The sequence below is a fragment of the Bombus pascuorum genome, chromosome 17 (assembly GCF_905332965.1).
Source record: "Bombus pascuorum chromosome 17, iyBomPasc1.1, whole genome shotgun sequence".
Classification (NCBI taxonomy): Eukaryota; Metazoa; Arthropoda; class Insecta; order Hymenoptera; family Apidae; genus Bombus; species Bombus pascuorum.
In genome coordinates, this window is record NC_083504.1 from 2,671,054 (window position 1) to 2,919,157 (window position 248,104).

General features: G+C 44.0%; 1 protein-coding gene and 1 long non-coding RNA gene across 5 annotated transcripts; both read right to left on the reverse strand.

Moving 5' to 3' along the window:
- Positions 1-2,190: 2,190 nt before the first annotated feature.
- Positions 2,191-137,219, reverse strand: LOC132915498 (homeotic protein ultrabithorax-like). Of its 2 annotated transcripts, XM_060975363.1 has the most exons (4): positions 134,767-137,219; positions 77,160-77,201; positions 23,878-24,286; positions 2,191-4,589 (listed from the first exon to the last, which is right to left on the reverse strand). In XM_060975363.1, the coding sequence occupies exons 1-3, from the start codon at positions 135,440-135,442 to the stop codon at positions 23,970-23,972; spliced, it is 1,035 nt and encodes a 344-aa protein (XP_060831346.1). In that variant the 5' UTR covers positions 135,443-137,219; the 3' UTR covers positions 2,191-4,589; positions 23,878-23,969. The 2 variants fall into 2 exon arrangements, with proteins under 2 accessions (XP_060831346.1, XP_060831347.1); XM_060975364.1 differs by lacking the exon at positions 77,160-77,201 and having other exon boundaries at positions 134,767-137,218.
- Positions 137,220-158,661: 21,442 nt separating this feature from the next.
- LOC132915528 (uncharacterized) lies at positions 158,662-232,299 on the reverse strand. 3 transcript variants are annotated; one of them, XR_009659878.1, is made up of 6 exons: positions 231,298-232,299; positions 231,130-231,223; positions 230,958-231,059; positions 230,707-230,872; positions 230,505-230,593; positions 158,662-158,796 (listed from the first exon to the last, which is right to left on the reverse strand). It is a non-coding gene; the product is annotated as an uncharacterized LOC132915528 (long non-coding RNA). The 3 variants fall into 3 exon arrangements; XR_009659876.1 differs by lacking the exon at positions 158,662-158,796 and having other exon boundaries at positions 230,298-230,593; positions 231,298-232,272; XR_009659877.1 differs by lacking the exons at positions 158,662-158,796; positions 231,130-231,223 and having other exon boundaries at positions 230,298-230,593; positions 231,298-231,884.
- Positions 232,300-248,104: the final 15,805 nt, after the last annotated feature.

Consider the following 248,104-nt stretch of genomic DNA (forward strand, 5'->3'; position numbering starts at 1 on the left):
CCAAAAGGGGAGAAGTTATACGTTTAAGCGGCTACATCTATATAAAGGGATGGGGGCTTACTGGGATTCAATTACCGCAACGTTTGCGAAGCACGCTATTCCCACACCATGGAAGGCGCTACCCTTCGAGCTACGCGCAGCCTCGCCGCCACCTTTCCATTTCTTCAAGAACGAACAGGTGCTCTCGCGTCTGCTGTAAATTGCGCCCCTGTAATCCGAAGTAAAGCGGTCGTTTTATCCGCGCCAAGCCGAGATGGATGCGCGCTACGTCTTTCGGTAATAGGTCGCGCTTACGCAGACGAGGCTTTCCATCTTTGATGGAAATCTCGAGGGTCCTTAAACCTCGCCCGGCCACCGTATCCATCGTTCGAACTGCCTTGTCTTTTCGATGTCTTATTTACTCGAAATCGTCCTTCAACAAGATATAGCTAACCTACGAATTTCTTTAGAACAGAGAAACTACTCGAGTCCAAGTGGAAAATTATTCTCGAAATTTCCTAAGTCCTTAGAAAAATGGAAAACATATTTTTAACCGATACTTTTCTATAATTTAAAGAACTGCCGAGGGAATTATTCGACTAATAAGCGAAATTAAAAGATCTGTAGCATGAGCTATTTTATCGTAACCCAAACAAGATCCAGGATTTTCATAAAGAATTGTATCATACGATTCACAAAGTTTGCAAATTTCAGTATAATTAATAACAGATTAGCAACAAGGTATAAGCTATACAAGACCAGCAAAATTAAACTTCGAAACGCAAGGACACTATTTTCATTCCTTCGTATTCTCATCGAAATATCTATTCCATCTTGACCTATGGTTGCCGCGCGTTGCCATAGAAGAACTGGCCCTGAATTATTACAAAGAGACGGAAGGAAAGACGGGTGGAATGCCTGCTATATTCTCATCAGCCCCTAAGTTCTACTGGTAAATCCCATAGTAGAATGCGGAAGAAGCAAGAGGCCGGAAAACGATTGGCGTTATCGGATGACGAGGAACACGGGGATGCCTGGACGCGATTAAGAGAGGAGGGCGCGATGCGTGAGGTCACTGGCAAAGTAGAGGCGAACGGATCGACGCTGGCCGGCGTTTCGTTCGGGTTCGAACGTAGGTACATAATTCATCGAGCGTGCACCATTGTCGGCAGCTTCATTAATACAAATGGCGTCTGGTGAATTCCACCCCGACCACACCCCGCGCCGTGCACGATAGTAACAAGGGCGTGTGGGTGTATAAGGCTAGCGAGAGCAGGCAGTAGCAGCCGGCGGCGGTGGCTCTCGCTACCGCGGCATCATCCCCCGAACACACGCTCTCTTGCTCCGTGGCCGTCGCCACCCCCGAGAGCCAGGACGACGTCGGGACGCGCGGACATATTTTTCCAGCGCTTGTCGACTTTCATGAGGGCGTCTTTCCGCAATAACATATTAATATCCCGGAGCATCGCGAGACTTATGGGCTGCCGTAGAAAGCTCGACCCTGGATCAACGCAACGCCCGTTAAGGCGGTTCCACGAAGAAGCCGGGGACACCGGGAGGACGTCTCGAAACGCGGCTTAAGCGTCGTAAAGCAACCGTTGCACGTTCAGCCCGGGCGGACACTGGCGGGTTATCGGCCAGGAATTGACAACGATTCCAACAGCGAAATATCTTCCTCGTTTTACCAACTACCCTTAAGTCGTGTCCCGAATTTATCGCCGGGATCGTGGTCGATCTTCCTCTTTCTTTCTGCCTGCTCTCTTTTATCGCGTTATGTAACCGCGGAAGCGTCGTTACGTAATCGAAAAAGATGAGACCACGTATAGACGATCATCCCCCGTTCACAGAGTTTTCGTGTTTAGAGTTTTAACGTTATATTTGCAATGATAATGAAAACGTAAATAGTAAATCGCAGAGCTGGCGATCCTTTGCTCCTGCTTCGGAGAAAATGCTTTCGATCGATGATCAAGGACAAAAGTGGCGCGTATACATATACGTATATTTTGTACATTCAGTGGGGAAAAATAAAAAAAAAAGCCACCGGAAATAAAGCTGTTAGTTTTCTGTGGACGACAATGGAACGGCGCATACGGTCATGGGGGCGGGAAATATTACGGGAAACACGGATCGCCGGAAGGAGGAATGCAGGAGATTCACAGATGGATTGGTACACGGCCAGGGCCGCAGGCAAAAAAGCGAAAAGACGCATGATCAAGTTTACATCGCATTTATTTTGTTCCTTTTTTTTCCTTAGTAATCGTATAATCAAGGTAATATTACAATAGCGTTCAGAACAGCAACCGCCCCTACGAAAATCTCTCCGTTTCTTCGTTTACAACACGTTTCACGCATAGGCAGCAGGTGCGGCCCTGGTCGCTCTCGCGGGTTACATACAATCAGGATCCAAATTGGTAAAACAATCGATATCCCTAATATGTTACAAAAGAGGATGCTGCGTGTTTTGCCTTGTGCGTTCTCCGTTTCCTTTCTTTCTTCTCGCCACCATCGGAAAAAGAAATTACGTTTACAGAAAAAATGACGACGATGATGATTGCGGCTACCACACTACGCATGGATAACGCCTACCCCTATAAGATATAGGCCTACTCGCCTAAAGAAAAAGAAAGTCCGTTATTTTAAAACGTTACAGCACAGCAGAGCGACGAATGCATTCTTTCTATATTCGTATATATAATATATATAATTTTTTTTTGTTTTATTATTCGTTCAAACGCTCCTCCTTTCGCGTTTCCATCTTTTTTTTTTTTGCCCTTTTTAATCATTATTTTTTTTCCATTCTTCCCGTTTTCACCGAGATCCACAAAATAAATAATTATTAACATTACATTCCTCTTAGAAATACTGCGTTTACCTATTACTCTTGCGTGTCTCTTAGCGGCTATTCGTATACATTCATTAACTAGAATAGTTGTTTTACTTGCTTAGGATAGCGCCACGCACACTTCGTGTCTGGGTAGGCGTCTATAGGTACTAGGTAGGTACGTACAATGTAATAATCTTGCTCGTTAGAGTCTATCGGAGTTTCGTTCGATTCTGTTGCTTGAACCGAGAGTCAGGAATCGAAGCGATTCGCGTATATGTGAGAAAAGAGAGAGAGAGAGGGAGAGGGAGAGGGAGGGAGAAATTATAAACGAATACAACGAAAGAAAAAGGAATAGTACGAATATGAAGGAATCTGTTTGTATCTTTAACTTCATTCTTGTTCCTTCTTTTCTCTTTTCTCTCTTAAATTGATAATCCACGTATAGAGGAAGAAAGCTATATTCGACTCGTGAGACGAACGCGCGTGCCTCGGACGTATCATCGTAGGTGTCCAGCACGCGCGCATATCGCATAAACGTTTCTATATATAATATTTAACAAAATTATCGAACATCAACATATATATTTTGTACCGATCGAAAGAAACACGTTTTTATCGCGCGCCGTGCCCGACGGGATCGTCAGCACCAGGACCACGGTTACCTGTCATCCGCCGTTTCTCATCGAAACGGGCGAACAACGACGAGACACACGGCGACGGTAGAAACGTGTTCTCGTGTCGTTTCGCAGACAATAAAAAAAAAAAATTAACAAAAACATAACATCAACAGCAGTCGTAGCACAAGACGCTGCGGAAGGGATCGCGTATCGTCGAGCGTGCGCGATCAAAAAGCGAAACAAACGGAGGAACGCTAAGTAAACGAAAAACGGGGGGGTGGGGAGAGGAGGAAAGAAGCATTCGCGAAATATATAGCCTTTTCTTTCTCGTTCTTTTCTGTACAATCGACGTTCGCGAGAATTCTCTTCTTGTCATTGGGAAACGCGTCGATAGAATCGACAAATTCACCGACACAACCCCCCCGATCCTTCGAAGAACCTTGTCGATCGCCACGTGGATGACACTCGGGGATACTTTGTCCACCTTCCTAAGCGTTAACTTACTAATTACCTCGTAGGCTTTCCGTTACGTATTTAGATTTCAGAGTATTACGCGCACCCCAGCGCGCCTCCCTTATCGTAATTATATAATAAACCGAGACAATGAGACGACGAGAGACGTCCGATAGACCTTGGACAGACGCACACGCAACGTTTGCCCATCGTTCTCTTTCTTCCTCTTCGTCTCTTTCGACGCGTTCACGCGCGGTTGTATCGTCGTCTCTCGGTCGACCTTTCACGCTCGAAAACGAGAGACGGACGGAGATCGGTTGTTTTAACGAACGGAACTACTCCGTATAACTCACCCCCTCTATCTACACACTACTGCGCCAAAGCAGGGACTACAGATAGAGAGGCCAGAAAAGGGGACAGGGCAAACGGGGGGACTACGACAATACTAGGCTTGTACGGACGTCACTGTGCACTTGGATACTGATTGGTCTGCGGGATTATTGGTCAAAGTGAGCTACAGGAGGTTCCATAGAGGGTTGGTTGTTGTGGTGGTGGTGGTGATGGTGGTGCTGGCGCGCGGGGGAGCGGGAGGCGGGTTCGTCACTCACCGGGTGCAGCATCCGATTCGCCGCAACCGATAAATTGACGATCGACAGATACGCACATCGACCATCTATTTGGCATTACAGAGACAGTGGATGCAGCCTGCCACTCACCTGAAACAGAAATCAGAACGTGCCGTGTTAGGTGACGACCAGTGTTTCGCCCACGCGTTTCTTCCGACCCACGCTTGGTCAGGACTAGCTTTTTTTCTTTGCAAAGCAAGCCATAAAGCGGGCAGAAAATTAATAGATAAATTGCTCTGCTAAATGTGTGGTATAAAATGCAATTATATTATTATATGGTCCCACGAAGATAATCGCACGTTCTCGTAGAATCCCTAAACGTTCAAACGGCTCGACGATCTTTCTAACGTCCCCGCGTTCTACGAACCCGAGCATCGTCTTCTACGAAGTCTCCGCGTGATATTTTATACATCGACTGCGTCGATTTTCTCGGAAGAAAAATAAAGATTTAGAAAAAAATTGCCATTATTCCGTGGGAGGTGGCGAGCCGTGGAAGGGTGTCGCAGACTGTTCGAGGTTCCACCGCGTGGTCTATAGGTTCGTAGGTTGAACGTGTCGAGGACACGACGGGTAGGGTCGTCCGGCGCTGGTTCAGCTTCTTTTGTAATGGGATGAATGCACGTGGTGCCTTGTCCGGCCACACGCACGTTGAGCCCGGTCTTTCGTGGTGTCTGTATCTCGGGGATATCGATAGCTCGCGCTAAGAGCGAAAGGGGTTGGGTCGAGGGTCTTAGGGAGGAAGAGGGCACAGCGGAGGCAGTGCGCGTTGCCAATCCGTCGCTGCCGTTCTCTGCCTTTTCTTCCGCGTCCCGTCGCCGCCCCTTTATCTTCCTTTTTATAACCAGCTGCTACTTTCCACTCGCTGATTCTTCCTTACCACCCTTTGACGCTCTCTCGATTCGACGTCGTTCACGTCGGTCCTGACGATTCCTCCAACTACCTACCCTCTTTTCTTTCCTGCGACTACGACTTTCCATCTACGACTCTTTCTTTTTCTCATTGAATCCGATCGTTCCGGCTGAAAGATTATAAACTTAACGAAAGAACTTCTTTATTTTTGTCTTCTTCCTTCTTGGTCGTGGCCACGGAATAGTAAGGAGAATTCTCGCAGTTACGACATTGAAGAAGGAAGAAGATTGTAACCGTAAGGACTTCGATAAAGTTGTTTGCCCTGGCTGCATCGGCCGTCGTGACAAAGGCGGATGAAGAAAACGGAAAGGTGGAGAGGATGTTCTCGAGCACTTGGCAAGGTCGGCACATTTTACAGCCGCAAACTCGCGCCAACTGTTCAATCTATCCGCTTATACGACCTGTTTCTTTCGCTTGCCCAACGAATATCCTCGGTCTGAATTCACCGACGCTGGCTCCAGTTATTCCTTTCAATCCTATCGACCGATTCTCCTCCCGTTTTAATGGTTCTCTTCGTATTTTTACATTTCACATGCTGTATAATTTCTTCGATACAGAGACAGCTTGCTTCCATGTGTGTATTATACGATTCTCGCTTAAATTCTACTAAATCGAGGAATCGCGCGGAATCGCAATCTTGTTGAAGAAATATGCTCCTCGACCCTCTTACGAGACGATAAGTCTATTCCTGTCGATTTTCTAACTTCCAGATAGCTTGTGTATTTGTTCTTGCAAAGTTGAGAAGAAGATTCGTTAAATTGAAAGACGCACAGATTTAAAAGGTAGACGTAGGAACTTTAGAACCATAAGCATACCAATGCTAATACCATAATTCGACGACACGAATTTTTTTAATATTTTGAAAGTGGAGAAATTATATAAAATTGACTCAAATCAAGTTGTTCTTTAAAAATATGAAAGTCGTGGCTTATAATGAGTTTCTCCTGCGATTTTCGTTTGATGGGGAATGAAATGGACGGGAAGGAAGAAACGGGAGTAAAATGACGCGAGAAGAAGCTGGCTAGGAACAGCCTAGCGAGAACAGGCTTGTTTGTTCGTGGCTGTATTTCATTTTTGCCGTAAGTTTGCCTTTCGGCCTAGAGTCGCTGCGTAACGAGTTTAAACGTACGTATATACACGGAGGCGTTGCTCCTTCGCGCATTTATCAGGATTTCCGAAGGAAGCCGGAGTTTTTAAGCCGCAATAAATTCCCGTTCCCGCGTGCCTTTACGTCGCGCGAGTCTAACGTTGCTTAAAGCTCGCAAAAACCGAAAGCACGAATCTCGAACGCGACGAGGGCGATACGAGCTTCGCTTTGCGCCCGAAAAGAGAATTTCAGGTTGTTCGAAGGGAATTTGCCTTGGAGGAGCTTCGGAATTTCGGTAAGGGCTGCAAATCCTCGATTAATTCGTAGAATCGGAAGAAGGGTAGAGAAATGTGTTTCCGTGAATGTATACGAATAATTATAATTAAAATGCTATGATGAGAATAACATAGATATGTCGGAGATGAAAGGACACCGGGGCCTTGGCCTTCCTTTCGGAATGTTTGGGAAGGCCCCGATACTTTAGTCCAGACTTTTTATTACAGCCGTACTTAAACAATGAAACTGGGAAATAGCTGTTTATGAGTCAAGACAATTACGATTGTCCGAGATTTATGACAGTGGGCTTGGGCTCGAAGTGACATAACTGGTCGCTGAACGTAGCCACGGTCACAGGAGGGACGTGTACCTAACAGAGGTACAAAGTAATTAAATAACTCTCCTTAGAAACAGGGATTGACCCGAGAAATACAGAGAGGAATATATAAGAGCAGTTGCACTTGGACTGACTGTCAATCCGATAAGTTCGACTAGTCCAGTGAACACGTACATCGAGTTCCCAATCGCAATCGTCATCCCGTTGACCGTGGATTCGTTATGGAACCTAAACTGATCGTGCTCCCTATTATTCCATTGTATTGTAACATTAAGGTAACACCATTGTAACACTTATAAAGATATAAATATAAGTATAAGTTTATGCTAATCCAGATCCTTACTCTCTTATTATGATAATAATTAAAGCGTAGTAATAATAGCTTAGCAATAATAGTATTAGTACAGTGATAATTAAAGGTAATTACTTCAATATACTTTTCTATTACAAATTCATACACTCGTTCTTCGATCAATCAACGTCAACAGTATTTGCTAGGAAAAAGGAGACTGAAACCACTCATTTTCTATGGATCGGTAGTTCTAGTGGTAAAGTGCTACAATTTTCTCGATAGGAATATTAATTGCAGATAGATCAACAATTATCTGACGGTAATTATTCTTTGATTTATCTTTCCTTGGTTTCTACAATTATAATCGTAGATTAGCTGTCATTCTTCTATCAACTTCTTTACAATTCATCCACTCGTTCTTCGATCAACATTATTTTCTAAGAAAAAGGAGACTGAAACCACTCATTTTTAGTTGCAGATAGATGAACAATTGTCTGACGGTAATTATTCTTTAATGTATCCTTCCTTGGTTTCTACAATTATAACTGTAAATTATTTGTCATTCTTCTATCATCTTTACAATTCATCAACTCGTTCTTCGATCAACACTATTTGCTAAGAAAATGGAGAATGAAACTACTCAGTTTTAGTTGCAGATAGATGAACAATTATCTGACGGTAACTATTCCTTGATAGTATCTTTCCTTGGTTTCTACAATTATAATCGTAGATTATTTGTCATTCTTCTATCAACTTCTTTACAATTCATCCACTCGTTCTTCAACCAATCAACCTCAACACTATTTGCTAAGAAAAAAGAGACTGAATCTACTCATTTTTAATTGCAGATAGATGAACAATTGTCTGACGGTAATTATTCTTTAATGTATCCTTCCTTGGTTTCTACAATTATAACCGTAAATTAGTTGTCTTTCAATTCATCCACTCGTTCTTCAACCAATCAACCTTAACACTATTTGCTAAGAAAAAGGAGACAAACTACTCAGTTTTAGTTTGCAGATAGATGAACAATTATCTGACGGTAATTATTCTTTAATGTATCCTTCCTTGGTTTCTACAATTATAACCGTAGATTATTTGTCATTCTTCTATCAACTTCTTTACAATTCATCCACTCGTTCTTCAACCAATCAACCTCAACACTATTTGCTAAGAAAAAGGGACTGAAACTATTCATTTAGTGTATCGGTAGTTCTAATGGTAAAGTACTACAATTTTCTCGATAGGAATATTAATTGCAGATAGATCAACAATTATCTGACGGTAATTATTCTTTAATGTATCCTTCCTTGGTTTCTACAATTATAACCGTAGATTAGTTGTCTTTCTTCTATCAACTTCTTTATTCCTCGATTCTCCTTATCATAACTAGTTCAGCTATTGTAAATTCAACTTAGCATAATCAAATTAGTTACGCCTAATACCAAAGTTTACATTAGAAACTTGCCCGTCTTGTATAAAAAAAATTCCCGATACGTGGAGCAATCGAGTCCTATATTTTACGGTCGTAAATCGAATCTCACGGCGTCGGTTCCCAACGAGCGTTTAAGAAATTCAAGCGCGCGAATCGAGAAAAAATAACCGACGGTAATATCCATGTGCAAGAGCAGTGTTGCCCGCTAGAACAAGAAACGTACGGAAGGGTGCAAAGGAGAGACAGAGAGAGAATGGAAGAGGACGAGAAAAGGGATGGGGTTGAGCACGGAGCGGTTATTATCTATCGCTCTCGTTACCACAGGTTGCTCGTAAACCGGCCGCATCAAGAGGATGGGGCGTTTGGGTTGGAGAGCAGAAGCATAGGTAGGTAGATACCGGTACTCATATCGTTGTCGTCGTCCCGTACCCTCGTGCCGCCACAGCTAAGCCCCGTTTTCCTTCCCTTTCTCTTTCACACGTTCTTGCTATTTTATTCGGTTACCCATGCAGGGTATCGCATACAGTGCGAATGGACGGTTGCGTCGAGGGGACACTTGAAAAATCTCCACTTACGAGTGCCTTTCCTTCCTTCCAACGATCCACCATCCATGCCGATTGCTTTTTACCCCTCTTTCCTCTTGTCTCTCCTGCATCGAGCAAGGCAGTTCTTTGTTCCAAGCAGATACTATCTAGCCCTCTTCTCGCTCAAGCATCGCTCGATCAAATGACTCCATCGTGCAAGCGATCGCATCTGCGATTTTCCCTACCGAGACGCGATGAAGACAATTTTTCCTACCTTCTACGATTCTCAGTTTAATTAGAAGGTCGCAGCTTTTACGAATTTGGGACTAACGAGTGGTTTACTCGTCGTATCGCGACTCTTTGTTCTCTTCAACCCCCGGAGGCAGTTTTAGAGAATATTTCATTTCATTGACGAATTTATGTAATGGTAAAGAGCAATAGTTTCCGCCTGTATAAGAATACAGGATAAGATGAATAACGTAAATGTAATTATCGATGATTCAACGTCATTTAACGGTTAAGACGAGAATTCAGGGTTATCTAAGGATAACAAGTACCATTCTTCCAATTCATACTAACAAAAAAAAGAAAAGGTACACCCACACGGTGCCAGTCTTCGACGCGACGCACGATCACAAAAGGTGGAGGAAACCCGTCCCCGGACGATACAGAAACGCATCGGCGTCGCCCCATAATTTCAATGCGTTCGCAGTCTATAAACGCGTAGGAAACACAATGATGATCGATATTTCAAGTCGGAGCGACGAGCGAGAGGAAACGAGACGGCGCGACGCTGTGTGCAGTCGCAAGAAGCGTACGTGTGTGTGAAAGAGAGAGAGAGAGTGATAGGAGGGAAGGGCGAAGGGCGCGAGACGGCGCGGAGGAAGTTCGCAGAAGCATCGGATTGAGATCGAGTCGCAAGTTTTTTATCAGAGCGACGTTGCACGAGCGCGAATTGCGCGTAACCCCCGCGGGGCAACAGCACGCCCGTCGCGACAGGGGGCAGCACCAACACCGTACCGGACCCGATACTGCGTGGTGTGTAGTTGCTGCGAGCAGCCGCTGCACCAGGAACTCATAAATCTCCAGGGATATAGATGGCTCTAGTGTCGCGTGAGGTTGCAAGCTACCCCATGCAGGGTGCCGTGGAACGCCCTCCCGCCCCTACTCTATCCCCCATACCCAACCCATTTCTCTCTCTCTTTGCTTCTCTCTGCCCCTCTTCGTCCATCTTTGCCGCACCGGTCTTTGTCGTTTTCTCTCACGCGACGACCTTTTCGTCCGTCGAAGCCAGGTCAAGTTCCATCGGTCTTCCTCCGTTGCCGAATACGTCGAATTACCGAAATCCCACCTTCGAAACCAAAGGTGGTCCCCTCTAAGCGAACCTCTCCCTCTCTCTCTACTGCCGTGATATTTCACACCGGGTCGTACAGTTTCACCCAGGTACACGAGATCCTCGCGGACCATCGCTTATCGAGCGACTATCAATTTAGATACACGCAAAATTGTCGAACGGTCGAAGAGCAGAAAAATCCTGGCACGCGGGATTTTCTTCGAACGAGCTGACCGTCGTAAACCCACACAGGGAAGATGGAGGAAGATCAGACGTAAGTGGAAACATTGTCCCGTGTGCTCGCATAATTGACTCGTCGGTTGTATGAAGGAGAGAAGATATACGAGGAAAAGTATCGTGGGTATTCGATGACGAGGGAACATCAGCCGGAAATAAGAGGGGATTCTCGCGCAGACGGCGATGCCCGGTGTGCCCCCGCAGTGTTTACACCGGCAACATTTTCAAGCGTACCCGGGCGAAATATTACCGTATCGCCTCGTGCCGGAGAGTGATATCGCCGGGTAATATATCGCTTCGCGTGTTTTATAGCGACGCGTACTCTCCCTTATAGTGGGTGTACCTAACTGAGCGGATATCTTGGCCGGGTGCGATGCGACCCAGGGATATATCGGACACCATGGAACAGGCACGGGATCCTCCTTAAACGGAATGCTCCGATGCTCGGATATAGCACGCACGAGAAAATGATAGTCCAGAGAAATAATGAAGAGATCACTGAATCGCATTTACTAAGAATAACCTAAATACCTGAATGGTCTGATTGGTTATTTCTTACAGACCCGATATAATTGTAGCGACATATGAGTCATAGGACGAGACGAAGCGAGAGTCTCGTGTTGGTGTGCCTCGGACACCGGACACCGCCTCGACACACGAAAATAACGTTAGACTGTCTCTAGGCAAAAACAATGTCGCCTGGAGGGCAACCGTCGTTCCAAGACAAATTTGAATCCTCCGACTTCCCCCCGTAAATAAACAGACGCTATCGCGAGCGGGCAATTATCATCGAATTATTACCGAGTCATTATTTGCGAATTAACGGAGTTGTCCGCGACGGTACTTATAGAGCTTTATAATAATACCTATTTTAAATACACTTGACGGTTGCATGAAAGATATAACTTAGAAAAAACGAAGCTGGCACCCCCCTGGGGGTAGCTACCCACATTTATTTTTATTTTATTTTATTTTTTCACCAATAAGATATACTTTACCAAATGTCCATAAGGAAAAATGGTAAAAAACCAAAATAAAATAAAATAAAAAAAAACTTGACGGTTGCATGAAAGATACAACTTAGAAAAAACGAAGCTGGAACCCCCCTGGGGGTAGCCACCCACATTTATTTTTATTTTATTTTTTCACCAATAAGATATAACACTTTACCAGATGTCCATAAGGAAAAATTGTAAAAAACCAAAATAAAATAAAATAAAAAAGAACTTGACGGTTGCATGAAAGATATAACTTAGAAAAAACGAAGCTGGAACCCCCCTGGGGGTAGCCACCCGCATTTATTTTTATTTTATTTTTTCACCAATAAGATATACTTTACCAAATGTCCATAAGGACAAATTGTAAAAAACCAAAATAAAATAAAAAGAAACTTGACGGTTGCAATAGGAATCTTTCGGTGTTATAATTAATCATAAAAATCATAGAAATAAGTACGTGCATCGACTGGAAATTGCGCATGCGTTCTGGCGTACGAATAAGAACACGTAGCAGCGCGTGACATCTCTTTGTTTCTAGATCTGTATAGGAAGTAAGTAACATTAGAAGCTAGCTTCTGAAAATGGAGACGAAAAGTGGAGTATATGGAGGAAAAGTTACACGATCGTTGAGATATCGAAGGAAGATTGGAGATCGTAGATGCAGGTGTAAATCGAGCAAATTGAACGTGGTCAAATTTTTGAGATACTAGCGGAACCATCTCTCGTCTCGTAGGCTGCAGGATGTGCGAGGAGAAATGCGGGAATACGTATAAGCCAAGAGCGCGAAAGAGCGCCCTGCCGAGCCAGAACTGCATGTTGGTACGACTCCAGTGTAGGAGTAAAACGAGTACATAGGAGTCTGAGAAGCGGCAGAAAGAAGAAAGAGGAGGAAGAGGAGGAGGAGGAGGAGGAGGAGGAAAAGGAAGAAGAGCGAGTAATAGAGGAGAGGTAGAGGAAGGGAGAAGGAGCGAAAGAGACGAGGAGGTACGCGGGTGCAGGGGCCAGAAAGCCAGAAAGCAAGCAAGCCAGCGAGCCAGCCAGTCAGACCAGCCAGCCAGCCAAGCCAGAGAAAGGAGAGAGGACGACGCCGATGATGAATCACCCACCAGGAGTGAGCAGGAGTAAAGGAGAGAGGAGGGCAATAAGAGGACGAGCTACGCAAAAAAGGCTGCACGTTGGAACGCGCTAGAGCGAGTCGCTAACTGACTTATCTACACATCGCGGTATCAAGCCATCCTCGACGCCCCAGTGTAATGAGCCGTGCGCCGATATTTCGGTTGTTGGAGATAAATAAAGAAGCGAAGATTATCACAGGTAATTTTAATCGCTGCCAGAACGAGGAGAATCGGGCATGGAATAGAAAAGAAAAGGAATTGGGTAAAAGTGAGGGAACGGTGCGAAGGGAGAAATCGCGAAAGAGAAGCGGTATACGGTTTGTAATTGGTATCGGGGAAAACTGAATCCTTCCCGTGGGCACGTGAACGAAGAAAATCCGAGGGGTGGAATTCCCGTCGCCGAGGAAATTGGGTTGGTCGTCGCGAAGCAGCTAGAGGGTAGAACGAGGAAGAGAAAGAAGTTCCAGTATCATCAAAGACCGCGTAGATCGCTGCGACTGTGGATGTGTACACACCGATGCGCTTTATATAGAAGTTGCGTTCGCTCGGTCACGGGTAATGGTTTTACGAGCGTCAAGGGTGATATAAAGAAAATGAAAAACACACCAGAGCTACTGCCAACATGCGCGGGATATAACTACGCTTCGTCGTCCCTTCCTTTTCGTCTCCGCTGCTTCTTCTTAAGTTTATATAGAGCCGAGTGGAGAGAAAAAGAGAGAGTGGAGAGTCAACTCAAAATTCTAACCATCCTTTCCCACCTCCTTATGATTTAACTCCCCGCGGAGTGCGTCGCAATTAGTTCTCATATTTCGCTACCGCTCATACCGTTGCCTGAACTTTTAAAGCGCCTTCGCGCGCTCGCACGCTCCAGCGTGGATATGATTTATTCGATCAAGAAGCGTAAACTTCCCTCCAAACTTTTATTCCATTGTCCGTTTTTAGTTGAAAACGAATAATTTACCGCGGCCGCGGTCTGATGCGAGAATAATCTCCCGAGGGATCGAGCGAGACCACCGAGAGAGTCCCTCCGACTTGTTCCATCCCTTGCCATAATTTGCAAAGATGCGCAACTTTTTCAGGCATTACAATAACGAAGGAGGCACCGGCTAAAAGTGGCGTCAATTTTTTCTCGCTTCGTATCGTCGGATAGGGATTACGCTTACGTAATACGGTTGTTATCTCTTCCACCCCTTTCGCCTGTACAACTCGCGTTTTATGAAGTCTCGTCGCATTTCTCTTGGCGTACTTCTATTTCGTACAAGGGAATATTTATACAGTTACAACATCGCTATGCTATTTAAATATTTAAATATCATTTTATTTTAGATATTTAAATATCGAGAAGTCGGAGAAGCTTCGTTTGTAATTTAATAGAAAAAGTAGGAAAGTTTAGGAATTAAAAAAAAAAAAAAAAAAATATGGAGAGTATGTAAAGTTCCTGCGAGGACGAAAGAAATGCATTCCCGGTTTTTTCCCAACTTCCAGCGCGATCCAGAAGTGTATCTTGCTGAAGGGTAAGCGTCCCGTCGAGTGTATGGCAATTAGGCAGCCCTGCCGCGGCATCCTCGTAAACTTGCTCGCCTTTATGCACGGCCCACGAACGCGAAGAAGTTTTGGAGAACTTCAACGGGACAGGAGAAAGGTTACTACAATACTACGATGTGTGTAAGTGGGTTGCGAACGAGGGAGAAGTTGACGCGACCGAGGGTTCCGGTCGCGTACAATGAACGCATTACACGAGGAATCTTTGTAACTCGAGGACAGAGTGGAGAAAGAAACGCGTTAACGCCACCTATAACTCATACTTCGAACATCTGCACGACCAATAAAATGTTTCCAACTTGTTCGTTACTTCTTTCTATCGATCCCGATTTCTTGTTAGAAAATTCTTTGAAATTTATATACGAAGGCAAACGTGACGAGAAGGTGCAAAGCGAAAGACGATCGATAGGTAAAATCGCGAAAGTAGGAAATCGACGGAAGTCGGTCACACCACGGATAAAGACATTAATCTCGTTGCGCGATAAAGTAATGCGAACAATGATAAATTCCACGCGGGGATATTTATTACGTGCGCGCGGGCGCTCGTGGTCAAGGAACATTTAGCTCGTACCACTTTATTTCAACGCGATCTCGCTCCCGGGTGGTCTGTATAAATAAGCAGCCGTCCGAAACTGGAAACGTTCGAGCGGAGAGTGTGGAGAGAGAGCGCCGGACGATATCCCTATTTCGAATCGTTGGAACGATTTTCACGCGTTTCTTTTTAATTAAGCTACCGGCCGCGTTGGCGTTGCGTTATCGGTCGCAATTATTCGCTGCTGGACATGGCACGGCATATGAACACCGGGCACTTCCCCACTGCCCGCGATTGATGGACAACGCGGACGCGCGCGCACGGTCATTCTTGCCGCGTTAAACGAACCGTGTAATCGCGCACACGAGACACGTAGAGAAATGCAGCGCGCCGCGAGCACCGAGACTGTCCGTGTGCTTTTTCAGCCACGACGAAGAAGGCGTAAAACTACTCGTGAAGCGTTTGTCGCGGCTCTTTTGCCGCGCGACAACTCGTGAAACGGTTAACACGCGTCCACCTCGTTCTTCTCCACCTGTTTTTCTATATAACGATACAATCGATTTCTGAACATCGACATCTCGAAGTTTCCACTGTTCGAGTATTTTAATAAACAAGCAGCACCTAATGAAGTTTAGGAACTGCAAGTATCGCTACGTGGGCAAATTTTCCAGCCTTACGAAGAGAAACAACATTTTATTTCGAAATTTTTGAACAAGCATAGCACGAGAAAAAGAAGACGAAGAGATCGAATTCATGCTATCGATGGTGCCTAGAAAAATGAAGTAGTTATGTAAGATAATTTGGCAACGTCGCAGCAGCCATCACGCTGTAGTCCGAAAAGAGTAGGAAGGGAGGGGAGAGAGAGAGAGAGAGAAAGAGAGAGAGAGAGAGACGAAGGGCGACGATGTGGCGTGTATCGTATGTGTTAGAAATATCCAGGCAGACGGAGCGAAGCGTATGCCATCCTCTCTCTGTGGCTAGCCAAGAGCCGAAAAGAAAACGATGAAAAAAACGGCTATGGAAGCCTTAGGTTTTGTGTTGCAAGAGGTTCTAGTCGGAGGCTGTGTGCCGTTGCCTCCTCTATCCCGTTCTATGACCCACAGCACCCTAACCTCAAAACCGAAATGGAAGAGGATGAGGAGGAGCAGCAGGGAGGGTGAGACACGAGGGAATCGAGGAGGAAGGGAGAGGAAGTAAAGAAAAGATCGAGATGGCGTTACGATTCTCCGTTTCTCTTTCTTTTTCGTCCAACGTCTCCGCTGCTCTTTCCACCGCGTTCGCTTCGGAGCCCGGGGATTCTGGGAGTTTTTAGAGTGCGGCCCCTCATTGTTGTGTAAATGCGGGCCAATGGCGCCGGCAGACGGGGCGCGCGCAACTTACTTTTAAATGCTAATACCGTTGTACAAAACCGGGTTTTACGAAATTCGCGGCTTCCTTCGGGCTGCGGATCAGCGGCTACATTTATTAAGCTATCAAGCCGCGCGAAAAAGCCTTTGTTTATGCCTGTTCGCGCGCGCTCTGCAGCGCTGCACGGTGCTCAACCGCCGCACCGTACGAAAATTTCACGTAAATTAAAGCGCCATCCCTGAGCCGGACTCTTTGTGCTCGAATTCTGAACGTTATTAAGAAAAATATTTTCACGTCCGCAATTATTTCGGCCCGTTCGAAAATGCAAAGATGAATTCACGCGACAACCAAGTAAACGTTGTCGTCCGTTGGAGCATCGTCGAGGAAATATCTACGATTCAAATTAAAATACGATCTTGACTTTCGAATTCCGTACTCATAAATCTAAAACCGTGACTAAAAAAAAAAAAAAAATATACAAAAGTATAAAAAGGAAAGAAGGAAACATAGGTGTTTTTTTGATGTCCAATTATACGTTCGTCGAGTGACAAATAAATTTCCTCGACACCTTGAATTTACACCGAAATCATCAAGATACTGCGATACCACGCCGCCGGTCGTCATGGCAGAATTTACGACGGAAAGTAAGCGCACGCGAAATGAAAGCAAAGATAATAAGCAAGAGATGAGTAGAACGGGAGTGCGAGAGAGTAAGAAAAAATGAAGAAAGAAGGCATTGGAGAGCCGAGGCAATCGTTTCAAGCCCAAGGCTATGATGATTCGTCGTAAAGAGATAAGAGGAGGAAGAAAGACCTCGATAAATGAAGTATGACATTAAGACGTAGAACGAACTGCAAGGACGCGATCTGCCGGACGATCCGGCAACTCATAAGTCTCCCCACTCCAGGCAACCACCCTTTGGCCGAGAACCCCCCACCCCCAACGTGCTGTTGGTCAGCGTACAAGCGGATGTCCCGGACGCACGGGCGTAGACTTTACGAGAGTTCAAGTGGTATCAGCTAATAATGACGGTCGTAAACGTCGCGATAGAATCAACAACGAAGAGTTATTGCCAGCCAGTTACGTGGCAACGAAAGGCGTAAAATGGTAATGAAGTGTAATCAAAACAAATCATAAAACAGCGGATAGAACAGTCCGCACCCGACTCTCTCGTAAGACACGGCCAAGAGCACGTTCCTGCTCTGAATTCGTACGCACCTGCTGCACACGAACTTATCTCCGGTGGCCTTGCGAATATATCCTCTCCCCATAATGTACAGATTAATCGTCGATCAAGAAGGATGATATCGACTTGCAAATGGATGAACCTGATGCACAATCACGTTTTACGAGAATTCCGAGAGATAATTTTTTTTTTTAATATCGGAAGAAACGCATGGGATATTCGATTAGAGGATTAATTTTTAAAAATGGTGGAAGGAAAGGGCAATGAAATTTATAGTAAAGTCTTGAATAAGATAGGGGAAGATAAATTGCGGCGGTGAAAAAGTGGTAAAAGTTGAAAAGGAGACGAAGAGACAGTGGTTTCACGGACAGTGGTCACGCTGAAATTTTTCTAGGACGTCTGCTCGAGAGGTAGGTCAGGGTCTGATTGCAGGAAGGAAGCAGTTAGGCCCGGTTAAAGTCGTTAAGCCAAGTTTACGAGGTGTTACCGGGAGCGTAACCTGTAAATCTCAAAGGCAGCGGAGAGAGCGCGTGCCAGTGGCCGCCCTTGGAAAGGCCGCGGAAGGGGTAATGGATATAACCGGGGTGTAAGAACCGAGGTAAGACTGCTCGAGCGCTATAAACGCTTTTATGGATCGTAAAATGTCTTCCTTTACAGCCAATAAAGATCCCCGACCTACCGTTTGACGAGCAGGCAGTTGAATATATGCGCGCGAAAGAACGAAAGAGCCGAACGAGAAATAGAAAGGCGGCGAGAGGAAGAGGGAGGAAAGATCGTGCATCAATCTGTCGGAATCACGCTTTACTGCGCAATAAAATCACACGCTGTCGGTACTTTATTCCGTCTTCATGAGGCCGCTAGTCGCGCGGCTTTATTGGATTATTGACGAATAGCCACGAGAATGCGTTCGTCGGGAAAATGCAAGCGGTCCAGTCGAGTCAGCGCAACAGCGTATACACGTACGATGTACACGGATTCACAGGCACGACCCCGATCGTATACATACAGTTGCCTTGGGCACGGAGCACGGATCCCGACGTTGAGAACCAGAACCATCAACGTAAGTTACTGTACGACCGCGTCGATAAAAACAACCATAAAATGCATTACCGGCCATCATTGGACTACCGTGGAATAGCGTTAAGCTGGGTAAGTAGGAGCGAGTTCTAAATTAAACGGTGTACCGATTGAGCCGTCGGTAAAGCAGAATTGCTGCTTTATCAGCCCAGAATGTGTCGACCCGTGCTGCCATCTACGACGGAAACGAGCAATTAACAAAAAATAGTGCCGCGCAGTACTACAGAATTTTCCACCTCGAAGATTTTCTAGCATCCCTCGCCGCCAACGAATCGCCAGGCTTTTCCACGATAGTGTTCGCGAGAAAAATTCCAGGGAATAAATCCTTCCTGGCAATACGTAGATTTACATCGGCGAACATGGAGACGAACGATAAAGAGTGACGAGCCAATACGACGAAATATACATCGCCGTTAGTCTCCGCCTTAACCACGCCCTCGGAAGCAGGAGTGAGGCGGCCATAATTAAGCTCGATGTCGTTAAAGCCACTAGATGGCATCGCAATGCCATAGACCAAATAACAGTTCGTGCAAAGCCGCTTATACTACTTACTATACCCGCGGTTCCTAGCATCGTTAAACATACCTTATCGAGTTCCTATGACACGACCGTGTACAATTCATATTTCAGACAAATATCGACGAAGCAAAGATCACCGTTTCATCGTGCACCGTCAAAACCGATACAAACTTAACGACTCTCCGCGTACCAACGATAGTATTATCCGCATAAAAAGAACGGCAAAAGTTGCGATCTGAGAAATCGACGTTTCTACCGCGGCGATATACAATCTGTCTATAGATCTGTGGCTCCGGGAACACGATTTCGGGATCGACATACCTTTAAATATTTCTAGCTTTCAGACTCGGGCCCCAGTGGCGCGATTTATCGCCTATACAGGGCAAACTTTCCTATAAAAGTAGATCGCCGGAATTCCTCTAAATTGCCTTTTCTTGTTCACTGTCAAAATTTATCTTCGCGTATATCTGTGCCATGGCACCGGGTCGGCCCGCGAACAAGCGATCGACACAGGCAATTCTCCATGCCTCGTTCTTTATTTAGGCGACGAAAAAGGCTGACGTGTGCACGTACGCCACCAGAGGTCCGTCAAATTCTTGCACCGTGACTACTCGTACGATAACACGCCGCGAGAGTGCACTTTCTTAATTGGACGTAGTCTCTGTTGCTCCGCGTGCTCGCGAAGCGGACAAGAACTGACGGTGAGTCGTCGCCGACAATGAAATGTAAATTTCACGGAAATTCGACGACGAGCTCGGAAAAAGAAACGGCCCTAAAATATGTATATCTCGTTATATTATCGAAGCGTGGCACGATCGCGAATTTAATGCAGCCCCTGTGCTATCAATGCGGGATTTAATGAGCCCGCGAAACAATGCAACAGAAACGCGCATGTACGGGCGAGCGCGCGCGCGCGCGCAACCAACTTTACTCTAATAAATAACGTCGTAAATATGTAATTAATATGGTAATATAATTCAAATGGTAATTTATCGTGCCGCTAATCGATTTCGCGTCTCGATACGATGACGTTGCCTCCACCACCGCCGCCACTGCGCTACTGTTCCAGCGTAACGCGATTATAGTTGCTGGCAGTATTCCATGCACCCAACCTAACGATCTACTTTGCGTCGTAAAAACGCGGCCGGCACGTGGTTACGCTGATAAAGGAGCACAGCAACGATAAAGAAGAAGTCGGATAATAATCGCTGGGATAAAAGAAACGTCGCTTCTGCTTCTAATCGATCAATGAATTCCTTGCAGTTTTGTTTTATATATATATATATATATAGATAGATAGATAGATACGTATACTTTGGTCGCGCGGAGGTAGATGTTTGTTTATTAATTTTAGACTTAGGCTATTTCAAAATTTAAAACAACATGTACGTTTAATTGTCAACTTTATTTTGTTATAATTACAAGATCCATTTACATCCTGTCGCACAAGATGTCGCGTAACTTACGATAATTTATAATATGCTTGAATTGTCAGAAATATTCTAAAATTCTCTCCAAAATACTCAAAATCTGATCGTAAAGAAAAAGGATTTAGAGAGAGAAAAAAAAAAGACAGGGGTTGTTTTCGAAATGTCGCTGCATTAAATCTTTCGAGTCTGCATTCCACGGAGACTTTGATGCGGGATACGACTAGCAATGCATGCATCATGCATGCACTATGCTTGTGGCTATTTGCAAGGCTAAAATACTATTTTAAGGCTGGCTAACAACACGGCGAACCGATTTCAGGCAGTTGAGAAGCGAAATTCAAGTTTCAGGAAAACGCGCACCTCAACGACAACCGAACCAACCAGCCAGTCCATCGATTAAACATCGCACACACTGGATCGGTATCGTCAAATCTGCACGCTCGACCACAGCCTACAATTACGACGCGGTTCGTGGAGTTAATTGGCGAATTCCTCTGCCGGCAGGCAGGATGTCGACAAAAGCAACTTTATAAAGTTTTCCGTTTATCTGGAAAACCAGAAGCGGGGGATATGATTTGCAACCGGCTGCGAATTATCGCGCGAATTTCTCTTATTTCGCACCGTTTCATAATGAGATTCTGAATAAGCTTCGTAGGAAATTGTTAGAACTGTTATTGTCCGAGCGAATATCGCTGTTCGAATGAAAATATTCAGAGAATATTTGGGAAATTTTTTAATTTTAATAAAAAATAATTTTCTACGTTGTTCGAATTAAAACATTCGGAGAATATTTCGCGTTTTATACTTTCACCGAGTTGCAACAAGTTGTACAAGTTTTATCAACGTCTAATTTGACAAATATAATTTTTTTAAAAAAGAAGAGGCTGAACGTCAGAGGAAGATACGTAAGAACGAGCAATGTGTAATGCTGCAAACCACCCCCTTGTACCTCCTCCGAGGCAAAAGAAATCTGTACGAGAAAGCAGTCGAGCGAAGCAACGATGGAGTTGCGAGCAAAGACGAGAACAATTAATTTCGTAGTAACAACACAGAGGAAGCTGAGTGTGGCAATTCCATCTTCCCTACAAGTTCTACCTTCGTCTGCTTTGACAAACATAATTTTCTACATTGTTCGAATTAAAACATTCGGAGAATATTTCGCAAGTTTTATACTTTTCACCGAGTTGCAACAAGTTGTACAAGTTTCATCAGCGATTGCTGTGACAAATATAATTTTTTTAAAAAAGAAGTAAAAGGCTGAACGTCAGAGGAAGATACGTAAGAACGAGCGATGTGTAATGCTGCAAACCACCCCCTTGTACCTCCTCCGAGGCAAAAGAAATCTGTACGAGAAAGCAGTCGAGCGAAGCAACGATGGAGTTGCGAGCGAAGACGAGAACAATTAATTTGGTAGTAACAACACAGAGGAAGCTGAGTGTGGCAAACACGAGAGCAAAAGGGAGGAGAGGGAAGGAACGTAATAACGAGTGAAAACGAAGGCGGCATGTCGGCTGGTGGACACAAAGCGTCCACCACGGCCAACATTTCCCGGGAATCCTTTTTTTCCAGCCAAACATGGAAAGAGTCATAAAAGCCGGGTAGAGAAGCCGGCGAAGCAGCGCAGGCTTTCGTGAAAGCAGAGAAAAAGCGGGGACCTTTTTTTTACAACCGATATTGGCTTCAGCCAAGCAATTCGAAGGGTCGTTCGTTTTCTGGGAACGAATGGCCGCCCCCTGGACTAAAGTACAAATTATACCAGAGGATGCTGCGAGGCAGATAGCGTTTCAACGACAGAAGTTGCCATCTCTTTTGGCGGATCGGTTTCCTGTTTTTTCCTTTACCTGGCCAAAAACTTTCTACTTTCTCTTTTTTTTTTTTTTCTTTTTTAGTCACCCTCTCGCAACCATACGATTTCACTTTTTCTTTTCCTATTCTCTTTTTACAGCCTTGCACGGCTAAAGAGAAAAATTGGCGTAACTTTGGAATATATCGGCCACTGAATTTTCCTTAACATGGACGATAATCTGAAGAACGGTGGAACGAAGAAACTGCAGGGAATCGAGAAAATTGCAGCCGTTTCATTATCGTCGAGCCACGCAGTTATCCGCGGAATATAGAAGAATATGAAAATCACGATGGGGCAACATTTCACGCGAGCCAGTTGCTGCGGCAACAACAACAACCCCTTGAGATGCAGGAGCCCGTGAGACGGCAGAGTTAAATGCACGCAAACAGAATAACTTAGGAAATTATGAAGGCACGCTCGCAGGTGGTTTATCCTCATTAAGTGTACCGGATAAACTTAATTTTAAAGGCACGGGAGCTGGCTAAAAGCCCCCATCCCACCCCCTCCAACACCATTTGTAACGCTCTCCAGCCGACATTTTCTTCGGGATCCCGTAACTTTCGCCGATGATATATCAAGCTTAATGCGCGCTAGAGGTCTCGCGAAACCGTTGTTCAACGCCGTCGGCAAATCCATTACCATCGAGTCGACTCACCCCTCGCGAATTCGCCCAACGCAAGGGTTAAGCTACTGTTACTTGAAAGATTTATCAGAAGCTGGCGGGTTCTACAAGAAACGTAAGCTTTCTATGATTGCAGGTAATTTGTTTTTCAAAGGATGAAACTTCCTTTTCAAAGGGGACCATTGCAGACATCTTTTTCAATAAGAAATCTCAACTGCTAGGAAGTTGATTCTTCGCCAAGATTGCACAGCGATGCTCACGCGAAAAGATCTTAAAATCGAGATTCTGTTTGACGATCTGTGTAATTGTATATTTTCCGCGACATTTCACGGAGAAAGCACGTCGAGTATTCGTCCACGTTTGTTCTACCGGTGACTTTCTCATCCGAAAGCCGCGCCAATTCGTTCGACTCGGTCCTAATCGCGTCACGATCTATCGGAACGGCCAACCTAAAACAGTCTGCGAAAGCATAAAACATCTGCAACCGATTGCCGCGCACAGGAGGTGTTTTCGATCAAGTCAGAAATTGGCCGTTTAAGAGGAGAATGGAGAAAGGGGGAGACGGATAGAAGCGCGAATGCGAAGAAGCGAGAAGCGAGAAGGGTGAAAAAAGACGAGAGAAGAGGAAAAAAGAAGTAAGAGAAGGATGAAAAAGAAAATAAAGGTAGAAGGGCAAAGAAGGCAAAAGAAAAGAGAAAAATAAAAAAAGGATCGGTATCGAAGAAGTCACTCACCTTTAATATAGCTGTGTACATTGCGGTGCTAGCAGAGGGTGGTGTGGATTGGTGGTGGGGTGGTCAGGGGGGCTCCGGTGCAGGGCGTACCCCTAGTTGGCCCCCTCCGGTCCCCCACCGGCCGCTTGCTGCTGATGCGCAGCCGCGGCCGCTGCTGCCGCTGCCTTCTGCGCCTGCGCCTGCTTCTCCTGTTCGTTTAGCTCCTTGATCGCCTGTATCTCCTTCTTCAGCTTCATCCGCCGATTCTGGAACCAGATCTTGATCTGCCGTTCCGTCAGGCAGAGCGAGTGTGCCATCTCGATCCGCCTCCGCCTGGTGAGGTAGTGGTTCGTGTGGAATTCCTTCTCCAGCTCGAGCGTCTGGTAGCGCGTGTAGGTCTGTCGGCCGCGCCTGCGCATTCCGTTCGCTCCTGCAACCAACAAAACCATAGCCGAACGTTCAAACGAGCTCTCTAGAGGCAAAGATCGCGTGTCTTTCCGTCGACTTCATTTCGGCGATCCCGATGGGAACCCGGCTCTTCCATCGAAATAATACCTTCACGCACGTCAGCAACGTTCGCCTACTTCTCCTCTCGCTTTTTTCAAGCGAACTACGAACGTTGTTGGCATCGTGAGAGATAGTAGAACGTTGTTTACGAGCAGCTGAACGATTGGAAGCGAACGCTGCTGGTATAGTTTGCAACACCGATCATGCGTATCCTTGTAAACGATAGTCCTAACTGAAAGGAACTATTCTCACCTCGTCTAAGCACGTTCGACGATAAACCAGCTGTAAACCTATCGTTGAACCAAGCGAGTCTTCTACGTACGAAGTTTTTCGCCTCGTTACAATTTCAAACGAACCAGATCTTTTAATCCAAGAGTCCGTGTGGCTACAAATATCGGCACTCGAGACGCGGAAGACGTTGAACGAGTCGGAAGATGGTCGGAAAATCCCGGCAGCGTTCTCGATAACGCCGAGACACCGGGATAACTTGTAAGCGGCAGTTGGAAAAAGAACGAGTAGGAGAAAAAAGGGGGCGCGTAAACGGTTTCAGATAGAGCGTTGCAAAGTCACGGCAAGCCACCGAGGGAAAGTAGGAGAGCGTACGACAGCGGGATAGGTACACTGTCGAACAGCCGCTTGGGTACAGTACCTAGCGGAATAAACCCGTCTGTGGGGGCTGAAGCTCACCTTATCGGCCGTTACTGCCTCGTAAAAACCCTCCCGTTTCGCCTGTGCCAGCAGCGAGGTCCAAAGCAACCCCCGGCGCTCAGCCGTAAGCAGCCGGTCTCTGCCTTTTGCTCGCATACGCTTTATATCGAAGTACATAAAGGACTGGCCATGTAATACGATTTCCTGCGTTCGACGACTCCCTTTTACCATCCCTGGAGCTGTTCCGAGTCTGTCTGGACTCGTTCGGCCGGAACAATTAATTTCGGTTAAACGCTACTCGCCATTTCCCCGCGTATCGCTCGGTTATTACGCGATAAACCGAGAAATTAATTTCACTCGAAGGGTTTAATTGTTATGAATAATTAATCCGGCTGCACGCGTCCCACGGCTAGTCCCCGGAAGATAGGTGACGTGGCGATATCGAGTCCCGCGGTGAAATTAATAACGCCGCCAATTGGTCGAGTCGCGAGGATACGCGAAGAAATTTCATCCGGTAATTCGTCCAGTCTCTGAACGTAATTTTTCGTCGATTAAACCGAACAGGGGCGGGAGGGAGGCTTATGGATGGCTTCCGGCGGATGAAACAAATTTCAAATTTCGCGACGAACTTTGAATCAGATTCGCGCGCAAAACGGCTCGTCCTTCGATAGATATCGACCAGTCACCCCTTGTATACACACTTTTGCGAACAAACGAACAATTGGAAACCAAGCGAGTAATAAACGCGTCATATTTACAATCGTATCTGTGCCGATCTATTATCTACGAGCCATGCGCGCGCGACGGCCACGTCGAACAGCCGCCACCACGCACTGGAACATTTCCAGTTGGCCATTATACAATATCGCGCGCAGACGAGCAACAACACGCCGCGGCAGAGTTCATATCGGCATCATGTATATTATCGCAACGTAATCAAGTGTTTCGGCGTGCACCCCTAGCCGCCTCTGTTCACGCGCTTCTCTCCCTCCACGAGCTCTCACAGCGGCGCAACATCCCCATGATTTTCATTTCAGCTTGTCAAGCAGGGCTCGCGGAGGGCCACAGAGTTATGGCGAACCGTTTATAAGGGTTATTTGTCACGCGGACCCCGCGCCTCTTCCAGCGTGCTGCCAGTGTGTCTCCTTTCCACCCCCGAAGAACGTCCCCACCTACGACGTGCCGGTGTTATATCGTTCCCTTGGCCCGCGCTGTTCCTCGACCGAAGCAGGAGGGGTTCTCAGTCGATAGACTCGTTGGAACTTATAAATAAAACCAGGGCCTCAGCCAATTAAGCCAGCCTCGTACGTCTCCGCAAAGTAGAAAATGTGACAAGCTCCACCACCGCCTTCTCTTTTACGACGCGTTTCTCCTTCTCAGCCTCGCGTCTCCCTCCCTCGCTAAGGCTTTTTTAATTTTCTATCGATCGCTCTTCTTCCTATGAGACACTTCCTCCCCTCTGTATCTTCTTTCCAGTCGATTCTATCGCGAACGCAATTGAACTTTCTTCGTCGAAACGTCCGGCGATTCGTTGCCTTCTGGAGGACGAGCGGGCAGATGGTACAAAGGAATAGAGATATATAGGAAATCCTGGAACGTTGTTTTTTGGTGGCCGTGATCGAGTCTTGTACGACTCGTCTCTTCCCTCGAACTCGGTCAGCCATCGTACACTTTCTCGCCCCAACTTACGCACGCCCCGTGGGATGTCGTGGGCGAAACGAAATTGGGGAGAAAAAATTCCAAGGCTGCCACGCTCTCGGAAAAGTAAGAAGAGGCGTGCGTGGCTGTTTAACCAAGGGGATGGATAAATTTTATGCTGAGACCGTGAAACGTGTTTCATCCGGGGAACGAGAAGGAAAGTCTCGCTGGATGCCGTCCGGGGTCAGAGGGGTAGCCTGTATTTGGAGAGGAGGAACGATCCCGGGAAGAGTAGCACGCTTAGACCGAGTGAAAATATTTCCATCGTAACTCACGCTTTTCTAGAAGAAAAAAACGTTTCCATGTATATCGTTGGAAATTCCTTTCCCCCGGCGAAAGACTTTAACCGAAGGCCTTCTACAACGTTCAAGAAAAATGGAAGCCTCGAGCGGTTGTTCCACGTGGAAAACGATTGATTCCTCCGATCACCCTAAGTAAAAACGATAGAGAGAAAATTCGAAGGAGCGTGGAGAATTTCGTGAAACTAATCCCGAGCTATCCTCACGGCTCGTTTAGAGCCGCCAGTAATGGGGTTAGGGATTCCCTCGATTGGAAGCAAGTTTCGACATGGCCAAGCATAAACAGGCAGACGGAAAGGGAGAGACTTTGGATGTTGCCAACTCTAATAAGAACAACCAATACGTTGATTGCTAGCCCGAAATACGCCGGTATAACTCTCGACCCATGGCAAAACACGAGCTGCCAAGCGCCACCCTTCGTTTCCCTCTCGTGAAGATCGCGTACGCCAAAAGCGGATCATACGCGGGGTCGATCAAATCAAAGTAAGTGAATTGGCTGGCAGCATGAAGGATTTCCGCGAAATTCCCCATGCTCGGGAGAAATTTCTCCCATAGGCTCGCCACCCTTTCCTACATTCGTAGCCCCCAACATCTCCCTTCTACCCATCCACCTTCTTCTTACCGATGAATCCGATGAACTAACATCGATCGAGGCTGTCGCTGCTTTTTGTTGCCTACGTTCGACTACCACAACGACGGAGGTGAATTTAAACGGCGTGAACAATTTGGTCGTGCGTAAATCACCAGCGACGAACGGTGATGCAATAGCAATTACGCTCGGTTTGCTTCGTCCCTCTATATCACCCAGCGACTTTTGTCTGTGACCTGCAAGGTCGGTCTAGACTGCTAAGTCTAGCTCGTTTCACAAGTTCGTGTAACTTGGAAACATCAGGCGCGGCGTTCCACTATCCAGGAATTCTTGTCGGCCAAATGGAGGGCAAGTTAGCCGCATAAATCGTGAACGTAATTAGAGGACCTTTCGCTGTCCGGTTGTTGGGAACACGAGACACGGGAAGGTCAGTTAGCTTCGTTCGGAGAAACGGGCACGTTGTGTTGGCTTTGCTCGCGTTGGTGTCGTAAGTTGTCGCGCTTCCGGTGTGCCCGCGTCCCTCCCGAAACGCGAACGTTCACGGCCGCAACGAACTCTGTTTGCGAGGCACGAGAGTCCCGCAGACACTCGGTATGAGAAACGCGTAGCTACGCAGCAAGATCGTAGCTCAACGTGGGGTACACCCTCCTCCAGAGGCTTGCCAAGGTAGGTAATCCTCTCGGGGGCGTGAGTTACTGCCTAGCGTCCCTCGCGCTGTACTCTCTTCTGTCCCACCTTCTTCTTCTTCGCCCCATCGGCCTTCCATGCGTCCCTTTTCCTCCCGCTCGCCTCCTTTCGTCCTAGCCTGTACCGTCTTTCTCGTCACGCCGACCTTTCCTCTCCGCCCGTTTCTCGTCTCGCCCATTACTATTCTTGCAGCTCTCTTTCGCCCTCGGCTAGGGGCTGCTGAGAAAATGCCGGCAGAAAGCTGGAGGACCGCCACGACGAGGAAAGAAGGGAGGAAGAGCCACGCTGGTGGCACGCAGAGCGTACGGTGCTCGCTGTGCCACAGCTGGAGAGCATTAGTCAACTGTAATTAATAAGTTATGTAGAAGACAGGCTAACGAACAGCACCGCGACGCGGAGGTGTTGTTGTCTCTCTTTCCAGCCGGCAGAAAGAGCGCCGGAGATCGCTTTTCACTACGGCGCGACGACGGAAGCCTCTGGCATCGTAAATACGCGCGTGGTAAACCCTTGTAACGTGAATAAACTGGGGGTGCCCGCTCGGAAATAAGCGACACCCGGAACGCGTACGACTCTCTACGTGCTCGTACCACGCTTTTTCCTACCGATCATCGACGCTCTCCTCCAAGATTTATTTCTCTCTCGCCTTGGATAGGTATTCTCTTTATTCCGCAGGCCATTACGTAGGGAGAAAATAAGATAAAATAGATTCGGCTTGACAAGCGGAATATATTTCTTCCTTCCTTGTATCTTCTACCTGCTTACGTAATAAACCTTGCTCATAATCTTGAAATTAAAAAGATCCTTCTGCGCGCGATAATGAGAAACCCAGGAGCCATCGAAGGGTGAAAGAACTCGTCTAGTTTACGGGCAGTCCGCAGTCTTTCTGTTGCCAGGTTTAACGAGACTCGGAAGCGAGCAGTCGTCAGCGAAGATCGGGGCATCTGTCGGATATCGAGAACAGGGCATGCAACGACGTTCGTCCCGAGCAAGAGGCTCCCACGGCTGAAAGGGGGATCGTTATTCCGCGTGGTTCTCGGCGTACGTTCTAGCCTATCGAGGTAAACTCGTCGTTACCGCGGCGCAATCGCGATCGGTGGAAACGGTGCAGCAGGATACGGAAAAGGAGGAGGAGGCGGAGGGTGGGAGGCAAGGTGGCCGGGAGAAGTTACGCGACGCGGACAAGAATGTCGCCGGCAGCCAGCAGGATATACCATAAGAAGAACGAATGGAGCATTCGAGAATAAGATATCGGCTTTACGTGCAGCCACTTTTGAATAAGCGCGGTGCCGCGCCGCGGGCAAGGTGGCGACTTTGCTCCCACGCGCGAAACGCCGCCATCCAACTGGCGGGATAAAGGAGTCCATGCCAGTCCGGTGATTCTCCTCTAGTACTTCATACGATATTTACTTGTCCCCGTGATTACCTGGCATGTTTCGTCGTTGGCGTGTAACTCGGTGCCTCGTATCTGTCCCGACATCGATGTAATAATTCGTTGAAAAACGATGGGCGTGAACGCGTACATCGCGTTCGAGATCGTTCAGACCAGAGCAACCAGAACGGTTTCACGTGAACCACGCAGGTCGTTGCAACGAGCTGGAAATTACGTTGCCCCGGTAATCGTCCGTCCTTTGTAATTTTGTAACGATACACTTGCCCTCCACGATGTTCGGTCTCCGTTCGAGAATGCGGTTCGTCTTTTTTCTGCTTCGAACGTGGAACGTACAGCGAGGTATAACGCTGCAAGAACGATTAGCCGGGCCGCAATTAGTAGTCCGACTGGATACGCCGGCTGGTACGTTGACGAAATCGCGCGAAGGTCGCCCATAACTCACGTCCTCGTTCATCAATCAGTAGTCAAGACTAACTATTCCGTGCTATGGTATTGGCGAGGAGAGGGGCTCATTTAAATGTACAGCATTATTTGCTGCGTCGCGTTGAATGATATCTGGCAGAGGTCGAGGCACGCGAGAAGGAAACGACCGGCTGCGCCTCCAACTTCGCGTTTCAACAAGCTGGTGATGCAAGACCATCGAAGACAACGTTCAACGGTTTGCTACTTTTATCAAATCCAATAACGCCACCTTTGCCTCGCAAGTTTCACCGAAACCTTTCAACGAGGCATCCTGGGAAGGAGCTGAATAGACCGGAGGCAAGTCGTTAGACGCGTTATCCTACACGTTAAAACTATTCGCTAGCCTTTGATGTTAATATGAAACCGTTGGATCGAATTCGAAGAGATCGCGTGGAAATTTAATCGAACGGGCGCTCGTAGCGGACGTGTCCGTCTCTCGCGGGTAGCCTATCCGGTGCGGGAAGACAGCGTCTACCGGGTAGTGGCGGAGGCTACAGAGACAAGGTGACTCTTCTACAAGCCAGCTGCTACTCGCGGTAACTGTAATAATTATGCAAAGACCGAATGCAACGGTGCATCGCGAGCAAGCGAGCAGGCGGACCAGCGACCGAAGGAGCCAAAGGGAAGAAGGAGGACGTTCCAAGGAACGGAGCGTAAAAGGAAGAACGCGAGTGAAGATGGTGGAGGAGATGGCATGCAAAAGAGGCTTCGTAGGTAAGCGAACTGAGCCGGTTGTAAGGCGACACCTCGTGGCTCCATATATCTTTCTCTTTCTTTCTCCCCTGATCTCTCTTGCCCGAGCAGTCGATGCCACCACGGTCTCCTTCTTCCTTCTTGTTGTTCTCTTCCGTCCAACATTTCCACCTCTCCCCTCTCTCTGACTCACTTTCGGCCTCCATCGGTCTCTTCTTCGCGATAAACCGATAACGTTCTTTCTGCGGCTTTCCCTTCCACTGGTTTCTAAGAAGCCTGCAATTTCCATTTTCCGCGTCATCTCGCCTGATCTTTCGAAACACGCTCGCGAAGCATCGCAGAAACAAGCATTGCAGGGGCAACACGAGCGCCAGCTTGGAATTTTAGGCACACAGCATCCTATAGAACCATCTCCCGCTGTTGTATTTTTCGACGATTTATACCCATAAAGTCTATCCGCGGTTCTCTTGGTTCTTACCAAACGAATTTCCAATTACTTACACTCCGAGAACGTACATCGTCTGGAAAGCAATTCTGTGATCGTTGCCACTGAAGAAGCTGCAAAAAACACCCTTTCAAAGGGGTTCCATCCGACGAAAGATCTCCCTCCGCGTTTGTCGTCGTTCGTCCAATTGATACGAGAAACTAGGCTGTCGTACATACAGCTCGTAATCTGTAGGGTCGATGCAAATGGGCCGGGGTATAAGTGGCCGTGGAAAAAGAAGAAAGAAGCTCGGCGAAGACGAAGTGAAAGACGAAAAAAGACGGTGGACTCGGGTCGGCGAGGAAGATGGTGGTAGAGTTTGATACAGGTGGGTAACCCCGCGACACCCTCTAACGAAACGGATCGTCTGTCTTACTTACATCGGCTCGCATCTATAAACTCACGCGGTTGGTACACGCATACGAAGGACAGCACGCGTGTATATCCCTCGTTGGACGTGCAAGGGGGACGCGGTTACCAGCGGGCAACCGACCCACCAACCACCCATATATCTGCGTCCTAAAAGGAATTCCAGAATATATTTTACATATGCTTTATTGCCGCCTTATTTCCAACTCTATGGGCACAGACCTCGAGCACAGACGGACGAACACACAGAGAAAGAGAAAGAGCGTAAGAGAGACGGAGAGGCAGCGGTGCACGCGCACACTTTCTGCCTCACAAAGAACGATTCGACTTGCCACACCGCAACCGTTTTTCTGCATCGTTTTCGTGCATCTTTGGAATCTCCCTCGTTAGTCGATTCGTTCGAACATAGAAAACGTTTGACGCGAGAATTTCTGGTTTCAAGAATCGCCCGTTCGATCGTCGGGATAAAAATGACGAACGAGAAGATGTAAAGGGGATAATTCGAAGGAAGCTGCTTCGAACGACGTCTTTTTGTTTCCTTGTTATCCTAATTCCTCCTTGTCCGAATTTTAATACAATGCGACGTAACAAAAAATTGCCACGTGAATTGCGACGAAACGTCTGATTCGATGTATAGTATCGTTATGGACGTTCTTATGAATTATGCGAATGCCGAAGCAGCGAGGAAGAAAAACTGTCCGGAAACAACGGAGCGTCCGAGGGTAGAGAAAATCGGCTGGAAAAGAAGCGCGTTGCACGAGATAATTTTTAGAAGGGTTGGAACCGTATCGATGGATCATCGGACAGGCCACGAGGAGCATACCGGCTAGTTGCACGGTAGCGCGTCGTAGACTTATAATAGGGTCGGATAAATGTATAATGCATGCCCCTGCACGACTGCATTCCGCAGTAATGACTTAACTTGTACCAGTTAACAAGTACCGGACTAGATGATTCGATAATTTGCAAGTGGTCGACGTGGATGGCCGTTCGTTTCGTCAAGCCCGTGGCTTGCAACGGTGAATCGTCGAATGTAAATCGCCTATTTCTGCCCCCGTCGATTACATCGTTGCACGACATCGTCGCATCTCAACGTCGTCTTTTTTACGTTCACGACGATCTCCGGTTAACCAGGGTCGCTTGGTTAACCGGAGGAGTAGTGAACTTCACCGATCCTCGATGCACGTCTTCAAACTTTAGCTGGCCGCCATCCAGACGCTGTGGATTTCCCATTATCTCTAAGATTCGTTGAACCGCTTATGGCTAATAACAATAGGGCCGAGAAGGTCTCGATCGGCCGGTTACTAGCCCTAACTTGGCTCGTACGAATCTGGTTCTCTAGGTCCGGTGAGAAGAGAAAGGTGAGCAGAGGGACAGAATTGGATTATTCGATAATTTGCAAGGAAACGCGGATTACGAAACTGGCTGTACGCGGAATGAACGGAGGGAGGCTACGGGGGAGGGTGGCGCAGAGAGCGCTGGGACCCTGAGCGTGCTTCTTCGGCTACTCCAAGTTCGACGGGCCCCGACGGGGGGCCCCCCACCAGCAAGTGTAGCACGGAAAGACGGTGGGGAGAGCCGGTTTCGACGACCAAGACGCCATCACGCTTAACGGCAAGAAACTATGATTACCGAAGCCGTCGAATGCCCGGTGCCGGCTCTGCCAACGAGGAGTTGCGCACGGTGTTTCCCCTCGAAAAATCAGTCTCCGCGACTTGCAGCCGTTCAATTACCGTACGGTCCACCCCGTTAACTGGCCGAGGCAGAAATTTTGGGACCCGCAAATTCTACCTGATGCTACGTATTGCGGGTAATAGTGGGAATAAGGGGTGGAGCGAAATGATGGCGCGGCGTGCAGCTCACCGAGTCGGACGCTCGATGCATAAAAAATGCATGCAAAATCAGCCGAGCGGCGAGAGGATGATGGCCGGAGTCGAAAAACCTGCGGGCCGCTTGAATAAATTAAACAGTAACTTTTGATTCGTTTCACTTGGAACGACCGGGCAATTGCACGTTGCGAGAGGACGCCAGGGACGATGGACCGGCGGTGGTAGCGCGCTTTTAACGCGTCACGTTGGCCCATCTTGACGAGCGTGCACCGACGTCGATCGATAAAAGATCACGCGAACCCTTTTTCTTCCAGCTTCTTGTATATCTCACGGAGAGCTCTGTAACTGCCATTAATAACCGAGAATGGGCGAGGAGGTGGTGACGGAAAAAAGGAAGTAGAACTCCATTATTCATTGGACTCGGTCTCGTGCTAGTAGTTGTGGATTCTCGCGAGTAGTCAGACTAGGCTAAGGGGCGTGATCATTCCGTCGCATGAAAATAATAATGAACTCGCATAAATCATGGAAAGTTGGAGGCAACTAGTTCTATCGTCCTCACTCTTTCTACGGAGCACACCATTCACGATATCCGGGCACCGCGTGCCGCCACCATGTGCTAGCCGGCTGCCAAAACTGCTCCTGGAGCGGCAACTTTTCTGGCGTGCTGGAAAATGCAGGGGAATCCGCCGCGACCGATTAGTCTCCGGTTCGTCGGTGCCGCGTTTCCGCTCCCGCAGCCTCGTTTTTCCCGATTTCCACTAGCGCACCAAGCACCCACGGCGGCGCCAAACCACGGCGGTGGCTTCGAGACAGCCGTACGTACGATTGCTCTTTTTTCGGCAGATAGAACACGTTCGGCCGAGGCTTTCGGGGATCTGGTCGCGTCCGAACGGGTTCAGCGTGGCAGCCACGATCGTAGAATGGAAGTAGGTAACCTTTGGGATTTTCGACGTGATATATCGCGGCAAGGCGATCTACGATCTACCGCTGGACCGATATAGACGCGCTGGTTGGTGCGCAATGTTCTATGCAAATGGGGAATCAGGAAGCAAAAGGAAGCCTTATGAAAATGAAACTTTTAACCTAGCCAGGTGTAACCGGTGAAAATAGTCGAAATACCACCACCCGTTCTTTATATCTCTTGATCCGTGCGGTAGAGCTTTCCACCGAATCCAACGTCTTCTTCCCTTTGTCCTCTTTATCCGAACGAATTAAGTTCCCCCGACTGGAAAAAGGAAAGAGTCCAGCTTTCAAGCAAATTCCGCCCAAAGAATATCGCGACAGCGTAAAACACGTTGGCGCGATTCCTCGACACAGGAGATGGACACGCGGAGAGGAATCGGTGAGTGGGGTGGTTACGTAGTTACAGGTTGGCCAGACTCGCGGTTAAGATGAACGAGGCGGTGCGCAACGAGATCTTATCCGGACGCAGCAGCGGCCACTGAATCATCCGCTTTGAATAGGGCTTCGCTACACTCCCTATATTATACCTATAGGTACTAACCTTCTACCTATGGCCGCGTTTACGATGTAGCGTCTCCGAAGCGAGAGAAACGAAGGGAGATGGAGCGACAGCAGGGAAAGCCAAGGGAGGCGACAGAGAGATCGAGCCATAGCCTGTATAAATGCGTTATACGGCAGAAACCTTGGTGCGCACTAAATTACCGCGCACGACACTGTGACACCGCGTTGCCGCGGCTTGTAGCCCCAGCCACCTTGCAACTCACAAGTCGCCCTCTACCTGCCCGTGACTTACAAGTCGGCGATAACGTTCCCTACCACAGTCTTAATCAGCATAAATCATAGCGACAATGCGCCACTGACCGCCTTCGAATCCGCTACCATCTCCACGAAAATGGCACTTCGATCCTCCGTGTCCTCATCGTGTCTCGATTCGCCAGAGATCGTTCAGCATTTCGCGATCAGATACATGGAACGGGGAATAATTCCAAGCCAGAAATTGCTGGCAATATCGATGAACGAGCGAAAGTGGACGTTTCGTCGATGGCAGCTTTCAGCGAAACAGCAAACGATCGAACATTGTTTTTATTTGTATACCGCCTTTGGCAACTCGGATCTTTGAAACTCCGTTCTACGTTTACTCGCCAACTATTTCAGTTTCTAACTCAAACACTGCTCCGCGCAAGTTACCCCTACCATGGATATCAACGGCGACGCGAGGCGTCGTAAATTAGACGCGTTACGCGGAACACCGGAGACGCTTAACTTTGTAAGATCTCGGCGCAACAGGGCAAATGGAAGAGCGGTTCGGTAGCGGAATTCAGGCCGGTGCTAGAAACCTTCTGAGAAGTAAATCCAAAATCAGTAGACGCACTTTCAAGTTGCATAAAATACTTGGTGTACCGCGGCATGTGATCTTAAGTGTCATGTAATCATAAAACGGCCACAGACGCTCGTGCTCAAGAGAAATGCGACAGGATTAGCACGCGCAGGCCAAACTTATGGTCGCGTCGTACATCTGCAGCAGCGAGATTGCTGGCGCGCCAGCTGCTTCGCTTTTTCCACCGATTTGAAAGCTGACTGGTGCGTTCGAGGATACGCGCCGCGAGGTCGCATCGTCTATCTTAACAGCAGCGCCGGTACGGTCATTACGCGTGAAATCCAAACGGTGCAAATAGCCCTGCCCCCTACTCTCGTTATTCGGTTCACGTGGACGCCAATGTGGAATCCTGTTTTCTAACAAAATTCAAAATTGTAGCCTTACGTTGACCAGCGTCCTTCCGCCTTGCCGTCTCCAGGCGCATCTCTACAACTTGCGATCAATGCAATCTTCAAAGAAGAGCCGATTACTTGGCGAAGAACAATCTTCTTGGACGGTCATCGAACGAAGTACAGCCATCGAACAGGGTAATTTTCCTTCCTTCTGATCGATCTTTCGAAGGAGAAAAATTCGAGACCTCAGCGAGGTTACGCGATACCATGTGGAGGAAGAGGAAGACAGAGGAATCGTTGCACGTAGTCGCGTTGATTATTAAAATGCCGCGTTAGAATCGACGAAAGGATTTAATTCGACGAAGGCGCGTTTCACGAATTACAGGATACGCTCGTATCGTTAATGCCGCGCCATTACTCATAACAACGTCTTGCGCCGGAGATTAGATCAAAAGCCGCGTGAGCACCAAGCAAAGGCAGCGTCTAGAAAATCATTAATATTGATCAGGCAGATGATTGATAACTTCATTAACACGTTACACGCGCCGATTCAATTAACTCCTCGTAACCGTTCGCTCGGTGAATGTGCGCGCGCCAAGTAATTTACGATTCAAGAGAGCTCCTCGCGTTTTTTTCACGCTCCAGTCAATTAGCGATAACCTTTCCCGTGGACGCGGCCGATTTCTAACGGACAAACTTCTCTCTCTCTGCCCCTTTTCCATGTCCGTCAACCGTGTACGAGACGGTGATTTACGCCGGCGCTAATTAATCGCGCGAGCATTCTCCCGCGAATTATTATTTTTCCGCATGGACGTTCGCAGCAAGCGGGACCGCGGCTCGAAACATCGGGGGATCGTTTGCATTTTTACCCAGGAAACATCGTAAATCCGATGCCTCGACTTAACAACGTCGCAACGGCGAGAGCCGACTACACTATCGCGGAATATTTTTCTTCTGCTTCTTTTCCCCTCTTGCCTGTCCCACTCGCGCGCCCTATCATGCCTCGTCTCCTTTCTTTTTCTCCCTGTGTTCCTCGCTTCTCGTCGCTCTCACCCTTTCTCTCTCTCGTCACGAAAAAATTCTAGCATCTATTCTCCGCTCACGTAGAACGTGACGAGAGGAGAGGAGAGGAGGCCCCTGCGAACCACCGCGCCTCGTCGAGTCCACCGCCGCCGCCCGGAGGCTTGCAGCGTTTCGCCGCTTCGGCCCGAGACAAGAAGAGATCCGTACCCGTAATTGTAAACATTGGATTAATGCAAATGCGCGCTTAAAAGCTTAATTGCTTTGATAAAGTATGGCGGTGCATTAAATTCAAATGCATGTAAATTAATTCAAATTTATGAGAAATAGGTGGACGCGGAGCACTTACAGGAAAAGAGGGAAAATAAAAATTAGTCCCCGCGGGGCCGGCCCCCGCGACCAGACTCTTTTTTCATTCTATCCCTCACCTCCTACCCTCTCCCACCTCCATCCCTCACGCCCTCCCGCTCTGCTCTCTCTCTCTTTCTCTCTTCTACCGTGCCACTCCTCCCCCAGGAGCCCCACCATTCCCTCTTTTTCACGAACGCGCCATGTTGCCAGCCAGATTGGCCTTTATGTGCAGGTTTCGCCAATAAATTCCGCCTTCGGTTCTCTTCCGATACACGTCGAATTTTAACGCAGCGGATCGTTGCCACGCTGATTAACGATGTCAGAATCAACCGCGTGCCAGCGCTTCGGGAAAACGCGGCCTTTCAACCACCGCGCAGCCTCGTGGTCGTTGGCAACGGCACATGGTCGCAAGAAAACGATCACGGGCTACAGTAAGAAAAGAAAAAAGGCAGAAAGACGCGAGAGAGGCAACGACCGGTTCGCGCCTAAATTCGAACCAAGTCAGCCGTATCGGAGAGTCCATCGAACGCGCCAGCCTTCGGCGTCTTAGCTGCCATTATGAATTTTAAAAGAAAGACGAATGCGTAACAATTTACCATTTTTTAACATGGAAAGCTCGATTCCAACGCGTGGATATTCGCGGCGGAACGAACGTCGTCCTTCTGCAAGTACGCGACTCGATGCTGGCTGTATTTGAAACGCGTAAACGCAGCCAGCGTCCCTAAACAAGCTTCTGCTTATTGCAACGTGATAGAAGCTGGCCGCACGAGCTTCGTTATTCGTCGTCGACAGCGAAGTTACGCGCACGCACCACGTAACCACTGGACGAGCGGAAAAACGAGGACGAGAAGTGCATTTTAACGCGATCAAACTTATCGACCGGTGCGGTGCGCAGCGAGCGGGGAGAATGGAATATCGTGCTGGTGGAAGAGAAAGCCCCGGAAAAGCCAGTGACAATAGGAAAATCTTTGGCGCGCAGCGCCACTTCAGCCCGCTGATAGATGCGCCCGTTCCATAACGGCGATAATGGTTGCTGGCCCATCAATTTCGCCCGGGCTTGATTAGATAGGCGCGTTTTATTACGGCAAAAACTCAACTCTCGCCCCGTCGAAAACCAACCGCCGCGACACCCTCTCGTGGCCCATACATCCACACGCGCACACACAAACACGATACTCCCAGCGAGCAACGTCGGTGACGCCACAGCGACTTTATCGTAAATAAAATGGAATCGCGAAATACGAGAGCGAGGTGATATTTGCCGGTGCACGAGCAAAAGCAAATACTCTCCCTCACCGCGGGGGTCGTATAATCCAACCGGAAGTATTGTTCTGTCCATGAAGCCGGCCCGATCGACGGTCAAGTGTCGGACCGTTGCGTTCGAGCAGAGCGAAAACTCGTCGAGTCTGTGGTCCTAGGAAGGCGACCTCGGATGAAAGACACCGCAAATCAATTGTCGATAAAGCCAGAATAAACAGATATACATCGGCGGATATCGGAGATGGGCATGAATGGCGTCGAATGGAAATCTATATTTTTCGGCGGTGCCGCCTGGCTGACAACTATTCCTGCAAATATAATACGCGGTAAATAAATTGCAGCGCGTCCGCGAGAAAATGGAACGGGAATGAAGTGTACGGATGACACGGTGGAAAAACACGCGACGACATTTGCATTTTTCGTCGTACGAGTTGGGGTCGCGCGATTGACAGAACGTCGTTACACGGCTCACTACGTTTTTCTTCATGGGCATTCGTCGTGGTACGTCATAGTCGGCGCCATAAATTACTTCCTTTTTTTTTTTTTTGCTTTTTAGTGGATATTTCGCCTATTTACGATTCTACGAACATTTTTCGAAATAATTTATAGAAAATTGCAGGAAATTAGTGGAAACCAAATTTTCATATCGGTTGAATTTTTATATACCTTTTCGACGGAGGAATTAAATATGCATTCTAAAATCCCTTTAACAACGTCCTATCGACTCACGAATATCGTAAATATTTTTCCATATTTACATTTACCGGCATGTAAGAAAATATAAAATTTCCACTAAGCAACGAAATACTAGACACGAAGGTAGCTGTAAGGTTTATCGTCGCATCGACGGATCGTCGATCGTAGCATAAACGAGATACGTCCGCGTTCCATCCAGCTGACGCCGATTATCGATGCGCGCTTGGTTAATAACCGTGTTCGATTTTATTAACGTACAACTAAGATCGGCTTAATTTGCGCTGCCGTTGCAGCGTCAATAACATCGCCGGTATCTTAATGCATTAAGATTACGCGTGAAAGGCGGTGCTGCACCGTAGCATGCAGGATAAGCCGCGAGAGTAAACGCTGAGATGCACGTGCCAATCGCCATCGCGCTGGCGCGTAATTTGTAAAACCGAACAAATTACGCCGGTACGGTTTTATCTGCTGAGAGATGAATCGATTCGGAAGCCGACACGCGAACGTTGAAGATTTACCTTGGTTGGAAGCGCCACAAGGAGATCCCCATGATAAAACTACCCCTTTCCTTATTCATTCTTATTTATATTATACCTCACTTATCCTTGTAATTATTATATCACCGTATTTTTCCAACGATTCGACCAAGTAACTTTTGCAACGGCGATACATCGACGTGATTCCGTACGAACGAGTTAGGAGAAGTTTACGTTCGTTAAAGTTCGCCATCGCTGAAGTTTGCCGGCGTACGATCGTAAAGCAAGAAAAATGTGGGAAGGAAAAAAGGAAGAAGCGAGAGCGACCGAGTAACTTTCGCGGACGTTCGATCTAAAAAGTAGTTGCGCGTTTACGACTTATCTACAATTTTGCTTCGCGGCGGCAACAGTTTCGACGATAATCGGAGGGAGAGCGATATAGTAGGATCGCTCAAGGACGATCGGTACATTTATAGATTGATAATAGTAACATGCACGTGCTACTAGCGCATAAAGGTCGACGCGCAGGTAGTCATTAGGCCGCCCCACGCCCAATACATTAAGTCGTTATGAAGATATCTTTAGCCTTTTCTCACCGACAGTAGGGTCTCTAAACACGTTCGGGCTCACTGGAATAATAGCCGGTATAGCTACGTTATCTTCGGAGCAAACAAGGTGTTTTTGTTTTCTTCCTTTCTTTTTCTTCCGTTCTCCTTTTTCTTTTTTTTTTTTTTTGGTTCCCTCTTCTCTCTCCTCTTCGCCCTTCTCGCTCGGTTCTCGTCATGGCAGATCGTTATTATCGTTTAAACTTCATTACGTTCGATTGGATGCGGGCGAGGGGGTATATCACTTTCACGATGTTGTTGCAAAGTATACACCTTCGGCGAGGAAAAATTTGCGCGGAAGGGGGCAGGTCTCCGGGTAAACGGTTTCTATTCATAGAGCGTTGCCTTTTGCTCGTCTCTGTATCAACGTGTAGCACGCATAATCATGTAGGGGTGTTTTTCAAAAAATCTCGGTAAACAGGATAATAATTTCGCGTACACGAACGCTAAGCGCCAGAGACGAAGAAAAACTTGTTTAACGTTGATTCTCAACATTATTCTCCATTTTCCGAAGCCAGATCCACTCCTGCTGCTTGCTGCCGCCTCTTCCTCGGCCCTCTTTGCCTGCACCCTCCGTGGCGTCTCGGACGACCAGTTTTATATCAGCAACACTGTCGCAAAATCCCGGTAAGAACAGCCCCTTCTCATAGCAATTACTCCCATCCCATCGAGAAGAGTGCGACCCACACCATTCCGCCACCCCGTGTTCTTCTCTCTCCCTTCGCCGCTCCTCCTCCTACCCCTTTGCTTCGCACACCGGCTCTCCTCGAATACCCAAGTACTTACGCGTACTGCCTAACTAAAAGTCCTTCTCGCAAATTGCCAGTTATTACCGACGTTACGTTTATCGATGCAGCGGTTGCGTTTACGTCGGACCCGCCATTTCTTCCCCCTTCACCCTCCTGCACCGCTTCTCCTCCTTTCCACACGCTCTCCTTCTCACTTGCCCGTCCCTCGCAGATTACCCCTGGCAGAACCGCTCTCCTTCTCTCCACCTTCCAGCTTTCGACATACCTTTCTGCCTGTTTTTACCAGAACCAGGCCCCCACCCCCAACCCCGAGGCTCGTCTTTGATTCGCCTGGCGCGAGTCCCCTCGGCCTGGCTCTCGCGAATCCATCAACGAACACGGGTAGCTATTAATTCCAGCGGATTCGGAATCCAGGCTCGTTTCCTTCAAATTACGAGATCGCGACTTCCTCCGGACTTGTCCGCGCCCGCCTGATTGGATGCGTTTAACGCACACCAAATTAGGATTCGGAAGTCCCCGTGAGCAGAAGAACGTGATTACAGGGGGACCTTCGATAGGGTATAATTATCCATACGAAGTCGAAGTATGTTGCAGCAACTTCCAAGCAGTTGGAATTTATCGTAATAATAATAACGATAAAGGAAGAAACGTTTAAAATAAATATCCTTCGTGCAACTTCTCCGGACGAGAATGTACCACTCGGAAGGAAAAAATAAATTCAATAACAGCAGGCTATTGAATTTTTCTCGTCGAGACGAATTTCTCCTGGAAATCGTGTCCGTTTGGAAGCTGAGGAAACGGTGGGAACAAAACGCTGCGAGTTGGAGGAACGGTCGCGCACGGGCTTTATCCTCAGCCGAGTATCGTTCGTGTGTGTCGCGAGAGGATGAAAACGGCATCCATAGCCGACGACTGCACGTTCCCGGTGTCTTATTTTCTTTTCCATTGCCGATGCAAAAAATATGATGGAAGCTCGTCGATGCTGCTATGGGTATGTCTGGACTATGCCGAGGAGACGATCGAGAGAATAGACGTTTAGCTGGCGCGCGGTGCAACACGACGAAACGAAGAGGACGAGGGCGGCGGACGAGGCTGCGACGCAGAGGGCGAATCGAGCAACTGGTGAGGAAGATAAAGAGGAAGAGGGATTAGTGAGCCACGGGCACGGAGGATGAGAACGCGAACGCGAACGTGAACGTGAACTTGAGGGTAGGGGAAGAGCAAGAAAGAGGGATGGAAGATTCTTGGAGGTAGAGGCAGAGGAACCAAAGGGAAAAGGTAGAGAAGGACAGAGGTGGCCAGAGGGAAGACAAAGGTAGAGAAGGAGGGGAAAGAGCGAGTAGAAGGGCCAGGGGAAGTGAAAGAGTGAAGCGTGTACGAAGAAGAAATGGGTGGAAGGCCAAGCGAGGGGATCAAGAGGGGGGATATCAAGAGCGGACCTCCCAAGTTGCGGTGAGATGGCGGATCATCATCGTCGCATCATCCGTGAGCCGAATATCTTCTCAGGGCTTCGTTATTAAGCATACGATATACTGCGTATGCGGCTCGTATTCGCGTCAAAAAATTACCGATCGGAGTATCGAAAATTCCTACTTGCGCACCGATCGACTTTTAGATGCAATTTGCCGGCAGACCGTTCCTTTTGCACGTTTTTCACCGGAGTGCCGAGACGGCAGATTGCTCGATTCCGAGACGAGAATCGCGTCGTTCGTATAATTAGTTGGTAAAAGGAAGCGGTTCAATGTGCCGTTCCTCGTCCAACATTACTCTTTATCCTTCCGACGACCGGTTGAAACGTTCCATTTTTCTTCCCTATCTTTTCTTCTTTTGCTTTGCTTCTATTCATAGCAGGCGAAGATCAACGAGCTTTTTCCAGTTGCTCTTAATCTCCTTGGACGAACGATCGGTAGGCTGCTTTTTCCACGGAGAAAGATCGTTAGCAGAAAGACGTACGGCCTAACGATCATCGATGATCCCTCATCCGCGAAACGATTCCATCGGGGATGTAAAAGCTGTCGGGCAGGAAAATACGTAGGAAAAACTAGGCAAGGGAAATAATGGATAAAATCGTTCAGAACGTTCCGTTTAATAAAGCAATTCTCTAATTCCCAGGCAAAGCTTCAAGAATCGCGCGACGGATGATATTGGACCAACAGATATTAATTTCGGGGATGTACGAGACATTTAAAGACCGTGGGGATCCTGATCCCCAGGCGTGTAAGGGGAAGATAAGGCACCGTGTACCCGGCCTGTAATCAATGGCTGGCAAACGAAGTTATAACATAGATGACAAACAAACGTAGCTGGAGTTTGGGTCGGTCGCTGTTCCCTTCGAAAGGTACTTCGTGCTTGCCAAGTATTTGTTTAAAAAAAAATTATTTCCATGTGATATTAAATCAGAATCTGTTGTAATTAGCTCTTTCGTTGGTATTGTGAAAGAATGCATGATCTTTTTAACTGTTTTATAATTTCTTTCGTTTTTATCCCTTCAACGATAGTAACACGATGCAATAATACTTTCACGGTCTCAAACTAGTGGAAAAGATCAACGATATGATCGACATTGACACATATGTATATGAGATTGATGTTTGAGAAACTGCATTGATATCGAACTAAAAGAATTCGAAATTGGAAAGTTAGCTTCTCAGGGTATCTGCTTTCTAAGGTATAACTTAAATTAAATTATTTGCATCAACGTCGAATATGTTTCTGTCACTTTAGAAGTACGTTCTTAATCCGATCTAAAATTTAAAGATTAAAGAATGCAAAGATAGAGGATTTGACAAATAAGAGAATATAGTTCTACGTAGAAAGTTCGATCGTTGCAAATATTAATTACATGGCTGCATATTAGTTTTTAAAAATCAATTCAATCGAGATTTGATAATAATGAATAAGATCATTGTAGCTCGAGTTATCCGTAATTTTGTAATTAAAATGCTTTCAAAAGTATAGGCCGATAATTGTTTAAATAATAACAATTCAGTTTCTTGCTGGCGAAAATCAGAAGTTTTATGGACATGGAATTATTTTTTTTATTTAGTTGATTATTTACAATCAATTCTCATAGAATTTTAAGTAAATTACTTTGACGTGGTACTGTAACTTACTGGCAAAAGTCAGAAGTTTTATGGACATGGAATTATTTTTCTTTTATTTAGTAGATTATTTACAATCAATTCTCATAGAATTTTAAGTAAATTACTTTGACGTGGTACTGTAACTTACTGGCAAAAGTCAGAAGTTTTATGGATATGGAATTATTTTTCTTTTATTTAGTAGATTATTTACAATCAATTCTCATAGAATTTTAAGTAAATTACTTTGACGTGGTACTGTAACTTGGATTATAAAAGTTTAGAGTATGTCTGATTCCTAACATACGCAAACTCATCACAGTAAGAGACAGAACCCTTTTGAAATCCTTATGGCACCGCCTGAAAGAAGGCAAAAGGTGATCGACAAAAACGGACAATACCTAATCCTAACGGACAATACCTAAATAAACAAAGTGATATTTTTAAGCAACAATTATGAATTTCCCTTCTCAGTCAACTCGCTCAGTCTCCAACACAATATAAAGAGTTCTATCAAGCATATCGTGCAAATATTGTAATAAAGGTTGTAATAAATACCTAATCCTAACGGACAATACCTAAATAAACGAAGTGATATTTTTAAGCAACAATTATGAATTTCCCTTCTTAGTCAACTCGCTCAGTCTCCAACACAATGTAAAGAGTTCTATCAAGCATATCGTGCAAATATTGTAATAAAGGTTGTAATAAATACCTAATCCTAACGGACAATACCTAAATAAACAAAGTGATATTTTTAAGCAACAATTATGAATTTCCCTTCTTAGTCAACTCGCTCAGTCTCCAACACAATATAAAGAGTTCTATCAAGCATATAGTGCAAATATTGTAATAAAGTTTCGCTTTAAGACAACCAATAAAAAAAAAAGGAACAATGAAAAATGAAAGTGACACGAGCCTCCGCTTTTTCGAATAGAGAAACAATGAAAAATCTAGTTACATCTCCCATCGATCCCTAAGCATCGTCTCGCACGGAGATCTCTCGCTTGCCTAAACTCGACATAGATTCATTGGCTCGTGCTGCACGAAAGGGCCATCGCGCATCATCGATAGGTCCGATCGGCGGCAGAAACAAAAGGTAGCAGGAAAAACAGGGAGAAGAAAGATGTATGTGATATCTCGTAGGCTGCATATGGCGAGCGAACGCATGTAGGGCGCGATGGTAGCTGTGCGACGATACTTTATACGCTTTTGGAGTAAATTGGCAAATTGTAAGCCAGTGGGGAAGTAATCAGGGGAATTGTTACGGATGTGGGAGGTTGTTACAGAGCCGCTGTACAAGAGTAACCTGATATTCGACCATTCGTTTCTCCGGCCGCGGCATTCGCCCTTTTTGTAACGGTAACATGGAGCTTCTAGGGGTGGAACCATTATGGACGTCCTGCCAGAGGTCCCCATGGAACCTGTTTTTCCAATGGAGTCGCCATCGACATCTGCCCTTCGTTTAGAAGAGGAAATCTCGCTTTCTCCGCAATGGACGTGCACATTTGGAAGACATAATCTCGTCGTTTTCCCGGCCTGGTTCTTCCCGTACAATCAACTTTATTTGATTTTTGATTTATCAGATCGAGATGAAATAAACAGGCAACAATACGCGTGGCGCTGCTAACAAAAGTAGCTTGAATTGTTCAGCTAAATTTAGAACACGCTTTGAAATTTTTACGACCAGACAACTTTATGCAACTTTTATCAAGCGATTTATTTCGAAAATTCGTTGCTGGAATTTCTTCCAGCTTTTTGCTCCAGCCAATTCACGACCGCGCGGAATTTTCATTGCAAAAACACAACGCGCGAAGGAACGTTGGATTAAAATATGGAGATGGTCGGAGTGGCAGACGTTAAACTTTACGGACGTTTATTTTTCCGCGGAAAGTTTCAGCGAAACGGAAACACAAACGTAAGAATCCGATTCGTTATGTACGTCGTTCCGGTGTGTATAAAACCGGTACTATACCAATACATCGTTCGTGCACCTTATGAATAAGCAATAGGCAGTTTCATTGTGGTCTCATCTTTTATTCTTAAATGTTATTCCTGTCGTGACCGACCATTCTATTCCCAAGTGTTATCCCAAAGTCGAATCGCGTTTGCCCTTCCGGCACATCGAGATACACTTGCCAGTCAATATTAATGTCTTTATTAGCGATCGTGCGTCTCTCTTTCAACGTCGTTGCATCTCGAGAACGTGGGAGGGTAAGGCCATGTCGTTGAATCGACCGTACGAGGCTAACGTAAACAGCGGAAAAGGGAAATCGAATGAAAAAAACTTGTCGGAATTGTTGGAATATTCGGCTTGGAAAGCGTACTTTTATACTTCCAGCAACTTCACCCTTTTCGACTATCCTTCGCTGGCCTGTGTGTACGTACCACGTAACTTCTACGAGGTAATATCTCTCTTTATCTCGAATAGTTCCGTAAGTTTTCAGACGCGCATAAAACCGAGCGTTTTCTATAAAAAGGAATCCACCGTGAAATACAGCAGCGTGAAGGGGTGATTCGTACCCTTTAGAAGCGGGATCAGCTTCTTCGAACGAGGGCTGTGAATGGAGTCTTTGTGCACTGAACTAGAAGGGAACGATTTAGCTTATACCCATAACACGGGCTACTGTTTCTCTGCGAGGATTTCTTTCTTCTTTTTCGATAAAGAGATATTAGAACAGAAGGTAGGAAGATGTGGTACTAGAAACGTAAATAATTCGGAAACAATCTTTAGGAAAGTAAATATAGTTTGCTGGGTGGTTGGAACATAGAAATCGCCTCGAGCATCTTCGAAACCTGCAAACGTTGAAATTCCAAGACAAAGATTTACTGTTTGTAAAATATTCTTGCCTCTTTTTACTAACGATACAAAAATGTGAATTAACGCAGAGGCAGAGAAATACAAAGTTACACGACGCTCCACTAGACAGTGGAAACTCAGCAACCTCTTGGAGCTGTACTTCCGTCAAAACTGCGCAACTTGAAGGCACGAGGCTCGCAGGAGAACGATACGGAGACGCGTATAAATACGCGAACGTTTCACGTATGATCATATTGCGGCCATTAACATGGCGAAAAGTTGCTCCCGGTGCCTGGAAAGCAAGGGAGCAGCAACCACGAAGCCTTTAAGCCGCGGTACGGCAAGTTTCCCCACTGATCCTCAGTGCGAGGTGAGTTTAAGCCCCGGGATTCCGGAGTTACTGCCATCATGGCACACCATGCACCACCGCCCATAGATATAAGTATAGCCTCTAGCGTAACACCGTCGACTGTACTCGAACCCGGTGTGCCTCCGTCCTCTATTTCGACCAGCTTTCCCTCTTTCTCTATCTCTCTTTCACTGTTGAAACCCACCCCCGTTTCCAACCCCCTCCATGTTAGTCGGCTTCATCCCTCCTCTCGCACGATCCCTGTGTGCAGTCTCTTTCTCTGTCTACCTCACTCCCCACGCCTTCGTTTCATTGTGCTCTCTCTCTTCTTTGCCGTTGAGTCGTGCAACCGCGATCTAGTGCATCCCTATCGCAACAACGATCGTTCTCCGGGATACGGTAGCTGATATTTATGGCGGTGCCGGCGCGATGTTGAAGTAGTTAAATTGCTGATAATAAATGCGAATCCGCGGTAACTGCTGGCGGAATGACATCCAATCTAAAAGCACGACGTGCGATCCTACACGGATGCTCGGTGTTTGAGCTTTCAATTCCACAGGCCGCGAAAATACAACCTCTGGCGGACGCAATCTTTCGCCACTGCGTTAAACTTCCTCTGACGAACGAGCCGCGAAACCGGCACGCTGCTCTGATTAAAGTCTGCAAACGCAACTTTCATGGATCGCCTCTCTTTGTGTGCAAACTTGCGCAACTTTCTCTGACGATCCGATCGCACCCTCTAAAGCTACGGGGCTATAAAGCGTATTTCCATGAACTTCTGACGAACGATTCACGCAATTATACGATGTTTGAAAATGTATCGGGAAAGTGTCTCTCTTTCGCAGGCGCGCTTTTACAGACGAGAAAGCAAGTCCGTGACATGTCGCGGTGTTCGTCTCCATAGAACAACATGGATCGTACGTAATTCGACAAAGAAAAGTCTATTATTTTCTCGTGAAACGGAAGAAACCTTTCGAACAACCTAATAAAAAGAAAGAAACAACGATATTTAGCGATCATAAAGATTCGAATTTGCAGAGATGTTCGCGACCTTTGGTACGAAAGACGACTCATGAAAATTCACCGTAACCATAGTCCGAGGATACATCTCGCTGGAGCCTTCTGTGGTCGGTTGAATTTATAGAAAATTTGACGAGTCGAGATGGAAGAGAATAGAGGAAAAATCGCAGGCGACTTGGCTGCAACTCGATAAGCGGTAGTCATCGAAAGCTACCAGTTACTTGATACCGACGGTCATTACGATATTATTACGCGATTCTTCGCGACGAAGAGAGCCAAAAGGTCACCGTCGAAGGGGGCTGCCATTATCGCGGTCAAACGGGGTCACTCCAATTACACGAAGCAACGTTAGGGTTTCACAGCGGGGCCCGATCGCGTTGCCGGACTTGGCGAGGTTTTCGACCTCCGACCGCTTCGATCGATAGAATGCACATCGTATTAGCACGGAAACAGCTCGGAAGACCTTTGAGAAGGCCATGCAGGACGACGCATACACTGGGTTATCGTTTCCTTTTTTCCCAACTTTTTCTTTCATAAAGATTACGTTTATCATGGAACGTTGGAATAAACGATGAAGTAACGCTACAAATAATCATTAACAGTGACTCATAATCAGAAAACTGTGTACTGGATTTTACGTTATCGCGACAAATATTTCCTCGTGACGTTTATTTACGCTTTCCTTGTTTTCCATCGAGCAAGGGTTGCATAAATTGATTCGTCTACAGGCAAACGGGCGGATGTGGCGATTAAACGCGTGATCGTCTGCGGATATTCATACGATCCCGTAACATAAAATGATAATCGAAGATACATGTACCACGATCACCGACTGAAATTTATCAGCGATGCTACACGGGACGGCGATCGATTAAGGAATCGAGGCGTTCGTTGCTCGGTATGGAGAGGCCAGAACGCATGCGCACCTATTAACGTTACCCTGAAACGGCGTCTACAAAATTTGCCCGGGCAAATGGCAAATAATCTGATTACATTTGCATAAAACCGTGCAGCAAATACAGTGTTGATACGTGAGCCTGGCTGGAATGCGAACGAAGAGAGAACGAGACAGAGGAAGAGAAGGACCGAGAGCCGGCGCAGGAAAAAAGATAATTCAAACGCGAGGGGGTAGTTGGAGGGTGTCGAGCGACGAGCAGAGTACGATACGGCACAGGATTTGAAGAAACAAAAAGTCAATGAAAAGAGAGAAGGCAGGATGGCGTCGCGACGCGTCCACTTCTTCCTCGTTCTATCGTTCTTCTTACGTTGAACATAGCAGAAGAGAGTGGAAGAGACAGAGAGAGGCTGGGGTCGGTGCAACGAATTTTCAGCGGCGTCGACGGTGGCGGCAGCATCTTAAGCTTCATGCAAGGCAAATCAACCCTCCGGAAAGCGAAGTGCTATTCCCGGATTGTGCTAGCAGACCCTTTTACTTATATTTAAATTTGAAGATGGAAAGGTCGCGCGAGAGAACGAAGCCGGGTATACATGGGAAAACGTCGGGACAAATGAACGAACACGATTCGCAGATACAGAGCATAGGAGAGCAGACTAGGACAGAGCAAGATAGCGAAAGAGAGAACGAGGAATAACGTTCGGAGGAGGCGCTAGCTCGCCAACCAGTACGAAAAGCTCGACTGCTGCAAATAACCAAAATGGCTGGCTAATCCAAATGGAATCAGGATACACTTAAACGAATTGCACAGGCTGAATAAATCATTGGAAACTGCGGGATTGATTTGCATATCCGGCGAGGCATTATGCCACCGTCAGCCCTGTTCCTGCGGTAACAGAGGGCGAACCGAATCGGAGGAGGGCGATCTAAAGTCAGACAAGAGCATTCTCGAGATTGGCTATATTTCAGGAAGCGCAACCGAAATACCGGGGCGCGTTTGACTGAACGGTCGCGCCCGTTCGATGAAACCTACTAGAAACCGATATATAATGCCTCTCTGGAATGGCTTGCTGGCCGAGGAAACATTCGAGTTGATCGCGGCGGACGTGTGCTTGAGCTCGTGCGAGCAAGACCAGGCTACGATAGAAATTTATGTGGTTGATCGCGACGCTATTGGCCTAATTATGTTAATCGCCGTCGAATTTCCGGCAGGTGAATTTATTCCGTCGAGTATGCTCCCGTGTGCACGCGAGAAACATTACCCGAAGCGGTAATTAGAGCGAAATCAAATTGCGTCGGGGAAAGGTTAAGAGAGAGATGGGAATCCTCTTGGGCGATGGCGTGATATGTGGACCAATAAACTGACGTCGAGTCTAATGGTCCGAGCGTCCGGAAGATCGATGCCGCTATTGGATTACCGACGTCCGCGAGTACGTGCCTGACGTTCCCCAAAGTAACGGCATCTTCAAATTATGAAACGTTCATTTTCGCATCGGCAGAACGTTGCGGGCTCTCGAATTTTAAACCAATTTATACCCTAACGATAAATACAAGCGTAACGAAAACTTAATTATTACGTTTCGACAAATGTACCTACGCTTCCCTTGCGTTCAACGTACCGTATACCGAGCCTACTTGAAGGGATGATGATGGAAAGAACCGGAGGACGAAACGAAGGACATCGAGAAACGGAAACGTACTTGCATTCGCGCCCTATCTCCCATAAATAAGATTCCTTTGTACCACGTTTTTTGTCCCTTCGTTTCACGAATTCCTGTGTGCCGGCGCGCGGCGTATCGAAAATACGGGAGAAAGTTGCGAAACAATGCAAGGAACGTCGTACTGTAAGGAGAAAGAACGAGGCGAGGATGAAGGAAAAAAGCTATGCGGAACAAAGGAGAAAGCTAGTCATAGAGTTCGCCGGCCGAGAAAATGTGGTGTCAAGAGCCCTGCTGAACACCGACGACTAAGTCAGGTATTTACCGTACTCTCTGGAATGCCTTTGAACGAATGAAGCTGTTATCGAACGTCCCACTGCACCCAGCCGACGACTAACATGCTGTCTACCGGTCTAGAATCTAATTAATCCTGCGTTGCTAGCGTGGAATCAAAATGAGGCACATTATTCGTTTGGAATGGCGTGTCTGATTGATCGAGGCAATCGTCAAGCTCGAGCTTCGTGTATCATTATACGTCATTGAACGAGACAGAAAAACGTTTCATCGTTCATTGATATCTTTCTTACGGTCGTTCTGCGATCTACAATTTCCAACGCTAAAGTACTACGTTAAACATTGCGATCGCTGAGTCGAGGATTAATAGTTTCTACGATTGATATCGTAATAACACGTATCTCGATACACCTTTTAACGACAAGGTATTTATCATTTTCTGGTTTCGTATTCCTCCGAAAGAACGATAAACGAATAAACGAGAATAGGACAGATAAATTGGCAAAGGTGAAGAAGAAGTCGAACATTGGGTATGGTCAAGGTAGGGACACGTTATACGGATCATAGAGCGAGTAGAAAGCAGCCCTCTGCCTCGGCATTTCATTATATCGCGAGAGTCGCGTCCTACCACTATTATTCACGCGACTCCGGTTGCGTGGGCTCACGACCCGCAAGAGCTACCACTGTCAGCCCTGCTGAATTATAAGGGCATTACGACGCGTAACTGTTTGCGGCCGTTAATCGCGAACCTTCTGGAAAAGCTGGAGACATCCGACGACCGACACGTGACTCATAAACGTGGCAACGACTTATCGAAAGTTGCAGAACACGCGAGTCACCAGACAAGCTGCGATCGTTTCTCGAACGAGAGGGAACGCGTTTCAAGGAAAGCGGTGAAAATTTTTCTCGTCTAGACGAAATGTTTTTGCACCGGCACGTCGACTATAAGCATCAAGGATATGCGATTATAATAATGGCGGGAGCACGCGGGTATATAGTCGGGCTGGAAATAAAAGCAAAAGAATTTGCAGCCGTGGTAAGTAAAGCTGCTGTAGACTGCGATGCCTATCGGTGCACGGGAAACAATCATTGATAATGCGCAGTCAACATTCACGGGCAATTATTTACCCGTTCAACGCGTATTTTGTAATCTACGTAAAGCGGAGTAATTACACGTCTTCCTGTAATTACATGCAAATTATAATAATGTATCGTTGTTGCGATGAAAGTTTCTTTTTTCTGTTCCCCTTCTTTTCCAAGAGCTGCGAGCGGCGACGAAGCAGTTTCGAGAGCAACAACTCGCCGATCAACGCGCCACTTAACATATCGCGCCACGTCCAGCATTATACGCTATATAGACTGTCGACCGCTCCGAGCCTACGATTTCTACAGACCGCTTATTTATAGAATTACGGGCCCAGCAGCCAGCGACCGGTCGACCAACCGAGCGATCGCAATCCCACAAACGCAACGGTTGTTCCTTATCACGCGAACAACGAGCTCAGTCCTCGTGCTCGCCCTCCGTATTTGTACTAGATGGACGCGCGTCATGTAAGTACGATACTTACGTAAGTATGCGAGTACTCGCGTAAGTACATACGTCTCGAAGTTAGGCAGAGGATTCGGGATACGTTCGAAGAACCGAGGGAAATAAATAATTGTGACGAGAGAAGAACAGAGGGAAAGGGCAGGATACAACGACAGGAGCACGGAGAGAGCAGAAGCCGTTCCGCCGATCCAGCCGAGGATACCTCCGAAGCGCAGTCGGATGGACGTTCTTTCTGAACGAAACCCAATTAAGAAATGTTTTGTCCGGCTAGCGGTTAGACAGTGGGTAGTTGAAGCGAAAGGAGGAAGGAAGAGGACGAAGATGGGGAGGATCGGAGGAGATGGCAAAGGATCGAAGAGAAGAATCGAATAAGAGCACGAAAAGCGTAGGCGAGGAAGGCCAGGGGAATGATGGAATATCGCAGCATGAGTCCAAGGGGGATCGAATCGTCGATCGAGGATCGGAGGTAGGATATACTGGAAGAGAAAGAATAAGCCAAAGGGTCCACGCACGGGTCTTTCGCATAGGCGGTAGAACGGCAGCTGTTTGAGTCGAGCAAATTAGTAGCCGGCACGTGATTGGTCTGTTACCGCCCCGTCTATATTGCAATAACCACCGGAGCCACGCCGCAATACTTCCGAGCGTGAAGTGAGAGCCCCGGTCAAACGCTTCTCTTCTTCGTGGTACCGCTTGTGCGTGCGCGCGTCCACCTTCTTTCGTCTTTTCTTTCTTCTCTTTAGCCCCGGCTCTTTTCTCTATCCCTTTCGGTCTTCGTCCCTTGCCCTCACACCCGGTCTACCTAACCCAACCCCTTCGATCTTCGTGTTCCCTGAACTCCTCTTTCGAAACCCTTCCGCGCCAGCTCGCAATTTACTCGCGATATCTTTATGCCGGAATTTACGAGCAGATAATCATCGGAGGGATGTTCCGGCATTTTTCGGCCAAATTATTATTATTTATATTGCGATACCCCGCGGACAGAGATCCAACGTCTTCGGCCGGCATTAATTAACTCGGGATCCGCGGTGATGCGCCCCAAGAAAATGTCTTTATTACGTGCCCATCTTCGCACGAATCGTTCCATCGCCCTCGTCCGTATTCCACTGTCGTTTCACGCTCCTGCACGTTTCTCAGCTTCTTTCCCTATAGGCGTTTCGGTAAAACCCAACGTATCGCGTGAACCTCTGTATTCGGATACGAATGATCGGACACGCACACAAATTTGACAATAATTAAGAAGGAGAAGTAATAGGTATTTCGACTGTTAAGTTGGAAAGAAAGGACAAATTACATGCGAAAGGACTAGCGGACATTAGGCGGACGCAATTAAATCACAGCGATGGTTTACACTCGCCCACTGTCGTCTGCCGCCTCTCTTCATTTCGCTCCGACAACGCGACTCCCTTCTCTCTTTCGTTCGCATCGCACACGGCTCTTTCTCTCCTTCGAACAGCTTTCGTGTACGTGTACCTGCCTCCCTCGCCTTCCTGCCCGTTATCCCTTCGCCTTCGTGGTGCGCGCGATGCTTCCCGGAATCGAGGGAAAATAAAAGTCAGAGGAGAATACAGCCGAAGGAAGAAGGAACGACCGAGAGGGAACAGCTAGCCGTGGACAGAGAAGCAAGAGAGGGTTGTAAAGGGGATGGGAATGGAGGAGAGGGGCGTCACGGAACTCATGCAACGTGAGTGGGCCTAAGGCACGACCGCTGTTGCTGGTGCTGTTGCTGCTGCCGGTGTGCTGTTGATACTGATGCTGCCGCTGGTGCAGCGAGAGAGGAGTTCTCGAGAGCGATATCTACCTATCTTGATGCGATACAAGCAGCCACCTTCTATGCGATATAATCCCATTGCCGATGGGATCCGACGTGTTGCGCTGCTCGACGAAACCGTGCTAAGATAGAGGGGGTCGTAAATCCTCACTAGCTACCGTCCTGCTGACTCCAACGAGCTAAGTTCCCTTGCGCCTTATAAAGCCTACCCCTCTGACTAAGCGATCCGAACGCTACCGCGAGACGTTTCTTCCTCGTCCTGCTACATGACTGACGACAATATTCGAACCTTTGTTTCGTCCACTTATTCGCCAGTCGCTAAAATCGTAATCGTTGTTTCAACGGCAAAGTTGACCTGTCGTTTACCATAGGACTATTCTAACGCGATCGAACATCACTATATAGATTTGGAAAAGCGTAGACGGTGTTGCTACTTACTCATACCGTGACAACGTTCGCTTCTTCGTTCTTTGCTAGGATCTAGCGGAGCGCTTACCTGCAACAAAATAAAAAGGTATCGGATTAGAGTGACAAGTAGTATTCGGATGGATTATTTCGCAATAAATGCTAACGATATTGCCGATCGACATTTCTCGCGATTTCGTTGCACCTCTATGGTGTATTTATACACGTATATGTACGTATTGCCGAGAGTGGAGCTTCGTAATCAGCCGTAACAGCAGGAGGCTAACGATTAGTGAAACGCTGTGCACAGTTGGACGCCGACTTGTCCAAGTGATTACGCGGCATCGTCGTACGCGTTCTCTGTGTCTTCATTCTCGTCGTGCCGTTTCAAAGATCGTTAAAGTTAATGCGACGTATACCGAAGTAGGGCAGATTGCTCGGGCCGATCGCACGTACGTTCATTACGCGTTCCACGTCGCATAGCTTTATCGCGGCATGCCGTAGGCGGCTCGGCTCACTCGTCGTCATCGTTAACGAAGAAAATGCCAGCCGAAAGTTGAAACGAAGCAATCCGATTAAATCAACCGGACCTCGAAGCTGCTCGCCTCTTCCTCTCGCCGCCGCGACCGACAGGCCCCAGCGGTTTTCGAAGCGAAACCGCGATCGCCATTTGCGGCACGCGGCCTCTTCGTCAAGCTCTACCCCCTTGGCATTTCGAGGGAATTTCGGCGAACTAAGTTGTTGAATATCGGTGGAAAAGAAAATCGCCGCGGGACCAAGAAAAACGTCGTACGTGAGCTTCTCGAAGGGGGAGGAACGACACATAGAAGCTGCTAGGAAGACTGATAGTCCTCTGCGTTTCATTACCACCTCGGAAAACCGGTAACCCAACCGTTTTCTATTCGCCTCACGATCATCGACGAGTATGATCGTCGGAATTGAACTTCTTGTTCGGGAGAAAAACGCAACTGGAGCACGCGAAACGAACGCTTCTTGCGTAATTATGAGCGAGGACGGTAGGGCAAGGCAGGACAACGAGCCAGAGTTTCTTTCGGTAGAGGCGTATAGCCATGTTTAACGAGGAATACGGAGAAAGACGAGCTGTCGAAACGGGCCGGCGTAATTTCAAAAGAGGCCGTTCCGGTTTGATCGACGTTCCGCCCGCGGATTGGAAGATTTCGGGGTAGCGTGCGTGGGGTGGCGGTTGCTGATGGTGGTGGACGCACGCAAAACTGCGATGCATGCCGTGGTAGCGGCGCAGCAGCAGTCAGGAAGAAGAAAAGAAAGAGAAAGAAAGAAAAAAGAAGAGAGAGGAGAATGGGGAGAAGGTGGACGGAGAGCCTTTAGGAAACACGGCATTCAGGAACCCGGGTGGAAAAAGTGGTAGGTTGGGCCTGACGAGTCGCCATCTCTGCCGGCGTCACATCACGTAGCGGGCCCCGAATGGCGGGCTCGAGATATAACGAACCGTCGGCTTGCCGGCGAGAAAAAGTTGGACGATGGCCAGTTACGTACCGCGTCACCACTATCCACAACGCTATACCTGCTTCTCGGTGGAAGAAGGACGAGGAGGAAAGCTCGAGGGAAGCAGCAGAGGAACGAGGGACACGTAGTGAGCAAAGACCGAGAGAAAGAGAGAGGACGAGGACGAGAGAGAAGAGGGAAAGAGTAAAGAACAGAAAGGAACGGTCCAGATCCTCGTTCTTTCAACCAGCCACTTTCGTTCCTGGCCGCATTCAGCGAACGGGAGGCCCCAGGCTGGGGCTAATGGGACGCAATTAAACGATTGGTATCAAAGAGCACCGCCGGTCGCGCTCGCGGGAATGTCGCGAACTAGATGGCAATGCCGGGGCTGTGCAACAGCGGCAGAAGCACACGGAGGCCCACGGTTGATTCGCTGCCGTGGAGAGGACGAGTCTAGAAAAATCTCGGCCGCGTCCAATTCCATCTCATTAGTGGAGGGAAACGGCAGCTGATGCTTGTCTCTCTTGCGGTCTTAGCGCAAGAAGAAGAAGCGTTCGGAAGCCATGTATGGAACCGGTCTCCCTCTGTCTCCCTATCTATACACCCGTATGTACTCGAACGGTGAATATACCGGGTGTCGACCACGTACCTCGTATTTCTTCTCACGATACGGACAGCCGGCCACAGACGATCTAGCATTCTTCTCCGTACGATAACCACACGCTCCGGCACACCGGAGGACACAGCCGGCCAGCGAAATAAGGACCGAGAGAAGTTGGCCTAACTGCGAACTTCTGCATACAGATTCGAGGATAACACGACCCTTCTGCTCTCAGGCTGATGCAACCATGAGCGGCAATCGACTCTACCGTGCCTAGTCCGACACTATACACGTTCTCCGGTCTGATCGACGATCCAGCGTCGCGGGACGATTCCATTCCGTTCGTTCGTTTAACAAGTTGGAGTACGTTTCCCGTTTATGGGGCGAAATAAACGACGGCGAGCCTCGGTGCAACTCTAAAAACTTGAACCGCCTAAAACGTTAAAGGTTTTCGAAGGAACGACATGTGGACTTTTAAGTGCACCCCAGATATATCGTAACGTCCTTGAAATCGTAGCAAACGGATGACGGATCGCGCGAAGTATGTTAGAGAAAATTAGCAGCGTTTGGACAGGACACCCTGTACATGTGGACCGCGCTTATATTCCGTATGTGCATATATTCTACACGTATATACCGCGCACAGGCCATACCTGCATGTAGTATGCACATGCATGCGCCGCAAAACAAAGCGAGCTCGTTAGGAGGTGCATTGCAACGACTGCACTCTTTGCTCTCCGGTACATCCTGCTGGCGGTCTGAGTCCGCCGACTTCGGCCTCCGGCCGACTCGCTTCTCTTTGCCCGTTTCTCGCCATTACGAACAAACTCATACTCGAACACGCTTTGGCTTTGTTCGTGGTTCGGTACCAGTCGCCAAGGAAAGGGTAATTGCCTCCAGTCTCTCCCGGCAATGTTCGAGAGATCCCTTTGGCAAACCGTGGAATTGCGTATCGTACCGTGAGATCGATCGTGTAAACTGCGCGCCAGTCGGCGAACGAGTCCCTGATTTATGGCCGTATCGAGCAGCCCAGTCCACCTAGGATTTCAGAGATAAGACGGCTACTACTTTCGCGATTGCCAACGCGTCGCTTGGAAAAGACCGTCGATTGGAAAATGCTACGAGAGCTAAGATTCGATAACGAAGGAAATACGTTTCTGGAGAAGTTTAGCATTTTACTGATCGCTTCCGGAGACGCGATACTCGTGCATAACCGATGGAACGCGTCGTACAGGATAACGGGCAGGAGAGACCGGTAGCCTTAAGGTCGAGATAAAAGCCGAACGGTGAAATATCATCTTATTAATGCCAACCGCTTCATTAACGTCAAGCGTTAACACGTGCACAGTCGGTCAGAAGGCAATCCGTATCCGAAGCGAAATTATTACGCGGTGCGCTCTGTTGGCTACGGTACAGGGTGGAACGTGGCCGAACGCTTTGCTTGTCGATAAAGAGCGGATCCTTCATAAGCGCGGCAAACCGCATAACTCTAGCGCGCGGCAGACAAGCAGAATAAGAGGAAATATGGGAGGTGATCGGCCTCTCTTCGAGGTGGAGTCATGCGAGCACGGCCGTGTAGCCCTGACTGCAAAGACGAAGACGGAGAAAAAAAGATCAGGCGGGTGAAAGAGAGAAGGCGGTTGGTCCGAAGAGAAAGAGGCTGCACTAGCGAGAGAAAGAACGGACGAGAGAGTGTAAGAGAGCGAAAAAGAGCGGGAGAGAGGCTCTGAGCGAGCGCCAACTGGGCCGACATAGCTCTCGACTCTCCAGGACGAGTTTATGCGATTTTTACACTCGATCTGATTTTTTGGCGGCGCGCCTCGCTCTCGCGAGACAGATATATGTCCCACAACCATACAAGAGCCGCGCGTATAAAGACATCGAAGCGAAAGCCAACGAGAATTCCTCATCCCATCCTCTCGGCTCACCCTGCTGTTCCCTCTTCGGCCTCGGCTCCTCTCCTTCGCGAGCCACGGTACCCCATCATCCTCTTTGCCACCATACTTGGTATACCCCTCTTCCTTCTCCACCGTCTCCCTTCTCCTAACTACCACCACCTTCCCTTCCTTCTTCTCTTCCCTTCTCTCACCCCCTTCCCTTCGCAAAGCCCAGCAACGGGAACAAGAATACGAAGAGTCGAAGGGCCTCGCCCATAACCGGTTCAGTCTCTCTCGTCATCGCGCTCTCCTCTACTCCGCCTCGACAAACCGGCAACCGACTAACTTACCTACCTGATCCACATAGATATGCCCACGATCGGATACCCAATAAACTGCTGCTTAATCGCGCCACCGTGTTCTGTGACATACATTTTCGCCAGCTATTTCGCGAAACGCCGATCACTACCTATTCGCCACGGTTCCAACCTCCGACTAGTCTGTTCTTAACGCGACCTCACCGTCACTTCTGGCCGAGTCAATTGTCACGTACGCTAGCGTTAATTCGACCACGTTAAATTACATCGCGTTTCAGTAGTGGTTAATGCTAGCTTTAGTACAACCCTTCTAGTCGTTTGGTCGATACACTGTAATAACGAACGCAATGCTCGCTGTTACCTCGGTCTACCTTTGAGAAACTAGAAAGGGAGAGAAAACGAGCGATCGTTAGCGAATAGCGAGCCAGTAATTTCCGCGTATCCCGAGCAGCGGCGAGAAAAAAGTTGCGCTTCACTGGCGACATCGCTCATCGGCCGAAAGAATGGTCCAATTTGCGGGACTCGTTTTGCGTCGCCCTGGCCGCCTCTGCGCGCCATGTGCGCGCTTCCAACGACCATCACGACGAGAATAGGACGAAAAAAAGGGGCCTGCTTTCGATTAGAAGGTTCGCTGGGACCGTTTTCTTGATGGCAGACACGCGAGCACGCGAGCAACCGATGTACATTCGTGGACGAGAATAAGGGGGTTGTCGATTCGCCGATCGTAACAGAGGGGGAAGGAAAAAAAATTTCTTAACGCGGGGAAGAGCGGAGAGGCTGCACGGACGGTGTAGCGTGGCACGGCTATCCGATCGAGCAGTACTCACGCATACGGGCCTCACTGTGGCTCGTGTACATAAGCAACGACAGGTAAGAGTGCAAAAGCGAGAGCAAAGAGTTAAAAGAAGAAACGCTCGTGGAACAGCGTCCACTCATCACGCGGCGTGTAGCCGGCCTTTACATAAGCGACCATGCCGCCTGGCGGCGAGAGCGAACGAACGCTTTTACAACTCAATGCAGAGCCCTCCTGAAGGCCCCTTCAAGCTATCTTTCTCTCCATTCCTCTCCCCCGTTTTCTCCGCCGCTTCTCTCCCTTTAACCACTCGCCCTTCTTCCGACCTCGCGTCTTTCTCTCCCTTGCGAGAGCACCAGTCGTAGCGGTATATGTACGCGCGCGTACCACTATCTCCTCTCCTCTCTTTCCTTCCTTCGCCAAACGGACGCACCGGTCGCGCATTTATATTCCCGCGAAAAAGAGCAGCTTATTCGCGTCTCGTGACATTCGACGCGTATTCCAGCGAAGAAGTACCCAGGGATTCGAAATAGCCGGCCGTCTTTCGACGTCCTCGAAACGGTGTCGAGGCCGACGCGTATCTCTCAACGATCGCATTTCTCCTCCGCTGGCTCGTCCAAATTTCGTCACGTTTGCAATGAAAAATCCGAAAGGTAGGCAATCGCTGGAAAACCTGACTCATACGCGAACGTCGATAATTTGTCTATTCTCGTTCTCGAGTTTCTTCTGAGAAAGCAACCGAACGAAACAATGTAATCGACAATGGTTAACTTTCCACGCAACGAGTTCTCGTCGTGGTAACCGCGTCGCGTGAAGAATTGCATACACGAGATATATCTAGACGGTGGCGCGCTTCGGCCGGAAACCGGGTTTTAATTAATACGAATTAATAATTAATAGCGAGACCGAGCTCACGGTCACCGAGTATCGTCTTCGCGCAAAAAACGATCGAAAAGCAGGGTAGAATGGGAGGGCCGAAGAGAAACGGCACGGCAGAAAGAGTTAATTATCGCGTCCGTATGATTTCACCGCGGACACGATAATTAACTCAATCCCCTTCTTTGTCTCTCCCTTTACCCTGCGGTTTTTTATTCGGTGCGACAGCAGGTATACAAGCCATGAGATATTCAATATCGCGAACGGTTAATGAAGGCTCTCTTCCGCCGATCATCGCGCCGTCCAGAACTCGAGAAAGACACGCTGCCTCGGTCTTTAAACGAAGCATAGAGTGATGATACGTTGCGTCAAAGCAGATGGTGTCTTTTATACGGATCGTTATCGCGCGTGTTACTAAACCATTGTTCTCCTTGCTCGTCTTTGCCTATCGCCTCGCTTCGGTGCCTCTGATCATCGACTCCTCCCGCGCATACAGAACAGAACCCATATTATCTTTCACTTAAATTTTGTCTCGTTCAACGAGCAAGACATGCTCCTTTTACCCAGATAATTGTTTTTCTGCAATCACGGGATCTTCATCACGCGTCGATTCGACCAGAAGGGCGCGCTTCCCATAGTAAACGGCCAGGTGCGCATCATCTCGCCTAGTTTGCCCTAAACGACGCGCGTATGATTTATACCCCCCATGGTCCGATAAATGCGATTCGTTTGGTCGTTCGACGACTCAGAAACGCTCATTTTGCGAAAGATCTGAGACGTTGGGAAAGAAATCGATGATTTCTACGAGCGATGTTATCCTGTTATCTCGGGCGCTCTCTAAATTGATTTCCAGGCCTTGTGAACGCCACCCCAATGGAAAAGCCGAACGCCCTAGCTCTTATCTGGCAACGTCCCTCGCATTTCTCTTACCCATTACGCGTCTTCGTTTCATTGGACGATACGCCAGTTACCTCGAGAATTTTTTAACGAAATGTATCGAGGATAAAAGGAAAGCAAAGAGAGAAACTACAAATCTTGGTGTTGGAGTTAAACCTAATTAACAATACGCAGGGAACGCGTAACATTTTTGTAGCTTCAGCGAGCGCATCAATCTTTGAATTACGCGTGAATTAATGCGCGCCGACGCGGTCGTGCTCTCGTCGAAGCTGTGGAAATGCGACACATCGGGCAAACACACGGTCGGCCGGATTTCCGCCGTTCACCGAGTTCCCGAACTCATCGCCAAGCGTACAATTTCGGACGCGCGGAATTGTAACGACAATCCTCAAATTGGTAACACACCGGCAGCTTGTTAAGTATTCAGCTATGCGCACACTGGTTTACACGAGCGCCCATTTTCGAATTCGACCGATGTGAATAAGACAGTGACCAGGAAAAATCTTTTAGCATGATCGGTTGTTAGAAATGACATGGTTCTAAGTAACACAAAATCGAGCATTTAGAACAAGCATCGCGAAAAATTATTGAAATATAATCGATGTTAATTATGACGATAACGACGTGGAAATTTGATTTGACGTTTGCTTAAAATTTTCCAAGGTTGCTGAGACGATGGAGAATAAAATTAAGATATTGTACAAGATATAATTCCTCTTGATGAATGATAGAAAAGACGTTGGAAAATACAAAGTGATTCGTCGACTAAACGTACTACCTAGTTATAAAGTACTAGAATCACTCAAACAAGCGTATGATTCGTACCAATAAATAAAAGTCATAAAAAATCCAGCAAAAGTTATAAAATATTGCCAGAGTTACTCAAGCTAACAGGTTTTAAACAAGCATCACGAACAAAGTATTAAAATATAATCGATGTTAATTATGACGGTAACGACGTGGAAATTTGATTTGACGTTTGCTTAAAATTTTCCAAGGTTGCCAAGACGATGGAGAATAAAATTAAGATATTGTACAAGATATAATTCCTCTTGATGAATGATAGAAAAGACGTTAGAAAATACAAAGAGATTCATCGACTACACGTACTACCTAGTTATAAAATACTAGAATCACTCAAACAAGCGTATGATTCGTACCAATAAATAAATGTCATAAAAAATCCAGCAAACAACGTTCTGCCTAGTTATAAAATATTACCAGAGTTACTCAAGCTAACAGGTTTTATTTCATTAGTTATTTTATAGCACAGCGATTATAGCGCCAACTATCTATCGTCCCTAGTACTTTATTTATACACGACGTGGCTAATTAAGCGCGTAAAACTAGCAAAAAATGTTGCGTTAATCGCATCCCAGCAATCTGACGAAGTCGGTCAAGCGTAAAAGCATATGCGCGATTACTGTGTACGCACGATTACTACAGCTTTTACGTGGCAGTTAATTATTTATCAGTAGAACACGTCATCATGTCGATAAGTTCGAACGTTATCGCGCAGAATTTGCCATATCTTGCACTTTCCATTCATTTTTTTTCGTCCATCCCAGCGATGCACGCCTTCGCGTCGGTAGCCACGACACGGTCGTTAATTTATAATCGAGCTCGTTACCCTCGAGTGAAAACGTTTCCTCGTTAATTATCGCCTTTAATTTTTACTCGACACCGGCGCGCGAATATAACCAGCGCTAGTTTCAACGGTGACGAATAGCTCTATTCCAGTGAAAAATAAAAATCTCGAAAACGAAACAGAGATGAATTAAAGATTATCTCACGATGAAGTTCTAATAATACATTGCTATGTCTGATTATAACGCGTTAGAGATCTCGAGAATTGTATCGAATTTATAGATAGTCGAGGTATCCGACGGCAACAAATCAATGGCGTCTTTATGACGTCGCGAATCCAATTCGAAGTTAAACTAACGTTTTATGTGTCTCTTTTTATAATTTAAAAATAATAAAGTCAATGTTATAAAAATCTGTCTAAGCTAGCTTTCGTACAATTTTATAAGAAAGTGATTCGACTTGAATTTTATTCGTGTGCATTAAAATAATTAGGGGATCAATTAGTACCATCGTAACCGAAAATTGTTATGTCTTCTGTAAATACCTGCAATTACCTCAATGAACATTACGATACTGGATTTTTACACCCTTCATGTCCTGCGCGCATATTACTTTTAAAATGCCCGATATCCTTGGACATGAAATGTTGAAATTGCTTTTGCCGAAAGATGGTTTCGTAACGGTTGATTATTATCCAATACACGCTTGCTTAATGGCCTCCGAGGGAAATTATACGATGCGCGGTAAAAATGTCATCGACGAATAATGCGAAAGGACAAACAGATCGATTATGATTACCTTTTTGCCGTAAGTGCATCGTTTCGAATCACGCAAGTCGTCTAATGATTATGAGGAGGAAAAGAAACGGAGAGAAAAGGGAAAAGAGAAAAAGGAATGCGTTGGAATCTTACTTGGCGCGACACCGGTTTCCGTCGAGATAATTTATCGCAAGAACATTTTTCGAGCGATTCCTTTGCCGCGATCATTAACCGTACTGTCGTAATTATCGTGCGCGTTTACCATCGCCAGTCTGAAGCAACACAAAATTGACTTTTACATCTTGATTTATTCACATTTTTTCTTTTTCAATTGAAAACGATGACCCGATAATCTAATGGCGATGACACGCTGTTAACTACTCGTTTCGAACATAACCGTTGGAACTTTTATCGAAGTCGATGTATTACTTTGAAATATCGATATACCCGCATTTAGACGCGACATCTACGCTTGTAAGATACGAGGTTATGTATTCGTGACAGGTACGCGTTTGACAAAAATTATCTGCGTACGTAAACCACTCGCCGAATTATTAAATGAAACGTCGCTTTATTCGCATGGTGAAAATGAAGAAAACAGAACGATAGCCATGCAATTAAAATGCTAACCTAGGCGCACATGTAGTTTACAAAGGAAAATAATTAGAATAAGCAATTGCATACACGATGCAAATTGAGGCGGCACGTTTCGAAACTATTTCGTTTTTATTGATCCTATAAAATCGAAAATAAGAAATATATTTTTTAAGTTACATGGATCTCTTAATTTTGTAAATGTTATTTTCAACAATATCGAATAATGCATACTAACTCAATCAACGATTACTGCTAGACAACGCGCAACTAGTACGATCAAAACAGCAGTACCAATCTCAATTTATTCAATCAAGATTCAATTGCAAAACGATTTGGAAAATTTGAATAACATTAGCGATTCGTAAAATTGACATTGAAGTTAATGGAACTGCATAAACAGTGCAATAACGCGCACGCAACAGAGGCATTACACTAAACCGTCCACAATCGGTAAATACCAAAATGATATGCGGTTCACCGCAAATGATCAAGCCGCAAAATTATCAGGTTCACGCGAGAAACGCAGTAAAGAAGAGCAGTAATTTGACCAAAACAAAAAACTAAATTCAGAACACAGAATGCACTTGCACATACACGCACGTGCACGTATAGGTGAGCATCACAGGCACACGTGTGAACAATCGTAAGATGGCTCCATCATATCCACTTGGCGTCGAAATGGAAAGCCAACGGGATTTTTGGCGACTTACGTACCAGTGTCGGTGTCCAATCCGCGGTGACATCGCGAGCTGGACAACAATCGTGCAACGATACCGTGAAAAACAATGGAAAAACGGTTGAACCGAAATCGCGGCAGAGAAAAGATAACCGCGACGACACGGTGGCCATGTTGATCTTTCGCCCCACCCGATTCGTCGTGAGCGCTTAGAGCACGCACGATCGTTGCGCCACGGCGCGGCACGTTATCCACTGTTATAGGCCCGCGCGTTCCCTCATCGACCGGTTTTCATAGCCGTGTGCCAAGCTTGACTCCATCCCAGCATGCTCCCCGTTGGGTTCTCCCGAGTCGCCATATTGCCATGAGACGAGTTCGAGCCAGATCTGCGCAGGTCGGATGCCGCGGAGGCAACCTTTGCCTCGGATACACCCACGTCGCGTATTTATCTATTAGATTTACATTGGCGATATATCCTTCAATGACCGATTCGACGCCTAACGTGGCCTTAAGTGCGCGATTAACAATATATCGAGTGCCACATGAACATTTAGCTTGGGAATGTTTCACTCTCGGAAGGTAAGCACGTGGATGCGCGAGTTCGCGTCTCTATGTAGGCACGGTTATAGTTGAACATGACAGAGCGCGCGTGTGTGCGTGAGCGAGAGAATATGACAGGCTGTGTACGGCGGCCATAATGGCATCGATACTAATAAAAGTAAATATTCTACTTTCGTTTTAAAACGAATTGCCGAAGCAATTAACAAAAGATCACCTTGCAGTTTTGGAATCATACGATTTCGGTGCATAATGCGGCTCGAAGAGTCGCCGTTTTACAAGATGCTTTGTTATCATGGTAGTACGCGTGCGTGGATTCGCTGGCTCACGCACACAGGCACGCATAAACATTTGGCATTGCAGTCGTGTTTGTGTCTGCGCGGTAAACCGTAAACGTTTATGAACTATTTCTAAAAAGTCTGATAAATGTACCGTCCGTCAGTAGAGGAAAATGTAGTACGTATAATGAAAATGTAAAGTCCGAAAATCGAAACGAAAACGACCGGACTGCCCCGACTATATATGGAGCTCCTAAATACGCGTTGAAATAATTATGAACATTACCGGGGAAATTTCGATTATTAAAGCACACCCCAAATTCTCAATAAAATACAATTATCCGAATTATTAATGAGATTTGTATAAAATATCCGACGGGGCGAAATTTAAGGATTGGAACGATTCCAACGAACGTTTCACGACCGAATTCCTCATTAACATCCAACGGGATGCGCTTTCTCAATTCTGCTGGCTGTCTTGTGTCAACAAAAGTGTTGCACACACATCGCGCACACACGGGTCTGGAATCGTAAATAAATCGTCCGGAAACGATACCACCACACGGCATCTACTCGAGTAGAAAAAACAAGTGGGTCCAAGCAGCGCCACATGTTGAAAATAAGTCATCATCTAGAAGCGAGTTTTTTTCTCCCAAGCGGAGAACCCGAAATACACCCGACCCCCCTCCTTTATGTTATCGCGACTTTTAAAAAAGGAGGAAATAAATCGTTTCAAGTTGGATAATAACTCGTATCAAAAGTTGGTGAAACGAAACTTTTGCAATTACCCCTGGCGCTTTTATAAAAATGGGCAAAAATTACTTCGAGAAGACCGATATAACTCCCAATGTATTTCCAACCATGATAAGAACCGTACATATTTTTTCCACCGATTCACAGAAGCCTACCTTTACCCTTTCTCGCACGGTCAGAAGTTTTTCGTTCGAAAAGGACTCTCAACCCCGTTCCAATTACCACTGTGCAAGCCATACGTCTTACACATATACTCAAGTATACGAAGCTACGCGAAGCGCTCTATTTTCACCGGGATTACCAAAACGTCCGAAGAACTTGTCTGTATCCCCCAAGTATACCTGCTCATCCACTCGCGATACCGAGATGCTGTCTCGTCTTCAGAATCTGGTAGCAGTAGCCCAGACAGTGGCTGTATACCGCGAATGAAAGCCAGCGGATAGTTTCGCGGTGCGGCTAATTTACGCGAAGTCGAGCAATAAACATCGCGTCTCTCGCTAGAGAATACCAGGCGAACGCGCACACGGATGAACGAACGAACGAAGCTGAGACCGAGGAGAACAGAGCGAGAGGGAAAAGCGACAAAGTGCGTTCGTGTGTACGAACGAGAAGCATACGCACGTAGGGCGCAACAGTAGCCGTAGCGCCGGTTAATTAGGGTTTAAGTTTATGAGGTGCAGGCGCGCACGCCCTACCCCCGCCTCCCCCATTCCACCTCTCGCCACCCCCACCGACTCAACCCCTCCATCGCTTCCCATGGTCTTTGTCGCTCCCCGTTAAAGCGGTCTGGTTGTTTCTCTGTCTGCTACACCCCCACAAGCCCCCATCCCCATGCGCGCGATTCACCAAACCACCACCAACACCGGTAACATCGTCCTTTGCATTCTACGCGCATACATATGCTTACACGGGAGGGATTAATATGTGCGTGTGCACACGAGGATATCAAACTTCACACGCGAGAGCAATAACAAATGTTGGACGTTCACAGCTTCACAGGTTTATCGCCGTTACCGCCGATTTACGCGTGGCTGTGATAAAAACAAAAAAAAAAGAAAGAGAGGGAGAGAGGAGAACAGATCGAAATAACGGCAGCCGGCTACCGAAAGGATGGTGATTACCGTCGCCTAAATGAAAAACCCGATACATTACGGGCTTTTCAACGGGAACGACCGACACCTATGCTGTATCACGTATGCTCCCGAAGATTCTTTTTCCCCGCGGAATTTTTTCAAGATTTCCTTTTTCATACCGGACACTTTGTAATTCCGATTAGTTCCGGCTAAGAATGTTTTCGATACTGTATTAATCATTCGAACGATAGTAATTGCTAATTAGCAAATAGAACTAACGAACCGCTAACAAGAATCCGTTTCAAATTTCGTCGACGTTAGAAAATGTAAAGTTGTCGATAATGAAATATTTGGTGAAAGTGATGTCGAAGCGTTTCTCGAGAAGAGTTAACGGTACGATTAAAGGCACGATACCGTTGAATACGCTCGGTCGTATGTAGCAATATATTTTGGTTTCCAGACAGTAACCTCTGTTCCTCCCAGCTGCTGTCATTGCTCTTCTTCCTTCCTTCTTTTGCTTTCTTTTCCTCTTTCGTGGCAACGTAGATCTGTCTACCGACAGATCCATTAACGTCGTTGATAGGCGTATAAGATTTATACGCTACAAATACTTAATGGCGCGTTATAACCTGACGGCGAAATTTTAAAATCTACGTGTTTTTCATTTTTCTTTATGCGACTTGAAATAGTACCATCTTTCAATCTGTTCGTTTGCCCGTTATTCAATGCTCGTAATTATAATCCTCTTCGTTAGTTTGCACAATATTTTGCAGACTCGAATGTCTCTCCGCTGCAATAACGGCGATGCACACCGGAAAGGACGTGCAAAATCCTTTGTGCAAGAACCAGCCGTAGTCGTTATCGGATAAAGTTATACGCTGGTCACTTAATGACTACACAATCTAATCTCGAAGTGAAATCCGCCAGCGGTGTCGATGTGCGTTGGCAAAATAAGCGATCGGTAATCCCGTTATTAATGAGCTTTACTCCGTTCACAATGGATATTAATTCCACACGGTACGCTCGTATAAATTGCATCGAATTAAGATACTTCGTCATACACACTCTCTCTCTTAATTATAATATCCTCGATGAAAATTCATAAATGTACGTTCGTTGAAATCGCCTGACTTTTTTCGGATCTCTTGCGGCCGGCTATCATCCACTCGAAATTATCATAATACGTTTCCAGACTGGAACTCCCGACGCCATATATCGCTGGCTCGTGATTCTATCGTCCGTTTGCTACCGTCACAGCTCGGATCAGCCGCAGTACGAAAAGCTACTACAGTGCTAAGCATTTTTTCAATATTTTAACGACGCCCGATATTATCGCGCATATCTGTGCCTGCTCGAGATATCAGAATCACGACCACGTCCATTACTCGTCCTTAATTACGTCCACCGGTACTTCTACTCGCAGAAGATCTCGGCGTTCCGACTCTGGTCCGGAACGAAATGATTTAGGAAGCGGCGCAGATATAGCTGTCGCGTTGACCACGTTTAAGCAAATAAACATACTGATATATCCTTCTATTAACCTCGTAGTTGAAACGTTCGCGTTACATGTTATTCGTCATTGTAATTGCATATCGTTGACTTGCATAGTCATGAATAATCGAACGACAGAGTACAGCGAGCTCCGAGCCGGTGAGTACGGACAGCTGTGTAGACGCTGGTAAGAATTGAGTCCTCGAGTAGATCGCGTGTCGAGTCACGGTTATTCTATTATTTATCCAGAGCGGTGTGCTTGGTGGCCAGAAGGTGTCGTCAACAGCTCATAAAATCAGATCGGGTTTGGATGCGGGTGTTATCAATCTCGTTCAGTCTGGAAGGGGGATTCGGTGTGTTCGCGTGCTACGAACGAACGATATCAACCGGAAATCTCCTGTCGCAGGTTGGTCTCGCGCGAAACCTTGCATCGCGTGTTGCCATGCTACTGCAGTCGGACAGAAACCAAGCACAGATAAGGCCACCTCTTGGAAGAAGGGCTGAAACGGGTCGGAAGGAAGGAGAAAAAGGAGGAGGTAGGGCGATTTGAAACACGAGAGAAAAAGAGAGGTAAAGAAAAGGAGAGAATCGCTGCCGCCGCGTGATACGGCCAGCTTTCGAATGCGCCGAGTGCAAACGAGTCCACCACTCGACGAAACTCACGCGGCCGTTCCCTCTTTCGTGATCTCTCGCGATATTCTTCAGGCCGACCGCTTCCACGTTGCACACGTTTATGCAGATATCCATGCACACATATCCGGGCGGCATACCGCGCACCACGGAGAGACGCGCGCAAAAACTCGCGTGGGAATGCAAAAATGCGATTCACCGGTGCGGCGAACCACGGCCGGTCTCCTCGCCACAGTTCTTCTTACATCAGATAAAGGCCAGCCGCTGAAAAAAAACGCGGATTCGTTAACGAGTTCAAGTGCCCATTCTGGAGTACGTCAAACTAATTGCACACGCGGATGTATTTCCACCGTCTCCCTTAGAAATCTTCCTTTATCGGCGTGTCGTGGTGCTCGCCAGTCTTCCAACGAGATTTTAAATTGCCATCCTCCTTCTAGAATTCATCCGAGCAGATACTCCACATCCCCTTTATTAGCAGTGACATCTAATTTCATTGTTCCGTCTTTCAAAAGCGATAAACACCGAGCCGAACAATCGATCAACCGATGTCTGTCGAAAGTACATAGAAAATTTGAAACTGGCAGAGTCATACTAAAAAGTAAAGATTCTCGTATAAATAATAGAAGCTATTTCTCGAGTGGGAAAAAAGAGAAAAGAATAGGATGTTCGTTTTCATCGTTGCAACGATCTTTACTCGATACTTGAACAAATATACGATCGCGCACACCGCGTGACTTCACTTATTATTACGTATCTGGGAGGCTGGGCGGGACGAGGGGTGAAAGCGAGCGGTATATATGTAACGGGGGAGGGAGGGTGGTACATAATATATATCTAACTGCGCCGCGCCGCGTAATTAAATCATGCCGACGGTTTTGCAATTAAACTCGATTATTTGCTCGTCGCTAGCCGCCCTGCGCGCACCGGCCTCGATTTAACTCTTTCAAGCGACGCGCGCCCACCCTTCGGCACCCTTCATCCCATTCGTCCGATGCAATATCCTTCTACTTGATACTGCGGGGCCAGCCACCATCTCCGAGCTCATTTCAAAACGCATTCCTCTCGGCCGTTTAATTGCCGCTGAATTTCAATTAATCTTTCGCCCAAGGTTTTCCCAGCGATCTATCCTTCCTTGTCTTTTAACTACCCTCGACGATACTCGGCCAGGTTAAGAAAGCGTTCTCGACTTTTATACAGGGTTTTCATTTTATGACCATATTCAGAAATTTTTACAACGTAAAGTGGACCGTTTTTTATTGCCGGCTTTTATGCGACCGGTATATCGGCCGGCAAAATAAAAACTGCTGAAAATTAAGTCTAAGGTTGACTGAGAATTTGCATTGTAGACGAAGGTTAAGGTGCAGCAGGTAGTTCCGCTACTTTCCTCGTTTATACGACGCGGTTGTTACGGGTAATAAAACGGCATCACCGTGACCATGCTTAAATATCTGTGTACATGAAGAAATTTAGGCACCGTTTTCATACTTTTCCGCGTGTTCGTAGTGGCAAACGAAGAGCCCTGTATCATTTTAATTTCTATTACGATGAAAAAGGACACGATGATACGTAATATGGAAAGAAGCGATATTAATAGTAAACGAGTCGTACGACACGAACAACAGTTTCCGATTTTATCTCCTTATGAAACGAGTCTTCTATTTTTAACGTTCGAAATTTAGAAAATACTGTTCGACGGTAAAAAGATGTTATCCGAGCATAACTCGAGAAACGTACGGATCACCGTACTTATCCCAAACTTTCACCAAACGAAAAGCGTCGTCCTCTTTTTTACTACCCCCCCAAAAAATAACAAGGCGCCGTGGGGCTCTAACAAGGGAAACGGGCTAACTTTCACCGAGAAGAGTCAGAATCTTCAGTTTCCACAAAGCGTCCTAACACTATCGTGGCAAAGGTGCACGAAAAAAGTGAAATTTCAAGGGGCAATAAAAAAGTAAAAGTCGTTTTTTTGTTAGGGGACACGCAACGACATAAAACATCCTTCGACAAAAAAGGGAAGGCTAGCCCTTAGGTCCTTATTAAGAATTTCTGTTCTTTGCGTGACGAATCTTTCGGAAAACTTTCTCTATTCGTAGGACGTGAAAAAAAGAACAGGTTTGTCGCTTAAAACATTCGTTGCTACTATGCCCATCCGGAAACTTTTATTAAAGATATTTTTAATTTAAATGAAAACTGTTTCAATTTCATTGCTTTTGATACTGTTTGCCTTTCTATAGAATTTTGTCGAAACATATAAACCGAAAAATAACAATTTTCCACAACAAAAAGCTAAAATATAATAACAACTGCGGCAGTATAACTATAGTTTAAAATAATTAGGACGATGCAATAACACATATATTGCTTATGGAAAACCAAAGCGTTAATTAAACCGAATTCCTTCGATTATCGTAATCATCGATAAACACGATCGATGGAAAGTCGTCCATGTTGCAGGGAACTTTGATAACATCTCGTATCCCCAGATCATTAAAGATCTGTATTTTCTCCGGAGTAGCGCTCTCCCTCGATTTTCCCGGGTTTTGTTCGGGCAGCACGTTTGTGTCTCGCTCTGTACCGTGTAATAGGGAGAGCGAAACGGAGGATGCGACAATATCCGGCGCGCCGGCGTCCGACAACTGATAACGCCAAGGGATGTTTATGTATGTGTTCATAATATGTTTCGAGTTATGCTCAACCCCTTCGAAGCATCGAGGCTATCCGTGCTACCGTTCGAAATTACAGACACGCGAAATTGCTCGAAAACGAACAATACGTCCGATAAATTTCGAAACTCGAAATTTTCATCTCGTTAACGGTTCGTAACCGAACGAAGGCGATAGATACTAGGAGCAAAAAGAAGTGGCAACTGGAAACTAGAGGATGGATGAGAGACGACGCGAGGAACGCTATAATTCCAGGCAAATTTTATCGATGCCGAATGAATAAAGCTATAAAAAGGGAAGTACTTTCGCCGGCGACTCAATGGTTTTCGTATCTATATGTAAATAAAGTGGAGAGAAAGAGAGCAAAGAAAGAGGCAAGCAAAGATAGAGAGAACAGGCGAGGGAGGAGCCGAGAGGGGAAAAGAAGAGGCGGCCATTTCTCTCCATGGAGCTGGTGTAATTTACGCGAGGACTGAAGATAGCGAAGGAACTTAATTCACGTCCCGCCGACGAAAAAATAGGATAGAACCACTACCACGAGACGGAACCACCTCGTTCGCTGCTCTTAATTCTCGTTACAACGGAAACGCTGCCCTTATCCGTGGCCAATTACCTAAGCTTATTAACTATTCCGGATAAACGAACTCTCTACTCTGTCTCATTCTCGCGGAATCTACGATCCGCATAGAATGCCTCCTCCTTCGACCAAACCTTATATATATTGCGCAGATACATACGCGTCGTTTCTAATATCGCGTGGTTGTCGCGAAATGACGAGATACCGAAACATCGCGACGTTCGGTATAAAACGAAACGACCGTGCAGACATTTTTAGTTGTCAGGTGAGCCCGTGACATTCCGCTGGCAATTATACCTCGATAGGAAAGAATACGGTCGACACGGTGTCTGAGTCGGGTCCGCGCGAGTCGACTCGCGTCTCGTGGCTGGCTATACCTCCGTCGAGTGAAATAATAGTTCAGCCTGGATGCCACACCCAGTATTGTGTTCACTCATACTCGTGCCTCTCCGTCGCCTTATGCGCTTGCTTTGGCATTTTACGTAGGTATACATATCGATGATATACATGTTCCAGCTCGGACGTACTCGACACACGGACGCACGCGCGGTACAAGTGTACAAAAGGGGACGCGTATATAAGCGTACAAAGACGACGGAACACGTAGGCACGGGGAGACCCATGGCTGGGTCTCCAAGATAGCGAGATACGAATGTGGAGAGAAAGAGACTACGGCCAGAGGCATGGAGGGACAGAAATAGATGGAAAGAGAGAACGGGAGGTAAGCAAGGAGCAGGAGAAACAAGGATAGAGGGGATAGCGGGGGTTGGTTTGGAAGAAAGGTGGGGTCGTGGATGAACGAAAGGGGGTTGTATGGGATGATGGCGGTGGCTTTCTGTTCGTTCACGTTCGCTTCCACGTCCCTGCAGACGTGCCAGCCGCTGATCTACGATTCCCTCGCGCATAGCACACCGCATAACTCTCGTCTTATACCTCTCGTTGAGATCTGGACGACGATATTGCTTATCCGCGTGTTCGAACCGCGACCCGCTTCAAATCCCCGCTAAACAAAGAAGAAACACGTCGCGGAGGATAGCGAGAGAAAGATTGCCTCGCGTCTTCAGGGTGGCGTTTCGAGGGGTGAACTTGGTAAATCCGCTCGTTCATTCCACGCCGGATGAAATATTCTAACGTGAATTTCAAATGCCGGTCAATTTATAGTTAATAAACATGAGAACGAGAGAGGAGATAGTTGGCTGAATGAATTTCACTCGAGAGGGTGCATAAAGTGTCGCGAACCCTTATCCAACGATAGGCGCGGCTGCTTCACGATCTTATGGAAAAACGTCGATAATCCGATGCAAAGGAGAGAGAAAGCGTGGGATATAGAGTTTTACAAAGGCAGCAATTTCCAGACGATCGCGATCATTAATAGGATGGTGACTCGTCTCGGTGAACTGGCTATAAAGAGCGGGAGAAAAACTCGAAAGGTATAAATTCTATTATGACCCTCCGGCGCAGTCTGAAGCATGGTATTACTAAACAACGTTGTCTCTGGACGGAAGCCTTTTAAAAGAATGGAATAAGGGAGACGAAGAAGGTGAGAGGTATTTTGTGGAAGAGATAGTGGAGAGCGAAGCGAGAGGAGAAGGTGGCGGCGGAGGAGAAAGAGGAGGAAAAGGAAAGCGTCCGCCCCTTTCCTTGTGCTCGGTTCAGGGTTCCAAGCTCGTGCAAGCGGTTAACGCAGCCATTTCACGCCTCGAGAAGCATCCAGTTTCCTCATCCAAATTCTAACCAAATTCACGGATATCTCTCCTCCGACAAGCTACGAGGATTTCTATTTAGCAGAAGTTGGAACATGGCGCAGACAATTGAGAGAAATCGAGGAAGCGCTTCTTCCCGACCATTGCAAATTAATCCTTCCAACTATACGGATCGCGTTATATGAAAACGCTTTACAGTAGGAAATGACAGTTCGTTTTACAAATCACAAAGCGCTTTTCATCGCCTAAGGAAGAAACGAAAAGCTACGAAATAAATGGATGTACACTGATAAACCAGTCGAAGGGAGGAATGGATAACTCGATAATCGAGATGCTGCATCACGCAGCCCATCGCCTCGAATAACCCTCCGTCAATGTGATCTTCCTACCAACCCTTTAGCCATTTAATCCTTCGTCAATCGGTGCAGTCCGATCGGACTAGGGTTATCCCTTAAAACTGCAATTCTTTATGGAATTAAATGGTAATTAACGAGGACGACTTGGTTTTTTCGTTCTTCCAACGGAGGGTGAGAATGAGAGGGGACGGGATCGTTTCGTCACAAAGCGGAAAATCGCGCGGAACGAAATCCCGTGTTGGGGACACGCAATCAAGGGAATATGCCCATTGAATCCGCGCGTACGTTGTCTGATACCGATACAACATCTATTCCACGGAGAATTTCCATATAGGATTCGGCTTATGGCGGCTGCTGGATGCGCGAAACCGTCGGATGTACATGCTATCGAATTTTTACGGGCAGCCTCCGTTCTATCAGTTTACCTCGTAAAGCCTCGCGACCCTTTCTGCGTTTTTCCTGGCAGAATGGCTTAAAGTGAGTATCGATCAGAAAGTCTGAGGGAATTACGGTCCATGAGCGATTCTCCATTGCCTATACCAAGTGGTTATATCTGCCATACGTCGTGTGCCATAGGAAAGGGGCGGCAACCGCAGCAGCACGACTGTCCTTCCTCTCACCCTCCGTCGCCATACCCGTACTCGGCTACCCCAATTTCACCCCCGAGAGCCAATATTTATTGATCACCCTCGAAGGCATCGTTCTGTATTCTCTCTGCCTCGCTCTCCTTCTCTTACTCTCGCGCGGCTAGTCTTCCCTATTCTTCCCCTCACCCCGATTTCCTTCGAACGCGACCTCTGCACGTTCTCTCGTGGCGAACCTTTTCTTCCTTTTTTCTTTCTCCCTCGTTCTTCCCTCGTTTTCAAGAAAAAGAGAAACACGCGATCGGTCTCGGTTCCCGTCGCGCTGTCAAGACGCTCGCAGCTGTTCTTCGCGATGCTTCTTCTCCCGGCCGCCTCGCAGGGGGAAAGAGTTCGTCAACGGGGGAAAGGGAAACGGAGTTGGAAAGCAGCAGCGGGACTCTCGACGCGATGAAAATTCACCCCACGACTCTTTATTCTTGGAAGCCTGCCTGCCGTGCCGTTCAAGAATGCCACAGCTCTACACCGAATTCGTGAAATTCGAGGGGGTAGCTCTCTCCTCTCCTGTGGTAGCAGCATCTGTGCGAGCACGCCTCGCCCCGAATAAATCTAATCTCTTGACACACGATCCGAATTCGGCACGAAACTTTCGAACGCCCGTTTAAAACGCTGCCGGGACGAACGCGACGTCGATGAACCAGAAGCGTTTCATCGAGTCGAGTCTTCGGCGTCGTTCAATTCCAGACGGTGATTTCAATCGGTAGTAATGCCCGTGTCACATATCCTTTGCGTCCCCGATTGAAATCACCCTGCTGGAAATCGACGCTGAAACCTTGAGCACGCGAAACGCCTTCTAACTTTAATCATGTTTGAAGAAAGCACAACTCAACTCACCTTGCAACCATGTCCAATGCGGCTTAGCAATATCTTCCTTACCTGTGACAGAGAGAAAAGTCTACGTGAGGATTCAACGTTCTCTGGTTGGCTGGCGTACGCGCGCGCGCTCGTGTATTCGCAACGGCGTGGAACGATCCGAATAAATCTTTTTCGACGATCGAATTCAACGCAACACCGGGTGGATGTGCAGTGGGTCGGGTACGGGAGGAGCGAGAGGTAGAAATCGCCGGGATATCGCGTACATATAATAAGAGGCGTCACTTTTTGAATTATTCGCTGAAAACTGATCACCGCCTGCGCGAAACATCGTAAATCCTGGAAATGTTTAAGCAGCCCGGGCGCGTATAATGCGAGAGCAGCGCGCACGATCGATCGATCGGAACATTTTAAAACCGAGCCAATGAGAATAACTCGTGGCCCGTCATAAATGAAGCCATAAATCGTATTTAGCCATTCGCCAAGCCGAGGCGATATTTCGCGGCATCGGACAACACAATTTTCTATCGGATAGTTCAATTTCTAGATCGAGGATTCATATTTAAAAATATCCGCGCCAATCGCACGGGATTAAACAATTAACGATCCCCAGTGCCCCTTCGCGCCACCGTTACCCCTTCCTTCGTCTATGTCACGTTTGTTCGACGAGCAACCCTCTCCTACCCTCTTCTCGTCCCTTCCTCTTGTTTTTCATTTCGCCGGCGATTTCGCTGGCGCGTGATGAAACGTCGATCGATGAGCTACTGAATGCATTTTGTACGCGGCCATCGAACGCCGGATTGTGTTCGTTAATATTCTATTAGACATGGACAAATGCGTGCCGTGTTTCAACGACACTGCGCGTTTAATCTCCTTCCCTCATTATACATTCAATCTCTCGTAAAGTGAAAATGACGCCCGGCAGGGATTCGCTCAACCACCGACTGGAAAGCGCTCCTTTCCATCTGTTTCGAATTCCGCGGTACCAGAAACACCTGCTTTGATTACCGGCCAACAATGACGCGTTTTTATAAATCTTCCATTCGACAAATTTCTATATTATAGACCTTATAAAATTGAAATAGATTACGAGGCACGATACAATAGCGCTGCTGATTGCAACAACCGGTGAAACCAACTTCCTCCGCCGTTATGCATATAGCAAAATTAAAATTTAATGCAAAATGCAATCGGTCAACATTAGCAAATAGCAGCAGACACGGTGCATGATCATCGTAGCGGAAAGGATTAAGTTAATCGCGCGAAATGGGAAATTTCAATAGTCAAACGACTCGCTTCAGAACACGCGGCAATTATGCGCGCGCGCCTCACCGCGCCGCTTGTAACTCACCGTAATAACAGAATAGTATAATCAATTTCCATCGCGACTCGAATTACGATGCTTCGGTTACATCAATCATTAACTCGTTTATCGTGTAACCGGGCTAGTTAGTCACGATCGTAAAGCAACCTATTGAAAGTATAATGCAGCCGAACGAAAAGGGGTAGGTAGCCGCGGCGGCAGCGATGGCCGCGCATTAAACCAAACAGAGCCGTTTTACACGCGTATCGGCTACAAACGTACTGGCCATGATAATCTAACATCTAAGAACAACTTCTTTCCTGCCCAGCCGGCCTCTGTCATCCATATTCTAGTTATTTGCGCACGTGCACGGCCGCCAGCTCTCGACTCGTGCGTCGGTGGTGCATCTACTCACACGTGGGTGTACCAGTGTGTTTAACACACGCGTACTTACGTGTGTTCGCACGAGCAAACGCGCCTACTTAAGTCAGATATTATCGGCAGAGGAGGCAATTCGATTGCGTGTACCGAAGCATGGTGCAGCGCTGATATAGAACTACTAAACAGGTCGTACATCAGCTCGGTTAGTTATAACGCTGCCTCTGCTTTGGCCCCTACCAACACCCCCTTCGACGCTGAACCAATTCCCACCGGTGTTCTGCATCATTTGGCGGCCCGCGGCCGTGAGATGCGCGCATGCACCGCTACCACGCTCTCTGTGCGCTATCGCGATCCTGTAATTCGCCCTTCGATGGACTCTATGATTTTTAGAAAGGATTTCGAAAAAAAACCACATCAACAGACAACACCAACCACCCCAGGGGAACTGTGCAACTGCACGCTTTTTACGGCTGTGGGATACAATGCTGCGAGATTCGTCGATCGCTGGAAATAAAGCGCTCCGCGATAGCTGGTTCCCGCGCGTTCGATTCACGCCCCGTTCTCTCGCTCTCTTTTTCTCTGTCTTCCTGCGTTCCTCCGCGGGTTGCAATCACGGTTTTCAAGTCATGCCCGTCTTATCCAAGACGATCTTCGAATATCGGCTTCCTTTTCTCGCTGCGCGATTCCAACAGATTGCAGCCGTAGTTCGATGGTCAGGGATCTTGAACGAAACGCGCAGTTGTAAATCAGTGTGAAAATCTCATATCCCCGACGAAGGCCGTGATGGTGCCTCGTTCTTTCGTTCGGCCGGCTACAGCCTCCGACCGACGAATTGATAATTCAAGAGGGAACGCGTTATTGGCTCCCGAAGTGAAAATCTGCAGACCGGTGACTTACGACACATTGCCGGTGACTGGTTATTAGATTATTGGTCGTATCGACAGCTCATGCGTTGGCTGCCGATATAGGGTGGAAGGCAGGAGTCACAGAGGCAGCCCGAGAGGGTGGACAGAGAGAAAAGGGGGTAGGTTTGGGGGATGGCGATGGTCGGTGATGGTGTCGCTGCTTGTGGGTCGCGTACGGACCACGTACAAATATAGAGGGGACCGGGGTGTGAGGGACGACTGAGGGGCAGAGGAAGAGCAGGGGGGCCAGCGGCGGTGGGACAAAATGGGGAGACCGTGATAACGATAACGTACGATCGGCATTAGCTGGCGGCTTGCAGCGGCTGATGGATGCGCTAATTATCAGCAAGCAGGAGTTACAGTGTTTCGCGTAGCCGTCCGCGCGCGCCGACGATCACTATGCGTTTCCGATAGAGACCATCGTGAAAAAAGAGATTACGCGCAGCACGGTGAAAAAAAAACACGAAAAATCCGCAATTGCCGAGCATTTCGACGTGACGGTTTTGGCTCGGGAAAATTCCAACGAGGATCTGCCCATTTGGAACGGACCCTGTACCCGTACCGAACGTCGATCTTTCGATCGGCCAAATCCGCGCCTACATCCTCATCGCACCGTGTTGCATAATTTGCAAATTCGCTATTGTTATCACGATTGTGAAAATGCAGGTCTGAATGGAATTGAGGAGAAAAAACGGAAATTGAAATAAGAGATAAAAAAATAATTCGTCTTGGAAGCGAAGCTGTTTCTCTGTTCCTTTGATTTTTTTTTTTTTTTTTTCATCGAGTTTAAAAGAAAGTCGACGATAGAAAATCTATTTCGTTGGCGAACGGACGATACAAAAGCGGTCCGACCAATTTTCTTCCCTCTTACGTTCAATTTCGAAGAGCGGGATCGTAGTTCTCGCACATCCATGTAAACCTATACGTATCCGGAAACCGCAAGCTGCGGTCTAAGCCCTAGATGCATCTACGTAACATAATCTACGATAGCGGGCGGCGCGTATATAGCGCACGATCGGTCGAGATCCGGTGCCCCGTAATGAACATTGCGCTTGTTTATTTAATGGGAAATTCGGTGGCGCCATAAAGCTCGAAGAAGGGGGTGAAACCTATTAAATTTATGTTTTCGGTTTACCCGCTCTGACGGATCGCAATGCCCGCACGCGTCGACCTCTAGCCACCCCCTGTCGTGGTTCAACCACCCTCCACCCACTTGCACCGCCATTTCTACCACCTACTACTCCCTCCCACCCAGCTTTCCTGTATCTCCTCTACCCTCCTTCTCTTCCACCCTCATTCAATTTCTCCCGCTCTCTCTCTCTCTCTTTCTCTCTGTTACTAGCATTTACTCTGTTCCTCCCTTTCCAAACGTTCACTCGAGCACTCATCTCTGTCCCTCTCTCTCTCTCTCTCTGTTTCCATGTGTTTGTGTTTACCGTATTGGTCCAGTGTAATCCAAACGGAGATATATATTCGTAGTGGCTAGGGGGTTCGGCCAGGGTTCCGTGAACCACGTTGCGGCACCTATCGTGACGGACAGCGCCGCGTCAGCGCGTAAAGCATCATCGCGTTTCTGCGGCTTGCGATCGCTCGCCGTACGTTTCGTTGCTCACAATGGGCCGAAGATCTAAAATTGAACTCGCACACGGTCATCGATCCAGCGCGTACTGCGTAATTTTATTGTGAACGGTCTATCTCGTTCTTCTTCCGTTGGAAGTTAAAATTACTATTAGACCGTTTTATTTGAAAAACCTTATCGTTTCATACTTTTAAGAAAATTTATTCCGCGGTTTTTTTTATAAATTACGAGTACGTCTAATAAAACGTGAATAAATTCACATCTCAAGTCTGAACTTTCGTACCGTTATCACAGCATCTTCCGACAACCGAGACATTTCCTTCTCGGTAAAAGTTTCTGTTTTAACAGGTCGAGTAGCTAATGCCTAGTAACCCTCGAAGAATCTGGCATAGGAAAAACGGCCATCCTGCAACTTTATCCCTTTTGAATCCCCCTAATTGCCAAATTTTCCTCGCCCTTAATTTAGTGTTATAATTGCTTCCTACCCCTTATAAGGGGTTGCCTGCTGGTGCCTCGGTTCCCGTGATACCGCCACCCTTACGCCGTTCCTTATATCCATACCCTCCTCCGCGAAATATCCTTACGAAGCTTGCCTTCTTCGTCCTCGGTGTTCCGTCGTCCCTCTGTCTTTTATCACGGTATTTCCAAATAGCCTAATAAATTTGTACTCGATGCGCATTTAAACGACTCGGTAGGTCCGCCATCGATCGCTGCTCGTTACCACTGACAGTCATTCGGCATTAACGAACGATTCCTTTTCCTCGTGTCCCCTTGCCAAAGAAGTCGCGTGGAACGTTCGATAGATGATAGGAAATCTTGCTACAGTTAATTATAGTATTATAATTACAGGATAAAATTTAATAATTGGACAATGGTAAAACTTCATTTATGGGAACATTTTGCTTAGTGTCCGATTAACTGAATTCTTGCCTATTAGATTATTTATTCGGATGTGAATTCCTAGGCGAGGAAAATTGAACCAGTTGCACTTTGCGTAGTGATATTTTCTTTCCAAAGGAAAAGATCGCAAGTTCTTAATTATAATTTGAAGTGTGAGTTAGGAGCATACTCGATACGAGCAATACGCGAATTGACTACACGTGCAGCGCGTGCCATTCCGTTTGCCGCGCAGTCACGTCTGCGAGCGTTCATGTTTGTCCAACACAGTGGGCCGCATATACGACAGAACACGAAACTTGAATGAGTTTTTATGTCACCGAACACCTCGCAATAATAAAGCGATAATTTTGCCTCGACCAACCCGGGATACGATCCCCCGCGTCTATTTTCGCAACTTCCACTAAATTTAGCCGTTTACCGCAGACTCCTCGCACGTTTTTCGAGACTACAGCCTCCCACCTCTGAACCTTTTTATCTTCAGGTCCGATGTCTTATAAAATCATAAAATCTGTATCTATCATAGCGAGAACTATGCTACTCGGGAAAAATCTAATACCAACGATACGCAATTTTTCGTTTTATTTTACAAAAGCGACTTTTACCCAGTGTTATAAAACTATATAAGACAGTTTACTTGCTATAGCGTCTTTTTCATTCATCGTAGCCTTCCACCCGACCGATTAAAGTTCGTACACAAATTGAAAGATTCGCAGTCCACTAAGTCGAATTGATAAAAACGTCCTCTGCTCGTTCCGTGGGGATTCCCTTTTCAATGGAACAATTCGGAAGAAGAACGTCAAAAGGTCGCAACGTGTCGAGCGTAGAGGAAATGCACGAGATATAAACGCACGTGACGTGGCAAAGTGCGTTTGGCAGAGTCAATAGAATTTCGGCGCGGCACTCGGATGCCGTTGAACGTACATATACACTGAGCCACATCCGGGGCCATATAGACTGTCTGAAGAAACTACTCGAAACGACATAATAACGGCCGAAACATGGCTATGTATGCGTTATGCGTACGCTGTACGCTAGTTCCTGTACATAAAAGTCAGTTTACTTTCGGTCTACATGGCAGTCTAGGTACACAGCTAGCTAGTACATATCGCAGAGAGTCGTTCAGCTTGCCGTCTCCATTGCGACCAGCAGCCACACCAATGGATCGACCGTTGGAGGTTTCTTTTCGAGGCCCGCGCCTCGTATATATCGCCTCGCGTATACACACAGAGAACCGAGTCTACGATCGAATGGCTGAAAGTTCTAGCGTCTAGGCAAAAATGTGTCCGGAATCATGGCGTGCTTATTCTCCGCTCTAACGACCCAACCCCCGCGAGATAACTTGTCCAGCGGTGAAATGGCCCACAAATAAGCGACCGATAAATCAGCGCGGCAACAAAAATCCTGGCGACATGCCGTGACCGTGAACACATTCCCCGCCATTGTGTATTACTTTCTAAGCACAGAAAGTTAAAAGATTCGGGAAACAGAGAAATTGCGTGCCATTTTACGGAAATTATCGGCACCCTATTAATTTCCAGCGACGCTTTGTAATGTAATTTTGATTGCAAGTACTCGAACATTCCGAATAGAATATTCAGTTTCCACAAGGACTATGACTAGAAGGATCTAGTTAGCGGGTCGTTAACAACTTCGAGATACCGTTACCAACTGCCCGCCCCGTTCTCTTTTATTACTCTCGAAAATTCTCGTCGACGACGACGACAACGACAGCATATAAAAACAAACTCGTTTAAAGAAGAATAACGCTCGGTTGTGGTTTGGTCGTCGAAACGAAAGAAGCGGCCGCATAATGCAGGCGTCGTGCCGCGCGGGTGGAAAAGAACGAAGGGAAGAAAAAGCGGTCAAAAGAAAAAGGTTCGCGCGACAGCACCAAGTTTCTTCGCGCGATGTTTTATTTGGCGGCCGCGAGCGTTGCAAGAGTTAAAGCACGGATCCACCACTGCCGCCGGGGCGAAGATACAGCCAAGTAAAGTGGCGGGCGTTAGACTCAAGGTAGGAGTGTATAAAGGCCCTGCCCAGTCACCGCAAACTTCTATTCCCACCTCCTGCACCCCCGGCACGCTACCCTGTTACCACCCTCCGCTACCCCGGCGCATACCGGCTACCAAAGGGTTCGTAAAAGTTGGGGACGCCCGGGATATTTACGCGTCATCGTAAACTCTAGGCGTCTTCTTACTTACCCCAGGATACACTGGCGCGCTACCTCCGGCTATAGCCAGATACAACCCCTTTTCTTCGGCACGCCGCCGTCCGGCCCGAGATTATTATGCCGCTATCAAATGGCTCCGTTATTTCGTCTGGCCTGCTCGAAAAATGCACCGTTTACGCTCATACAGTGACTCATTTAGCGTTTCGTTCTCTCGATTGGTGGTACTGAGGGATTGATGTCTTTTTCACGAGACAAATTACCAAATAATTGACGATTCCGTTGTCCATGATAACGAATGTTGGCATAATTAGATTTAAGTAATGGTAATAATATCCTTAACGATAAGAATTTGAAACATCTCATTATGAATTCTAATATATGTCCTTTATGATAAAAAGTTCGAAACTTAGGTGTATTATTTCACTTTCTATTGTTCATACTGAGGGATTGATTTTTTCACGAGACAAATTCCCAAATCCTTGTGGATGATAATAAATGCTGGCATAATTAAATTTAGGGAATAATAATAATATTCCCAGCGATAAGAATTTGAAACATATGAGTTCTAACTTAGTAAGTTCAATATATGTCCTTTATGATAAAAAGTTCGAAACTTGGGTGTATTATTTCACTTTCTATTGTTTATACTGAGGGATTGATTTTTTTTCACGAGACAAATTCCCAAATCCTTGTCGATGATAATAAATGCTGGCATAATTAAATTTAGGGAATAATAATAATATTCCTAGCGATAAGAATTTGAAACATATGAGTTCTAACTTAGTAAGTTCAATATATGTCCTTTATGATAAAAAGTTCGAAACTTGCTCGTATTATTTCACTTTCAATTGTTCCTACTGAGAGATTGATGTATTTTTCACGAGACAAATTCCCAAATCCTTGTGGATGATGATAAATGCTGGCATAATTAAATTTAGGGAATAATAATAATATTCTAACTTAGTAAGTTCAATACATGTCTTTTATGATAAAAAGCTCGAAACTTGGGTGTATTATTTCACTTTCAATTGTTTATACTGAGGGATTGATTTTTTCACGAGACAAATTCCCAAATCCTTGTCGATGATGATAAATGCTGGCATAATTAAATTTAGGGAATAATAATATTCCCAGCGATAAGAATTTGAAACATATGAGTTCTAACTTAGTCAGTTCAATATATGTCCTTTATGATAAAAAGTTCGAAACTTGGGTGTATTATTTCACTTTCAATTGTTTATACTGAGGGATTGATGTTTTTTCACGAGACAAATTCCCAAATCCTTGTCGATGATAATAAATGCTGGCATAATTAAATTTAGGGAACAATGATAATATTCCCAGCGATAAGAATTTGGATCATATGAGTTCTAACTTAGTCAGTTCAATATATGTCCTTTATGATAAAAAGTTCGAAACTTGGGTGTATTATTTCACTTTCAATTGTTCATACTGAGGGATTGATTTTTTCACGAGACAAATTCCCAAATCCTTGTCGATGATAATAAATGCTGGCATAATTAAATTTAGGGAACAATGATAATATTCCCAGCGATAAGAATTTGAAACATATGAGTTCTAACTTAGTCAGTTCAATATATGTCCTTTATGATAAAAAGCTCGAAACTTGGGTGTATTATTTCACTTTCAATTGTTCATACTGAGGGATTGATTTTTTCACGAGACAAATTCCCAAATCCTTGTGGATGATAATAAATGTTGGCATAATTAAATTTAGGGAATAATGATAATATTCCCAGCGATAAGAATTTGAAACATATGAGTTCTAACTTAGTCAGTTCAATATATGTCCTTTATGATAAAAAGTTCGAAACTTGGGTGTATTATTTCACTTTCAATTGTTTATACTGAGGAATTGATTTTTTCACGAGACAAATTCCCAAATCCTTGTGGATGATGATAAATGCTGGCATAATTAAATTTAGTTCATAATAATAATATTCCCAGCGATAAGAATTTGAAACATATGAGTTCTAACTTAGTAAGTTCAATATATGTCCTTTATGATAAAAAGTTCGAAACTTGGGTGTATATTTTACTTTCTATTGTTCATACTGAGGGATTGATGTCTTTTTCACGAGACAAATTCCCAAATCCTTGTCGATGATAATAAATGCTGGCTTAATTAAATTTAGGGAATAATGATAATATTCCTAGCGATAAGAATTTGAAACATATGAGTTCTAACTTAGTCAGTTCAATATATGTACTTTATGATAAAAAGTTCGAAACTTGGGTGTATTATTTCACTTTCAATTGTTCATACTGAGGGATTGATTTTTTCACGAGACAAATTCCCAAATCCTTGTGGATGATAATAAATGCTGGCATAATTAAATTTAGTTCATAATAATAATATTCCCAGCGATAAGAATTTGAAACATATGAGTTCTAACTTAGTCAGTTCAATATAAGTCCTTTATGATAAAAAGTTCGAAACTTGGGTGTATTATTTTCTGATTTTGTGTGAAATATTAGGGATTTAATCCTTGTGTCGAAACTCGAGTGCTCGTCTCATGGAAAATCAAAATTACCATAGATGCCCATTATTGAAACACCTTTACGTTTACTTCTAGAGTTTTGTTAACTACGGAAGCAAAATTTTGCGAAGTTACTTATACGTCATGCAAAAGTCAAATTAATTTAACTACACGGTAATTTGTCATTCGAGTCAAGAAAAGAATACACAGTTTGTAAAAAGAAGACAATGGAAGAATATTAAAAAAGTATAAAGTAATGTAACTGTTATAAAAATAACCATGAGCATTTTTGTCATTGACATATGGATTAAATACATTTCCAAATGATTTCCATTAGTACCATTCGATCTTTTCCAATTTTCATAACGCGGGTCCCTTTTCACACCGATCATTTTCCGTTCTACCATTTTCATGCATCTGCTTCAAATGTTTGTTAATTATTATCCTCCCAGGATAACTTTACAAGAATTCATATATGAATTAAAAATCACACGTTTAAATAACTTTAAATGCACACATAAATTAATTCCGAGAATTTCAACGCGAAGCGTTTGATTCTGTCGCCTGGTCGAATTAATTTTCAAAGATTTCAGATAATAACGATTTTCAGGTAGATATCGCGGTAATGAAGGAATTAAGATCAATTAGCAATTTAATTTGTAAGACAGAAGGATCGGCCGAGTAAATTGCTCTATTCAGGCAATCGCCTGTTTCCTTTTTCCTAACATTAGCATCGCAGAATGGTTAATGCCAATGGCACAGGTATCCTCGCAAATATGGCCTCGAGGTAAACGTGAAATTCGAAAGAACGCAGAACGAAGGTATCCGAACAGTTTTAAACGTATGATTTCGTCAGACATCTGGCTCAATGAATTAAGTTATCCAGGCTGATGGATTCTACCTTGATAGACATAATACTTAAAAATGGCTGCCTAATCTACCTTAAAAGTGCCAGACAATAGAAAATATTCAACGTAAATTCTTGCAACTTGTTCTTAACTGACTGAAACGTTATATACTAACATCGTTAAAAAACAGTAGATTATACTAAATGGAAGACTGCGAAGAATTTTAATCGAGGACTCTTCATTTCTGAATTGAACTATTCCAAGTTAAATTTCTATTTAATTTGAATTTGCAAACTGAAATTTAAATTTTTCTACCAGCTAAATAACTATTTTCCGATTCAATTATTTCCCGATCAAACTTTCCTCCAACGCATTTAGTATAATACGCGAGGACTCGCAGACGGAATAAGCCGTGGAATCAGCAGATAGTCATGCATAAGGTCAGCGATCGAAACTTCACAATGGTCTATTTCAGTCCGTTCTACGACTTTCTATCATTCGTCATGCACTCCGCCGGAGGAGAGTTGTACACGCGGGAACACATGTTCGCCAAGATTCCTCCGCCCTTCTCGAAACCGCACGGAATTGATCAGTATATTTTCGAATTGGCCCGGTGTATTTAACGGACACACACGTCTGCTGAATTTCATACGCGTTGTTCACAGTTGTGCACAGCGAACCTGCCTATTGCCCGCTCTCGCCGTATTTATAGACGATGTTTTGTCTATTTTCTATGTATTTTACAGGCAGTCGGTGGACGTTCAACCGTGGCGTTTGCATCTCGTTCGATTTTAGTCCGCGCGTGACACGCCAGTTACCTCTGCTATCCCCCGGTTCAAATATTTTTAACCCCTTCTCTGGCCGGAAGGATTTTCCAAAGTTACAGTCGCGCCGGATATTTATGTATCGTAAATTCGCAACGCCTTCCACCCCAAACGCTCCAAGACACGGACGCTCCTTCTCTCCTTCCCCATTCCGAATTACCCCGAAACTAGATACAAGTCACCCCTTCGGAACGCGGTAGCCTTCCTCCGTAATTATCCTACCAAATGGTCACATTGTTTCGCATGCCTGACCTGCTTAAATTAAGCGGAGCTGCGTGTCGTGCGGCTCAAAAAATTACGCTCCGTTTAATACGACGAATGATAAGGTCGAATTGAATATAAAAAATGCTTGCCAATGTTTGCTTCTCTGCGAGAGCAAAAGGGTACTTCGGTGCCTTTTATTTCTCTTTGATATGTTTCAACTTTTTGAAGCAAAATGTTTGTGTATCTTGAACTACATGGAATTGTATAAATTACAGTTTGAGTGCTCATTAAATAATGATTATTTTATGTCAATGTAGCATTATATTCCTAAATAAGTAACTTGAATTTAGGGATCTAAATTGTTCGCTTCATGGGAAGATACGTATTGTATTATAATTATTAGTTCGTCAACTTATTGTGTCACATAAATACACGCTGTTCGTATATGATAACGTTATGATTAAACAATCAAAGGCTTCATTTTCAAGCGTATCATTCTTTACACTATCGATTCTACCATGTTTCGAACTTCTGATTACTATTAGGTTTTTTAAATTTAGAGGTAGTTTACAATCAATTCTCATTGAGAATTATAAGAAAATTATTCTGGCGTAGTATTATAATAATAAACGATTATATTATGTTTGGTTCTAGCTGGATCTAATGTTTAAATCTTCGACTATCGGTTGTCCGAAAAGTTTCTTTCCTTTCATAAGGTGATAATAGACGAACAATTTCTGTTTTGTGTTCTTTTATTGAATTAGGTGTGACCATTTCGTTATATTTCTATTACTATGTTCCTGCATGATTCAATAAATTAATATAAAAGAAAAGACACTGTGCGTCTATTGTTTCCTCATAAAACAGAAGAAACTGATAGAAAAATAAAATTCGCCAGCGTCGATAAAGATAAATAAGGAAACTCTCATAGTTATTTTATAACAAAGTAATTAATTTCTTGGTACAGTTATAAATAAATTATGCAGAATCACAGTATTCCTTACTTGGAGTATAATAGATGGACAGCTTCTCTTTTATATTATATTATTTTCTTCTATTTCTATTATCATGTTTCTGCATAATTCAAAAAATTAGTATAAAAGGAAAAAACATTGCGCGTCTATTCAATAAATTAGTATAAAGGAGAAAACATTGTGCGTTTATTATTTCCTCATAAAATAAAAGAAACTGATAGAAAAATAAAATTCGCCAGCATCGATAAAAATAAATAAGGAAACTCTCATCGTTATTTTATAACAAAACATTAATTTTTCAGTACAGTTGTAAACAAATTATGCAGAATCAAAGTATTTCTTACTTGGAGTATAATAGATGGACAATTTCTCTTTTATATTATATTATTTTCTTCCATTTCTATTACTATCTTTCTGCATGATTCAATAAATTAATATAAAAGATAAGACACTGTGCGTCTATTGTTTCCTCATAAAACAGAAGAAACTGATAAAAAATAAAATTCGCCAGCGTCGATAGAAATAAATAAGGAAACTTTCATCGTCATTTTATAACAAAACAATTAACTTCTTAGTACAGTTATAAATAAATTACGCAGAATCAAAGTATTCCTTACTTGGAGTATAATAGATGGACAGTTTCTCTTTTATATTATATTATTTTGTTCTATTTCTATTACTATGTTCCTGCATGATTCAATAAATTAATATAAAAGAAAAGACATTGTGCGTCTATTGTTTCCTCATAAAATAGAAGAAACTGATAGAAAAATAAAATTCGCCAGCGTCGATAAAAATAAATGAGGAAACTCTCATGGTTATTTTATAACAAAACAATTAACTTCTTAGTACAGTTATAAATAAATTATGCAGAATCAAAGTATTCCTTACTTGGAGTATAATAGATGGACAGTTTCTCTTTTATATTATATTATTTTGTTCTATTTCTATTATTACGTCCCTGCATAATTTAATAAATTAATATGAAAGAAAACAACATCGCGCGTCTATTATCTCCTTATAAAACGAAGGAAACATTTCGGACAACCTAATATATTAAGTTACAGCATGTTCGTCGAATTAAACACTTCGTAGTGAAACTCTTAGACGTAAATTTTCAAATTCAAGTATTCACTATCGAATTTCTAAATGACAACGTTTAAAGAAAAACAGCGATCACAAATCCCGTCATTTTACCTAATACAACCCTTCAACGACCAGAATATCTCCTTGCAACGAAATTCAAAGCTGTGGACTACACGTTTTAGGTCTTCCGAAAAGTTTCTTTCGTTTCATAAGGCGATAACAGACGAACAATTTCTCTTTTATATTATTTTATTGAATTAGGTGTGACCATTTCGTTCTATTTCTATTATTATGTTCGCGCATAACTTTTTTATTTGGAAGTAGTTTACAATCAATTTTGAGAACCATAAGTAAATTATTCTGGCGTAGTATTATAATAATAAATGATTATCGTATGTTTGGTTCTAGCTCTTCGACTATTAGGTCGTTGAAAAATTCCTTTCGTTTTATAAGGGAATATTGGATGCACGATATTTTCCATTTTATACTATTTTATCGAATTATGATCCATTTTGTTCTGTCAGAATAAAGATCACAACGTTCGACAGATTAAATTTCATGTTTCTATAAAACCCACAGTCAAAGAATTATTCAAATTCAGCAATAGACACAGCACAAGAGTTAACAACCACCAAAACCTCTAACTCGACACGTCGGAACAGATGCACAGGCTAAGAAGACATTACACCTTAGACAACCACTAGATTCAAATAGAATCAAACATAATCGAAGTACAGTACAAAAGAATTAACTTAAAATTCTCTAACGAGAACTGATTGTAAAATAAACGGAAAAAAAGAAAAAAATGTTTCTATGAAGATGCGACGTTGTAAAAGACGTGTCTGTAAAAGGAAGACTCTTTTCCAACAACCTAATAGAATGCGTTATTATCTAAAAGACCCAAAAATTGGACAATCTTGGTGTTCGTCGTGTCCTTCCAATTACCACGGCAAGTTTATCGGGAAGAAAACAAGATTATAAGTATAATCACGACCTCGATCGACCATTTCAAATCTCGCGATTCGAAAGCTATCTGCTGGTCGTCCCACGATCCAGTAGCTTCTTCCTTTACATGGCTTGCCATGTTCCATGGCATTTGGATATCGTGTGAAAGGGACAGAGAAAGAGAGAAATGTGGAGAAAGAGAAAGAGAGAATAGTCGCGCGATACGAATCGAAAGTTGCTGAATATCGAGCGACGATCTTAAAAATAAAGCCACACGCTATTTCCGATAGTCCGTCGCATCCAGCACAGATTACGTTCCCATCGAACCGGTATAAAACAACAGAAACGTGCGATTCCAGCGTACGACGAATTTACCAACTTCATCCTTCCACTTTTTCCCTCTATGTTTGGCGGAAGTTTGTCAGGACAGTCTTAAAAATGCAGAGAAGTCGATCTGTAGCAATGGCGAACGGTTGGTTCCGAATGGAAAACGCTAAGCTCGTTCGTTCGTTCGTGCATCTAAAGGGAGGGTTTAATTCCCTTGAAGCATTGTCCACGTTAGCCACCATTACACTCACATGGCCGTGCAATTAGCAATGTAAATGCCGGTTAGTTAGTTAGCGTGTTCGTAAAGCAAACGAAGGTGGGCACTGGGACTAGATAACGGACCTCCCAGGCGAGTGATCATCTCAATTAACCTTTGATAACGCCACGGTTATCAATTGCTTTTTGCATACCAATCATTGTCTCCGTTTTTTCCCCCGGATTTACTATGTCGCTAATTCGCCCATCTTTTCGCCAGCTTGCAATTTTCGGTCAATGGTAAAACGTCTATAGTATCCTATTTGCAGTTCAAAGGCAAAGCCATGATTTACTTGAACCGTGTGTATTAAGCTACACCGTGTTCGTCAAATTGAACGCTTTGAATTGGGATGTTTGTAATCATTGGAAACTTTCAGACGTAAATTTTCGAATTCAAGTACTTGCTATGGAATTTATAAATTTCAACGTCTAAAGAGAAACAGTGGTCTTAAATCCTATAATTGTATCTAATATACAGCCCTTCAACGACCAGAATATTCTTTTGCAAGGAAACTCAACGCTGTGGACTATACGTTTCAGGTCGTCCGGAAAGTTTCTTTCGTTTCATAAGATGATAATAAACAATTTCTGTTTTATATTATTTTATTGAATTAGGTGTGACCCATTTCGTTCTATTTCTATTACTAAAAAGATTAAAGGAAAACACATTGTGAGTCTATTATTTGTGATTTCACGTTTGTACGAAGGTGCACTGCTGTGAAAAACACGTCTACGAAGGAAAGATACTTTCCGGACAACCTAATACATGCACTGACGAAAGTACTTCGATATTTATCATAAAAATCTTTGATGTGTATGTTGTACGTGCTACATGTTCTTTCGTACGTCACACGTATATTCGTTAAAGTGTTGCAACAGTTTCACTCATTTAGGAATGTTCATTGTAAGCACATGTTGCAATATAATTATACTGCTACATGTAACTGGAATACTACAAGTTCATTTGAAACTGGCTATCCACTTATTCATATACATTAGGTTGTCCGAAAAGTTTCTTTCGTCTCATAAGGTGATAATAGATGAACAATTTCTGTTTTGTATTATTTTATCGAATTACGTGTGACCCATGTCGTCCTATTCCTATTACAATGTTCCTGCATGATTCAAGAAATTAATATAAAAGAAGACATTGTGCGTCTATTGTTTCCTCATAAAACAGAAGAAACTGATAGAAAAATAAAATTCGCGACCGTCGATAGAAATAAATAAGGAAACTCTCATCGTTATTTTATAACAAAACATTAATTTCTCAGTACAGTTGTAAATAAATTATGCAGAATCAAAGTATTTCTTACTTGGAGTATGATAGATGGACAATTTCTCTTTTATATTATATTATTTTCTTCCATTTCTATTACTATGTTCCTGCATGATTCAATAAATTAATATAAAAGGAAAAAACATTACGCGTCTATTCAATAAATTAGTATAAAGGAGAAAACATTGAGCGTCTATTATTTCTTCATAAAATGAAAGAAACCGATAGAAAAATAAAATTCGCGAGCATCGATAAAAATAAATAAGGAAACTCTCATCGTTATTTCATAACAAAACATTAATTTCTTGGTACAGTTATAAATAAATTATGCAGAATCACAGTATTCCTTACTTAGAGTATAATAGATGGACAATTTCTCTTTCATATTATCTTATTTTCTTCCATTTCTATTATCATGTTCGTGCATAATGGAAAAAACATTGTGCGTCTACTATTTCCTCATAAAACGAAAGAAATTGACAGAAAAAAAAAAATAAATAAGGAAACTCTCATCGTTATTTTATAACAAAGTAATTAATTTCTTGGTACAGTTATAAACAAATTATGCAGAATCAAAATATTCCTTACTTAGAGTATGATAGATGATCAATTTCTCTTTTATATTATCTTATTTTCTTCCATTTCTATTATCATGTTTCTGCATAATTCTATGAACTAACATAAAAGGAAAAAACATTATTTTTATTATTTCCTCATAAAACGAAAGAAACCGATAGAAAAATAAAATTCGCCAGCATCGATAAAAATAAATAAGGAAACTCTCATGGTTATTTTATAACAAAACAATTAATTTCTTGGTACAGTTATAAATAAATTATGCAGAATCAAAGTATTCCTTACTTAGAGTATAATGGATGGACAATTTCTCTTTTATATTATCTTATTTTCTTCCATTTCTATTATCATGTTCGTGCATAATGGAAAAAACATTGTGCGTCTATTATTCGCTCATAAAACGAAAGAAACATTTCGGACAAGGTAACATAATCCGCTGACGCATGCAGCACACTATAAAATCCGGAATACCTCATAGATGCACAGAGAGTCACTGAAACGCACGATCCTCTAATTAGTTCGATCGTTCGAGAGCTTCCATGCCGTCGAACTGTGAAACGCGGCTCACTCGTAAATAACAGCTCATGAATGAAGAGGATACGTTGTGGAAGCCGGGCGAAGGAGACGTGGCGCGGATGCGGCCCCAAGATCCGCTGTAACGAACGCGCTCGGTAATCGCGACCGAGAGTCGCATGACGACCGTTGAACCTTACTAATGGAACGCTCGCGATAGTCGATCACACCACTTAACATGTACGGGTATAAATCTGATGTCGTGGCCAGCCGAGGCAAAACAAGCCACCTAACGAAGCGCCGTGTCGATTCCTCGCGTGGCAAGGCGCGACTACCTCTCCTCTCTCACCTCTCTTGAATTCCAACAGTTCCCCATTCCGTTCCTTTCCGTGTCCCTACATTCTCATCCTGCAACCTAGAGCTATCATCTTTTCTACTAAGGCCACGATTCTGTGTGAGTCGTGCCAGCCACTCAATACACAGACCCCGCACACCCGAAAAACAACACACCCGAAAAAGAAAGGAGCCATGCTGCCATCGGCTATGGCCGCAAGGGTGTTTCCCACGAACGAAGGACCAGCCCCTTGTCCCAAATTTTTCTGCTACTCGCTATGATGACCCCGTTACCAGCCACCATAATGGCCTGGTCCGACCCCTACTTTCTTCCTCGGGGTCCCGTAGTCAGCTGCATCTGTTTCGTAGAAATAGAGCAACCTGATCTGGCAGACGAGAAACTGAGCGGAGGAACCCAGAGGGGAACGGGCGACGCAGATTTTAGGGCAACAGTGTAAACAGAGAAAGTGAAATCCTAGGAATATGGCGTTGGGCTAAGAGGCGATCCTCAACTTGCTGGAATTCCTGTGATCTTTGAATCGAAACAAACGGTACTCTATGATCTATTCTTTTTATTTTATTTTGCTTTTTTTTACAATTTGTCCTGAAGGACATTTGGTAAAGTGTTATGTCTTATTGGTGAAAAAAAATAAAATAAAAATAAATATAGCATGTGGCTGGCTACCCCCAGCGGGGTGCCAGCTTTGTTTTTTTCTAAGTTATATCTTTTATGTATCTATTCTGATCATTGTTTTTTTTGTGAGATTATAGGTAATTGTTTTATACGTTGCTTGAGGGATGGGAGTAGCGAGATCGAAGTCTTATCTTTGAGATAAGAGGCTTTAAATTTGTTGAAATTTGGTCAAGTAATATTTGAAGTAGTTTGCTAACCGGAATAGAATCGTAAGAATTTCTAACTCCTCTTGAACACGTTCAGTAATATTTTTATTTATAAAGACGTTTAATGTAATTATTACGTTATTATATTAATTCCGATTAAGAGTGTAGCTCGTTAAATACGAAATTCTTACGTTTGATTGATGGATTGTTTTACGATATCTAACTTGGAAAAAGAAATTTGAAACACGTGAGAACGTGGACGAAAGGGCGCAGGCATTTTGCCCCGTTTTCAAATACTGTGTTACAGCGATAGCATTCACGATGCGAGCGATTGCGCGCGAACTAATTTTATAGCTTGACGAAAAGCGCGTCAAACGCGTCGTATAACGTTGCCACAAATTTCCGAGGATTTCGTATCGAGCCCATTAAATCTTCCGGTCGAGCGCTTGAAAATGAAAATTAAGCGATTCTCGATTGTTTACAGAAACGCCGTGACTATCGCGCATCCCGATCTTTCGCCTCTTTTCGCTCTTTGTTCTCGACATGGGTAGGGTAACCGAGGCGAGCTACGTTACCGACGAACGTGCCGCGACATTTAAGCTCGCGCAGTTGCCGTACATGGTCGAAAGATGGCGTTCGCATCTTTATGCCACACCCGAGATCCTTCGCCGCTCGTAGAGAGCGTCGTGGAGAGCCCTTCACGGCTGACAACCAGTAGCCACGTGCCGTTCGTTTCTCGGGTACGGTTAGAACGTGCCTCTGGTTTGCCAAATTCTCCAATTGTCCCGGACGAGATTTTTAAGCGTTATAATATCGGTAAACTCACACTCGGTATATATGGATTTTTCTAAAGATGCAGTACGAAGTCGTTCCTTGGAATTTGGGTATAAAAGTAAACACGTAAGATATATACAAATCAAGTTAATTTATTAACGCAAAAAGGTATGCAACGAACTTACAACGAACGTATAGAATTCCCACGAACATTCATCGGTACGCGGCAACGAATCTGAAACGCTCGGAACAAAGGAATGGTCTTTAAAAGTCGTTCGCGAGAAAGGTCGAGCGATTAACACACGGAATTTCTATAGTCAAAATTATCGCGTTTCCTAGCTAAACTCGTCATTCTTTTCGAACGTCAGCCATTTAAGAAACACGGTTAAGGGAATAGGCGGAGGAGAAAGAAGACGGTGGGACGATTTTCGCTTGCGTCGATCAACCATTACGAAACTCATTCTATCGCGTAAGAGGGCTGCCGCGAGATTCTTCGAACGTCTTCCGGTGGTCGATTACGGTAGCTAGAATCGAGCTAGCGGATGTTGTTAACGGCGATCGGTGGGCTCGTGAAAGCGGTCGCCGATAACAAACTGCCGGTCTCGCGGAGGCCCACCACCTTGCGACGAAATTAGGCTGTCTGTAAAATGTAATATTATTTTTAGTTGGCTGCCCTTCCCCGTTCACCGGCGGCAGTAACCATAATTTTTCGTGGGCCCGCGTGGCGTGACGCCGGCTATCCGCTCGGCCAGAGCTCTCACGCATACCAAACTCCATACACAACACACTAATTCTCTCCTCTATCCACCCACGTGCTCGTTCTCTCCCCCCCTCTCTCTCTCTCTCTTCTGTCCACCCTTCCTTCTTTCCCTTCTCGTTGCTTCATCCACGGCCTCTCCCCCACCAGAAACGATCGCATCTTTTTCGGCCGCACGGCTCTCTCTAGCGTTCGAATCCGCTTCTTCTTCTATCGCCATCGTCGTTTCGAACGTTCGCCATTCCACCTGGTCGCCACGTCTTCTCCTTCGTGTACCGACCTTCAAGGTTGAATCGAAATTCTAGCGGACTATTCCGATCCACCCGAATCAAGGTCCTCGCCCTCGTTCCTGACCTTCCGCACCTTTAACTACCGGTTCGAATAATACCCGTGTCGATTTCATTTTCTTCCTTCTGGCCGATGCTACCGATGTCTATCTGTGTCTCGCAATTCCACTTTCGTTTTCTCCCTATGTAGCAATTATTCCAGCGGAGACTCCCATCTAGGTAGCTTGTTTGTCTTAGACCGTGAGTGTTTATCTAATCGCGATCGCGTTGACGTTTCTATGTGGAGGGCTATGTTCTCTTGACCAACAAAAAATCGCATAGCAACGGTTCTGCTTCCTCTTCAAACGCGTACGAAAATTCAAACTGTTCTAGAAATTACGCCATCGTGTTATGGATATGCGTATCTGTCGGTAATACGATAATTGTAATTCGTTTATTCGCCATCTAAAATTCTAGATGTCAGTGTAAGAGTTGGGGTTATATATCGAACGATTCGGTTCTCAATGAGATGCTAAAGATATATTTTTGTAACTAACGTGCTATTTATTTTGAAGTGTTTCAATGAAATTATGTTACAACGCGAAAGAATGCTATAAAGGAAGGTAAAGGAATGAAACGAAACAGGTTAACCACCCCTTCTCAAACGGTTAACCTCCGCTTCTACCCGATCTTTATATTTCCTCTCAGCTTTACAATTTCCTTCGACTGACCGGCACGTTCATGAGACAAATTACGTAAAATACGAAATGCTTGGAGATTTCTCTGGAATATCCACGAAGCCGTGGAACAGGAGAGAAAAGGTTCAGACACGAGCAGGAACTCGAGATCGCGTCGGCGGATCAGCGATCCTTCCACTGGCCAGTCCTTGTCTTCCTCCGCGGATTTCACCGGAATATCAGGACCGCGAATCGTTTCAACGGCTTTCTCCTCGGGATTTTCTGTCACGCAATTAACGTTCGCGCGCGACCAACCGCGCTCATACCGAAGGGACCGTACCGCGGAGATAAATCGCTCGCTCGCGTTCACGCTGGCTCGGGGCAAATTTAAAAACATTCACGGCTGTCAGATTTTGGGTAGTTTGAAGGCGCGTCACACGGGGTCAGCATCGTCGATCCAAAACAGAGATCGCGTCGATTATTCCACGCTCGGATTTGTTTCCGTTGTTCGCTTCGATCGATGGTATCAAGCGTTTCTTTCCCATCATTTTCTTTCGGATTATGTTCTATTTTTATTATTAATTAATTTATTATTTTATTTATTATAAAATTATTATTAACCCTTTGCACTGGGAATTTTATTTCAATTTTGTTGCTAACAGCTTCCAGCAGTTTTAAGTGTTTTATTTGAAATTTTAATTTATTTTTGGTAATTACATTTTTCCATTATACCTATTTATTACTACGTTCCCTATTTATTATTTAAATAATTTAGGGGAAACGATAACGTGAAAAATAATTCTATTGAGAAATACTTTTCAACCCTTTGCACTGGGAATTTTATTTCAATTTTGTTGGCAGCAGCTGCCAACACTTTTAAGTGTTTTATTTGAAATTTTAATTTATTTTTGGTAATTACATTTTTCCATTATACCTATTTATTACTATGTTTCCTATTTATTATTCAAATAATTTAAAGGGAACGATGACGTGATAAGTAATTCTATTGAGAAATACTTTTTAACCCTTTGCACTGGGAATTCTATTTCAATTTTGTTAGCAGCAGCTTCCAGCAGTTTTAAGTGTTTTATTTGAAATTTTAATTTATTTTTGGTAATTACATTTTTCCATTATACCTATTTATTACTATGTTTCCTATTTATTATTCAAATAATTTAAAGGGAACGATGACGTGATAAATAATTCTATTGCGAAATTCTTTTTAACCCTTTGCACTGGAAATTTTACTTCAGTTTTGTTGCTAACAGCTGTCAATGCTTTCAAATGTTTTATTTGAAATTTACTTTAACTAAAAAATAAGAAAAGTTAAATAAATAAAGGAAGAAACAAATTTTTATTCGCACTATTGCTGTATTTTCTAATTTTCAAGCGTATGATACATCTTGAAACAATGTGCAGGTTGCAATCCTGCTTTTCTTTCGCACGTTCCATAAAAAAAGGTGCAGACTGAAAGAATGTCGAATCACACTCGACATAGGAGTGCAAAGGGTTAAATCAAATCAAATTTTGTGAATTTCAAGAAAATCTCTACATCTTCCTGGACATCACAGTTACGAAGAGAATACAATTCAGTGAAAAGATTCAAACTAAGTAAAGGTCCAAATTATTATGGCCTTGAATATAGATGTCATTTTAGGTTACAAGGTCTACAAACAAAACAACTATAAGTAGATTTCTATTGCTGTTTCTTGTAGCCTTCAGCTACAGCTACACACCAAGATTAACTTCTTAGTAATGTCCTTTGCTATAAACACACGAACCTGCTTCCTATGACATTCTTCTGTGTTGTAACATTGAAAGAGCGAGGATCAGGATCAGGATAAGCGTACACTATACCTGCACTTCTACTTACTTCAATATATTTTCTATTTCAAATTCATCCACTCGTTCCTCTATCAATCAACCTCAACAATACCATACATTAAATTAATAAATAGTGATAACAATTTGATTTTAACCCCATACACTATACCTGTGTTTATAGCTATACTTATTCTAATACATTTTTCTAATGTTAAATTCATCCAGTTGTTCTTCTGTCCATCAACCTCAACAATATCCTACATTATATTAATAAATGGTGATAACAGTTTATTTAATGTTGATCTCATACACTATACCTGCACTTCTACATATTTCAATATATTTTCCTCCTACAAATTCGTCCACTCCTTCCTCTATCAATCAACCTCAACAATACCATACATTAAATTAGTAAATGATGATAACAATTTACTTAATTTTGACCTCGTACACTATACGTACACTTCTACATATTTCAATATATTTTCCTACTACAAATTCGTCCACTCGTTCCTCCATCAGTCAACCTCAACAATATCATACATTAAATTAGTAAATGATGATAACAATTTACTTAATTTTGACCTCGTACACTATACGTACACTTCTACTTATCTCACTATATTTTCCTATTACAAATTCAAATACCCGTTCCTCTATCAGTCAACCTCAACAATACCATACATTAAATTAGTAAATGATGATAACAATTTACTTAATTTGGACCTCGTACACTATACGTACACTTCTACTTATTTCAACATATTTTCCTATTACAAATTCATCCACAATTTATTTAATTTTGGCCTCATACACTATACGTACACTTCCACTTATTTCAACATATTTTCCTATTACAAATTCATCCACAATTTATTTAATTTTGGCCTCATACACTATACGTACACTTCCACTTATTTCAATATATTTTCCTATTACAAATTCGTCCACTCGTTCCTCTATCAGTCAACCGCAACAATAGCCTACATTAAATTAGTAAATGATGATAACAATTTACTTAATGTGGACCTCGTACACTATACGTACACTTCTACTTATTTCAATATATTTTCCTATTACAAATTCAAATACCCGTTCCTCTATCAGTCAACCTCAACAAAATGATATTGCCATTGTTGGAGTGGGTGTAAAATATTGTTAAAATATATTTCTATATTTCTAGGAGTTGGTATTAAGTTAAAACGATTGAAATTATTTCAAATATTATTATTGTGGAGGATAAGGATGGAAGATGATTGCAATGTTTATTGTTCCTTCATTTATGACCAGATATACTTTTAGAAATTTCTTACGTCTTATTTTCTACGCTACATTCCTTGACAGTTCACGCCTTATTGAAAACCCATCGAAACGTACGAAGCAGCCGACGAAAAGTAGCAATTAACCGCGGGAGTCAGCCTCTATCGAGCCACGAGTCTTTGCACCTTTTATCCTCCGCCGTCCCACTCGCGGTGGCGATGGGCGTTTCGTTTGACATTTCGCGCAATGCATCATAATGCAAACAAAATTGCCAGGCGAACCCTATAATTCTGATAAACGAAACTCATCCAGTTGATATGCAAAACAACGTCTCCGAATCTGGGCATCTACCACCTATCGCCTACGCGTTGTCTTTCAGCTAGGAACTATTCCGTTGAAAAGGGATCGAACACGATAATGTCCTTTCTCTACTATCTTTTTTTCCCTTTTTTGTCTTTTTTTATAACACCTGCAGAAGAAAGCGTCACTAACGCTGCAACGAATGCAGCCACGATGGCAAACTCTGTACACACAACAATGGCCACACGCGCGACAATTAAAGTGATTTACGGAACAGAGACATTTTTCAGTTGCTCGTAAAAGTTTAACACCTGTGTCGGGATTCAAACGGCGCCACCGAAACGGTATCGGTCCCATTAATCCCAGGATCGATTAACGGCGTTTCGTCGGGAATCGACGCTACCCGAGGGTAAACAACAACGCGTCGCGGCCATCCCGACGACATCGTCGGTAATAACTTGCCATTACGGTTAACGATAGGCGCACGAGCGCGAAGAAAAAGAAGCGCGCGTACCTCGCCTCCGATGCTCCCTGTATACCTGAAATCACTTCTCCACCCGTCGTTTAAAAGAAGAAGAAGAGCAGACAGGGTGGAGGAAGTGGAAGACGAAGAGGAAGGACGAAGAGGGTGAGAGGTGGGTTACGCATGGAAGGCGGCCCTATGGATGGCTCGCAAATCATCCGAATGCATCATACCGCAATTACACGGCGAGAGTTCATTTAAATGCAATAAATAATACGCCACTCATTGTACCGTGCCATCTGGCGAGTACCTTCTCTTCTCTAATGCCCTCTGCGAATACCACGCGTGCTATGTGCACGGGCCCGAACTAGGCCTGCAGCTTTTCTCCCGTGCCAGCCACAGCTTTTCAACCGTCTCCGTTCCCTTCTTCTTCCGAGAGACATCGGCGTTCCTCGAACGCGACCCGTTCAAATTTGCCGGCTGTCGGCGCATGCCATCCTTTCAAATTATACATCCGCGGATTCGAACGAGCCGCGCAGCCTTTCGGCCGAGCATCTTCCCGAGCTCGCTGCTACACAGGCTCACGTGTCTTTCGCTTCTTCGTTAAAAACAGGGTCAATTCGTATTTATGAATAATTCAAACAAATTACGTACAACTACGAATCCCCTGCGCTCGTTTAATTCACGTGATAAACAATAAAACACTTTCCCCTCGAGCACGTCGCTTTTATCTACGGTTCCCTCTGCCACGAGTTCACCGATCAACCAACTATAAGGCAAACAGGAAAAAGAAGAGATTCGAAACGTCAATCTGAAATCGATGCCAGGAATCGAGTGGCGGAAGGAAACGTGGCATACGTTAGACGAGTCGCGCTGGCTGTAACGATAGTTTGTCCGGAGTATTTATCGTTCTAAATCTCGACTGGCTTAATGCGGCCATAAATCGAAAAGGCGCGGTCCGGCCGTCCCATCAAAAAAGAGAAGGTCGCCGTCGTGTCCCGGTGAAATATTTCCGAGTTGCAGTTGGCCGGGGTTAAACGATGCCACCGTGGCCACGGGAATGACCAACAGCGACGACGCCACCGTCACCCGCTATCACGATAATTCGACGTGGAATTTGCACATTCCTCGCAGCGATGTATGTTCGGCGTCAAAAGCCGGTGACAGAAGGACACGGAGACGCTTCTTCGTCCATCGAGATCCGGTTAAAGGCGGACACAAACACGACGCAGGAGAAGAGCATGGCGAGTCCCTTTGATGTCACGACATATCTGCCGGTCGATCGGCCGACGCACCCTTATAAACAAGGGTTACTCGAAAGAAATCGCAATAATTTATACCCTAAGGGCTTGGGCAGCGATCGCGTGTCGTTCGGTTACTACCTACCGGCCGTACGCTTCACGTATGCATACACACGTGTTCGTGGCTCTGTCACGTGACCCGAGCATTTTCGTTCCACACGAACACGAGGTGTATGTGCTCTGTGCCTTCTGCGCTCTGCTTTTGAGGAATCAATCGACCGCGGCTGCCCGCCTCGACCACCGTGTCTCTCTTCCTCTTTCTTCCCCCTTCGACCATCCTGGTGCTTGCGAGTTCCTTCGCGATGCGAAGGAAACACCATTGTAATGGTCGAGCAAGGTTTCGCTTAATTTCAATATCCTCGAGTTCTTACTTTGATATTGCCATTACTTTGCATATGAAACTTTCATATTTTTATTTAAGCGCTCTTTATTTATTTTATTCGTCGCCGACGAGGAGGTTAACGCTAGAACTACCACGCCAGTCAAGAACGACTGGTTTGAACTTTATTTTAAAATTCCTACTTTATGTTACATCTTTACTCTGCAGCAATGCAATGACTTTTGCAGGCGTAGCATAAACTTGAGTTTTGTCCCTCGTTTAGGAAAAAGTGAGAAGGGCCTATCCGAAACGGTCGAGTTTTATAATAAAACAAAATTTGGGATAGATACAGCGGACCGAATGGGAAAAAATATAGCGCGAAGTCGGAATCAAGAAGACGGCCACTTCGAGTATTTTTTAATATTTTAGATTTAGCTGGCACAAATGCCTGGATTTTGTATAAGGAAACCACGGATGAGCAGACACCCAGAAAAGATTTTATGTTTCAATTAGCGGACGAACTTGCCGCTGACAATGAAAAATCGCGGATAGAGCAAAGAGCATCTGAGATGCAAAGCACGTCAAAGAACTCGGCTTATTCGCGCAAATGGTGTCAGACAGGGTACTGTAATAGTAACAAGGCCACCACCGTTTGCAATCTTTGTAAAAAATAAGTACGCGGAAAATGCACGCAGAGGAAAGTTTACGTTTGTAAGAAATGTGACGAATGATAAATTTTGTGCCTGATAATTTAAGTTACATTTGTATTTTATTTATTCTATTACGCTTATTACGCTTGTTACTATATTATTATATTATATTTCTTATATCTACCAATGGAAATTTATTTTAATATACTTGTTACCAAAGATTTTGCTACTGAATATTCTTCCTTATTGTACATATTGTTATTATTAAAGTTATTATTATACAGTTTTTACGATCTCAGAACATGGAGTTTCTTTTGCAGGATAATAACAGATCGATAAATATAAAAATATTCTACTATTACGTATTTTTTAAAGACTAGTCATTTCGATTGGCTTTGGTAGAGACAGCTACGTCTCAAATGCCGGTAGCTCTAGCGTTAATGCAACTGGCAATAAGCTCCACTTTCGACCAACCTGCTGTGCGTGGGAATACTGGCACGGCAGAGGATTAAAGTTGCGCGAAAGTAGATTATCAACATAAAATGGTTTATTGAAATCTTACTCGATTTCGATATCGACGATCGACTGACGGATATGAAATTCCTCGGCTGACAGGTGATGACTCTTCGGTAGACATATGATAACTAATTCTTCGATGGACAGAATGATAACTGACCCTTCGATAGACAAAACGATAGCTGACCCTTCGATGGACGAACGCTAATTAATTCACTCAATAATCAAACGGTAAATATTCTCAAACTCGTACCGACTTCTCTCAGTCGCTACATTTATGTCCGTCGGAGATGAAAAACGTCGGGGTCTTTCTTTTGAAAATGTTTGGGAAGATCCCCAACGTTTGTCCAACTTTGGTTAAAATTAAAAATCGTCTTAATATAGTTATGAAAGCATGGTTGGATGAGTTCTCGCAAGATATAGCTTCTAGCTTTAACTTCAAATACTGCAAACGCGGTTTCGAATAAACGTTTTAAATTGCCTCGCTTTAGGAGAATTTATCAATTTTGCTTTCGCGGGACGCGACATTCGTTTTATTTAATTTTTACTTAAATGCTTCTCCTCTCGTGTACGTAATAATTTTTCTTAGTTTATCTTTAACCCGAACGGACAAAGTGTCGACAAGTACAGCTCACCGCGAATTGCGAAAAGTTAATGGGAAACGTAACTCTGTGGCGTTGTGCTTGACCGAAAGGCAGCGGAGCGAGGCGACAGCGGCGGTGTTGATCCGTGTTCGTTAAAGGGATTTCCCGGGAGTAGTTTGAAATTCCAGCGTTAATAAACGTTAACCGAGTGTCGGCATTAATTACACGCACAGGTTCGAGACGCGATCGACACCGTGATACGCGTTCGAATGTCCAGTAATTAGCGAAATCTCGCGATCGTAATGCAATAAATATTCTGGTCACGTGAGCCATCTCGCGAGGAAGAAGGATGCGTTGCCGGTCGCCAGAGTAAACGTATTAGAATGTAAATGCGATGCAAGCTTACGTATATTGCCTCTATTCGATGTAAGATAGAAAGATATTTCTTTTTCAAGCTCGTGTCCTTCGAAGCGAACCGACACGCGTAAATTAAACGTAGGCAAAGGAATCGGTAAAGAGAACCGTGCGCATTGTGTAAGTTTATTCGTGTGTGTAGATCGAGATACCTGGCGATGAAGAATCTGTGCGCGATTCTGTTTTTTCTTATCGCTGACACGTCTCGATACACCGACTAACGCGATTCCATCGTTCGGCTCACCATATCTAGCGAACGTAATTAAACGTCTAATGTTACCGTAGCGCATTTCGTTTCGTTGCTAAATTGGCTTCACCTACGAATGTATGCATAATTGAAATCCCTCGATGCATGCAGAAACCATTGTTATACGGAAGAATCATGATCGATCCAATTACATGTCACTTCCGATTTCTCGGCTTCCAAATTTTCTCATAAATCGTAGCCTGCGATTTCCCGGTTTTTAGCACAAGGGGCCTAATTTCGTCGCATGCTGATTTTGCAATTGGAATTTAAAATAAAAATGCGGCGTCCTTGGCCTTCTCAGCGCAAAAGTAACGTTTCCGCGGCTAGTGCGCTGCGTTATTTCTTAACATCTAAACTCACGTTTAACTGCCATGTGTAGTACACTGCCTCTGCATATAGATACCCGGCAATGGAATTAGAAATGTTCCTCGGGAAGATCAAAATATGATCTGTAAGACTAACAAGACCAGACGTAGAGTTTTCTTTTCAACAAAAGCAATTAATAAATAGGTTCCTATTTATGTTCCCTGTAGCATCTAGCTGAAGCTATAAGATTCCCTTTTTTGGTAATGTCCTTAAAAGGACACCGGGGCCTTATACATTATGTTTTGGGATGCAAGGTCTAGCAACGAAGCTAGAGGTTGAGGTTATCAGATGCGTGGACAAAGGAACACGTGGATAAATTGTAAGGTGGAAAATATATTTTAATACCAAAGTGTAAATACAAAGAAGGAATATAATTTGAGCTGGTCCCTGTGACTGAAAAGCCCGAAGCCATCGTCGCCTGTCTACTATCTATGGTCAGCCTTCGTCTCAGTCTATTGTCTGTACGCTGAGAAAACTAAAAAGACCAGATGTTTTCTTAGAAGTGGTGACCACTTCGACAACAGCAATTAATAAATAGATTTCTATTTATGTTCCTTGTAGCATCTAGCTGAAGCTATAAGATTCACTTTCTCGGTAATGTCCTTTGCTATATGTAAATATGTCGCAGATGAAAGGACACCGGGGCCTTTCTTCCGGAATCTTTGGCAAGGTCCCCGATACTTTGGTCCAGACTTTTTATTACAGCCGCACTTAAACAGTGAAACTGAGAAATAGCTGTTTATGAGTCAAGACAATTATGTTTGTCCGAGATTTATGACAGTGGGCTTGGGCTCGAAGTGACATAACGGGTCGCTGAACGTAGCCACGGTCACGGGAGGGTCGTGTACCTAACAGAGGTACAAGGTAATTAAATAGCTCTCCTTAAAAACAGAGATTGACCCGAGGGCTACAGAGAGGAATATATAAGAGCAGTTGCACTTGGACTGACTAGTACCGTGCACCAGTACGTTGAGTGTACGTTGAGCCTTCGTTGTCGAACCTAAACTCATTGTCATCGACTTCTCGATTGTCCAATCGCCTTGTAATACTCGCTCATTCACACTCACACCATCATTACTTGTAATATTCACATTCGTATCAATAAATAATCATCGATAGTGTACAACAGGATGTCCAGCTCGCACGAAGATTCGTTACACGTCCCGAACTCCTACGATAGTCCAACATATATATATAGTTCTATAATGAAACATGCTTCAAGCAAAAAATTACGAAGGGAATTAGGAACACTTTGTTTAACAACTGAAAATCATTCTTTCACCCTGTTTGCATGAACTTTTCCAAAACGTTAATTACAGATCTTCGTTACTCAGCTCTCAAAGTAATTATACAAATTGTTGGAAATTAAAAGGCTGGCTTAATTTTGGATTAACTTCATCTCCTTTCAATTTGGCTAATTTTCAGGATCATAAAAGATATAAGTTAGAAAAAACGAAGCTGGCACCCCGCTGGGGGTAGCCACCCACATTTATTTATATTTTTTTTTTCTTCACCGACAATATATAACACTTTACCAAATGTCCATAAGGACAAATTGTAAGATAACCAAAATAAAATAAAAAAAAAAAAAAATTTTTTTTCAGGTAGAAAAATACACGAAACGTACAGTACGTGCGTGTAGCTGTGTAATATTTAGTAGGTGAAACAGATAGGTTCGGCTTCGAGAAACAGGTTTGCTAGGTTCTGTTTCTCCAAATGTATTCATAAGTTCGCCATACAGGACTAACTATGCATCTAGTAGCTGTACCTAATCGTATCTGCAGACATGCCAATTTACTCGCCCATCTACTCCACTTCCTTTGCGAACTGCTGCTCGTATTTAAGAAACAAGCGTTGTAATTTGCCCGTATCTCATCCGCAATGCAACTTGCTATTAATCGTTAATTATTTAATCATTTATATCGACCCTTTCCCGTACCAGAGGATGTCACCCGCGTAAGAAACCTTAGGTCGTCCAAAAAATGTTTCGTTTTGTAAGGAAATAATAAACGCAATTTTTCATTAGTTTATTGAATTATGCACATGGGTCATACCTAATTCAATAAAGTAATATAAAACGGAAATTCTTGTTCGTCTGTTGTCATCTTATAAAACGAAAACTTTCCCGACAGCCTAATAAATAAACAAACGCGTAAAAACGCAGATTGGATACGTGGTTCTATTAATATTTACCAAATATAAATTTTATTTCCTGCTTACTCTTCAACTTTGTCAGAATATCCCGATAAATGTGAAGATCGTTGAAAAGCACGATGCTTCTTGAATGTATCGTAACGCAAGCAACTTCCATGTACGAACTCTGTCCAAATGCGCTACAAAAATAAAATATAATTTAACTGTACTACAGAAGATATAGTACAGCACGGAAGATTCCACGTTTGCTGCGATCGAACCGTCGGTATTACCAGACAAACGATCGTAAAAATGAGACGCAAGCGGAAGCCCGTGCGAACGGCCGCGGACGAATGACATCTTTACGTCAACCAAATAAACCCTAAATTATAGCGGAATTGGAATAATTCCAAGTCAGTTGGACTACGTCCAAGGCCCTTGCCTCCTCTCCTTCGATTGCGCGATCCTCTCTGCGGGGTATTCTCGTTGAAGATGCAAAAGAAGAGGTGTAACGTTTTAAAAAACACATTATCTTGGCGCGGGGGATTGCGGGACACGCGTGCCCGAGGAAAATGCATATTAAAGCTTATCTGCGCGAGCGATGCGAGTCAGAAACGAGGATCGTGCGGAAGCAAGCAACCCGGCGACTAAACTACCGAGTAAGCGCGTTGGACTCGCGATACAACGAAGATACACGTAGAAATAACGCGGACTATTTTCATTTTCTCGTTGGCGTGGATTCTCGTCCGTAGCAATAGGAAATCCAACGGTGGATTATGGATAAATCGAGCGGGCAAGGGCACGCGTTTCGTCGTCCAGAAGATAGAGCGGCGTGGAAGGAAGGATCCGAAACACCTAAGCAGTCGATAAAAGACGGATGGCAGCGGCGTTAAAGCCGCATGGGTGCCGCACTAGCCGTACGGTTCAGGGTGGTCCGGCAACTTTCCGTCGCAGGAATGCAACAGAAATCGTCCCTCTTCTCTCTAGTCCTCCCTCTATTTTCCCCCTTCTCCGCCAGAGTTTTGCTTTCATAAAAAGATGCCCCGTTCCTTTTTGCTTGCGCCCTTTTATTTTCATCGTTATTATCATCGTTATTATTTTTCGACGGCTGCGGGTCGATCTTGCGAGGATCCAGGTTCCAAGGTGGAGTCGCACCGATGCCGGATAGCGCAGCGAAAAGAAGGACGACTTGGGACGAAGCGAAGGGGCAGGGGAGGGCGCAGCAACGGGGCAAACCGAGGGATATACGCGTGTATCGCCATGCATCATCCTTCGTTCGTTGGAGAAACCAAAGGCCACCGCGGGGTGCGTTACCTTTGCTGCTTTGCCTATGGGCGCCTAAAAACGTCCAGGATCCGTTGCTCGCAACCTGGAATATCCAGGACGATACATCCGAACGAATTCCACCGTTCCAACCAATTTGTACGTAACCACGCACATTCAAAATGTAAGCAGTCAACTGCAACTGCTTCTAATCCAAGACTTTGGCAAGAACGTTCAGACGTTCTGGGATACGTTCGTACGTCGATTGAATTTCCCCGGGAACGGTCAGGTATGAAAGCGATGTAATCTATTTAAGGATAAATCACTGGCAAAAAGGCATTTTCGACGGGATGGTCGAGCGGTGGAACACGAGTTCCTTCCGGCTGCTCGAGCATGGTCGCACGAGCGTCGTTTGCCGGTTATCGAAACCGTACACACGGACCTATACTTGGAATACGAATATAATGCGAGTCCGACTATAGGGGGGCTTTGCGAGCTCGCAGCGTGGTACCATCGGAGCACGGGTAATGAGACGGCCCCCGACCAAGAGGAGTTGATATGCCCGCGCCCGCTCTGCCTATAGTCCCTTTACCATAGAACAACCGTCTTGCCCTATACGTCGTCGACCAACTAACAAACATTCGCCGGTCGACCTCGATGCTCGCGGGCTTATCGATGCGCTCCCCTTGCCACGCTCTTTGCCGCGCGACCACGACACCGGTGCACTTCGCACACACATACCTACCTATATATATGTACAGTGTAACGTGTATGGTTGAAAGAGCCTCCTGTAATTTGTCGATTGACCGGCAACGAAATTATGTAATTGTGCACACACGCGTTTCGTGCTGTTCGCGCGCTATGTAAATTACGCGCGAACCCGCTCAATTTCAACGACGACGACGACGACAAGCAGGACGACGATGACCGCGAATAATAATCGCGAGTAATGAGCCGAGCTCGCCGCAGTGGCTCAAGCCCAGTGGATGTAAACTCCGTGTAAATTACGGTGCTCCCATTTCCATCGGTCTTTAAGAAAATGATTAAAGCCTGTTAAATACCACGGTTGAATCGATCAACCTATAAAGCAAAAACTAGAAGCTCGTTTCCGTACATGGAAAGGAAACGAGAACGCTCGTGGATTGTGCGTGCACGTACCGAATTCTCCATCGTGATACAAAACCTAACCGTGCTGGACCGTTAGCGGACCAACCTGCCTGTTAATTCGACCGATCTAACCATCGTGGGGAATCCAAGCAAATACAACGTTTCCCCGAGGATCGCAGCTTGCAAATCACGCGAACGCTCGGCTTTCCGTGACCGGCCGCCGTATTTCCTCGAAACGGCGATTTTTGCATAGCTGTTAGTGAATTTTCATAAATTATCTGCGCGATAAGACGCGTCTATCCGCGGCAAATGCCCAGCCGTGAATTAACGCGATCGACCAACTTAACGGAAACCGCCGGGAAAACCAACCGCGCGGATCCGGCCAGAGAAAATCGCCGCCAACGAGCTTCGGTTGCCTGCTATTTACACGATCCTCCATAGCCGTTTCTCTCGTTCCCATCCTACGAATTAAAGACACCTGTCCACGAGCAGAGGAATTCGGTTTCCACGCAAACGGAATACACGCGGCCGATTTTCCAAACGTCGGATATACATGCTTACTGCACGGAGATAATGCAAAGGTTGGCAAAGCCGCTGGCACTCTATAATCATTAAACGATGACTGAATTAAATTATCTGTAATCGGTCGGTCGGATCGGGCCGATCGGTGGCTCGCAATCGAAGAACGTGACCTCGTACGTAGGACTACCTACTTCTCAGTGGGTCTCATCTCGATATTGCTATGGATCACGAATCAGGACAAAAGTGTGGGAAGGGAGGAGAGAAAATGAAAAAAAGGAAGAATCACGCTCTATCCTAGGTATCGAGGATTTTTCGTTGGATCAGACAACTGGCTTTTATCAGAGAATTGCCGCCAGCTAATCGAGCAGAACCTGAAGTTTCTGTAATTTCCACGCTTCGTAACGGAGAACACGAGCCACGTTGGCGGCTAGAAAACGCGGTCTGGACGAACCAAGTCCCTTACCATTGGTCTCCCGATGTATTACACGCGACGTTTGAGGAAAGAACATTGATGAATCTCGCGGTAGTTTCGAGAGGACGAAGATCGTAAGAAGAGAACACAAAGTTAGTCCGAAAAACCGCAGCTCGTGTAGTAATTTCAGGCGCATTTAACCGCAAAAATGATTGTTATCGAAGAAGCAATGGGGCAGGAGTGCGCGATGGGATCTCGTATTAGCTGTTCCTGTCCGGCCCAAGTAATCTTCTCGGCGTTCACAATTCGACAGCGTTTGGAGCAATGATTACGTAGACGGCAGAGAGCGAATCGCTCGTGCCGTGTTCCAGCCTTTATGAACGAAAATCACTCGATGAAATCAATAAAGGATTATCGTTTGTATAGGATAGGTAGGGCGTCTTACGTAGGGGAACTTTAATCACATCGAGCGTACAAGGATTCGACATTGTTCGTCAAAGGTGACTCGGTGAAAGTCGACCTTTAAGACGCGAGAAGAGCGAAAGATTCGAGTGATCTACGCTTCTACAGATTTAGATAAAATGCTAATGAATCAAAATCGAATTTAATGACGCGTCGTTTGTAATAAATAATCTTTATAGAACGTTTATGGGGAAAATATTTGAAGCTGTTTGTGGCTGTTCAGGGAAGTGAAAAACTGTCACGCCCCGAATAAAACTCGCGAATAAAAGAGTGACAGGCTAATAAAGTCGATTTAAACGTATTTAAGGGGAGACCCGTGCAGTCTATAGCACCGTAGGCAAGCAGCCATTTATCCACCCTTTTCCCCTTCCATGGACATCAAGGTCACCTAAATCTCAACGAGGCAGGAGTTGCACTCAATATTGTGACCGAAGGTGTAAGCTATCGCGTTTCGTTCTTCTCCTTTTGCGTCCTTCGCTTCTCTTTCTCGCCTCTTTCGCTCCGTTTTCGTTTCGTTCTACTCGCACACGTTACCATTACCGCCGCCGACATCGACACCACTGCCGACGCCGCATCCTGATCGTTCCCGGGCGGCGCAGTTCTCTATATCCAAGGCGCTGATTTGATCCACCTTTTAGATACGAGCATCGACCAACCAGACACCAAGATAACGAACTGCTAATACTAAACTTGAAAGTTACACACCGCGGAGTATCGAAACTTTTCTTTCTTTTTTCCCGACTGCCGTTCGAAGAGAAAGAGAGTCGTGTGCGTTATATATACACGAATACACACGGAGGAAAGGACGCGTGTAGCGTGTGTGGTGAAACACGCGCGAGCCATGGGAACTGGAGGACGCGAGGAGGTGAAGCGAGGCGCCAACCGCTTTACCTTTTTCAAACTAATTATCGGTAGTTTGCGCTTCCGTGTCTCGTTAATCTTATCGTACGCCTCCCCCATCCCTCCCTTACCCCTCGCTTTTTTTCACAGCACCGTGGAAATTGAATAGCATTACGCGTAACGAAATTCTCCCGTTGAATCTTATGAATTTCATTAGTACAACGTCTTCTTCGGTCCACTCGTCTCGTATCCCACTTATTTTCCTTGCTTGCTTAATCTGTTCCTCTACTTTTTACATGGAACGTTACGGGATCCGAGTACGGGACGACGATCGCTTTTCGATGGACGGAAGAGAGAAAGGGAGAGGTGGTTTCATGCCGACCGAAGGATGAGCAGGTTAAGTACGTATACGCGTATTCCGGCAGTTATTTCGCAAATTTAGTAGGCACACAAGGGTCGGCGCGTGCTGATAATACCGCCTCAGTTCCCACCCCTGCCATTTTCGACCTCACCACGGACGCAGGAGAACGCGTCCTGCCTCCGACTGCCTTTCCGGCCAGTGATTTTTCCAAATTCCCTGGCAAATTAGGTGCTTCGACCTCCGCGCCACCCTAAACGGGGTTAACGCGAAATCTGAAACGGAGGAATAAGAAACCGGGGACGCATTTAACCGAATTTCATTAACTCGCAATTACGCGTATCCGTCCCACCGCGAGTTATTTCGCCAATGCAACGACGAGTTTTCTCGCGCAGCGTATCTTTTATATTTAATTATTTTAATCCCGGAGTGGTGTATCGAGGAATAAGAATCCCTCGGGCGCCACGCTTTATTTTCCTCTCCATTTTTCACTCCTCTCGTTCTTCTTCTTCTTCGCTTTCCGTACTATTCGTACCTCCTCCCGTCTCCCTCCCTCCCGCCCGACCCGTTCGCTCTTCCTTTCATTCTCTTTTCATTTCACAAACTTACATAAAATTTTAAACGCAATCCACACTTGCGCAACGGACGGCGCGCACTTCGCGCGGAGGTACAATTATGCAAAAATCGAGCATATTCCCTTAGATTAAGGGGTAGGTTAACCACACCTGCATGCAGAGCCAGACATACGATTAAATCCATGGGCATGGATAATGAGATGCGTGTTCGACTTTAAGTGGTGAGCCACGAGTGAGCAGATCTCCGCAACCGGTCTCTGAATCGCTCATACCTACGCGCTTCTCCTTTCCTTCTTCTTCCTTTCTCCTTGCTTTCGTTGCAAAACTCGCGAGCTGACAGATTGAACGAAAAAAGTGGACGTCGATGAAAAGTCACGAAATTTCTCTGCATATTAATCAGACTTATTGGCTTACTTATAACGACCTGTTATTTCTGCTAATGCTAAGTAGCTGTCGTACAAAATACTTCCTCTCCCCCTTTTTTTTTTAACGACCCGGTCCCATTCGAATCTACGTCATTTAAAATCGTTCTTATCTTTTAGCCACTTTCGTGACGTGTAATTACGATCGAACGAACGCGAAGGCCGATACCCGGACTAGGTAACCTAATAAAACGACGAAGGAATTCCAACATAGGAAAAAATACCGTGCCGATAATGATAGCGTTACTCGGTCGTCATAGTTCGAGCCGGAAAAAACGAAGGATCGCGGCGCGCGGTGGTTATGTCGAGATGGCTGTGGTCGAGGGAACAGGGTTCTGTGGGCCTATGGGCCAGTGGAGAAAGGGTCGGTACAATTGACGAAGTGGGGGAAAACCAGTGATGGACGGACTCGCTGCTCCCCTGGAAGGTTCGGGCCGCACCAATAACTTTCCGAGACTAGAAATGGCACTCCAGTCGCGTGCTTTTCACTCTACTGTTAGCCACGCGCTTAGATACCGTCTTTTCAAATATTTTTCACGACACTTGGACAAACGTATCCATGGAACACGGTCGCACCGTGATTCTGCGGATTAAAATTCCGTTGTCTCGCGCAGGGAAACGATATAGACTCTGTAACGTTAAAAAGGGAAGAAAATGGAAACGACGACGTTACTGTAGGAAGTTGTGCAGCCTGCAACGCGATTGTTGACTCCTAGGAAAACCTACGAACCCCGTTGGAAGGTAGTAGGTAGCATGGGCGCGCTTGCAGGACTCTTGACCCATAAATGATCGCACTGTGATTCTGCGGATTAAAATTCCGTTGTCTCGCGCAGGGAAACGATATAGACTCTGTAACGTTAAAAAGGGAAGAAAATGGAAACGACGACGTTACTGTAGGAAGTTGTGTAGCCTGCAACGCGATTGTTGACTCCTAGGAAAACCTACGAACCCCGTTGGAAGGTAGTAGGTAGCATGGGCGCGCTTGCAGGACTCTTGACCCATAAAGCATAGGAACTCGTTCCTATGACGGCACTCTCTCGCGTATAAGAAGAGAGAAAGAGAAAAAGCGAGGGCGAGGAGGCATAGGAGCGAGCCGAAGGCCGTCTGGGCGTCGTACATCAAAAAATCGTTTCCCACAGCTGAACTTTGCACTCGAAGCCGAACATAGAACGCGATCGTCTTACATCCGCGATAATTAGCGTACCCGGACGGGCAAACATGGCAGAAAAAAGTGATTAATTTATCAGGGATCGTTCCTTCTAAGAGTTTTAACAATTTCTTTCGCACCGCCCCCGCTCAGCCTCTTCCTCTTTCGCGACCTTGCGAGCTGCTCGCAATGATATAACTCCAATATTTTGTCCCGTCAAAGGAAGCGAGCAGGTATGTGTATAATAGAGGTCGTGGCCCGATGCAACGCGATACGTAGCTAGTTGCCGCGCTCTCGCACTATGCATTAGATGCACGTCCACGCGTTTTGCCAGATTACCATCCTCGTCTCGTCTGCCACGTCTCGTCGCGTAGCTAGAAAAATCATCCGTTCGAACTATACCGCCGTGAACACGATGTAAGTGGAACAATGCTTCTGGTGCTCCCTTTGTTTGCACGCCAGTGCTTTTAACACGTGGGTCGATCGTCTGAGATTGGTAATTTCAATGGCATTCTCAAATGTCAGAATACGAGGAAGAGCGCGAAATGCTATTTCTTCCTACATTTTATTTTAATTTTATTTCGAATCCTGTAAAAAGATCGTCACGTGTTTGCACGCAGCGTCTATAACGAGTTCCACGCGAGTTCCATCGTGCCGAAGAATAGCCGCACGACAAAACATACAGCGACTACTTCCTCCAAGCAGAAAAAGAGCAAACCGAAGGTGACTTTATTAGCATACGATTGGCACCGTCCATCTCAATGCCCCTCCGCCGTGGCCCTCTTCCCTTTCTGCGCTTCTTTGTCCCCCTTTCCGCGCCTATCTTCCAACAATGTTTATGCCCGTGTTCCACGATGTTCAGTCGGTGCTCGCGCGATTCCGAGGCCACCGCGTATCTTTCTGCCAAATTCGACTTCCCTCGTCCGCTCCTCCGCACACTGAAGTCTCTGACAGACGCCTTCAAACCTTCCGTACACTTTTACGTACAACGACTAACAAGGGTATTAACACACCATTTATTATTTATTATGCGACCTACTAATTAATTAGACTCGAGCAACTATATCGAATTTGGTATCGGTGGCGCGGAGAATTATTTCCGAAGATTTGATGCTCTGGAAACGGAACAATCTGATAAACAGACAAATTTACGTTGAAATATAAGCACAGACTTGTTTCACTCACTTTTGCACCTTCAGATTTCGCATAAATGCATAAAAATGTGCAACCCGCTGGCAAAAGGAAGAAAATGTTTCGTTGGATAACAAGAGCCAGGCAGTTGTATATCGATAAGAATCTTTATACACGAAGAGGTCGAAGAGCAGACAATCGGACGCGTTTTAACACGCATTAAGCGCGCGTATCTTTCTAAGTTCAGCTCGTTCCAGCTTGTGCAAAGTTCAACGCGTTCGATGTAAATTACCCGAGCGCAGTTCCGCATCGTTGGCTAGAATTTTTCGAAACGCGTACGCGACGTAGTATTAGAAAGATCGCGGAGCGAATCGATGGGTCGCGGATGCGCTCAAGTTCGCGGCTAAAAGCGAGAAAGCTTTTACTCGTGGAGGACGTCTTAAAGAAAACCGCGGTGTGTACCGGCGTCGCAACGTATTATTATTGTTCGCGTGGTTACCGTAATGATCGTCATTATTGTCATCAAGAGTGTTGCTAGGACATTCCTTCACGGTAACGAGTTTAGCGAAGCTTTGCCTCGGACGAACAGGATCTCGAGGAGAGAGAGCCCGGGCAGACGTGGCCCGAGGGCCGCGTCCATTATTCAATAATCTCGCGAGCCAGTGCTTTTCGTTTTAAGTGCAACCTTTTTTCGCCATTGCAATATCGTTTTTATTCGCGACCGATACGCCTCGAGTGAACCGTTCGATGCCTGTTCTCGAACACAGTGAGAATTTGTCGTGCACAAGCGATCACGGAAATTTTCCAACGAGCTGCAGGATAAAGATCGATAAGAAGGTGAGCACTTTTTACGAAAGAGTCTGCATTCGCCGATGGTATCCAGCTGAACATTATCGTAAGAGAAACGGTGCGCTAATGTAGAAGATTCGTCACTGCGATACCGCGTCCACTTAATTCTTCTTTGTTTTAATTACAATCCGTTTAAGACACGAGTTAAAGCGATCGGTATTGTTAATGTTATTCAGTGGATGGAAGTGGGCAAACTGTAAGGTATTGAAAGTATATATATATTGTGAATAGTAAATTACAAAATATGTGGTGCTATGTAAGCCGATCCAGATCCTCTCGCTGGCAACGTTACCCTCAGACTGAAACAACTGCCGAAACGTCGCACGTGTACCGCTTATGGTTCTTCCTCGACGCATTCTTTTGTCTATCGATGACCTTAGCGCTTGAGAAACCGAAGACCAGACGTAGAGTTTTCTCAGAAGTGACGATCACTTCGACAGGTATATTGCACGAAGAATCCCCCCCCCCCAAAATCCCACAACGCATAAAAGTAATACACCGAGGAGTGCTGTTTTGCGGCCAAGTTTCAGCACAAAATACAACACACACAAGAATACAGAAAAATCACGCACCAATGCGACTTAAAGCCAAAAAACAAAAAAATAAACGCAAAAACCGAAAATCCACGACACATATTAGACCATGGCTACGTGGTACCGACGCGTATCGGTACTTTTGCCTAAACACACTATACTCAAATTCGTTGTTTATTGTGAATCTCAAAAATGTACAAAAAATCAAATATTGGCTAAATAAACTATTTAGAAAAAAAAAAAAGCAATAATTTGCACAGACTTGGAAACTTAAATTGTTCACAAGACAAGCATTCTATCTCGCAGTATTTAGTTTAAATACCTACTTCTGAGAATACCTACTGCAGAATGTGTAATAAAGCTAGTAATGGCGAAATTGTATGTATATTTGCACGATATTAAATGCAATTCTAGCAATAATAATTCGTTTTCAAGCGTTATTTTCAAATAAACTTACTTGGAGTAATTAATCTTTTTATTTGCTATTTTTACTTCAAACAAGAAATATTTAATTTAAAAAAAAAAAAAAAAATTGCACGAAGAATCGATAGACACAGAGGAAATTGATACCAAAAGGGAAATATGGTCCTCAAAGAGACGGCGATAAAGAATACCACATACTAGCGAAGGGTGATTTTGCCGGGATGGAAAGCGGAAAAAGGAAGAACCAGCGATGTTAATTTGGCTGCTCTTCCGCTCCGTGCACTCCTCACCCTCCCTTTTCTTGTAGCAATTTCCATAGCCTTGTGCGAATAAAACGCATTAAGATAGTCATCATTGGCTATTAATTTATGGCTGCGCGTATTTAGATCGACGCGATAGTATCGACTCGTTTACGCTCTGTTCCGCACCTTGTACCGAAGAAATCCGTTGAAATCAAAGCGCGATGAAACCTATTCCCCGAACGAGAAATCCTCCCACTTGTTTTCTACATCGTAGCCAGACTATCGAAAGTGTTGGAAGCCTAGTTTTTGCGCGAGAAACTCGGAAGACATTCGCGGCGGCTGGATTAAAGCAATGATTCTTACGTGTGCGCGATTTACGCTCGCTATCTCACCTTCTAGGATGAAGAAGAGCCACTGTCGGCAGTTTGTCCTGTCTTCCGCCACGCACTCTTTATTACCCCGTTCTTCGCCGTCTTTCCCCCTCTCTCTCTCTCTGTTTCTCTGCGTGCACCCGCGCGCTCGCGCGATTCTGTACAAGTTCAACACATTTAGGGGGTTATCGTATTATGTCGAGTCACGAACTCGTTATAGCACGGCAAGACGGATCGGCGCTATAAAACCACTTGGTTTCAGTTTAACCAAAGGGTGCACGGTATAACTGGTTTACATTTTGCCGCCTTTCTTGCTCCCTGCCCCCTTCTACCAGAGTGAGCGCGTCTCCCTACGGTTGCACGGGAAATTTTTCACGATACCGTGTGGCCTCCAGTCTCTCTCTGTTCGCCTGCTCGAAGATACGATCGTTGGAACGGTGCAACGGGTCCACAGGAAAACGTGGATACAAGATACGACGAGAGTCTGGCAAGAGAGAGGCCCGATGAAAAAAAGCACGAGGGCGAAGAAAATAATAAACGTGCGCGAAGGAATCCACGCTAATACCACGTTCGTGTGTGTGTGTGTGTATTGTACAAGAGAGAGTAAACGGGAGAAAACCGTACGACGACAGAGCAAAAGGGGAAAAGAGAAGAACGAGAGACGAGAAACGACGAATCGAAAAGGCACGGGGGATGCACGAAAAGGGGCAAGAACCTTCGACAGAGATACACCTACCACAACCGCGCGCTTCCTATCGAAACCGGCACTTTCGTTTCACGCAAATTTTAAGTTTCGCGAATAAATTGCTAGGCTGTCGGTCCGAACGAAACGACGCCGAAGCGAAGCGAGGCGAGGCGAGCCGCCGCGCGAGTCGACGAGGAAAGGCATTACCCTGGAGGTGGTACGAGAGGCCGAAGCAAGCGGCAACTAGTCGATCCACGTGCTCGTTATCACGGTAATAATATCGACGATGTTGTCTTCGTCGTCGGCGTCTTCTTGCCGCTGATTCTCCACCGGTCAGCACGAACCAATGAAAAATACTGAAAAATGCACGATAGCATCGTGTGCACGCGCGTTTTACGTTTTTGCCGCCGAGAACGCGTGCGCTCGCGTGTGAATCGGCGCGCTTCGAAATCGAGCGCGGCAAGATCGGCCGTATCGAACGGGGAACGTGGGAGACGATGCCGACGAAAGGTGTAATTTTACTTACGAAGAGTAAGTAATGAGCAATCGACAGGCTGAACGGCAATTTCGTGGCCGCCTGCCTTCTCCGTCCTCGCACCAGCTATCCGCCGACTTCGTAGCTTCACTATAGGCTATATGCATTTTTCCCATCTATACGCCGCGCAGAATTTGTCCCGCGTGAAAGTACCTGTACAACTAGAAGCCACCGAACGTGGCGAAACAAATCGAATCCACTGCTGACGAAGCAGTCTATTCGAAAAATCAGGAAACTGCGGTTGCAAGGCGGCGAGAGAGCGTCCGACGGGGAACGTTGTTCCACTTCTATCCCGCTGGATAATCGCGTAACGAACAATCCGCTGAACCGTAATTATTGCAATCGAATGCTCCTTGGCGCGCGGTTAATCAATAAGTAGCGACTCGTCCGAAGGAATGTCACGAATCGCCGACAGGAATTTCGTATCGCGTGGCTACGGCAGAGGAGGGGAACCGAGCAGAGAATACGCAAGACTGGTTTTTCATTTTAAGCGACCGAATGGCTGAAACGAAGAGAAAATTGTTAGCTTCGAGACCTTTGACGAAGCATACGCACGACTCACGATATTCCAGCATGAATCACGGAATGATGCAGGTGAGAAAAACGAACTGGAAGAGAGAAATTTTTCCTGGGGGCCATGGACCATCCAGTCCTGTTACGTAAGGCTGCCCAGGATCCTTCGCTCGCGATGGATATATTCGGAATTCCTTTCGAGACGAATAAAATATTTGGCAGCGGTGGAGAACGAAGCAAGGCTTATCAACGTGGAATATCGTGCGATAGATCGACGGAGACGCGACCGAGCCGATCCCAATCTCTGGTGCACGAAACCCGTTCCTCGGCATCGCGGGGTCGCTCCTCTTTCGCGCATGTGACGCAAAGCATCGCTGCGTTTCCCGGCTGCTCTGCTCGCTACCGCACACCGTGTCAGCGTTCTCTCGTAAATCCTCGTGGGCGGGGCGTGAACGCAGGCGTTTGCGTTGATGTTGTCCAAGAATAGCGTACAAAGTGTATCGAATTTGTACGATTCGCCTCCCGGCTCTTCCCGGGCCCTGTTTCACCCTTTTAGTTACACCATCCGGCTGATGTGCTCTTTTTCTTCTCGGAGCTGGAATCGACTCGCCTCGACGATGCTTCCAGTGGAGACTGTTACTCGCCAACACTCGCGGGAAATTTTCGAACACACTGGCACGATAAATCGATTGTGTAACGTTCCTTCTGTAACTATGCCATCGTTCTTTATCCCAATGCCCTAAAACGTTGCTAAGGATCGCGTTAAAGATCGTCCGCCAGCGGAAACAACGGCAATGTATGCACGAAATATGTCACCGTAATAAAAATCAACGAGGTCGGACCTAACCCGAGATAAGTGGAATTTACGATTACGAAACACGACGGAGAAGGGAACGCGTGGCCGACGCAAGGCGACTAGGTATCGACGACTGATCGGCCTCGACTGGTCGACGCGACGTCGCTGGAACCCGGAAGAGCCGGTCGGTTTCGGTTTAAAAGAAGGTAAAAGTAACAGTTACGTTCATTGTCGCGCCTGCCTCGTCCGGACGTTTTATGACAGTCCCTCGTAAAAAAAAAGCTAACGGTCCGCTCTCGTTTCGTCGCTATACAAACCCTGTTTATTGGCTTGTGCAATACGGCGGACCAGCGTGGATCAAGAAGCCTTACAGGGGGCTTAGTCCTCAGGTCCGCGTAGCTAGCTGCTCTTTTCCGTGCAAAGTGTCGTGTTGGAGGACGAACGTGACTACGCGACCGTTTGCCAGTTTTATTGCCAGGTCCAGGCAAATTACGACGCCGTCCAACGACTTTTACGTCTATTCGTCGTGGCGTCCCTTCGCCTTCACTGTAGCATTTTTCCCTCGGCCGGCAAAACCAACGTCCTACGTAATAAAGATCGAACACGTTGGTCTATCAAAAACGTTTTTCGCATCGTCCCAGCTTCACGAGGATCTTCCTTCTCTTCGTCGATCACGTCAGCTTGGTCGAAATAGAATGCGTGTTAAACGACTGGTGTTCGAACGTGTTAACGTAAAATATTACAGCAATTTGTTACGGAATATCAAGCTAATGGATACATGTACAAATATAAGAAAATAGATAAAACAATTAAAATATTCCACATATTCTGTCGTTCTAAAATAGATGATCGAAGAACCAGTTTAGAAACACCGCAGCGATAAGTATCGCGCGACTGTCAGGTACGAGGTATCGCGTCAAAGCGATCCGTTTCGCCCGGTGAAATATTAACTCGAACAATACCGAGATTTTTAAGCTTCTACCCGAGGCATGAAATTTCGTTGCCGCGGATAATCGAGGGTAACGTGCAACTATGAGCCGTTGACGCTTTTACGCGATGAACGTAGCGCGAGGGTTACAGCAGCTCTTGTGGAGTGCGTGGAGGAAGAGAACACGATGCCCGGAAACGGTGTTTCCTCCGCATCGATACATGCATTTCCATTAAAAGTAAATACGCGGTAAGGTCGGCGCAGCTCCGCACTAAGGCTCGCTTCGTGTGTAATATATAATATGCGGTTAGATGCAAGACTACTTTTAACCACGGCCATAAATCAAACAACCGACTCTGCGTGCATTCCTAGAGAAAACCTGCTCCGGCCCGAGAAAAAAGTCCCGGAGACCCCGCTCGAGATCTCGCCGCGTCTAATGAACGTGCCTCGTTCGTTTCGTTTTGCAAAACGAGAAATAGCCTATTACATTTTCCTGTATCCGTCCGAACACCTTCCGTCAAGTCAACGCTTCTCTGCTATCTGCATACTCTCGTTTCCCCTTCTGAGTCTCGCATGGCGGACGCTGCGTTAATTCCAACATTTATAAACAAATCATATTTTTCGTACGAGTCTTATTATTGTATGGCAGATTTTACTCCATTTTATTAGCGTGCAGGAAAAAATTCTTTCCCTTCGCTGTGCGCTTTATCAGCGCGAAATAAAACATCCGTGGCAGCGATGATGAAACCAAGCAAGGGTTAAGGTTAAACGGCCAGCAAGATCCGTGATTGAATACACGCTGGTTGCAAGGAAAATTTCTCCCTTCGGTCAATTGGATCTCGCGAGCGGAATACGGTGGAATTTTTAAAAAGCGGATATCGCTGCGATCTGTGTCGTACGAAAGCAGCGTTGCAACGAAGCTCGGCGAGCGTTGTATCATTGTACGCCGCGAGGAGATTGTTTCGCTCGTCGTCGACGTTTTCTGCGAACTTTCAATTTAACGGGCAGATCCGGGCCTTTTTCTCCGAAATCACCATCTCGCGCAAGAAGGGCCTGTAAAAATGACTCGGAGGGCCCCTCTCGGACGGCTCGAGCCTTCGGCTACTCTCCAATTAACCCATATATAGATCCCCTCCCTTTCTCTCTCTTGCTCTTCCACTCTCTCCGTATAGGTTGGGTAAAAGGAAATCGAGCTGGCTCGTTTGATCGATCCTTTCCGCGACTTGCATCGGCGCTGCCGCCACGATTTCCCTTGCACGGGAACCGCAGATCGAACAGACGGACTCGTCGAAACCGAGTATCCCAGATCGAGATTTCGAAATCACGATACCAATGCGCATACGAGAGAGGGAGAGGAGGAGAGTTGGCCTCTCGAAAGGCACGCGCGAGCTCCTCCAACCACCGCTATTATTACGACGTTACGTGGAATTACGGACGCCACACGATCGTCTGCATGCACCGTCTTATTACAAGATCCTCAAGGTCTTCGTCGAATAATCCGCGTTTTCCGCGACGAGCTTCGTCGTCTGCAAAATCGTGTAAAGTTTAAAAAAAAAAGAACGCGATAGGAAAAGGAACAGCTTTCACAGGGGGCGGTATGTCGCTATAGATAGAGGAAGGAGATGGAAAAAGGGACAGGGTGCGCGTGCGAGGGAAAGCGAGAGAAAAGAAAAATCGCAGGAAACCGAGAGCGACAGTGTTACGGCAGCCGTAAATTTCTTCAGCTAATGGTGCACAACAAACGCTTGTCCGTACCTAAGCTCATAATGTCCGTTCACGCCGGCCTAATATCGTTCCCGGCGTTTAATAAATATGTCGCGGAGGTAATACGTCATAACTTTTCCACGCGTCGCGATCTCGTGCAAGCGGCCGCGCTCGCGCAACACCCTATACCCAGACGCAGGAAACGGCCGTATACAGGCGAATCTACACGACCGGCGACCGCACGAGCGATGTATTACGTTGATATTCGTTGAACGGTTACCGCGTAATGTCACTGAGTTATACGCTTCTTAACCGAGACTCTTAATCGCGGGATAATGTTGTCCCAGCTCTTTCTTTCGCTCCTTTTGCTCCTCTTTCTCCTTCCCCCGCCCCCTGCCCCGTTCTCTGTCCCCTTTTCTCTTAACCTCGTCTCCGTCTTTCTTTTTCCCTCTATTCGCCCGTTGATACACACGACGCCGCGCCGTGTACGCATACCGATAAAACAAACGCAGTGTCTCGCGCACGTGACGAATGCGTAATTTCGCCACGGACGAATGATTGTCCGTACGTTTTTAGTAGCACAAAAAGGACTGCATGATTAGATATTCGCCCCCTGCCGTACCGCGACCATGCACCGCCGCCGTGTAAAGCATTCATTGAGTGGAAGTGCAGCGTCGATGGCGTGATTCACGCATCTGGAATTCGGTGGCGCTTCGAGAAAATTAATTAAATCCCACTGATTAATCTCTCTTTATCTGGTCGTTTCTACTTCGCTCTTCAGTTGATCTCTTTTTCCATCGGCCGCTGATCGTTCGTTCCTGCTCTTTCTAGGTTATCTATACACGAGGCCGAGATACACGAGAGACCGCCGAATGTTTATACTATTAATCGTGTTGTTCGCACAACACGATGAATATGGCCAGCAGGTAGTAACGGTTGTACCGAGAGCCCGAAGGATAAGCGGCCGACGAGTCGTTTATGCGCGTCCGCTTAAAAACGCCAGATAGAATCGTACATCATCGGGCGTACGACGGGAAAGAGGCGGTAAAATTAAGAAATTTTCGTTCCGGCACACAGCGACGATCAAGCAATTATTTTAAAAGGTCAAGAGGTTTCAGCTGGATAAATTATGTCCGTCGTCCTTTCCCACCCGCGTCGCCGGTCAATAGCTACGAAATAAACGTTTCGATTCAGTTCTCGCATGAACGCGACTAACTTATGCTCCGTTACAACGACGACAGATCGGGCTCGTGATCGTACGCGTGAAATCGACGAAAATGCTGATCGGTGTAACAAAGAAAATAATACGAATAAAGACACACGCGCCGAACTCGTTCGGTTTGTTACGTAACACACGTACAAAGCGACCATCGATACCTGGAGAATCAAAAAGAAGGAAAAGCGCGTATTACGACTGCGTTGTTCGTACGTTGCGGTAATTCACGAACGCTGGCTATACCACGTGTCCCAGTTCGAGATAAAGCGTATCGATGTCACTGGCAATTAGCCGCTGCTCGATATTCATAACTTTTTTACCGCTCGTACCTTCGGGATTGGTAGAACCTGACCGGAATGGAGAAGGCAAGGAGCAACGGACACAAAAGCATTTTACGGTCAGATCGCAGAGAGCTTAGGCTGGCAGGTGGTGTTTGTAATGGCCGGCCATCGGCAGACCAGGCCGCAGTGCTATAGGCAGGTTTGCCGTGGTAAAAACTGTTGCGTGAGTTACGAACGTCCGAGTCTATTTGCGGTATCGACGGGTGCCGATTACATCGTCGCGTATTAATTGAATACGCAGATGGCGCCGAAACGCTGCAAGAAATCGGGACACCGGAGAGAGAAACGGCGAAGAAACCGATCGAATATTCTTTCCAGTGCGTGCGATCGCGCCACATTGCCACGCCATACGATCCGTTCGTTGATAGAAACGGTACGATACAGTGGCGATGCGGCGCGATCATCGATTTCAACGAGTTCCACGTACGCCGAAGCACCGTGTCGAATCCCTAAGTAACGCAACGATGGAAGATCGATGGGAAGAAGAAACGTTTAGCCAGCTCGATGTATGTAAATTGTTTGTTTTATCCACGAATCCACCATTTCTCTATCCTTCTCTAATAAATAACGCGCAATTGTGTTCTTGTAGTCCGTGCGAAAGTATTCGAGCGATTCGAGTACTTTATAGGATGCCGATGAGTCTTCGGGCGTTCGTTTCTACATGGTAATTTTATTTTTGTCGTTTGAACGGCGAACGCTGGAAATGCACGAGCTACGTCTTCATCCGCAAGAGCAACGGCAAGTATTGGGCAAAAACGTGAGCAGGAACACTTTTTGATTCAATTATTTTCCCTTGTATCCTTCTTTCCTTGCGGGCACACAGCTATACATATCCTTTGTCTGGCGGTGTAGTCGTTCCGATCGTCGAGCACCTAAACACGTTCTTCGTGCCTACGAAGCGCGGCCGATCCAAAGTATGCATTATCTCAGCCTGCAGCAGTGAAATGGCAGTGTGCTATATAGACGAGCAAGAAGCCGAACCAATCAAAAGCGCGGCGTTTCTGTTGTCAGCAGCCTTGAAATCTGCAGCCGCCGATCAGACGAATTTCCCTTTTCCATCGCGTCCTTCTATTTAGCGTTCCACCCACCGGAACCTTGCCTGCTTTTTCTCGCTTAACACTCTGCACAGTGAAATACGTCTCGTCCACGTAGTTTACAAGCGTTTTCTTTCGTGCCAAAACACACGAGACCATTAGTCTAGCCGCTAGCGTGATATAGTGATCGATAGAGATCGAACCGAGGGAAGAACCTAACTGCTCGGTAGTTCTGTCTTCTTCTCTTCTTTGCGGAAACAACGATCTTAGAAACACGGGGTAATTGATGAATAGCCATTGACAACAAACGGCACGCTGTGAGAGAGGATTAATCCCGGGCCACGACGGCGATAACTCCTCCCGCATGAAATTTGCAAAACAGTCGGATAGCGTATGAGCTGTTGCCGGTGTGTAAAAGCGAGCCAGCGCACACCAGCTCGTACATGCGAACAGCTCGTCCATCAAATTGAGAACCCTGGTAGGCAGCCGCTATACGCTGCCGGCTGAACGTGCGATCAGCACCTATGCTTTGCGCGCGCGTTACGCGCCACTCACGTTCCTTCGCTTCTTTTCTTCCATACACCTCGTAGGCACCGATAAACCATTCCTATTGTTTACCATCGAGTCCTGTGTCGTTTACCGTGTCCTGCAACGACGCCGATGTCTCGCGGCCTCTCGATAAAGACGCAACCACAGATCATCGTCGTCACACCGAGCCGTCGTTCGTTGCCTCGCCTATGCACCTCCTCTACCGCGACACATGTACGAGTGTCCTTCTCTCGAGCCTCGAACCCGATACCTCGTGTAGCGTTCATATACCTAATATCGCTCTGTTTATCTTAGAATCGTGCTCGCGCACATTTCCTGTCTCTGTCGACATCCAAACGTACTACTGCGTTCTACCTTTGTTTCCATGTTTATAGCGTGTTCGATCATTTGTTTTATTTTATGAGAAAGAAACTTTACCTTGCTGGTGTTCGCGTCGTCTTCGTCCGCGGTATCCCAAAGAAGAGGGTTTGCTTAGAAGGAACATAAAGCTGTTCTTTTCTATGCGAAGAGAGATAGATAATCGAAGCAATAATATTCTTACGTGTTACGGTAAGTGATTGAAATAATCTTCAGCGGTAACTGGCGGTAGATCGTATCGATACCGAATCGCGATTATTCCGAGCATGTAAAGTTCCGGTGAACGTTGACCAGCGCGTTACCAATTGAGTGAAATAATACTACCGACGTTTATAAGTGGCAAACCACGTAAGAGAAAAACGTGGGACAGGATGTAAGTGATTCCAGCGATCAGAAATTACGCTTTCATGCGGTGAATCCGCAACACCCGTGATTAATACTCTTGAAAATTTTCACGTTATAACGCAGCGAAATATAAAAGTTGATCGACGATACTCGGGTTCGCGGTGAAATTATGCGGTGGGGCATATGCAAATTGCGAATATCCCGATACATTTTGATCGATGTTTACAATTACTTTTAATGACACGCTTCTACGGCATTTTGTCTCACTATGGTCGACTATGGTCGCCTTTTTTCGCAACAATGAGTGCACTGCCGCACGGCATCTTAATGAATGCGAATTAAAAATCAATCAACGAAATGTTACGTACGTTGAGAATCGAACGACAGCTTGTAATCTCGCGCGGTTTAAAACTATTTTCGCGAGTATCTTTCCTCTATCTTTATTTTCTGCCGAGTAAAACACCGACAATTTACATTTTTCTACTTAGTATAAGGAGGGAATTTACAACAAAAAAGGTTACTACCCTCGTTCGTGACGAGATGCAGGCACACACGTTACACGCTCGATGACGCAAAAAACGACTTTTTTCCGGTTAACTACAACCTTCGCATTTATCTCTCGTCGAGTATATAAAACAGACTACACAGCTTTCTTTCTTCCAATCAAGAATTCACGGAAAATATACTATTTTGACGCGGCTAACGTACGTACGTGGTTTCAAGAAGTCTGGATAAAGTTCTCTCGTGCAAACGATTTACAACGATTCGACGCGAATAAACGAACATTGGAAAATTTAAACGACGATCTTATAATTATTACGTGATACTTGCAGCGAAAGAAAGAATACACGGAGAAGAGAGAGAAATCGTTGGCTATTCTATAGTCGTATGGTTTGCAGAGTGATCGCGTTTGAGGAATTCAACGGGCGAAGAACAGCATGGAATCCCGATCAAATGTGAAGAGCCACGTAATTTTCAGAGACCCGAATGTTTTTTGAGCGAACAGTACGCAGAAGCGGCGGGCGTGGAGAAGGGAAAAGGGCGTAGTAAGTCATACGGAGAGGCTCGTACGTCATCCTCCATCCGGGCCAACGGAGCAACACATGGAAAGGGGCTGCGGAGCCTCCATACACGACGAACGCACCTACTTGGCTTGCCTCTTTAGGTCGAGGTTCGCTGGTGTTCGCGTACCACTACACACGTTCGCAACACGCACTCACACGCTGGTCACTCGTGTGCCTCGATATGTAGGAGAGGCTGAACCACTTGGTCACGGGCGTGCAACACGCACGCCTATATTCGACGCAGAGTGCACGATCCGATCTTTTCAATTTTCCAATTGTAAATTAGCGCCTTAAATGGTTGGTAAAAAAGGCGTCGTAGAAGCGTGAGTATACGGGAACGAAGCGACCGGAAACATCGACCACTCGTCAAGAGGGAAGTTCACTCAGCCATGTTTGTCAGCCATTGAGGTATACAATTTTGAAAGATACGAAACAACTACGCGTACGTTTATGCCCGTATGATTATTAATTATTAAACTTTTTTCAGACTCCTATCGAGGATAAACGTTAGAAATAAACGACCAACGAGGGAAAATTATAGTGGAAAAATAAGGAAAGAAAGTGAGTGGATTATCGTTATTTACGAGACGATTCGGCAGCAAACGATAATTAGCCGGTCGCGTGAAACGAATCCGTAAAAATCTTCCGCCCATAAATGATTTGTACAATGAACTTGCCCGTGTTTCTGTTCCAGCAAAACATTCCTACCACACACGAAGACGCGCAACGATCTTGGTCGATACACACAAAGATATGTGCTCTGTATTACCGACGAGCCTCGCAGCGACGATAGCGGTAAGCGCGGAGGCACATAAGAGGGAGGGGTAAACGAGCCGAGCCACGATTTCGTCGTCGTAAACGTCAACGTTACGGTTACAGCGTTGTTCCTAGCTGGTTTATATTGAACGAGGTTGCTCCCCGAGGTACGTAACACCTACTGGCAACCGTCGTATCGTCGAGTAGCACCATACTCGTTTCCAACCCGACAGAGAGAGAGAGAAAGAGTGAAAGAGAGACAGAGAGAGTGAGAAAGAAAGAGGAAGAGAGAAGCGGGTGAGACCACGTGGCTTTTACGCGGGAATCCCACTACTTCGGCACAAGAGTTCAAGGTTTGTTAGCTCTCTATCCGTTCGTACACGGTGCCGAGACTAGACGAACCGCCCAATAAAGACCGCCATAACCACCACGCGATATCGATGCGCGTAAATCAGAAAAAGAACACGGATATACAATACCGGTTCGTTGGACTTCTAACACGTATTTTGCATTTTTTAATCAATTTCGGAGGGTCAGCCTTACGAGGGAGCAGGGTTGAATTATCGAACGATTTGATCTTCACGGTACGTTTCTCCCAAGAACGTCCATACTTCTTTTCCTTATATTTTTTACCGTTGAGTCCATAATGAGAAACATCTATGCTTTATTTATAAAATTAGCATTATGCTTAACATTCGTTAAATCAAAATTGTGAGAAACGCGAGAAGCATAGTCTACTAAACAAGGCTAACGAAAACAATTAAACGATCGAATCCGTGGTTTTTTTCTTTTTATTACATCGATCTTTCCGAAGCATCGTGAAGACGGAATAACAGCTGGAATTAACGTTGGCAGGAAGAACGCCGTCGGGAGACGAGGCAGTTTTACAGAAAATAAATGAACCGTGGGGATGTACAGAGATAGTATTCGAAGCTCCGTCTTCACGCCCTCTAATTACCTCGTAGACGCGGGCCAGACCCTTCAATGAGGGGTCATAAATTTTCCTTGCATTTGGAAACAGCCCCAGAAACTGATACCGCAGGACAGAAAAGCCTTTTGTGAATCGAGTCTATGCGTCTTGTAAAATTGCCATCCAGTGGAAGAGAAACGTGCTCGATAAATGTAACTAACCGTTCAATCTTGCGGCGCGATAATTGTCAGATAAATATGGGCGATTCTTCTCTTTTTACTTCGTAAAACGTTATCTAAGTAAACGTTGTCTATACAAATAAAAGCATGCCTCTATATCTATGACGATTCGTTATACACCCGATAGCATATTATGTTGCTTCATTACCGCAACATTAATAAGAGAGACATTTACATCTGAAAACGGTGGCGATACGGACGCTTCGCCGGTACCCATAAATCACAATGAATTTCAAGCGCGTGTACCCTTTGATGTTTATCACGGCCAATGATACAAATGCATTCCGTGCAATCAAGTTTCTTCGGCCGATCGTGAGGCGTACGCGGCGCGGTAGTGCTCTCAAGAGCGTTAATGTTGTCCCGAGATCGTGTTCCCGTAACACCAATCCGCAATAAAACGAAGTTAATGATACCGTGTCTATCGTTACTGATTTGTGCGATTTGGGCGGCATAATCACTTCTTCAATCACTTATCGTACACTAACCAATGACGTTTAACGTGGATACCGTTAGAAGATCGATAAATCATCCTATAAGATATATCATCTAACGTGTTTGTCCTACGACCACCACACTCGTATTTCTTGTACGATACTTAAGAAAAACTATCACCTTGGAAAGAAGAGGCCATATTTCTCTCACGCCTTAAATTTTCAGACGAGATATTCGAAAGTCAGAAGACGTGAAAAGTGTCTTTTTTTTTTTTTTTTGGTAAAGACGTAGAGACAGAAATCTTTATAGACGCAGAGATAGGTAAATAGTCGTCCTTCGTCGTTTCTAGAATCGGTGTTTTTACGGTGCTTGGCAAAGCGACAGCAATAAGCCTGGTCGATGGATCGGTTGCGTAGATGCGTGTCGATAAAGCTAAATTATTTATCGTAGGTTCGTAGCAAGGAACACCGGTGGAGGACATTGATGGCTCTATATTTACCAGCAGACTTTAATCTACGACGAAATAATCCATAATCCTGTATCGATAAATTCTGTTACGCGTGTATCGATTGTAGCCGGCGATGTTGAAGAGCACTTGCCGGCTAGTGCTAAATGAGTCAACGACTTTCGATTCGCGAGAGTATAGAGAAACCTGTTCGACGAGAGTGCCAGCCGATCAATCGCCTTTTACCATTCCTACGATTCCTCCTACGATCGCCGCATTCCGTCGTATCGTCGACCCGATTTGCACACTCTCTAATCGCACGATTAAATCTTCCGTGTCTCCTGCGCGATAAACGCAAAAAGGTAATGGCAAACGGTTTTCCGGCTTTGTCGATCGAAGAAGCGAAAAACGAGCGTTTGCGCGCGCGCTAGCCGCACGATTCATCGACTATAAATCTTGTTGCAGTTATTGAATGGAAGACGCCGAGTTGATTCAGGAATACGCGAGCAAAACGACGCCCGGTTCAGAGGATTCTTTCCTCCGGGCCGTGAGCCGGCACCGGGGCCGAAACTTGACGTTAGATGGAACGAGAACGATGCAACACACCGCCGCCTTCTTCAATATTAAATTCTTTCTCCCGTTGAATTTAGTATTTATAGAAGGACGTAAAGAATAAGGTTCGTTCAATAAAATCCCGTTTCTTGTCTTTGAATAAGCACGCGCCTACGTCACGAAAGCTCATAAAATAATCTGTACACCTTTTGTATGCATAAAGAGAGAGGTTCTCCTCTCGCGTGGATCTCCTGCGGGAGGAGGAAATAAAAAAAAAAAAGGGGGGGGGACGGGAAGAGTACAACGGCGGGGCCTTAAACCGGACCAAAGGGCGCGAGAAGGAGGCTATCGTAGGTAAGAGCGAAACAGGACCACGAAGAAAGAAAGGTAGCAAGAGGGGCAAGAGGAAGAGAGGACCAAACTACGAAAGACGAACGGTCTAAGACCCAGCTGAGTTGGTGTAGAGAATAGGCGGTGTCCAAAAAGCGAGATAGAGTTGGAGAGGTCTGGATCTGACTACGACAAAGCGAGACGCTGCTAGGGAACCTCTCGGCAAGGGGGACAAAGACATCGCTAGAAACAGCTGACTACCGGAATTCGTGGTTCCGGAGGGGTGAGTACGACGAGGAAGGCACTTGAACCCCAATTGGACGAGGGCTTCCCCATTATACTCGACGTGCCCAACGATTTTACACGCACTTGACTCCATTCTATCTATCCACCAGACGTAACTTTATCGCTGTACGACCGAGTTTCCACGATCTGACGTTCGTTTTCAACGTTCGAACGCGAACTGCGCGAGAGAATACAGGACGCACGGCAAACTTACAACGGCCGAACGTACGTGATACGTAGCGAGGTACGATTCGCTCTGGTTTTCGCGCAGATCGGAAATAGATCTTCTACTTTTAGCGAATACTTAACAGTGAACGTAACGAGTATTCTAGCTAAGATATTGTATTAATCGAAAAAGCCATTTGGCTTGCCTCGTACGTCTCACGAATTGATACGCGAAACTAAGAAGCTCGAGATCGATGGAAGATGCGGGCAAGATTAATTTTAGCGAGAGACGAAATTCTCGAATGTGAAATGGAGACCGTGTGCGCGCGCTTTTTTTACCAACGACCCCGGGGGGTGGAAAGAAGGCGCGCTCGAGAGCGGCGCCTCCTCGGACAAAGAGGCAGACTCGCACACATTAATGATAACTCCAAGTGTCACTTTGCACGTCGCTTTCACGCGGATGAGTTAGTTATTACCGATACCCCCGTCCCCCCTGGCACGCGGTGCATTCATTCGCGCAGAAGGCAACGGAATATTTTTAGTTGGCTGCCAACTATAAATCCGTTATCTCGGCTACGCTTCATGACGGATACGTCGTATTTCAATCGACGCACAAATAGACTCGACCGAAAAAAATTACGACCAGTTTCGACGTAACAACACAACAGCAACTTACATTCGACAATAGTATACAGCTCGTGTCTTCTATTTTTCAGAACGGAACCAAGGGTCGAATGATTTGTTTAGATATGTATCGGGTTAGCGAACATAGAGCGGAGTTTTCGCGTTAAAGCCCGTGTCGCGCCCGTTCCCGGCTTTCCCTCCTGCACCAAATACAATGGAAGGACGCGACACGAAAATATCGCGAAGAAAATCGAGCAGAGACGCGATTCCAGCTATCGGACGCGTAAGTTTCACGCGATTCGAACGTTGACCGTGAAACGTTCGACGAGGGCGATTTAGCCTGGCGTATAATGGAGCTGGGTAAACTCGATCCACCACGCCTTTCCCGACCACGTGGCCTTCTCTACACACTACCGACCCGCTGCTCTTCTCTCTCCCCTAAGCATCGTATGGTCGCTTCTCTATATTTCATCACGCTTGTTATGATAATCGTTGGACGAGAGAGAGACAGCGTGATAGAGAGAATGAGAGATAAAGAGAGAGAGACAGAGAACTTATGAATGTAAACTCACCTGCTATAGCCATCCAGGGGTAGAAGGTATGGTTGGTGGGTTGCTGATGTAGTTGCGTGGCAACCGGTTGGCTCGCGGACGAGTTCAAACTGCAGGTGTTCCAGGACGACGTGAGGGACCTCGAGGAACTGTTGTTACCAGGACTCGATGCCGGGTCGCCGCCTACGAGACCACCGTAGCTACCAACCCTCGTCCCTTCTGGAGTGCACGCCGAAGGACGGACCACCGAATTGCTCTGACTGTTCGACCCCGAGGTCGCTGACTGCCAAACGTCCTTGACGGCCGCCGCTGCCATCACCGCAGCGTAACCATTCTGATGCGCCGATGCTTGATCTTGTTGCTTACAGTCCTTGGTTGCTGTGGTCGAATAGGAAGAGGTGGTGTGTCCGGTCGCCTCCGGTGTCGTGGAGTAAAGTTTGCAGGCCGTCGCGACGCTCGCGTCGTACGGCGAATCTTGAGGTGGTCTCGTGTTCGTACCTCCGCCCGGGTGTATGCCCAACGACGAGGACGTGTGATGATGATGCTGCGTAGATGCGTAAGGTGACATACCCAGGCCGAGAGGGAAACCTCGATAAGCCGCGGCTGTGGCGGGATCATGGTGTTGACTGGCGGCTCCTGTCTGATGGTGGTGACTTCCGTAGAAGCCACCCGCAGTCTGCTCAAAGTACGAGTTCATTATCCCGGGTATTTTGAATCACTTGCACTGAAACACCGCCACTCGAGAAACAAAAAAAAAAAAGAATAACACGCGAGAGCGAGCAGGCGAAAAGGCAAGGGCCTCGTGTTCGCCAGACGACTGTTCTCCGTACAGATCTCTTGGAATCCTTCGAGAGGACGGAAAAGGACGAACGAGTACACGATCGTGTGTTTTGTTGCGTGGCTAGTCACGAGCGATGTTTAAGAGTCCATGCTCCGCGCGACCCGATATCTCGTTCGCGTTCTCCCAGTTGATGGAAAAGGTCCGTTCACCGTTCGAAAGGCACCCCGACGATCGTTGGTCGAGAGGCGAGAATTGTCGAGGTGATGGTCGCTGTCGTTGCTACTGCGTGTGTCCGGTGGTGGTTGGCGCCAAAAGGCGTGAGGTAGGCGCGTCGCGTCGAGCACCGATACGCTGTTTGACGCGGTTGGCGACAGGTGACAGCGTCGACGAGGGACAAGCAAATGGGCATTAAACCGTTTTTAAGAGGTCATAAAAGTCATCGGTAGGTATAAGCGGTTGCACCCAAGAGTGTCAATGTCAGTAGGCCGTAGATGTATAATTCCGAATGGGACTCATGGCAGCGGCGGGGGCTTTTATGAGCTTGTTATGGTTACCGCTACCGGCAAGAGTGTAAACCGGCGGTCTAGGTGGTGGAAACGGGCGATGATCGTTAAACCGTTACGACGCAATAAACCGGGGTAATAAGACGGGCTATAAAACTGGCTGTGGGTCTCTCTACCGCGTGCGCGCCCGTCGACGATTCGGTCGGCCGGCACGCGACGATCTCTCCCTCGCGAAAGACCTCTCTCTTTCTCCTCTCTGCGTCTGTCGTATCGAAATGATTTCTCTGCGATATGATATTTCTCTCTGTGTTGTCGGTGACACAGGCCCGGTGCTGCCCCGTGGCGTGTCTCGTAAACGTTGGTCGTACTTTTTAAAAGGACCGAAGCGACCGCTCCGACTCTGTCCGCACTGCACTAGCACTAGCCGAAATGTGACTTCGCTGATGACTGCGAGGTTCGGTACGAAGCGACGTACGAAGGGGATCGTAACGAACCACGGTATGCCAGTGCGGTGGTCCACGGCACACTACCGCTTTTCTCGCGCCCCGTGTACCGCCACTCTGTACCGTCCTCCGTCTCTTACTAGCTCGTTCGCCTCCTTTTCTCTCTCTCTCTTTCACCGTCCACCTCTCTTCCTTCCACCACCGACTTTCCCGTCTCTCTTCTCTCGCTCTACCGCGCTCTTTCTCGCTCCGTCGCTCGTCCACCAGCCCCAGCGTTCCTCCTCTTTCTCTTTTCCACTATCATTCCCTCTCTTCGTTCGTCAGCCGCGATCGTCTCACTCGCGCGCGCACACTCTTCACGGTTAACTCTATTGTGCGAACGAGGAACGCGCGCTGCCTTTCCTCCTTGTCTTTCACGCGTCGTTCCCCTCTCCGACGCGATAACCGACTTCTCTCGCTTGCACCGTCGTCGCTCGGCTCCCCCTCCCCCGCTCGCTACGCCCCCTCCACGCTTATCCACTCGCCCTCTCGATCCGTCTCGCTCCACCTCTCGACAACGCGTCGCGTTTCGTCTCGTCTCTGCCGCGCTCTCTACCACACCGGCTCCTCTCTCTTTCCTTTCCTCTCGATTAGACTACGCAGCGCCCCCTGTTGATCGTTCGAGTAACTCAACGACGTGCCGCGAGATTAAATTCGTACACGTTGCTCGTGTGCTCCGCCTGGTATCGTACGTACGCCGCCTTTTTGCGTCTCAGCCACCGAAACTAGATAAGACGAAGAGGATCGGAAGAAGCGCGAGCAGAGGTCGAAGAGAGGATCGCCGGGACGCGAGAAAATAAAAGGGTCGGAAACGACGGATAACCGATGGCATCGAAAAGAGACGAATACATGTTGGTACGCTACGTTGGGGTGTAAGAGGTACGCGAGAGTACCGAGGCGAAGGTAAAGAGAAAGAGAAAGGCAGGGGAACGGCGAAGGAGCGGCAGAAAGAGAAAGAAAAAGACAGAGACGGAATAAGATGCGAAATTGCGGCAGCTAAGAGGGAGACGAGAGGTGCTAGCCCGCGTAGATCGGACTGCGAGGAGGAGGGGGAAGAAAACAGGGTGCCAAGGGAGGAGGTTATGCTTAAGGACCAATCAGAATTGAATTCGTCACGAGTACCACGCCGGCACAGCACGAAAATTCCTACGCCATGTGAAAGTAGTTCCAAGCTGGAACGACGCCCATGACTGGTTAGGCGCCGCCCCGCGTTACCCCCACCAGTGAAAACACGCGAGCAGCCGCGGATACGGACACCGCCGGCCACCGTACGGTAGAGCGAAAGCTGCACGCCACGCGCGTCACGCAACGTTTCCTTTCCTCTCCGCTCCGTCCCTCCGGCCCTCACCGCGCCCCCACAGCTTCTGGGGATACGTGCACCGCCACCTCTGTGTTTCGTCGCGAACTAACGCTGCCAGATCCATTCAGACGTTCAAACGACCAACATCAACGAGACACCTTGCGATTATCGTCATTGCCGAAAACTGTCTTCGCGAATCGACTCTTACGACGGAAGATCGTTTGATCGACGTGCGATTCGCCAAAGCCAGACGAACAGAGAAACGAATGGAAATAGAGAGAGACAGAGAGAGAAAGATAGAAAGAGAATGAGAGAAAGAGACGGTGGAAATATTTTGAAGCAAAAGAAACGCCGTGTTTCCCTCTCGTACGGATTCGTGGATTTCAGGTCGAACCGGTCCGAGGTTTCCCAAGTCCGTCCGTGGATTCGATGATGACGCGATTGCGAGTACGAACGACAAGAATGTTATCATAAACGTCTTTTACGAGATACTCGGACGTTTTACGAACCAATTAGACTACGGCCGTACAATTAAAACGCCGTAAAAGTGAGGTTCGTGAGGCAAGCGGGCAAGCGCCGTGGCGCGCGCCGCCACCAGTATCGGGAATGTTTATTGGGATGTAAATGTCGCTGGATTATCGCCCCCGCGGTTCGCACCTCGTAAATTATTCCGTAACGAGCCGAGTAATGCCCATCATAAGCTGCTCTCAGGGGCCGGACCGGACTATTTGCTCGTTCACTTTCGCCATTATGCATGTTTAGGATATAACCCATCGACTTCGCTACCAGCCTCCAGGAAAAAGACTTGGATTTTTGCTATTCGTCGAACGGCGCCTGACTACGGGCAATTATTCGTACATCGTCTATCGCGCTCGTCGCTGCGTCTAACATCGATATTTGTCAACTTTCGTAACTATTTACGACGATGCGTGTTTAGTGTGCGATTTCATTTTCTCTTTCTACGATCATCTATATCTAACTTGATCCAATCATAATAAACAGAGTAGGTTCGTAATTTAGAAACATCTCAGGTATAATTTTTCAAAGCGATGTTACGGAAATTACGTTTCGAAATTGTAAATTGTCAGGCGTACGTGTCAAAGAAATTAGGTTAACTACGAGACAAACGACAGTAGAAGCGATAAATTGAAATGGAAATGCCAGAGAACGAGGGAACACGTAGAGTTTTCGCGGTTACGATTGTTAGGATTTCAATGGATTATTACGAGCTGCCGGGGCAATCATCAAATAGCCGAATTGATAGAGCCCTTGATGAAGAGACTTGATGCAGTTTTCGCTTTTGTGGGACTCCGACAGGTGGCAGCCCGTTTGCTTGAAAATCATGACGGCAATAAACTCCGGTTTTATGACCACTTGAACAGAATCGTAAAAGTCAGGGCCTTTAAGCTTATAGCATGGTAGGACGCGTGTCGAATATGGTGGGGGCGTGAAGAGAGCCACCATAACGCGGAAGAAGGGGAAGGGTACCAGGGGCTGTGTGGGTAGCCAAAATGGGCCTAAATGCCCCTTTTAAAACACCATTGAAGATAACCAGCCACCACTAAAAGGGGTTTATTTAATGATCAAGGTTGTTCTCACAAAACCGGACGCTCTGTGGCTACCGACGACAGTTACCTGATGGCTTCATGATTATTTCTTTCTTCTCTTCCTTCTTTTTTTTTTTTCTCTTAAGTGTTGCATGTTCGAACAGTGTCCACCTGCGTTACAAACACTCGTGCCTGATTGTCGTCCCATAGAATAAGAAGAAACAGCAGTTAACACACGGGAGACAGTCTCTCACCGATCTTCGTGTAACGAGAGACGAGTTAAAGCGTTCTCGAGTTAATTTGCGCTCTTCAAAAATATTGCTATTGCTGGTTTTAAACAGACTCGTGTTAAATATCCTACGTACACGTACGCACGTGTATACGTTTGGTCGGACGCACGGTAAGACATTCGTTAATTTTCGCGACCAAATATTAGTTGCGATAAATCTGAGCGCGTATCAGAGAGTATTATCAAGGAGGAAGGATCGCATGTACGCCGAAATGGATGATGGACATTCTCCTCTTATGGATTTAAAATAAAAAGAATATGAAGAACACAGGCGTTGGAAGGTAGTGGGAGGTATTAGACAGCGTAGCTATAGCAACGAGAAGATGGACACGAAAGCAAAGGGGCCGTTGCACCCGACTCGAGCAAATCTGCACTCTTGCTAAACCAGCATCCATTCTTCATCGCTCTGGTGGCTTTGGCTCTTCTGGTCTCCTTCGGTATGGTTCAACGCACTGCTCGGACTCTCATTTTGGCTGGTCTTTCTTCTTTCCTCCTCCGACTCTTCGCCCTACTCTCCCCCAACTTCGTTTTCTCCTCTTTTGCCTTCTTATACCGCCTCCCTCCACCTCCCCGGGGAGACCCAGGATGAATATTCGATCATGAACGAGCGTCAGAATTTCAGATAAGCGCGATTCTCGTCGTCGTTATTCGCGCGGATCGAAACTCCTGGGGATCAACCTGTGATATAAGGCCACTTGCGCCGCTAGATGATAATGGCGAACTGGGCGGTGCGTCGAAACGGACCGTGTTTTATATTAAATAAAGGAAAGAATTAGTTTATAAGGAACTAATCGGCCGAAAAATGACAATTTAGAGAGAATATCGATCTGAAGGCGTATCGACACGCCAATCGTGTGTTCAGAGATACGGTATAAGTTATTTGCTGTGAAACTGGAATATATTCCAGTAGAACTGAAATATGTGTTACACATTTATAAAAAACGCGAGGAGCAAAGAAAAAAAAGGCAATCGCTATGTATTTCGATGTAATGTCGATGCATATTTGAAATTTCTATACCCAGCAACAAGAGGTAAGAGATTTTGTAGCGTGAAAATGAAAATTTTTCACTAAAAATTTATATCCATTTACAATGCACAACGCGTATTCGTATAAATCGAGACAGAAAATTGTGAAGGAGAAAATTTCCTGTAAAGAGAAAGAGAGTCTATCTACCGTGTTCGTTGAAACGCAAAAGTTTCGTTTAATTTAATCAACAATTGATACAAATATAAAAATGGAAGAATCGGTATGCATATTGATCTGCAGTATATCAAGAAGGGAGGCAGGATCGCTGGCCAAGGACACGGAAGAAGTCCTCTTTGCCATCTGGCGGTTTCCTGCAGTATCACCTGACTGCAAAATATCTTTTCTGCAGCTCTCTACAGTTCTCGGCTGCCGATATTTCGATAGAGCGAAAAATGCAGTTCGCGACTCAACACTTACACGGTACATAAATATTTTCTGACCCCGTTTCGTATCTAAATAGAAATTCTAAATGGCGGTTTCCCGCGGGATTCTGTTGCCGAGAAGCGTTAAGGGGAAAATGAAACGTTTACGGTTGCCAATCCTCCCTGCGCAGCTGCACTCGTAAATCGCGAGGTGGAACGTGAATGTTCAAATAGCTGAACAGATTAATATACGCGGGGCAGTTTCGCGACTTTGGTTAGCTAATCTTAACGATAATTTTACACGCGGGCAATCTCGTTGGTGAACTGCGAAAACGCGTTGTTAAAACACGCAGTTTGAAAAACGGGCAGAAATGGACAAAGAGGAGAGGAAAAAGGGCACAAGCGAAGACAGCACCTACGTCCACGTAATTGCTAACCAATTTATTTAAACGCGAGCTGAACAGTCGTTAAACTTGATGGGGGCCTACCTTACCGGTTGAGGAACCTGTTCAGCAACGAAACGTAATATTAAGGAGCGTTCACACGAGCTTCGATCGCGAGTCTTAGAACTACGGCAGAGTAGGACAAAATTTCGAAATTATTAGCACGAAACCTATATTTAATGCCATCGTTCGAATCGTTTCGTTTCGATCGAAATCGGTTTCAGCCACGAAGCAAATAAATCGACGCGAAGATAATTGGTGAAGCCAGCTGCTCGTTTAAATCCGGTCCCTACTTCAAATATTAATATTAATATATATATATATATTCAGCGCAATGCAACTCGAGCGTCAAGATGCCATTGTCGATTTAACAGCTTCTATTATAGCACGATGAAACGCATCGACCGTTTGCATAATTTCAGACGCTATTAAAATTACGTTATGAATTATTAATTTTCGTATCATTTTGCTCGCGAAGATAGCCCAATTATCATTTTCTTTTTTGTTCGTGGATAGTAACACGCATCGAATTATTCCCGATATCGTTTCGTATCCTTGAACCGATCAAAGTCGATAAGATTGGAAATGTGCGGCGAACACGTGCGCGCGAGAAATATCCACTCGGTGTCGTTCACCCATGTGTATATTTCATAGCGTTTCAAAGTTATGCAACCGCGAGTATAAACATGGAAAGATACGATTCATTAGCGTGTTATCAAGATAGCAATGAGTAGTAAGTAATACGTAATGATAGGATACAGAACTGCCGTGGATAATGAAGAAAGTGTGTTTGCGACGACAAAGGGGATAATAACGGTTGGTTAGAAGTAGCCGACCAGGCCGAATGAATGACTGGCAGCTTACACGTAAACAAACAAGTATCAATGCGTCCAAATTGAAACATAAAACGAAATGAATGAGCCCATAAATACTTAGACCTAATGGTAGGGTGCGGGTAAGCTATTGCTCGAAGATCGTTACTTATGCGAACGTTGTAAGAGAACGTGCCCGATACCTTTGTAAATATTGGCGTCGCGTCGCTTCGCTTTAAATGCTAACTTTTCATCCAAATTCTAATGGCATTATTTTTACCCTTTTATTATTTTATCTCGATAGATACAAAGGGCGCACGTTATCGTGTTTCCTTGGATAGTTCGGCGATGTAATTAACTTTTCTCTTTTAATTTCAAGGTTTGTCTGCTACGTCGCTCGTGCAACCCGATACATTTAAATCAGATCGTTCGTCACGTCGCGTTAACATCGTCCTTTTATTATTTTATCTCGATAGATACAAAGGGCGCAACTTAAAAAACACGTTATCGTGTTTGCTTGGATAATTCGACGGTGTAATTAACTTTTCTCTTTTAATTTCAAGGTTTGTCTGCTACGTCGCTCGTGCAACCCGATACATTTAAATCAGATCGTTCGACACGTCGCGTTAACATCGTCGGTAGATACCTAACGATTATTATGGCAATCGAAGGAACCTTTCGCTACGCAAACGTAGCCACTTAATTTGTAGAATGCAAATAGTAGCAGCGATATTAAATGTGTATTTTATTAATCGAACGTTAACTCACCCCATCGTCCTGCAGACGTTGATCCTGTCTATCATCTAACGGCGCCTACGCGAATCTGCTTCTGCATTCTGAAAAGTAAAGAGACAGCGATTAAGGAAATCTCCCAAAAGTACAAGCCGCGTTTAACAAGATTCTATGTGAGGAACTATGGACTTCTACTTTGTATAAATGCTGCTATTGAAGAGAATCAGTAAAGCAGCGCCGATATTCATCCGGGACGAATAATGAACGATTGAGTATCGAGTTTACAATGATTTTCTGTTTCACGGGGACACTGATGGTCTTTGTGCGCGATCGGGCTATCGTGACATTAAGATTCCAAGAGGGAGGCCTGACAGACGACCGTGCAACGCCATATTCGCTTTGCTTTCGTCCACGAACTTTAGCTTCTCTGTCACGCAACTAATTCCCCTTTGCTTTTCTTGCGGCATTGAAAAAAAGAAAAAGAATATGAAAAAATGCCGACTTCCAAGAGCACACCGGCGCAACTGATAGCGTTTCAACGACGGTATTGATATTGCTGAACGATCTTTTGGTTTTTCATCGCGTCGGAATTTTTTGCTAACCGCCACCCATGGCCCGAGACGTTCGAGACGATCTAACAACCGATCCTCGTTTATTTCTGTGTTCCACTTTGTTTTATCCTTGCAGAAACATGGGACAGCGCGCGAAGAATTCCAAGCACGGTTTATTTTACAGGCTGCGAAGGTTTAAAACCAGTTCGAAGCTGACGAGGCGTGAGACGTTGGAAAATGGAAGGATTCAGTGTCGCAAGGTAATTGAACGTGTCTCGCTCGTTGCATCTATGGCAGCTATATAACGAGAAGGAGACTTAGACGATCCGTGAGCTTGCAATCAGCGAGTCTATCGGGCCAGATTATGCGAGTTAAGTGTTACGTAACGAAAGACATCGACCGTATGTATTAATACCTCGCGTCGTTGAACCAGAGAGGATAGTGCCAGCAATAACAATAATGCATTTCTCCGTAGCTTAGCCTCATGCTGTACACGCGACTCCACCACATGGATTTGCAATTCGAACGTCTATAGGCGTAATGTGTATAAATCGAGAGGCTTCTCGTCGAACGGATAAACGTGGCTAGAAGAGGGAAAGTACGTGGAAAGGGAAACTAGACTTTTCTGGACGAACGGACGAAACGAGATGGATCGAAAGGTGTAGAAATAAAAGGAACAATGCGAGTTAAGAATATCGCGGCATCTTTTTTTTTTTTCTCAAGATCGAGCGGATAACAGCATCGTTATACCGCAACATGGATGCAACAGCTGCAACACAAGTCACGTTTGTTTGGCTTAAGGCAATTCCCCGTCATTTCGTATGTGAGCTCCTTCAAGAAATTTTTTGCGTAAACGTTCGTCGAAGAATAAAGAATCCATTATACGGTGTTAATGCGCGTTGGAAGAAACGAAATCTGCATACTTGTTTACACAGGGATCGTGCCAAAACTTACATACTTGCATTTTCGATAGTTTCAATTTATATATTCCGAGCGTAACACTGGCTTAATGTGTAGCGTCGTCTTTGAAAAGAATCTTAAAACAGCGCAATTAGGACCTATACATCATCCCACTTCCTCTTATTATGTAGACAACAATCATCTTCCTATATCTTTTCTCCGTATCACGCTAACAGTTTCCAGTGTAGAATACACAATTATATGCAATTATGTACTAATCATTTTCATCCAATCTATTGTAATTAAAAATTATTTAATACGCCTGTTTTTACAGCCTTTCAAACAGCCAGATCATTAGACTATAAACACCCGAGTGGTTACATAAATATGTAACGGTACAACGATTCTTTCTTCTTTATTTTCATCATCTACGAGCTAAATTTCTAGACATCGATCTTATCCTGTGTTACGTTAAATGTTATCTAGGTTGTGTCTCAGGTTATATAAATACGTAACGCTACAACGATTCTTCTTTATTTTCGTCATCTACCAGCTAAATTTCTAGACATCGATCTTACCCTGTCTTACGTTAAATGTTATCTAGGTTGTGTCTCAGTGTAGGCTCGTCTATATTTATCTAGTATCATACTCCTATGATATCGGATTTTTTTTTACTTTTTATCGCAACTGTTGTATTTTAATCGCATAGACCGAAAGCCAGAAGCAACGAAAAAAAAAAAGGGAAGAAAGAGAAGAAGGAAAAAAGAAAGGAATAAGAGGCAACTTTTTATATCTCACATTATCGTTGCTCCACTCTAAATCTGTTCCACCAAAAAATAATCGACAGTTTTAATCGCGAACGTTCTGTATCTTTGGGGTTTTTCCATCTTTCTGACCATTCAAACACTCTACCAATTTTAACCAATTAAATCAATTACGTCTAACAACTGCTGCGAGTATTAATTAATTCCACGCAGATCTCACTCAAGGTACACCGCAAGACTTTATTTTCAATATGAAAAGATGGATACGTAGGTCAAGTTTCTCCGTGCCTGGCTTCTCTACAAAGATACGCTTTCTAACTCGAAAGAATACAATCAAGTCTCTTCTTTTTTAGTTTCCTTGCTCATTGATTACTCTTACTATTATCGATTCGCCATCGCACGATGTTTTCCAACTGATACGTGGCACTGTCTCTGTCCAGTCTCTGTGAGAAAAGATGAAGGGATGTCCTTCTCTAAAATTTCGTTATAAATCCTTCGTCATTTTCTTACGACAAAGGTCTACATTGAGCTAATTTTATATCTCGTAATTGGACGATATAAAGCGGAATTTAATTTTATCTGAACTAGTAGACTAGACACTGTAATAGTCTGAATTAGGATAGAGTCAAGTTACTTAATTTCAATTTTATTTCACTTCAGTTTATTTCAATCGTATTAAGAATGCCACTGTGACAATCTTCGTCGCATAGGACACAGAATACTGTACGATTAGTTTATTTACACTAAGTGGATTAAACAGGGAACGATGGTTATTTAACATAAACTAATCGCAATAACGTATTATAATTAAGACAACTAGATAGTTAATTTGCATCCAACCCTAGCAATACAACGCAATTTAGACTCTCTGGCATAATTCACGCTGCTGTTAATTCGTTCATGTCCCTTAGCCTCCTGTCTTTTGTTTTAGCCCCACTACGCACATGTTCCGCAACCGCTTGTTTATAATTCGCTCGACACCCCTCGACGAAATTAAGAAATACTGTAAAACAGTGTAGCTAATATTCAATTCAATTTGTCGTGGATCATCTACTATTCAACGACATCAAATAATTTTTAGGGTATTTTTCAAAATAGATATATACGTGTAATTTATCTATTCGGAGAAGCGAGCATATTTCCCAGAACGTGAAGAGGAAAGTGACCATCGTTTCGTGATACTAGATCGCCAGAAGGGTCCTACGACCAATGTATGAGACTCCTATGTAAAGACCCATTGTAGGGAGATCGCAGCCTATCTCTCTTTACATGAGCCTACAGGCCAAGTAGAGTCAGAAGTTGGCATTCTGCTTGGCAATATCTCCAATGGCAAGACTTATATAATGCAAAAGTTGTGATTAATGCAAATCTTATGTTTCTGCTGTAGGCATCTAATCTTGATGAGATTTTATAATTCGTATCGTTTATCAAAGCAAAATTAGTTTGCAAAGTGAGGTTAAGTTAAGAGTTATGTTCACGGCTTAAGGATATTGCCACAATTCGTTTTAAATATTAACAATTTCTTTTCAATCTATAAATTCTGGAGAATATATCATGCTTATCGGTAAATTATATATGTGCATAAATTAAGATGGATTAAGTTGACGTTTAAACAATTTCAAAGGTAAAATTAACTCTGTGTATGTTCCGTCGCATGGATGTTGAACTTTGGATCGATACACTATATTTTCTTTATGAAATAACTTTATTATTCTAATGTTCGTAATAAAGAAATTTAATGATCAATAAGAAATAGACTGAAATATTAGTTAAGAAATAGAATGATTAATGTCCTTCATAAAATGTATCTCTCAGAAATAGATAAGTATCTTAGATAATAAATAAAATTTCGATATCGGAATCTATATAAATTAATAAACAGATAGCTGAAACATTCGAATCAACAATTTTTTAAAATATCACTTCCTATTAGCAAGTTTTATATAACGTATTGTTTCACACAATTTCAAACACTTCTCCTAGTTCGATCTATCACTAAACGATCAATCCATACATAATACATACGAGGGTTCATAAATATCCAGACAGAATATTTTACTGCAACAAGAAAGAAATTGATTTTTCTAAGGAAACAAGCGACGCATGACCGTAGAAAACTATAAGCGATGTATATATAACCAATGGCTTTGAAATAGGAAGAAAATGGGGAAAAGAAAATGAAAAGTGTCTTTATTAAAGACGACCCGTGCCGAATTTGAGCGAGTGTCTTTCTTCCCAATGATCGTTTCGGGTCCACCATCATGATCTTCTTCATGGTGGTCGGTTAGATGGGGGCGAGGACTGGATTTAAAGATGTTCTAGGAAGGGGACGTGTTTGAAAGAAAAGGGGAGGACTCGTAGCCTTTGTGGCTGGGTTACCTCCACTGACAACTCCGCCTTTAAAATAGCACCGGTTCCGCTTCGTTTGTTTCACAGTAAAACGAAACTGCAGAAAAACTGTTCCATCGAATTATCTCTTCCGTTTTCCTTCTAAAATTAATTAGCCCGTTCATGTCTATTCTCCAAACCCATTGTTCATTAAAAATCTGTACCGAATTAGTGACCTTCAAACTAAGGTACCAGAGCGACGCAATTTTTAAATTCTCATGGCATTTTTTAGTAAAAATAATAAACTAAATTTCTACTTTCTCGATTTTTCTGACAATGTCAATTACCTATCGTGGAAATTTCTTTTGGACTGAGCTGCCTACTCTACGACTGCGCGCTTCTAAAACTTTTAGTTTAGTTTTGTAAGGAAATGACAGGTGTCCAACATTTTTATTATTATAATGTATAACAGACGAGTGTTTTATATCATGTTATCGAATTATTGTTCTATTGGAATAGAATAGAATAGAACATCTATTGCTCATAAAACGAAAGAAACTTTTGAAACAACCTGATACTTTTAGTGAAGTGAAGTAAAAATTATAAATGAAATTTTAAAGGCGCGATTACAAAATTGATATGTATATAACGAAGGAAGAAAAATTTGAAATTGTTAGAGAAAATGTAGGAGTGGCTTGGAGGTTCCATAAGGAAAGTACCTGCTACCCCGGCAACTCCGCCCTCCAAATACTCGTAGGCTTTCTTGGCCCGACATTCCTTTCATCGCCATCAAGGTCAAGGTAGGTTAGAAAAATTTAGAATGGCCAGACTTCTAAAAACCTGACATTCCGTTCGTAGACGTCAAAGACAATCTTTCTCTTGATACAGCGACTGCGACCAGAATAAATTGCTTCCGTCCAGTTAGAAATAATTCGTCGAAAATAAAAAAAAATCCTCGGCCATTTTATCCTTTAGGCAATTGAATTTTCTCGTACCCCTGTGTCGCCTCCATAAATCTTTGGAATCTCCCAAGCAAGGCTACATTAAAAAATGAAAGGAAAAATAAATAAAAAGAAGCACCGCGATATTTACAGTTACACAAGAAAAAGTAACTCATCTTACAGCCATTTTTCTTTCTGCGAATGAAATATTCGTTGTGCAATACGAAAGTACATAAGTTCACGGTACTCGAGAGGAATCGAACGAAACGACAAGTCGAAAGATATACAACTTCGTTTAAATTGTCGGAAAGAAAAGTCAGAGTTTTAACAATAGCGGCATCAGCAGCTAATTAAAAGGAACGGTAATGCAGAAAAATCTGTGTCGCAACGGAAGATTTAAGAGGAGAATGCGCGGAGGGTGCGCAAGTCAACGGGCGGGAGACTGTACGGAGGCCAGAGAAGTGGGTGATGAATAATGGATGGTACGACGTGGCTATCTCGTGCCCAGTATAGCCTGTAGGACTTTGCGGTAATGGTCCGTAAATTGCTGAACCGTAGGGATAATGAAATCGCCGCGGTTGGCTCTGTAAACGCTTCGTTATTACGCGTTTCTGTATTCCTGCGGTCGCGCTTTGCGTTATCAAACCGTTTCGATATTTCGCCCAATTAGAAATACATAAGTATAGATTTCTCGCACAGGTACGTTACGTTCCTTCGACGAAAATAAACTCGCGCTTTGAGTACTATTTTGCTACGATGATGACATATCGTTACTGAGATATATGTTAGGTCGTCCGAAAAGTTTCTTTCGTTTATATAAGGAAATAATAGACGCACGACGTCTTTTGTTTTATGTTATTGTATCGAATTACGTACGATCGATTCCGTTCTACGAAAATAAAGATTACAACGTTTGACAGATTAGGTTTCATGTTTGTATATAGATGTGTCATTGTAACACAAGATGTGTCTGTAAAAGAAAGACACTTTTCGGATAACCTAATACTTGCGAAGATATACATATTAAGGAAACAAAGTATCTTTTGTTATATTTAAGCATTAGAGAATTAGGTTTTTTTCTAAGTTCTTACAGAAGTAGTAGTGGTATTTATAAATTGTCCATTGTGTCTATCTTACCTCATATTATTCGTACAATTTTCGTGCTTCAAGAATATTTACTTTCGCGTGTAGCTTTCGTTACAAGACACGACTGGTATTAAGGAGTTTTTGAGGTTAGTAACGGTATCGAGGAATTGATTCCGACGAGCGTAACGTGGACTGAAACACGAGCACCGTGGAAAAATGTCTCGCATTGCAAAGACAATAGAAATGCATCTCCTATTACAACGAAAGCATATCTAGTCAAAGCACTTGTGACCTGAATCGTGAGGGTAAATACGCGATATCCTATAATCGTTCCTTTGATGACCTTAAAGTAAGTGCAAGCAGGTAGGTAAGCCAAGCAAAGGTAAATAGGCGTGCCGCAATGTTTGGACAGAACTACCACCAGGTGGCACGCCCACCTAATTTCCCTAATCTGCCATGCAAATCGGCCACATTAAGACTTCTCTTTACTCTGGTCACTAGAAATTTCATAACAGGTAAAGATCCCGCTGGGGCCTTACTATAAGAGCCATTCATCCTCAAGTGTTCCTATCAAATACGCAATAAAAGGGAAGCTTATCTTAAATAAGATCGTTGTACAAAGAGCTATAATAAGGAGTCGATGGTAAATAATTTCACTTTCCGTGTTAGAACGTCTGGGTAATTACCTATCTGTCAGTCGCTTAAACCAGTTTACAACAAAACAGATTTTAACTGTCGCTACCTTTTTATTGCTCGACGTTATTAGCGAACTTCACCGTGCAATTATTCAAAATTACTAAGGCAGCGAGTTGTAGGAAAGTGAAACGAGAACGAGAACACGGCCAGATGAAAAGAGCATCGCGATTCTTCGCATGGTGTTCTTGTAATTATTTCACGTAGCTCGGTGTCTACCTACTTAATGCACTGGCGTGATATGCACATTAATGGCGTCATACACGATAACCCTAGGCGCTAACAAGAAGTGACTGACGCCTGAACGTTTTAGATTAACCAGATAGGTTACTACATAAACGAACTTCCGGTGCGCGTGTGAATAATGTGCTGCTAGCAAAAAATATTGCATTTTTGATAGCGCGCGGGAAACTTCTGCATCGATACTCCCATGTTCCTCGTTAAACTGAACAAGGTTAGGTCTTTGCCGATCACGTGATATCGCGTCGTAGGTTCCATTCAATGGTCCATCATACTGTCATACTAATTTAATCACTTCAATTCGTTCCGCCTTATCCGGCGGACTATGAGGATCGTGCGAAACCACGTTCGACTCGTGCATCAAAATTATAACTTGCAAACTAAGATATCTGGAGTAAATCGGAATGCAACAGATTCGAACAAACGGCAGAGGAATGGTCGTTGCGAGCATTGTACCTACTGAGTCAGTTTTTATCGACCGTAAATTATGTTGGTAAAAAGAATGATGCCGCGGTTCTACTTCTTTAAAATGTACATTCAATTCTAAAAGTAGATAGATACTTCGTACGTTACTTGATCCATACAGCTTGCGTTCGTAGTAAAAAGCTGCAGGTTGAAACTTGCTCGATCGAAGAAAGAACTGCACGTCGGGACTATAAGTACGTATAGTATAAAACTATGGTATAGAAGGTTTAATAAAAATATCGAAGAAATTTAAGGCATCCAGTACTAGTTGGTAGTTCGGAAGAAGCAACGATGCATATCGCTGAACCGTCCAGTTTAGACTTTGTAATATTACATACGACATGTACGGTTAACTGTACGTACGATCATAGAAACAATAGAAGTAAGATAGGATCGCGAAACAGAAGTCGTGGATTATCGGGTAGACCAATACTCCTAGATATCCAGCGCGTAGGCTTGGACAGGGTCGTGCAGGATACTTGGTGTACATAAGAGTGGCGACGTGGGCTGGTAAGCTTTTCATCAAGTGAGTTCATCGGGGCCAAGAAGAGCCTTTTGGAATGTGCTTGATCTAAAGAAGTGGAGGGAGAGCCCGGTGAATTAAGCCGAAAAGAGACAGAGAAGATACACGCTAAGCGGAGAAACGGCAAAAACATGATCCCCCCATTAATACTATCTTCCCTTCTCCTCATTTTATTCCTTCTATTTTGGCTGATTCTTGCTTCCATCTCCACGGATATTATAATATTTTTACGCATTTTTGCTGTATTATTTTTCTACGTCTGTCTACTGATTTACATTGTCATTGGAGATACACGTACAATTCTACTTGGCTGATTCTTTCGAAAAACAAAAATTATGAATCAATTTTTTTACCAGCTACTCCGACTATATTCTAATTCTATTACCGTTTCTCTCTCGTTCTGACTTACATTTTCATATTCATTTCTATCTTTGTTTATTGATTGATAGACAAACTAACCGCATGAGATCGTCCGCGGTTGAATAAAGTCATTCACGTTTTTTCTGACGGTAACGCGTATCGGTATAATTTATCGATTTAAATTATATTTTATAATGACGTATCGAAATATGGAGTATAGTTGTAAAGATAAAAAGGAAGAGTCGTGTGTAGGATTATAGAATGTATAAAACAATCGTAAAATCGGTAAGTTTATCAGAATTTTACCGATGAGTTTATCTAAGATCGAGGAATATTTACTAGGCTTACTTTCTGCTACTTGCGAGCAAACACGACGGTGGCTGCGCAAGGGGAAACATTTATCTGATATATAACACGTTTATAAGTTCCGCGGAGACGAGAGAGGCAACATGAAACTCAAGCTAAAGTACTCAGCTTGATAGGCAATGAAGTGTAAGTGGATATGTTTCGTCGTCTGCTAAAACGCGATGATATCGGGATTCTCTTATACAGGCCGGTGAAAATAAATGGGTAAATCAACAAATGTAACCCTACTTAACACCCGTGATCATTTTGTTTCTGTTCTTGTTAGAAAGAAACCGCAAATGCATTTATTTTTGTGAGCCACGTCGCATCGTTCCGCGCCATAAGGATAAAGAAATGGTTAAAAATACAATCGAAAAAATAGCTTAAGAATGCTTTTCACCACGGTCGAAAAATAAATTGAACATGTAATATCCATAAATACGTTTTTGCTATTGTTCCAAACGCGACAACGGTCGCTGTAGCATAATCAACAACGGGATAACGTTACATTATAAAATATTAACGGCCATGCGGTTGAAAGAGGAACGCAATATCCAGAGCGAGACCGGAACGAGTAAAAGAAATGGTTAAAAAAAAGGAACTGATAGAAGTACAAGGCGTATAAAAACAATCGTTTCGAAAAACTACACTGTACCATTCGAAGCTTTATTTTTACGTATTATTCGTTGTTTATAGTGTTTTCTTTTTTCTACTGCCATGTTATTTATGTAAATAAATCTCTGTCCATCCGTTACGTAATTATAATTATAATAATTAAATTATATATAACGTAAAAATTATCGGTTAGACTACAAAAAAAAAGAAAAAAAATAATACGGACCCTCATCTCAAACGTAAAAAATTATAACGTTACGACGAAGAAAAAAATACTTATCATAAATAAAATATTCCTTCTTTTTAAGAAACTATAGGTACTTGTAACTATACTTGTGAAATATCGTCTAAGAGTCATGCACGAACAAAGGGTATCTACCTCGAGTATCTAAAGCTACAAACTATCGTTATAATTTTCAATCTAGAGTTACGACCGGCCTTAATAATGACTGAAGAAAAAAAGTGAAAATATGATAAAATGTACCTGAACAGTAGCGTCAGCCAATGTTGGTAAGGCGTACACGCTGCGTAAGTCGCGTGATGGTTGCTAAGGTTGCAACACTGACTACCGTGGTGCATCGCGCTCAGCTGACACGCAAGATGGCTGCCCGTGCCAAGGGCGTGGCCGTGCGCTGAGCTACGTTTCTGCCGGTTTACGAAAACGTTTTCAACGAAACTCGTCGACAAGAATGGAATTCACTCCCGAGAAAAATCACCGAGTTATGGCTTGCACTTCCACATCGGGCACCCGTTAGCTCACCCACGTTGTTGTTGCACGCGACGCGTACGCCGTGCACACACGGCAGCCATCTTAGGATTCTCCTTCCACCTTCCGCGCACGGTCCATCTGTCGCAGCCTCCGTCACTTTATCCTTCTTCCACCACGGACCTTTCTCTTCCACCTATCCCTAGTTTCGCCTATCCTTAGACCGCCTCTTTGACTCTCAGGTAAGAATCTCGGTTACTGCCGCGCGATTTAGGAAATCTTCCGCGAGCCTTTCGAAGCCAAGAAAACTATCCCTTCACGGTGGCTTTAACGATCGATATTGTTTTGTTTTACACACGCGCCTCTATTACCAGGCTCGTTTCAGTCAGCCGAAGGAGAAAGAGTCGCTTCCGTTTCTCTCTGACGTTAAGAAAGTTTTATTACGAATAATTTCTCGAAATAAGAGCCGCGATATTAGTCCTTGGACATTTTTTAACGGTGACTTATTACAGCCTCCGAAACGATACGATTTTATAAATGGTGTGCAGTCTTGGCTAAAAGTATTAATTTCAGTCGTACGTGTTTTCTTTATTCGACGCAGCATGATTATGCAGTTCCTTTCTGGAATTTAGATACGACGAAAGATAACATATTCTATTTTCTTTAGATTTTACTATGAAAGAATTTAGAGACGCTTACAGACGTTTTAATGCTATAATAAAATCATGTAACAAGAAGTTTAAAATACCAATGTACAGACGTGAAAACAGACGCATTATTTTTTACAGCGTGCACGAGATGGATCAGAAATTTCCAAGTTTCCCCCTTACATGTATCTTTCATGTAACCGGCCCTTGTCGTCGTTCCCCTCCTTCGTATTCTATTCCTCTACTCCTGCGTGTGTCGGGTAGCGCTGCGCTGCGTGAGCGTCAGCAGACGCACAGCACGATACATTTTCGTGCGTGTCTTTTCGTGGAAAATCAACGACGACGGGGAAGGATGACGACGATTTCGGAGGGCTGTACACGTCGACAGTCAACGGAACAACCGAAAAGCCGCGGCGGCGGACGTCGCGTCAGGAAAAAGAGGAAGAAAAGAGTGTGGAAGAAGTTTAAAAATATTTGGGGTAAGTGTAGACGAAACAGTATGCGATTGTATGTACCCGTTTCTGGCTAGCGATGTGAGCTGTAGCTTGGTTCTCCTCGAGGCAGGCGCGCCAACCGGTATAGCGATGGGAGACGCGATGGAGGGAGTAGGGCAGCCATCTTGACTATAGACGCCGTCTCGCTCGGCCACATTCACAATCCTAGTAACTCCATCGCAGTTTACGCTTGCGCATTATTGTCCGGTCGCTGAATTTCTTCTTCTTCTTCCACCCTTTGACACGTGCCGCCGCCCGATTCCCGGAGGAGCAAAACACTTATAGATTCGAATTCGAAGCATGGTTTAATCTCTCGCTCTGTGACTTTGCAATATCCTTTTTGGCAGAGAAGCCATTCTCTTTTCTCTTTTTTTCTATCTTTTATGTCTTCGTATTCTCTTCTCGTATGCCTGCTTCGTAACGAAAATAATAGAAACGTATAGTGGAGAATATTAGTTACCCTTTAACGTTTCTCTGCTGGTGATTTTATTTTTCATATTCTCCTTTCAAGCTCGCCGTCCACGTTAAATCGTAGGTTTATAGCTTCTATCTTGTAATTGGTGTTTCGACCATCAATTTCGTTCGATGTTATACGGTTTTCAATATGGCGGCTATATTTTATAAATTCATTAAATCCGGTGGCGTCCCGCGAACTGAAAAACTTGCCCGATTAATTGCTTCGCTCTCGTCTATATATATGTAGGGATATTGAACTAATATTCCGAATGTATGCATTCGATAACGCGGCATTTATTATGCGAACGATAGTATCGCAATAGCATCAATTTATTTCATCGCGAGTGTCATGATTGTAAATTGAATACGTGACGTATCGTTTACGAGCTCAACTAATTTGATGCGCATTTCGAGCAATTAATAAGCGATATAGTGAAATTGTCGTCGGCACAATCGTTGCTCGTATAACCAACGTTTATTTTACAGTCTAAAATTTCGTTTGGCGGACACTTTTTTTTGAATAGATATTATACAATTACCACGTGAAAACTCTTTAATCCTATCTTACTCGCACGAATGCCTAATTAATTTTTATAAAATTTTCATTGTCGTTCAGCGTATCCGATCGCTATGATTAAATATTTACATTTATCATTCGCATTTTGAGCTATCTTTTCATCCACGATTTTCCGTATTTCGAATTCACATTAGGGCCAGATTTCTAGCCAAATCGATTCAATCCAACTTATATTTTGGTGCAACGATAAGAATCAAAATTTCATTTGTTTTATTTTACGCTACATAACATTACGCCAATTCAAATTAATAAAAAGGCGAGTAAAGTTAGTTTTTATTTCATGGTAGACTTGAAACAAATAATTAGATCTTTAAAATTTTGCAATATTCAATGATCGTGAGTTATTCAAACAATTTCTAACCTCTCAAATTTACGTTAACTCGAGCATGTAGATGCTTGCGTATATTATCTTCTGCATCGACAATAATTTCTCATTTTTTTCTGCATTTCGTAATTACAATTAAAACGAGCTGAATAATCACACGTAGCCGCGTACTTTTTAATTTTCTATTTACCTTCGCCAGGTTATAATCGTTAATAAATTTTGAATGCACAAGTATTCCTGGCTAGGGATAATATCAAAGTTTTTCACGGCGCGTCTCCCCCATTAGCCTCAAACGCATTGTTCAGACTTACTGCATATTGATCCCATCAATCTTCCTACTTTCTCCCTTCTGTCTTTCCTTTTCGCGCGTATAGTAGCGCGCATAAATCTAAGAAGTTCTCGCTGGGTTTGGTCGGTACTCGAAATGCACGCGTATTATACACGTAATAAAAATCGCGAATCTATAATCGGACTTTTAACGATACAATTCTCTACAAATTATTATTTTCCTTTTTTTTTTTTCTTCACGCGAACACGCGGTGTTTTATGATAAACGCGAACTTAATATCAGGTTTATGAAAGCAAGTCGCAGCGCATTGAAAGCGTTATTCGTTCCGGAGGAAAAGCACGTTTACTGATGTTGTATCGCGACCGTATTTATGATTTCAAATGCTGCCTCAAACCTTATCCGGGTCACGCTTTATGCTGCTGATAATCTATTGTTGTTGTCGCACTAAATATTCATCATCCATTTTCTTAAGAAAACTATGCGCCGCCTTCTGATTATACTTCTCCGTACAACCAATATTTCTTCAGCCTTTTTACAGCGTGAAATCATATCGTTGACAGAAAACATTGATTTTATCAATTTTATTTCCGCGCGTTAAAAATGTATATTTAATTTCGAATGGAAAGAAACGATCTTAATTACAAATACCGTCGTCCATTGATATGACAATTATAAAACTATTAATGTCACGAAGATGATATAATTATTGTCGATAACATTCGGTTATCGTTAGCTAGTAATAATATAAAGTAGAAACACTTGTGATAAATTGATTATAAATCGATCGAATATGAAGCATATGCGATAAAACACGATATATATAATTTACCAAGAAAGAAACAAATAGAATAAAGCGTACCGTGATGTGGAAGAATTAATGATGAATCCACCAGTGAATAGTTTCTGAGTTGGCTCGGAGGTGTGAAATTTTAAGAATAATCCGTAACGCGGTAACGAGGAGAACGAGCAATCTGCTTGCACTTTTATGCGCCGTTTGGCACACGAGACGCACGTCGCACCTATAAAACGCATAAAACGTCAGGTATAAATGGCCGCCGCGCACTCCTTCGACCGAACCTTTTAAAACGCGCGCCTCCGCCTCGGTTGGATTCAGTAAAAGTTGCCTTTTGTTTGATAGCCAACTAAATCGGCCCGGCAACCCCCTAATGCGTCATTACTGTCGGGTTTTACGACTGCCTCGTATCATTTCACTTAAGTATATTGATATGGCAACGAGTTCTTGACCTGCCTCAACGCCAACGATCCTACCATACTTATGCTATGTACAAACGCGTTTGTCACGGGCTGTGCTTCATGCAGTTTTTGGCACTTGACTGTAAGAGAAATTATCGTTTGCAGGAAATGTGGAACCCACTGCTTTCGGTAAAATATAGCCCGGAAACTGAGTTATAAATGAGACCGAGTTACGAACTCTGCATACATTTCGAAATTTCTTTCGCATAATTTCTTTTATATAATTTTACCGTTTCGCCAGTATTACTTGGTGTTTCTGATTTCTACTATGTGCTTTCTGTTTGATGACGAAATTTTTAAAAATACCCTAACTATCTCGGCGAACGAGAAACACTTTACGGAAGCAAACGCTCGGCAAGGCGTCGTTTCGTCGACTGATAATCACAGCTTATCTTTGTACCGTCATCCGCAGAGTTCCAAGTATATTCATCTTCCAGAATATTGGTCGAGACACGGTCAGCTAATGAATGAAAAATGGTTTCATTCGTGATAACCTTCGTGACATTTCGTCAATGCAACCCAATCAACTTGTTTTTCTCGTACTTTCATCGAAAGCAGCTTCCTCCTTAGTTTCACAACTTCCTATTCCCCTACACAAATTTTTCCTTGCATACTTGTTATCTAGTTGCGTCCAATTCTCTGTGCAAAGATCCTCTTCAACTTCTTCTTACATTCCAAGCACAGATACAAAGTACACGCCATAAGTGGATAGAAAACAAGATGTCGGCTGTGCACCAGAGAGCACCTACCTACTCATTATCAGCAAACATGTTATCACACAAACTGGAGAAAACAACCACCGCATTCCTTGCACATTCAAACTTACAACTTCAAATTCATATAACACTCGAGCCTTTAAGCGAAATGTACACCGCCGACCATAAGTATCGCAACAGCTACTCATTATATTTATTGAAAAAGTCGAATGAACACTTTACCGTATTTGGTATTTTACATCACAAGACACGTACGATAGAAATAAAATAACAACTTTGCAATAAAATACCCGAAAAGTATTCAGTTTGCATTAAATAGGTGTCCCGATACTTTTGATAGGCAGCGCAACTCTTTCAATGATATCACAGTACACGCGCGACTTTTTCGATGGAGCAGACGAAACGATGGTGTTAGAGGCGCGTAGGTCCAAGTGGAACTAACTCTTGTCCGCTTAACCCCATGGATTCTGTTGGTCGTCAAACGGCCGTCCTTGGCTCCTACGAAAAAAATGCTCGGTTTCAATGAGGGGTTTACGAAAAAAAGCAGAAACTCTGAAATAAGCAATTGTAGGGTTTACGAGGTCGTGGCAGGCATAAACGTTTAGTTTCAGTCACGGGCCAGATCCGACGGGTCGACATGACCACTTCCGACGGATTGGTCTCGTACACTTTACCTGTTATCCAAAGCCTCTGACCCTTTATAGGTTTTTTTGTCATAAAACATGCTTTCCGAAGACGGTCTGCTTCTTTTACTCCCTTTTTACTAATAAAATGTAATTCTGCCTTTTGGAGACGCTCTAACGTCAAATGCATTTGAGAGGAATGGTAATACTTTTTCTATATTTTTTTAAAAGGATGATCAACGTAAAGGGTTGACTGGATTAAAAGAACACATTGGTAGAATATTGATCTGGTTTCGTCCCGACGAATTTCGAGTTTCAATATCTGGTAAAAAACACCACCATTCTTCGATATTTTTCTCAAACTTTGTGCTTTTTATTCTTATTGATTAAATACTAAAAAGAAAGATATTAATTTATAGGAAACATTATTCTGCAATATTTAACGAACAGAAATTTTAGTACGTAGTCAAGTTATTTATAAATAAATACCGGCTACGGTATTTAACGAATGCCGAACTTTCCGCGTAATATTTTATATCGAATAGAATCGTGCAGTTTGTTTGCATCAAGAAGCAAAAAGAAGCGATCGTTGTATCGGAAAAAAGGAAGAAGTTCGGTCATTGTTGTTGGAATCTCGAAGGTTTACGAGGTCTAGCGGATCGCGGAACGACTGATTCGAACGAGTCAAAGCGCAACGACCTTGCAGGTTTACCTTTTTACTAGCCATCCCCGAGTCAACGTCGACTGTGACCCTTTATGGGTATTCGTGCTATAAACACCCTCTCTGTCACCCCGTTAAATGCTTTTTTAGCCAAAGCGGCCGTTTTTAACAACCCTTGAGAGACCTCGGGTCCATCTACCGCTCGCTCCCTTTTCAGCCAGTCGGCTGCCGTGGAGAAAAAAGCCGCACTATTGCAGGAAACGCGGCACCTCGACTATTCTTTTCCGAGGTTTTTACGAGCAGCCTTGAAATTCCTTGCAATTTCGTAACTGCCTTCCTGACTAGCTGAGTTACGTATACTTTTTTAAGATCTTTTTGTGGCCACGTTTGAGAAAAAGGATAGCAGGGAGAAGAAGGTGGAAGCAGTTGGTAAAAAACCAAGGCCAGTCCTTGAGGCGACAACATTACCGTGTTTGAACAATTACGATGGCCGTGAGAATTATTCTAGACAATTTTCGGCAAGTCAGGTAAAAAGCGTGATCTTAAAAAAGTAGCCACGGACTGACGCTGATCCCCTCAAGTTCTCAAGTTCGCTCTCCGATGCCGAGGTGTTCGGTCGGTCGATAAGAGTACAGTATCAGCTTTTTAGCTGGTTCGCGTGGTCTATTCGGAATATTAACGGTTTTTCGGTTGTAAGTTACACGGTGGAGTCGAGTGACAGCCCTTTGAAACCTGATCGATAGTCTACTATTTAGGTAAGATCGTTAAATCTTTTACAAAGTGTATATCTAAATTGATCCTTAAGCGTGTCACGATATAGATAGATAGTTTCTTCTATATATACAGTTTACTAGTACCTTACAGTAATTAGATTACCTTTAGATAATTAAGCGGGGATTTATCATTTATCGGCGGTAGCTACTGGGGCGCGAAGAATTTCTCGATGCATAATACGATTGCTTTTTCTGCCTACGTACCGTTGCAAATTGCCTTGAACCCTCCCCGTTGTTCATCGGATTAAGACATCTACGCGAGACTGACATGCATACGATGCAGATCATACAAGGTTGGGAACGTGACAGGAATTATTGGTAGCTAGAGTAACTCGTTGCATAAAAGTTTAAATAAGGCAATGATCGCTTAAGATTACTCCGGCTGCCCAGCGGGACGCAGATGGTTTCTTTTGAACGTCTCTTATGCTGGCTCCTGTTTCATTGCGCAATTTCTCTCTCGGTACCACGAACAAAGCATCGCTATCTCGGTTTCCTTCTGCAACCCGATATTCAGAGAAGAACCGCGTGCCTCCATTTATTGAAAACTGGTTGTTTCGCCCGTTACGTGGACTTTTATGTGCCGTGTACCACGTTCGTTTCGGAGACATACCTCTGCGGCTTTTGCGCCTCTTTTTCTTCCCGCCACTTGGCAACAACCGCTAATGCATTCGCGTCTGCAATATCCCGCTGATAAATAATTCACGCTAACACAACAGAATTGTAACATAGCATAATGCATGCAGCGCTGCATAAATAGTAATCATTTTCATCACGTTTGCCAACCAGCTGAATGTTCGACTAGTTACACCACAACCACCGCATAACAACGCCTGTTACAAACCCTTGTTTGTAAAATCATTCATACCGAATGCCCGTACGTGCAACTTTCATACAGTCAATCTAAATGTAACGGGGTAGCTACCGATTGGGACTCGTCACGACTTATGCACGCAATCTTCGAACGAGCCAAACGTGTATCTATACAAATTCACACCAATCTATATATATATACACACATATATATAGCATAGCATACTAGAAACCTTCTGCAATCAGTATCCCGTGTGTATAAAGCGGAGGCATTACTTCATTGCGGCGTTTGCTCGAAATTGTATCCCCGTTGATTCGAAAAAGAGTTTCAACGATGGCTTACCAGCTACGCACCGTACATCCTAGGTGGCGTACATTTATTCATGGAAAATAGGAAGCATTGCTCCTGCGCGAATGGGTAAATAGGTATCGATAGATGCATAAAGCCGGTAGCAGAGAGGCCGCGGCCATTCGCATTGTACCCGTCGGCAGGGTGGAGCTTTCCACGGATATACGGAGCGAGAAAGAGACAGGCAAAGCAGAGAGAAACCGGGAGAGAGAATCGGGAGTGCGACGGGGTTGGCAGAGCGAGAGGAGAATAGCGCGCGGCGGTCCATAACATGCGGTAGTAACTAACCGGATTCCGGTGGGCTATGCGCGGCAGCACCATCGCCCCATACGGCGTAGAATATGGGGAATCTATGGGCTCATATCCACGACCCAAACTGTACACTAGCCAAATGGACGCGGCAATAACGGCCCGTTAACGCTAATTCGCGGAATTCTGATTGACGACGGCCGCAGGGAGCGGGTGTGCCCCTCAATTTCTGTCTCTCTGCACTCTCTCACCGCGCGCTCCATCCTCTCCTCTCCCTGAAACCCTGAACGCGTTGGCTCCTCACTTCCTACGTTCTATATGATCTCGGTCGTGATCACTAACGCCGCACGAATTTTTTGGGGGGATCTATCGTAGATACTTTGGTCTCGTCCGATAAAATTTATCGTCTGTAAATCAGACGGTAAACTTGTTCGAGTTATATTTTTTCGTTAGTTCGTTGTCTCGTTGCCGCCTTTTATCGTACTGTCGAAAGGGATAAAATACGATGTTTGTTTCTTCTTGATAGTCTAGAATTTTTGGTATCGAACGATATCGACGTTGGCTATCTTGATCTTACACCTTCCACGCCAATGTCCCCTGTTTCTCTTCCTCCTTTCATCGAGTACATGCACTTGCTCTCCGCCTGCTATGAGTACACCTCGAATCCCAAACATCGCGGCTCAACCCTACGATCCGAGTTCGAACGGCGTACACACCGACATACACGCGCTCATGAACAGCTTTACCGTTCTTCCTCTTTAGTTCGATTGTTAATTTATTTTAGTTACAGTCTGCTAATTTGCATCCCGTATTCGTTACGTAGAATCATGCAATCAAATTGGAACATTAATTTTTATAAGATGTTATCGTCGTGCTTTTAATATTCCAGGCATTAAAATATCTTGATGCAACAATGTTAAACCAGCTGTAAATTCAGCGGATGAGTTTTCGATCGATTACACCACCGATTGACATCTCGGTTGGAATTACGCGCGACAGCTTTCTTCGCGTCGTGAAACGCTTTTTTTACGATTCGATGAGATCACCATTTTAATTGCATTCCTGAACGAAACCTATCGTAACAAACATTGCGTGCGTTCGAACCTTCCAATTAAAGCCGACCGTTTGCTGCATTTCACCGTTTATTTATAGACACACGGTTAGCACGCACGCTTTTGCCGCTGGATGCTCACCCTCATAAATGTGTCGACATTTCGCAAAATGCATAGTCGCCAGAATTTGCTAAGAGCGTAAAATTACGTTCCGCGCCTTCCTCGTAACTCCTGTCCATTTTGTACTGACAGTTCCGCCTAAAATTAATACAAAGAGACGGTTAAATCAACGTCAATTAAACCGAAATTTAGACATTACAACTTCCCGATCCGCGAAGACTCCGGAGTAAAGTATTACGTCTACGAACCAATTAATTGTATAAATAGCGCGAAAAAAGTTATTCGCTCTCGACCAGATTTATGGCGAACGATGAATTTTACGCGATGAAAAGTTCGCGCGATTTCTTCGACAAATAAGGAGCCGAGTTGAATGAGCGTTGGAATAAGAGAAATAAAAAGAAACGAAGGAAGGACCAGTTGGACCAGTTCGCCATTTTCAGCTGCCGAGAAACGCCACCATAAAGCGGTCTTTCGACCTACCGTCTGCACTTCCGTTATCATTTGCGCGCGTCCGTTTTATTTTTATATTTCAATTAATCGGCAATAGTCGAGAACGTTTATCTCGAAATATCGATACGAGCCCAATCGATGTATATCTCTGTGGACATCCTGATTTCGCTTGCAAGCCTGGCGGCTGTAAATTCGAAAAATCTCGAAGAAGCCCTATGAATTTGTCCACATGTGTCTCGTTAGCCAGTAGTTTTGGGTATTGCCGGTGGCTGCGGATTAGGACAACCATATGGGTAGCAGGTACGAGCCCCTAACCCTGGAATATTGCAGGATAAGAGACTGGACCCAATTAAAGCGCTAATAACAACCGTTGTCCGACCAACTTGTTCTCCCTTTCTCTTCCTCCGCAAACGTGAATTTACACGCGAATAGCTATCGCAGTTTCCGACACTCTGCGAAGCTTTAATGTTCGTTGACAATGATGCGAATTCTCTTGTTTGCTCTCTGAATTTCTCCGGATGGTTTTAACGTTTCGAAAATGGAAATTTCCTTCGTTCAGTGTCTTTAAAAGTTAAAAGATAAATACATCGCATATATATAAAATTATTTATAACGCTACCTGTTTGAACTAAAGAAATTAGATCAAGAGGCAGAATATTGAACCGAGACAACTGGGAGTAATTTCTCAACATCGTTACAAGATGATTTTCTTCTTCCTTGGTCATGGTCCTTTATTAACAATTTCACAGTACATTATAAATACTGTATAATTTTAAGGAGCATAAAATATTTATCCTAGCGTATCTACATATTATTTATGTTATTCATATTATTCCAAATATAATTTTATATCACGGTACACGCTCACTGTAGCCGTCAGATACTCATTACACCACCCCCTTTTTTAAAAACAACCCTACTGTGCTATACGATATACATATTTCATATCGTTTATCGTTTATTCAACTTGTTTTACGTCGGCCAGGTACTGCAAAAACACACTGATTAAGCCGTATCTCAATCATCGACAATTAAAACGTAGAATCGATATACGGTACACGAGTCTCGCAAGACGAGGTTATCGACTGATTCATTTCCAGAGTCGTTCGCTCGGAATCGCCGCAATTACTTTGATGTGAGAACCGTGTCAAACGTGACGCTACTCTTGATCTGAACGGCCCTTTGATTCGTGAGAAAAGTGCCATTTCGAACACGCTATTCGCGTATAAATCGTTGGATAATCAGGTGTCTCCGGTCAGATCTCCTGCTCGTGCGTTTGATATTCTTCGAGACAGGTACGATCGCTATAGGTGGTCGGATGTACGTTTGCACCGATATTAGGAAGTAATAGTCTTCGCCACCCTGCAAGTGAAATTAATTAATCTGACCGCGTAGAGATACACCTACGACGTAATGGATCTAGTCGCCCTTTGAATCCCTAAACGCGAGTAAAAACTACTTGAAATTCTGAAAAATTCTCCTTTCTCGACAACCTGTTCGTGGAGAAATTATTCATTACGAATAGACGTAATTACCACAGCTGTTTGACGATGATCGTAGTACTTTTGTTTCGATACAATTTTATCTATGTAAATGAATGCAACTGGTTAACTTGCAACTTCATTTCCACGTCTTTGCTAATCACAATCTGCAGGATCTTATTACCATATCGATTAATGTTTCTTAATTAGAGAATATCAATGAGGATTTCATTTCTGTCGTTACAATAATATGTCCGCTACCGGACTAGCAATTACAAGCTTGTTAATTACGACTTAATATTTACGTGTACGTGAAACGAAGTCGAGCTACACACATACCAATGACTCATTAGCGTTTCTCTTACCATCGCCGATAAAGAACATCGATTTACGCGTTTTACAAACTTTCAAGAGTCAGTACGATGCACGTGCAAGTATCACTCGACAACCGTTTCAACTAGCTACGCAATCTTTTCGCCTATACGCCACGACGTTCCTTTCTCTTCCTTTTTTCTTTCTCTTTTTCTCTTTCTTTTACTTTTCGATCCCACGATTGTGCGTATATCCAAGCGAAACTTTTTCCTGCATTTGTAAATCTTCCACCTACGTGTCGCGTTAAACCATCGACCGTTGTAATCGTTACTCACCAACGTTAGCTCCGAAGAAAATTATTCGAGGATAGACAGATGTAGAATTTACGCGTTTCGCGTGAAACTTTATCGGTACACGCTGGACGAGCTTGATATTTCGAAACAAAAGGAAGGCGGTATAAATAAGCGGTATATTTTTCTTATGGAATTATGATACACGTCGCGCGTATTTCAATTAAGGATGATTAATCCCCGGCTGGGTCGCATCTTCCTATCTCATGTTTAAAGTTCCTGAACATCTCACGATTCCTGCCTCGAGAAATATTTCGCGTTTCTAGTTGCCTCGCGAGGTATCGTTTACCCAAACACATTCACGTTCGATAAATCAGTTTCTTGACGGGATTAAAGGCCATTGCGAGTTCATTCGACACTCGATTAAAGCGCCATTTTTCCCTCGGCTCCGTTTGACGGCATCTAACGTACGAGGTTGTTCGCTTCTCAGAAAGCTGTCTACAAAGCTTTTCTGTCGCTCTTTTGTCGCTTCGAATGGTCTCCAGAGAGCAGTTCTCTAGCGTCACGTAAGAACGTTCTGAAATCAGATTGTAGACATATATACACGTTCCTTCTTCTCGAGAGACGTCTGTATACGTGGAAGCACGGTTGAGATTCCCAAGAAGATGAAAGGGAGAAAATCAGCGGTGCACGTGCGCAGGTAGAACCGTGGTTTTCGTAGCTTCGCTCGTGTCTGGCCTACGTTGGCCGAATGCATTAATCACTTGAGGGGCCGCGCGCGATGCATGAACGTGCATTGCGCTCGCCTTCGCCTGGTCGTTGTGGGCTCAGGTTCGAAGCCCTAGCCCCGATAGTCACGCACTGCACGAAAACACAAGGCTCCGGGCCGTTTTATATCCGCAGCCACTCGAAAATCCGCGAGCAGCCTCGCGCCGCCTTAGTTCGCTCGGATAAGGTGCATCCAGGGAATCGTTCGAGTATATTCGTCTGTATGATAAATATTCATGGGATCTGCCAACGATTCCAGGCTATTCCGTGAACATATAAATGGACGTTAAAATTTTTAACCTACCAAAAGCGTGCACGGCGAAAAGCAGAATAAAAAGAAGAGAGGAAAAAAAGAGAGAGAGAAAGAAACAGCTATATACGTAGAGTTACGAGTTCGTGGCAACGACTCGCATGTAATCGGCGTGGCACGTCGTCAAAGTCTATCTCAAAGAGATTCCAAGCAGAGAGGCGTACAGTAAACTCGGTTATCATAGCTTCGCGTATTATCCGTGAAATCTAATTGCTGATACCTACGTGAAACAACGCCCGGTGTCTTAGGTTAATGTGACGCTGCACTCTGATATGGTACCAGCAACAAATGCAGCGGCCCCGGGATGAATAATTCAAGCCACCATGGCAGCGCACAGACCCCAGCAAGAGCTGTTTCGCGCGAGCAACAGAGAACCTCGAGCATTCCTGCACGCATTCGGCCGCTCGCGATTGTAAATCTTGACACTGTGCCCTTATGGTGGATGTTATGCGCCAATGAGCAGAGAGGATGAAATACGCGACCTTGCTTTATCGCATTAGCTTTGTCACTAGCCGTTTGTTCCTGCCTTCGCCAATTTTTACCCTTCGCGTCCTGATCCCAACGATAATCTCGACAACAACACGATAATGCCTTTAAGATCGTTTAATAGTTAATTTTTCTATCAATATTTATCATCCACTGCTTACAAACTTGATTGATTAACATTTAACTCGAATAATACCATGTGTTTTGCAGCTATGTTAAATCGTTTCGTCCATTAGGAAATAGATGTAAATGGTGTTTTTGTGATTCGTCGATGGAAATGCAAATGGGAAAGGTGAAACGTTCACGTTGAATAGATTCGATGAAAGTGAACGAGGTTTATGTTAGTGTGTTATGCCCGGAGTCGAAAAATAAATCATCGAAACTCCATCGTCACTCGATAAAGATCGTAATTCTTCGACGAGGAATCGATCTCTCGCGGGTGTAGAACTCGCGGGGCCGGCTTATCGGTATCGCAACCCAAGGCATCGGCACGATCGAGATTTAATAATTTGATAAAATTCCAACGTATTGGTGGTTGTCGTAACTCGAACGCGCTAATATTTTATGGTAATTATTATAACTTTATTTTCTTTCGATCGTTTTGCCGAAGCCGGGCTCGATAAAATGGCGAAGATTTAATAGTTGTGAAACGCGTCCGTGCGTTTCTTCCACTGCGATTTAAATTGTAAATGAAAGAGCGATCAATTTGCCAGGGTTTGCAGCCCCGGCAAAAAGACAACGGGGATAAGCGCAATGGGAACGTCTAACGATATCCAGCCGCGACAATCGTAGAATTACACTTGGAATTGGAAAATGGAAAAAAATACGTCTCTATCTTTAGAGCGCCGTGTGCCACGAGGGGAAGGCCATGTACGTACATCGGAAGATAGATACACCGGTGCAAGTACCAACAACCCCGAGGCGTTCTTCTCTGATAAATAATCGATTCGCGATGGTCGTCCTCGAGAATAAATCTAGCGGGGCAGGCTCATCCGTCTGGGACAGCGGCCACGAAAACGTATGGAGGCGTTTGGTATATAGCGAGGAGGTGGATGCTTGTCGCTGTTTACGGTGGTTCGTTATACACTGACGAGGTGTACGAGGTTATACGAGGTGGTAGATATGCAGCACAGTATCTAAGAGGGGCAGTAGCGATCGTAATTCTCGCCGGACGACTCGGTGTGTTCCTTTGCGCCGTTCTCCAACTCGAATAAGGTTTCTTGGTGTTGGTGGTCGTGTCCGCGTTGGTCGAAGGTAAGCCCGGATCATATTCTTAACGAGAGTGTTTTACGATCAGAAGACCCTTTATCTACGGCGGTGTTGTTGGCGTTATCCAAGACCAAACCGAAAGGGAGTCAGCGTGAAAAAGGGGGGAGAGAAAGGGGGAAGAAAGAAGAGAGAGAAGCCGAAGCGCTTGGCCGAAGGTGGCCGTGATGTATCTCGCACTTAGCTTTGCCACGCCATGCCACACCAGGCCACACCGAGCCACACCACCCTATACCGCAGCTATACACCACGCCATGCCGCGCCACGCCATAGTTGGTCAGGTTTTTTATGCGTTGTCACGATATCACGCATGTACCTATGGCGTGTATGTCGATCGTCCCCCGTTGTCTGTCCGAGATCTCGCTCGTTTGTAATTGTCGCCGTTCGGTGTATGTTGCACGAGAACGACGCGATAGGAATGGCTGAAGTAGAGACTCTCGTCGTGTTTGACAATGACTGCTGAGAAATAGGTTGATCTGATACCAGAAATAAGAGTATGCCGTAACTCTTTGATGGGAAGGGACACGCGGACATTGTCAATGGTATTCCCGTTTCTTATCACGATTCCATTTCCCTCCAACGATATTTCTTCATTCGACGGAAGAATTCAAGCTATATATCGCCGGCATTCGATAGCCCTTACCGGTGTTTCCCTATCGACCAGGCGTTTTCTATTTCTCAAACAGGCGATTCGATTGAGTAGCCAACTCGACTTTATTTTAATCTGATTGACTGGATCGTTTCGTTCACCCTTTTCAAAGTTACGTTCCCTTTAACGTCACCGACGTTATTTACATTCGCCATCTGCTTATATAGATCGCCAGGTAAACTTAAAGTCGCCTTAACGCGAGTAACAACAGGTTGGGAATTTACAGGAACGTTATCCCATGATTTTAACGCGTCGAGCAAACGATCGGCTGAAATTCGCACGAAGATGAATTAGGTTATCGACCTAGCCGACTTCCGGGTCGATCCTACCCGGGTACCTTAATCTCGGAGCCATCGATTTCCAAGCATCTCTACCTGGAAAAAAAGGAATCCAGCCAACCACCATACGTATTATGTACGTGGAAGCGCCGATGATTTCTCCTGTAGCCTCAGCTCGCGCGTCCAGCGTACCATTTTATAAATATACAATCATGGCGATTGCGAATCGACCGAAATTAATACATCGTAGCAGGTTACACGGTGCCGTAACAAGTGCGAGGAGGCTGCATCAGTCGCGTTATCTTTATGTCCGACCAAAGCTTTCATCAACCCTTTCGGCTGTACGATACTCGGCCACTTATTCAAATGAGACGTTCGCTCGAAGCACGATACGATAAAGAGATAATTCAGTACACGTACGAGTGCATCGTTATTGCAATTATACGTAAATGAGACGATTACGTGTTCGGCCATACAAAAGACGATCGGCCGAGCATCGGGAACGGAACTCACCGCGTTTTCTTCGACAGTGTACGCGCGTCTCGTACGCTGAATGGAATGGCCAAACGCGACGACGTTTTCGCTCGGGCCGTTAACGTTTTTTTTCATAAATATTATCCACGAGCTTTCGCGAAACTGCAACTTGGCGACGCGTGGTTACTCGCCGGTAAAGAAACTCTCGTAATTTAGACCAGATACGTTTTCTGCCGCGAGTCTAGAAGATTTGAATTTCTCCTCCTTTCACGGGGGTAGCTCGCAGGGAGATCATTCACCCTGTACACGTGCACGCGGATAAGATCCCATGAATACATACCTAACGTTGGCTAATTTGCATACGCGAGAGAAACCTATCGGTGTATGTACGTTCCGCTTACGTACAGGGTGTCTCGAGAGCATCCTTTCATCGTCACGATCGGGCCAACTAAAAATCCCACTCGTCTAATTCAGATTACAATATATTCGTTACCAAATACTTTGGACTGGTCATTACACGATTTTCTAACAAAATTCTCTTCGCATATCCATATGAATCGTTTTCTATAAATTACAAAATTGTAATTTCTAGAAAATAAGTATAGAAACAAGTAGTACAACGATAGAGGAAATTTATTACAATAATACAAAGTTTTTTTTTTTTTTTTTTTATTTTGGTTATTTTACAATTTGTCCTTGCGGACATTTGGTAAAGTGTTATATCTTGTTGGTGAAGAAAACAAATATAAATAAAAAATAATATAGCATGTGGGCGGCTACCCCCAGCGGGGTGCCAGCTTCGTTTTTTTCTAAGTTATATCTTTTATGAGGTATAATACAAAGTGTCTTTAAACATTTTGCTACCGAATTTCTTCAAACGTTTCCTAACATTGTCGATGATTAAGAATATAATGAAAACAGTAGTTATTTTTACAAAAGGAAGAATTTTGAAACGCACTATAGGTGCGCTACGTACCAATATATACATACCATATACATATAAGTATACGTAGTCCGAGAGTGGCGTACGTGCAAGCAGTGGACCGACAGGACATCGCTCATGGCGCTCCCTTCGTCCTAAAGCGCTATGTTACAGGGGGTTGGGGGCACTTACTTCGTTCTCGTACTCTTGTACCTTCGTTATCCACTCCCCATTTATCCTTCACGTGATCCCCGTGTACGTGTACGTACACCTTTCCTCCTCTTCTTCTTCTGTGTAATCGGAGAACTGCGAGCACCATTACCCGAGCGACCCGGTCGAAGGCAGTCAAAGAACTGCGAAACGTCGGTGCCCGGTTCCGCACCGGCTAGTTACGCTAGACACTTTCTGCCTTTATGAAAATTCTACAAGCTGAACCTGTTGAATATTCGCCCCAACTTTCACCCCTGTTTTTGCGTGCCCTAAACTTTTTAGTATCTTTATAACCCGCTCTTGACCGTAAGGAGGTCTCGTGGTGGAAAAGTATTCAGTTATCCCTGGGTAGATCATATTCTCACGAAAGGTACGGAGGAAAAGTTTAACCGTGCGTTTTTCGGCTCATTCTTATCCTAACCGCGTTCCTTTCCCGGCGTTCGAAAATTGTTCAAGTTTAAGAACAATATGGGAGAGTCTCTGTTAATACGTGATTTTCGGTTTATGCCAAACCCTCCGTTACAAATATCAAATACGAGCGCAATTGAGATATAACGATTGGAAGATCGCGGTAGAATTAAAAGTACCTTGAAATGTTGTTTTTCACTTGGCATACTGAGTATTCAAATGAGAGGCAGGTACGGTGTAATTACAGCGATTAGAAAAACGGAGCTGTAAATACAGGCTGGCAGAAAGTTCTCTTTTTTCTCCTTTTTCGACGAGCATGTGTTCCCAGTTGTCTGGCAATCCGTTGGTCAGCCTCGTGCGGAATGGCCGTTGCAAGAAGCCGACTTGGGCGTAGTATACTTTTACAGCAGGACCGGAACAACAGTAGCGAAAACCGCGCTGCCAGTTATTTTCTAATGCCGAGTACCGCTGGTTGGTTTACGAGGCTATAAACTGACGTCACAATACCAGGAGCTGGCTTGTGCGATGGGTCGGATGTGCTACTAACGCAAACGCCACCACTTCGGATAATGGATTCATATGGTCCATAAAATTAAAGGATGCGACAAATTTATCGTCGTATTTCACCCAAACTTTCGGTTTCGGGACACGAGACGCGTGCCTACGTGAAATTCCATTTCGTTTGTACCTTTTACTTACCGATCGATCGATCGATCGATTTACCTTTACAAACATGCAGCTTGTACGCTGCAACAGTATCGTTTTTTTTTTTTATCGTAGCCAGGCGCCACGTGGAAATGAACAGGAAGCGCGGTAAATTTGAAACGCAGCGATACGATGCCAAAGACATCCGGTACATCGTAGTCAGGTGCAACGCATAAAGTATCGCCGGTCGCAATTTTGCCTACAATTCGGATATAGCGTTATTCCTGCTAGCACTTTGATTTACGAAGATAATAAGACGTCGGCTGTAAGATTAGAACAGAGTCGCTGCGTGCCTTATTAAGACTTAAATTGGAGCGAGCGAATAAGGAAGAACGGAACAGGGCTGAGAGAAAGAGAGAACATCGACCAGGGATGGTGGTGCATCCTGGCATTATGGCCGCCGCTCCTTGAGTTTGGAGGGTCCGGGATGAACGGCTGGCAAAGATAAGGAAAGCTGGAGGGGGTTGCTCATGGTTGGGGGATTTGGGGGTCGAGGACATCCATCTTCCCCCCCTCTACACGTCCCTCCCTATCTTCCACGCTCTGCCCCGTTGCATCCTACAGGGTTCACCGTACCGACATACATCTCCTGTCGAGAGGGGAAACCTCTCTTCGTCCTGTCCTTTGCTTAAGTTAACTTTACACTCCTTCTTTCTTCGTCCGTTCTTCTGTTCCTCCGGGCTTCCTTCTCCGTTGCCGCGGCATCGTGGTGCGTGCGTTTTCTTTCTTCGTGATGGCGAGAGAGGGATTCGAACGAGAGAAAGAGAAGACCGGCGGAGCGGAGCCGAGCAGACGAACCGAGAGCCAGAGTCGAGCCACGAAACGAGCATCGCCGAAGAAAACACAAACTTAATCCTACGCGTGATTCATCTGGGCCGCCATAGATCTGGATTATCTGCCGTCATCTGCATATTTACGAGTATCTGCTTTGTCCTGATTGTGCGAGCCCCACGCCTTCTCCTACTCCAGCGTAGGAAGTAACACCGAACGCAAGATAAACCTATCTGCCGTGACTCTCTTTGTGCGCTGCGCTTTTCCTTCGTTTCGAAATTCAACACCTTTCTAAATGCTGCATCTGTACATCGATCAACGTTTTCTTTCCCTAGGAAATGTCTTCCAGCCATCCTCAGATAGTTGTCCCCTTTCATTTCATCGGAGATGAAATTCTTCGTATAATAGCGTAGGCTCAAAGATAGTAACGAGCTGCAATATTCCTATCCGTGGTGAATCTTCGAGGTGTCTCGCAACTGTCGAGAAATACAGCACGCAAATTCTATACGAATTTGTTACGTTTTCTCTTTCGCCATAATTCTAAGCGTAATCGTGCACTTCGCTCCGATTTCCATCATTGCGCTTGAATAACGCATCGTTAAATGCGCAGCACACATCCGTGGCTTTAACGGGGCATAAATAATTGTCGCACAAAGTGAACGCGCGGATTTAACTCATACTTCAGCGTGTCGACAATAAGCTGATAACGGGCCGGCACAGGATCGCCATGCTTCGGTGTACGCGTATATTCCTGGCTCTCATTTCGCTGCGGATTGTCCCGCCGTTTAACAAACAATATGCAGCCTTAATCGACGCCGAGCCATCGAATTTTAATTAATCCACCGTGCGTTTTTCTAACCGATCGAAATGCACGCGCGAAAACGCTTTTTCACGCGTATACGGCGATAATTCAATCGGCGCTTTTTACCAAACTCGCTTAATGCACCGTGACACGGCTATATAGAGGCAGCAATGGGGCTTCTTGGAATTTACATATAGTGGATCGTGCGCGTTTCACAGCCAAGTACGTAAAGGTTATATTGTAACCTTTTTTTCGTCGCTGGCGGCTCTAAGTGGCGGCCAGTTTTTTGGAAAATTATTGCCCACGCGGCTATTCGCAACGATGTATCATTTACCCGGTAAAAAACGTGATGAAATAACATGCATCACAGCCGGTGATTTATAAAAGAATCGTTCAGCGTACGTGCATTAAGGGAGCGCAAGAAACTGGTCGAACACTGTTCAAAATTGCACGAAAAATCAGCGCTCCATGGTGTGCGGTAACTTAATAACACGTCCGGCACCTCTTTACAATATCTACAGTCTGCGACCGAGAGATCGGATCGAGAAAACGGAGCAATAATTCCCCTTATCGTTCTCGCTTTCGTCCATCCTTTCTTTTTCCATTTTCTATCTGTTTCTCGAAAAGCAAACGTTTCTACGTGTCGATAGATAAACGACGAGATCGAAGAATCAAACCGTTTCCATCCCCTCTGTTCATCTTGGCTACCTCCATCTCATCTTCATCCCTTTTACCGCATCACTATACCGTGATGATGGTCTTTGATTAATTCGCGATCGCTCTCGCCGAGTTATTCGCCGATCGTCGATCGGCGATCTGCAAATTACCTACTCATCCAGTAATAGCGACGACGTGCCTCCACGCCAACCGTCCATCTTACCTTCCACTCTATCTTTTACCTGCCTGCCTCTTGGCTACTCTTTCCGTCGCCACACTCCGGCGCTCCGGTTTTCTGCCTTTTTTCTGCCACGATCTTCGTTTTCTTAATCTCCGGTTGCACCTGAAAAACCGATCAGCTATCCCTCCATCGTACAGCGTTTTTCAAGCATTCGGTTAACGTTTAATAACAGTTGGTCGGTCTTGAATTTTCGTTACCGGTGTTTACACCGTCAGCAGTCTACCAGCCGCCGTTAAGGATCGGCCGGGGCGCGTTTTTCCGTCGCGTGATCGCGTTTCGTTTACACGCGAAAACGTCTTTTAATTTAACAAATAGCAAAAATACTGGCTCGAACGAGCGCCCTGCCTCCCTCCCCTCTCCGATCGATCGTTCAAACCGCTGGCTTTGTAATTTCCCGGAGTGAAGGAAGCAGCGATGCTTTAAAATGAAAAAACTCGGTTAATGCGAACGGCGTGTCTATGCTAAAGATAGCGATTTCCCCTTTGAAGTCAAAGCTGTTTGCTCGCACATGCGCGGCGTAACGTGCGAACACCGTGTGGTTCATCGCGTGCTAAAATAAAAGAAGAAAAAAGAAGAAACGCTGGAAAAGCACAAACCCGTTATCGACATTTTCAAATTCACAAACGTTCTCGTTCGATCGTTGCAGAAGCAGCAGCACGAAAGAAATTCTCTTCGGGATTCTCTGTGAAAATTCTTACGTAAACCGTCTCACAACTTACAGATACAACAATGCTTGACCCGCTCACGATAAAGAAAAGGGCTTCGATGCTCGTTCGGTCAAGTTTTTCTTCGGTGCCCGGAGATCTATTCTTTATGGAGATTACGTGATAGAGATACGATCGAAGCGTATCTTGTGCGCGATGCTCCGATGTTCCCGGCAAGTGATGTTGATTTAGGTCGGCTGCAGTTACGATTTCTTTCTCCATGCTAGCCGAATGTACCACGACGTTCGTACGGTATCGAATGTAGCCAAGTTATGCAATATTTTACGATACCGGCTCTAGTGAAATACCGTGCAGAATCCGCTGCATTAAATCTTCGTTCGTTAAAAGCTCCAGGCTGGATCTTCTTCTACGTTTCATCTTTGGTGGATTAAGAATAATCGTCACGTTTAAATTTACACAAGACAGAAATTTGTGCTTCTAACAAGAATTGTAATTACCTTCGTACGACATTTCTCAGAGACGATGGAGAATTAAATCGGTTTGAAATTGAAGTGGTTTTCGCATAAATAGAGAAAAGTGGAAAGAACGCGTGAAATTAAAACAAAGTAAAAAGAACTTCATCCGAGAGCATAACACACGCATTATAGTAGCTCATTCGTCAAATCGTGTTGTTATTTTCCAGTTGGTTTTCTACCTGCAATGGATGCAGTTTAGTCAACATTCGGAAGCCATAGCATTTTATCACGGCCATTCAAACCCCATTGGCCGTGCAGTAGAGATACCGCACATATCTATATACATGTCTAGCCTGCACTCTATATGCATACAGGGTGAACCCAGCGGAACGCTCGACTCCGTTCAAATGAAGAAATAAAAAATTCAATTTAACGAATCATCGCCGTTTTTAAGGACCGGCAATCTGGTTCAATAGTCGTAAAGATGAATCCAAGATAACTGGCGCTGCAAATATTGACCTCTTAGTCCCGATATTCTTATCTCCTCGCCAGCTTTTCTTTATCCCTTCAAATAGAAAGAGAAACGCTTGTTCGCCGTTGCAAATTCTAAGGTAGAAACAACTCTCGTTAGAGGATTCTGTTAACAAGTTATACAGGTGTTGGAGATCGGACAACTTGTTAGAAGGCGAATATATTGAGTTTGACGTTTCGCTCGTCCCTTCGAATCGATGAAAAATTGGGAAATACTTTCGACGGCAAACGCGCGAAGCCTCGTCAGGCACAATGTTCTAAGAAAGCGACGATTCACCCTGGAATTTAGCATCGTTGAAACGAAAATGCATATAATTAACGGCTGCAAATCAGTACACTAGCGAAAAGTGTATAGCGAATGGTTTTCAGATAAACATTATGCCAGCGAAGAAGCTTCCGGTGGATTTCGATCGCATAAAGATAAGAAACACCTGTTTCGATATCGATAACAAAATTATATACATACCACCTTATTATAACACCATATCGGTGATATTATCTTCTTTATGCGCCTTTGTACGGTGAAAGCTTGATTCCACAGTGGTTATTGGAAATCGATTATGCGCGCCGATAAATTATTATCAACTACATCATACCAAAGGCAATAAATTTAGCGTACCTTGTCTTTAGCGATTTTTTCTCCATCGTGCAAGTAGCTGCGCTTTCGTTTCATTATTTTCGTATTCAAGCGGCGTTCATTTCTCGCCGCGGTTGCCGTCTACCACCGGTCATTTAATGACCTTACCATTTTTTTCTTCCTCCCCTCTCCTTTTTTCTCCTCATTTCGCACTACGTATATTTTTCATCTTACTTTACCGAGCAATTTTCTATGCAATAAAGAACACTTCGGTGTGTGACATTCTTTAATTTTCTCACGTTAGACGTTCACGAGCCGAAAACATGCCAACATTATGCCAGCATTAATACGTAAGCTGGCTCCGACAAATTGGGGCCAATTTACCTACCAAGCTGATAGTTAAGCATCGCTTAACTAAAAACTAAATCAAAGTCATTGCCATCGAAATAGGAAATTTCACAATTCGCCGGATCATATTCGCCTTTATGAAAGGATTTTGCTGATCAGCAGACGATATTCCTCCCGATCGCTCGCCATAGAAACCGTCATAACGATCGAGCGTAACATTTGGAAGTAGCACTCGCCGTGATCAAAATCCATATCTCATTGGACCTCAGAAAAAAAACAAGCAAAATAGAAAATATCGAACCGAGTGTTTTTTCTATTCCAAAGCAGATCCATTGCACAGATTGAACTGCTGCGTCTGCATCCGTCGGATACGTTCTGTTCACTTAAGCGTATGGATATTATCGATTTAACCGAGTGGTTAACGGGAAAAATTTCTATAGGGTGTTAATAAAATAGTAACGCTACGTTATCAATGCGAAAACGTTAAAAATTTATTTTCTTTTTTTTTAGAATTTAACATAGTAGAAAATATCGTTTAATCTATTTGCTTAGAGTTCAAATCTTTATTGAATCTGTCGGTATTGTTTCTACGATCGATCGCCTAAAGAAGAATATTGATCGCAAGGTAGAATTTTGGGTAATACGTATCTGCGATCATAGTCACGTTGTAGCCATTTCGTGTACATTAAATACCGACGAGGTAATGAGTACACCTGCATGCATATCTTCATCTGGAAACCAGCGCAGCCATTCAATAGCAAAGCTATTAATCCGTGGGATATCAAGATCTAACATTGGGCAGCACTTCTGAAACGTTCGATGTTTCTCATCGCGAACGAACGAACGAAAGAGCATTCGACCGCCGGACGTATCGTAACCGACGCTAAAGAAATGGGTGGAACTATGGTGAGATGGACGATTCGTTTCTACTTTTTATTCCGATTCCTCGCAATCAAATTTTAATTTGGTTTTCATCTCGCAACGATAATTTTGTGGTTTTGTCTGTTAGCGATAATATACGCCCAAATTCACTTTATTAGCTTCATTATTTCATTTACAATCATAATATTCGTATAATTCATTATTCAAATCTCTGTTAGCGAAAATATTGTATTGCTAAATTATTAAGGCGTTTTGGCAATAACGAAAGACCCAATATTTCTTCCTATGTTCCTTCCAATTTTTATTACAAAAAACGAAGAGGCAAATAACTTCCGTAGAGGCGAGTCTAAATTATCGTTATGAAGATATCACGGGTCGAAATTCTTCAACAATTTGATTACGTCTGTATCTGTCAGAATCTCTTTCGTTCAGTCGTTACATAACCAGCAGAATAATATTAGTAATATGGAAGTGGCTGATGGAGAAGCTTTAGCACCAGCCATGATGGTAATGGGGGCTTGGTTGGAGGAGGGTTGACCATTCAAGGCCGACTTGTTGGTCGCTTACGGGGCCCAAAGTGGGACCTTCTCATGGAGGGGGTTACACATCGTCCCTTTCCCTCGTCTTTTCTTCTGCATCAAACGATTCGAGCCAGAACTTCTTCGACGAAATTTCGATCAGAAACCACTCAACCCATGGGAATGATCGTCACTAACACTGTTTTTTAATTTTCACGTTAGAAATCAACGAGGTATCGCCTCTGTCGTGTTCGCAGAGAAAGAAAGACTTGAAATATTTTCGCCACAATAAATAAGTAAATAAATAAATGCGTAAACTGACACTGATTAATCATCAGGTAAGATGATTGGACTTTGACTGCCATATAGTTTGTGATATACTATCTATTAAGGTATTTTACACAGCTATGGCCATTCAAGACAAACGCACGTCGTCAAAGTTGGGTTTTCACGTAGAAATTCGAAGATGGAGCTTAACACGCGGGAAATTAGTAATTTCGCGTTGTCTTCGAATCAAGGAAATCCCTCCCCACAACGTAAGAAATGCAATTTTGGCGTAGAGTGCTCGGTTGGCGCAGATGTTCCGCAGAATCTCGTTGCACGATCGTCCCAGGAGTACAACGACTGCGGTTTACGAAATAGTGCAGGATCATAAGGAGAATTAGGCGTCTGAAGTTGCAAGGCACGTAGCTTCGTAACGACGTCTCGAAAGGTTCGTGATTTTACCGAACTGCCGAAACGCTCTCTAAAAGTATTGTTCCAGCAAGCAAAGAATAAAAAAGAAAGGAAAGAAAGGGGAAGGGGAAAAGAAGAAAAGAACAACGGGTCTTCCTTCCGCGTTAATATCGTCCGCAGGAAACTACCAATTCGTCTTTCGATCTTTTCTCTTTAATATCACGATTTCTCACGCGTTTCGACCAACGAATGGGATACCCAAGGCCGGAATAAAAAATAGAGCTGTTAAAACTTGGAAATTCCGCGATCAAACTTGCTAATCTAACTTTATAATTAAACATAGGAGCGCATAGCGCGCCAAGAAGATAACGAAACTGTGGAATGTTAGCCGAGCCCGATCTCTCGCGTCTTACCGTTTTCCGACTTTAATTAATTTTGCGCGGCACACGGTCGCCATAACACGGCGACGCTCCGGCAAATTAACTGTCACGTAAATAACGCCGGACGCTCGTATGATGCAGCCCCGGAACGACCCGTGATATACATTCGATAAATAACGAAACACCGGAGCAGCTGATGAATTGGAATAAAAAAATGAAGGTAGCATGGCTACGGACACCGCTATATCCTTCCGGTATCTGGTGGCGAATCGTTAATTCAATACCGGCATCCTATCTCCTTTTTGGTGAACTTATCGGGAAGGGATAGAAACGCCTTATCCACGGTGGCCACTCGTCGTCGTCGTTGGAAAAAGCAAGCAAAAGAGAGGAAAGCCATTTCTCCGACCGGAAGCCGGACGCCCTCCGGGTCTCCATTTCTATCGACGAGCGACGACGTGCCACGTCAGCTACGATCGTCCACCCTTCTCTGGTTTTTCGTCAGCCCGCACCACTGTTCTGATATTTATTTTTATTGCCGTTCCTGTCAACGCTACCTCGACATATACAGGGGTGCCCTAGGTCGACGAAAGACTTGGACGATTGCCAGATGAATCGTACGAATAGATCCAACCGGTCAATATTTTACGTCGGTTCGTTGTTCGCGTCTGCGAATTCGTTCTGACGCGAGCCTCCCAATTTAAAGCGGGCGAATGCGTTTTTATCCTTACCGCGGATGCTTCGTCGTCGGCGTCTATCGTTTTCCAACGCAGTTATACCGCGGAAAAAGCACGGTGTAACGAGAGAATCGAAGAACCTTTCCGATATCGCCGCATTTTTCTATGCTTTCCACGTTTGACCATGTTATTTCTGTGTAAAGAACAAGCCCATATCAGCAGGCATAATCGTATTTAAAATAGGAGTATGCGAGTGGCGGCTCTTCCCGCCGCTTAGGCTGCCCGTTCTTAAGCCGACGGTCGCACCGTTTACCGCGAAATTATAGTCCGTAGGTTGCATGGCCGTCACGAGTTGATCCGATGCGTTGATTAAAATCACGAACCCGCTACGTCGCCGTGAGGGCATAAGAAATTGCTCCGGACGTATCGCTGTGGGCACCATGAGAATTCTCGTAGGCGCGTCGCTTTCGATTTCCAATTCCCTTGGATCGTTCCCAAAGCAAAGAGATGATGAATTCACGCTCTTTCCTTTTTTGTTTTTTTTCAAGTATGCAGACTCGAACGGTTGCTCCGATGGCGACCTTGGGATGTGCCGGTTCACCTCGAGAATATTCGACAGCTAGGCGTTTTTTTCCCAAGACCGTACGACAAAACGCAAACGTTTAATGAATCGATAAGAGCGTGTCTGAAAACGTCGGTGAGATATCGACTGGCGCGAGCGCGCGCGTTACGGCGCATACGAAATACGAAGGTGGCATGGGCCACGAGTACAGGAAATCTAGCGTGTGGATATTTCTCAAAATTTTTTCCCAGGCTCGTGGATCGCGGTGGAAAAGGCAGGCAAAGGCTGTGTGGAGTAGAGAGTGGGTGGGTGGTGTAGGAAGGTGGTATTTGCGCGGGCCAAATAACCCAAATAAAGAACAAACAGCGAGGGTGCTGTAGAAAGGGAGGCTACACAGGGTGGCACAGGGCGATGGAGAAAGAAAAATAGAAAGGGACGAGAAAGTCGAAACGAGAGAGCGAGATCCTGTGGAAAGAGAAAGAAGCAGAAGAGGAACGGGGGTATGAGAGAAGGGAGGAAATGGCGCGCGTTACGGAGAAATGGCGCGGAAACTGGGGATAGTGACGGGCAATGGGCGCCTGCCGACTCCTCTAACCGAACGAAAACTCGTAGCCGAGGAGACCGTGGGAGGACAACCACTCCCTGGCTTTGCCGTAGCTCTACCAACGTACCATGGAACGAGGACAAAAGAGAAAACGAACTAGAATACCTTACAAACGAGAATCGCGGAAGGGATAGATAGCCGGACGACGTGTATAGTGAGAGCCGAGGAGAGCAAAATGAAGGAGAAAGATCATCGCCTTCCTTCTTTTCCTGTCTCCCAGACCTCCCTTCGTCCTTCCACCTCATCCCACGGTCCCCTTTTTCTGCCGTGAATTGCGCGTAAAGATTGCTCGTACGATTGAACGAACTGACTCGGACCAGGTTGCGCATGGCCCTCGGAATCCCTGCACCAAAGACCACTAAAGACCTCCTGCTCTTAATGGACTGCAAATAACGATCTGGAGTATTTCTGAACCGCGGTCTGACCTTCAGACTAATACAGTCTAGTCTCGTTAACCAACGAGGCTTCATAGTTTCCTACACTCGCTGTATCAGCGAAAGATTAACGATTGTTTCTAACAGGAGGCTACCTACGAAATTATCTCTTCAACGGAATTTCATTTCAAAAATAAATTAACTACATCTGTATGGAGAAAGGGGGCGGGAAGTACCGAGGTTATTAGATGTACGAACAGAGGAACGCGTGGATAAATTGCAAAGTAGAAAATATATTTTGATACAGAAGTTTCAGTACAAGTAGCGATACAATTTGAGCTGCTCCCGATCCACAGCGTTACCCTATCACTGAAAGCCATCGTCGCCTGGCTACTGTCCGTGGTCTATTGTCCATACGCTGAGGAAACTAAAAAGACCAGACGCAGAGTTTTCTTAGAAGCGGTGACCACTTGAACGGGAAGAATTTTTATTTTTTCTCTATATCATTTCGCGTTGGTGATTAATCACCAGAAGCATCTGATTGTATAATTAATCGCGTACAATCTGTTTGGTACATCGAGTAACGTTTGCCAGATAAAAAATTCATACGACAGACGGACGATATCCACGGTGTGGATAATTTTAGAGGCATGGAATGTCCGAGACCACCGTCCCGAAGGATCCCTCGATGGCTGGTAACTGTGCCGGCATCTAGCGGCCCAGCCGAAAACCTTCGCACGGTTAATTCGATTCGACAATATCAGGCGGAAAAAAGAAAATGGAAATGGAATCGAAATTATTTTCAAGCTTGGCAATTACGCCTACTAGCGATTGATTTACGAGATCGTGGCGCTCGCTTTTATAGCAGGCAACACGCATCGAAAGTCATTTTCATTGCGTGACGCGTTTCGAATTAACGATTCCACGCGCGCAATTTATAAAATATAAATCGATCAATATTCCGCGGAACGAGTTTTGTTAATGTCGTACGCGCAACCGCCGTCCATTTATATAAGGTGTTTGAAAAATAGCGGCTGCGTCCGTGGTAGTTGATAGCACTCGCGAAAAGAAAGGAAACTTGTCCGGCTATGTTGAACCATAAATCAACCTTGTCGGAATATAACGCGCGACGTTTCGATTAGCCACGCAGCCACAACATGCTTGTCTTTTGCCATTGATCATTAGCAACTATCTGGTTACCACGTTGCCATACTATTGTACGATAAGGAAACTTATTTATCAACAACTTTGCGATAACAAAAATCCACGGATGAAAGATATCTATTTAACGTAATTAGCGATACTAAGTGAAAATCATGAGATTAATGGTTCGAAGGCAAAGAGAAAATCGTATACCTGTTACTTCGAATTAACGTGACAGGGAAGGTTATCGAATTTCGTACGTGGAATTGCCTAAGTTTGGAACTGCGTTTTTAAAACACCTCGTATATGGATATCGAACTATTTGTGTTATTTTCGCAGCCTGTTCACCGGCGATATCGCTTTTTTCTTTCTATTGATTTGGACGCGCGTCGCAGAAGAAAAAGGCGAACGCAATTAACGTGTATAATAGTGAGGAGCGCGTTTTTTGATGCCCGTCACGTAGCTTATTAGCAAGATATTTATGATCTGAATTTTTATTGCCGTTAAGGGCGATGACTCAAAATTATTATTATATCGAGAATGGCGGATACGTTTTGCGTGTGTACCGGGGAGCTACGTGGCGATTCTACGCGAACGAAGGCGAGGGGCGCTCGTAACGAGGCGCCACAAATGGCGATAGATTGAATTAAGATTGCGCGACAGCCTCTTGCAAGATGAGCCAATTATGAATTAATTACGCTCCACGGTAGCTCTATGGTTTTTAATATCCGATTATGTCTTAACAGCGCATCGACCAAACTTTTCACGCAGCCACTCTGTTTACGGTCTACGACTTCGTTATACAACAAATTAACTTAATAGGATTTTTACTTTTTCTTTTTGCCAACACCAATTTTCACCTCTGCCGTAATTATCGTAAAACTCGGTAATTAAATAAGAAACGAGACTCTGGTCTTCTTTTATATTGAAATTAACCGTGGAACGGCTGGAAAGTGAATGTTCCTGTCAACTAAACGACAGGACGCATATTACGTACGCTATATATGTATGTTCCACCACGAATACACACGTTTACACGATGTCACTATCTTTTCATTTTTTTTTCTTTCTTTTTTTCTTTTAGTGGCACGTTGACTAAATTTGTTCGGAACACCAGACCTCGCGGTACTTTACTGTACACCATTTCTGCATTACGATCCTGTTCCCTTTCTCCTTCTCCTTCCTCACATTATTATCCGTGTACATGTTCCACCCACAAACGTGTTGATGTATACACGCGTGATGCTCCCTCAGAGGTTCCCTCGGACTCTGCGAACTACCCGGAGAAAGTAACGTATAATTTCTAAAGTTCTAATTACTCGTTACAGCGAAGTACTATGCTTCCTAAAATTTTTTCTACGACTAATAATTACAATAATATCTCGTAACCAGCTGTAAAATACTTTTAGAGTATCAAAAAATTCTTTGGCTTTCCCCTCAACCTTAAACGACGAAGGCTTGGTTAACTCGGTCTTACGCAGATATCGCTAAGTTACACTTAAATATTATTATTTTATAAAACTACGTCAATGTTTTATTGCTTAAATAAATTTAGTTATCACACGGAAATGAGGAGTGTATTCCAATAGGTTCCCATAGGCTTTATCGCTATAAAATAAATATTTTATCGCTATAATATCCTAGTTGCTAAACGCTCTTCTCGTATTCTAAAGCGCCACAAAAGCTCGGCGAACGGAGAGAAGATCCAACACCGAAATAGTTTCTCTGTCAGAGCAATCTTCGGAGTATCCTTACACAGATATAGCTATCTAAGTTACACTTAAATATTATTATTTTATCAAACTACGTCAATGTTTTATTGCTTAAATTAATTTTGTTATCACGCGGAAATGAAGAATGTATTCCAATAGGTTCCAATAGGCTTTATCGTTATAATATTCTAGTTGTTAAACACTCTTCTCGTATTCTAAAGCGCCACAAAAGCTCGACAAACGGAAAGATCTCCGACGATCCAACATCGAAATAGTTTCTCTATCAGAGCAATCTTCGGAGTATCCTTACGCAGATATAGCTATCTAAGTTACACTTAAATATTATTATTTTATCAAACTACGTCAATGTTTCATTGCTTAAATAAATTTAGTTATCACGCGGAAATGAAGAGTGTATTCCAATAGGTTTCATCGCTATAAAATAAATATTTTATCGCTATAATATCCTAGTTGCTAAACGCTCTTCTCGTATTCTAAAGCGCCACAAAAGCTCGGCGAAGGGAAAGAAGATCCAACACCGAAATAGTTTCTCTGTCAGAGCAATCTTCGGAGTATCTTTACGCGCGATCCGTAATTACTTCTCGGAAGAAACGAACGTATTACCGAATTTAGAGTGACTACTTACACTCGCATCGAGCAAGAAGTTGCTACAGCCGGAGAATGTAATGTTACACCTACGTTTGCGTAGAACCTTGTAACACCCACGTAACAGTACGTTATTCCAGAAGCATGCTCCCATTATACCTGGCTATGGGGTGTATGCGTGCGAGGTCTTGTTGCGGTTGATCTAAAACGACCATTTTGCATGGACTATCTTATCTTATTGCAAGACAGCGGAGTAATTATAAGGCAGCCACTATAATTGGCAGGTATTCTCCGGTGCGCGTTCTTGCAATTGCACACGGCCACGCGTTTGTGCACGATTTTAGTCGCACGTTGAAAGGAGCTAACGTCGGGCTACATCGCGAAACAGTCGCGTCAAGATGGTAAAACATGCATGGGAATACGATGAACTGGGAAACGTTTTAGGCTTCTCTTAAACGTTTCCTCGCTTTATCGCGTGCAACAGCAATTCCAGTGTCTGTAGATCGAGAATCGTTAATCGGATGAAACAATTCGAGTTGAGAGAGAACAGAGTAGCGTTTAGCTCGAGATGCGAGCGATCAAGCATAAAATTGTTCTTCAGAAAAAAAAAAAAAAATACAGCGCAGGTCCAGAGGTTACGGTAGGATTGTAAATCATTCATCCGTTCCTCCACCGCTAAGAACTCTTTCAAGGCTAAAGAAAAAAAAAGGAATTCTTGTCCGAAATCGACAGGAAAACTTAGATCTAAAGGGTCACCGAGTCATTGTTCGTAAAAAGCAAGGTTAAAAAAATCGAACAAAAAGACGCCACGTAACGGCAATTTCAAGCTGCATTGTTATTACTGGTTTCTAACCCTCCGAGTCGATGCCAAGGCCTGCAATTCCACGTTTTTTTACAGCCATTTAACCGGCCTAGTATTGACTCCTACAAGGGACGTTTTTACGATAGCCGCTAGTCGACCGTGGTTTCTTCCAAGGTCGGAAAAGAAGGTATCAATGAACACGGTCGATAGACTGGAGCTTCGTTTCATCGAGTATACGGATAACTGCTACGAGTTTCAATTTAACTTGATACAACTTTCTATACTCTGTAGACGAGAAGAAAAGGAGCATGCTCCTCGCAGCATCGTAATTCACGCTGCTTGATATTTATATGCGAGTCGGAGTGGGCTCGACGCGGATCTAAATATCCACGAAACTTGAACGCTCGATACACCCGTTATATGTACTAACACATCGATGAACTTGTATAGAAGGACGGTCATGGTAGGATGCCACGAGATGTATAGGCAATCTTGCAAATGAGAATCGTGAGTAACGGCGGACATTAGCGCCCCCTATACCACCTCTACTCGGCCGAGCAAGAACATACGTACACATAGGTAAAAAGAGTATACGCGTTTTAGGTGTACGTATAAAGAGAAGTTCTCTCGATAACGGGCCGCCATTGATATTTTTTATACCGTCGCCTCGATGGAGAGAGTGGTTTGCATAAGATGGGACGTTCTACGTCTTACAAGCTCGCCATACCAAGACTAATATGTCTGCTCTTGTTATCGTGGCCGAGCTCTCGTATTGTGCTGTTTCAGGACAAAAGGACATGGGTGGACGACGCGCGAGAACCAGTCGTGTCGGTCCGCCAGAAATTTACTTCCTTTTCTTTCTTTTCATATCAACAATCCATACTTCTTCCTTTCTCTCTTTCCTTTTATCGCGAAAACTATTTTTATTCTTGTCGCGAAAATCTTCCTTCGGTTCTACGTTAACCCTGTCACACCCCTTGAGCTATTTTCGATTGAATCGTATTCCTCTATCGTTGGAAAATTTCTTAGACGATAAGGTATAGAAGGATCGTTATCGATACGTGTGCTTTCTCGTTTCAATTGCGTGCTAATGATTTCTGAATGACATAGAAATCCTCTCCCTACTTGAAACTAAAACAAGATCGACGCATACAAACCACTGCTTGTAATAGTATAACGAGAGTCAGCTATTAATAGTCTTTATCTACTTATTTATCTCTCGATTCGGATATTATTTCTACTTGTAATTTTTCGAGTTATCAAAGTCGAATTATCGCCCAAACTATGAAAAAGACGTACGTGTATGTAGTTTGTTAATTATTCGTCGCTTCCAGCGAAAGTTACGTAAATAGAAACTAGTCAATCTGGTAAAATAATTTATTACGATTAATTTCCCGGCTTCGATAATAACGGATTTAAGATCGAGAGTAGATACTTGGAAATAATGGCAGGGATCGCTTAAAATCTCTACCAGAGGGTTCGAGGGTCGCGAAAATTAGATACGAAGTTTGAGGAGTTTCTTATCAGATACAAACTTGTGGTAACAGCGGAAAAGTTAAAAAATACATACGAGTAATGGTTAGCCTCGTCTTTATTACGCTTAAAGGCTGTTTTATAGATCGCCTCCTTTCTTCTCGTGTCTCGGAGCAACAGAACTTTCGGTTATTTTATTTTAGCCGTAGGGTTTTCGCACGACGATAAAATAGTCCAGCGTTATTATACTTAAGGACGTTAACATCACGTGAGACACTACAGAACCGACCACGATAAGAACTATTTTAGCGGCGCGATAACGTGGGAATGTCAGCCGGTTATCGCGATTCGCGCCATTAATGAATTTCCACCGTAAGTCATACTCTGGCGCGATTAATCTGTTCCCTCGTGTTCCGTTCGATAACCGTTCCTCCGATTTATTTCCTCGTTTAGCGTGTGCTTATTAAAAATCACCTACCACGATTACCCAAGGATATTGAAAAGCATTTTCCAACTGAAAAAAAAGTAGAAAGAATGAGAGATAAATCTTGTATCGCTCGACGTCTGATTGAAATTATGTCAGGCTGACTTCATCCCACAGATAACACGTTCCTCTATAAATCATCTGAATTTAAATTTTACAAAAATCCCGTTCGATTGCACGGCGCCAGCTCATCGACCGTATCTTACACTCATTAATCATTTATTTATCGCAGCCGTGAATTCTGAGGGATACGCGCACGATCTCGAAACTACTCTGTAGAGATGAGAAGATAATTAGCGGGACAAGACACGAACAAGAAGAGTATTCTTCTCTTTCGTTTATCGTCGCGTATTGCTGTACGAAGTCTCCCAGAAACCGATCCGATTGACTCAATTTATTATAAATTCGTTAACGTCGTTACACAGATCATTAATATTTCATTTACAAGAAAAACATATGGTATAAATCAGAGTAAATTTTGAGGAAAATTACAAAAAGTAATATTTATAACATTATTTTTCTCTTCTTTCCACTTTATGCAATTGATCAGATTCTGAACAGTTCTTGTGACGTAATTTATAGTTTCATTAGACTGTCGAGTCTGTCAAAGGTAATTAATCAGATCCACATTTCTATGACCAATTTCTCATTGCCACACGGTACGTGGAAGATCAAAGTCCAATACTTACAAAAATAAGTAACCGAAGCTTCTTTACTGCTAGCTCTATCCACGTTTCGTTAAACGCTATCGGACTCTTTCGTTCGAACGTGATGAAATAAGCGTCTGTAGGAGTTTCACGAGGGATCTGCATTATTTATGAACCACGTAGCTTAAGTAGGATCCGTGATTTCTGCCGTGGAAACGGAAAGGAGCGTTTATCGCCACAGATAGGATAGGCGGTTTCCACGGTGGCACGCGGCTAGTGGTACAACTTGCCTCTCAAGCAGGAAACCCTGAGAGTTATCCAAAGGTTAAAACACCATATCGCACACCATACAGACGCCACGTACACCGCGTTGCTGCACAGGGCTATCCCGGACCTGCATACACCGATATACGTCGCCTGCAATCTATACAGACGTGCTCACCATACCTTGGCACGGCTGTATTGCCCATTGGTTGTTGCAGCTATGGCCTATTTCGCTTCGAGAGTACGACCCATTCAACGTGAAAGGATCGTCCGTTTCGTCTTACCTCCTTTCCTTAGGATCTAAGCATTCTTTTGTAGTTTCTACAACCGAAAAACTTCGGGAGCGCTTGTAAGCGTCAAGACGACCAACCCTTACGATGATTGTTTTCACCCGACAGAACGTTTTAAGCGGATGGATGCGATGCACGAGCTGAAACGACGACCAGATAGCTCGATAGACGATCTTTCTAAGGGATTTTCCGTTTATTTATTTCTCTATTTCAGGTAAAATGCTTGAAATCCATCGTATGCGTATTTGAAGGTTCCAAATACTTTGATATAAAATTGAACAAGAGTTTCTACAAATTTGCGGAATGTCAGAGTAACAAAAAGAGATATCTAGATACGCGTTGGAATGCAAAGTAGTTATCTTCAGCATCTGCCGTGAAGCTAATCAGATACGAAATGATACAATAACAAATTCGCTGTATCTCATAAACGAGATCAAATAGAATTCTTTTACGATGGTTCTTTTTCATTCTTTTTTAATGTCGAATCTGTCTCTGGAACATTGTCCACGCGTCCAGAGATGCTCTGTATATTTAACTCGCATTTAATTCTTTTTTCCAATCGTAATAAAGATGTAACACGGTGAAAACAATTCGACAAACTTCCTCGGAAGTAAAATTCCAGCGCAGCTGAGAAGCAAAGCTTCGCTTCCGGCTACCAAGAACCGCGTCACGGAATATAATGCACCGATATCGTTAAGGTGAAAGTTGCATTACGCGTCTTGCCTGTACTCTAGTTAACAAGAACGCACGGAACGCGTTAAAATAATTGTACAGCATAAAAGATGTATTTTATAATAACGTTGGCGGTGTAACGTGTCCCGGAGCGGGTTTTACCTAAATTAGAAGCTCAGCGTTAATTACGAGAACGCACCATTACGCGGAGAAGGAAAGAAGCTCCGTGGAGTTCGCGCGGAGAACAAGCTGGTTGCTCCTCACAGGCGTACTAAAGACAAGCTTTCGTGGTCCGCGCGCCTGATCCAGAGAGATCCTTCCATCGTCAGCATCTGATCGTCGGTTTCCAGAATTTTTCAATTAAACTTTAACTGCTACAACCGGTTTCTCGAAACGAAGATCGTATCGTCGTCGAAAATTTGCATCGGACAGAGTTGCGTGAGATTATTGCCCATTAACCTTTCGTGCGTTTACGTCACGGATGATTAAATCGAGGAGAGGAAGATTGCAACGAGTTAATGTACTCGCGAAAGTCAGCGATTGTGAAAAGCCGGGGCCCGCGGTTAATTAAACGCTACCGAACGCTGAAATCTAGCGCTCAGGATGATGAATTATTTACTCGATGCCCCGGCTGGCTGGCTACGAAAAATTACGATGACGAGGCGCGAACGCGTCCAACCAATTCGGACACGCGCGATTAAACTTTGAAATTCCGAACGTTGCACAGGACCGTCGTGTCGCGTTCGTTCGAAGGCAAAGGAACATGCTTGCTGATTGACGAGCAATCGAAAGCACCGGTGCCAGCCTAGTACATCGACGCGTCTCTGATTCTACACGCAACGGATCGATTTTGAGCGTAACGTATGATGCGGGTGTAACGAGGTGCGTACGCGTTAGAACGGATGGCATTGTTTTCGCGGAGCCAAAACGTAGACCAGCGACACGCACACAAGCGCACGGCCGCGACTAGCCACAGTTTATGCGAAACATTATTCCGGCATTACCTACCGGTAGACCATCCTCTCCTCCCCGCAAAATCCGCTATCCTGCGAGCGGAAAACCTACCAACCGCCGCAGGATCGCTTGTTTACCGGGCCACTGGAAAATGATTAATCACCTTGGCCAGGCTGCGTAACGTTGTACCGGTTAATTAATCAGATACCCGCGAAATTAGCGGTGGAACGCTTCGATCAACCGCACGCTACGATCGAACCGGCAGGAAACGCTGTTGTTACGCTCGTCGAAATACGGTTAGATTTACGATCGTTCGTGTCTCTCTACGCTGGCTCGTTTCCATTTCACGCTAGGCCGTGCTTTATTTACATTTTATTCCGGAAAAAGTTCGGCTAGATGATCTTTTAAGATACATTGCGGATTTTAGATTTATTCGACGCGGACCAAACAGCCTGACGCGCACCCAACCGAAGGCGGTGTTTTTCAACGAAAACGCTCGCACAATGTCAGATAACGCGAATACGTACACCTATATGCGCACGTTTTCGTTTCATATTTTTATTGTATATTTTATTCTATTTTATTTTAGATCTACCGCGATATTTTCGGTCCAAACGACAAATATTTATTCAATGTATAAATAATCTTCGTCGTTTATCATGCGCCGCGGCATCGATAAAACTGTAATGGACGAGGCCGTATTTTGATACGGATTGCTCTGACACTCAATTATGAAAAAAACGCTGAAACACGATGCATTCGAAAAGCATGGCTTTTTTAACGATCTCTCATATATCCCTGACGATTTACCATTCCTACTTTTTGTCAAGAATTGTCAGAGCCGCGGTTAAATCTACGCTAAACCTAAAAGAATTATTCAAAAGTCCAATTATATAGTCCATTTCGTTGACGATCAAAAGAGCAGTCGTCGTGGAATTTTAAACGGAAAGCAGCGGGCAAGTTGAAGACCGTAGAACCGAATAGACGTAACTAAAACATTATCAATATCAGATGTAACGGAAAGACGAATGTACCAAGAGTCCAGCGACCCATATGATGTGCCCGCGACCTATCAAAATTCAGTGTACACTTGATTGTAACACTCGAGCGATTTACAAGCGCATCTTCTCTCCCCTTGTCCAAGCCATGAAAATCATGCTGCGGAGTAAATTCCCGTGAGAAGAGAAAAAAATCGCTATCGGAACACCCGGTACAGAGAGCGTATAGTCGGTGTGTATATAGTTTTAGGTGTAGTTTCAGAAAGGATGGATACGACGAGGAGGAGAGAGGTTGGAGTTGGCGCGATTCAAAGTCGCTGGAGGGTGAGCAAGAGAGTCGGAGGACGACGAAATCCAGAATGTGGTGGGAGGACGTCGTGCGGCGTTGGGTGCACGGGGCGCGGAAGGAAGAGGGAAGACGCGGAAGGTCGCGTGGAGAATGGAGAAAGAGAGAGGTCCGTGGTAGAAAAGGGGTGGAGGGTTGCGGGTGAATCGGCAGTACCGTCGCTCCGGGAAGGTTGCGAAGGAGGGAGGGAAGATGCGATACGGGGGTTGAGAGGTGGCGGCGGACGGCAGTAGCGACGGCAGTTGAGGCGCATGAGCACCACTTTTATTGATTCCGTAACTGCCGCCATGACTGCCGTGGCGCTTCGTAGGAGGTAGGGGGGTTGGCAAGCAATGGGTTGAGGGTAGTTCATGCCAGTAGCGGAAAGAGGAACGCGGAGAGAGGTGGAATACCGTGGGGGGATGAGGTAGGGGACAAGGGGGATGAAGGAGGTGTGGGGGTTACGAGGGTGAGCCTGATGGGGTGGAAACTTTGCGGAGATAAAAAGGAACGAGGGTTGGTGTTGCCTCGGGATCGGTTGCGAGGGGCATGAAAGAGGGAAAGAAGGGGTTAGACAGCAGGAATATCAACATATCTTATTGCGTCCAAACATACAGCCGAAGTGGGAATAAACTTAAGATTCCTCGTGATACTCTTGTAAATACACGCCGGCGAGACAGTGTACGTGATGCATAGTTGATAAGCATGAAATATTCAAATCGTCGACGAGGTTCGTTTAAAACTCATGCCGGATACGTTGCTCGCTTACGAAACCTAAGGATCGTCTTCTGACCGCATCACGATAAAATTAATGTCGCGGCTATTTAAACTCGAACGTAGATTTTTTTCTTCAGCTTTCTCCCTCTCTCTCTCTCTCTCTTCATCTTCGTTCTTCTGTATTTGACACAAAAGCAAGCGACGATATACGATTCGAACGAAAACAGGGTTTGTTAACGAATCGTCGAGCACATCGAACGAGCCCTCCGTCGCGTATCTCATAATAACGAGCGCGCGCAATATATCGCGCGAGTTGTCCAGACTCGATCGAGCGGTATCAAGGCCCCGTTGCGTCCATGCATAGATTAAATTATTTCAAGGGAGGACGAAGGATCGTCACGAGAGATCGTTCGACGGACTCTGTGGAAAGGGACACGGTTTTGGATGAACGTGGGTGTAGGCCACCGATTAGAAGGGGTAGGCAGCGATGCGTGGAGATAATTAAGCCGGCTGATCTATGGCCGTTTCACGAGTTCGCTCGTTATCTCCTCGGTAGCCCGGTGTCCCCCTGGTATTTAGTTCAGTTTCGGATATACGCAGAATCCGGAGGCTAAAACCAATGGTATCCCGCATCCCTCTCTCGTTGTGCCTCCCGCAGCCTCGGAAAGTTCAGAGTCCAGAGGTCGGCGTTCAACGATCCACAGTTTTCCGTCTCCATCCCCGATCTCTTTCGCTCTAGTCCCTCTATCCCTCTCTCGCTCACCTCCTCACCTTCCACACCGCCTCTGCTTCATCTTTCTCTCTTGCTCTTTCCTGACCCCTCCGCACCATTCTTCTGCTCTTACTCCTGCTCCTCCACCTCCTTCTCCTCCCTCTTCTTCCTTTTCCTCCCCGCTCCACCTCCCTCTTTCGACTGCTTTATTGTCTGGAGCCGCTCCATCGAGGGTGCATCCCATTCCCAGCTTTAATTGAGACATAAATAAGGTTTGTTTGGCTTTGCCATTCGACCAGCTAGCTATCCCTGGGAATTGGGATTGAGGCTCTGCCAATACAACCCGTTCTGCATAATGGCGACGTTAAATTCTGCCTTCGCTGAAAAAAAGGAAGCTTTTCCCAGTGGCGAGACAGGTACGCGTCTATCTGCATTTATTGGACAGCTCGATTGTCCACGAATTTCATACGATCGAACTATGCATTTTCGAACGGTCTCTTCTCCAGTTTCACGTTTTTATCCTCCGTCCTCCCTTTCTTCCTCCATTAATTAATACCATAAACGTAAAATTGTCATTTCTTATTTCTGTCTTTTGCCACGTACCAATTGCGGGTAAATACAAATCGCGTTTCATACGTTCGACGTATCCTTTCGCTCTTTCTCAAAACTTGACCGTATTTCTACAACTTTTCTACCCACGAAGTAATTATTTCTATGTGAGAAACCGATACCATCTGTGCGACGGGTTACAAGAAAGAACCCCTGCTGTTCCTCCTGATCTTCGTTATAGCTTCTACTGAGATATCGACGCAAACAGGTAGAATTATTGCGAAGAACAACAGCGTGGAGGGAAAAGAGTCGCGGATGGGCCGGCCAGCTTTGGTCTCGTCCGCTGGTAGGCGTAGCGGCGTAGGCGAGAGAAAATGTAAAGACGAGCGAAGAGGGAAAGGAGGGACACGCCGAGGAAACTAATGTGCCGGTACAGTAGAATCTCGTGCTAGTAAGATCGTAATTTTCGTTAGCCAGGTATCCGAAGAGACTTACGAGCAACCTTTGTATGCTGGCGGCGGGCGGCTTTACGGGATACAAGTTAATCCCACGTGTTGGCATATATACGAACACCCTTTGACCAAACGGCCCTCTCGTTGTCGCCGCTGCCTCCTCTTCTGTCTCTAACTTCGAGTGCTTGCTCGGCATCCCGACGCCCGTACTTCGCTTCTTACATTTTATTCCGTTTTCGTATTCTATCGCGTAAGTTACGTCAACTTGTTCTATTTCATCCTGCTTACTCTACATCAAATTTGTAAGTTTCCCAGCTAATTATCAGATTGACGATGTAAATATTGTACATGATTGAAATAGTTTTGAATAGTTTTAAAGATGCGACGTTATGTAGTAATAATCGGAATACAAAGTTCGAGAAGACCAGGTTTTGCATACGGAATACAAAACGGTGAGTTACACTCGCACTTTTGATTACGCCTTCTTCGTCCCCGCATGTTTATTCCTATGTACATGTCCCTATAACGCGTTATTTATCCGCGGCAAGTCTCGCGTTCCCCATTTTCTCCGCTCTGCCCATTCCCGAGCATCCACCGTGGTCGATCCACCCTCCGTTGCTTTTTGTTTCCGCGTTTTAACGTGTTCATTCGAATCTGTGATCCCTCTATGTTTCTTCCATTACCGGCGCGAGCGAGAGAGGGTGCGCGCGTAACGGGGAAAAATCGCGGCCTCTAAAAAAAAAAAAGAGCAAACAGAAACGAAACGAAATGAAAAAGGGAACGGAGAACAGCGGGACAAAAAAGCTCGAGCGGTTTTTCCTGGGCAGAGGGCGACGCGTACCATACGTCACCCCCAGTTTAATCTCACCTCTCATTTATGCTACTGCGAAACGACCGAACCGGCGACCGTGGAACCCCATCAAAGCGGACTGCTCCGACCGGTGGCGATTTCGCTGACGTATCTCGGCTGTCCGTTTCCCTTTTGTCTGGCCGCTTCGCGCGGATGTAAATGTCATTGGCGCCATAGCGTCGCCCGACGACCGTTCGCTCCAACCCCCAGCCGATTAAATTACTTTGCTATACGCAAAGCCTACTGTAATCGACACGGCGAAGCGCGCTCAAGTATCTTCATTTTCTTCTTCTTTCTCCAGTATCGTTGTTCTCCTTGCAGATTGTTTTTTCAACTTACTGCACACATGCTCGAAACGGTCGATAGTTATGGTCGAAGTTACGGTCGCTATTAAATACGAAGTAAGCTTCGGTCGTACTTAAGAAAACACCCCATTGTTATCGTTAAAAGTGCTCCAAGGAAACGATAAATATGGAATTTCTCGTTCGCCCCCTATAGACGTCGTTTGTAAATGATACGTCGCCGTAAACGTCGTAATTAATAACGCATCGCGTAGTAAAACCTGCGCCATTAGGGAAGGGAGAAAAATTAAATCGTCCTGTAACGATTTTATCGCGTTTCCGAGATCCAGGGAATAAGGAAAAGCTATCTGGAAGGAAGATACACGCCGTTGGACCTGAGTTATTGACCGATATATGCGCCTCCAACCATGCACGGGATTCTAATCTCGCTTTCCCGCCTCCAACCACTCCGTTCCACCTTCTTCTTCGAGCTCGAACCAGCCGTACCTCCTTCTCTTCTCCTCTCATTTTCTTCCTGTCTTTCTCTGTTTCTCAGAGTACGCCCCCGCGGGGAGCATCTTCTGCTAATGAAACGTTGGTGAGCTAGCGCCGACTCGTGCCGCCAGCTTTTACCATAGAGCTTCCCTGGAATCACCCTCGCGACTTACTAATGCTAGCACTCCAAATCCTCCAACGATACGAGGCTCTCGATCATACTGCGCTTCGCCTCCATTCGAGCCGTCATGATTTATCGGCACGTTCCTTGATGAGAAACGAATCAGCGAAAGAGACATAACGATTAATCTTCCCTCGCGTACAACCCTCGCAGATTCAATTAAGCGGATCTATTCGATTTATTCTCCTTTCTGTCTTGGAACAATATCGATCGTGCGATCTCTCTTGATGAAGATCACATGGAATTTTAATTTTCTTCGCTTTTATTTTTTATATGATATTATATGACCTTCTAATGATCTTTATGTGTCCCTGCTTGATCTTTGAACCACCTAGGGTAACCTTTAAGGTTATTCGAACCACTCTTAACAATCTTCGAACGAGATCGAACAACATCGAATGATGTTGAGTGTTTTTGGACAATACCAAAAGCAGTTAAAATCATTGGTCTTTAGAAAATACGTAATAATAGAATATTTTTATATTTATTACTTTCTTACACAAGCAATTCCATGTTATGTAGTATTAATATTTTGGTATTATTAATTAATCTGCGACCATGATCCTTAAACGAGGATTGGCACGTTTATAAAGTTGTAGAAGCAGTCGTTTTGACTGGTGTGGTTGTTCTAGCGTTAGCATCTAGCTATTTAGCGATCGACCCGGAATTTTCCTGATAACTGATATCATCGTATCGAATGATGCGCGGTAAAAATTTAAAAAACGCGTGGGGAGTTGTAGAAAACGAAGAAACTGGTTAATTGGAGTTCGATAAACAGATTGCAGCATTCTTTTACACTTTGACAAGCAGCAATCACTTTGACTGGTATTGGTATAAGTAGCACTGATAAAAAATTATTTTCAGTTTGAATACATAAAAAACGAAATAAAATTCAGTATATTATTCTTTTAGTTATGCGAAAGTCGTTACATCATGCGGAAAAATATATAACATACAGTAGGAACTTCATGATAAAATTGTAAAACCAGTCAATTTGACTGCAGTGTTAGTTCTAGTGTTGTTAACTATTCTCTATATGTTTATACAATTATGAGGGATTAAAATATACAAAATATTCAATGTTAACAATTTGCTTGAATAATTAAGGTTGGATTAAATCACTATACTACACTACAACACTAAGTAGGAATTTCATGATAAAATTGTAAAACCAGTAAATTTGACTGATGTGTTAGTTCCAGTGTTGTTAAGTGTTCTCTATATGTTTATACAATTATGGAAGATTAAAGTGTACAAGTATAATGTATACAAAACATTCAATGTTAAGAACTCGTGTGAATAATTCAGGATGGACGAAATCACTATGCTACACTATAACACACAGTAGGAATTTCATGATAAAATTGTAAAACCAGTGAATTGGACTGGTGTATTAGTTCTAGTGTTGTTAACTGTTCTCTATATGTTTATACAATCATGGGGGATTAAAGTGTACAAGTATAATGTATACAAAACATTCAATGTTAAGAACTCGTGTGAATAATTCAAGATGGACGAAATCACTATGCTACACTATAACACACAGTAGGAATTTTAAAATAAAGTTGTAAAACCAGTGAATTTGACTGGTGTGTTAGTTCTAGTGTTAATAAGTGTTCTCTATATGTTTATACAATTATGGGGGATTAAAGTGTACAAGTATAAGGTATACAAAACATTCAATGTTAAGAACTCGTGTGAATAATTCAGGATGGACGAAATCACTATGCTACACTATAACACTAAGTAGGAATTTTAAAATAAAATTGTAAAATCAGTGAATTTGAAAGGTGTATTAGTTCTAGTGTTGTTAAGTGTTCTCTATATGTTTATACAATTATGGGAGATTAAAGTGTACAAGTATAATGTATACAAAACATTCAATGTTAAGAACTCGAGTGAATAATTCAGGATGGACGAAATCACTATGCTACACTATAACACTAAGTAGGAACTTTAAAATAAAATTGTAAAGCCAGTGAATTGGACTAGTGTGTTAGTTCTAGTGTTAATAAGTGTTCTCTATATGTTTATACAATTATGGGGGATTAAAGTGTACAAGTATAATGTATACAAAACATTCAATGTTAAGAACTCGAGTGAATAATTCAGGATGGACGAAATCATTATGCTACACTATAACACTAAGTAGGAATTTCATGACAAAATTGTAAAACCAGTAAATTTGACTGATGTGTTAGTTCTAGTGTTAATAAGTGTTCTCTATATGTTTATATAATTATGGGGGATTAAAGTGTACAAGTATAATGTATACAAAATATTCAATGTTAAGAACTCGTGTGAATAATTCAGGATGGACGAAATCACTATGCTATACTACAACACTAAGTAGGAATTTTAAAATAAAGTTGTAAAACCAGTGAATTGGACTAGTGTGTTAATTCTAGTGTTAATAAATGTTCTCTATATGTCTATACAATTATGAGAGATTAAAGTGTACAAGAGTAATGTATACAAAACATTCAATGTTAAGAACTCGTGTGAATAATTCAGGATGGACGAAATAACTATGCTACACTACAACACTAAGTATGAATTTTAAAATAAAGTCGTAAAACCAGTGAATTTGACTGGTGTGTTAGTTCTAGTGTTAATAAGTGTTCTCTATATGTTTATACAATTATGGGGGATTAAAGTGTACAAGTATAATGTATACAAAACATTCAATGTTAAGAACTCGTGTGAATAATAATAATAATGGATGAAGTCATTATACTACACTATAACATAAAGTAGGAATTTTAAAATAAAATTGTAAAACCAGTGAATTGGACTAGTGTGTTAGTTCTAGTGTTGAACGACCTCGACTGATCTCTGAATTTGTAACCTAAAATAATATATAAACAATTTACTCCGTTTCCGACTAATCCAAAGAAAATACGTGTGTCGCAGGTTGGAAAAGTGAACGATTCGAAATTACGGGATCTCTCCGGATGGCTCGATATATTACCCGATCGTAACTACGGTTTCGTCGCCTAATGCTAATTTAAGGTGCCATCCATTGAGCTCTTCCAGCGTAACCGTACTAACGTAAAACGCGAGGGAGATATTTTCGCCGGTAATTTCCTCGCGAATATATTCAGAAACGCCTGTAAACGCTTCTCTCTTCTAGATCAGACCGAGTACGAGTTTAAATCGTCTACATAGCAACGATTGCGATTCCGACCGGAGAAATCGCTGGCGTAAACGTTTCCCCTATCTTACGTACGATTCTTCTTTCGTCGCGTTCTCGATCCTTCGACAGAATCATCGAGCACGCAATTTCGATAATCGAACAATCAGATTTTATTGGTCGCTAATTGAAACGAAAGCACAGGCATAACGATAGTTAAATCTATACAAAAACTTGTTCCTAGAGGAAGAAGGAAGGAAACTTTTGCATGTCCTTTATCGAAATGGCCGCGATCCAACAACAGCGTGTAAGAGTTGAAATTGGAAGTTTCCTTCTACGTCGAATTAGTGGCTTATCTCGTGGCAGACATTAATCCGACCGGCACGCGTTCAACTCGTCTAATTAGCTCGCGATGTATGGTTCAGCAAAAGTTTCAACTTCGCCGTTTAAGTACGGCTGTATGGTAGATACGGCTCGCGGTCTGGGTGCCGCTTGCATATCTGAGATCGTGGAGCGGGCTAAAACCGCGGAATAGAAAGGAGACCGAGGGACGTGGCCGGGAAAAATGAGAAGAAAAAGAAAGTAAGATGGAAGCGGATGTATGTCGGGCACGTAGCCGCGGGGATTGCCTCGATGTGCCATAGAGGCAATCATGCCGGCAATGCAGAGGCCCATCTTACCACGTTACCGCCCTGCATATACCTACCCCCGGCTATTCCGTATATATTTACTGTCTCCGTACCTCCACAAACTGTGCTCCCTCTTTCTTCCACCTTTTCCATCTTCCTTTCTCTCTCCGTCTCTCGTTTCTCCTACCTTTTCTACCTTTTCCTTCTTTGCCACTGCTCGGCACGTACTTCAAAGAAATTCGCGAGACGCGGAAATCCGAACGCGAAAATACGAAAAGCTCGAGCTGTCCTCGCATTCTAATAACGCGAGCGTAGATTTAACGCAAGCCGCGCCTTGCACATTTTAATTGCGATGTGCTGCTAGCAATCTTTCGCCTCGTTTTGCATACGAATATTTCCCTTCGTCTTTATAAGCATTTATTATTAAGGTTGAATGTACTTTTAAATGTTAAATTATTCCGTCAAAAGTTCCTTACGAGCATCGGTTCTTACAATCTAAAAATATAAAGTTTCGAAGCGTTTTGTGGCCATCTTGACTCCATCCGATCGATCCGTTCGCTATTAGACGAGAACGAAACGAACGATGGAGAAACAAAAGCGCGGTGTTCGTTTTTCCAGAAGCCGCGGAGCCACCGCAACGGCAAATATTCATAAATCGTATTTCATTAAAGAACGTGGTTCGTGTGCGCGAACGGTTCGTTCCCGGAGAGAAGAGAGAAGAAGAAAGGACGCACGGAGGCTTGGTAGCGCATCAGCATTCAAAGTACTCGGGCAGAAGGAGGGTGCCGCTCTTCGGAACAGAAGAGGAACAAAAACCCCCCGAGAGAGGAGGATGTTGCATTAATATTTATACGGGAAAAGAGGGGCTGGCGTAGAACCTCGGGGGGATGAGGAGAGAATAGGAGAGGGACGAAATGAAATGCAAATGCCTTAACGAGCCACTGAGGGACTGCTGGAGCACATCCTAGTCTCGGTCACGAATGTTCCTTCCTCTCATCAACGCTTACGTTATAACGCGTCGCGACTAATCCTCTTGCTCGTCCACGTGGACGACGACTTCGTTTCACGGTCGTTTGGTTCTCTCGAGTTGCTTCGCGGACAGCAAACCGATTCGATCAAGGGACATTCACGGGATAGCCGAGAAGTTTCCTAATACGCTGGAAGACTTAAACGCAGGGTGATTTCGCGATAATTAACGTAAAATATACGATCGACAAGGCGAAAAGATTTCAGTACATAGACTGTTCTCCCAACTCCCTCGATATCGTAAAAGACCGTTGGATTCGTGCGAAACAATTTCTCAGCTAATTTCCCATTTTAAGTTTCACGTGCGTGTCGACCGATCCCGTGAAACCTCATTAAACCCCTTCCGGTCTTGCGCTCCGGTATCGTAGGTTAATTAAGCCGTAGCCATATCGTGGTTACAGCTGCACCGGCTAACTTATACGGATTTATAGTTTCGTTTCACGGTCTTCTCATTGGGTACTCGAAGAGAACACACTCATCGAGAGCCTTTGTTCGGTTCGACCTGGCAACGAGGCGGCAAGCCAGAAGGAGAAACAGAGAGAGAGAGAGGTAACCCGTGATAGGCCAACGTTTGTTATTTGCAATTCCACCCGTGGGATTGCACGGGGTGTGGGCGGTGGGGAAGAAGGCCGAGAAGGGTAGGAAGGTTTAGCACGGCTATTATACAGATCACGTGGCGATTGGATTCCTTGTTGAGCGCGGCTACCCTGCCCAGTTCCCTCCGGCCTGGCTGGCTGGCTGGCTGACTGGATGGCTGGTTGGTTCACCGTGGATCACCGGCTCTTTGGATGGGTGGCTGCCTCTTTGGCGAGGTTGGGAGGGCTGTAGTACCCTCACAAATCCAAGTCCAACTCTACGGCTTTCATTATAAATCCACCCCCACCGCTAGGTTACTCTACCGCTATACCGTAGAGCCCCTTGAACCCCTAACTTTCAACCCGCATTTTCCACGATCCATTATATCATTCGTTTCCCTTCGCCCTCGCCATCCTGCTTCTGATCCTGCTTGGTCTCCGCGATGCCTGCCTCCAGAAGGGCAAAGAAAACATCGTGAATGTATTTTTCAATTTGGATCACTGCCAATCTCAAGAGCTATGAACGAATCAGAAAATCCTTTCCCGCTGTTGCCGTACGATACGCGTTGTACTTCGCTTTGACGGATCACCTTGGCAAGCACTCACCACACACCATTTACATATCCCACGAGGTTATCATAGCTTTCGCTCGAGTGCATGTAGGGAGATCTAATTGCGGGAGACAAATTCGAAATTCAAATGGCTGGATGGTGCCGTTAAAGGGGTAACGTCTCGATGTACTTCGCTGTACAAACTAATGGGAAAGTTTCACCGGCCAGTTGCTTTTAGCTGGTGAATCGGTATAATCTAAAATCATCTAATTTCTCCGTTTGTACTTGTGGAAGAGAAGTGCTCTAAACGCTCTCTCGCAGATTGTTCGATGAATCAATGGAAGCGACCGTAACGTTCAACCGTGGATTGGATTACTTCGCCGTAATACATATTCCTTGGTTGGCTTCGAAGTTGGGCTAAGTCTACCGCGGGGGAAAACTTCGCAACTGTGCCGCTTTCCAATTTGGTAGCTCGCCAGATTGGAAAGCAGCACCGAGCCACGGAATAAATGAAAATCTACGAACGTCAGCCGCATTAATATCATCGCCAAGGGGGATGATTTAGACTTTTTATAACGTGTCCTCATACCCATTCGTACGTACGTAGAGTGGAAGAGGGAGGAAGGAGGAGTTCGCCATCGGGTTTGACTTGGTGAGTTCAGATTCGAATTCCGTAGGAGCGCCGGATGCACGTAACGACGTCTTACCTACTCCATCCGGTACATACACCCTTCCTGTTATTTTTCTACCACCCACTCCTACCCACTCCTCCGATTCCAAAGTCCACCCGGAACATCGAACACGTGTTTCATCCCCGCTGATCTGCCCCTAACCATCTCATCCGAAGGCGTTGGATGTGGTCCCAGATGCTGTTACCCAGCCGTCGGTCGACCTCCTATTTTCTCAGTAGGGAATGCTAACTTAGTGCGAAGGGCGTTCAGAAGGTCGAGGAAATTGTTTACTAATACCCGTTAGGTAGGGTAAGTGCGTAAAGAATCTGTACGGTATCTGTAAATCTTCTGTATACCAGCGCTACAACTAAAACCATTGTTTATCAAAGCTGACTAATCAGTGACTTAACATACTTAATTATATCAAACTTGTTCATTCCATGGGAGTAGTATACATACATATAAATGCAGAGTATCGATTCTTTATCAATTCTTTTAACATATCAACGATTGAGCGAATGTGCCGGTGGTTGGAGAATCTGTTCTACGTTATTGTCAGAAGTAACGTGCGCAAAATTCGCTCATGCCATTCACGCGTCCGGATTTTGCGTGTTTAAAACCTTCGCGGTGAAAATGCACGCGTGCAGAACCCGCGCGTTTAAAGTTTTCGTGCTTAGAACCTGCGCGTTTAAAATTCACGCGTGAAAAACCTGCGCTTGAAAATTCCACGCGTTAAAAATCTACGCGCTTAGAACCTGCGCGTCTAAAATTCACGCGTGAAAAACCTGCGCTTGGAAATTCCACGCGTATAGAATCTACGCGCTTAGAAACTGCGCGTCTAAAATTCACGCGTGAAAAACCTGCGCCTGGAAATTCTACGCGTACAGAATCTACGCGCTTAGAATCTGCGCGTTTAAAATTCACGCGTGAAGAATCTGCGCTTGGAAATTCCACGCGTTAAAAATCTACGCGAGAAGAATCTGCGCGTTTAAAATTCACGCGTGAAAAACCTGCGCTTGGAAATTCCACGCGTTAAAAATCTACGCGAGAAGAATCTGCGCGTTTAAAATTCACGCGTGAAGAATCTGCGCTTGGAAATTTCACGCGTGAAAAACCTGCGCTTAGAAATTCCACGCGTTAAAGATCTACGCGAGGTGAATCTGCGCGTTTAAAATTCACGCGTTTAGAATCTGCGCCTGGAAATTCCACGCGTTAAAAATCTACGCGAGAAGAATCTGCGCGTTTAAAATTCACGCGTGAAAAACCTGCGCTTGGAAATTCTACGCGTACAGAATCTACGCGCTTAGAATCTGCGCGTTTAAAATTCACGCGTGAAGAATCTGCGCTTGGAAATTCCACGCGTTAAAAATCTACGCGAGAAGAATCTGCGCGTTTAAAATTCACGCGTGAAAAACCTGCGCTTGGAAATTCCACGCGTACAGAATCTACGCGCTTAGAATCTGCGCGTTTAAAATTCACGCGTGAAAAACCTGCGCTTGGAAATTCCACGCGTACAGAATCTACGCGCTTAGAATCTGCGCGTTTAAAATTCACGCGTTTAGAACCTGCGCGTCTAAAATTCACGCGTGAAGAATCTGCGCCTGGAAATTCCACGCGTGCAGAATCCGCGCGTTTAAAATTCACGCGTTTAGGGTCTGCGCCTGGAAATTCCACGCGTACAGAATCTACGCGCTTAGAACCTGCGCGTCTAAAATTCACGCGTTTAGAATCTGCTCTTGAAAATTCCACGCGTAAAGAATCGCGTAACATACGCCTGACAAAGTATTTCACGAAAATCCACGATACCTTTACTGCATGCTACCCCAACGATATCTGCGTTCGCTCGTGAAATATTAAACGAAACGAAATTTTGAAACTTCGTTAGCCGACGTTCGTTCTATCAACTTTCGGCGATAGCAAATAATTTTCCAGCACGTTCGCCCACGTTCCATAAAAGAGATATTCGCTACGAACGAACAAACGACGCGATCGCGATAAAACTTGAAGGGAACAACCTGGAGATGATCAACGAGAGAACTGTTAATTGCTGCAGCCTAGAGACACGATACTCGGTGGCAGGGTGGACGCGAACGGTATTATCGAGGGATGGCCGAAAGCCCGATGGCGAGACTTTCTATGTTTGCCGTGTAACGGTTACCTCGTGTCGGATGGCCAGAGGCGCATAGATGTCGGTTAAATGGCGACACTAAAACGGAATGGGTCATTTGATTCGGAAACGATATCTCCCTTATGAGGGATCTACGTGTACCTATCCTGAGGCAACATGGGACCAGGCGATATTGTGAAAATATGCATATGGAGGGCCGTAGATTTGTAGCATACGATCACTTCGATCCGTTCTACCGAAGATTCATCGTCCACTTCTGCCCGTGCATTTTGATAATTCGCAACCGGTTCGATATCTCTAGCCAATTATCGTTATAATTACAGCGGACGATTAAACAGAGTGAAAGCCAGCGATTAAACTATTTTATCGTTATTATACGATATCGTAAATGTTTCGTGACAAATCATCGAGATTAATTGAAATGTTTTGTTCGAATTACGATAATCTTCGTACGAGTTGCACAAATTATTATCGCGAAATAGGTTGGATAGTTCTAAAAACATTAAAGGAAAGGATACACGAGGACGATGGCGGTTGTTTAGCGACGTAATTCCGAGCAAAGTCCGTCCAATCTCATTCAAAGTAATCAGATTCAAATTTGTTACGGCTAAGTGTCCTAATCTAGATCGAGCCAGCCGATAGGTGACCGAGCTTACGTTCGTAGGCCGTATGTTGGCGCGAGAAATGCTCTTCCAGTGGAGTAATGCGGTGTTTATCGGGCCGTATCCCCATCCACCTTCCACGCTCGATCCGACCGCTTAGACCAAGAGGCTGCTCGTGATCCCCTGTACCGCTTTAGCTATCATTGCCCCTTGCTGCAACTCGCTTACAATTTCCACCAGAAATTTCATATTCCACCAAATTTCACCGCTTGAACATTTGCCACCATCGTTTCCAACAATAATTATATATTTCGAATAAAATCTTCGTATATTATTACCAAATAAACGGATACTCGATTTTTTAATGAAATTATCAAATTATAGAATATACGGCAGTTTTCAATAATCTGCAATTACAACGATAGTGGGATTATTCAGTGTCTCGAATGGGACATTTTAATACAAAAATAGTTGCGTTCGAGTGTTTCTTAATTGTATTGCCATCGATTAGCAGCAGCACGATTAAGAAACACGAAGTCCGATACAACCGCCTCGTCTCATAGCGGTAAATCTTGGATTCGCCAGTAAATTCTTTTCATCGACTCCGATAACACCGTGGCAGTTTTTACGTGGCAAGCTTGAAAGAGGATCTCTAAATCCGGATAAAAGACGCCGCGGACCGAGCAGATCGTGCGGCTTAACCAATTAATTGGCTCCGGCTTTTTTTCCGACTAGAATGGAGACTATAAAATCGACTCATTAGGGAACGCCTCGAGTTCCGATCGAGCGAGCTCATTAAAATCCCCGGCTCGAAGGATCCGGCGGAACTTCTGCAACACGTACAGCAGCGTCGAGCAACTTCGCCGCGTTAACCTTAATTTAATAAAACGACCCTTTATTTCCTCCAACGAGCGGATTAATACGCCTTCGATCGCGCAGAAATCTTACGAGAACTTCGGTGCAAGTTGTTTCCTCGTGAATTACGCGACTCGTTCGAAAGCTATGGATTTATCAGGTCGAAAAAAAAAGGAAAAAGAAACGGGAAAGCTGAAAGCCTAACGCGCATGGAAACCACCTTAATTAGCCGGTTTTCATTTAAACGCGGTAACTTACGGATTTATGGAAAGCAACACGCTCGTTGGCGTTGATCCGTGGCGGGTTTACGTGTCACGAGCCGATGGCAACGTGTGAATACGCTCTGTTTGCCTTTGCCGAGCGTGCCAACGTTTCAGGTAAATGAGACATAATCGTTGCCACGGTATATTGTAAAAATCAAGAGCCCGTAGCGAAAGGGATAAGGATGTACGACACGAAATCCTGCGCTAGCATCGAACATTTTCAACAACAAGGAACAGACTAACGATCGTCCACGGCATCACTATGCGTGCCAAAATAGCTTCCGTCTATCGTATAGATTATTATGCCCTGAATCTCGCCGAAGCGATACGGAAGCGATTCTTGCCACGGAAAGTAAGGAAAATGAATCGCGAACGACAAAACTATATTCTGTAATTCCTCTCTTGCAACGTAAGAGCGAAAGTTTCATCGATTTCTTGTTTCCAGGTCTTCTCCCAACGTACTTTAAAATATCATACTTTTTATCAAAACTCACAGATTTAAAATCATTTATATTACGTTATTACATTAATTATTTACAGATACTTTTACAATTAGAACCTAATGATAAGTATGACAATTATCGAATGGTCGCAACGTATGCAAATGAAAGTATCAAACATTATCAACTCGCAATAATTTCCATTAAGGGGAACCTATGAATTCTCAAACGTACGTAACATTGTCTAAAATATCAGTGAAGAATAAACCGTATCTTTGGCGATAATCTCTGACGATAACAATACCTAAATATAAGGAAGGGCGAGCAGTTGGTGTCCAAAAAATCTGCCTATGAAGACGATATCATCGCGTATTGGTATTTATAGGGCTAGACCTGAGCCGTCACCCTCTTACGCGCAAATACCTGAAGAGGGAGCAGTCAGAGGGGGAATTCTCGTGATCTCTTCGCGTACGATTCCCTGGACGGCCTTTCGGTCCGAGCCGGGTCTGGTCTGGAACGCGTAACACGCATTTTTATCAAACGTTACGAGCACTGAAACGAGCCGGATGAAAACCAATATCTTACTCCCGCATGGGAATTCGCTACCGCTACTCGCGCACTGTTTCCCGACTATATTCGATCCCTTGTTTACATACGTTCGCTGATCTTACGCCCTTCGATCGGAACCTTTCTTCAACGTCTCGGCGTCTGTACCTTTGTAAGGGACGATATTCGCGTAGTCCTAATACGGACTACCCATTCAATGGCCTCAAGTTTGAATAGAGTTCGAATGTCTTTGATATCCAATGAATTTCGACGTTTCGAATAGAAAGTGATATCTTGGATAAGCAGTTTTCTTCGGTTATACGGTAAATTTCACGTATCTGGCGACAGTCTGAGGAAATTAATTATACTGAGATTCTCTGATTCTCATAATTAAGGATTCTCGAAAGTCAAGTTGTTACTAGACAGATTTCACCTTACTCTCTGGCTGTGGATACTTATGCAAATTTATATTTTCATTGGTACAGTTAAAGAAATAAGATTCAAGTAGGAATTTATTTCATCTTGTAAGTATATTATATAAAACTAACTGTACTTAGAATCTCTTATGAGTATTGTATTATTATCTTTTGTTTTTTATTATATTTTGATCGTTTTATCCTATTACTAGTTATTTTCTCCAATGTTTAACAAAGTAAATTCTACCTTATGTAAGTATACTTATAACTTTGATTACGCTGTCCGCATCATGTATCAGCGATGAACTTTGTAACCTATCTTCACGGGCACGGAAATTTCACTATACATATTGTAAATCAGCTATAGTACGTGGATATCTTCAATATAATTAAATATATATGTTTGGGAAAAGAAAGTAATTTTGCATTCCACTGAGTTATTCGCCTTGTTCGCTCAGGTTTCGCGTGATCTGCCGGTCATAAAGCGAACTTCGCGATGTAAGATCGTGTAACGCATAATACGCGGCTGTCGCATAATTCCTTCGCGAGAGAGGCTATTTCATTCCGTATGCGAGAATTCTGTGTCCGGGAGAGATTCGAGATCCTCCGGAGAACGAAGTGAAATAAGAAGAGGGTACTCGGTTGCAATAAAACATTTTACATCTGTCACGTCGGGGCAATTTAGTTAAAGCGTACGAGGGGTTGAAGGTGACCATCACCGGGGGTAGCAGGCACGTGAGTTCATATAAAAAGTTTCTAATCTTAAGCCTGCGGGCGAGAAAGAGCAAGAGGAAGGACAAGAGGGACACGATAAAACGAACTCTTGTAACGTCCCCTCAGATACATATTAACCCTTATTGCGCCCTTGCGAAGCAGAGGATGTCGTTTTGAGAATATGTAAACGACCATTCGAACAACTCCGAAATCTCTGTTTCCGTGTCCTTCTCTGGATTTCGTTGCAGCAACCCTACCAAAATCTCATCCTACTTGTTTCGTTCAAACTTTTATTCCTTTGTTTTCTTATCTTTTCATCGTTACAGGGCGTTACGCGCAGATCGTAGAAAATAGAACTTAGAGATTTGTTTCATCCCCTGAATGTTAGAATAAATACCATACTTTGGATATTTTCTATATTTTTGTATATTCACTGTTTTCTTGCATCGTCACATTCTTCGTAAATGTATCAACAAGCGTGCTATAATTGTAAGGAAACAGCAAGGAGTTGGTCTGAGCTAACGAAATATGGAACGTAATTCGAATTTCATAGCGGTATCCGAACACATTCGCTGGAGAAATGGTAGGACAAAAATCGCGAGAAAGCACGAGGAAAGTATCGATTTAATATTTTTAGCGGCTTATGGTAACTAACGGCCACGGAACTGTAACGTGCGCGAGCTTTCTGAAAGTATTCAATAATTTTCGCACGTCTTTTTGAAATCGTCTGGCGGCAAGCAGAGGGAAAGAGGGTTTCCCTCTTTACAGATATATAGGTATCTCCACACAGCAGAGCGTAAGCCCGCACCGACGCCGGGATTTAAACTCAAGCGTGGAAAGCTTATACAAAGCTCCAAATTTATTGGATGGAAATCCTCTCGGCATAAGCGTGCAAGTTCCCTACAGGGGGCAAAGTTGCTCGGTTGGATTAACACTTTCCTATTTTCTACTCAATGCTCCACCATTCCAGCTAAACTTCTCCGTCTTTCCACTTATTCATTTTCTCGGATTTTTCTTGTCGAGTCGCTGCCGAATCGCGTTTTTTCCGTTTCTCCTAATAATCCGTAGAACAATCATCCAAATATTTCTACTTTGGCGACTCTATTTTAAGATTCAACGATAGAATTGTTTCATCAGTGGTACGAAAAGACAACGAAATTTGCATGATCAATCAACGTTTGGCTTGTAATATCGAGTCACACTCGCGGAATTATTATTTCCTTTAATGAAGGTAGATTATATCTCTAAGTTTATTTGTAGCTTGGTTCTAATTCTTCTGATTGAGAATAAATAAATACAAATTATATACAATCTTTATTTGTAATATTTTTATAGGTGTTTTATATTTCCAATAATGTTATCTATAAAATTAAACCCTCGAAATTCCATTCCTTTTGCAATATATTTTCTAAATAGAACCTGTCCTTATAATCAACCAACGATATTCACCGACTGTCCAGTTCTGAAGCTGAGCGAGGAACGAATAAACAAGGTCCACGACAAAGTTTCGTTCGCACAATTATCGTGGTAACGGTATGTTTAGGAAAGATCGTTCTTTTGACCTGGTGGACCTCCAACCTCGCCTACGGATTTGCTTTCGGTAGAAAAATGTATCGTCTGCTAAAACTTCGCTGGCAGGATTTGTCCGAAGCGTGCGAGAACACGAGCTTTTCTACCGAGGAAATACTAGCCTGGAGGGGCGGGGGATAACGCAGACAGTGGCCGCCGACGGCAAACAGCCAGTAACCCCGAGAAAATAGCATTCCGCGTGAAAGATATCCCGTCGGAAAATTGTTTACAATTTTTAAACGCTGCATAATTCCTCCTACCGTCATTTTCTTTTTTTATTTTTTATTGCTATCGTTGCTGGCCGTTGTGGTTAGTGATAGGACATTTTAATATACTTTAGATATTTAATCCCCTTCCGTCGATATTGAAGACAAATCGTTATAAAAAATTGAGATTGAAAATTATTTAGGTCAACGGTTAAAATCGTATTTGTAAAGCATTTAACGTAACGATGGTTTCAGTGAAATTTCCGGAAGAATCTTCGATCAAATGTTCCATTTCCTGGGCCATCTACGCGGCGAATAATGGAGGAAACCATTCATAAAATTCATCAACTCTTATAGAAGGAAAAAGTCAAAAGCAAGGAGAATCCTGAAAGAAACTCGAAGGATCTGGAAGGTCTGGAGCGAGCTAGTGGGCGGAGATAATGGGAGTCTTGAAATTGGATTATCAATCTCCGTGACTCCTCGACCTCTTGCGCAGGTATTCCCCTTTCGTCTTTAGAATTAAGATCAACCCGGCTTTTTCCAACGACCGCTCCGCTTCCCAACGTTTCCAACTTCCGTACAAACCCACGAAACCATCCCTCCGATACAACGATCATTATCAAGCTTGCCACGATGAAACAAAATAAAACTATTAATCCACGAGGTGAAATAAATTCGAAAGAATCGACTTTCCACTGTCGAACAACATCCCACGATGAAACGAACAAATATTAACCCTTGAGATCAAATAAATTCGGAAGAAAGAATCAAAAAGAAGAAATTTTCCATGTTGAAGCATCGAGGGGACCAGTTTTTCGCGTTAGCTCGCGGCCACTCGCGATTCTCTCGTAACCTAATCCCTTTTATTCGCCATAAGCGAGGCGGTGCGTGTCGGACCTCGGTCCCCTTCACCTTTCTCCCCTGGCTGTTTCTTTCCGAAAAGAAAAAAGGAACGGCGTGGCATTTATGGAGTTAACATTTCTAAAACTCGCCGGTTCCCCGGCTCCAGCTGAAAGAGAAGCGCGCACGAGGACAGGAGGGAAGAGAACCGAAGCAAGAGGGAGGTGGAGAAGCAAAAAAGATAGAAGCGCCGGAGCGAGTTCGGTGGACGGGGGTAATGGCAGTCTTGGAATTGCGTTATCAATCTCCGGACCCCTCGGCCCCTCGGCAACCCCCTTACCGCCCTACGGCCACTACCGTAGACTCCATTCCATTCCATTCCACCCCTTCTCTGCACTGAAACCATCCTAGAAACTCGCCGAACCATCCCCCCTTTCCCTGGTGCTGGGGAAAACCCCCCGTCAAACATGGGGCTTCCGGCAATGCTGGCGCGCAAGCCCCGTCCCCACTTCCACCCCCGGCGCATGACGCTCTCTATTCCCTTCGATGTATATGCATGACACCCACACACCTAAACCGACGTCTTTTTACCGCCAACTCTCTTTCCCTCTTTCTTTCTCTTCCTATTCCACCCTCTTTCTCCCGGCACCCTTATTGCGTTTTATATTTTAACCGGTCGTTTCTAGTTTCGAATTGCACGGTTTTCTTGCGTTTCGTTAAATACCCTTGATCAAGACTGCCACTCGAATTCGCCAATGGATTTGTCCTTCTCTTTTTACTTTTCTTCTCTACTTTACGCGAGCTCCTTACAGCAAGGAACGAGGTTCCTAAGGTCTTCGTTATCAGTTATTAAGGAATGGATAGAGTTCCAAGGTTTGAGAGATTGTCCTGACCTCAATATCATTTCGCTGGAAGTATTTTGAAAAAGGTTTGTAAAATAGGGTACTCGGAAGGGCGATGAGTGGTAAACGTCTATTTCCTTCATTCAGACACGGATACCGTGTCGGTGTAGTAATGGGGCGAAGAGGCAGCAGTTGGGTACACGGAAGCACCATTATCTGTTGTAGTATTAGTCTCGATCTGATAGCAGCCACATTGATTCCCTTGATCAACGTTTACCGAGGAAACAAAATCTTTGCCAATGGGTCGCCACAGTCACCACCGTAGGTGTTTAATTGTAATTTTCATTATCTAATACATTCTATAAACACGAACTTGCTCCACTTGCGAATACGTTACGATTTCCCTCAATTTCAAGTGGAGGAGAAAAATCATGCCTTATTCGTCCGTTTGAAAATCCTTCCAGAATCTTGCGGATGTCGTTTACAGGATATCGAGAGGCAATTACCACGGGAAAGGAAATGAAGAAAGGGCGTCGATAAATGGCTCGTGATGGCGTTGACGAATTGGAAAGGAATCAAAGGAATCGGAAGGAGTTAGGAACCGAGAATGACACGATACGATCGAATTGCGAGCGAGATAAAGGTGAGTCTATCGTGGCGAGTGGCAGTAAGTAATCCTATCGGCGTGGTGGCATGCAAGGAAGAAGACAAAATGGCGCTGGGTGAAAGGACGGACGACAAGAGGCAAAAGGGCGGTTTTCCTATACGCTCACGAAATGCCGCGACCGGGCTACCGACTTGATAGCGTATCGCTTTCCACGGACCCAAAGGTTACCGAATCGTTTCGAGACTATCTTAATGGTTGGATAGATCGTTTGATACTATGGGTGAGTCGTAAAGGCTATTGCTCTGCTCTCCGCCCTCTCCTCTTCGCCTCCGCGTCTTTTCAACCCCTCTGCGTAGCCTTCGACCGGAGGAGAAAGCTGGCTTAGGGCCACCCGTACGTTCCTCGTCCCTCCTGTTTCTATACGCACCTCATTTATACTTAGCAAATGTCGACGTTGAACGCCTCTTAAGTCGATCGAGAATCGTTGCCGGCTAATTAATTGCCATGAATTCCTTTAACTGCTCCTTAACTACTCCGACACGACGCGTAGTCGTAGTTTTTACTGCGGATTTATTGGATTTCTTTACGATCCTTTGATAACGAAAGTTATCATTCCTAGACGCGGTTCTCTACAAGAAGTGACCATTGCTTCTAATTATCAAGGAAACGATTAATCGGTAAAAATGTCGCGTTCCTACAGAGAAATAAGCGATGTAAGAAGTTGTAAAAATTATTCAGAAAATATTTGCCTCTTTTAATTTAATTCGAAGATTTCGAAGGAAATATTCCTCAAAGGTTTTAATAACTTCCTGATATTATTTGAAGCTTATCTCAGTCTCTGCGAGTATTCTATGTATGCATAGGAATGAATGTACATTAAAAAGTTCCGTTGGATCCCTTTAAAGTATATAACCATGTCTAATAATTATATTCTCCTTTCTAACAGAATTTCTATTTCATTTATACAGTATTTCCAAGCCAAGAACGGAATGCAAAAGTATATGTTGCGAAAGTCTTATAAATATGTAATTCCTAGCAATAAAAGAGACAACGATGGAGCGTGGTACTCGAGCCGACGAAATCGCAGGGATGAAAACGATAAAGCGTAATACCGCAGAGGGTGCGCACGTGGGTGGGCCGAGTGTCCGTTATTCCGGCATAAAAACGAGAATCAACGAAAATCATTTGGCCCGTTAATGTTCTGTTAATCGATTGTCCATAATTCCACGCCATTCGTGGTTCTTATCTTTGTAAATATTTCGAAATTTCCACGGCCCGGCGCGACGACCGGTCGGTTCCCTGGTAATATTTTACGCGATTTCCACGGAGCGTATTTAAAGGCGTTAACAATAATTAAAAATTATGTTTACGAGGCCGGCTTAGTTTGCCAGCCACAGCCTGTATCGTTAAAAATATTCGAAAAATCGATCCAGAGTGCCGTAACCTCGGTTACGCGCCGCCTTTCGGCACCGCTCGAAGACGCTTTTATTTTGTCTCATGTTTCCGCCGGTTTGTTCCTGGCATCGGAAACAAGAAAGGAGAATCGAGTAGCAGAGTATATCTCGCGAAAAATACGAGTGGAACTCGCGGCGTTGTTTCCAACGGCAGAAACCGAGTATTGAAACTAATTAATATCATTCTCCCCTCTTTTACAGTGACGTTTATACGCTCGGAACAATGCGAGCGGCGTGTAACTTAATTAAGGCAACGACGCGAACCTGACCGTGGCTTTGCGGCTACCGTTTCCCTATATCCGGTTCGCGCATTATTATCTAGTCTGCTCTCTCGCGCTCTTTCGCAAGCCCTGCGAAATGCCGCAACGCCCGCCGCCGAGAATTGTATTTGTTGCGCGTCGCGTACATTTAACTGCGCTCTGTCTTCCGTTAAATCCGTTTCCCGAGAAAATGGTCCAATGTTCATAGACACCATACGAGATTAACGGAACGAAATTAGCCGTTCGTTGCGTCACGACGTATTTAAAATCTATCTGAATCGGACTACCAATAATTCACGATCTTCCTTTCCCATAAAAAATTTCCTAGAACGGCGCATCCAATTTGAAAAAAAATTACCGTGGGTGTAATAGCGTCGTATATTACAAGTAGCGACATCCACAGCTTGGAAACAGGGTTTACAATCGTTTAGAAGCGAAGGAATTGCGAGGCGTGATAAATCACGCACAAAAAGACTCGATCGAATCGCTCGATAACGATCCGCACGAACGACCTTCTCGACAAGCGTAGATGACTTCACCTAAAAGTCCGATCGCTGGGAGATGTGCAGCTTCCCGCGTGACTCCAGTTGTATACCACGGACCAAGCCTATCATTGACCAAAATCAAGGAATGGACAGAGAGCTGCACTTTGTCTCGGTTGACTAGAGGAGGCGACAGACGAAATCGTAAAACGCGTTTATTTGACCGCGTGGTTTCGCAGATCGTGGAACGCCGCAGCGTCGGCAAGCTGGCTATGAGACAGAAGGCATTAAAACGTCAGATGTCTGATAGGTAGCTGGTACGGCAGTGCGCATAACTGCCTGATTAAAAGCAACGACTTCAACGTAAATGAAATTTATAGCCAATCACGAAGCCACCTATTTTACGTCGTCGACCTGTACACACAAGAGAAGAGAGAGCCTTTGCTCTTCCTCTCTTTTTCAATCTTTCAGTAGTCGCTTCTCGTTCCCTCTCTCTTACTTACTTACTTTCTCTTTCACATACACTCATTCTCTGTTTGCTCCTCGCTTCTTCTTTCCCGCCCCTGTCATTCAAAAAGGTGTCAACGACAATCGCTTTTACGAGATACTTATTAATTGTTACTGCGCTTTTACGACGACATAAAAGCGCGGTCTACGACCGTTTGAGTGGGCACGACGGTGTAAGGGGGATTCCCCCGCTGGATTATTGCCTCCGATGAGGCTATACGACGTACATATAGCCACACAGCACCACACCGACCGTCTCCTTGTTGATTCCAAGACGGGAAAACAATATAACGACCGAGGAAGATACATATACCTCGAATCGGGCAAAAAAAAAAGCCAGCGAATCCGGGGAACCAGTTTTCGTCATTTTCGACACCGAATTTCGGACGACCTGTTCTCTTTTTAATCTTCGTTCGTTACTTTTTTCAGAGATCGCCTGGATCGTTCGACGAATCGGTAGCCCAAGTATTTCTTGATTGCTTCGATGTTTCTCAAAGAATAAAAGGACGGAACAGACGAGTATCGGGATTTCTTACCTATCAACGGAGTTATTACAGCTTTTTTGGGGTGTGTTTATGCATTTTGCAGGTAATTAGAAAACTATAAGCTAGCTGTAACTTTCGTTCGACGGGCAAATAGCAGAATTCCGATCAAGGGCTCTAGAAACGTTTACCTTGCTGGCACAACAGCTTGCGGTGTTACATATGCGGCAGGGGCCGGTGAAGAGCACAGCTTTAATGCTCCTCGAACTATCGATCTACTAAGCATCGTCTACAAACTACGAGCATTTCCAACGAAATAAACTGGCGGCACAGAAATAATAGCTACACAAGCGACAGATACTTCAAATTGTCTAGCAAGCTACGCGTCTATTTTTATCACAGGTTCACGCAAAGACAATGTATGTGAAACCTTGAGCAGTTCGTCCCATGGGCTTTGTTCAGCGTCTTTATCCATGAGAAATGTTTCTAACACCGTTATATAAAGAATAATTGACTGACATCTTGTATAATAAAGGGTAAAGGACTCGTGGGGAAACGAGTTCATTTTCACTAGCGTTTCCTTGATTACTTTGGTGTTGAATATCCTAAACGGTAAAATGTAGGCACTAGCTTCTATGTTGCGACATCATTTACGTTTCAGAATGACACTGCCACTATTTTCTATGTCTGAAAATAACATAAGCGCTATTTTCTAGGTTTTCTATGTATACGTTTCAGATTACACTAGGTATCAAAGCAATTATTGAAGGCCACAGATAAAAAACACGACAAGTCAGATTTCCAGCCATTTACAGGAGAGAAACGTAAAATATGTAATGTGACGGCAATCAAATTCACACGAGAACTCTATTATTTTCCCAGTTGATACGTTTCTCTCATTTTCGAAAACACTTAAACATATTAACGTTAGTTACGCATGCTAGATTAAAATAATATAATTAAACTGATATTATTCGTTTCTTATAAAACATCGTGTATTTATTCTCTATTCTCAAGAGGCTTAAATCCTAAAATCTACCGGGTTTCTTCATTCCCGATTAATGAAATTCTTCTGTCTAGACATCGAGTGATATAGAAATGAGAGAATCAACGTCATATTTCTGCTGTCTTCGATTATAAAAATAAGAAAGCAAGCCTTCGAACGAAGAGATGGTAGAAAGAGGAAACGATAAAAGGAAGGGTGCGCGTGTCAAAAGGGCGAAACCACAAAGAGTTGTAAGTGTCATCGTGTGCGACGGCGGAGGATGACAACGCGGTCTAACCTCTCTAAGCTTTGGATAACGACGACGAAGAGGCAACGGTAATGCGACGGTGCACGAGCGAAGGAGAGTTTTTCTTTTCCTTTGGCTCGTAACCCCCGCCACGGCTTATCTTCCTACTAAATCCAGCAATTTTAATACGCGTTTCTCGGCAATTTCCGTGCTACATGTTCCGCCACCGACTTAGCACCCCTTCTGACTCGAATAGCTTCGAGCCGTTCCTTCTCTCTTTTTCTTTTCACCACACCCTCTTCCCTCGCCGATTTCTCTGCCCCTCGACGTCCTCCCCTTCTTTAAATAAACTTTATTTTTACGGTGCTATTTAAAGCAATTTCTGATTTCCCTTAATTCATTACAACGCCGTTCCGTACAGCCCTCTTAATGCGCCACGAGCATTGCTAGCATTTCTCATTTCCCCTCACCGCTAATTGCCGAGCAATATGCCCTGTTCGAAGTCAACATTCTGGAATTCCTTCGGATTTGATTTTTCACGAAGGGTGGAGAATCTTGTGACCCATCGGTGAATTTCAATTTTAACCCTGCTTTGAATAATTTTATGTTGCAGAGAATTGAAAGATCTACCTGTCTTCCGTTTAATGGAGAGGATATTTTGTACATTTAACTGTATGAAATTATTTGAATAAAATTGTATTTGTTAATACGGTGCAGTTGACAAGTTACGCATCTATATACGAATCTATATTTTCTAAATCTTATTTTGTTTCACTATTTATTATATTACTGTTGTATTGTCGTATTTCATTATTATACGATTATACCGACGCGAAAAATTTACTTGTGGCAATTATCGTTGCAGGAAACTGTAATCAACAATTTTATCCTTTCACTTAATCGCTTAACTATTGTATAACACTAAGATCTAACGTTGTACTAACGCAATGTTCCATTTATAATTTTTCCATCAACTTATGCATCTATATACTAATTTATAATTTCTAAATCTTATTCTGTTTCATTATTTAACATATTATTGTTGTATTATCGTATTTCATTATTATACGATTATACCGACGTGAAAAATTCACTTGTAGCAATTATCGTTGCAGGGAACTGTAATCAACAATTTTATCTTTTCACTTAATTGTATAACACTAAGATCCAACGTTGTACTAATGCAATATTTCATGTATAATTTTTCTACGAATCTATATTTTCTAAATGTTATTTTGTTTCACTATTTCTTATATTACTGTTGTATTGTCGTATTTCATTATTATACGATTATACCGACGCGAAAAATTTACTTGTGGCAATTATCGTTGCAGGAAACTGTAATCAACAATTTTATCCTTTCACTTAATCACTTAACCGTTGTATAACACTAAGGTCCAATGTTGTACTAACGCAATATTTCATGTATAATTTTTCTACGAATCTATATTTTCTAAATGTTAAATAGTGAAATAAAATAACATATTACTGTTGTATTATCGTATTTCATTATTATACGATTATACCGACGTGAAAAATTCACTTGTAGCAATTATCGTTGCAGGGAACTGTAATCAACAATTTTATCTTTTCACTTAATTGTATAACACTAAGATCCAACGTTGTACTAACGCAATATTCCATTTATAATTTTTCTACGAATCTATATTTTCTAAATGTTATTTTGTTTCACTATTTAACATATTATTGTTGTATTGTCGTATTTCATTATTATACGATTATACCGACGCGAAAAATTTACTTGTGGCAATTATCGTTGCAGGGAACTGTAATCAACAATTTTATCTTTTCACTTAATTGTATAACACTAAGATCCAACGTTGTACTAACGCAATATTCCATTTATAATTTTTCTACGAATCTATATTTTCTAAATGTTATTTTGTTTCACTATTTAACATATTATTGTTGTTTTATCGTATTTCATTATTATACGATTATACCGACGTGAAAAATTCACTTGTAGCAATTATCGTTGCAGGAAACTGTAATCAACAATTTTATCTTTTCACTTAATTGTATAACACTAAGATCCAACGTTGTACTAACGCAATATTTCATGTATAATTTTTCTACGAATCTATATTTTCTAAATGTTATTTTGTTTCACTATTTAACATATTATTGTTGTTTTATCGTATTTCATTATTATAGGATTATACCGACGTGAAAAATTCACTTGTGGCAATTATCGTTGCAGGGAACTGTAATCAACAATTTTATCCTTTCACTTAATCGCTTAACTATTGTATAACACTAAGATCCAACGTTGTACTAACGCAATGTTCCATTTATAATTTTTCCACCAACTTACGCTTTCAATGCTTTCTTCCCAACATCGTTGCTACGAAAAGAAATTCCAAGGATTTGCTTAATATTATTTCCTCAGCATTTGTGCATCTTAAGTTCCACGGATTAAGTTCTACAACTACATTCTAAAATTGCAGTATTTGGAATACAAAAAACTATTGTTGTTAAAAACAACTCTATCAGCGCTGACTTATAAATTCGAATCGACTACGAAAACTATGGAACTATTGGAACTAAGAGGAAAAACGCGGAGATTTCTGCCGCGATCACGGATACCAGGAATAGTTAGACTAAGGCAATAATCGGTGATAAAGATGTGGGTTAATAAACCGATCGAGGACCGATGGTGGCACCGTCGGAGCTTCGTACGGCGAGCAAACTTTCTTGCCGGGGAAATTGAGTCGGATTTGAGTTATGGGAATGGCGCTCGTCCCTCGTGCAGGAATCGGCCCTGGTCTAGCGGCACCCCCGTGTCTATTTCGACCCTCCTCCGCCCGCAACACATCTATCGCCATTACCAGATCCAAGCAGGGAGGAAAACTTGTAAATAAAAAGGAGTAACGATGACGTAACCGACGTTTCGTGGTTGTCGGGGGTACCAGCCGCACTTTCTATCGATCTGCAGCCTGCTAGGGTGTCAATAACAATCGATTATTGTTTCAGGAGTTGCTCGTAATAGGCTGGATGTCTTTATTTTTCTTCGTTTTCTCGTTTCGTACGATAAACTGCTACCCTCGTGGTAACTGGCTGCCAGGTTGCGCGCAGAATTTCCTTCGTCTATTGCCACGGAAACGACAAGCGAGTTTCCTGCCCATCGCGAGAAACGTTCCCAGACAAAAATGATAATTTTCGGAAAGAAAATTTAAGTTAGTCGATTCGAAAACCTCTTGGAATACAACGATATTACACGCATGGACACAATACTCTTACACAGGCATTTGAACAGGACACTCACACAGGTCATACTCGTTACTGTACAGAGAGTGGGCTTCAAAAAATTTAAGGGATCATGGGTCACTACCTACGTCTAGTTTGAGAGTAGCTGGCCAATTGTCAACAACCTCCATACGTTGTTAATTACATCACTCGCTTATATACATCAGGTTCTGCAGTTTTGTTTAATAAACATCACCGAATATTACTTTAACACAAACATTGTGTCTTCCACAGATTATTAATGTTAACTTTAAGATTCTAGCAAAACGTAGCTATCGATGACATCGCGGACGATACGATCTTTTCGTTTAAAGGTAGAGAAGTTTGTTTATCCGAAAGAAACTGTAGCTTGTGGCGGATGGAACGAAAGTTGGTTTGGAAAGTAAACCGCTGGTCGTATGTTAAAATACCGAGGATTCTTGGATCGTCGAAGACTCGAAGAGGGCTACTCCGCGCTGATTCCCACGTTACATCGTGGCTCGATGCAATTTGTATCAGTAGCTGGAGATCATTATACATTCATATCCCGAGCGAGGAGATTTAAACGGAGAGCGAGTTTCTACGTTGCAATAACTCGGGGCTTGCGAGGCAATTACTCTGTCCGGCCTTAACGGCCGCTAGTCTAAGATTAAAAGAGAAGAAGGAGATCCTGTCTGTTTGCCCTGTGCAAAGGTGGGACAAAGTGACGCGCCGTTGGCCGCAGGTAGGCGAGCAGATAAATATGATTTTTGTGTGAAACCGTGTGGAAGATGCGGGATTTGATCACCAAGGGTGGTCCCTGTGCTCGTACGTCACGCGATACTCTACCTTCTTTCTGTCCTTTCACTTGTCTCTGTTCCTTTCTACCCCCACCCCATTTCAGAACAGCGGGAAGATCATCGAGACCCATGGACAACCAAAAGACATTCAAGGTCCCGTGATGTCGTTCGTCACTTTACCTCGAAAGGGGACCGAGACCTCCCTTTCTCCGCTCTCTACCCTTTGTCCATCCTGTCTCCTTTGTCTACCTTGCCTCCTCTTTCTCGAACGCATCTTAATCTAGATATACCCAGCCTCTGACCTCTCCGTACCTTCTCTCCGTTAACAACTAATCCTATCTCTTACCTAAAACCTCCCCTCCTCTTCTCCAAGCTTCTGATACATCCCCTTTCTCTCCTCTGTCGCTCTTTCTCTCTGTCTGTCGTACGGCAGAACGTACGACAGCAGGACCGACAGGTTTGTACGACAGGCTCGTTGTTTCGCCGTTAGAAGCCGAATTCTTTCTTGCCGATCTCGTTCCCTCGACCGAGGATATCACCGCTATATTTACGACTCACGAACGACTGGAAGCACGAGGAACGCTGAGAATCCTGGCGACCATCTTCCCCACTATCGTTAATAGAGCCGTTCGTTCGATCCTAGTCGCGACGTTCCTATCGACTGCTTCGGGACGATTCGATTTCACGTACACGCGGCCCGAGATAATTTACACGTGCTTTTACGGTGTGATCGGTGCATCCCCTGGCAAAGGGGAAACGCAGGTCCTGACTTAGGTTCGCGGACTCGCTGGATTTTACGAGCCGATAGCGAGCACACGCGAGGAAAGTATAAAGGCGTTGAGTTACACGCGATCGTAACGAGCCGATCCGCGTCAAACTGGATTTATCGCGAAACCCACCGCGCTCTCCAGCCTCTAATAGAGCGATAAACACGAATTCTCTCGGCCCTTGTCCGCTAATGGCGGCCGTATATATTCGTGAGCGCGTTGCCGGCTTTCGTTTATCCGGCGTTGCGAGAAAGAAAAGAAGGATAATTAAGATGCAGTTAGAGAGCGCCGTTTTCCCGTTGCCTCCTGTCCTTCCTCTTCTCTCTCTCTCTCTTGCGGGATAGTTTTCACAGAAGCGTAAAGCGAACATAGCAAGAGCAGGAGAGAGACGAAGCCCTGGCCTGCGGCATAAAAATTTTAAACGAGGTCCAAGAGAGCCACTCTTCGGGAACTTTGTATCATCTATTGTTCCTGGCCGACGTTGCTACGGCGATGCTCGCTCCGAGATTCGCGGAGATTTACGAAGCAACTATAAACATTGAGAAGATTACGGCCAGAGCTCATTTTAAGTTCTAACGAGCTCCCCTCGGCTCGGTGTCGCCGGCATTATCAAATAATTGAGAGATGTAACTCAGCGCTATCTTCGCTGCGCCCTCGTCTACCGTCTCCCCTGGTCTTGTCACTCTTTTCCACCACCGAACCCTATCCATATCGAACCTTTTACTTTTACCAACCTCTAACATCCTCTACGATCGCTCTCTACGTATCTACCTTCGAGGAATTTTTCCCTCTCCGCTAGCCATTCCCTTTTCTTTTGTTAAGGTTATTCAGTGGATGGAATGAAAGAAATGCGTGGGCAAACTGCAAGGTATTGAAAGTATATATATTGTGAATAGCAAATTACAAAATATGTGGTACTATGTAAGCCGATCCAGATCCTCTCGCTAGCAACGTTACCCTCAGACTGAAGCAACTGCCCAAACCAACGTCGCACGTGTACCGCTTATCGTCTTTCCTCGACGCATTCTTTTGTCTATGCACTTTCGAAGACCTTAGGCGCTTGAGAAATCGAAGACCAGATGTAGAGTTTTCTCAGAAGTGACGATCACTTCAACATCTTTTAATATTTTAATATTTTTAATATTTAATAATTATAATATTTTTATTATATTATTTTAATATTTAATAATTGTTAATAATTATATAATTATTTTTAACATTTTTTTAATATTTTATCTACCACCCGTTCGAATCCAACTAATCCAACTGTCTCGTTTTTATTCTTCCCTTCTCGTTCTTCGACCAGAAGCTTAAAAATCTTACGTCTGATCGTTCGTACGTTCATCCCGCAAGATTTTCCACGCAAACGCGTGCAGTAAAAATTCCCTTTAATACGATTTCCATGCAAAGCGAGTAATTCGACTATGAAAATTAAAGTATAATAATCTTTTATTCCTGCACCTTTGGTTTCTCTTTTTCCTTAACCATAAGTAACTGGTTCTTAGAAATCGCCCGAGAGTTTTATTACAACCGTAACTATCCGGGGCTGGCGAGTAAAAAGTCGCAGGGGGCGAGGACACAGGGGGCGTCGGACACCTTTTGCTTGAATTCAGTGTAACGAAGATGCGGCATCCTCGTGGCGCTCCGACGAAATATAAACAAGATCCGCGCGCGGCTTAATGCCTGCCGTACGTCACGTGGAAAGATTAAACAGTTAATAAGAATAAGAGTCTTGGAGCGTGTTTCTCCCCCTTTATTCCACGAACGGGGTTTCTTTCCGTGGGTCGTCGGGACGGACAACGGAAGAGGAACAGAGAGCGGATGAGTAGGTGGAAGAGGGGGGACACTTGCACGGGTGGTTGGAGGGAAATGGCAGCCATGTTTCCCACGAGCTCTTCTCCAGAACCAATCGCCTTTCTCCAACGAGCATTAAGGCGGCAACTCCGGCTGAAGAATTGCTCTGCCACGTTAGACACATTTTTCTCGCTTTTCCTTTATTCTCTTCTCTGGCTGCAGGAGTCCCGGGACTCTCGCATCTCCGTCGGTCCCGAGGCCGGCCGCTCCTCTTCGCTCCGTCTCGCTTCAGCTTCGCCTCTTCCGCTACCATCGCCGCCGCGTCGTCCTTTCGCATCTCTTATTTTCTTTCTTCACCCCGCACCCTCGCTGCATCCCTCTTCCACTTTCTTTTCTTCCAATTTTTTTCCTCCCTTTCTTTCTTTCTTTCTTTTTTGCTTTACGTTCACCGTTACGTATACCTATAGCACAGAGGGGTATAATAGTGTTCATCCCTGAAGCGAGCTCCATCGAGCGGCAGGTGGCTGACCTTAATAACGCGCCACGCAACGTTTCACGGACCTCTCCTCTTCGCTCTTCTTAAGGGGCGAAAAGAAAATCGTGAGCGTGTCATCTACGAAACGTCCACATCTAAGATTTACTATGGCGACACGGTGTTGCGAATATACTGGCGCGGAGAAAGCTGATACGTCGACTCGTTTGGCGAAGGGTGAGAGCCCTGGCAGGTCAGAGTTTCCCTACTTCACCGCTATCTCCTGTGGGAAAGTTCCAACAATCGATCCGACGATTACTATGGATACGTTTCCACCGTGCCTAATAAACAGCTCGTAATACGGTTGATCTAAACGCGGCTTAATGCGAATGAAGCTGTCACGTTGATCGACCTACGTTGTAGTCGCCCTTTGTCAAATGTTTTATCGCGCCAACGGCCAACATCAAGATGTGTCGTTGAAGGTAATCCGTTGTTTGGTAGAAAAGTGTCTTTGTTCGTCTGAGAGATCGTAAAATGAAATTTAACAACGAGGTCTAACGTATTAGTCTTCCGCGCTCAAGTGTCTCTTGTATCGTGAGTTAGGAATCTATTGGAGTCATTTTTTAAAGCAAATTCAACAAGTATCTGCCGTTTGATGATTTGCGATTGGCAACTAAGTCGGATTTTGTCATTGGACAAATATCGACTTAGTTATCAACGCGATATTTGTATCGTGGAAAACGTACGATTTTAATCGAATTATCTCGCAGCGATCGTTTTGAAATAAATGTAAAAGCTGCTCTCTTTCGGGTGTAATTTTTATACAGAAAAATGTACGGAGAGTAACATGGGAACGTCTGTTTTGCGAAATAAAAATTGTATCTACGTAGTCACGTTACAAAATTTGTTTTGTTCGCCGTTCCTTTTTTTCTGAAAAAGATAACGATGAAAAACGCAATAACAAAAGGTTTGGCGACCAGCCGAACGATCAAATATAAACGTAGAAAATGTTTTTGTTGACTTATACAGTGTGTACCGGGTAGCATACGTGTGGCTGCGGTGCTGATACGATGATATTCCGATACACAGCGGTTTTATTCGTTTTATGACTTCTTTCGCTACCACTGTAGAACATTTCCAATTCATGAACGAGTTTGCTGAGCCCGTAACGAACACCGTGTTACCGTAGATAGTCGAATGGCATTAGTTGAGGTTGTAAAGCGCACGATCCTGTACTCGTTGTTAAAAGAACTTTTGCTTTCTAGGACAACTATTTCCGTATAAACGACAGCTTAAATTACTGTTTAATAATCGTAAACTACATCGAGTAATTGTTAATTGAGATTTTATTGATAGGTTTGTTAAAAGAAATTTTGCTTTTTAGGACAACTATTTATAAACGACAGCTTAAATTACTGTTTAGTAATCGTAAACATCGAGCAATTATTAATTGTGATTTTATTGGTAGGTTTGTTGGGCAAAAATAAAAATGTTTCTTGAAAGCTTTGGTAGCAGATTTTCCTTTTCCAAATAATTATCCTTCGTTGTCTACACTATGATTAAATGTTTCTAGAATGAACGTGTAGCTTTAAATAATATCGAGCAATAATTAATTGTGATTTTATTGGTAGGTTTGTTGGGCAAAAAATAAAAATGTTTCTTGAAAGCTTTGATAGCAGATTTTCCTTTTGCAAATAATTATCCTTCGTTATCTACACTATGATTAAATGTTTCCAGAATGAACGTGTAGCTTTAAATAACATCGAACAATTAATTGTGATTTTATTGGTAGGTTTGTTGGACAAAAAATAAAAATGTTTCTTGAAAGCTTTGATAGCAGATTTTCCTTTTCCAAATAATTATCCTTCGTTATCTACACTATGATTAAATGTTTCGAGAAGAATGAACGTGTAGCTTTAAATAATATCGAACAATTAATTGTGATTTTATTGGTAGGTTTTTTGGGTGAAAAATAAAAATATTTCTTGAAAGCTTTGGTAGCAGATTTTCCTCTTGCAAATAATTATCGTACGTTATCTACACTATAATTAAATGTTTCTAGAATGAACGTGTAGCTTTAAATAACATCGAACAATTAATTGTGATTTTATTGGTAGGTTTTTTAGGTGAAAAATAAAAATGTTTCTTGAAAGCTTTGGTAGCAGATTTTCCTTTTCCAAATAATTATCCTTCGTTATCTACACTATAATTAAATGTTTCCAGAATGAACGTGTAGCTTTAAATAACATCGAACAATTAATTGTGATTTTATTGGTAGGTCTTTTGGGTGAAAAATAAAAATGTTTCTTGAAAGCTTTGGTAGCAGAATTTCCTTTTGCAAATAATCATCCTACGTTATCTACACTATGATTAAATGTTTCTAGAATGAACGTGTAGCTTTAAATAACATCGAACAATTAATTGCGATTTTATTGGTAGGTTTATTGGGCAAAAAATAAAAATGTTTCTTGAAAGCTTTGATAGCAGATTTTCCTCTTGCAAATAATTATCGTACGTTATCTACACTATGATTAAATGTTTCCAGAATGAACGTGTAGCTTTAAATAACATCGAACAATTAATTGTGATTTTATTGGTAGGTTTTTTGGGTGAAAAATAAAAATATTTCTTGAAAGCTTTGGTAGCAAAATTTCCTCTTGCAAATAATCATCCTACGTTATCTACACTATAATTAAACGTTTCCAGAAGAAAATTCCGTGTAGCTTTAAACAACATCGACCAATAATTAATTGTGCTTTTATTAGTAGGTTTATTAGATGAAAAATAAAAATATTTCTTGAAAGCTTTGGTAGCAGAATTTCCTTTTCCAAATAATTATCCTTCGTTATCTACACTATGATTAAATGTTTCGAGAAGAATGAACGTGTAGCTTTGAATAACATCGAGCAATTAATTGCGATTTTATTGGTAGGTTTATTGGACAAAAAATAAAAATGTTTCTTGAAAGCTTTGATAGCAGAATTTCCTTTTGCAAATAATCATCCTACGTTAGCCATGTAGCTTTAGGTTATTTTGCAATTTCCTACACCGCTATTAGCGTCATTCCTTCTCAAGTGAATAATAATCAATGTAATACGAAAATGTAATAACATCTAATTTATATTACAAATAAAAGAAGGGATAACATTATCTTAACCCTCTGCACTGCTATGTCGAGTGTGACTCGACATCAGTTTTTATCCGAGGAGCTTTGTCGAGTCCCACTCGACATTCTTTCAGTGCCAGCTTTTTTTATGAAACGTGCGAAAGAAAAGCAGGATAGAAATTGTTTCAAGATATATCGTACGTTTAAAAATTAGAAAACACTCCACTGACCTTACTAAAGAAATAAAATAGTCAAACTCCAAGATGGTATCCCATAGCCATCCACGTGTTATTTGGCAATTAAGTTAGCAAAATTTACCAAATGCCCAGCTGCACAAATTGTAATCTACAAATTAAATAACAATAGTTAAAAGACTTAAAAATTACAAAATATAACGATAGTGTGAATAAAACTGGTATTTAAATGAATTTGTTTCCTCCTTTATTTATTTAAATTGTCTTATCTTTTAGTTCAAGTAAATTTCAAATAAAACACTTAAAAACGTTGGCAACTGCTGATAACGAAATTGAAATAAAATTCCCAGTGCGAAGGATAAATACTTAAAAAGTATTTCGCGATAGAACTATTTTTCACGTTATCGTTTCCTCTAAATTATTTGAATAATAAATAGGGAACATAGTAATAAATAGGTATAATGGAAAAATGTAATTATCGAAAATAAATTAAAATTTCAAATAAAACACTTGAAAGCGTTGGTAAATTATTTGAATAATAAATAGGAAACAAAGTAATATAATGGAAAAATGTAATTACCAAAATTAATTTCAATTTCGAATAAAAGAAAATTTTACATAACCTTAAAAAATTCCCTAGAAAGATAATCGAACGTATCTAACCGCAGGTTAAGCCATCTAGAGTATCTCAGTAGAAGATGCCATAATAAGAAACATAGTAAACAACAGTGTGCTATAACCACAAACAGTTTATCAGTTTTCAGCATTCTCGTTGTTACTTCATTCGGAATAATTGGGAACGATTATCGGCAAGCGGATAAGTAAACGTTTAGCCCTTTTTCGCCTAGGTATCCAGACAAACACCGATGAGCAGAAGTGGGAAACAGGGGAAGTTCCTTTTCTGAGTTTATGGCAGGCAAGTTGGCCGTGCTGTACCGGCAGCTCTCCGGCAAAGTCGTCAAAGACTTTTACGAGCGGGTAAACGGGATTTAAAGTGACGATGATGCAACCTCAAGGTGCTCACTTTATCCTTGACGGCCTCATAAATGTAACTGATGACATTGCCAGATACGTTTGACTCGTTTCGTCTTTTCAGTGCCGCTACCCATAGAAACATCGTTGATTTTGTGTTGATGAAAACGGCACGAGACCCCACTTACTTCCACGCTCGTAAAAATCAAAAGAGCCCATTGAACTGGATTAACTTTTCGCGCCTTTCGACATCTGTCACGCTTACGGTCTTCTACCTTCACTGTTCTCTATTTTAGCAGACACTTTATTTTCATTCGATGATCGTTGTTTGATCGATGGACGAAGCTACGCGATAGACGATAAATTAGTTTCCTATTACGTATAAGTGGTATTTACTACGTGCAATAAACACAAATATCGTGTTGGCAACTAAGTGATTGGGGATTTTGTCATTAGGTGGCATTGACATAATCCGCAACCACTTAGTTACCAACCCAATATGACGAATAAGTTAGAAGATGATATAATGAACGAATAAGATAAAATTGTTGGGATTACGTGTTATTGAGAAAATGATTTTTAAACGATACGAAGGAAACTATTAGTTTTCAATGTCGGAATTGGAAATTTTATTGGACATCGATTAGACCGTAGTGTTACTAGAATTCTAAACAGTGGGAATTAAAAAATCACTATGTACCGCAGCATACTGTGGCGCCACCTCACAAATGAAATCTCAAACTAGACGCGATATATTAAGGATCTAATCGACGGATAGTAACGTGTAACAATTCTTGAAAGATAAATGGAAGAAAGCAAATTACGAATGCGCGTACATATACAACGAAGAACGTACATACGTATTTACAAGTTTAACATTATTTATAAAAAGAAATATTTAATGATAATAAACCTACATACCAAGATTAATTCCCATTTTCTAAGATTACGAATTTCGAAATCCATGAACACAACCTTTTTCAAACGTCTATTAAGTAAATAAATTTTTGCAGTATTGGTAAACAAATAATTAGAAGAAATATAAATACAATTGTTTTATCCATCCCAAGAAACGAAACTATATCTTTACGGGATGACAACAATCGGAACAAAAGTAAGAGCAAGAAATAACATAAAATGCAGTAACGGAGGTATAAGATGAATCGTAAAATGCGGGTAATACCAGTGAACGGCATTTTGAACGCTACTAGCACCATCTACGATCACTTGGCGTTAACACCAAACAATGGCTGACACGGTCAAGCAGTACCGAAAGTTCTGCGGGCAGAAAGTATTTCAGTAAAGTGACGACAGATGGCCCGATATTCCTCGTCGTGTGGTCCGTGTGAAACGGTGCAAATTCTTTTCCGTTGATTTACGATCGAATTAAAACTGACAATTATTGTTATTGTACCGTCATATAAGGAGGTAACAGATAATAAATTCGACCGTAAAACGTTAAACTAGTGTGGTTGCGTTTTGTAAGGCTGGTTTAGTGCTGAGTCGCGTGCAACAGCGCTCGTTAAAACAGCCGTAAACCGACGTAACCGTCCGCGGTGTAGCTTGTCCCACGACGACCGATGTCTCGCGATCTTATGTCTGTGTCAGGAATTTTCCTTTTAAAATATCTTTTTTGTCACCATTGTCTATTTACAAGTTACGCTGTATCGTTGTGTTCTCACTTATTGCTGACATTGTATTATCTCTAAACGTTGGAATAATAACTTCTTATGCAATTAGGAAATAGGCATGTAAATCATCGTAAAATACATGGACGAATTTTATGTAAACATTTAAAAGAAAGAATCGATTATTACGGCAAACGTTTTAAAGTAGTCAATTTAAATTTGCTGTTGATTTATGATACGTATATATACCTTAAAGAACTGCTAAGAACATTTAGCGAAAAGCTGTCAACGAAGACATTACTTGTCCATATCCAGTTTATTGTGATGCACACTGCAGGCTGATATACAAATGATAATATATTACTTGTTCCTTGAAATTAATGACAAAACACATTTATCTATACTTTATAAGATTAATTTAATATTTTACGATATCGATATTGAACCTTACCATGTGATCATTAGTCTCTGTGCATTTCACGAGGATTAGGATGCTTTACCGTTTAAGTATCGTCGATCTAGTTTGTGCATCGACCGTAAGAGCGGCTCAGTTACCGATTCCGTAGGGATTACACGTTCCTCGGGATTACACATAAAGAATAATCTCAGGCATTCAACTGCAAGTGCAAATTAACGTTACCAAACCATTTATTTAACTACCATTTGTAAATTTTCGTAAAGATAATAGCTCAAGCAATTTACGTTGAAAATATTCACAACTACAGTTCCTAATGTTTCTGTCTTCGTTAAACTCCTTTCGTTAATCCTACACTTTAACAAAACTTTGCCAAATACCAAAGTAATCTAAAAAAATATATAAGATGTTTCTTGTATATTACTAATACGTTCCACAACAACAAAAGTAAAACATAACCTTAATTGTCTCACAATCGATTATAACCAGAAATGAATCAAAAGAGATTTTATAACACCAACGACAAAGGTGAGGTCAGTGAACTGTCGTAACTCTTTAGAATATAATTAACATTCCGATTCAGATAAAGCAAACTAAGAAACAGACAAATAATAACTTAATATTTACCGACGTAACGTTGAAAAAGTTTGTTGACTAACGCAAGACAGAAAGCGTGAAAAGTCGAAACGGCGATCTTTTGGTCGCGGCTTCCGAAAAAGCAGCGGAAACGGCGCGGTGTGTAGTTGTGTCGATTCGATTAGCCAAATATAGATTTACCGCCGGAAACAAATGCGGGGCTAAAAGGGACATCGCGGCTGCTGCTCGACCTCCCATGATTCCCTTTGAAAATCAATCCTGATTTATACGACACGGTCGCCGCGATTTCGTGGCCAAGAAAAAAAATCCATATTTAAACCGTCGCCTGATTCGCGTTGTACCGTGTACTCAGCCAATCGTGGGATCGTAATGGCCACCGGTGAGGCAGGTTGAGTTCGTGGCGCCGCTACTAGATGTCGCCGTGATCGACGGTCGTAAATCGTCGGCAGACTCCCGCCCATTGCATGCGGGTAGGCGGTACCACGGCATTCCGTGACGTCAGCCGTGTCCCCACCAGTTCCCTCTGGCGGCTCGCCCCACTACTATCTTACCCCTACCACCGCTACTCCGTCTCGCTATTCTACCGTCGCTCTCCACCACCACCATCACCGCCACCACCACCACACCGTGGCCCGTGGCGCTTTCGGCACTCTTCTTCCCCCACCCGCGCCGTTCACGTTCCGTTCACTGGCTTTCTACGTATATATGTAAGTAAGTACGTGAAATTCTCTCGGGTGGGCCAGCATCCCCGGTCATCTTCATAAATGCGAGTCGGCCGTTTGAAATGGTATCGAGGCTAATTCGAGCGGCGCTTATGCGATACAGTGTTTGTTTACTGTTTGCTAAAGCGGCCCGGATTAAATATAAAACAAAGTTGACAGAGCGTAGACGTGGGGCTAGACGGAGTGGCGCTAGCTGAAAGCGACGTCGTCCGACGGCCGCTCATCCTTTCTACGTACAGATCCCTCAAAAATATCACCTACACGATGCGTATCGTTCTTCGCTCAGTTTACTTTTACCTCTCTATCCTCGATTCTCATTTCGTACCTTTGTCCAATTCTAATACCAATTTTTTATTTCTCCGATATAATTCGCGTGTTGTACGATATTTGACGAATTTGCTAACTTTTTACGATTCCCAGATTGCTACTGGAATATTGCTATATGGTTAGGCGCTTCTGTCGTGCTTTGGCGAATGTGTATGTGTAATGAGTGGTATATGTGAACACGGTGGGGCGCGTGTGCGCGTTAAATTGGTCCAGATCGGGGTTCTCGCGGCCGATTACAAGAACACAGACTCGGGTCGCGTGTTTTATCGGTGTACACGAGTCTTCCTGGCGTTGCTCGTCTATCTCCGTCGATGGTCGTTGTAAGTAGCTACATACATTGAGCGTGTGTATTCGCGAACGCAATATTCCCTGGTCAAATTGCGTGTTATAGGAATAGCGAAGCGTATCCGTCTCCGGGGAAATGTAGACCTTTAGTCTGCACCGGCAGTTGGATTGCGTCTGTGGAGACGGTACGCCACTAAAAAGATCAATACACCATCGCGGCTCGCCTGTTCATCGGAATCTAGATGCCGCGAGTGCACGCTGCTCCCCGAACGCGAATGATATCGCCCGTCTGAATATCGTGCCGCGAATCGTCTCCCCTGCCTCCGTCTTCGATTTCACAGACTAAATACAGTTTCGTATCTCTAAATAAATAACAAATTGCGTTTACTATTCTGCCATTTTTTCTCCTTCAAGCGAAGATATTCAGCCGTTTTTTCGCCATAGTCCGAGTAATATAATTTTAGTCAAAAGACAGAAAACACGGGAACTTGTAGTTTTCCGATGCATCTGAAAGAAATGAAAAAATGCTGGATGGAACTTTAATCGAGAAAGCGACTAATTTAATCGAGCGATCACGAGTAGTGCGAAATAGTTGTACATCGATTTGCTTTTATCGTATCTTTTTACGATTCGCATCGTATCGATTTCAGATAAACAAACATCGATCGTTTTCGAGAAAAAAAAGAAGAATATTCATCGCGGCCGTATATCTTCCGATCGGACGAACTTGAATTATCCTTGGCGATATTTCGAGATACACGAGACTTATGGAAGATAACTGCGACAATTCATTGGTTGCCGTTTCGATACTTTGGTTAGTGTGTTTCCGATCCTCGAAGATATATATCTGATATAAGCGGCTTGTTTGCCAAACAGTTTGACTTAACAAAACAAATAGCGGAGTTAATCGATGAAATTATATAAAATAAGCATCGATCAAGCGTTTCGGCGACTAAAGTTTCCAAAATTTCCAACATTTCCAAAAGTGGAGTTACAATCACTTTGGCCCGTACGAACGGCTCATAAATCAGAATAAAGACGGCGGAATTTCGAGAACATGGCGATAAGCAAATTTCCTGAGAAATTGCCGGTCGTGACAACTAGTGCCAAAACGTTGTCGAACGACGCACAGACGCTGTGTCGGTCGTCTGAGAAACGCCGGGGGGTAAAAGCAGAGAGATAAGTTCGACGCTGCAAAACATTTCTATCCGTGGCTGGCTCGGTTCCGCTGAAGAATCCCGAACGATCAGAATCACGACGGTGCTCTTCCCATTGTTTCCAGAAATATTTGTGTGTTTACTACGAAAGTAATGCTCCTTTCTTAACTCCCACCCCTTATCTGCCGCGGTATGACCGAACTTAGCCGACGTGTTATTGCAGCCGCATCTTCAAGATAGAAATCTGCACGCCGGTCGAATCTATGAAAATTATCCCGTCGCTTCTCCTGCTTTCTTTATCGCCACGCTGATAAATCGTTCTAAACAGTTCGATTTACGTGTTCCTCGTTCAACTCGTTAACTCTTCGTCGTACCAGCTTCTCCCCCAATTTATTCGCGCCAATGATTAATAGAGCAAGCGGAGATTTTTTAGAAACACACCAAGTTTTATAACGATTAGGTGTTTTATAGATGCTCTATAGATTAATAGAGCAGAGGTTATTTAGAAACACACCAAGTTTTATAAAGATTAAGTATGTTCTAGATGATTTATAGATTAATAGAGCAAGCAGAAATTTTTTAGATGCTTTATAGATCAATAGAGCAAGCAGAAATTTTGTAGAAACATCCCAAGTTTTAAAACGATTAGTTGTTTTATAGATGCTTTATAGATTAATAGAGCAAGCGGAGATTATTTAGAAACACACCAAGTTCTATAAAGATTAAGTATGTTCTAGATGATTTATAAATTAATAGAGCAAGCAGAGATTTTTTAGAAACTTACTAAGTTTTATAATGATTAAGTATGTTCTAAATGCTTCATAGATTAATAGAGCAAGCAGGGATTTCTTAGAAACACACCAAGTTTAATAAAGATTAAGTATGTTCTAGATGATTTATAGATTAATAGAGCAAGCAGAAATTTTTTAGAAACCCACCAAGTTTTATAGCGACTAGGTATTTTATAGATGATTTATAGATTAATAGAGCAAGCACAGATTTTTTAGAAACCCACCAAGTTTTATAGCGATTAGGTGTTTTATAGATGCTATATAGATTAATAGAGCAATCAGGGATTTTTTAGATGCTTTATAGATTAATAGAGCAAGCAGAGATTTTTTAGAAATCTACTAAGTATTATAATGTTTAAGTATGTTCTAAATGCTTCATAGATTAATAGAGCAAGCAGGGATTTTTTAGAAACCCACCAAGTTTTATAAAGATTAAGTATGTTCTAGATGATTTATAGATTAATAGAGCAAGCAGAAATTTTTTAGAAACCCACCAAGTAAAAATAAATCTAAAATAAAAATTAAGTATGTTCTAGATGATTTATACATTAATAGAGCAAGCACAGATTTTGTAGAAACCCACCAAATTTTATAGCGATTAGGTATTTTATAGATGCTTTATAGATTAATAGAGCAAGCAGAGATTTTTTAGAAACCTACTAAGTTTTATAATGGTTAAGTATGTTCTAAATGCTTCATAGATTAATAGAGCAAGCAGGGATTTTTTAGATGCTTTATAGATTAATAGAGCAAGCAGAGATTTTTTAGAAACCTACTAAGTTTTATAATGGTTAAGTATGTTCTAAATGCTTCATAGATTAATAGAGCAAGCAGGGATTTTTTAGAAACCCACCAAGTTTTATAACGATTAGGTGTTTTATAGATGCTGTATAGATTAATAGAGCAAGCGGAGATTATTTAGAAACACACCAAGTTTTATAATGATTAAGTATGTTCTAGATGCTTTATAGATTAATAGAGCAAGCGGGGACTTTTTAGATATTTTATAGATTAATAGAGCAAGCAGAGATTTTTTAGAAACCTACTAAGTTTTATAATGATTAAGTATGTTCTAAATGCTTCATAGATTAATAGAGCAAGCAGGGATTTTTTAGAAACACACCAAGATTCATAACGATTAGGTGTTTTATAGATGCTATATAGATTAATAGAGCAAGCGGAGATTATTTAGAAACACACCAGATTTTATAATGATTAAGTATGTTCTAGACGCTTTATAGATTAATAGAGCAAGCAGGAGTTTTTTAGAAACCAAGTTTTATAACGATTAAGTATGTTCTAAATGATTTATACTTCAATATTTTGGACGTTGCGAGCTCTTTTACGTCCTCATCATATTCGTTTTACTTTAATGTTTTCATAAATGCATAAAATGCACATTGATCGTTAGTCCCTCTAAAAATTCTTCTTTTCTTTTTCGTTCTCTATTAAAATTTAACTTGATCCCAAGAGCAGATTATACATTTTATTACTTGTAGGTAAATACCTAACACTTTTTCACCGAACCACTCACGTACCTATCTCAATTATGCATCAAGAAAGCAATGGAATAATAGTTTATGGCAATTTTAAAATTGCCATATTTCCAACAAAATACGAAATACATCTACATTGGAACTCTTACCACGTACAACCTGTGCGTTAAACTCTTACTACGTCAAGTAACTCGAATTATCGAAGAACTACAATATCTCCGAGTAAAAATAGGAAGAACGACGGGAAATGTAAATTTTCACCTAAATTTTCCCAACGTACGTTTTTCAGAGAAACGATAGAAACTTGACTTGGGACACGTGGCTTGTTCGTTAGAATACGATGGCGCTAAGCGCTACGATTCAAATATAATACAAAGCTAACACGCGATGGACCAAATCAAACTTTTTACGCTCTCGTGGTCGTGAGACCAGACCTTTTTCTCGTTGGCCCGGTGAAATACGTTAGACGATCGCTTTTTAGGAGTCTACGAGCGTGTTCACAGTTTGTTAATCTGCGTGCGTGTATACGTCGTATTAACGTTAACAGAGTTTGAACGGGTGCGTGCCGATGCCGGCGTCCATGTGACCGTTTTACACATGTAACTCCATACAATGGCCATAAATGGTATCAACAAGTGGATGCTTAAGTGCCATTATGAAACGTTGATTATGAGCGCAAACTGTATTACGTATTATTTGCGGCCGCATTAAGATACCGAGCGTGTCTTCGCGCGATTATCGTCCCGCCGTTTGTTTTATAATCGTATAAAAAAGAAGAAAGAGGAAGACAGAGGTAGAAGAAAGAAGAAAGACAAGAAACACGATGGTATCGCAAAGACGGGAAAAGATTCTAAACAGAGGGAGGCCATCGTAACGAAACTGTTCAACTTCTCGAACTGATGCGTCCTGACTATGTACACACGCTCGCCCCGTAATTGTTGTTCCGAATCGTTTGGAAAATGAAGCCACGTTAAATGACCGTTTTCATTATAGAACACAGGGCGCACCATCCGTGATTCCGTTATCTAAACATCTGCCTTACAACGAGTCATTTTTCTTCTTGCCATTATCGCTCGTCCAATGTCCTCGCTTTAAATATCGAAAGGGTAATTGTTACTCTTCTTATGTTATAATAGCAGCATGTTACGGTGCTGTATACGGAGAACGTAAACAAAGGGAAATGAAGATATAACGTTTGAATTGTAAGAAAATGAATTGGTGTAGGCAGGCTAGTATAAGAAGTAGAAGTAGAAAGTATAAGAAGCATGAAAGTATATACAGAAAAGACACGACGCGTTAATTAGCGAACGATCGGCTCGATTAAGCTTCTCTGGAATCATATTAAACACAAGTATATTCTATCCAGTCAAGGTTCTTTGACAAATATCCTGAGAGCGTCGTCGATCAATGAAGAAATCACTTTGATCGCTTATCCACGTCGAGTGATTAAATTAAACCAATCAACGTCGATGGAATTAGAAACGAATATTCGCGCTGGACATCGGATCGTTCGTATCTCACTCGTACATTTCCTAATAATAATAATAATTATCCACTGACAAGTAGAAATTCTCGTGAGACGAGTAGCCGAGCTCCGTTATGTCTCTTGATAATCGAAACATCTTTTAATATCTATACGTATGTACTCTTATAGCTTGGAAATAATCGCGTCTGGCTAACCGGCTTCATTCACGATCGCTAACAAGCCTCGAATCGATCTTCCATCGCGACAGCTAAATATTTATGATTCGTGAAAGGACAGCGGTCGATGGCTCGGCTTGCGTTCGATCGACCAATAGATTACCATCGTTACACCATTGACCTACGCGGATGAGTTCCACTCTCGCGGGATACCGATAATAATCGTGCAAACCTCCTTTCCTCGTCCCGTTCGATTTCGTAACGCGAAAACGGTTCCGTTAATTGAACGGTCGTGGTTAATTACGCTTGGCTGGCGATTTTTCCGTCGCGAACGAGCCGCTGACTTTCTAGTTTTGGCTACCCGGCCTGTTCACGCATGAATAATACAAAAGTTACGCTCACGGAACTAACGATCCGCCGCGGTTCAGTTTGAAGATGAAATTAATAAAAATTGACGTTCTAAAAATTCGCAAAGAGTCGGACCGTGAATATTTATACGCTAATTGCTGTAGCAAATATGTACATACCATGTATGATTCTTGATACGGAACAGATTAATAGTAGGAGATATGGTTCTACTACTAATACGTGTTTACATAATTATCTTATCTGTGATGTAATTGGAAAAATATGTAAAACTAAACATCTGTCACTGTTCGTGACTCCTCTATCTTTTACAGCCATTTCGCCAACAATTTCGCCATTGCCTCGCCAAGCTGTTCCTTTACTAGCAACTAACAACGTTACCCTGTGTAGCCTGCAATTCAGAGGTACCTCGCAACGCAATACGAGTGCATAAGTCGTGGTTTGCAAGTACGTACCGTTTATTTCTCTAGGCCAAACGACACTGTTCAAATAACCAACGCTCGACCATATCATCAACGATCGTCGTGTTACAAAGTTTCAACCGCCATTGGACCACCTCGTGCGAAACGCGTCTGCAACGATACGAATGTATTTCTCTTTGACAAACGGCGCACGAAAGAAAAAAAAATGGTATGGTAAGAGAAAGCGGAAACGTTACGTGTCAACGGTTCGCAATCGTTTCTGTGGACACGTTGCCCCGTAATTCGGGACACGTTCCACGTAATCTGGCCCCGTGCAATTTACTCGACTCGGCCAATTACACGGCGAAGAATTTCTGACAGAGGGACACCTCGACTTCGTGCTCCACGATATAGTTTCGTTACAGCCAATCTAGCACTTCTATCTGTCCTGTCTCGTATATGGCAGGCCTAACGTTCTCGCGAAAGAATTACTCGAAGAGCGAAGCAGAGGAGAAAATAACGACCGCGATGAAGAGGCCGATCTTTTTCTTTCGTTCGATACTTTTGTATCTCTGACGTTCTCGCAGCTTCGTCTGGCAAACGTCAAACGAGACGAAGAGTCGTCGCGAAGGCTTTTGCTGGACCAATGTCTGCACAGTGTTCGGCTAGGACCTTCGTGGATGGTCCTTAAGAATATGCGTTTGGCGCCCTACAACCCGAGAATTCGAGCACGCACTTCAACGAATCGTGATTTACTGCCAGGCCCTGTTCCGAACATGGCGCAGACAATGCCGAGGTACGCGTATTCGTTCGAAGAACCGAGAGGCGGTGCAACGGTGGTCCTTGGGAAAGCTCGGAGGCCGTGACCCGTAGTTTGAGACTCGAGTCGTCGTGGATCTGTATGGCGGAGCTGGTGAAACGACGAAGTGTTTCAAGTTTTCAAGTTCTGTTTTAGGATAATGATATAGGGAAACAGAATATACAAGAAAGTAGAGAGGACACTCTTTGTTGTACTGTGAACAGCAGTTCCATATGAGAAACATCACGATAAGTTAAATTACTAACGTTTCGTCGTTGTAGAGATAGACACAGCTCGTAGTAATATAAAAATGGAGAGAAATATTAGAGGAATATGCAAGATAGGTTGCAGTTTATCAAGGTAGTAATTAAGGGATGAAATATGTGGTTTACCTTGAGAAGTAAGCGCGTACGTACATCGGTAAAACTAATTTGACTTGGAGAGAGTTGGCTAATGTGAATGCGATGATCAATTTTGAGACATTTATATCGAAGATACGAATCGATTCCTCAGGAAGGAGTTTCGACGGCGACCATATTCCTTCTGCGATCTTCGTATTACCTCCGAGACGAACATCACGTAATATTTCACTCATAATTTGAATTACAGCTGGCGATCTCTCAGATCGCTGCTGCAATCACGTTGCACTTTCACACGTATCTCACGATCACTATTCTTTTATGGGAATCTTTATTTACACAATGCAACACACAATTATGCAGCGAGTATTCCGCAGAGAATACACGGCGCACTCGCGAAACGGAGAACGTCGTGCCAAGTCGTTTAGAAAACACGAACTGCTTAAAAGTCTTGAAGCGATTAACCCGGGGCTGACACGACGAGGAGAAACTTCCGACAATCGAGATAGCCCGCTGACGGAAGGGAAAGGTTTCCGTCATTGGCCAAAAAATATATTCCCTTGTGAAACCCGGAGACCCGGCAACCGCGCTGGAAAAGGAAAGTCAGCCGAGATCAAAGGGCTTTCTTTAACCCTGTCTTTTTAAAAATGTGAAATTTTTATGGCCACACTTTCGCACCGCACTTCCAGTTGCCATCGACTTTCTCGAGCCTCGGATACTGCCGTAGGGGACGAGTCGAATTGTTTCCAGGGCTGCTTCGCACACTTCCTTTCATCATTTCTTTTCGCAAATATTTTTTCATTTTTTCCCTTTTCTTTTATCTTTACCTTCTTCGTAAAAGTTGGGAAAGCAAGGAAATGTACGATGCATGGTTATTTTGTAGCAGAAGAATCACGAGTCTTCAAGTTATGTCTGAACGAGATACACGTGTTCGATGCTGCTATTAATAAATACATATGTTTTATATTTCGTTTTTTTGTAATATTCTTGAAGCAAAACGAAAAGAAACATTGGACAGTACACTACAAATATTTATGCAAATTTCTATAAATACAAGTAAGAAATGGAACCTACGCAGAAATTTATTTCACCCATTAAATTTTATCTAATTTGGATATTTACACAGTACATTTTTACATCTTTATGAATAAATATCCAAGGTCTACACGCGAGCCGTTCGGAAGCCACGTTCATTAACTCCATAAATTAAAGGGCATTGAAATACGATGATGTTAGAAACACGGAGTTTCTTCAATTAACTTTGGATTTTACTAGTATTTATGTCATCTTCCTACGATAAATGAACTTGATAGTAAAAAAGATGTGTAATAATAAAAGATGGATCTCGCAGAAGTCAAATCGATCCAACTTTATATCAATTTCTGAATCTCTTCCATCTTCGTTTCTTTCCAGTTTGGTGCAAGGATATGTAGGAATATCAAGGAATATCATACAACCTATATTAACATAGTCATCGAGACTGGCAAGTTTCTTTACCTTTCCCCTGACATCAAACGATATCTAATCCAAACAATGGTAAAGGCCATTATGTTAAAAACACGATACGAGCAATCAGAACCTACGCTACCAAAAATTCGTCGATAATCATCGATAGCGTAAGATTTGTGGGTACGAGTGGCACAGATAAAGAGAGAACGAAAGCGAGGCCGGCGTAAAGCGACTTAACCGGCTGCGGAAAGCGGCGGTCTACGTTAAGTAAATAACGTAGGAGCGCGATAAATTCCCTTTACACGGCCAATATGTATCGATGATCGTTCCGCGGCATTCGGCGTTAAATTGAAATCCGTATTTAGGTGACTATTATAGCCATTAAGTGGGAACGTTAACGCGGCTATTTACGCGACGATCAGGAATCGTTAAGGGACGGTCGTCGCGCTTCTTCCTTCGATCTTTGCGATCGAACAAACGGGGCACGCGGCTCCGCGTTTCTTTTCGCGAGCGACCCCCTGAATCGCGCGATTTGCATCGCCGCCGGCTCGAACCGTCCATAAACACCAAAAAGATACGATCTCAATTAGTCCCGGACCGAAAACGCTGCGGAGAAACACGGCGAATACGGAGCCGCGATAACAACTCCGGGAGACGCGACGCGAGTTCCACGTACCCCGCGATTTCTCCACTCCCTTGAATTATACTCGGTCCCCGAACTGTGAGTAATTCTCCGAAACTGCGGGTAGAATGCCTCTCTCGGGCCTTCAACTTCTTTCTCCTGGAATTAACGACTGAACTCGGCTTTTAGGTGCGGCCTTAACGCTAGCTCTGTAGATCCGTTAACGCGTGTAACTAAAGCAGAGTAACTAGACGAGTGATACGATTGCGAGGGAGTGATACGTGCGTTCAAAGTAAACGATACAATTCTCCTTATGTTCCTGTGCAAATTCATATTTCTATAGATACGACGAAAGCAATAGCACTTGCACAGAGATTCGTGTTACCTGTCAAACGTTATAACGAGTACTTTGTATTGTTCTACTTGTATTTATATCTATGTATATAGTATGCACATTATACATTCTTTGTATTTTGCATAAATGCATAGAAATCCGCAGTATACTTATGAGTAATTTGGGTATTTTGATTGATTTGTATTGATTTCTATATGGATATTACCAAAATGTATCGTTGGTTTATTAAATGAACCAGAGGATTAAGAAAAGTTTGAAATAGAGTGATACGATTGCGAGGGAGTGATACATGCGTTCAAAGTAAACGATACAGTTCTCCTTATGTTCCTGTGCAAATTCATATAGATACGACGAAAGCAATAGCACTTGCACAGAGATTCGTGTTACTTGTCAAACGTTATAACGAGTACTTTGTATTGTTCTACTTGTATTTATACGTGCAAAGTGTGTATTGCGCATGTATGTATATGGTATGCACATTATACGTTCTTTGTACTTTGCATAAATGCATAGAAATCCGCAGTATACTTATGAGTAATTTGGGTATTTTGATTGATTTGTATTGATTTCTATATGGATATTACCAAAATGTATCGTTGGTTTATTAAATGGACCAGAGGATTAAGAAAAGTTTGAGGTAGAAAGTTTCAGGTGCTTCGACGATTCGAAGATTCGCCAGTGATCGATGATCGAAGTTCTAAAGCGATCGTGAAAAATAAAAATGTACAAGCAAATTCAGGGGTTGATACACTATCCCCTAACACGTCACGACATTTTTGGACACAGGATTTAATACACCAGATTTTCCAATGAATTTTCTGAAAATCCTCGAAAGCTACAATGAACTCGAAGACGGTCGAACAAGGCAATTATCAAAAGAATTCTAACATGTCTTCTCACATATCGTTTGAGATTCTCCGCGCGCAGCAGTTCGAGGATCTTAGATCACAGACTCGACGGTGTCCAAAAGAGGGAATTCAGGTACAACGTGAAGATCGTGGATGAAACGAGAGTGCAAAAGGTCGTGAACGCGGCTGCAGCTCGAACGCGATAAACAACCGCGATTCGTAGAAACTGCAGCGCGTGCAGAACGCTCGCACGCAGCACGGAACGGAGCGTTTCGATGCGCTAACAGAGCCGAGGTCAGCGTACGTCTTCGTACGAAGTGCGTGAAGACGATAACGAAGACTGCGGTGTTTCGAGTGCGTGTTTGAGATAAGCGAGAGGAACGGTCCGCGATAATAAACCTGTCCACGTGAAACAACCGTGAGGATGAAGCTGTGCTTCGTTTTCTTTTTCTAACCCTCGATCCTTGAATGAGTAATCTTCGCGAACGGACGTGACACAACGTGAAACATAGATTACAGATTTTTACTGTCCGCCTATTATTTTAAAGAGTAGTGAAGGTTTTGTCGTCTGGAGAATTTTCTATAAATTCTTGTTCTTCAGGTTAGCCAATAATTTGAAATTTGAAAAAAGGTCACTCGAAAATTAGAACTTGGCTAATCTACTCGAACGAGATTTAAGCGTCAGACGTGGAGGCAATAAATGAAAATCGCTGGAGAAATATGTTTCTCCGATACGTTGTACAAGCTTCTCACACTAATAGGAAATCTGTGCGTGTAAACGCTGTGGTTAACCGAGATCGTCTGTGTGTATAGACCTACGTATCTAAAATAAAAGAATTGCCATCTTACAGATCGAACTTTGATTACTCTATCGAACGATGGAGCAACAATACTGGCTAACTCAGTCGTAGAAACGATAAGTAGCTACCAGTTTCTTGATTTACTGCCTTCGATAATAATCGGAACATCAAGCAGCGTGTAATAACATCGTAGCAGCCTCTGAACAAACGCGCCAACTCTCTCTGATTTCGTCCTCTGAATCATTACTATATAATACACTATACACTGTTCGCCATTATGCGTAATAAGCAGCGAACGTTAGTCACTGATTTCACGTACAATGCAAGAATCAGCACCGTTTACGGTAATCCTGCCACGCCCTGCATGTAACACGGTTAGCAGCATTCCGATCCGTAAAAGGAGTGCCGCGAATCGTTTCCCATCCTGAAACGTCCATGGGAGGCTGACTGAGAAGGCGAAAAATCGCGAGGCGTATCCCGAGCAGACGCGTAATTCGGAGGCGCATGGACCTAGCGGCTCGAGCTGTCATCCAGTCGCCCTCATCCTTTTCTACGTTTTGATAAAGGTTGCTCCAAGGATCTCGCACCGTTCAACGTGCTTCTTCCTGGTAGTGTTTCGAACCCGGAGCACCCCTAAACTCCTCGCTCGACTGGTCTACCGCTTTTCTTCCTCTCGCAGCTATCCGGTCGACGAAACCAATAACTAAGGGAAGGAAAAACGGGATGGAAGTCTCGCACGCCCGGAGCATATATATTTTCGCAGCGACGTGGATATACGAGCAGTCACGAGCGCGGCAACGTGTGCGTAACGCTAGGTACACGCACGTACCAGAAGCCCTAACCCCACGAATTAATATTCCATCCGCGTGGCTTACACCAGTCTCGCAGATTGCCAATGCCGTTGCTCCCCGAGAGAACGGGCACGACCCTCTCTGGAAACACCGGGATAGGGACAAAGAGCCCGCGGATAGCGCAGGATCCGTTTCATTCGGCTACGGGAACAATGCCGGTCCGGCCCGTTCTCCACCATGGAAAATAAGATTCCAGAACGCGCAATACTCGCGACTGATCCGATGAGTTACCGCTCTCGGCGTTCCACCATATTCCTCGGGCTAAACGAGATTTCGTTTGCTCGTTGTCGTGGTCGTTGGATATCGAAAGGGGACGTTGACATACGTTTTTGAACGCGTCTTGAACGAGTTGGGAGATTTCTTGGCATTTACAAACTGGTATTCAAGGATAGATTGCGAGAGCCTGGAAATATCAACATCGCAGATGTTGAAGGAAACTTGATATTCCGTGTCGTTTGATTTTTCTTATTTTTCAAATACCCAAACTTGTTTGTTTTCTGTTCTTGCGTTATAATTAATTTCATAGAAACGTGGCAATGTAGAAATGTTATTTGTTAAGAAAAGTCGAGTATATCAGGTGGGGAGAGCTTCTATAAAAAGAAATAATTCTATAAAAATAATCGACCATTATTGAAATTTTAAATCAAATGAAATGCAAAAGTGGGTCGATCACGTGGAAGAATGACGTTATTAAATCTGAGTAAAATATACATGTAAATACACATATTTTGTTAGATCGTAATAGGGCGTCCTTCATCTTGTCCTTTATAGGATTGCATATGTAAGAGCTTTATGCTACCCCTCTAGGAAAACTCCAAGGGATTTAAATCGCGTGAATACGAGGGTCTTTTCTATGACTTTCTTTTTATCCGTCCATTGATGCTGTTAAACATTCTATTATTCGACATATTTCATACGCGAATCCCCATACATCAATCTATAGCACATAATTCATGTCACTGGAAAAAATTTCATCTCGCTATCGAAATCTTCGATCTGGCAAGAATAAACATCTTAATAATTATCACTAAGCAATTTAACATTCACGCAACTATTATTAACTTTCACACAATTTTTGCAACTTTTACGTTGCTTAACAAACTTCCCCAAATTCGACAAAACTGTAAATTGCGAGTTTTATTTTTATCGATTTAGCCTTCTCATCGGTCGCGATACCATTCATCGTTCCTTCTATTAAGCTACATATTTATCTATAATCTATAACGCTTATTATACACGTCACTCGAAGAAATTTCGATTCACAACGAAAATCCCAGTGCGGCAAGATCAACTAATAATACTCACCGATAGATAATTAACATAAATAGTTTTTAACTTGCGCAACTAGTATTCGTCCTTACAATCTTTGCAACTTGCACGTTGCGTCCGCGAGCCAAGAGATTAACAAGGTTTTCCCTCATGTTCAGCGAGAACCGGCAACTAAATTTTCCAAACGTCTTCAGTAAATTGCGCGTTTTATTAATTCAGCTTCCTCGTCGGTCGCGACACTCTTAATTGCTCCTTACATTAAACAGGCTTTTTCATCTGTCCGGCTAGGCAAGAATTTATACGTGGGGCCCAGTCACGTCAGTAAATCCTCGTAATCGTCCGGTGCTCGATATATCCACGCGATAAGGGTGGGTGTCAACGCATGTTCAGCCATTCGTTTCAGCCGGTGCGTACGAACTCGCCCGTTAAACGTAGGATACACTGTTGACGAGATACAGATAATTGGAAATGGGGAATTATATCCAGCGATAGGTGAACGCGAGCCTAGCTTCGCCGGCACAAGGATAATGAGCGTTTCGCGGAAAATTATAATTCGATATAATTAGTAATGATTTTCGTTTTCCAGGATTTTTATTATATTTCTTACTATCGGCTGAATCGGTTCTCCGTCAGACAATTTTCCAAGGATCCCGTTCCAACCAAGTAATCGATATTTTACTCGTGCCGTGGATGCTCGGCCAGAAAGTAAAGTTACCGTGAATAATTCTTTTTCGCGATGATTCGTTCGAACGCGATTGCACGGCGCAAGCATCGGGAAACGCCCGATCGAGATGGTTTCTTTCCGATCGGTTGAATTCGCGTTTTAACGATTGAGTTGTAAGGGGTAAAGTACCGAGTAGTTTGATGTCTGATATTTTCCGTGAAATTTATGCAATTCACAGTCTTTTTACATCTTTACAGGCACGATTTTAAATATGAATTTTAGTTTCTAAGAAAAGACGAAGATTTTTTAAAAGAAAGCTAATAGGAGCAGACGTTGGGGTAAGTAGATTGAAGCGGCAACGATTCATTAAAATAAACGGTGTGCTACTCTGCTTCGAGCTTTCGTTTCTACCAGTCAAAAGTCGTTTCGTATAATCGCTGGAAAATCACAGTCTCGCGTTACACAAATTCAAAGATTTACCAGGAACGTTGCTTCGCTGTAATCGACCTTCCGTTCTCCACGTTGCTGGTGAACCGTAGCGCGACGACAAAAACGTTTACACGCAATTATACGGCGTTTACGAGTTCTTCATCGACGATACTCGAAGGCCGTAAATTTTTCGAACCACCGCTGCACGTTACACGCCGAGTTGTACACGGTAATTTTACGGTTGTTTTCGTACTGTTCGCGTCCATCCAACGTTTTTAACCACACCTGAACAACCTTTCGTTCAAGATGGTCAGACTTCCGCTTATTCTGGTTCCGAAACTTGCACATGCCACGATGCAAAAAGGAACAACCCGGAAAGTTGCGCGATGTTGCATGGCCATTGTTTCGACAGTGGCTGGAAACGAAATTGCATCGTATCTGCTGTGTATCGCAACCTATCGTTTTCGGCGCTCTGTTTCAAATCGCTTTGTATTACGTCGTTTTATAGAAAGCTTTTAACGTGATCAGAAAATAAGCTTCGAAGAAATAGAAGTATAAAACCGTTAGTAATCCTCGTGGGTTGCGGTGCAGGATAGTGTGAAAACATGCAAATCGATAAGCTTCGTTTGACCTCCGTTTACGGCTACTTTTTATTATAATTAAAGTGTGCTTTCTGTATATTAAATACAAATTAATGGACCAATATATATGAAAAATGTTTACATATACTTTTGTTGTATATTAGTTTGTCCAACATAATTTAATAAAAAATAACAAAGGAAGCGATTCATAACGTTACACAATGAGCAACATTAGGATTTCGTTCATCGGCAACTGAGCCATTCAAATTTTCCACCCTTGACACGATCAACTTTTTAATTAATTTACCGACGTCGTTATTATTTCCGAATGGTCGAGAAAAAAGGAGATAAAAGTTCTCGGAAGTTGAACCGTGCAGATCGAACAATAGTACGTACAAGTTAAGAACGGTGAATGGACATCAGGATTGTGAGGTAAATGGGTGACTGTCGCATCGGAGGAGAACCTGGGGAACCATGGCGTATAAACCGATACGGTTATTTCGGAATATCTGCAGCCATACGCGACCACTCGATGCTTCCATTTCAATGTTCCGCCCCTCTGAGCGTAAAAGTGGCGAAAATGCGTCGAGATAGGGTGAGTTTTGCGAGGGCTGCGACTGGAGAG

Bases quoted from the DNA above. Each gene is read 5' to 3' on its own strand.
- LOC132915498 (XM_060975363.1), bottom strand. From the start codon at position 135,442: ATGAACTCGTACTTTGAGCAGACTGCGGGTGGCTTCTACGGAAGTCAC. The intron at 77,202-134,766 runs GTGAGTTTACAT...TCTCTGTCACAG, and splicing joins CCCCTGGATGGCTATAGCAG to GTAAGGAAGATATTGCTAAG. The intron at 24,287-77,159 runs GTGAGTTGAGTT...TGTTGGTTGCAG, and splicing joins GCATTGGACATGGTTGCAAG to GAGCGAACGGAATGCGCAGG.